Source organism: Tachypleus tridentatus, chromosome 4 (assembly GCF_004210375.1).
Source record: "Tachypleus tridentatus isolate NWPU-2018 chromosome 4, ASM421037v1, whole genome shotgun sequence".
In the NCBI taxonomy this organism is placed as follows: domain Eukaryota; kingdom Metazoa; phylum Arthropoda; class Merostomata; order Xiphosura; family Limulidae; genus Tachypleus; species Tachypleus tridentatus.
Window position 1 is genome coordinate 43,290,575 of NC_134828.1, and position 260,102 is coordinate 43,550,676.

General features: G+C 32.1%; 5 protein-coding genes across 18 annotated transcripts; 2 read left to right on the forward strand and 3 right to left on the reverse strand.

The window, feature by feature from the left end:
- Positions 1-2,779: 2,779 nt before the first annotated feature.
- Positions 2,780-55,089, reverse strand: LOC143248979 (nicotinamide/nicotinic acid mononucleotide adenylyltransferase 1-like). Of its 4 annotated transcripts, none has more exons than XM_076498061.1 (9): positions 55,040-55,089; positions 47,122-47,265; positions 42,613-42,769; positions 33,326-33,477; positions 29,593-29,720; positions 23,423-23,524; positions 22,973-23,031; positions 19,568-19,664; positions 2,780-7,867 (listed from the first exon to the last, which is right to left on the reverse strand). In XM_076498061.1, the coding sequence occupies exons 2-9, from the start codon at positions 47,204-47,206 to the stop codon at positions 7,763-7,765; spliced, it is 885 nt and encodes a 294-aa protein (XP_076354176.1). In that variant the 5' UTR covers positions 47,207-47,265; positions 55,040-55,089; the 3' UTR covers positions 2,780-7,762. The 4 variants fall into 4 exon arrangements, with proteins under 4 accessions (XP_076354176.1, XP_076354177.1, XP_076354175.1 ...); XM_076498062.1 differs by lacking the exon at positions 55,040-55,089 and adding an exon at positions 54,797-54,909 and having other exon boundaries at positions 2,780-7,869; positions 19,569-19,664; XM_076498060.1 differs by lacking the exon at positions 55,040-55,089 and adding an exon at positions 54,792-54,896.
- Positions 55,090-68,619: 13,530 nt separating this feature from the next.
- LOC143248980 (rho-related BTB domain-containing protein 1-like) lies at positions 68,620-171,049 on the reverse strand. Of its 7 annotated transcripts, XM_076498063.1 has the most exons (16): positions 170,886-171,024; positions 169,539-169,661; positions 162,894-162,957; positions 130,938-131,148; positions 121,368-121,471; positions 119,659-119,856; positions 110,690-110,734; positions 109,159-109,366; positions 100,810-101,058; positions 95,541-95,929; positions 87,666-87,756; positions 85,495-85,615; positions 84,814-84,932; positions 84,126-84,368; positions 83,383-83,531; positions 68,620-72,856 (listed from the first exon to the last, which is right to left on the reverse strand). In XM_076498063.1, the coding sequence occupies exons 2-16, from the start codon at positions 169,564-169,566 to the stop codon at positions 72,685-72,687; spliced, it is 2,391 nt and encodes a 796-aa protein (XP_076354178.1). In that variant the 5' UTR covers positions 169,567-169,661; positions 170,886-171,024; the 3' UTR covers positions 68,620-72,684. The 7 variants fall into 7 exon arrangements, with proteins under 7 accessions (XP_076354178.1, XP_076354179.1, XP_076354181.1 ...); XM_076498064.1 differs by lacking the exon at positions 169,539-169,661 and having other exon boundaries at positions 170,886-171,049; XM_076498066.1 differs by lacking the exons at positions 162,894-162,957; positions 169,539-169,661; positions 170,886-171,024 and adding an exon at positions 150,285-150,602.
- Positions 171,050-171,230: 181 nt separating this feature from the next.
- Positions 171,231-208,254, forward strand: Abp1 (Actin binding protein 1). 4 transcript variants are annotated; one of them, XM_076498074.1, is made up of 14 exons: positions 171,321-171,456; positions 173,698-173,752; positions 181,307-181,362; positions 182,074-182,186; positions 190,023-190,097; positions 190,898-191,035; positions 191,693-191,770; positions 192,221-192,307; positions 193,465-193,590; positions 196,808-196,888; positions 198,440-198,607; positions 198,916-199,111; positions 204,174-204,329; positions 204,614-208,254. In XM_076498074.1, the coding sequence occupies exons 3-14, from the start codon at positions 181,344-181,346 to the stop codon at positions 204,751-204,753; spliced, it is 1,377 nt and encodes a 458-aa protein (XP_076354189.1). In that variant the 5' UTR covers positions 171,321-171,456; positions 173,698-173,752; positions 181,307-181,343; the 3' UTR covers positions 204,754-208,254. The 4 variants fall into 4 exon arrangements, with proteins under 4 accessions (XP_076354187.1, XP_076354189.1, XP_076354188.1 ...); XM_076498075.1 differs by having other exon boundaries at positions 171,367-171,462; XM_076498072.1 differs by lacking the exon at positions 173,698-173,752 and having other exon boundaries at positions 171,231-171,456.
- A 5,951-nt stretch (positions 208,255-214,205) lies between these two features.
- On the reverse strand, positions 214,206-242,593 carry Vha55 (V-type proton ATPase subunit Vha55). 2 transcript variants are annotated; one of them, XM_076498071.1, is made up of 15 exons: positions 242,411-242,593; positions 241,493-241,548; positions 240,998-241,096; positions 240,308-240,401; positions 240,108-240,185; positions 234,937-235,076; positions 232,548-232,652; positions 228,591-228,688; positions 225,990-226,113; positions 225,488-225,638; positions 224,158-224,240; positions 222,653-222,757; positions 219,827-219,956; positions 216,014-216,168; positions 214,206-215,736 (listed from the first exon to the last, which is right to left on the reverse strand). In XM_076498071.1, exons 1-14 carry the CDS (start codon positions 242,493-242,495, stop codon positions 216,014-216,016), a joined length of 1,503 nt encoding a protein of 500 aa, XP_076354186.1. In that variant the 5' UTR covers positions 242,496-242,593; the 3' UTR covers positions 214,206-215,736. The 2 variants fall into 2 exon arrangements, 1 of the variants encoding a protein (XP_076354186.1); XR_013027311.1 differs by lacking the exons at positions 214,206-215,736; positions 216,014-216,168 and adding an exon at positions 221,663-221,780 and having other exon boundaries at positions 219,836-219,956.
- Positions 242,594-246,019: 3,426 nt separating this feature from the next.
- On the forward strand, positions 246,020-255,274 carry LOC143248983 (protein phosphatase 1 regulatory subunit 3B-like). Its single transcript, XM_076498076.1, has 3 exons — positions 246,020-246,225; positions 249,112-250,546; positions 252,153-255,274. Exon 2 carries the CDS (start codon positions 249,296-249,298, stop codon positions 250,025-250,027), a length of 732 nt encoding a protein of 243 aa, XP_076354191.1. The 5' UTR covers positions 246,020-246,225; positions 249,112-249,295; the 3' UTR covers positions 250,028-250,546; positions 252,153-255,274.
- The last annotated feature ends 4,828 nt before the right edge of the window (positions 255,275-260,102 follow it).

The following is a 260,102-nucleotide window of genomic DNA, read 5'->3' on the forward strand; positions in this document are numbered from 1 at the left end:
TACTTCCTATGCTGTCGGTTTAATTTTAATACCAAACAGAGTATTTTAGAAAATTGCGTTTTTGTCGATTTTTACAAATTTGTAATGTAACGGATTTACTGTTATATGTTTATTTTAATATCTGCGCTTTGTTTCAATAGCTTTGTTTTTTACGCGTGACGTATATTTTTGACTGTCGTGCGCAAGTGCCGCCTGTTCTCGAAATTTGCAAAAGATTTTTTAAAGTTATTCCAGAGCCAGTGGAAGATTATCATTGGTCAGCTACAGTCAGCGTGCTATAGGCCTCGGAAGCTATAATTGTAATTAACGCCTCTTAATTGTAAAACTACAGAATTTGACCAGGAACGTTACAGATTTCTAACATTAAAAACCGTTCAACTTCAATGAATTCACTAGGGACGTTAGTATTTCTACGAGAATATTAAATATGTCCTTCCGCGAAAAAGGCCCATCAATCTTAACTACCTTAAGAGGCGTGTGACAATATTAATCAGAATTAATTTGCTCATCGTGAACTTGGATCGTCGATAAAATATTCACTTCTAGACTGGATACAAGACTTAATATTGTAAGTTGGTAAAACTGTTGTATATAAATTATTTGAAATAACTATTAGTAATAACCGTTATTATAAACTGTACTGTTCTTGTTTGTATATCAAAATATATCTGTGTATCAATCTTATTGGCAAATACCATAAATTTGATACATATCACTATATAAAATTCAAATTTCCGGTTATTTGAAATAGTAATACGTAACGTACGCAATATAATAAATCAGAGATTCCGAAATAAAGTATAATGCACAACAGTAAGAAAACATAATTATCTGACAAAGTTGAGCTTTTGATAGAATTTTTTCTTTTAATAGTAAAAGATAACTTTATTGCACAAGAACAAATCACCTAATTTCCTTGACTTAACACCAGAGTTCCCCGAAAGTTATTATAACATATCTATAACTAGATCACTGGATAATCAACCCTTACATATAAAAGCAAAATGCACTGACCAGAATAGTAAAATACTTTAAAGTTTTGGTTGGTTTCTTGATGGTGATGTGACTGCTCTTTCCAAAAGGTAGGCCCAACATGGCCAAGCGTGTTAAGGCGTGCGACTCGTAATCTGAGGGTCGCAGGTTCGCATCCTGGTCGCGCCAAACATGTTCGCCCTTTCAGCCGTGGGGGGCACTATAATGTGACGGTCAATCCCCCTATTCGTTGGTAAAAGAGTAGCCCAAGAGTTGGCGGTGGGTGGTGATGACTAGCTGCCTTCCCTCTAGTCTTACACTGCTAAATTAGGGACGGCTAGCACAGATAGCCCTTGAGTAGCTTTGTGCGAAATTCCAAAACAAACAAACAAACCAAAAGGTAAGACACATACAAAGATATTAAATGATTCAAAGTCTAAAAATGCGTCATTTCAAAGAACATGGTTTATAATATTCTTCAGGGAATCAGGTAAATTTGCGCGCAGCAGAAAACTTGTAACAGCAACGAGCTCTAAACAACACATCGAGCCAACCAGGTCTAATGCTTTCATCCACAAAACATAAGCTTATAGTAACAAAAAATAATTTTGTAACCTACAAACTCATTGTCAAGAAGTGTATTACTACGAAGATATAATAAACAACAAATTTGAAAACGCACCTTGAAATCATATGCCGTTTTCGTGAGAGAACCAAAGAAACCAGAAACACTGCAATCCCAATCAAACACACACCTATCACGTATTCTGAGGCAGCTTCAACAGAATCTGCTTAGAAGTCAGACTATAACAAACTGGTTTATGGTTTGTTCCTTGCTTTGGGCATCTGGAGTAAGCTACATAAGGGATAGCTTTGCTAGCCACTCATAATTTTTAACTTGTAATATTCAAAAGCATAATGAGACCTGACCGTACCCCTTACAATGTACTCACGTCTCTAAAATGTGAAGTACATTTTTACAAGAACAGGAAGCAAGAACATCATGGATATTCAACTTTTCACACTAACCACTGAGCAACACCCAAACATTTATATAAAACTGTACAAGAGGAGGAAGGAAACAATGACATAACTGTTCTCTCAAGAAGCCTGGTGTCTGAGGTAACACTTTCCAACTTAATTTACAGAGCTGCTAAGACTCTTGAAGGTGGTGACAGACTTCAACATTCATATCCAACTGATATGGGAATTTATTCAACATAAGCTCCATACGTTTAATTGTGAACAGTGCTGGGAAATCTCATAATACAAAAACATATTTTTCTCAGTAAACATTTTAAACTGATTTTGACATAATAAATGTATTTCATTACAGAGTTATACTGGTATCAACTGCATGAAATACCAGTAGATTGCACCATTTTGCAAATATTTTTCAAGATAGCTGAATGTTTCATCTTCACAGTCTCTCAAATAGAACAGCTCTGAACTTACCCACTAATATTTAAAATAAAAAAAAGTCTAAAAATTCAAATATAAATAAAATTTGAATGTCAGCTCATTGCTCTGCAAACGTAGTATGGAATCTAGTATCATTTGGAAAAACTACAAAACTAATTTAATGATTGATTATGTAATATTATTACTACACACAGTAGTCCACTTTCCTAATAATATTCAACATAAAAAATATATATACTTACTAATTCTGTTAAGTGTGATGGATTAAAGTTACTGTATTTGAGTTTTACAAACATTAAAATTATTATTTGTTTAGTTACTATTAAAACTATCACCTGTGTTGTTAAATAACTGTTAAAGCTGAATCATTCAAAGAAATTGAAACTATTGTGTAATTTCTTTTTATTAACAACAAATATGCCCCACAATATTAGATTTACTCCAGTAAAAGTAAATAATACATCATCAAATTATTAATAACAGTTTGTAAATAAAATTGAAAAAAAATAGTTAGACTATCCATACTGTAAAATATGAAACACAAAAAATTAACATACTATTTAAGAAAATTCATCTCACACAGCACAGTTACTATACACAAGAGTCAAAGTGAGGAAGCAATTCATTGATCAACAAATTCTGAAAGTTTCACACACACATGAGATTGGTATTCATACAATGGATCACAATAGTTACTTGAAAAGTTTCCAAAATTTTAGTTAAAACTTAAAAGAATTTTAACTGTAACTAGTATTCAGACAATGCAATTATTAAAATACACACTGAGAGTTTCAAATAGAAAACAAGCATCCAATATCTCTTAATTCTATCTAAGACTAGAAGTACATCAATTAGTTTGCTAATAGAAAGTTATTATACTTTAAGATTGAGGAATACAAATATTGCTAATTTGTGCTAATCCATCACATCAAGATTGAAAGGAAAAACATTTGTAATTGGAATATTTATCTATTACAAAATTTAAATGTTTAATATAAGAAAATTAACTAAAGGTTTTTCATATCTAACTGACAATATGTACGGTAAAAAATTATTTGTTTTAGAATCTTCATAAAAAGTTAAACTTAAAAAATTATACTAGTGACATTAATGAATACCACACCTTTAAATAAAAACCTTTATGACTTACATTTAACAATGAATAGTTTGCTTATTCAGAGTTATCTACCATATTTATAACTAGCTACAGCTCTGAAAGAAAGGATATGATAGTTTGAAACAAGTTGTTAGACTGGCACTTTCACATTCCTAATATATTACCTTAAAAACTAAAATAAATACTTAAATATGAGCATTATATTACCTAAGTAAATGTTTTACTTGTCTTAATGATTAATTAATTATTTGGTAAAAGTATTACAATGACAGAGTGGTTGTAAAAAAATGCAGTTATTATTTAAAAAACAAAAACATATTGAAGGCTGAAAGATTCAACTGGTGAAAAATTGGACAAACCAAAGGATTAAATTAAAGTATGTGTTAAACAATTAAATTTATATCATTCAGTCAGCATTCAATATTTTAAAAAATCTAAATGTCATGAACTGTGGATATTATTAAATGAGAAACTCTATGTTTAGCTAAACCTTTGAAAGGTTAGACTAATAATGGTAATGTAATCAAACTGATAACTAACCTGGAAAAAAAAAAGCAAGAAATGTATTGTTTGAAAAAGAAAAAATTAGCACAAGAATAAACTGCTTTGAATTGGTAGTGAGAGCTACATTAACCTAGTGAAATGAAAATCTAAAAATATTAAAATCAGCTTAAGAAGGAATGGGGAAAAAACTGTAGGTAAACATTAAGGCATATGAAGCTATTATCGTTCTAAGCTAATGTTTATTGCAAAACATAGTCTAATCAACTCATGATATTTCCAGATCTTACAAGAGTGGAAAGTACATCACTAATTGAAGAGTCTGTGGAACTGGAAAACTTGTAGATATAAAATCACATATGTTAATATGGTACTTCAGCCTATAAATTTCTTTTTACATTGAGACATCCATGTTTAAATGACATATAATGAATATTTACTAATTATTATCATAGTAAACGAGTGGTTTTGACAACTCCAACTTTTAAAGCACATCATTCACATTGTTAAAAAATAATACAACAATACTTTCCTGTTATATATAGTCTAATAATGCAGCCATGAAAATTCAGCGCATGCTCAGCAAATTGTTATATTGCAACAATTTCTCAAAACTTAATCAAATAATGTACAAGTATAATACAATGTAAAAATAAAATGTATATTGTGCTTCACTTTTCATTCATTTAAAGTTTAGGAATTACATAAGGTTGTTTGTAATTAAGCACAAAGCTACACAATACGCTATCAGTATTATGTCAACCATGGGTATTGAAACCCAGATTCTAGCATTGTAAGTCTGCAGTCTTAGTTCGGTGTTACTGGGGAGCAATTATGTAAGGAAATACCACATGTACTCAATCTAAATTTATCAGTTTCTTTTTTGAATCGTGTGTCTTCACAAAGTCGAAGAAATTACACGTTGTTACCAATTCTATTACTTTCTTTTAAGAGATATTCATCCCTTGTACATGTGAGTCTTGTGTTTTTCCATATTCAGTTTTTAGACTAATTATGTGTATTGATCAAACTTTTTTAATTTTAACTACAAGATAAGGTAATAAAAGCAATATTTATATGACAAAAAGCCAACTAGAATCAGTAGATAGTGAATTAAAATAATGACAAAGAGCATTTTCTTTCTTGTATTTGTTATTTAGAGCATTTGATGTGAAAATGGGTCATTTTTACATTGAGTCCTAAATATAGTGACCAAAAGAAATAAAATTTATAAAAGTTAATCTGCATTATTAAATATAAAAAAGTTTCCCAAACCAAGTAATAACACATATATATTTAATAATGCAGATTAACTTTTATAAATTAAAATAATTATTTTGGTAATTAATATTTCTATGAAATTATATTCTAATTTCAATGTCATGAAACTAGAAGAACAAAAAAGGTAAATGAAATGACACTCCTGTATTTTTGCTGATCACCATTAAAAATATGTTTAGAGAACTGTCACATAACAAACAACAGGATAGTAATGATAGTAATAATAAAATAGTTTCTTGCATTTAAATGAATGTTGGTTCTACTCTACATTATCTTTTACAAAGATTTCAGAAGCTGCTCTCATTAAGATGACTTAAATACAATCCTATAGGAGAAATACAAAAATATTTCATTTTTTAAATGAGTGTCCATTTAGTAACTGTATTGAAATAACATCATCTATTGTCTACAACAAGAATCAATTTCTGAAGTTAATTTCAGATAATTTCAAGCTGTTACAAAATACCCTAAAAAATTTCTCATGTTGTTAACATTTTAATTCTAAATTTATCATTTTATATTTACTAATATTTTTATTTTCTAAAAACTGTTTTCATATTACTTCATTTTTTGTTTAAGATCAAAACTGCAATACAATGAAGGTACTACATATTTAAATAGTTGATGGTGCACTTACTATTTTTGGCAAACATCAAGAAAGGAAACAAAATGATATAATTGTACACAATAATGGTTAATCTTATTTAAAAGATCTTAATACACTTCAGACAGTTAGGAACAACATTCAACAGCTGACAATACGATCATACACAAAAGTACTGATTGTGGAGTATCTGTATTTCTATACATGATGTGGTTCATCACTCAAAAAAAACCTCAGATAGTTTGAAACCATGAGCATTTTTCAAAAAAAAAAATTTAATCAAACAAATTCTAAAATATGATTTCTTTGTGTATTTGAATAAAAATGTCCCATTCTTTTCCTTTAGCTGCTGGTACATAAACAAAATATAGCTGTATCTTCATACTCAATATGCAATTATTATTATTATTCCAAAATAGGTTTGTTATAAACATTATGCCTTAAAAATATATGTTTTTTTAATTAACGTATTGTTAATTATAACAACCTTCCAATCACTGAATTTTGACATGGTCTTTGGTTAAGAACTGTTCATCTATTTAGTAGCATAGGTACAAAGTTATGTTCTATTTAAATTATTATTTCACAAAACATATACCTGCAACATTTTAGTGGTCACAACTATCTTGAGCCACTCACATAACTTGACATTTTTGAAGTTCAACAGCCCCAATTTCATTCTTATTCGTTCATAAGCTTTATTGAAAATTTACTTCAAGTTAGTTTGCACACTTAGAAACTCATGTATAACAAATGATTCATTTGTCTTGCAATGGTACATTACCTCCCATCAGTCAATATTTTCAAAACTGCAAAATTTTATAACTCACACAAATTCCTCTGTTAATAATCTTCTAAGCACCAGGTAATCATTTGAAATAATTTTATTTGTTGTTAATAGTAGGAAATATCCTGAAATATAGACTGTGGATTATAACAGCTTCAGTAATAAATAAATTAGAAAATAGGACAATAAAATACAAAATCTAAAATTAATCAGCAACACAACTAAGTTTATTGTTATTAAAGATGATCCTTTTTGTTGTAATCATTACAGATAATGTTTTTCACATCAGCACTACTATTTCCTCTACTATAAAAGACAAACACAACTCAATAAACCTTCTAAACTAAAAGGTGAATCTCTGATACAAACACTGTAGGTAAATAAAAAGTTTTAGAGAAAAATGCTACATTAGTTAAAAAAAATCAATTAATCAAACAACTTATATAAAAAATGAAAGTTTTCACAAAAAGAACAGTATCACACATGCAGTAGAATCATCATTCTAAGTCAAAACTTTATACATTGTTCTTTGAATATCTCTATGACATCTAAAGAAAGTACTTTAACAAAACATAAGTTACTTACTGAAAAAAGTTTTTATAAGCATATTTTTACTCTCACAACAAACAACAGTACTAAATACTTATGTAACTTAGAAATGGCAATCAGCTTCTCATTCTCAAAGTTTCACTTAAAGCACTTTTATGAAGATTTAATATAAAAATACAATTACAACTTAGTCACAAACAACTGAAAACAACTATATGTAACTAGTTTTAGCAAAGGAAATTTAAAACATTTATATACAAATAAATAATTATATCATTTCTATACACTGAAAGAGTAACTTAAATGTTATGATTGACAGCACAATCTTTAAATGAAAAGCTCATAATGCAATTTTTTTTGTAAAGATTTAAATGTATTTTTGAAAAGCATTAATTCATTAATTAATAGGTTTCATTCAAAAAACCCACATGAAACCTTAAATAATAAACATCTACTGGTGCTTCCAATCATTCAGAAACACAATGCTGAGGCCATGTTGATTCTAACTGGTTTCATACCTTTGACACTTTTACACATTTCCTGTTAACTGCAAGTTTCTACTATTTTTGTAGACGCAGCCAAGAACTCGGCCCATCATACATAAGATCTCGGCTACAGCATGGGTAGGATCATCCCCTAAAATGAAAATAACAAAACAAAAAAAAACCATTAAAAGCTCTCTATTTCTTAATGTAAAAACTGCTACATTTTGTATTGAAATTGAAAGGACTCCAGGTGATTGTTTAGTAAAACAATTTTATAACTTGGTTTGGGGGAAAAAAACCAAACTATTAATGTTCCATAAACCAAGTAGCCAAGGTATTCAAAACTTTAAAAACAAACTGTGAAAAGTTAGTATTCACCATTACTGTAATTCTATGTAGTTTAAGAAGTTTTTTACAAGAGTTATTCTGAATACTGATATTAATTAGTTTGTTAAACATGACATTCTAATAGGAAGGAAGTTCTGAAAAATCTATTAGATTTTTGTAAACATAGAAAATGTGGAACATCCACATCACACAACTAACAAGATAACTGGAAATTTAATAAAATATTCAAAACTTTATGTAAGATCATTTTGGTTTTAACTCATCTCTTTCACAGTAAATTTGAAAGCATTAGAGGGACTCAAACATATGGACTAACACACACTTATACCATATACACATACACACTTATACCAAATACATACATATAGGCATATAAGCACCCAGATTCAAATACATAGTCATATGTTACACACCTATACCAGACACACACACACACACAGGTGCATACACCTAGACAGATTCAAATATGTGCACCAATGCTAACACACACCTATACCATATACCCAGACAGACTCAAACATGTGGGCTCGTGTCAAAATTTTATTAAACTATTATGAACTTATGTCAACAAGTTTGGTATGAAATTGTAGATTATAATTCAAATGTTAGTATTATACATTATTCAAGTTCATAATTTAAAAGTAAATATTAAAAAACACTTAAACACTGATTTTTGTGTATTATATAGTATGTTTTAATGCAGCATTGGTTCAATTAGATGTTTGTGATGTCAAAATACAAAGTCTATAGTTTCATACAAATTATGAACTCAAAGTACTCATATACTGAATCAAACACAGCAGCCCTGCTCACCTCTTTCCATTTTTTTTTGAAACGGCACCTAAGGTACACATACTTCTACATACGACATGTGAATAATCAATAAAGAGCTCAAAATGTCCCCTTTGTGGCTTTCTCAGCCATTATCATATGTTAGAACTCCATCACATTCTTTTGAAAGAAGATTTCAAGGAGGAAGATTGTGTCTTCAGTCTGCCGAAATTTCATATTGTTTTTAAGACTGAAATACAGCTTAGTTACCAAACTTGTTAAATTCTAAGGGTTTTCTATGATATCAATAGAGTAATTTATGATTTTTTTTTGGTTATTCAAATGTATATATAAAACCTAAAAAAATTATTTTGTTTCACATTCTCCACATTTAAAATTTCTTAGGGCTTTTAGCAAGCTATGAGAAGGAGCAACTGAGTACAAAGGCTGTAACAAGAAGAGATAATTGTTTGCTTTACTTCTTCATTTACTGTTCTGTGTTTTAAGAAAAAAAAACCTTTAAGAACTTGTTTGTATATAGTAACAATCTACAGGAACTGGTATGTGTAAATGTATAACTGACATATGAATGTATTTTACAAAACACTAGTCCATTAAAACGTTACACAGTGACCTGTCTTGGCTAAGACTAAAAGTTAGTTTTATATTATTGGATAAAGTAACATCAGTGCACATGCATCTTTTCATTGTAACTTATACACTGTTAGCCAGGCATGACTGAAAGGTCAATATAATAAAAATAATGTATAATGTTATGAGATTTAATCTAGTTAGACTAAACTAGTATGTTTTTGTATTATAACCTGTAGTCATTCAAGAATAAACAAAGCATAATACATATTTATTTCCATATTTTTTTTAAGGTGGCTACAAGGTCAGTCAAACTGATAAACTCATATAGCTAGGATACAGAAAATAATAAACAAAATACAAAGTTTTACTGAAAACAAACACTTGAAATGTATTTAGAAGGTTTTACAAAAATATTTGTAATTTTGGGAACAAAGAATAAATTTTTACTCATGACATTAAAATTGCTTTGCACTTGGACTAGTAACAAAACAGACTATGTTTTCACAAACAAATCCTTAGTAAAAATACTTCATTAAAAAATCTGAATTTTTGTGTTAAAAAGACTTGCAATCATTACTAAAAGTCTATGGAATTTTGTAAATATATACACACACACACACACACAACAGAAAATGTTATGTAACAAATACTCAAAGTTTAGGAACTTAGGTATGTTATACCAAGGTCATCAGGAAATACACACACACACACAACAGAAAATGTTATGTTACAGGTACTTAAAGGTTAGGAACTTGGGTATGTTATACCAAACTCATCAGGAAACATATTCCAGACAGGCAAGTATTCACCAGACAGATTCAAACATGCAGACACATGCTAAATACAACACCAGATACACACACACACAGACATGCATACACTCATACATATTTAGAGTTGTGGACACATAACACACACATTCATACCAGAAAAAGTCAAATGTGTAGGCACATGCTAACAAAGAATACAAGATATGTACTCTCAAATACATGTATACACCCACATAAAATTTTTTTAAAAATGACGTACAGAATAACACAAATAAAATTTTATAGTAACAAAGGTTAGAGACGACAGACGAGTACCCTCACCTTCTAATTAGTTGTTAGTGGTAAGTCAATGTGGATTAGTTATACAGCTGATTTCCAGTTTTCAAAATGGAAGTATTTAACTTCTCCTTCGTGTTTAACGAATTAAAGTTTTGTGTTTAAAATCTGGAAAGATTATTTGACATTTTTCAAATTTGACAAGCTAAACTAATTTTGTACAATTAAATTTGATGTACTAGTTATGCCACGAACAACCTAAATAGAAAGAAAGTATAAAATATGTAAGTTCTCCAATTTCATAAAAATTAGAAATACATACACAAGTTGACACATCATACTCAAAACTATGCACCTGTCTTGTAAGAACATTTGTTTATATTAATTTATTCCTTACATAATAACATATTCAATGACACATAGCTAAAACCAAAAACAAAAGTTTTGAATTAACATTGAGAATGGAAGGTTTGATGAGCAGTTTCATTTGGTAAATCTTCTCAGTAATGATGATTTCAATCTGTTAGCACAGTAATATGGACAGCAACTGACATTTACTGTTGTATCTGAGCCCACTAAACAAAACATGTTACTACAGTAATCTGGACGGCATGTCTAAGTGATATTTTGTGTTACATGTTAGCTTTATAATACAAATTACTACAATAGACTACACAGCATATCGAACTGATATTTAATGTGGTGTCTGAGCTCATATATACAGCACCTAGAAAGATCAATAACATTCCTCTCCTTTTACAGGTAATGATTACACAACATCTAGGATGACCAATCCAAAGTTTGTAAACACAGAAGTATACCTTTCATACTACAGGTAACATTTACACAGCATTTTTAACAAGATCAATGATAAACTGCAATCAAACTGTCCCAACTGTCACATAAATGTTATAGGAAAAGATGTTATAATTGCCCTTCCCCACCAAAAGTTAAATTAGCTCAAATCTATATGCCCACACTTTACAATTGTTCAGGAATTCTCACAAACATATACATTCAAACACCTAAAAATGTTACAAATTCACACACACTCATTTTTTTTATTTTACACCAATTTATACAGTACTGATCCCATTCATTTTTGTTGGTTATAATAGTAGAGTTACATACAAGCTGCTTATATACACACACACAAAAGATTTTTCACAGCATGTCAAGTTGCAGTCACCTTGCCACTTTCCACACTTATTGGTTTATGAGTACGTGGATTAAAGACCCTTATTAATTTGCACTTCAACTGAAGCAAGGTGATTTGCAAGTACAAATAGTTTCTAAAGTTGACCTCTTCTAGGAGTTTTAATTACAGAACCTTCCATTATGAAGTCTTACCATTTTGCAATTATAATGCATGAACTTTTATGTTCCAAGTAAAAGGGATGACTGAAGTGTTATACTGTATCAGCAAAGAAATGGTTACCTGAAGCATTTTACTGCAAAAACAGGAAGATAATTATTTTAGAGGGGAAGGGGGGGAAACTGTACCAATCACACACTGGCAATAAAAAGGAAAGATAAACAGCTTGTCAAGAAATGTAACCCAAAAACACTGTGATACATTGCAGCTACAGGAACAAACCTTGCTAAGAATGGGAATAAATTAATGCATATTTATTTAGTTTTAAAAATCTCATTTAAAAGCACACAGCTAAACAAACCTATACAAGAGCAATCTAGCATATATACATGTAAAAACGGCTCATTTGGGTTGAGAAAATTTTTTATATAGAGGAGTGAACAACGTTTTGACCTTCTTCGGTCATCGTCAGGTTCACAAAGAAAGGAATAGGTGACTGACCAGAAGCTGACCACATGTTTGAAGATCGGTTGCATAACTGAGTGTAGGAATGTAGATGGCGTGCCTAGATGTTGAATTATATTTATTAATACAGGTATAAAGGTGTTCCTTTGTATTGGTTTATTTTGGGCTTGAGTTGTCGTATAAGTAAGGCTTCTTTAATTTGTGTTTTTTATGTTTGTTTCTTTATTTAGTGTTGAGTGTTTTCTATGGTTATGTTGTGTTTATTTGACTTGCAGTGTTCAAAACGTGGCAAGGTGACTTATGTTCTTTGAATCTGATTTCCATTTTTCTACTTGTTTCTCCAAAATAGAAGTTGTGGCAGTTATCACATTGTATTTTATAAATAATGTTGGTGTGTTGTTTGTCAGTGTAGTTTTTACATAGTATAGACCTCAGTTTTGTGCCTGGTTTTTGAATAAATTTGGTATTAACTGTAATGTCATATTTTGTTACTAGTTTTTGCCAAATGTTGGTTATTTTTCTGCTGATGTCAGGAATATATGGTATGCAGCAGTATGTGGTTTCGTGATTTTTTGACTTATGAGATATATTTACTTTTGTTGGTTGATTTTGCTTTGTGTCTAGGTGTGTGCGTATAATGTTTTCCACAGTTTGTGGAGGAAACTTATTGATATTGATGAAGTATTGTTTTATTTTGTCTAATTCATCATTAATTTTATCTGGTGAGCATAGTTTTATGGCTGTGTTTATTTGGTTTCTTAGTATGTTGAGTTTTTGTTTTGTTTCATGTGCTGAATCCCGAGGAATGTATAGTCCAGTATGGGTGATTTTTTGGTGGATTTCTGTTTTCAATTGTGTATCAGTTCTTATAATTTTGAGGTTAAGAAATGATATTTGATTGCTTTCTTCTTGTTCAGATGTGAAGTTGATGTTGGGATGTATAGCATTAATGTGATTGAAAAAAAATTAAGTGTGTGTTCTGTAGATGTGAATCCCACAACCGTGTCATCTATATATCTGTCCAGTATAGTTGTGGATGTAATGCTGTGTTAATTGCTTGTGTTTCAACTTGTGTCATAAAAATATTTGCAAGAACTGGTGATACTGGGTTGCCCATGCTTTGGCCATTTGTTTGTATATAGTTGTGGTTGTTGAACATGAATTTGTGTTCAACGTGGTGAATTCTATGAGGGTTGCTGGGAATGTCTATAGATGGGTTAGGGTCTCGAATATAGAGTTCCAAGGCTATCTTGCAGACTTCAGCAGTTGGAACTTCTATAAAGAGGGATATAACATTGAAACTGGCCTTTAAGGCTTCATAATTAAGTTGATTAAGATTAGACTTGAAATTAAAAGAGTCTTTGATGAATGAGCTGGCTGATGTTACATACTTGGAGAATGCCCATGCTATGTATTTACCAAGATTGTAATTAAACAATTCATATGTGGACATTATTGGTCATAATGGACAATCTGGTTTATGAAGTTTGGGGATGCCGTATATTTGTGGTGTGTGTGAGTCAGTTTTGCATAGGTAGGAATAAAGTGTTTGTGAAATTGTGTTGGGTTTTTCATTTTTAGTAGTATTTTGTTTAGTTTTGGATGTATTCATTCATGTTCATTATGACTATAGTGTTTCCTTTATCTGTTTTTAGAATTTTAATGTTTTTGTCTTGTTTTAGGTTTTTAATGGAATTAATGTCTCTTTTTGTAAGATTGTTTTTTAGCTTTGTGTTTTGTGAAATTATGTTGATGGTTTTGTGAGAAAATTCTTAAGATGTTGTTTTTAGGTGTTTCTGGAAAATATAAATTTTTAATTTTTCCTGGGAAGTTTGGCTGTTGGATGTCAATAAAATTGTCTAAGTTGTCTTCTTTCTGTTGGTTGTTTTCTCAACCCAAACAAACCATTTTTACATATATATTTTTCTCTACAAGTGGGTTTTCTCGACATCACTGTATCTAGCATATAACAGATGTAATCACATTGGATGAATAAAGCACCTGCAACAAATTCTAGGTGACATTCTCATACTGCAACTAACAATACAGTATTTCAAAAGTGGTATAAAAAGTATATTGATAAAATATTTCTACAGGATCTGTAGTGGTTACAAGTTATAGCTATAACAATAAGGTAAACATCTGAAAAGTGTACAAAAATGTTCAAATGAACTCTTCACACTATCAGGTAATTGTGGTGATACTACTCTACCTTGAAAAAAATACCATCTTTGTATGGAATGGATGCTAATAAGATAAGGCTTCATTGAAGCATTCAAGTCTCATGTTCAAGTCAGTATATACACCATTTCCTTCACAAAATGCAATTACAAACAAATGTTCATATTATACCATTCACAGACATCTTCCATGCATGTCTGTGTGTTCGAGTCACTCATATGAGCTCTTTTAAGTAAACACAACACAGTTAATGAACTACAAAAGGCATGTGAAAAGGACACTGCAAACAATAAAATAAGTGTATTGCACAAAAGCCTCATACAATGCAAACTGCAATGAAGATAAATGGTCCATAGCATGGACTAACTCGCAGAAAACCAACTGGTGGTGAAAACAGTAGTTGTAAAAATTAGGCACTAAACCCCTGCTCGTTACCATAGATCACGAACAATCTTCCATATAACAGTACACAAATATGAATCAACCATAAATTAAATCTTCTGGCAGATATACAAAACATGGAAGTATACCTAACTTACTACACTAGTACCTGGTTTACATCAAGGATGAAATAAACATAATACAACAAGTGAGAGTATGATGAGAAGAATATTTATATGAGATAATAACTTGAAATTTCTCAAAACTTCCCAGAATGTCATGCTTAATAGTTCAATCGTTAGATACAAGAACTTACTTTTAGAGTTTTCCATGAAGAAAGCAAGGGAAAAAAAAAAAAAAGATATGGTTAATCAGAGAAGAATATTAAAAAGAACAAATTTACTCTGATTTAGAATTAGAATTTCAACATGGTTTACTTCAATATAAGACTTATTTACTGGGTTATAAATCTAAATGTTTTTTGTTTCAATAGAAAAACTGGATTAAAAATGTAATGTGCTTTACTTTAATATAAAACGAGATAAAAAATGTGATGTGTTTTACTCCAATAAATAATTTGATTTGATGTTTTGTTTATCATTGCTACAATCTCAGTAACAGGGCTTACAAACTGAATGTTTTATAACATTTTATTATATGCATGGTGATGTCATGATGATCTTATACACATGGTGATATTATGACACTATTATGCACATGGCAAGGTCATGATATTACTATCCATATCGTGAGGTAATGACTGCTATCCAGTGGTAATATTATGGTACTACTATCAACGATGTTAGGTTATAACACTACTATTCACATGGTGATGTCATGATACTACAAGACACCTGTTGAGGACTCAACATTAATATTCACATGGCAATGATACAGTTATCCACTGGTGATGTGAAGGCACTACTATCCATGTGTTGAGGATATAACCATTTACTATATACTGTTCATGACATTACTGTCCATGACTTTACTATATACATTGCAATTTTTAAGCCAAATACCAAATGGTGAGTCAAACTACTTTATATATATAATGTATGGATCTTAATTTCTTATAAAAATGGATGGAGGATTTTTCTAATCATTTACTTCATCCAAAATCTAAATGATGCACAGTTAATGCTTACAGGATCAGATTTTTCAGAAATGATTTTAGCAAGTATTACAAGTACATTTCCCCATAACCAGAAATGTTAAATATTACAACATGAACTTCACAGATAAACAAGTTACTGAATCTTTTAAAACAATGTTTAATCACAATTTTAAACAGAAATATGTGAAACTGATAAGGACATACTTCATTATGAATGGTTTAAGAATGACCAAATCCCTTAACACCAAGCATGCATTATCTCCTTGAAACAGTTAAACGTGCAAAATATTAAGTATAAATATATTTTAATCTTGGACTTCAATGCATATGGCTTAATCAGGTGTATAAATGATATTTTTTATACAAATATATTTCATCTGATATAATATAACTAGCATGATTCTACTAAAAACAAATTGGTTATCTTTTCTCCATGTATGTTCTTGACATAAACTTAACAGTATCAAAGAATTGGGTTATTACTATGTGAGTACAGTTTTTTAAACAATTTGTAATAGTAAATACTTTACCCTCTATTTTATTTTCCAAGAACTACAATCTTATGAATATACTTTTATCTGATAAAAAAAAAAACACTAAAATTAACAGTGGAGCTGTGGATGACTCATATTGGAATTTATTTTTTTTATATAAAAAACAGGTTTTCACACTTTAGAATATGATTTTTAAGCCATTAGAGAGTATAAACTTGAGTGGGCCAGAGGGAAATTTGGGGTATACAGCCCATCCCAGCACTCCCTATTGACATTTACATGTGTGAGTGTGTGTGTTACTTAATAAAACCAAAATCGTTAGTAGACAGTATATTAAATATAAATTAAACCATGCATTAAAATAAATAAAAACAAAACAGGTATTACGACTAATATCAAAATTAGCTAATTTTATAACATAGCCTAAGTTAAACCATTTAGATTTCAATTTTCATATCTTTCCAGTGAGAAACCTATACAACTTGTTCTAAACAACAGTTTACTATTTCTTCAAACCACTAAAATGATTTTAATATGAACCAATTGAAAATAACTTATTATAATTTTAATAATTAAAACAACACTTTACCTACTATGCATTAATAGTTCTTCAGTGTCAATTAGCCATACTATTTCTTATTGTAGTCAGTTGAATAATTCAAAAAACAGATAACACAAGTTAATACCATACCAGTAAAAACTTCATTACAAGTGTGAAGTACAATGTCAGGTTTGTTAAACAAATAAATCCATAAACAATACTTACAGTGTTTCCTACTGTGGATCCAAAAAGTTGCTGAACAGATTTGTCAATAAAGCAAAAACATAAAAAGTACTTATACTATCAGCTTTTGTGTATCCAAAACACCTCTGAATAGACTTGTTAATACAATAAACAGTACTTGTAGTAAAAGTTACTTTGGAGCAGGATTATTAACACTTTTGCTATATGTGTTCCTATGGTCAGAGGTCAAAGAGTATGTCATCACATTTGTAGACTTACATTCAAAATTTTATTGAACTACTATTTTATGAGTTTCTGTCAATACATTTGCTTTTTAATGAATTTTCAATAAATTTGGCATCAAACTGGATTATAATTCAATTTTTAGTACTGTACATTAGTTAATAGTATGTTGAATGCAGCTTTGGTTCAAATTAGATATTTTTGATGTCCAAATAGAAAGTATGTAGTTCCTTATGAATTACATACTTAAATTATCAAGCTAGAATATAAAATAAGAACCTCTTATGTGTTCTAATTACTGAGAGATCACTATATTTAGTGAACCAAATACAGTGGCTCCACCAACCTATTCTATTTTTTGGAAATACTTCTTTACATACACCTGCTTTACTATATCACAGCTTTATAACTAATTAAAAGCTCAAAATTTTCCCTATGCTTATTTCTCGGTCTCTGGAAGGTGGAAAGTCATGAAAGATAATTCTTTTGTATAGAATCTCAGAATGAAAGGGGTAAGTGAAAATGTTCGAAAAACAATGTTTTTTAGACCCAAATACAGTTTAATTACCAAGCCTGATAAATTACAGTGGAATTCTCCAATAATAAGAGTAATTTTTAATTTTTTTTTGTTATTTAAAAATGCGTATATAAAACCTAAAAAATTTATTTTGTTTTATATCCTCCAAATGAAAAAGTTAACAAGAAGTATCACACAATGTATTACATGTAGGGTACAGTAAGCGAGTATAAACTTCTTTACAATAATAAGTAGTAGAGATATTGTTTTAAATATTTACTATCCCATGTCTTAAATAAAATAAGACTTTTAATAACTTATTTGTAAATAGTAATAAATACGTATATAATATAACCAAAATGTGATTATTTTACAAGATACTGGTCAATTACAACAAAGGTAAGACAAAGTCACTTTGTAAAAGTCAGTCTTATACTGTTGGTTGGATACAGTAACTTGAATGCATGTGTGCCTCGTCATTGCAACTTCTGTAGTATTATTTTGACACAGCTGAAAGGTTAATAAAATAAAAATAACAAATATATATATGTGTATGATGTTATGAGATCTCAGCTGTTTAGACAAAATATTTGTGGTTGTGTTATAATCTGTATTCAATATAGAATGAAAGTGTAATTTATATCTATTTTCTAAATTTTTCTATGGTGGTTATGAGGTTGATCAAATTGACCAAACCGATTCAGAGAAATAACAGTGAAAATAACACATAAAATACGAAGTTTTTTTCTTAAAAAAGTTTGATAATTATCTGGTGGTTATTAAGAGAATATAAAGATTTTGCACGTGAAATGTGGAAGTGTAAAAAGCAGCCATCACCATTCATGTTTACCAAAATGATCTCAAAAAGAAAACTCACCATAATTGAAGACAAAATCGAATCAAAGAAATAATACTCAATACTATAGTTCTTGCACAGTATATCTTTAAAAGTGTATGATACATCAAAACTAATTGGAGTAGGTTTGTTAATAAAGCAAAAACATAAAAAGTTCCTATACTATCAGCTTTTGTGTATCCATAACAACCCTGAACATAACCAATAAACAGTTTTGGAAGTTGATTATTATTTACTTTAGAGCTTAAAAAAGCTATTAATTCTAATATCATTCATAGGTAGCATAAAGTACTTCATTACTCAAATATCTATTATAAAGGTAAAACACAATCCCAATTAGGTTTGTTCACAGGACAAAAATATTAAAAGGTATTTACAGCATTATCTATAATTATATTTGTTAATAAAGCAAAAACATAAACAATACTTAAAATATCATCTCTTGTGTATGTAAAATAACCATGAGTAGTCTTGTTAATTAAACTGTGTTTTCAAAATTATAAGGGGTCAAACTTGGTACACAAACAATATCCTCAACATTTATAATCACAGACAACAAACCAAAGAGTTCTGCCATATTAATTTCTGGTTTAGGCTATCGAGGTTGTGATTTGTTTTTCATAGTGATATCTACAAATTCACACTTTCCTTTATAAAACAAATTAAAATATTTAGAGTTAATTTATCATTATAAACAGAACTGAAAAAAAATGATTTGTTATATCATTTTCTAGTGCTCAAATACTTAGATGAAATCAAGGTGAATTTCTTACACAATCAGATAAAAAAACAACTTACTTGTCTGGATCTTGATAAAGCTTTTGATCCTTAATGTACTGAATTACAGAATCTTGTAAAAGATATCTAACACTTTCTCCTCTCCTTAAAGCCCGCCTACAACAGAAACAAAGAAACATTTACAACCAACATTTTAAATACCTGTGTAAGGAAGCACATTATGTTAAATTCTACAATAATTTGAGAAAAGTTTGTTTGTTTGTCTCTCCTCTGACTTATCCTTGGTTTTTACATTTGAACATGTTAATATAGTTTAATCAACTAGGGATGATTTGCTATGTATCAAGAAGTTATTATTTTTCTTTTAAAATCCACAAATTTCAGAGCTCCATTGATAGCTATATATAGATCAATCAGTGGAAATAGCCATTATGGATACTGATGGGATTCCTCCAGTTTCCTTTTGCACTGAATGGTATATAATACAGTGTATGCACTTTGTAACAGATTTACTAATGCATATTTATTTTAATATTGATGTTTGTTTTAGTTAAATATATATTTAGAAATGTGTGTAACATATACTGTTAAATGTATATTGTGAAATTTCCTCCTATTCCCTGAATTTGTAGAAGATTCTCGAGTGCAAGAATCAACAATACATGTTTTACAAAAGCAATGGCATATTATTGCTAACTAAAATTTCAAGAACCTCCCTTAATGATTATAAAAAATAGCCATCGTAACTCACAGAATGACAATATATTGTTGGTTTGCTACAGTTAGTATACTATAAACCTCTGAAGCTATAACTGTTATTAACACTTATTAATTGGGAAACCACAGATACTTGACCATGAACATTTAAAGATTTCAAACATTACAAACCATTAACCTTCAGTGAATTAACTTCAGACATTAGTAAATCTAGGAGGACATTAGATAGCTTCATTGAAGAAAAGTTAGCTTGAAGACGAAGTGAGGTCAACATGGAGAACTAGCTGTTAAGTGAACTCTACCAATAGACTCAAAATTCATTCACTAATTGAGAATGGTTGATTGCAAGTTTCTAAAACTTTTGTATATGAATCATTAATGTAATAACTATTTGTAAAAACAGGTATTATAAATTGCATTACTGTTTGTATAATAAAATATATTTGTGTTGAGAAAGAAAATTGTGTGCAAGCTTGTTCACAAATATTATAAATCTGATGTATATCAACATTTAGTAAATTTCTAAATAAAGATCATAAATTAACCTGGCTCAGGTTATTTAAAACTATAATACATAACACAATAATAGAGATACATAATAACTCTCAATTATTACTGTCATAATTAGGACAAAAATAGAAATACTATTTATATTGATATTTGGTAAAACATTAATTCTAAACTTGCATCTTATTTTCAAATTCCTCAATTATTTGAGGTATTTCTTTTCACACATTGTTTATCTATACTTTCACAATAGACATATTTATATTTCAGAAAATGTTTTATGCCATACTGCTTATTACTTTTTGATAAAAAAGTTAGAACTGAAAATAAAATGTTATTCAAATAATCAAACCCAGCAGGCATTAATAATTTTATGCTTATCTTCTTTCAATCTATATTGTCACTGGCATATTTCAGTGAAAAACACTTTTATATTTATAATTGTTAAACATTTTGTTTTCAAATCTCACTCATCATTTGAGGAATTTAATGTCCATTCATTTAAACACTTCATAACAACACCTATCAACAGTGTGTGCTTTGTCATAAGACATCTAAATATACACACTACTTAATTTTTTGTATTTACCTGCCAGTTGAGGTTTTATCCTGCCAAAGAAAGTACATAAGAGAAGCTTATTAAGAACAGAAAAGACAACTGAAAAAAAAGGTTGCAAGTGGATATATAGTAACAAACTCCACCACAAATATAGCCACAGATAAAATGAAACAATAACCCTTATTAACTTCATTAACCTCTCACCATGGCACAGCTGCTAATAACAGTAAAGTGACAAACAATTTATAAGCATGACAAAGTGGTTTATTTTGGGGGAAAATACGTGTTTTAACATAACGTTAGTCTGTCTTCTTAAGGTAAGCAGACAGACCTATGTTCTATTAAAACATGTAGTACATTACCTTAAAAACAAACTATTTCATTAAACTTATAAATCTTTATTTGCTAATTTAGTGTTAGCCTTTTATATATTCCAAAGTTTAACAACACTTAAACGTACTACCTTTCAAGAATGCAACAGCTAATGAAACCATGTGACATTTAAACACAAGTTGAAACAAGTTTGTAGTTTTAGTCAAAAGATCAATGTTTAAAAGGGAGTTTTGGAAAAAAAAGTTGCTGATACACATGTATTGGAGTGGGGGGGATTATAAAGGTACAGAAGCAATGACCCAGGTAAAACATGCTTGTGCTATAATTGCAGACACAATGAAACCATATGTATTCTTCAATGATGTCGAGAAACCCACTTGTTGAGAAATTTATATGCAAAAACGGCTCGTTTGGGTTGAGAAAATATTTTACATAGAAGAGTGTTTTTGCATATAAATTTCTCAAATGTATTTTTGTGGCAATGCCAAAAAAGTGACATAAGGTTCTTTGGCAACAGTATAGAATTTTATTTTAATAATTATTTATATTTTTACCATTATGTCATACTGCCCTTTGTTTTTCTCACCAGTATGCATACTGTCTCACTTTAGCTATTACAGTTGACATAACTTTAGAAAGAAGTTACTCTATGACAAATACAAATGAAACATACCCTAAACATACCCATGAATAAGCAAATTGTATAACTACCCCTTTTGGATAGATACAAATTATCTAAGAAAATACATATCAGATAAAGGGAATAATTTCAGTCCACATAATTGATGCAACTACAAAGAGCTGGTTAAAACTGGTTTAAAAAAAAAAGAAAATTTAACTAGTCAATATACATCAGTTTAATAGCTTTCATTAAGATTTTACATACATCACTGTAGTTTCTGAAGATACATATTTTAAGCAAGGGCTAAAATAAGTATTCAAAAACAAACTTTACTTGTCAATATTCATCTTGTTGTATGTTTTCTTTGACTCGTAGAGAAAACATACAAAGGAGTTGAGACTTCAAAATGAACAATATAATTTTGAACAAGTGTACGAATAACAAAGACATAACATTTATTATGTCAAATTTATGCAGTCTTGACCAAAAGAAAAAAATAGTAAATGGGTTGAGGTTTCAGCATGTAAAAGATATGTAGTTTTTTACTAATGCATGAATCACAGTAATGGGTTACATTTTACTACAAATTATTGTAATTTTAAGAAATTACAAAAAGGTGTACAAATTCCATTGACTATTAAATGTTAGAGACCAGTGTATAAACTAACCTAAGAAGTGTAAATTGGATAACAACAAAGTTACAGTTCTTCAATTTCATCTACTTACCTTATTTTAGTAGAGCTAATATCATTGGTAATCCATTCAGTCACAAGATGAATGTTCCACTAAATAAATAAATAATTATAATATTAAACATTCCTAATTAATTTATGAACTAATTCATTATAATATTTGTGTAAAAAATATGCATTACAGAGATATTAAAATAATTTTAAACTGAAACCATTTTTTTAAAGGACAGGTATTCCAAATACTAAACTTAAAAATAACAAACGTAAAAATTGCTGTCTTATAAGAATATCACCAAGGCATATGCAAATAGTATTCATCCTAAAGTTAAGTTTTAAATAAATAGGTAATATTGGTATAATTACTTAACACTGCCTTGAACCAAATAATTTATTAAAGCAAAAAAAAAAAAAAGTTGATTTAACACAAGATTAGGTGTCAAAATCAATACTGTCTTTCTCAGCTCCTATTCATTTAAAATCTTACTTGATACTTGGTGAGCACATCAGATTCATAGATAAATTTCTGGGGATTGGATCCTTTTCTTGTGACGACCACTAATCCAAAGTTGCCAACAATATCAGCAATCTAACACCAAATACAGGATAAAATAGTTAATAACTAAATGTGTAGGTAACACATTTAACATAATTACATTATATTTTTTTTATCACATCTTTGACCTAAAAGGGATAATACATTAACAGATACACTTAATAACAGATAGGGTATTCCATTTCTATGACTAATCTTTATTCACATCATTTTTATCGAGCCATTGTATATTTCCAGTAAGAAAATAATATAATCGCATTTGAACTACATTGCCTGTTGTACTGCCAACAAGTCCATTTACTCAAATGTATTTCTTCACTAATTGAAATACTATTTATATTAGTTACTTGCAGCATGTCAAGTCTCATGGTGTGCAATAACCGAGTAAATCTGTCGTTTATGAGATATCAATTTTTAATTAAGTAGAATAATACCCAATCTCTAAACAATCCCTTACTGCCATCATCTTGTTTTTGACCAGGAATCAAGTAATAATATCTCAAATGATACTCTATTACTCATTATCCAAAGGTACCTTATTGATCATCGGATTTGTTAGGACAGTTGAGTTATAAAATGTGAAATCCTAATTATAACACTATATCCTACATAAGCCACTTGTCTCACAAAACATTCTAACTACATTTTCAAGTATCAACTTAGAATCATACAAACACTATGAATTCACTTTAGGAACTACAAAAATTCTAAATTAACATAGCTTATTCAATAGAAGTGCCCTAAGAGTACTTGTCAAGTATTATAACATTGCCTGTCTAATTTTTATTTGTTATCTCCAGTCAAATCTAATGAAAAATTACTCTTTTCCAACTTTACCTGCAGTAATTTATTTCAATAGTCAAAGTATCTACACACACTGTTCATTAGGTACATGAGCAGTGATGTATGACTGGGAATTTGAAGTATTAATGTTAACAGTAGTTAGTAAAAATGCTGGAAAGGAAAACTAGAATAACTAGATCAACCTTTACAAAAAATTTTATTTTTATGTGGTATACTCTGTGTACCATATAAATAACACTGATATCATACATCCGTAAAATATGTAAACAAACATTCTCCAGAATCATTCAAAATTTTACCATAAAGATTTCCTAGAGATACTTATTCAATGAAAGCAAATAAAATGAAGTGCTAAATCTTAGTATTAAGATATATCAGGTTGCAATTCATTATCAATATGAGTCAATATTAAATTACTAAAGTTAACCTGATACCTTACTTTCAGATAAGTAAACCCTATTTTAAAACCATTTAACTGTTGGCTAATTCATTTTTTTCTAACATAAACAGATTCATGTGGTAATACTCATATACATTTCTAAGCTTTCTAACAACACAGAATACAAGTAGAACCCACACAAAAGTAGATCTGAAGTTCTATAATGAATTTGTGCATGAAATTTGCATAGGTACTTCACACTTTCACAAAAGAAGCCCCTTTAAACATTTTCTTGTGCAAGTTGCTGTATAACACAAATACCTAACTCTTGTATATAATAACTTTTGTTTATCTTGACAAAATTTGGTTGACAGTTAGTAAAAATTGCAATTTTTTTATATACAAAAAATCAGGTTTTTAAATGAAGTATTTTACTAAAGATTTTTTTATGAAGACACTAAGTCTGTTTTGTTACTAGTCCAAGTGTAAAGTGATTTTTATGTCATGATTAAAGAAATTATTATTCGTCCCCAGGATCTCATATATTATTGGTGTAATCTCTAAAACATCCTAAACAGATTTCAAACACTTGTTTACAGTAAAACCTTATATTTTCTGTTATTTTAACTATACTTGGTCTGTCATTTTGCTCGATGTACCATTAAATACATTACATTACATATACATTATATATTAAATATTATATATTACATGTTAAATAAGTAAATATGTTTTCATCATTCTGTAATGACTACAGATAATATGAAGACACAAACAACTTAAATCTCAGAACATTATAAATTTATATATGTGCATCTTATGTAATGTTAGCAAGGCATGACTGGAAGGTGCATATGCACTCATGTTATTTTATCCAATAATATAAGACTGCCCTATAGAGTGACTGTGTTTTAGTGTAAAATACAGTCACATTTCATTTATATCTTAAAAATATTGTACATTATTACTATTTACAAATAAGTTCTCAAAGTTATTTTTCTTAAAACGTAGAATACTATATAAAGAAGTAAAGCAAACTACTTTCTCTTCTAATTACTAACTTTGTACTCGTTTACTGCTTGCTAAGCCTATCAAAATTTGCCTGTGGAGGATGTGAAGCAAATTTTTTTTTTTTTTGCTTTTACAGATATATATGCATTTGAAATAACCAACAATGATAAATTACTACATCGATACCATAGAATTCCACTGTAATTTATCACATTTACTGACAAAGGTGGATTTGGGTCTAAAAAAATATGAAATTTTGAGCAGACTAAAGATACAACTTACACTCCTGAAATCTTGTTTTGAAAGAATGAGTTAATGTCATTTTCTTTAAAATTGGCTGAGGAAGCCATGAGAGAGGGAGATTCTGAGCTTTTTATTGGTTATGCACATGACATAGACAGAAGTACTTGTGCACGAAGAAGTGTTTCCAAAAATGGAAAGATGTTGATGGGGCCACTGCATGTGTTTCAGAACATGAATGATATTTCAGCCTACAAAAAATGTTGGAAGTTCTTATTTTATACTGTAGCTTGTCAATAATGGTAATCCGAGTTTTTAATTCAGATGAAACTACAAACTTTGGATTTGGACATCACAAACATAATTTGAAGAAATGCTCCATTCAACATACTACACCACACGCAAAAATTGATATTTAGGAGTGTTCTTTTAATATTCACTTTTAAGTTAGGAAATTAACTAATATATAACACTAACATATGAATTATAATACCAAACTTATTGATACAAGTTCATAAAATAGTAGTTTAATACAATTTTGAATGAAGATCAACAAATGCAATGACATTGCAAAACCTATAACCTATTGTAAATAGGGTTAAACACCTTTAATACATATGTACAGTCATGTGAAAAAGTTAGGACACCCTATAAAAATGTGTATTTTTTAAAATTTTTGGATATATAGATATTTAATCTCAATTTCAACAATACTGATAGATTATAGGAATATAACTAAACAATTAAAACTGAAGAAAAGACTTTAAGATCTTCTGTAAATGTAATTCTATAAAAATGCATATTTTAACTGAGGAAAAAGTTAAGATACTCTACCCCCTAATAGCTAGTGTTACCCCTTTTAGCTGAAATAACTGCAGTGAGACACTTCTTGTAGCCATCTACCAGTCTCCAACATCAGTCTAAAGAAAGTTTGCTCCACTCCTCAATGCAGAATTCTGTCAGTTGTGAGATGTTTGAGGGGTTTCTTGCATGTACAGCCCGTTTCAAGTCACCCCACAGCATCTCAATGGAATTAAGATCTGGGCTTTGACTCGGCCATTCCAGGACTCTCCATTTCTTAGTTTTCAGCCAGTCCTTGGTAGATTTACTGGAATGTTTTGGGTTATTGTTGTATTGCAGGGTCCACTTCCACTTCAGCTTAATTTTTGTACAGATGGTCTCACATGATCCTCAAGCACCCTCTGATACACAGTAGAATTCATGGTGGATTCTATGATTGTGAGCTGTCCAGGTCCTGCTGCAGCAAAGCAGCCCCAAATCATGACACTTCCACTCCATGCTTCACAGATGGTATGGAGATCTTTTCCTGGAATGCTGTATTTGGTTTATGCCAAACATGTCCTCTGTTCTGGTGTCCACATAATTCAATTTTGGACTCATCTGTCCAAAGAACATTATTCCAGAAGTCCTGATCTTTGTCTACATTCTTTCTGGCAAACTTCAGTCTGGCCTTGATGTTTCTCTTAGAGAGCAAAGGTTTCCTCCTTGCACACCTCCTATGCAAGTTAAACTTGTGCAGTCTCTTTCTGATTGTAGAGGCATGCACTTTCACATCAACAGTAGCCAGAGCCTGCTATAGGTCCCGTGATGACATGTTAGGGTGTTTGGAGACCTCTTTTAGCATCTTGTGGCCTGCTCTCGGGGTGAACTTGCTTGGACGACCAGACCTGGGCATGTTGGCAGTTGTTTTGAAAGCCCTCCACTTGTTGACTATTTTCTGGACAGTGGAATGCTGATTTCAAAATCGTTTGGGATCTTTTTAAATCCCTTATCAGACTCATAAGCTGCTACAATTTTCTTTCTGAAGGCCTCAGACAGCTCTTTTGCTCTCACCATGGTGCTCACTCTCACTTCAACAGTCAGGAGCTCACCAAAGTAAATGTCTGAGATTGAAATATGGCAAGCCATAGTACAAGTACTATGAAATAGTATTTCATATATGTAGAAATACTACATTGATCTGTAGTCTTGTTGGCTGCTTGACTGACTGAAGCACTTACAGTTGTTTCTTACCTAAATAGGTTATAGTGAGAGCTACAATTTAAATTGTATTTAGGTTTTACTATTATATTTTAGTTAATTATGTATCATGTTTTAAAATGCATAATTAAAAGTTTTAAACATTTTTTTAAAAAAAATACATCATACTTTGCATCTGTTCTCAAGTCTTCCGATATTAGGCACTGAATGAAAATTTTGCCAATTAAAAAACTATAATATGCCTTGAGAGCACGGTTTACTTAAGTCAAGATAAATAACAAGTGTCAAAAGACAAGAAAGAAAAATAAAACATTAAAAATAATTTATACGTGAAATGGAAAAGACCTGAAACTACAAATTTAACAAAAGGAAAAAAAATTTAAATACTCAATAAAAGACTAAAATGTACTTTTTCTCTATTTGATAATTTTAATTATTTCATTACATTGTTCATTGTTGATAATAGCTAGTTTGTGATGTGGTAGAGAAAATAAAAAATAAAATAAAAACATTTACCTTAAAAAAATTTTTGATATTCTTTTAGGAGGTTCTAGGGATTATGCAAATGAAATGTGAAAAGTAAAAGGAAAAGAAAAGTATTTTTATACTAAGTTATAATCACCTTGCACTTGATTTGTTAACAGCTAGACTACAAATAACTACAATAGAAAAAAATTACGTTTTTAGCAAAAACAATTATGATAATATTATTCTCTATGTACAAAATATTTATGGTCTTGTAAAAATCTTACTAGTTTTTGAGAGAATACATTAAAAATCTCAGTTACTGTATGTATTGTTATACAAGTGAAATTTGCGGCTCTATTTTTGTAAATTTCGCGAGTCTGCTGTGAAAAGGTAAAATGATGTGCTATGCAAGAGAAATAGCAAAAAATATTTACTCTTTAACATTAAAAAATACTTGCATCATATTGGCAAAATTATCAATTTTATCAAAACTATATCAATAAACTCTGATTTCCCATAAACTTAGTTTTCATTTTGATTTTATTGCTTTTGGCTGCCATATTCTCTGTCTGTTTCATAAAAGACTGCAACAAATTAAAGACCTAATATTATTCTCTTCAACACATTTTTGTAAATAATGTATTCCCATTTTCCTCAGGAATATCTGAAATTGTAAAGAATATAGCCTTTCACATGTGCAACAAGTAGCATATATAATTAAATTTGTGCATGTGCCTGTATTTGTGTGTAATACCACACACATCAATTGAACAGGACTGATTTTGGTAGCTACGATTGCTTGCAATTTGATCACCATCATTTTGTAATAACTTCTAGACAACAATGCAAAAGAGCTGCTAAAATTCTACAATAATAATTATAATTAATAATAATGATTCTTAATTATGAGAAATAGGCAAACTTTAAAAGAATTTTATGATCTCTCTACACTGGATCATGTAGCATAAGCAAAATAAAAACAAAACATTTCTCTGTTTTCTTCACTGGTAAAAATAATCTTTATAATGTCACATCATTACACACTTTCTTTTATCTCTTATACCTAACAATGATGAGGGTGTGAGTTTTCTTCATTTTGTCACCAAGCTGTACAGATCCTAGTGATCAAAATAATATATTGGGCCAAGAAAAAATGGGGAAAAGATACATGAGGTTCTAAAGTTTCAAGTTTACTTACATCTTCATCCTTCCACAACTTTGGCACTCCAAAAGATTCCAACAAATCTGCACCACAGAGAAGTTTTACTTGAACAGGCTGGCTTAAATCCCATGTTGGTGAAGAAACATTGGCTCCAATTGTGTTAGCTGATTACAAATAAAATTATAACATTAATCCCTAGATCATAAGAACATAAATCTCATAACATTTCCTTCCAATAACAAAACTAATGGATGACATTGTTCATAATTTAATTTGTGCATTCTAATAGCAAAAATACAGGTTGAAAGACATTTTCCAGTGAAATATCTTTTCTATCATTAAAATGAATATATAAAGATTACATTCATTTTTACTTTATCTTATTTATTAAATACACCTTTGTAGTCATTTCAGAAATTATGTACAGATGTTTCAAAATAAAGCCCACTCTAACCTTAAACTTGATGCCAGGTTTAAACCTAACACAAGACCAATGCAGTTTTAAATTACAAGCATGAGTGTGTGTAATTTAAAGTAACTGCTTCAACAAAATGGGCAAACAAGCAGGAAAATATCATTAATTTATTAATTTTACTTATCCTATAACAGCACCAGAAATATAATGTAGTTTGGTCATTTTAAAACCATTTAACAAATGTTAAAATTTTCCTATATTGAAAATATTTTCCTGATAGATACTTCTTCTCATAATAGCTTTTCTCATTCAGTGCTGTCTTTTATATGCACAACATTTTTGCTCATCACTAACTTTGAACCATGTGCAGTATGGCAACAGGTAAAATGTGACAGCTGGATGAGGAGAAACAACCATACAATGAAGGTAATGAGAGATGAATGTGTTGGTTGTAGTCCATGTGCTAGGCTGGATTATCTCCTCCAGTGGACAACATAAATTAGTTGCCAAGGAAAAAATAAGATGTGAACTCTGATGAGATGGCACTTGAAAAAAAAATGGAAATCAACAAATAAGGATGAATATGCCTGAAGAGTAGGTGAATCCAATCTGTGAAGGTAGTGAAAAATAATCTCTCTTTGAGATAAAGGGTTCTAGAGGATAAATAAAAGGGAACCACAGGAGGAAGATATGCAGCTAATATAACATCTGATCACACAGAAGTATATTCAGATCTAAATGGGAATATAAAGGTGGAAGGGAAGGAAGGGAGAATGATGTAAAGGAGATGTTGTCATCACAACCCACCAATATGTCAGTGACAAAACATCTAACCCCTGACTGACTACAACAGGCAAAAACAAAACAAAAAGAATGAAACAGGTTTTAAGGGATGACTAGTAAAGGGAACAAGTACTCAAGGGATCAAATGATGTTTGTGTATGGGAGTGAAGAATTACATTAAGGTACCAATCCAGAAGGACTGAGGGATGATGAGGGCAAAGGATCTGGAAGAACAATAACAAAAGAGAAATGGTAGGAGAAAAAAACACCTTGCAGGTATGGGAAAAAACAGCAAAGGTAGATATTGAAGAACTAATGTCAAACAACCTGGTAAAAAAATCTGTAGACATAAGTAATTTTGTACAGGAAGGAAAGCAATCATAGCACAGAGACTAATGATGAAATATATACTCATTTCTTGGATATACCCTAAGGGAAGACAGATGTACAGAATGGGAAAGTAAGGAAGTTACATGTGTGGAGGATAGTCTGAGCTGCCTAGAAAGGGACCAAACAAAAGTGACACATGAAATTGGAGTGTGGCTAAAAGGATAAAATATCAGCAACAGAGGTTGACAAAAGAGACCTGGGAAAGAGGAAGTGGTAATGGATGTGAAGTTGGAAAAAAGGCAAGGACTAGAAACCAAGTGTGTGTTGGCCTGAAAGGTGCTATTAGGAGAACATGAAATAAAGTGGATTGGATAATAGATAGAAACTTGGATAAGAGTGATTGCAAAGATAAATATTAGTCCAATCCTGGCTGAAGGAATCCACTGCTAAAGACAAAGGAAGAGGGAGCGGAAATTATAAAAAAGAATAATTTGGCATTGAAATAGGTGGCAAAAGAGTCCAAAGGTAGAGTATCTCACTGATCACATAACTACCAAAACAACTTGTGAACTGAGGAACAGTTTGTTGGAATGAAACTTGTCAGCATGAGGTAACTTATCTGCAACAAGATTCAGTACACTTGAAACATGATACAGTGTATGATATGAATGTACCCAGAACAACAGTTCTAATATTCTGAAACACAGTGAAAATAAAGGGGTGACACCTTGTCAAATGATGTAAAAGACAACAGATGAACCAATGGAATGGATCGAAATCAATCTGCCTGTACTAAAGCTAGGAAACTATCAAAAGCTTGAAGTATAACAAGATTCTCTAAGATTTTTGTGTTCCTTGCCGTCTTCCTTACAACAGACCAACAATTTGATATTTCAATAGAATCCATACTTGCTCCCAAACCCACAAAAGCATCATCTGTAAAGCAGATGCAGTTTCAGCCATGTAAGCAGGAGAGGCATGGATCCCCCACAGAAAGGTGTGAATGTAGCACAATCTATAAGTGGAAAGGCTTCAGTAAAAGCCCATGTCCCCCACTGACTCTAAATGAATGGTAGAACTGGGTCCATGGAGTGGTAAAACTACTTCCTGGTAAAAGGGTTATTATGTTGGGGAAGGAAGATCTTTCCCAACATGAGCTTCCCCAACTTCTAATGTTTTGAGTATATTCATGAAATTTCACAAGGTTTTAGTAAACATTTTAACTGTTTTGTTAATTTAGTATTTTTCACTAAGAATTTTGTCCATCAATATACAAAGTCAGTGTGTTGATTACCCCAAACACAAAGTGATTGTTCTTCATAATATTAAAATTGTTTGATTTGAAAATTTTCAAGTTTCATTTGGGTAATTTGTTAACCTCCTAAATAAATTTCTAATGTTTTTTTTCTGTAAAACTTTGTATTTTATCTGTTATTTTCTATATCTTAATTCTATACAGAATTAGTCAATTTGACCAACCTCTTAACCACCATAAAAATACGAAATAAATCTAAATTACCCTTTCTTTTCTTTCTAAAATGATTTCAAATTGTAACAGAAAACTAAATTTGCTTATCCTAAATAGCTTAAAGCTCATAAAAGTATACATCTGTTTCTATTTATATTTTATTGTGTGTCAAATTATGTAACAAATGAGCTACTGGCAAGCATACTTTATGAAGAAATTTTTTTTTCATCTACCTTATCTAACACAAGTTTCTAATTTTCACACTTTAGTTACTTTTATAACAATAAAAGAATATACATGAAAACACACAAAATATACTACTTAACTAGTCCTTCTTCTTTTTGTTGATGACTGTCAATAAAACTTAACCCTACTTTTTGTACTAATGGTATTACTACATGGGTGGGGTTCAAAGTGCACATGGCATGACCTTTTCAGAATGCTATTTAACATAATACTAAAAACAATTCTAAATGACTGATTTATATGTGATGACTTGATTTTATAATTACCTTCATCACATTTTATTAAATAAAGAAGTCTGTTTAATTTTAAGTGTTATTTAATGCACTTGCACTGAGCTCTGTGCATGAATACTCTCAAAAGTTTTAAGTAACACTAATCTGATTGAACCTAGCTTAATTTGAGTTTAGATGTATCATACTTAACTATTTGGACCATAGTTTTCATGATACAAACACAAACAGTTTTCTTTCATTCAGACATAATGTTCCATTTAGCTTGATGTCTCAAAAACACTAAAAGAAACTCACCATTTATCTTATCATAATTCAGTTTTTGCCTTTTTCGTAGATTTGATGAAGATTTATTGCCATTCACGATTGAATCCAGTAAATTTTGATGATGCTGTAAAACTTTAAGTGTTTCTGTCCATGTTGTTTGATCACTTTCCCAAGTGTCCAATCTATCAAAATAAAATATTCTTATATCACCTCACTAGAACAACATAAATACACTGCAAGGAAACACAGTGTTGAAAATATACACACACACACACACACACACACACACACACACACACATATATATATATATATATTCACAGAAGGATAAATGCTTTACAAAAAAATACTTAAACCTAAAAAATTGTAATCAGTTGTCTTCAATCAGAATTTCATGAATGATTTTTGAAATTTTAAAAAAATTTCTACTAACTACACTCACTGAACAAAATGCATTTTCTGAAACTATAAATCGTATGTTATTTTATATAAACTACAATCAAAATAAATGTACCACATTATCCTTCAAGTACATGACAAAAGAATTACGTGTTACAGTCATCTAGAAGTTATTGCCAAAAATCACAAACAGTTTAGCCACCAAAATAATATGAACATTTATAAATTCATTGTTTAAAATTTAACATCAAGAACTACAACCAAATAGACTAGTTCATTTAGCTGATTCCTCAGGAACACTGTTAAATTGATATAACTCTATTTACAAAAACTCAGAATAACAGGTTAGCTCCTAAATATTGCTCTAGCCTGCAACTCCATCTGGAGCAGCATACAATATTATTAGTGTTTTTAAAACTATCCTAGACATGTTAGCACAATGTACTATGTTTTCTTGAGTACTATGTTTTCCTGGTTTTCACTCCAAGTTATACAGATGAAAATGACAAATTATCTGTGATAAAAATAACCCTTTGTCTCAGTCAAACATAACAATGAGGAATTTACTACAAGGCCAATTTAACAAGTGAAACAAAAAATTACTCTTAAGTGTAAAATTACCTTTATCATAAATACAGGTATAATGAACTCATTCCATGAGTTTATCAACATAATGAAGTTGGTTGATTGTAGTGTGGATATAACTGGAAGTCTGAAACTCTTAAGAGATGAGATACCCAGGTGTTGAAGATAGTGGATGATTAAGATGTTTGAGGTAGTCCATGTGCCAGCCTAGAGAATTTCATCCAGAGGTCAGTGAAAGTGTCCTACAAGAGAATGTGTAAAGTAGCAAATCTAACGTGAAGAGACATTGAGCAGCCAACAAGTGTCTATTTCCAGATATGTAAATACCAGACAAAGGAGTTGACAGATCTATACTATGAAAGTGGAAAGAGAGAGGTTCCAAGGTTTGAAAAGTTGATGATAGAAACCCCCAAAAGGTAGAAACACAGGCAAATAACATTGAGCATATTAGTCTGTCTGGGACAGAATGACCATAAAGATGAGAGATAAAGAGGATAGAGATGATAAAAAAAAAAGTGTAGCCATATTTTCCTTAGCAGCAGGTGTATTAGGAAAGAGTGTGTGTGTGTGTGTGTGTGTGTTCTTTTAGCAAAGCCACATCGTGTTATCTGCTGAGTTCACCGAGAGGAACTGAACCCCTGATTTTAAAGTTATGAATCTGTAGACTTACTGCTATACCAGCAGGGGACATTAGAAATGAAAGAGAGATCTTGATAGATGAGAAAGTAAGTTTGATAGAAGACAATACAAGAGGTACGAACAGTATAGACATCTGAATAATGGCAATCATAGGTGAATAGAAGGAAACAAGCCTTGAGAGAAAGGTGGTTCAAAGAACTAGAAGACAAGTGTTTGAAAGGGTCCTCAAGTTGGTGCCTCTTTTGTGGTTGATATAAGACACAACCAAGAAATTATCTGTATATATATAACCAGATGACCTATAAGAAAGGTCAGAAAATATGTCATGCCCAACAGGCAGCAAGACATTCAAGAACACTATTGTGTATAGAAGGAACCTCCAGGGATTAAGTGCCCAAAGTCACTTGTTGTCAAAAAGCACACTTCTCAACTTGAGAAGGAAACACTGGTCCAGTTGAAGGTCCAGTCTAGGAGATGGTAAGGGAACTCTGAAAGTGGTATTGAAGCCAATAAATTAGTTTCTTGAAAAGAATAAGTAAGGACAACAGATCCATTGAAAGCTTCTATTTGTCATACAGCATTCACTTAAGGTAGTACTTATGAGCATGGCCAAGAGGGATAAATCGTTCCATAGAAGTCATGGTCTCCAAAAGTAAAATAAACCTCTCATGAAGAATTTTAGTGACCAGATGCTTGAGATCCAGGAAGGAAAATGGAAGAAGTTTGGTACAGCTGAAGTGAGAGTTGAAGAGAATTCTCAGATATATAAGAAATTGGATAGGTGCAAGGAAAAATTTGGATATCTCAATGAGCCACCCAAATCAAGCAGCCTCATGAAGAAGAGAAATGTACTAGAAGAATTCCACCTGATAATGAGTAAGGAGCAGCTAGTCATCCATATAGAAAGGAAACTGCAAATCCTGACTGTGGCTATGATGAGGAAATGGCTCAGGACATGGTTGAAAATACAGGAGCTGGCATAATGCCAATAGGAGGAGTAAGAAATTGGAATATGCAATTCCAGTGGACAAAATAAAGAAAACATCTGAAGCAGAGGGAAATCAGAATGTAAAGAAAGGTGTTTGAAACATTGAGTTTGGCCATCCACAGGCCAGGTGAAAATACCAAATGGGAGGGAGGGAATGAAATTTTCCATCCAAAAGTGCACAATGACCAAATAATAATTGTATGTAGAGTTTTGTGACTGAATGCCAGTCTTTAGTCTTCTTGAAAACTGTGAATAATCTGGAGTAAAAACATTTTCAATGACCAGTCTCTCCAATAAATCCCGTACTTCCCCTTTGAGACAATTAACTCTTTTGCCGCCAAATTTGACTGTAGTCGATCCTACGGCATTGTGCCATTTGTGATGATGATAGTCTAATTTTTTATAGTGTCTTCATTATTCAATAGATAGCAGCATTTTATATGCAAATGCAAAGCTCCCACTTAATATTCATGAGCCTTAAATGTTTATCTTGGACTATTTACGTATTCATGAACCTGATCATGTGATTAGTATTGTTTCTGGAACACATAAAAAAGGAAGAATTTTGTCAACAAAGTTTCCAAGATGGCTTCATGCAGGCATTTATCATTTACTGCAGCTCAAGTTTTGAAAATATTCAGTGAGATTCGGAGTCAGGGAGTGACTGTTTTGAGTACAAAAGCTCAGAAGAAGACTTGGAAGACAGTGGTAAAGAAAGTAGACCAAACACACAAAACAAAATGGAAGCAATCAAGGGGATAGGCATAGTTAAAACCCCGAGGGAGCATGGTTCCACTACTAGGGGAAGGTCAGCAAAATCAGAGGAAAGAGCAACAGCAGTTTGTGGAAGCAGTTAAGGAATTCCACCCCAGGTACCATCCCCATCTCCACCTGAATCATTGGCCAGTTAAAAATAGGATGTCCAGTGGCAGTGGGAAACTCGGGAAGAAATGGGGATGTTTAAACAGGACTGGATACCCGATTATGTACGTTCTAAACAAACTCTGAAACTTTCATGTTTATATGTTCATTTGCAGTGAAGTTATAAACGTTTTATGTAATGCACCCCTATTCGATATTAACAAGGAAAAAGAATGTGGCAATCAGCATTAGTTAAAATTAATAATTTGGTAGCAAAAGAGTTAAAGTATGCATAATCTGAGGGTGGGTAAAAGGAAACAGGTTTGGATTGAAAAGGGGGAAGAGAAATGTAGAAACAGCTTGTGGGCAAGAACCTATCTGTTGGCCAAGAAATATGTCTGTAGAGCTGCAAAGTACAACAGATGGACACCTATGTGTCTCAAACCAGCCAATTGGTCACAAGTTATTAGGTTGGCAAGTTTATTGTCAGGAAAAAGTAGAAGAGGTAGAAAAACCCTGATGACAGAAAGGTGAGTGGAAGAAGTTGCAGGGCAAGAAACAGGGGTGGAAGGATTGAGAAAATCAGAAAACTAATTCCTTTCTAGCTGAAAGGATTGTTGATGGGCTGCTCCAAGCCCATGACCACCACCAAAAACCTCTGGACAAATAGAGAGAGGAGACAAGGTGAAGGTTGTAGAGTAAATTGGATGAGAGATGCACTTGAGAGAGGAGAGTATCACTTCCCAAGAGTCATTTGGTGGAATGAGCTAAAGTGAAGAATTTGAGGAATAAATTTTTCCCACAGAAATTTCTTGAAAATTATGAAAAACTTACATCAGAGGAGAAAAGATATTAAAGATGGATAGTAATAAAATCCAAAGCATAAGAGTCAGTTAGAATGGGGGAAGCAAAACATTAGATTAAAGAAGCAAACTCGTTAAAGAAAAGAGTCAGTATGCACTGATATGGCAGTGTTGTGTAGGAGTGAATGAGAAGAATCATAAGAAACTATAAGTAGGGCCTGCACAATTAGTAAAATGTAAACTGGTTAACTATAGCTCATTAACCAAACTTTAACTGATTAATAGAACATTTTTTCTTTTTACTTTCATAACTTACACACTTTACTTTCTTTTTGAATTTCCCAGTTTTCTTTCAAGGTAACTTCCATTCTGATTGATTATCACATTTTACCACAAATATAATTTGCATACTGGCGTATATTAAAACAAGTTTAAATTTTTGAACCAAATCTTATCGAATAAAAGTGGCCCCATTTGGTAATCTTTACTTACTGCTTTAACATACCATTTAAAAGTTTTCTTTTAAAACCTTTGTATTTTGCAGACTGTTTTATTACAAGAGAAGGAAGTAATTTCAATCAGACACATTTACATGCACCTGCAAGACACGAATGTATGCCATGTGCTTGAACATTATGTTAATGTGTGCAAGAGACAGTGAAAGATTATAAAATAAAAATAATTATAATACACCTTTTTTTGTTACATTCAAATGAATAAGTAATTTACTACATCAAATAAAGATTTTCAGAGACCAAATGCCAGCACTTGCATGTGCTAAAATCATTATGATTTCAAATTTACAAATATAATGTATTTAGAGTTATTTTTATTCATGCTATGAATAGTATGAAATATTTTTTAGTCTGGTACATACAGTATTTAGTAGAAAAAATATCTTGTTACTTTGTGGTATTCTATCAAGGACCTTTGCCTGTTTATTGTAGTTAGGCTTGCTGGTTCCTTAGAGGTAACACACTTTTGACACATGCACACACAATTTAACATGTTAGAAGTTCCATAACTATACAATTTTTCTTCACTTATTTGGAATAATTTCCGTCGTGCTTTTTTTTCATAATGATGTTTACTGCTTTGTAGTTCCTCTGGATACTCAAGTAAGTGACATCACCTCATCATGCATATTAACTGTATTGTCTAGACTACAACCAAATTAAAGACAAAGTTCTACAATGTTTTTCTATATTACTCACCATGTTACCAATCTCATGCACACACATATCTCACAACCTGGAATTGCAACAAAACTCACATTATGATACCATACTGTATACTGTGTATAGTATGATAGCACCAGAAATTAAAATGGTTAACACAAAAACTGCTAATAGGTAATTGTTTAATTGTAAAGATCCAAGAAATAAGTTCTTGGAAACTTGAGTGTTTCCTTCATTAGATAGAGTTCTTCCCAAGTCAAAGCTGGGAGGTGGAAAAAAGCATTGAAATATGACCTCTTCACTGTCAGGTTTGAAATTATGGAAATTAGAAAAATGTACAAAAACAGAGGGTCCAAGATACATGACGGATCCCACCACACATTGGATTATAGCCACAACACCTTCTTCAGTTAAATAACTTCCAACAGCCATTGTTGTAGTATTTTCTATGTGAAGATGTTCTTCACTCATACCAGAAGTAAAAAAAACAACAAAAAACACCCATTAAGTTGTAAATTCACATTGAGTATATGTAAACTCAAGTAGAACAAACATTACAAATCTCAGCAAGTTTAAAAACATCTGTGCACAATGGTGCCAAAGAAAACATTGAAGTTACCACAAATGCAAGTGCATAAGGTGAGTTCCTGCACCTGGATGTTGTGTCACCCTCCTATTGGTGGAGAATGTTTGTTGCGTGACGATATAATCATACAATGGTGTGGCATCACATTAAATTATGTGGAAGTTTTCATAAGGTTAATGGCATGCAAATCTCTTCAGTAGAACATGAGAGTGTATTGAGAATATAGCTAATCTGTATGTAGAAGTGTGATATTGTCTCAGAAAACAATGTATAGTGCATTTTATTAAATTTGTGGGCTTCATTTTTGTTTAAAGGTACAAAAGTTACAAGATTTCAACAAGCAATCAACCTGCATTCAACAGAGTTACTAGAAATAGCATTATCATGGTCACAAGTTCCCTAACAATGTTTTATATGAAACAGACTATTACTGTAGGTGATTTTACAGGCCTGTAAAGTGTTTAGAATTTATATCATAATTTAGATTGTTATGAATAATCACATGTCTATAAATGTCTAACTCTATTTATCTCATAATCACAATTTTATTTGGTAATACTTCATAGCCATGATTTAAATGTATGTCCTCCTAGACATATAACTATCTCAACTTAATAGGTATATCTCTCCTAATATAATCATGGATGATGATAATCCCTACTAGTGATTCACAAGGTTTTCAGTTTGAACTAAACATTTCAAAAATAAATAATGTACATAAGAAGAAGAATTAGTTTTTCTGTATTTCACACAAAGCTACTTGATTATCCACACTATTCATCTCTCATTTCGAAGTAATAAACTAGAGAAAAGGCAACTAGTCAATAACACTCACCACAAACTCTTCAGCTACTCTAATCAAATAACTAAATTTGGCTATCACTCTTATAATGCTCTCACAGCCCCAAAGTGCAGAACATGATTTTTGAGGTAATAAGTCATAGAACAAGGAAATTCTGATCTACAGTCCATCACAATAACTACTAAGCCACTCCTGGATCCCAAGAAAGAAGACAAAATTTTTACCTTGAATAAATGCATTATGTTTAGAGTAGTTAATTTTTCATTAATTTTAATTATTCTGGTTTGCTAATTGAGGTTGGTTGGTTGTTTGTTTGGTGATTTATGGCACAAAGCAGCTAGGCTATCTGCACCAAACATCTGGTAAAAAGTTAAAATTAAAATAAATTTAGCTAACTGAGGTTCTAGGTCAAGTGAATAAAATAACTTTCAGTATGGGTTTGGTTCCAGTACCTTACTCTCACAACCACTTTGTACTTGTTAGAGCATTCATGCTATAATTTTAAATTAGTAAGGATATCTTCAAGAAATTTTAAAGATTATCAGCAAATATTACAAGTCTATTATATGCAATATATATACATATATATTTTTATAAGGTGTTAAGATTTCTTAAGTAATGTTTTTCTCATGAAATTTTACAGATTATCAATAAACATTACAAGGTTTTCACAAGCAAATCATCAGATTGTTTTAATACTTTTCTTATTCTTAAGTACTGTTTTCTCACGTCTTTTTTTTCTTTTCAAGTGTTGACTACCCAACATACTTTGTAATTTTGATTTTAAGATTAAAAATACTTGTATCAGAAAATTTTCAAATTTCACATGGGAAATCTTTATGACATACAGATTAACATTTAAGAAAACAACTTTATTTTATCTGTTATTTTTACTCCTGTTTCTCTCTATGGGTTGGGTCAATTTGCTCAACCTCATAACAACCATAAAAAATTAATAAATAACTATAAATTATGCTTTTTCATTCATGAATGATTACAACCTATAACACAAAAACACAAATGTTTAGTCTAAATAGCTTTAATATCATAATATATCTATACATAATTATTATTTTTATTATACTGACCTTTCAGTCGTGCCTGGCTAACATAACAGAAATTGCAATAACAAAACACACATACACTTACATATCAATATATATATATATATATATATATACACACATTATTACTATGTACAAAATAAGTTCTTTAACTCATTTGTTTCTATAACATAGAATAATAAATAAAGAAGTATAGCAAACAAATACCTCTTCTAGTTATGAACTTTGTACTCATTTGCTGCTTACTATATGTTGCTAAGCCTTATCAAATTTCACACATGGAAATGTAAAACAAAATTTTTTAGGCTTTTTGTACATACATTTTGAAATAATACAAAAATCATAAATTACTGTATCAATACCATAACATTCCACCATAACTTATCAACTAAGCCAAATTTGGGTCTAAAAGAATATGAATTTTTATGATAACTAGTGTCTTACCTTAATGTTTGGAATCTAGAATAAAAGTACTTTATAGAGACTACAAAAGCCACTAAGGGATATTCTGAGCTTTCAATTTGTTATACATACATAACTAGATGAAGCAGGTGTGGGTAAGCAGGTATTTCAAAAATTGAAAAGGTAGGTGGGACCACCTTGATTGATTCAATAAACATATTCAGAAAACTGAAATGATAGAAGCTTCTTATTTTATATTTTAGCTTGTCAATATCAGTAATTTGAGTATCTAATTTGTACAAAGCTAGAGACTTGATATTTGGATATCACAAACATTAATATTTAGGATTTTGTTTTTAATATTATTTTTATATTAAGAAATTAACTTATGTATAGTACCACAATTTGAATTATAATCTCCACTTTGATACCAAGTTTATTGAGGAAAATTCAAAAAACTTTTGAATGCAAGTCAACAAGCATGATGACATGGCCTTTGACCTATGACCTGTGTTAGTAGGAATAAATTACAAGTACAAAACATCAGTACTGACAAAAACAAACATTCTCTTACTTTATGTAAAATATTCTTGTTTTACTCATTTTAGCCAAGCAGACAATAGTGTTTGGCTCCAGTTTTCATATAGTATGGTAATTAACAGTCCTGTCATACAAGATATTTAAATTGTGTAAGAATGTGTCACACGATGGTGTTTCAATCCCACAGGCTCTAGGAATAGATGTTTCTAATAGTTAGAAATTTCATAAATGATCCTTTGAAAACTGTACAAATAAGATTTTTTTTTTCTCTTTCAATATACCCATTTAGTCAGTGATGCATAAGCTACAACCAACATTGATATATTAAACTCCAAAATGCTCAGAAGAATTATATACTAAACAGAACTATATACTTTGGAAAACTGATTCTTGTACTACATATTATCATCATCTTACTGTTGTTAATTGTAACTAAGTTCTATAATTATAAAAAGTTTGAAAACATTTACCTGATCCAATCACTTGTTTGGAGTGCTCTTCGTAACATTTCACATCTGTGCTTTGCAGTCAGCAATCCTTTCTTGCCATATCCATCACTTACAGGAGAAATAATCCCACCAATAACCTGGTATTTTTTTGTACTATGAAGATAATCACGTGCTAACTCTGTACAAGAATGAATCAGATAAGAACATTTAGAAACTACACCATTTTAATTTTTGTTTTCCAGCCAAACTAAATTACTTTCTACTAGTATCAAGATAAATTCCCAATTTCATCAATTTTCTTCTATACAATAAATGTTTCTGCTTTTCTTTCCAGAAAATATTGCTCAAATTATTTTTACACTTAAAAGGTATGACACACTATACTAATTTTATAATGTTAGTATTTCAAAAAAGTCAAAATGCTAGAGAAACATTTTAGAATACATATTTCATACTAATCTTATTTTATCCAAATAACATCTGAAAACAAATTCCAGTCTTCTTAAAAAATTAAGCACATATACCTGGTGCAAAAAGGATTTATTTTAGCCTTCTTTTTCTTTTAGTAGGAATCTTCTATTATTTAGCAGTTTTTGAAATGTAAAAATCAGCACGTCAAACAACTTTTTACTTGTTTTCTTCAAAGTCTAAGCAAATCTCCCATCAGGTCCGAGTTTGAAATACTTAAGTTTTTTTTCAAGACAAAAAAATATTTATTTCAAAAGGTGAGAAATTTTTTCTCCATAAAAAAAAGAATACCAATAGGATGCTTATTTAATGTTTATACCATAGATTATGTCTTCATAATAAGACCTGCACTAAGACCAATACAGTCTCTATACTGTTTTCCACAAAAACTCTTGACATAAGAAAGAACATTCTGTGCTAACAAACTTTCATTTTTTTAACAGTATTATTCATCTTAACAGCAAGTTTTACTTTGTTATAACCTCATGCTTTTAACTTACTAGCATTTTCAATTTCTTACAAACAAACTCTGTTTCTTGGGAAAAGGAAGTTTCCATGATTCACCTAAATTTTAATAAGTAAATTTTATAATACCTCCATCTTTGAAGGTCACTGTAATTTCATATAATTGTCTTTCAAAACTCACCTTAATTTCAAAATAACAAAGGAAGCATTTCTTCTCTACTCTTTAAATATCCAATGGTTGAAACCAATTTTTCAATTGTTTGTGGAGAAAACTAGACTAGCCTTAACATTTCCATTAAAAACCATTTTCTTTATTTTAGAAAGAATAACAGAAATCCAAAAATTTTCTTTTTTTTTTCAAATCATATTAATATAACTTCTTCTAATTTCAACTTTGGCAAAACACATAAGATCTATGAGTGAATACTGCAGTTGCTTTGCATCTTGAAATATTAATTTCAAAAACTACACAACAGTGGTAAGTAACACAAGTATCAATATCTTTGCTACACTTTTATATATATTTTTACAAACATTTAAAGAAAGCTGTATAACTGTTTTTTTTATGAGTGGAGAATTTATGTATTCATAAGTATCAGGTCATCCCATAAGTAATGTTATTTTTCTTGGATAAGATAAGTTTAAATGCACATTTCTTGGTTAAATGAAGATATTCTCAAACTCATACAAGTTATATTGGGTGATTGATAGCATTAAGTGCAAGCCAATTCATTTCTTTACTAGTTTTTATATTTTATTTATTTTAAAAGCCCCAGTTCTCATTGAGGTGTCAGACGAACACAAGACACATAATGTTTTACAAGTTTAGAAAAGGGAAAAGTGTTATTGAAGCTATGCAATGAATTCAAGAGGTGTACAGCAATGACATTATGAATTTGAGGAAATGTCAAAGATGCTTCACAGTACATTTAGAACTGGTGATTGCAGTTTGACAGATGTAGCTCACACTGGGTGTCCTGTTGAGTTTAATAATGACCTGCTTCTAGCAACATGTGAGGAGGATTGTGGTGTAACTATTGAAGAATTAGCCCAGAAACTCAATCTCCTTCCACTGTCCATCAACATTTGTAACAACTTGATAGAGTTTCAAAGTTAGGAAAATGGGTACCACATGAGTTGTCAGCTGATAATCTGAGAGAACGAGCAGACATTTGCACATCTCTTCACACCCGTGAACTTCAAACTTCACTTTTGAACTGCCTAGTGACTGGAGATGAGAAATGGGTACCCTATAAAGATGTCAAGTGCCACCAACAGTGGGTTAGTGCAGAAGAACCAGCTACACCACAGCCAAAAGCCAAAAGAAAACCTGCACCTAAGGAAGGTTTTGCTTAGTGTTTGGTGAAATAAAGATGTTGTACTACACTTTGAGTTGTAACAAAAAAAACAATCACTGCTGAGAGATATTGTCAGCAACTGCATCAACTGAACCCTGCACTAAAAAAAAAAAAGACCTGCTTAGATGAATAAGAAAAGAGTTGTTTTCCACCATGACAATGTAAGAATCACTTCCAAAAAAATTTAAGAGCTTGGCTAGGAGAAACTTCCCCATCCCTCTTATTCTCCTAATCTTGCTCCTTCAGGTTACCATCCTTTCAGACGTTTGCAACATAATCTGAATGAATAACAGTTTACTTTTATGGATGAGTAAAAAATATCCTTTGTATCTTTTTCCAGTCTCAAAACCACATGATTTTTATAAGCGTGGTACTGAAAATATTTTGAGATGTTGACAGACCATTAGTGAAAGTGATGGAAAATGCACAGTTGATTAAAATTGTTATTTGAGTTATTTTTCTCCTTTTAAATCTCAATGTTAGAAACAACATTACTTATGGGATGATCTGATAACTTAAGGCACAAAAATTTTTAAACACAACTTTATCTATCACACAGCTAAAATTTCAATAAAATATTTTATTTCATTACTAACTGGGGTACCCATGCCATGGACTGAAGTTATGTAAATTCATGATTATTTAAAGGTTATCTTAGGACATGAAAAGTATTTCCTTTATACATAATTAAAAGACAAACAAACCCAAAATACCCATAAAAACAGCAAAACATAAAATACAAAACCATAAATTTGTATGTATCTAATCATGGACCCAGCAAACCTTTATGATAAGTTTGGTGAAGATCCATCAAGAGGGATGAAGTAGTGGTAACAAAAACCCCACAAAAACTGCAAAATGCAAAATTAAAAATTTGTGTGCATTATCCCATGAACCTAATGAGCTTCCACACTGATTTTGGTGAAGAGCCATCCACACCCTACAAAGTGTATACATAGACATAAAACAAACAGTACTATTATATTTATATAGACAGTGCCAGTGCATTATATCTAGGTGTAAATGTAATCATGTCATATCTGCACTCTAAGAATGGAGAAAAATAAAATTCTCCATGATGGGAAATGGAGGTGAAACAGAAAAACTGTGACCCCTACTGCAAATCTACATACACGTACGATCAACATTTTGCAAATTTAGGAGTTGCATATCACGTAATAAATAAGTTCTTCAAGTATCATATGAGCAAGAGTTCCATTATAGAATTATGATACGTGCATATGTTAAATACTAATAGGATTACAAAGGTATTTGAATGTCTTTTTAACTTTAATTTATAAACAAAATTTGTCAGAATAGAATATCTTTGATACCATTTTTATGTACTCTAATTTCCAAACAACCAATATCTTTTTATTCCTATTGAAATGAGCTTAATGAAATAAATGTAAAATAGGTTCCTAATTAAATACACTAAAAAAGTAACTAGAATATTTACACTGAATATATACTAAAACAATATTACTCAACAGCAATCAAGAAGAAAAATATTACACATGCAGGCTAAATACTACAAAAAGGAAAGAAACACACAGTTAATAAACATGATCAAATATCTAATATAAGAAATACTCATTTGGTAAGCTAATTACTTGTTACTACAAATGTACATATTTCATGCAATATTGGACAAATAAAATGTGCAACTTTTACATGTTAGGATTATATCACCAGAAAATTACACTATTTGTCAATATGATGCTAGAAATGTATACAAAACCTTTCACAAAGTAACAATAAAATAAAAGAGCAACCATGACTTTGGTTGGGTCAAGCTGGATAAAAAGTTCTGCCTTTATTTTGAAGAAACCTCACAATAATAAGACAGTTTCATCCAAATCATTTCAACATACCACATAGTAATGAAAATATAAAAAAAGCTAGATTAAAAGTAATATCTTAATGTTCTTTTTGTTCAGTACGAAAATATAAAACAAAATTTAAAGTAACACAATTTTCAGATGTACAGCAATATGTTGTTATTCAATAGATACTATTTGCTGTATTTCACTTTTGAGTAAATAGGTACATTTTAGACATGGCTCATATATATATAATAAAATAAAATGTTCATATCCTAGTAAAGCAAAGCACATTACGTGTTAAATACTTTGACCAAACACTTAAGTTGTCATCTAAAATTCACACAATTAAAGTGAAAAACAGTAAAACATTAGTTATAGATACAAAGTAGCTGGTTTATAATGTAACAACTTACCAAATATTCGTAGGTGCATATTTGTGACTGGATTGAAAGAACCACATGACAGGAGGACTACCTTAGGCTTATCCTGCATCATCATGCTTGATGTAAATCACACGTGCTTATATAATGTGATATTGAATGTTTGAAGGCCAAAAACTGGTTTTTGGAAGAAAATAATTAAATCTGTTTGAATACAAAACTTGATCATTTTCTCTTACTATTTTCACAGTTGTAGCAGAGAAATAAATAAAATTATAACTTCTAATAAATTATTTAGAAATATTCATTTATATTGTAAACTTAGATTTTTTTCCAAACTGTAAATGTCTGTTGAAAATCTTTATAAGTTTTATGAAGTCACTGCAATGTGTACATTGTTCTCTGCATTACAAAACTGGTTTATAAGTCAAGTTTTATGACACTGTATCCATTGTTTCCTGAAAGCAACCATTTGAACAGTAGAAGTGACTGTTGAAAAGTACATGTACACACACTTTATTTCTTCTTAGGTAACAAAATTACCATTGGATAATATGAAAGTCTGTACCCATTTCTTTTTTATCATGTTAATTGATTGCTATCTGTTACATCTGATGGTCACAAATAAAAATTTTACAACTTAGTAACATAATGCTTTGTGAACATCTTTTTTTTTAACTACTTATGATTTGAATTTATGTTTTTACTATAACCAGTTTTAAAGTTAACATAAAAGTCATTTTTTAATATCTGTAGCTCATACTGGTGCATAGAAAACACAAACCTAAACTGACAATATGAAGCTTCAAAGTCAGTTTAGATTTGTGTTTTAGTGAATACTCCTGAAGAAGCTGTGAAGTGAAACACTTCAGTGTCTAATTAAATACAAATAACATTTGGTATTATAAGGTTGTTTACTTTAGTATTAATAAAAGTGAATTCCCCACTTTTAGACACAAAATCCAACTTCTAGAAGCTTCAAATTCATAAGATAAGAAAAAACTGATTAAGTGAAAAACTTTTAATTGAGCTCAGGGTGTTTGGGTTAGTCCTATGAATAATGCTAAAGAAGTATTCCATTCAAATCCTTGTGTTTCAATCAAAAGCTTATGTCAAAATGAATGAATCAAAGAACTAGAATAACAGATGAAAAACTTTTAGTGTATTAATAGTAATCACATTCCACATTTTACTAAAATACACAAAATCAAAAAAGTTATCATTAAGGCTGAGAAGAATTATGGGTGTTTTTAATTCAGCTCAAAAATTCAACTTCTTGAAGTATCTTGTATTGTTAACAGCAAAATTCAAGTGCTCTGTTGCTAGTATTAAAGCTAGTAGAATGTTAGTATTTATTTATAGACATATTAATTACAAGTAAAAAAAGTGGCAATAATCTCTATACAAATGCCTAGTCAGGCCTGTCTTAGAACGCTGTGTACAATTTTGGTCTCCTTAGCTAAAGAAAAATACTCCCTTACTGGAAAGGGATTACAGGAGTGTTACTTCCAAAATTCTTGGAATGGAAAGATTATGTTAAAGGGATAGGTTAAGATTTCTCAACTTACTTTCTTTGTTTAAAAAAAAAGAAAGATAGAATTGATTTTACGTCAAAATCAAAACAATAAAAGCCTCTTCTTCCCTCATGCTATAATCTAAAAGATAACAGAATTAGGAGATAAAATATTTTAAAAAATAACAAGCTTGTTTCCAGTTAAAAAACTTATTTTTTGAGCTGGGCAACTGATGTGAATTGCCAGTCTCAATGGTGGAAGGAGGCTAGCACTTTACAGTTTAATTCTTTAAAACAATTCTCAGGGTCAGGACCACTGCTAGTATCTCCTCTTGTAAAAACATAACAGAACACTCAATACCTTGGTCACCTCATAGTCTACACCATTCTTTAAGAATTTGATCCCCATTTTAACATTTTAGTTATCTTAAACATATCTAAAAAAAACGTTTGTTTTGACATTATCAGTTAGCTGTTTATCACAAGTCATGTTTGACTTACTAACTCTTTTAAAATTACATTCCTAATGCATTGTTTACATTCTGTGTTCTAATCATCATGAAGCAAAAATGTGTAGCTCAAAGGAAAATGAGTCTATAAAATTATCATTCAAAAGAGGAATATAGATGAGATAATCATTCAAAATCAGGACTGAATACCTAATCAATGCATATACTGCATTTCTAAAAAAGGATATAAAATCTAACCATATTTTTATGGTGATTAGAATAACAAATTTACCAGAACCTAACTTGACAATCCTTTCAATCAAAAATTCATGCAGATTCTATAACTTCAGAGAGTGAATATTTCACATGATTATTGTCTTATAACAGAGAACTGTGAAGATAAAATAGTTGAACATTAAAAACATGAAATTGTCAATCTGCAAGCAAAATATTAGTGGGGTGGGGAAATACTTTAGATTTCTTAACAGGGACAATAAATGTGTAGTTTTTGATACATGCCCTAAAATGATTGCATATATTATAAACACTAATGGCATTGTAATGTCAATCATCCTGAGTCTTAAACAGCCAGAACATTGAAGAGATCTATATCAACTTCCAGCACAAGCTCTAATACTATTATCTCTAGCCCAAAAGAGAAACATCCAAACAAAAAATTATAGGTTTCCACATCTCAAAGATAATTCCAATGAGGAATATGAGAATAACAAATACTATTGGCAGATCTATAGCTAAAGACTTGAGGACTCATTCACAAGTGGAAATTACACAAATTTTAAATCTATAATAAATTAAACCAACCCTAAGTACAAAGTGCCTAGTAGGAATAACTTCATGCAGAAAATAAAACCAAATGTGTACTTCAAGGTAATGTAAAAATACTGGCATACATAACAGCAGTTGAAAAAGTTGCATTAATGACAGACTCCTGGAACTGTACAACCACAGAATCATATATATATATATATATGAAGGACCAAATACTACATGAATTTTTAGGTCAGACATTCAAGGAAGGCAGATGCTGTTGAAAAGAATACACCTGACATATATATGACAATAACTTGCCATTTAATTCCAAAGTCCTCATGGGAATTGAAGTCTTGTTTTGCAAACCAAGTGTTACACAACAGAAAACACTGTAAAAGTATTGAACAATGCTGCTAAAGAACAATACTTAAAAAGATACAGGTCCTTGCCCTTGGTATCTAACAATGCAGCAAACATGATTTTGACAGCTTAAAAGTTTAATGTTTATTCTCACACTCACTGCTTTGCTGATAAACTGAACTTAGAAACAGAGATCTAAGAAAGTTCCAATTTCTTCAAAACTTCTCAGAAAAAGGAGAAGAATTATATCTTACTTCTGAAAAATTATTTCAGCTGCAAAGAAATGAACATCTTGTCAGAGCTTCTTCTGCACAAATTGAAACAAGATGAAGTGATGCAATAAAACATATCTTTTGGCATGCTTGAGTATTTCTTAAAACAAGTGGCTGTTTATACTCTGCCAAAGGAGGTTAAAAATCTTCAAATGGCATTTAAAACCTTGATGAATATGATGTAAGACAGATAGAATGCATTGTTGAGCTAATGAAGCTGTTTAAAATGGTTAATCGTTGTGTGAAAAAAAGTACCAATAGCCTTACTCACAGCCCTCTTTTTTTTTCATCCTTAAAACAAGGACTCTCTGAAAGTAAGGATGATCCCAGCATAATTAAAGATACAAGAAAAAACTTTAAATGTTTCGAAAATAGTTATACTGGATATGAAGAGTTCACTTATGTTACAATGGCTATTGATCCAAAATTCGAAACCTTATTTATTTTTTTTAGTTGGTTTTAAGAAAGTACTAGCATACAATGCCTTGTTTGGGAAAACTGTGAACCTGAATTATTCCATGTTTGATAGGGAACAAAAAATAACAGCACTGTCTTCTACAGATAGACTCTGCTGTTTTTTTGTAAGCCCTGCTAATATCAAAACTATCCTCAATGGAGAAGATAAATAGCCAGCTCCAAACAAAATAAAAACCGAAGGACCAAATACTACATGAATTTTTAGGTCAGACATTCAAGGAAGGCAGATGCTGTTGAAAAGAATACACCTGACTTATGCTGTGATGAAATTGAGAAGTTTTAAAAGAAAATTGTCAATTGATAAAAAAACAATGTCCTCCCACTTTGAAGTCTAATGCTTACAAATTCTCTCATCTATCTAAATGTTACCAAACATATCTTTTGTATACCAGCAATTTCACTGCCTTCAGAAAGGGTATTTTCAACTGCTGGTGACACTGATTCAGTACAAAGATCTACACTAACAGTAAGATGTTGACATGCTAATTTTTTCCTTTAATAGAACAACAACAAAAAACACAGAAATGTGTCTTATCTCCGAGAATTACTGTATAACTCAAATGATTTCTTACTACTATTTGTAATTTTTTTACCAACATCTAAACACAGCCATTCTTCTATCTGGTTTTAAACTCCATGCGTGTTAATGAATACAACCAAAAATATCCCCTTTCTTACCTGAATAAAATGCTGAAGTGATTATACATTCTAGTCATTTGAAGTTGATATGTAAATCAATTTTTTTAAGGGTAAAGATCTCAGAATACAGATCATTCTATTTCCACTGATATATTTTATATAGATAAAAGTTTAACTTCCTATAATAATTTACCATAATGATTCACATTATTTTCACTTGTTTTTTTCTTATATTTCTGTTCAGAAACAAGAATAACTGTTTACTATATTCTAAAAATATTTCACTAAGAAATAATGACAGTTACAAATGTTGTAATCATTCATTTGAAATATACTGTATCGCGAGTAAACACATAATTTTACTTAATTTGTTTATTCTAATTTTGTGTAATAATCATATTCCTGTTGTATTAATAAATATTAAAACTATATTTATTCCGGCTTTTATTTTAGTTGATGGCTTCCATTTCTATTGATGCCACATAATTGAAATGAAGAAACACATAGTAAGTATATAATTAAAGGAAACTTAATATGATATCATATTGTCCTCCTGTATTGTGGTACTATATTGTATCACCTAGTTCCTGTATCGTGACACCTCTAGTAGTCCAGTTAGGTTCGATCTTCGCCATTAATCTTTTCCTCTTTTCAGTTAAAGCAATTTTTTAAGTACTTCCCAGATCTATCCCAACTCATCTTTAAAGTTACTATCTCAAATCATTAATGGCAAATTTTGTCTCTCTGCTTCAAAATTGGCTTAATGAAAATTAAAAACTGAAAGTTATTGTTATCTTAATATGTAGCAAAACATCAAACCTAATTATTTAATTATCACTATTCCTAAAATATTCCTCCACTTTAACCATATCCTTATTGATGGTTAACAATAGAATTAGTTGCTGTTAATCTAGCATGAGGAGTATTTCAAACTAAACAGGAGTTCATGACTCTAGCAGAAATAGAATACTAAAAAATAAAAGGAATTATAAAATCTGGTTAGATATGGAAAGAATGATAACACAAAGTATGCTGTAAAAAACTAAAGAACACAGTGAAATTAGATAAAATATCCAAATTGTGATATTTGTTTCAATCTGCATCCTTATATAACCACACAAGTTCATATCTATATATACAATTATTTTAATAATTTTTTCTTCTTTATAGTCCTACATAATGGATACACAGCACTTTCCCATATATTTTTTTGTTAGTAGAATATGTCAAAATTCAACCAAATATATATGTTATATATTTTGATATAGTGGTGGAAAAGTTACTTAAGTCAAAAAGGCAGTGCTCTGTCACTAGCACTTTTAGGATGGATTTCTCAATATAATGATTAAATATCAAAAGAGGTAATAACCTCTTTATTAAAATCATAGGTTAGCCCTCACTTGGAATCTTTGTCCAGTTTTGGTCTTCATATTTAAGAAAGGATACTGTATTATTGGAAAGGATTTGCCCTGACAGTTCTCAATGACAGTCACTTTAGGGATGGAAGTGTTATCTTATAGAGATAGATGATCTCTCAACTTACTTTCTCTTGAGAAAAGAAAGGTGAGAGGTCATCTTATCAAAGTTTACAAGGTTACCCAGGGAATCTATGGATTTAGTCCCAATCTTTTATTATATTCTGAAGATAATAAGACAAAAGGACACAGATGTAAGATTTCAAAACAAGACTTAAAATTGTTTTATTTTTATAATATGGGCTTAAGAGAGTAATCGGTGCTTTTTAATAAAGCAATAAATAGGTTTAAATTTAATTTGTTTGTTTCCAAAGGGTGAGTATGTAAGGACATCGTTGAAGGACTAAATGGTCCTCACTGGTTGTATCTATGCAAAAAATTAACTACAGAAAACAGGTAAATAACAATTATTTTCATATAGTTAATTAAATAGTTACAAATGTTATCAAGCAATGTCTGTGTGAAAACATTATGAAGAAAAGGAAATGATGCATTTTTTTCACTAGAAATACAATGGTAGAACACTATTTTAAATTACATGGTTTTTATGCAATGACTTTTGCATATAGTATAAAAAGTGGATGAACAATGTAAATATAACTTACTTTAATTTTTTTTTTACTCAAATCCAGTCCTTATCACTTAAATATTTATTGAACCTTCCAATTGTATTTTTTTAGAGAAAACAATTTCACAGATCTTAACCTATCCTCATATGGCAACCTCTCCACCCTACTTAACATTCTGGTATCCATCCTCTAAACTTTTTCTAAGAGTAAACTCAGTATTCCAATTTGGTCTAATAACTTATACAATGACATTATAACCTCCTTAGACTTGTATTCAACATTTATGTAAGTACAACACAGAATTCCATTCTTCCCCAACTACAGCAAATAGCAAACTGCTTATAATATTATAACTATCTTAATCAACCAAAACACCTTTTTTACTATAACACTTATTAGTGTTTAGATTACTCCCATGAAAGTTAATTTCTAATTTCAATTATGATAACCCACATGCAAGATTTCACTATATAAAAGCATAAGATGACCAATTACATGTGCATTTTTGTGTGTGTCAGCATTTGCCAATCAGGGTTGGCTTGTTTGATTACTATTATTTTTTTGCATGCTAACTGGAAACTCAAACAGGGTTGTTGTTTTTCATAATTTTTTCCTGATGTGGATAATAAAATAAATTTCCTGAAATAGGGCATATTTCCACTTCTCTATAAGCTTTTAGCATTGAATTTAAATACGCAAATGCTTAATCAGTTAAAAGTGCCAGTTATTGCCTTTCACAAAGGTGGAAACGTAATTAACATCTAATGAGGACATTAGAAAATGTGAATAACAAATGAAAGGAAACAAAGATTAATTTTATTGTCCTTTAAGTAATGTTTACTTCCTTAACGGGTACCCTCAAATATTTCATTACAATTAAAAGCCAAACGCCAGCTATACACCCCACTCTTTAAATATTCTAAATCCTTTTTTTGTAAAGTATAATCTTCCTCAAACAGAACCTGCATATTCAACATCCTAGAGATGAGTCTAACTCTAAACAAAGTCTAACATACAAAGTTTCATTATCACAAATGATATAATTAGTATTAGTAAATACAGACAATTTATTAACCAGCATTAACTCTACTTACTTAACCTATCTGACATTAACATATTTTTTCAATGCAAACCTTCCCACTGTAAAAGCATAGTACAAAATATCGATTAATAATAACCTTACACTATCCTTCTCTAACTGTAGAATAGATTACTCTTCTTTCGAATGATACTAAACTGCATAGCAAGAAAAGCTGATCACCGTGCGCGTAACCAAACTCGGAAGTCGAAACACTCAGTGAGAGGATACATATAGTTAATAAAATGATATATTATTAATGCATAAACTAATAAATTACTTTTAGATTTTACCTATTTATTTTTATGTATATATATATATTTTTCTAAACAACTATTAAACATATACCTTGCCTTTTACATCCAACCTTAAGTTATTTGGCCTGGTGGTTACGCGGTAAACAGTCGGGTTTATAAGATTGAAAATCAGGATTTGATACTTACAGTGAGTACAGTATTTAAAAACAAATACATAGAAGTATTTATCCAGTAGCACAGCAATAATTGTTGAAGAAAAAACAGTGAATATTTTCAATTGTTAAAACACTTTGATAGAGTTTGGATTAATAAAGAGACTGAATATAATTAAAACAAAGTGTTTGTTTTATTTAGTTTTTTTGAATTTCGCGCAAAGCTACATGAGGGCTGTCTGCTTCGCCGTCCCTAATTTAGCAGTGTTAGATTAGAGGAAAGGCAGCTAGTCATCGCCACCCACCGCCAACTCTTGGGCTACTCTTTTACCAACGAATAGTGGGATTGACCGTCACTTATAACGCTCCCATGGCTGAAATGGCGAGCATGTTTGGTGCGACGGGTATTCGAACCCGCAACCCTCAGTCGAACGCTTTAACCCATCTGGCCATGCCGAGCCTAAAATAAAGTGAAAATTAAACTTTACCAAAAAATAAAAACTTTAAAAGTTTTTAAAAGATCTTGCAAAACTTCTTTTGAGCTTGTTGGGAAGAAGATGCCAGTCTACTCTCTAATTTCCGAGATGGAAAGGCGATGACAGGAATTGTAAAATATACCATGTATTTCCTACCCCCTTAATGAACATATATATATATACATATAATGTATGTTTTTTTCTATTCAGTTCGAATGCATAGAGTCACTTATGTCAACAAAATTATTTTTCCTCATTTTAGCTGTACGTGGGACCAGATCAGTTGAATAGATCTGGTTATACATATCCTCTTGCAACAAGGATAACTGTGACGTCACTTGTGATGTCCCGAAATAGAGTGCTGTCATTTCTGATGACAAATTGTGTAATAACCCATTCGTTCAAGCATAATTAGCTCGAAATCATGTGTACAACATGCGTGGTACATCTGGGCTGAAATTAAAGTTATCATTAGGATAAATACATTTAACTTAATAACATGAGGTTCAACAAGATATCTATTACAAAGTAATTCTGAATTCTCTAATTTTGAATTTGAGAAAGAAAGACACTGGATGCAATGAAAACATTCTGTATTAATGATACTCAAATACACAATCAAAATAATGCGTAAAGGATAAAGGACAATACTTACACTTTATAGTTATATTACTCATTTAGTTCTTGGCTGTACAACACGTTTTTCACTCACTTTGGTTTAATAGCTCTATTAACATTTTTTTTCTTTGGAACATAACACTCCTTAAACAAGTTTCTTACTTTAACTCTCCCCTGGTACTAATTAGGTAAGAAGAAATTAGACACTATCCTGTCTGCTGCTCTTGCAGTATTATCAAAGTGCTTTTTTAATGGAAATGCTGAGCCTGCAAATCAGGCAGTAGCTATAGGTGGAGTAGCCCATGATCTTTGTTGTTCGTTGTCCAACTGATTTAACAGGTATAATTTATCATTTTCTTGTAACAGAAACGCAAACAGTTGTTTTAATACTTTAACTAGTGTTGAGGAATGGAAGCCCGTACATGTTGAAGATTTTATCGGGTTTTAAACGAGTATATCTTAGAATATGTCTTGAAATTTTAGGAAAATTTTACACTGATGTTTGTCACTTTTGGATATGAGTTACTAGTACTATTACTAAGTTTATCTGTGTTACTAAAATAAATTTTAGTTATATTAGTCTGTTTGTTTGTTTTTGAATTTCGCGCAAAGCTACACGAGGGCTATCTGCGCTAACCATTCCTAATTTAACAGTGTAAGACTAGAGGAAAGGCAATTAGTTATCACCACCCACCTCCAACTCTTGGGCTACTCTTTTACCAACGAATAGTTGGATTGACCGTCTCTTATAACGCTCCTATCTCAAAGGGCGAGCATGTTTGGTGCGATAAGTATTCGAACCCGCAACCTTCAGATTACGAGTCGAACGCCTTAACCCACGGGGCCATGCATGGCCAGTTATATTAGTAAGAACTCTTAATAATTATGCCTTCCCCTTTGGTAACAATGTTAGTTTCTTGTTTTTGTACAGTTCCACTTTTTAAAAATGTCACAAGTTCTCCACAGACTACAGAGTCAACTTCTACTTTTATTCGTATAAGCACCTGGATGTGCCTTCAAGTTATTGTTGTTTTGAATTAAAGACAAAGCTACACAATGAGCTAACTGTGCTCTGCCTATCACGGGTATCGAAACCCGGTTTTTAACATTGTAAGTCCGTAGATATACTGCTGAGCCATTGGAGGGCGGCTCCAAGTGAACAGTAAGTTATTCTGTTTAGTATTCTCAGCAAGTTTATATTATTTTCTTTCACTTCCTTTCTCTTCTTCTCTTAGAGTTCACTTTACAGATTGATATCAACTTGAAGTTACTTTGTTTTTCGGGTAGACAGGAAATTCAGGCGATCGACTCGCAATCTGATGGTCACAGTTTCGGATTCGCGTATCACCAAACATGCTCGCCCTCTTAGCCGTGGGGATGTCGTAATGTGCTGTTGTCGATCTCACTATTCGTTAATAAAATAGTAACCCAAGATTTGGCAGTGGGTAGTGATGGCTAGCTGCCTTCCCTCTTGTCTTTCACTACTAAATTAGGAAAGGCTAGTACTAATAGCCCTCATGTAGTTTTGTGCAAAATTCAAACAAACAGACTCTTAGGGTAATACTCAGTCGTATGCTTGTCTAAATAACGAGGAAATTAAATGCGTTATAAGGGGCTTTTGGCTACCAATAGCGATGCTTTTATTTTTTTCTTATATGATCACTTACCCTGTAATCTATGATATTACTTTGAATTGTACAATAGGGTGTTATTGTTTGTACTGTAAACTGTAGTGACATTTATTAAACATTTATATTTTGTGTGAATTCTTCGTGGTTCAGTTGTCACACTCAACAGGAAATGCACCTGCTTACAAGATCCTCGGACTTTCTGTATTTGTAGGCCTTTACTTTTTGCTTTGTCAGAAATTCTTGAAATACCACATTTCTGTAGTTATGTCTGTATTTTTCTAAGAACTTATAGAGATAATTAATTTGATTGTCATCAGACATTAGAAGTAGGTCTACTGTATTTTTAACATTTTATACCTTCTACAGTCCTTTGGATATTTTCAACAGTTAGAAAAATGTATAATAACAGCATTATGATCGCACTACGTTAACCATGTCCATTACTGACAATACATTTCAATTAATTCAAAGCTCATCAGGCCGAGTGGGACCCCACAAGTACAGTGATGGTTAGCAATGATTATAGCAAACATAGTTTGGTTTGTTTTGAATTTCGCGCAATGCTACACGAGGGCTATCTGCGCTCGCCGTCCCTAATTTTGCAGTGTAAGACAAGCGGGAAGGCAGTCATCACCACCCACCACCAACTCTTGGACTACTCTTTTACCGATGAACAGTGGGATTGACCGTAATATTATAACGCTCTCATGGGTGAAAGGGCGGGCATGTTTGGTGTGACGGAGATTCGAACCCGCAACCCTTGGATTACGAGTCGAGTGCTTTAACCACCGGGCCATGATCGGAATGCTATTATTATATACTCTTTTGATTAATGAGAATCCGTAAGGGACTAGATATAGAATGCAATGTTAGAAAAGTAATAAACATGATAACAATTTAATGAATTATAATCATGCTTTGTCAGCTTGAAAAAGGTTTTCGTACCTCAATAATTATTGTTGTAACTATTAAAGATGTTTCCTAAAAATTAAAGTAACATTTGCAAATCAAATTTTTAAATAGTATTAACTACAAGTTATAAAAAAAAGTATTTATATTTCACTTACCAAACTGAGGGCTTGAACTTCAGTTAACTGAGATATAGTATAATATGCCAGATGTTTATAACACTGTATCCTCAGGATGCGTGCACCACCTATGCTACTGTCAATCAATCCCTTTGAAAAATAAAAGATGTTGTAACCTCAAGATACCACCTTATCCACCATCACAGAACACTGATCTTGACATTCTTGGATATTATGCAGTAATATCACTCATGAGCAGAATAAGTGTTATCTACTCGAGAATGACAAAGGAATAAAGCAAGTAAACAAAATAAAATTGATGACTTTCCTGACAATGTGTTATACGACATTCGCATATATATAAAATAAATAAAAAAAACTCAGAATAAATATTGTAATGTTATGAGAGAGAATATATGGTATATCCATACACTTCAAAAGCATTTACAGTCTGAAATTGTTTATTATCGTGTTTTTTTGTATTTAAAGTCACAGTCTCCCTGCTAGGCAGAGTTGTACAAGGTTCAATAGAATTTGTAAGACGTATTAGTTTTTCTGTAATTGTAACTCTTGCTAGGTTTTATTGAACTTTGTTTGATTTGTTTAAGCTGTATAGTATTAGCTCATCGGGTTTTATAAAGTCTATGAGAATAATTATTCTAAGCCTAACTAAAAGTTTCGTTTAGATTTTAATTTTTAGCTTATGTAGGTCTCAAGTTGAGCTGGTGAGAGAGAACAAGTAATAATATATTTTTAAAACGAATATGGAACAGTTTTTAAGATGTTTCAAGCAAATTTTGGTTGAAACCAATGGGCTTATAAACAGGCAATGCAATGTCTAGTTCTGGTCTTAGACAGTTTGGTCTTTGATGCTGTTGAACATTTGAGCAAAGTACAGCCACAGGACAAGAACACACTTTTTAGCTGAACTGTGCCAATAATTTAAACAAATGGAAAAGTTAGCCATCCACTGGATCAAGTTTATAGCTTGAAGACTGGGTATCTCCGATAATTTGTGAGTCTTCACGAATTATGCATTCTAATTACACAGGACAGTTTACCCTCCAATCGCATCTGCAGATCTTTGGATAAAATTATGAGATTATGAGTTGAGTGCCTTAACCACTTGACCATGCCGGGCCTAGACATAACGTGATACAAATGTTGATTGAATGCACGAAATGCTATTTTCTGTCTAGAAAACAAATCTGTAAGTGATATGTCGAAATTCCTGATAATTTGGTATAGTTTGTATCATATTTATTTTGTGAATGTTATGAAATACTGTTTTCTATTCTCTTATTGTGTGCCTTAAGTCGTGTAAATGTATCCAGTAAAGTTTATTTTAATAAAACTATAATTTTAGTGTCTATGTTGCTCAAATAATGGCATACACATTTCTTCATCTATTCTTTTCAACTCTTAAGTACAAAACGTAGTTATTCAAAATATGAAAGAAATAAAACCCGTTTTTATATTGTTAAACAAACAAATAAGTTTTATTTATAACTCCAGGGACTAGCCTTACATTCATGCCAAAAAATTCTATAACAGAAAATACATTGCTCAATGACCCATTTAACATAAAAGATTTAGCAGAGACTACCAAGTATAGTTTTAAAATATTTATAAAATTGGCCACCTTCTCCACTATAATCCAGCTAACTGAAACAAGGAATGAGAATTTTTTAAACATTCGATGTTCAGTATGCCATTAATCAGTTTCATAAAATCTATGGCGAATCCAGTGTCTTTGGTACTTTGTATAAGGTCAAGATACAGCCAAAAGTGAAGCATAAACACCAAGAAAAACCTCTCTTTCAGAGGGTCTTTTGATAAGAAGAATTGCTGCTATGCTGTGTTTGTTCATCTCCAGCAGGACCATCACACTCTTCATCCTAACAAGACTTCCCCGAGAACTATATTCCGAGCGAAAATTTGTTAGGGTGAAGCTACTAGATCAGGGGTTCTTAACCAGGGGTGCCCGCACCCCTAGGGGGTGCGAAGATGATTCCCAAGGGGTGCGAGGATGCCCATGAATAATTAAAGCAAATCTATATTTTTACATAAGAGTATGCTTTATATTTTTAGCTTTTTTTATATTTAAGTTTCCAGGGGTGCGAGAAATGATTACTGATTTGAAAGGGGTGCAAACACTGAAAAAGGTTAAGAACCACTGTACTAGATTATTCGTAACAAGAAAGATACTTAAAGAGATTTGAATTGCAGACTTAGATTAATTAGGTTCATTAGAGAGTTTTCTGGTAAAGACACCACAATATATACTTGTTTTACTTTATTTGTTTTCCTGGATGTCGATTAAATATGTTTTTAGATTTTACAATGTGTACAGTTTCTTTCTTTGCTTCAAACCCAGCCAAGGTCACAAAACTTACATTTACTCTGTAGCATATTTTCTGCTGAAACCTCCTGTTATTCTGTGGTTGTTACCTGATTACTCTTAAAGGAAAATCACTGCATTTGGGAATATTACAAAAGGAAGAAAGAGAGCAAATGTGAGGAACCAAGCGGAACCTTTAAGTTGGAAAAGCAACTACAGAAACATTTTTTTGTGTTGTAAATAGGCATTCGGATTTTTTTAAATATTTATTTATTTATTTATAGTTTGATTCCAATTCCTATCTGATTGTGTAGCATGATGATGTGTATTTAATCCAAGACAGTTCCATATTGACTTTTTGTATAGCAAATTATGTCAGTATATTTCTTTGGACAGTTACATTAATTTAGCAAAAAACGGTATTACAAAGTCTGGCTACCACTGGTTCAAGCTTAGCCATTTGAGGAAGTGCAGGTAGTGGGCCGCAAGTGGCTCAGTGGTAAATCTGAAGTCTTATTGCATTCTGTTCTACTGTGGGCAAAGCACAAATACCTTCTTGTGTAACTCAACAATAAAACAAACAAAACGTCGTGGAATATACACATAGCTTCCTTTTGCAATTTTTGCAGTTTGTAATAGTAGAAACAGTATACAGGAATGTTAGCTTTCCATCCATATTATAGATTGGTCTGATGTAAGTTTGATGCTGCATGGCTGAATTTTGTTTCATAGGTTATTAATATGGTATGATCATAACATTTTGTTGTAAAATGTCATTCCAAGGAATGTTGTTTGTGTCGGGAATGTCTGTATTATGCACAAACTGCGTGATATTTCGTTTTTATTTGTGTATCTTACATGAGAGGGTAATAGTTTGAGTTTTAGATGGTTATAGCTTATTTTCATGTGGCACACCACTGCCATGGGCAGTTTACCTTATTCTATATTTTAGTGATAGGAAGCTATAGATTTTGAGATGTCAACCAGCAAATTGTGATTCGTAAGTGTATTGTTCTGTAGGAAAGGCTTTGTCACTGATGTACGGAGTGGGACTAATATTCACTTATTGTAGAGTTTCTTGCATTCAGAATAAACAGAATTGAGTAGATACTGTTTACCTTTTTTTTTAGTTTGCCTGTTTGATGAAACTTTTTTCCATCATACTATAACAAAACTCTTGCTTATATGATACGCAAAATTTTTATCCTGTGTGCATGTAAATTTGCAATAGGGGTCATGATTTTTCCGTTTTGCCTCCGTTTCCCCATAACGGAGAACTTTATTTTTTTCCATTCTCAGGGTACAGATATGATGTAATGAATATGTCACATGCGGATCTAATGCACTGGCACAATGGGTAATCAGCTAGTCTAACTAATGTAAAATCAACGTGTTGGGAATTAAGCTTATAACTAAGACCTTTATGCCTCACTACAATTTTTTTTTCATAATATTGTTACTCATGATTCAACTGGTAAATACTATTGGTTTGGACTTCAGTTTATCTGTTTTCATGCTGTTTATAACGGTATTTGCATATTCGTCTGTATTTAGTTGATTCCTGGTTATGACTATGAGTGATGATGGACTCCTTATCTTTCGACTTTTTTTTTTATAGTTCACAGTAAAGTTTGAGTTTGTTTCATTCGGGCTTGAGATAATATTAAAGATGTTAAGGATGGAATTGTGATTGATGTAGGTAATTGAAGTTATACATAGATGAAAAATATATCTTATAAAATGGACTACTGAAATGTGGGTTAGTTGTTCATTATTTAATTATCAATCAGATGATATCGTGGTTATCCAAACAATGTGGTAGAGCTTATTTTCCCCCATTATTACTGGTGATAAGGCAGTGTTTACTATTTGGTTCTCTTACAATGATAGTTTTGTGCTATAATCTAGGATCGATTAGATATAATCTATTGCTGTGTTTGAACACAATACTTGTCAATTATAATGACTCTGTTTTGACAAGAATAGAAGTCAATGATAATTGTTTCAGGAGGATGCAAGTTAATCTGATTAATGCAAGAGCACCTGTCACAGTTGATAACTTCCTCTCTCCCAGTAACTAAGCTTCTAAAACCTTTTTTGAAGTTTTTTGTTACTGATAGAGCATAATTCATTCAGTAGTGTGTGGAAAAGTCTGGGTCTCTGTCTGACTAAATATACAAGTCCAAAATGTAATTAGAAGTTAGTTACTAAGGCAGATAGATGTAGACTGCATGATTGTGATTTTAGCCATAAGAACATACAATGACGATTTCTGGAGTGAAATACCACACATTATCTTATAATAACAGTATAGACTAAACTTTTGCCGTCGGTTGTGTTCTGAAGTAACTGAACCAGCTTGTGTGAACTTTGACAATTGGTTTGGTTTGTTTTGAACTTCGCGCAAAGCTACACGAGGGCTATTTGCACTAGCCGTCCCTAATTTTGCAGCGTAAGACTACAGGGAAGGCAGCTAGTCATCATCCCCCCACCGCCAACTCTTGGGCTGCTATTTTACCAACGAATAGTGGGATTGACCGTCACTTATAATGCTCCAACAGCTGAAAGGGCAAGCATTTTGGTGTGACTGGGATTCGAACCTGCGATCTTCAGATTACGAGTCGAGTGTTTTAACCACGTGGTCATGCCGGGCCGAACTTTGATGAAAGAGATTAGTTAAAGCTTTGGATACAACTATTGTAATCAACAGTATAACAAACAGTTGCAAATACGTTTGGCTTCTTTTAATACATTATTTTAAAGCAAATGGACTGTACGCTGTTTGTTTAATTATCAACAACTCACAGACACCTACTGAAAAGAATTCGGCCTGTCCATAAAATCTGACAGATTAGTTTTAGGCTAAGCGTTGGCACTGTGGGTGGCACTTGCCGACTTTGTGTTGAGTGCATTCATTTTAAGTTAAATATTAGATAAACGGTTATGAAATCAGTAGAATTACAAACAGTATAAACTGAAAGAAAATACTTATTTATCTAAGTACATAAAGAAAATTGTTTTCTTACTTTGTTGTATTTCCATTGGTTTGCAACAAACTGCCTCCCAGTGGCACAGCGGTATGTGTACGGACTTACAATGCTAAATACCGGGTTTCGATATCTGTTTGTATACCTTTGTGCTAAAAATTCAACAACAACTGCTGCTACGCACATGTAAATTTATATCATGCTGTAGCTTATATTTTAGACCTGTCAATAGACAGAAAGTATACACAGTTAAACACTTATTTTATTAGTGTAATGCTTGTGTAAATTAATTTTTAACTTCTACCAGCAACAGAGTGTAATTAATTTATTGCAAAACACTTCTCTCGAAGTATTTACATTCCAGAGAGCATACATGAAAATATGTTAATAAATACAAAATTTTTACTTTGGTGCCATTTTATTATACTTTCCTGTAATGGTGACTGGAATATTTGAAACACTGTTTTAAGGATAACTTATATTTAAAAAAATATAAAAACGGTCATGATTTGTTCTGCAAGATCCCCGATGAAACCATAATAGTGAAAAGCTAAATTGGTTCGATTTAACAAATTATTGTTAGAATTCTATGGTCATTTTTACATACAACCTTGTTATAACAGCATCACTTCACAGTATTTCAGTCTTCCACTTAGGGATGCAGTAAATTAAGATAATAAAAGAAACAACAACATTGATTTGGTTTGTTTTGAATTTTGTGCAAAGCTACAAGAGGAATATCTGTGATAACCGTCCCTAATTTAGCAGTGAAAAACTAGAAGGAACGCAGCTAGTCATCACCAACCATCGCCAACTCGTTTACTAATGATAGTAGAATTTACCGTCACATTATAACACTACCACAACTGAAAGGAGCAAACTTTAAATGGTGTGAATTGTCATAATGTCACAGGTGTATGTGAAAAAGGGAACATTCCTGGTAAACTGGTAACACATTTTGTATTTATGGCAAAGTCACAAATTCCGAACTACCGACCAAAGTACAGCTCAACAGTGCCTTATCACCCACTGTCAATGCTAAAAGATTGAGTGTCACTGTATAACCACTAAAATCTTAAAATTGAGAGGATGTCTATGATATTGCATCGTTTCGAACCTGGGTCGTCAATTGTTAAATCCAAAACTCTATGACATGACCATCATTATTGATTAAACTACTAAGGCCACAACTAATTTGATATGCACGAGTGATATTCATTTAATATAAATCAAACTTGTTTTGCTTATTATTTATTCCTCTTTCTTTCTTAAATCACTTGAATATTATCTTAGGGGTTATAAATCCTTGGAGTATGATCACAAAGGGTAAAAATATCTTCTGCTACTCCTTTAATGTTGAATAAATAGCCAACATTTTTAGTTATTTTGTCATTGCTGCCAGGATACTTCATTCTTGTAGTTTCAACCACATAACCTAATTACTTTTACCTTGTTATGTCATTCGGGGAAAAATAACTATGTCTGGCAACTATACCATGAACTGGAATTGAATATTCTAGTTACTACGACATGAAAAAGTTTGTCGTAATTTGCAGTATAAAATATTTAACTTACGAATTTATGAATATTCACTAAATTTTCAGGTCGTCTTAAAAGCTGTTGAAGCCTCAGTAATTTTTGTGCTTCTATTAAAGATCCGAAATGGTACTTCAGAGTTATAAATCTCTATTTATTGTATTTATAGTGTAATTAGCATATGCAATAAGAACTAAAGACCTTTTTTCTTTTTTTTAAATCCAAGTATGGGTGCGCGGTTTTACTAGTACATTGTGGTTCGCATCCCATTTGTACCCATACCGCAATATGTTTCATTAAAATCATTTTTCACGATATTTTCTTTTCTTCGCTTTAGTTTCATAGTTCCCATACTTTTAGCAAAAAATAACAAACAAACACAAATCAAAATTTTCCAAAATATTCTTATGAAGTTAAAGAATTGCTGCACGATTTGTCTAAAAAAATTCGAGTTGACGACAATAACTATAACTTTCTACATTACAGACACCAACCGCCAATAATATAAATAAATTATATGTACGAAGTTCAGAGTCCGTCTCTCTTCAAAATATTTGCCACATATTTAGCACTAGTTTCTCTACAAAAACATAATTTAGCCAATGATCCCCCTCGCTTTTTCACTTTCGATTATGTCATGAACTTTAATCCCACGAAAATAGGAATATATATATGTATAAATAAATATATATATATATATATATATATACAGTTAAAAATTTCAAACTTCTTTATGATACAACTACTTAAGTGCTTGTCCAAATAAATATTTAACTTTACTAACTATACAGTACTTTCTTGCCAATACAAGCAGAAGTTACGAGTCGTCTTCAGATCGATCTACCGTTGCGTCAATCTGTTTATCATGGTATACTTGTGTCGCACCATGTTATATTTATGGTATTAGCAACCACAAAAGCTTTAAATATAAACAAGGAATAATGAATGTTAGTAAATTTATAGCAACTTTAATTAATGATATAACATAGTTAGATTATCCTTTTATTAAACTATACATTAATTTTTTCAGCAATCTCCACACGTAATGCCAATGTAAGTTATTTTAACCTGCCTAAGAGAACATCTAGATTCTAGAGTTTTCAGACCAAACTGTCAAAATATGTTCACTAAATATAATTGGCATTACAGCCACTTATGTTCTAAGACTGTAAGCGTTATATTATAAAAACTGTAGTCTCCACTGTATGGCACTTCCAAATCAAATCAAACCAAACTAACGTGGCAGGGGTTTAGTTTAGAGAGAGAGAAATCAGAAGAGTTCTCTCTCCAACTGGGGTGTTCAGAAACGTTGTGGTTCCTCTTCGTCCCCTTTCGTGAATTGTTATTGGGAATAGGTTGTTTTTTTAAATTAATTATTATTATTATTTTTAACTCTTTGGGTGGAGGATGTCTCTCTCTAAATGTTGTCTTGGGTGGAGGCAAAGGCAGCACCGGAAAGAAAGGCCGAGACCTGTCCCGAAAGGAAGAAGTCAAGCAAATGTCAACATGAATAGAATTCAAATCAAATCAAACGGCGCGATTCAGGGTATGGCAATAAAGTTGCCTGGGCTGGGATCTAAAAATCCAATGCCTAAGTTTTTGCTGTGGGGGGAAACGGGAGTGCCCCGAGAAAACCCACTTTCACAGGACAGGCGCCGAAAGTTTTGCCTGTCGTGTGCCCGGTATCTGAAAAAAAAAAAAGGAATACATGTTAATGACATGGGTTTATTTATTTACATTCTTTGTTGAGTAATTTGTGATTCTTGAAATATGTTGTAAGGTGAAATGTATTTTGTTGGTGCACTGGATAATTTGTGTAGTGATGCCGTTAGTTTGTTTCTATTTTCTGCTTTTAGATAATATTTAAGTGATATTTCCGTTATTCTATTTCTTATTGTTGGTAAATTGCTAATTTGATGTATATAATTTGTTGGCGTGAATGACGGTAGACTGAATGCAGATTTTAATATTCTGTTCTGTTGAACTTGGATTTTTTTTTTGGAGTGTGTTGTTTGACATATTGTATGTTACTTGACATCCGTACTCTATTAGTGGACGGATGTAAGCCTTGTATATTTGTATAATGGTGTTTGGTGAGCATTTCGATTGTTTACCGGTTATAGTCATTAGATGCGAAATCCTTTTTCTGATTGATGAGTATATATTGTTTATATATTTTTTCCATGTTAGTTTTGTGTCGAAAGTGATGCCAAGGAATGTAATGTTTTTGCTCATGTTAATGGTTGTGTTTCCGAGTGATAGTTTTATTTTTTCTAGATTTTTTTCTTTGCTTCTTTAATTTCCTATAGAAGGTGATTGCTTGTGTTTTCGTTGGATTTAACACGACTCTCCACTTGTTGCTCCATGTTGAGACGTTATTTAGTGATTCTTGTACGCGAGACATGGCCATCACTGGGTTTCTGGAGGTGCTCCAGATAGCGATGTCGTCTGCGTATTGTGAATTGTGTGTGTATGTTAGATTTGGAAAAGGTATGTCACTGACGAAAATTATGTATAGAAGTGGAGAGAGGACTGATCCTTGGGGCACTCCTGCAGTTATATTAAATGATTTGGATATAGTTTTATTGACTTTTACTTGTGCTGTTCTATTGGTTAAGAAATTTGAAATCCATTTAACTATCGTGGGATTTATTTGCAGGTGATTTAGTTTGTATTTGATGGCATTGTGCCATACGCTGTCGAATGCTTTTTTGACATCTAGGAATACCCCGATGGTTGTATGGCACTTTCAGATTGGATAAAGTTATATATCGCACACTTTGATTGGCAGCCCTGGTACACTCACCATTAAGATGTGTTTGGCACTAACATGAATTTAAGTAGTACTTCTTTATAATTCAAATTAAATATAAAATAAAATACACACAAATACATTATAAAATTACATTAAATTTGCTTAAAAAGCCATTTATTGTCACAAAAAATACTCAGCAATGTAGTTTACAAGTGTTGCCCGGTGGGATGGTCCAGCCATATCAACCCTGGCAGGTTCGTGCTCTACACCACACACGGTTCAATACAAAATACAGCAACATCACTTAGTGTAACTTAAAGCCCAAGTGTTAAAACCATCACAGCTAATGGTAGAATTATCAAATCAATAACAAAAATCTTGCAAAAAAAAAAAAAATTAAATACAGCAATGGCTGGAACTTAAAACAAGGGTAACACACCACTCAATTTTATAGAACTAAAGATTAAATAGTGGCTTCGTTACAATATTACATTAAATATTAATAAGCATAAACTTTCAAATGCAAAAATAATAAAGGTGGAAAATACGAAAACTTATTATACAACCACTAGCACTAAACAAACATAATTCTAATGATTACTATTTCCAAGCAAAGCCACTTAGTGGCAAGAGACTTCATAGGAATCACAATTATTAAGGTAAAAAATGAGACCCATACAAGGTGATGCTTGATGTAATTACTAAAACAAATTACCTGTTTAGAAAAATTAATTGTTATTACTAGGTAAATGGTGAATTTTCTGACCATGATTTCATAAAAGGCAGATTTCTTTTAAGGTAATTTTCCAGTATACTTCTCAAACCATAACTTTGAAATCTCTGTTATTTTAAAATAAATCAACAAGGACAAAGCTCAATATGTTGAACCATGTCACAACAGTAATAAAGCTTCCATAAAATGGTACATGAATTTCAAGGGGGTAAGTTGTATTTTCAATTCTACATAAAATCGTGTCAATACACATGCGATATCTTCTGTAAGGAAAATGAAATACAAATCTAGGCAAAGATTATAACTACTCCTGAATGTTTCGTTGCATTAGTTAACTGAATATACTTTCTTCAGGTTTATCAAGGAGTGGAAATATATTTTAAGTATTTTTGTACAATTATAAAAGATGCATTTGCAGTTAGGTATGCTTATATCAGGGTCCTTGGTGTACATTTATGCTTAATACCTAAAAGTATTCATAAGTAAGAAACAACATTATTTTAAAGCAACTTAGAGATCTAAAATAAACTAGTAACATGGTGATATGACAAACAGTGTAATGTTGCTTAGAAATTGATAATACGACAATAGAAAAAGAGAAATCACTTGAACAGACATGAAGATTTTGTGAATAGCAACAGTAACTTTGTGATGATCATGGTACGATTTTAATGTGTGTTCTTTTGAAAGCACCAAGTTTAATCTACAATTTTCCCTAAACAACATCTTATTGTTAACTTTCTCAAAATAGCTTTTGATTTTCAAAACAGACTCAACATAAAGTTAAGCTGTTGTAGAAAAAATACTCTTTTGAACCCTAGCTGATAAAATAATACAGTTTAATGTCTTTTAGATGTCAAGTTATGTTAATTGAGAGGTGAAAAGTACAAAAGAGCTAAAAGCATATAATGACTAGTTTCTAGGTTTTCCCACTGAAAAACACTTCCAAGGAAATGAAAACCCCTTAATGGCTTTGGTGTGATCATAAAACACCGTTTCTTAATCTTAAAATTTTAAACATCATAAAAATTATGTTTTTGTTCAGATCAAAGGGCATTCTTTTGAATGAAAAAAAGACATCATATAAAGTAGAATCATACTTTTGATTATAATTTAGATAATATAAGGACACCAATTAGCAAGAAAAATCTTCTCCATTATGTAATCAAAATTCTGATAACACACCAAAAGTTTTTTTTTTATAAAAGCACAATCCAGTAAAAGACTAAGAGGATTTTGGTATTTTTCACATTAAAATTCAGCTAACCTTTTTTTTTTTTTTTATTTCTGGATTCACTGATGTGAAAACAATTCTGTTAGTCTATTAAGAATATTAACCAAATGGTATCAACATCAATGACAGACAAACAATGACAATTTCAGTATACACTTGTTACAATTATTATACAAAAATAATAATAATGATATAAAAAACAAAAAAAACATGGTAGACTTTCTGCATCAAAAAGCCTTTGTCATACTTTCCAAACAACTTTAGAATTTAATGAGCAATTGAGCACAAAATCTTATGGTAAATAAATGGCACAATACTGCTACAAGAAACTCACACCATTACTAAAGCTACACAATACAAAGTCACATTACCCATAACACAGGTTAAAAAGCTTCCAGTAAGGAGTAGAAACGAAGCTTCATCATTTTCTTCTTACACTTAAGTTTTCAAGAACACAAAATCTTTTAAATTTACAATTGATTCTTACCACACACTTTTTTCTTTTGCAATTGTTTGCAGTATTACAACAATTAACTTCTCTAATTTACAACACTGTCTACTATACTACCCTAGTAGTTCAAATTTGATCAAATTTATTTTGGTTGACTGTCCTTCTCTGGTTATAGAAGTCAAGGCTGATAAGTTTTAGTAAATTTAAAAATAAACTAGGCTGATTGTTTTAAGTTGAACGAAGAAAGGTAGCTTGGGATTTGTTACATCTTTGAAGGCATCTGTTTGTTGGTTTACTATCCTAATTTATCTTAAAAAAGGCATGTTAATGATTTATTTATGCTATTTGACTAACTACTCTAATCTGATTCAGGAAAAAATTTTGTTTGTTGGCTTATTATTGTAATGTCATAATAAACCCACACCATCACTAGAGATGCACAATACAAAGTTACATTATCCCTAACAAGGTTAAAAAACTTCCAGTATTGAATAGAAAAGAAACTTCTTCATTTTCTTGTTACACTGAACAAATTAAATTTGTAATTTCTTTATGTTCATGAAAGAGAGTTTGAAAATTGTTACATCTTTGAAACCAACTATGTGTTTGTTAATTCACTGTTCTAATTTAGTTGAGGGAAAAAGAATGGTAATTTGCTGCATATCTTTGAAATCAAGTCTATGTTTGTTAGTTCTTTGTTTTAAGATGGTTGAGGAAACAAAATATTGGTAACTTGCTACACGTTTTTGAAACTAACTGTATGCTTCTAGAGTAATTGTATTATTAAGTGTGTGAAAAAAAAAAACTGGTAATTTATTACCTCTTTTAAACAACTATATTTATTGGTTTATTGTTATAATTGTTACATTTTTGAAACCAATTTGTTGTTTAGTTTTCTAACTTATTTAAAAAAAAGAGTGTTTGATATTTATTACATCTTAGAAACCAGCTGTGTAATTACTGGTTTAGCACTGTAATCTAGGTGGAAAAAAAGCTAAATTTGTAATTTGATACATATTTGTAGCCAACAGTAAGTTTTTAGATTGACTGTTCTAAACTGGATGAGAAAAGATGGGTTGATTATTTGTTAGGTGCTTGAAACCAGTCATGTAATTGTTGATTCAGCATTCTAATTTGGATGAAAAAATTGGTAATTTGTTACTGTTGAAACAGGCTGTATGTTTGTTAGTTGATTGTTCTAAAGTGGCTGGAAAACAGAGATTACTAATTGTTTAATCTTTGAATACGTGTATTTGTTGATTCAGTGTTCTAGCTTTAGTGAAAACAATTTTGGTAACTGCCACATCTTTTAAATGAAATGTGTATTATTTAAGTACCACAGTTTCAATTTTGTCAAGTTATATTTAATTTTCTCTAAAATTACATTTAACATTACTGTCTTAAGTGATTGTTTTCTGTCGGAAATTTGTGCAATCAGTTTTTTTTTAATGATACAATCTGGATGTTCTACTACAAATAGATACCTGAAACAGTCTTTAAAAGCCATTTCTAAAATATATATTTTTACTTTTTTTATGTTAAAAATGTTTTCCTGAAATGCTTACAGTCACAAGAATGTTACATTATTACACCTTTCACTTTTCTCACCAATACTGCTGACTCAAACATATTACTCACTGAGGGAACTGTCATCAACAACTAAAAAAGATATAAATTCTTCATTATAAAAGTCAACAGAAATGGCAGAAAAAAAAATGATATTCAAGAACATATTTCCACTTCCATTACAGGACTTGAGGGTTTCAATTTTCATAAGTAAAACACTTGAGATTTCTATACTGTGCGGTACTCACGTTTTGATTCATCCCTACGACTTTTTCCAGAAAAACAAAGACAACCACTGCTCCCATTACTGTTTCTGTGCCGTTTAAGAGCTTTGGGTGGATTTTCTTGCCACTCTCGCTCTCGAAGACATCGTTCATAGTAATCGTATTCTTTAAGATACCTATGAAAAGAAGAATGAATAACAAATAAATAACTTAAGGAAAGAATGACAAAGCATGTAGCACAAAGGCCTTTGGATGAAAGAACTTTACCCAGGTTTTCTGAACCCAATGTTTTTTACAAAACTAGTACAATTTCTTTTATCTTGTCTTCAGTGTTTATATCTTACATTATTTACAAAAATTCTACAATTTGACTTTGAAATCTTATCTAGAACAAACCATTAAACTTTATCATTCTACAGTAAAAAATATTTTTCTTTCTTCTCTACAAGAAAAAGTAAAGAAATAAAGTGAACAGAAACAACTATACTGAATGTTCAACAAGTAGATGCCTCTAGAATTGATTCTGCAAACAATTTGAGAATATCTGTTATTCATCCTTAAAAACAAATGTAAAAGTTTAAAAAATTTGTAAGCATACAGTTTGGTAAATCACATACAGCTTTTATTCCATAAATACCTTTAACTGTATATTAAAATTTAGTTTACCAGATTTTGCAAAATTCATTGTTCATTATTTAAAAAGTATCTATATAATATAATGCTAACTTATGAAATTTACAAAAAGGAACTTATTCACTGGTTATCCAATCACTTAGAATTTTACCAGTATTACAAAACAATGAACTCATGGAATGAACCTTCTTTCTTTGTGAGTAACTTGTTTATACAGCCTAACCTTCTATCCAACATTTTACCAAAGTTTTTAACTGTACAACTATTAATTTTTATTTATTAGGGTACTATTATGATAAATATGAATTAATCAGAAACTGCAAATATAATAAGATACTGGAGTTTCTTCACTTTTGGCCTTTATACAAGGTGTTTGGAAAGTCACTGTGCAGTTTTGTAATCATATGTCTATTCAGTCTATTTCAAGCCAGCAACTGATAGCGGTGTTTAGAAACAAAATAAGAAGGATCCAGGCCTGTATTGATGCCAACGGGGGTCATTTTCAACATTGTTTATAATTGTCATTCATATTCACCTCTTGTATTCTATATTAAAACATGTCTGTTAATAAATATATTAATGCATAGTGACTTTCTGAACACCCTGTATATCTAGAAACATCTTGAAACAGTTACAGAAATTTTATGGGTACAAGAATATAGCAAAGTAGTATAGAGTTATATCCCATAGCTTTATAATTACAACCAACACCTTAGGTGTTAGTCAACATTAATGATAGTGAAATAATAAACTACTAAACTGACTCAATTCAACATTTTAAGGATGTACTACTCCAGTAAATGTTAATACTTTTCCTAACCTAAAAAGTTTCTTCCAATAGATACTCACCTCCATACATTTTTTACACATCTGTCTAAGAGACTTGCATGCCATTAGCCTTGAGCTAACCCCCACTTAAGTTCATGTTCAGTGTGGAATGTGCCGATGCATGATGATGTTATCATGCAACAACAGCCCTCCACCAAAAGAATGGTAATGCAACCACCACATGCAGTAACTTCTAAACACTTGCACTCAGTCTCATTCTTAGATGAGGCAAGAAAAAAAGTGCACCACAATAGGAGAGGTCTGGTGAGTATTTGTAAAAAGGTGAATATCTTTTGAATATACATTTTTTGATTAAGAAGATATTAATATTTAAGATAATACTTCATTTCTGTACAGAGAGCAGTTAGAATTCCATGTTGAAGTGATGGAGGAGCCAGTGCAAAAGTTAAACCAAGATGAGGTCTCTTCAGAAGGTACCTGAAAGGTAAGTCTATGCAGTGTGAAACCTGACAGCACAGGGTCCATAGGGAAACACTAGTGGGGGACTATATTTCACCTCATTTTTGTCAAAAATGCAAAGGGGGGGTGGAGAGAAAAGGAGCTCCAAATGTCTTGGGGATAGACATGTCCAACAAAGCACCTACATACAAATAGTCACTGATTGAATTAGTAAGGGTAGCGTGCTTATGACACAATTAGATTGTAAGGTGTGCTCTCCTAGACTCTACTGCACAAACACCAATGCAGGAAGGAGGAATTAATTATCCATACTACATGGACAGTGTCAACACAACCATACTTTTCACTGTATTGTGTCAAGCCGAACTAGTGAAGAATTCTCCAAGCTCCATCACACCTATGGCTAAGAACTAGTAAGCAGCAAGGGTCTCCTGTGCTCCATTTGATAAAGGTGGTAAAATGTGCTTTGGGGAGATCCACAGAAAGGTCCAGATCTCAATTAGTCTACCTGATGGAAATATTTTTTTACTGGAGACAGTGTAATGGATGACCATGAAATTTTATATTTAAAAGCCAGCAAACACAAACCAAATAACTGGGCAGTCACTTTCCAGGTGTTGGTTTTTTCTACAATAGTCTATGGAATAGGTACAAACTGGAGTGCACAATTTAATGATTGTATTGTATACCATTTGGATACCTCTCGTGGGTTTTGTGAAACACCCCATCTCAATAATGAGAACTTGTAGAGCCTGGTGAATGGTTTGAGCATTTTGTCTTACCTCTGATCCAGTATAGATTTTGGGAAATAAGCATACCCTTGATGGCAATACCAACCATCTGGCAGGATCATATTAGATGCAAAAGGACTGAAAACGAAACAGACACATCTCAAATATGGTGGACTGATTGAAGAATGGAGACAAAGGGGAGTCAAATTCCTGTAGGAGATGAAACACCCAGATGATTAAGATAATGAATGATAAACATGTAGAGAGTTGTTCACATGGTCACCTGGAGGATCTCGTACAAGGGTCAGCAAAATTGAGAAGCAAAAGGGTGAGACAGGTGATGACTCCAATGAGATGTGAAACAGTTTACAAGTAGCAACATCCAGTTAAGAATCTGCTAACTGAATGAGTTGATGGATTCACCCAGTGAGATTAGATGGAGGTCCTTGAAAGAGAAGAAGTCCAAGGATAGAAACAAATGTTGGTGGGAATTGTAAAAGGGATGGGTACGTGATAAGTAACACTGAAAAGCCCAGACTTGATATAGAAACTGACACAGATCTATATGATTTTAAAGGAAAGAATATATTGTCATCTTCCTGAGTGGCTTAAGCCTTAAGAAGAAAAGACTGATTTAGTGTTGCAGAATGGATTGAAACAAACATCAAGAGTACAGATAGCCATACAATGATAACCACAGGCAAGAGAGAGGAGGAAATATGTCTTAAGAGAAAGGTGGTGCAAAGAGGAAGAAGCTGACAGCTCAAATGGGGTATGAACAAGAATGTGTAATACCACAATGAGTTCCCAGTCAAGCATAGAAGTTTGGTTAAATGGACAATGTAGAAAAAAGGATCAAAACAGAGAGGACTGAACAGGAAAATATGACACCCTGTGTTACAGTAAAATGAGGTATATAAGGTCACCTTATAGCCAGCAGTGGTGGAGGCTGATAAACTATGATTGAAAAGCCAAGTAAAAAAGGCAGAAAGTTGGTTCACAGTAGAATGGATCAATGACAGTAACCTTGCCAGTTATGTTGATAGACAGACAAAGTAGAAGCAAAGTCACGAAGAGGAAAAGAAAAAGGCTATGTGATCAAAGAGTCCAGCCCAAAGGGTGATGGATTGCACAAATTACACACATGAAGATGTGGGGGTTATATCACTGGATGAAAAATGGATGTATGATGTTGAAGCAACAGAGGAGACAATGGGTAGAATAAAGGAGGGTCTGGAGATTAAATAAAAAAGTATAGGAAACCAAGGTTAAGTTGGCCAAAGAGGCACCACAAGTAGGATCCAAAAATAAGCACGATATACCAAGACAAAGGCCTGCTCAGGATGGAGCTGAAGAGGAGGATAGGCATATAGGAAAAAGTGAGATCAGTCCTGGCTGAGGACGTCAAAAGCCACAGCCAAAGGATGAACTGGGGGCCAAAAAGAGAAAAAACTTAAGAGTTCAGAGGAGAGTGTCAAACTAAGAGTAAAACCAACAAAACATATGGGGGTGGAGAGAATACTCTACGAGTAGAATATGGTTTGGCCAAGAGAGGCAAGTCCACCACAAGGTTCATAGCTTCTAACACATGACAAGCAATAAGATGAACCAAATGGGAAATAACCCAGAAGAGGAGGGTCCAGTGTCTGAAAGCAAAGTGTCATGAAACTAGTGTCCCCTTAATAGCCAATGTAAAATATGAATATGGAATTGAAGTAAATCATGACTAACTGATCTACCAAAGGAGACAGGTAATGAGAACAACTCCAATGAACTGTGGGAAGTTCTAGCACATTGATGTAAACGGAACTCTTGTCCTAAATGAAAATGCCAAAAGTTATGTCCTTATTCAGAGATGCACCCCAACTTGAAAGGAAAGCATCCATGAAGAGACAGAGGCCTGTGGGCATTACTGAAATGCTAGATGTGACACTGGAAAAATCTAGCCACTATGACAAGTTCAAGAAAAGAGGAGAGGGGAGGTTAACAACCGAGAATGACAGATGTCAAGCAAGATTTCACTAAAGGCAGCACACATGTGTGCACCCCAAAAGAATGAATGTATTCTCTATGGATCAGAGTTTCCAAAAGCAAAGTAACCTCTCATACAGGATGTAGATAAGAAATGCAAATCTTGATAACCAAACATTCCATAACCATGCATGCAAAGAGATGAAGGCTAAACTCAGCTAAGACAAGAGTTGAAGAAAATGCACAGATGAGCCAAATATTGTGCAAGCATGAGAAAAGACTTAGAAATATTGACAGGCTATCCCAACTGAGCAGCCTCCAGCAGAAGAAGGGAAGTGTGAAAAGTAAATAAGTCAATTATCTGTGAAGGTGGCAAGTGAAGGCCCTCATGATTCTATTGAATACATTAGAGACTGATGCTATGCTGAAGGAAAGAGTAATGAATCAAAACTTTATTCTGATACATATAATGTCTGGAAGAGAGGACAATCAGGATGTGTAGGAAGACATCTGATATTACAAACCTGGTCATTCACAGATTTTGTGAAAAAGAAATTAATGAAGAGAAATTTTCCATCTGGAACTGTGGAACAACTAGAAGTAAGTTAGGAAATAATAGGATTATTACTGGACACAAGACTCTGGTTTTTTGAGGGACTACAGAAAGTCAAGAGTAAAACCTAGGAGAAGGGGCAGATGCCTTCTCAGTGGGATTTGTGACTAAAAGAAATAATGTCCTTGAAACAGTGAAGATAGATGGGGTCAGAGAGAGGAGAAAAGGAGAAAGAGAGTGGAGGAAAGAAATGGAGAGAAAGTCCATCGTTTAAGATTTGAAGGACCAATAAGTAAATAAAAAACTGTGAAAAAAGATGGGGAAGTGAGAAAGGATCCCATTAGGTCTGACCTGAAAGAATAGTCAACAATGAGATATGCTAGAATTTGACAGCAAGTTGTGTGGTGACAGGAAGAAGTTTTGGAAGCTAGGATGAGAATGGTAGAAGCATACTGACCTGGTTAAGAAACAGGAGCTGAAGGGTGAGAATGGGAAAAAACAAGAAACTAGGAAAGATAAAGGGGACTGATGCCAGTTTGCTTCAGTCCAAGTCCCTAATGAATCAGTAACACCACCAAAGACATCCAGGTGGAGAAAGGGATCTCAACAGAAATCATGCAGATTAGAAATAGATAAGCATACATTAGTAAGTACTGCATATCCTTATTAAACAAATCCCAACAGCAAAATAACCAAGGACAGAGCAGAAGAAGTGGTATGGGCCAGTGTAGTAAAAATAATGGAATATATCTCAAAAGAAAACCCCTATGGAGCATGATGAAGCACCTCAGATATAAGGTGTGATAGGGAGAGGTAATGTAGGGTGGTAGTGAGATAAAAAAGACAAAGCTGCAAAAATTGAAAACTAGAGAGCAAAAGGCAAAAAATCTGCTTCCCACACAGGTAAAAGAGATTCAAACAACTGGGATTCTAGGAAATGAAAGAAGGAATGGCTGTAAGCCAGAGTAAAAGAATCAAGAATGTTATGAGGCATGTGGGTATGGTTGAAAAATTGGTCTACAAAAGAATCAGCATGCATCCTAATAAAAACAAAGGTAAAAATACCAAAAAGTCCAAAATATTAGTTTTATGGAGCAAAGAATGAGAAACATCATAAGACATTGACAAAAGGTATAGAAAAGAACATATCTGATAAATCATATCATGAAATAGAATGGAAAGTTGAGGACCGGCTTTATCAGATAAGGCTGTACTTAAAGCAAAGGCATGTGGAAGGAACAGTTGATCAAATTAATCTTCTTCTTGGTCATTTTCAAACAAAGGAAATTTACTAGTATGCACAAGAGATCCCAAAACATGTTGTGCAACAGCTGTAACAATATCAACAGTTAAAGAGCCTTCAGAAGCCACAGAAGAAACAGGTCCTGTGTTTCTAACTTTGCCATTTTCACAAAACAAAGTCACCGTCACTTGAGAATTCATAAATAATCCAATACTTTTGAAACAAAAGTCAATGTAAAAAATAAGCCCAAAGTTTTGTTTATTGTCATATGATGACATCATCATGCAACAGTGCAGTTCAGATTTATATTGAATTTAGATTATAGTTAGCTCAAAGCTAGTGGCATGAAAGTCCTTTAGGCAGACATGCAAGGAACATAGCTATTCTGTGTGAAGAGGTGAAGTATTTCAGAATTGTGAATTTTTTGTTTAATCATTTTCATTTAAACAAGAACATAAAAGTGACCTTTAATCTTTGCAAAGTGACCCTGTTTTAGCTGTGCTTTAGTAGATTAGTATTTTGTAATATACAGCAACATTTCAACTATTAAATACATGTATACAGATTATTACTATTTAGAAATAAATTATTATACTTATTTTTCTTAAAATATGAAACAGTAAATAAAGAAGTAAAGCAAACAATTATCTCTTTCAGCAGTGACCCTTGAAGTTGGTTACTGTTTGACGTAGGTTGCTAAACCTTTTAAATTTTTGCATGTGAAGGGCATGAAACAGAATATTTTTAAAAGTTTTCCATATATACAGTTGCATGACCAAAAAGCATAAATTACTATATCAATACAATAGAATTCCACTATAATTTATCATCCTCAGCAAATAAGCTGTATTTATGTTTAAAAAATACACATGAAATTTCAAATAGCTTAAAGACACAACCTACCATCTTCCAATCTTGATTTGAAGCAATGAGGAGGCTTTCTAACACATTACAATGGCTGAGAAAACCACTAGGGGGACATTCTAAGCTGTTGATTGGTTATTCACGTCGTATGTAGAGGTAAATGTATATAAGGGATTGTATCCACAAATGGAAATAGATGAACGGGGCCACTATGTTTGATTCAGTATATATCTCAGAAAAATGAAAAGATCTGAGGTACTTATTTTATATTCTAGCTTGTCAAGATAGGTTATTTGAGTTCCTAATTTGTATGAAATTATACACTCTAGTATTTTGACATCACAAAATCTGATTTGGTCAAGTGTTGCAATCAACATACCATATTAGTCACAAAATTTGATATTTAGGTGAATTTTGAATGCAAGTAAATAAATGTGATGACATGGCCTATGATACATGACCTGTTACAATAATGTTAAATTTCTGGATACAGGTAGATAAAAATGTACATGTCAACTTGTTTACAAAATTACACTTAAAATTTAATTAAATTGCTTTGTTATTAAATGCATGTAAATATATTTGGTGTAAATATATAGTTGATAAATTGTAATATTATGTGAGTGTTAATTTCATAGTTTCAAAAGGATATATGCAAATAAATTCTTAATCTTCACCTCTCTATATCATGTGACATTTGTTCAGTCTGAATTGTCCAATTTAAATATTCTTTCCACACCTATTGGAGCTTCTTAGTTTTAAAATTACAAATTTATAAATATTGCTAAACAAATCTAATTTCATAACCTCCAAGCACCTTCATTTACATAGATATAAATCAAAAAGTGAAATCCATGTGCCATGCCCTTCTGTCATGTACTGTCTTTTAAAACATGTTAATAATTTTCTGATGTTTGCTAACATATTATCTACAACCAATAGAAAGAGAAGGTTTGAGTTTACTCAAGTACATAATAGGCTGGCTTATTCTTATGATAGCTTTTGAACTGTTTGACTTACAGATTCAAAGTTGTTGTTGCTGAGTCCTCCTTAACTAAGTAGGTGAAATACTTTAATGCATTTATGCCTTAGTAATAAGGCAAGTTAACTTATAATAGTTATAGGATACTCTTTTGCTTTTGTGTGTTATTATTTTTGGTTCTAAATTGAATAGTTGAAATAAACAGAAATTCAGTAAAGCACGTAAATTAACCCTATAAAAAAATAGGGTTAATTTTTATGAAACTTTGAATGTACAAGAGCTACAAGCATAAGTACTAAAGTTCTCATGTTTGTGTATATTTTTATTTATTGTTATGAAAGTTAATGAAATGTAAAAATCAGAAATTTATTGTGCTAGATAAGAAAACAAAGGATAAAATTTTAAATAAAGTTTTTCAGTGAAGTATGCATGTGGGCAGCATGTGTTATACATAACTTACAGTAACTTCAGTTACTTACTCATTGGGCATTTACTGCTTTGTTATACATGTTTAGTAGTTAGACATTGTTCAAAATGCAGTAAAGCAATGACAATAGATAAAAATAGGTGTGAACTCACATGAGTCTGAGGCTACTTATTATAAATAATTGTAATTTCTGTTACAATACGTAATTGTTCTAGAAAGAAAAACAATTTTTTATATCTTTTATGGTGGTTACAAGGTCAGTAAAATGGAATGACTTTGCATAGTGTTACAGTTGAGAAAAATAACAGATAAAGTATTAGGTTTTCCTGATAAAACGTCTGACATTTATTTAGGAAAAGATCATGCAAATGAAATATGAAAATTAAAAAATCAGTAAAAGTATTTTTAAACTTAAACAAGAAATGATGAAAATCACCTTAAGCTTAGATTAATCATAGTATGACTTCATATAGTTACAGATACTTTAATAAAATATGTAATTAATTTGTGCACAGGACCTTTAATATCTATTAAAATCTTGTAAAACCATTTACTCTTTCATGGAATACCTGTACTGTGTCTTGTCATCTTGTATATTTGGAAATACTTGTTAATTTTGTATGCTTTTCAAGTTTGCACATAATCTAAATAATTTCTAGTTGCTTTTAAATACAATTTTAGTTCTATAAAAAGTATACTTTTATTTAAATATAGTTTGCTATTCTTTCAACTTTAACTAGATCATTTTGTTTTCAATCTACCACAATGCATAAGCTCTTTCCAGTCAACAAGTTGGCCACTGTTCCAGTTTACCTTTTTTCTTCTATCTTGCAAATAAAGTGTTTAATTTTATCTCATCTTCATATCATGTCTTGCCTTTTTCATTCTACTTCCAACAAATCACTACATTTGTCATTTCAAATTCTTAACCCATGAGTTTTTTGTAATAAATACCTCTCTAAGAAATACTACAAAAGTTAAACACTTGGATGGTGCAAGATCACAACTATACTAAACAAAAACTGGAGTTATGGGAAGAATAAACACTAAACAAGTGCACTACATTTAGATTAAATTGGAGTTATGACAAGAATAAACACTAAACAAATGCACTACATTTAGATTAAACTGGAGTTATGACAAGAATAAACACTAAACAAGTGCATTACAATTAGATAAACTGGAGTTATGACAAGAATAAACACTAAACAAGTGCATTACATTTAGATTAAACTGGAGTTATGACAAGAATAAATACTAAACAAGTGTACTACATTTAGATTAAACTGGAGTTATGACAAGAATAAACACTGAACAAGTGCACTACATTTAAATTAAACTGGAGTTATGACAAGAATAAACACTAAACAAGTGCACAACATTTAGATTCAATATCTATAAAATATATTATCTTCATAACTTGATTTTCTGGTATCAACACTCTCTAATCACACTGAATCAGTTACTTTCTTTTCAAAAATATAGATTTTGAACAAAAATAAATGTATAGTTGGAAAGAAATCTATCACATCCATCTTTTATTCTAACTTATTAATTTTGAGAATCTATACAATATCACTGAAATAAACCATTCCAGTTGACAATTTCTTTTAAAACTAGCTCATTTTTTACAGCTGATTGTAGATACAAATCATTTACTAATCTATGATAAGTTAAACACTTGATATTTCTCTTTGATTAACAGTTTCTTCTTCCAAACGTCTATTAAAACTTGATACATAGAGTCAGTCAAAATAATATTACATCTGTGAGTTCTTGTTTTGAAATAATACAGTAACTCAAGGTTACATACAATGCTTGCGAATGTAAAGGAAATAGATAAGCAGTCCAGAACTAATCCTGACAAATACAACTTGGGATCACTATGTGCTTTATAGTGCTGTTTTTAATTATTAAAGTTGTATAATAGTAATTAAGATTAATCGAAAAGGCTCTATTTCAAATTTTCATTATCTGTTATCACATGTAATAAAACCTGACTAAACTTTAGGGATCTAACATATTTAATTTTCACATATGACATACTTACCATACTGGTGGCCATCTGTTTCGGTTCAGGTAAGCTTGATTTTCTGGGTGAAGAGTTCTTAATAGTTTAACACTTTTACGGCATATCTCATTGTAACTGACTGATATATTGTACAAACACCAGTCTGCCAACTGATCTGCATTGTGCATCTACAAAAAAATGAAATAGTAAAATCAACAACATTACTAATAGAATAATAAAAACAACCAAGGAAAAAATATCTTCAAATACATCCTAAAAATTGGCCTTCATTTCCTTGTCTCATTAGATCTTATACTGCCATCAGATAATTTGGAATGAAAAAATAAACATTTAGGATATACACCTGTAAGAAACATTGGTTTCATAAAATTTTTAGTACTTATTTTATAAAGCCTGAAATTAGAGTGAAATACACGAGTTAAGTGTTTTAAACGTTTAAGTTGAATGGACTCTTCCCCAGAGTATTCACACTTGCCCATTTCACATGTAATTTTAATTTAAAAAAACAACACACACACACACAAAGAAATGAATTATACAATTGTTTAAACTTAGAATTTCTCACACACAGAATAAATGTAGAGATAAAGAAAATATTCTTTAATGTTTATTCAACAACCTTTATGGACATTATAAAGAAGATTTATTTCTGATAACCATTTATTATTCTTTTCTTAAATTCATGACTTTAGTCTTTCTTTGGATACGTTTGATACTTGTGACTAATTCTATATGATTTTTAAAGTCATTATAATCATTACCTGACAAGGTTCTAAAAGTCTAATAGCATGTTCTGTGGAGTCAATTCCATTTTCAGCCATCTTATTCAGTTCCCGAATCACCTTGTGTTCAACAAGAGCAACTAGTCGAGGAAGACACAGCCGATTGGCTAGTTCCAAAATTTCGAGACAGTTGTTAGGATTAACAGTAGAATCCAAACAATCAGTGTACAGATAGACAAGAAGATGACGAAAACAGTCACTAGATACTCCTGGAAAGTGGACCTATCAAGATGTAAATGCTGTTAAACTTACTTCTGTGCAGAAGTTAAATAGCCTGGCACATCTCAATATAATAAGATTATGAGATGTACACATTTATTCTACTGTTGCAATGATAACATCACAATTCAGATGATACTGTAAACAAAAAGATAAAAGTCAGAATTGAAGCTAACTCAATCATACACAGTAAGAGGAAGACATGCATGCATACTAACTTTTGCAGCTTAGCTGTTTCAATAAATGAACAAGATATATAACTGAAAAATGTATAATTTCAGTGTCATGAGACTGTGATAAAACATACACATTCAACAGTTAATTATGATGATTTGGCTGTGTGTGTTGTTAGTCACTGAAAACTGAGGCATGATGATAAACTTTTTAATATATTGAACTGACCATTATCTTCTACCATGTTTTAAACTGCTAAATAGAAAGCACTTACCACTTTCTCAGAGCTCTCTCTGAAGTCTCCCCGGAACATAGCTGCCATCATATCACAGCGAGCAACTAATAAGGGACGATGGGCAGCACATAAACCACCTTCCAGTTGAAATAAGACATCTGACAAGCACAAAAACAGGTGATTACTAAAGATAATGTTTGTGTATATTCTCTCTAATGTTTGTAATAAATAATAACTACAATGAGATATGAATTTCCATGTATTACTTTTCTTTACTCTTACCATCATAGCTGCAATAAAAAATGTATACAAAATTGACATAAACCAGGAAATAATGTTTATTAAGATTTTGATTTATCAGTTCCAACACTACCCTATAACTACAGTACTTATTTTAAGAATTTTGCTTTTAAGCTAAATTTAATTTTATACCATTTAAACCACTTTCTTTACATGTTTAGATAAGGATATAACATTGCAATTACTTCATTTTTTCAGATTATGTATAAGATATTTAGGCTTGTTACATTTATAAATCCAAATATTCTAATATATTCTTTCAATATCTTTATTTTTGTTCAGAAGAAAATGTGAGACAGATTAGATAAAAGAAAAATGATAACCATGTCAGTAACTTGCATTTTTACTATCAAGTTAATAATAAATTAAGTAAAAATTCTAGTCCTATTATTTAAGTTTGGATAAAAACAAACCCCTTACCTGAGAAAAGACCCTGCTTCACACAAACTTCCTTTACACGTGCCCTTACTTTTTGGAGAAACTTCTGCTGTACTTCTTGATTGAGAAAATCTTCTCGATGTAGTACATTACTGACAATCACCTGTGTTCCAAAGAAATTTATCACAATGGACCCACATAATTTAACCTATTTTAACAGTTACTATTATTTTTATTAACAGTTACTTTGGTACAAAACACATGTTCAGTATAGGAAAGCCCAATAAAAGCATGCAGAAAATTATAACCACCATTTTGATGGTATAGGAAAAAGAATAATTCACTGTTCAGTTAATGGTTGCTTAGACTCAGAATTCTTAACATTTTCAGAATAGCTCCACTGAGCATTGAATAAATATAAAGAAAAGAAAATATTATTTAATTTGTATTCAACATCCTTTATGGAAATTTTTAAAAAGATTTACATTAATAAATTCTTTAAAACATCTCCTTCTTCCTTCTGTTTTATAAATATCAAAAAAAAGTCACATAAATATGTAAAAAAACAACAACACAAAAACAACAAATCATACAGTTGTTTAGATTTAGGATTTCTAGTACTTTTGAAATAGCTCCTGAGCATTACTTAGTGTTCAGTGTTTAAGAGAGTTGATCAAATAAAGGATTGGAATGAATGTATAAGATGACTGTCTAAAAATATAAAAATTAATAATAGTGATTTATTTAAACACATTTGGGATACTAAAATAACAGGATGGAAATATGGAATGATAAAGGACCTCTCAAATCTGATGATTATCAGATGGATGGGTTATTAAGTTCTACTTCTTCTTCAATTTTTACTGAGGAAGATTATATAAATATTTCTTGTCATGAACACTTGCTAGATTGAACAAGACAAGTACATTAATTCTGAGTTTTGAAAAAAATATTGGGTCAGATAATATTTGTACAGAGATTTTGAAGAAAGTTAAGGATTGCATATTTGAGCCACTTACTCCTAATTTCTTCTTTGTAAGTCCTTAAACAATAGGCAGATGCCAAAAGATTAGAAGTTGGCTTTTGTTACTCTTCTTTTCACAGTAGGTGATTAAAATCATTTCAGTAATTGTAGGCCTATTAGTCTTATACCACTGATGAGAAAAGTTTTGAAAGTCTGATAAAAGGTTATTTATAAAGACATTTAACAAAGTTTAAAACTTCTTAGATAGCCAGTATGGCTTCCCTAGGTGAAATTTTTGCCTTACAAATCTTTTGACATTCTCTGAAGAGCTTACTGTTTTACTGTTTAGGTAAATGAAGGTAAGAGGGTAGATTTGATTAACTTGGATTTTCAAAAAGCACTTTTCAAAAAACCACACAAGACTTAATAAAAAATATCTCTGTTGGTTTGTGGGATAGATTGGCTCATTGGATGAAAAAGTGGCTTCATGGATGAAAGTAGAAGATTGTTATAAGTAGAATTTAGTCAATTAGGACAAATGTTGCAAGAAGAATACTTCAGTTATAGGACTTACAATATTTTAAATTTACACCAATTACATAGATGAAGGAATGGTCAATAAATTACTTAACTTTGAAGATGAGATTTAGATTTTGGGTGTTGCTGGCTGTGAGAAAGATGCTGTGGCTTTACAAAAGGTCCTGAATTATTTGGTGGGCTAGGTAAATAAATAGCAGGTGTATGACTTTTATTATAACAAATGCAACGTAATGCATATGGGACCTAATAATTTTAATTATAAGTATAATTTTGCTGGGAATAACTTTTAACAGTGTTATGGAAGATAAGGATCTAGATGTTTTGATTTATCACTCTCATAACCCATCTAAGCAGTATGGTGATACTAGTGGCAAGGTAAATAGGACTTGTATCTACAAAACTACTAAACACAAGTATAAACTAATTATAATGTTTGGAATATTTTGTTTAGTCTTGAGCTCCTTAAATAAGATGAGACATCACTGGAAAAAGTTTGGAGCAGGCCTGCTGGGTTGATATCTTGGATTGAAAGTTTTTTTTATACAAAGACAAATACAAGATATTTGACATTGTTTTGTTTGGAAAAAGAAAGATGTGAAAATTAATTTGACAATATTTCAGAAATAGGATATAAAACCTTTTTTTCTGTAATACTGAAAAAATAGGCCAAAATATTTTTAAAGTCATAAAAATGAATACTGAAATCTACCTGTAATTCTGGTATTTCAAGCAACTCAGCTGCTAACTGTACCTCAGACAGGGAACAACACTTCAAGTCAACAGAACCAGTATATAAAAATCTAGTAGAAGACAAAAAGAAAAATTATAATTCGAATAAGTTTCCCCAAATACATTCACTTTATCATCACATGTTTCATGCATTTTTAGTGGTTGGTTTGGTGTTTTATGGCATAAAGAAACTAGGCTATCTGTGCCAAACATCTAGTAAAAAGTTAAATTTAAAGTAAAATTATTAAAATTCATAAAAGGAAACTAAGGTAAAACAAGACAAAGTTTAATTTTTGAATTAAAAACATAAATAGCATTAAATCCAATTTTTAAATCTAGTCTACAACAGTAAGAGAAAAATTACAGTAATACAAGTTGTAAAGGACTTTCTGTAGCATAATTATAAGTATCATAACTTACAGGGTGACTAATGGGTAATTTCAAAAATCAGTGTTTGTCACCTGAAGTTGGCTTTCAAGTCCTGGTTTCAAGTTATTTGATGTTAAGGCCATTTTCAGAAAGTAAAGTAACACAAGTTTTAAAAGACTTGTAGCAAAATTTTAATTATTGTAACTTAACAGGATGACTAACAAGTAGTTCAAACAGCAGTGCTAATCACCTGAAGTTGGCCTTTCCAGTCCTGGTTTAGAGTTATTTGATGTTAAGGCCATTTTCAGAAAGTAAAGTAACACAAGTTTTAAAAGACTTGTAGCAAAATTTTAATTATTGTAACTTAACAGGATGACTAACAAGTAGTTCAAACAGCAGTGCTAATCACCTGAAGTTGGCCTTTCCAGTCCTGGTTTTGAGTTATTTGATGTTAAGGCCATTTTCAGAAAGTAAAGTAACACAAGTTTTAAAAGACTTGTAGCAAAATTTTAATTACTGTAACTTAACAGGATGACTAACAAGTAGTTCAAACAGCAGTGCTAATCACCTGAAGTTGGCCTTTCCAGTCCTGGTTTTGAGTTATTTGATGTTACAGCCAATTTTTAATTTCAAATTGAACTAGTTGTACTTTTAAGAATCAAAAGGTCTAATGTATAAATTAAAAACTTAAATAGCATTAAAAAGATTAATGGCTTTTAAAAAACTAAAAACATGTCTAAGGTGGACAGTGTCACCATAACCAATAACACTGCTTAATGTTACGGATAAACTTTGGGACAAAACATGTTTAAAATGGTGCTGTCCTTGAGAGTCGTAATGACAGCAAGATAGTAAAATGTGGCTTATTGTGTCCTGAGTGTTATACAGACAACACATTGGTGCATCAATCCCAGATAAAAGAAAACAACGAGTTAAAAAACTGTGACCACTGCTTAGTCTACTCAGAATGAATTCCTCTTTCTGATCCTTACGGAAGCAAGACAGCCAAAGTCCAATAGAGGGTTTTATTTAGAAAATCTTGTTTTCATGTTGCTCACTCCAAGTTAACTGCTAAATGATATGGAGCTGAGCCTTGAATATAGGACCATAGTCCATGTACGGAACAGGCACAGCAGTGATAGCACCAGAGCAGACAGATTTAGCTGTGGTGTTGGTGAGCCCATTCCAGTGAATACCAATGTGGCCTAGCATCCAGAAAAACTGGACAGAAGTAGGTGTTAAAGAGAAATGGGCCAGTTGGTTTTGAATATTGGCGAGAACAGGGTGAGAACTGACATAAAGCAATTCCAGGGCCAGTAGAGAACTAAGCAAGTCAGTATAAATAGTGCAATTTGAGTACTGCTTAGCTTCTATGTGATCCAGTGCAAGAGAAATTGCATACAGTTCAGCAGCGAACACAGAAACTGTAGAGAGGATTCTGTGCACAACCACCGAACCACAACAAACCATGGCAGAGCCCACAGAGTCACCTGATTTCGAACCATCTATATAATTAGGAATGGAAGGATAGTTCAAAAGATGTTCAGCAAATAACAGACAGTATTTCCAATCAGGAGTGTCTGATTTTCTCAGATGACTTAACGATAGGTCACATTTAGGTGCTGTAATAAGCCATAATGGGATGGGCTGCCCAGAGGATGCAAGCAATGTTATCCAAGGACAGACCCAATTCACCCAACTGCTCCTGGATACAAAGGCCAAAGGGAGCAATGACAGATCATCTGTTCCAAAAAAGCATAGCCCACTGAGGAAGGAAAACACAACCACAGGTGGGATGCTTTGGTAAGGAACGAAGTTTTGAAGCATACAGTAAAGACAGTTGCAAACGGAGGAGGTGCAGAGGAAGTTTATGAAACTGTGTATAAGCTCTAAACTGGGGAAGTATGGAAAGCCTCAGTGCAGAGCCAAAGTCCCTGATGATAAACAGGGTCCAACATCTTTAAGGCAGAGGTCCTGTCAGAGCCATGGACCAGTGATCCATAGTCTAGTTTCGATTGAATATCTTTACCATAAAACATCAATCCTCTTCCCAAGTGGTGGAAAAGAGGACACGGAGGATGTTCAGTGCTCTTGTACTTTTAACCCATAGCTGCTTGATGTGTGGTATAAAGGTCAGCTTACAGTAAAAGATAAGTCCCAAGAACTTTACCTCAGGAACCATAGGCAGCACAACTTCACCAATATGGAGTTGAGGATTAGGGTGAATACCTTGTTGGCAGCAAAAATGCATGAAAACGGTTTTAGAGAGAGAGAAGTTAAAGCAATCTGTTGTGGTCCACTTCAGTAAACGATTGAGGGCAGTCTGTAGTTGCCGCTTCATATACCTCATATACTGACATGAGATTTGAAAGTCATCGAAATAGAGCCTGTTTGCAACAGTAATAGGGCATTGTTCAGTGATGGCTATAATTTTTATACTGAAAAGTGTGACTTGCAAAACACAGCCCTGAGGGACTCCAAGTTCTTGTAGAAAAGAACGGGAAAGTGTCAAACCCACACAAACTTGGAATCTCCTGTTCATGAAAATTTTTTTAATAAAAATGGGCAAATGGCCACATAGCCCATATATATGGAAGTCTTGCAAAATGCCATACTTTCATATTGTATCATAAGCCTTCTCAATGTTAAAGAATATTGATACAAGATGTTGTTGTTTGAGAAAGGCTTCTCTGATTGATGTTTCAAGTCGAATCAGGTGGTCCATAATGGAGCTCTGTTGTCGAAACCTACACTGGGTGGGTCAGAGGATATTGTTTGATTCAAGGAACCAAACAAGATAAGCATTAACTATCCTCTCTAAGGTCTTACAGAGACAGCTTGTCAAGGCAACTAGATGGTATTTTGAAGGAGTCTTGGGATCCTTCCCAGGCTTACAAAAAGGTAGGACAAGAGCCTGTAATCAGACATCAGGAAATCATTCTCCTGCCAGATCTGGTTAAAAACAATCAGAAGAATAGCAAGAGAAGCAGGAAATAGATGATGCAGCATTTTGTAGTGTACATCATCAGGTCTGACCAATGTACTGCCAGACCAATGAAGGGCCAGTTTCAATTCCACCAGTGTAAAGGGACGATTATAGTCATAAAGACAATCAGCTTAAAAGGAAAGAGGTGATCACTCTGCCCAAATCTTGATGGCTAAAAGGTGGAGGATGAAGCAGAAGTGCTAGATACTTGGCAAAAGCTTTTTCCTAGAGTATTGGTGATGCTCTGGGTATCAGCTACTTCTTGGCCATCAGAGGGCAAGATCAAGAGAAGACAGAATTATATTGCCCACTGACCTTTCAAATCTTGTCCCATATGACTTTGGAACTGGTGGTAGAAGATATGCTGGTTGTGAAAGTTATCCAAGGGTCCTTTTGGCTTTGATGTCTTACCCACCAAGCACATGCCAGGGCCTGCTGGAAAGCGATGTGGTACGAGTGTGTGGAATACCTATGAAAAGTATTCCAGGACCATATTTTTAAGTCTTCTGTGAGATGTGGCAGGCAGGAGTCCACCATGGATGAGGATATTGTGGAAAACGTGTTGAGGTTTTACGAATACACTGAGCAGCTGCCTGTATAATACAGTCAATTACTGCTGCCACAAAGTCATCTATTGATGGCTTACAGATGATGGCAGGATCAAGTGCTGTGAGAGCAGTGAAAAGGATTAGTTTGCCTGATCCAGTTTCTACCAGGGCACACAGATGGGTGGCATCGACCACGGCCAGTCTCTCTCAAGATTATAGGAAAATGATCACTGCCTTGTGGGTTATTGTCAACCCTCCTTGAAAAGTTGGAGAATAGTGAAGGGGAGGAAATTGAGTAATCAACTGGAGAAAAGGACTGACTAAGTGCATGAAAACAAGTATAAGAACCACTATTGAAAAGAGAAAGGTTGTGATCAGAGAGCATACACTCTACGGAGTGACCCCTCCCATCAATATCAGCACTTTCCCAGAGGGGATGATGTCCATTAAAGTCCCCAAGGATTAAAAAAGGAGACGACATCTGTTCAACAAGAGCATCAAGAGTTGATTGATCTTAGGTCTCTCCAGGTGACAGGTAGAGAGAACCAACAGTGATGGTATGACCCAAGAAAACAAGGATGGCTTTGGCTTCCAAGGGTGTGTCGTGTGGCAAAGAGAGGGTGGGCACATGCTGATCAACTAACAGTACCATCCCTCCATGCACTCGTTCATTACACAGCCTGTTGTTTCTGTACAAATAAAACTGCTGAAAGGTAACTGTATCAGCAGGTTTCAGAAATGTTTCTTGTAAGGAAAGACATACATGATAGTAGGAAGCAATCAGTGCTTTGATGTCATCCAAATTAGAACGTAAATCTTGACAGTTCCATTGTATCAAGGTGGCCATTTTTTATTTATGTGTAGGCAAATTAGGTGGACAGTCCTTCTGTTTCGAAAGAGATTTATTGATCTCCATGGATCCTGCCCTGGATTGATTGGGCAGGTCTTTGCTGTTGAAAGGGGATTCCAGCAACTGAAGATGTGATCAAATGATCATTTTGCATCTCGGGGTGGGAAAAGAAGATGTACCCAATAAAATGCCCGTACCTGGAACCAAAAGAAGTGGATATTGGGGTTTGCTGGAATATATGTTAGGGACAGAGATGGGTGTTGAGGTTGATTCAACCTTTTTAACCATGGAGGTCAAAAGACTTTGCATTTGGTTTGAGAATGATTCTTTTGAAGGGAGAGAGAATTTTGTCTCCACTCCCACTGTAGTAGTGGAACTAAGTGCAGCAGCATACATCCAAGATGAAGTGGTGGACAGCAACTTTTGAGCCTCAGGGTAAGTAATGTTTTGAATTGTCTTCAAATGCTGCACCTCTTTTTCTTCCAACCATTTAGGGCAAGAGCAAAAGTAGGATGGTTGACAGCCACTGCAACTGATTCAATAAGGGTTTGTTTCACACTCATAAGCATCATGGTCCTTGCCACCGCAATGAACACACATCAAAGAACCATGACGTGATGTCTTCAAGTGACCGAACTGCTGACACTGAAAACATCTGAAAGGGTTTGGAATGTATGGCCGTACCTTGCAGCTAAGATAACCTGCCTTTATGGTGGCAGTTGGACATAGTGATGTTAATGTCAGAATGAAAACACTGTTCGGCATCATAATTCCATCTTTGCAAATGGAGATACACCTCACTGCAGAAACTCCATGAGTGGAGAAACCAGCAAGAATCCCTGACTCAGGGATATTCTTCAAATCCCTCTCAACAATAACTCCTCATGATGAATTTGAAGTAGTGTGAGGCATAACCTCAATAAGCATATCCCCAATCGCCTTTGAATGGAAGAGGAGTTCAGTGTTGAGATATGGATGTTTCCACCAATGTCATCAGAGCAAAGCTTCTTTACTGACTTTGGAGAGCCAGCAATCCATCTTGTCTCTACTAAATGAAAAAGGGAGACATCTGACCTAAAGGTTTGTCTGGAAGAGAATGTAGTATAAGATATGTGTTAGAGGTGTTGAAGATTGCTGCTCAGAATCTTCAAGATGTGATAGTTTACCTATAGATTGTTTTTTCATTATTATATTTTAAATTTTTATTTGGAGGATCAATAAAAAAAGAATTTTTTGATGCCCACTGACCTCACCCACCATGGAGCCCTACAAGAGGACTCACTACAATGCCAAACAAGGACATTGCAGCAATGCCAGGGTTTTGTGAGCACTATACCCAAATACCAGCATCAGATACAATGTTCAGAACACCTGTCGAGAACATCCAACACTGGTACTTGGTTGACTCTAACCCAAGTGGCCCAGCCAGTTGACAATAGGGGGGGCCACCCCAAGGCTGCCCTTCTACAGGAATTCAAGGCTAAAGTGGTGTGTTAGGGTTGGACCCCTCAACCATTAGGATCCTCTCCTCCCCTTCACAGGTTACCATGCACAGCAAACACGTGGGTGGATGTTTAGATCCCAGTGGAGGTAAACTGAAAGAACAGAACCTTCCCTGGGAGGTCCCCTCATCATGTACAGAAATCTACACTGAGAAGCATTTTTAGTGAAATATTAAAATATTTCTGGTTTTTCAGTATACAGTTAATTATGAAGTTGCTTCATCAGGTTTCAGTAAAATCTGTGCAACTACAAATTAATGTTCCATATTACGTAGATATAGATATGCAACAAGAACTTCCTAGTACTCAATATAGTTTATGTATTTTAACTTCCTTTACACATAATTCTCACTCATTTTTAGATGTATTAATATTTAACTGTTAGAAAATGACTAGAGTTGGAAAGAAAGTAAACATTTTTATTAATTTTTAGTTTTTAGTAATGACTGAAAAACAGAAAACATTTTCAAGAAAAACCAACAAACAACTTCAGTTAAATATTTTTATTCTACCCAACATTTTGATTTGCAATTAAAAGTCAAAGATCTGTGAACACTGTACTTTACAAAGATGATCTTAAATTACAACAGCCATTACAATAATTGGGAAAAATGCACTCATTATCAAAATTATTTAAAAAAAAACAACAATAATAAGAATGAAACTCTTCCTGGTCTCAAAAAAACAGTAATATATTGATTAACTTACTGTACAGAATAAAAAACAAGGATGAAGTAAAAACATGTTTCCAGTCTCATTTTTATGATTATTAGGTATGGTGAATTATTTTCTTAAAATAATTTTGATATAAACATTTACACAAGTGCCATCTGCATATCAACACACTCATTATTTGCTAAGATAGGCTACAACACATTGGGGACAACAATGCAATCATTGTTTGCCAGTATAAAGAACAAGAGCTTTTGATAAACAAAACGTCCACACTGTTTGTCAACAAAGGTATCTATGTTCAGAAAATGTGTCTTCATACTCTACAGTGTTAATCTTGAGAAAAAGGTTACTAAAAGAAAAGTATGTAATAAGTAGGAATTATGCACCAAATAAATTATGGCTACACAGAGTAAAACTGAAAGTTAATAAGAATCTTTGCACTGAAAAACTTTTGTTGGTAAGTTAAATCTCTGATCCTGATTTTCTTTAAAAGAAGACATTTATTTTCTATTATAGAAAATAAGATCAAAATTCAAAAAAAGAAATAAACAAGTCTCAAGAAAAAATATTGAGAAAGAAGGAAGCTAGAAACAGAGAGAAATCAATTTACAAGGGAACAAGTAAATATGACCCTAAACAATCATTAAGGTTGTGGTTACTCAGTAAAAACTTTCTTTATCAGGGAAAACATGTACCTAATTAGCTAAAATTTTTATTTCAATTTGTATAAGTGAATTTTCTAAAACCTGAATATTGTTTTCCAACTCTCACTGCAAATCATATTTGGTTACAACAATTATATTAAGAAACTCAATGGTTCATGTTGTATTATCTCTCACAAACATAACAAAATTTTGATACATATGCATTAATAGATCTTATACCTTTGACTTACACATAAATTTAGCTATGACATATGACTTACCTCAAGCACTGTTGGAGAGCTGCAGGAGTAATTTGTTTTGATATTGTCACAACTGTCTGTACTGATGATGTGATATTTCCTGTATGATCTATACTTTCACAGGGTTCAAGGCTGATGGACTGAAATGCACCTTGGTTGAGTACCTTGCAGACCCCAGGTTTTGATTCTGTAGGGGCATTTCCTGATTCATATGAATGAACCAAGCTAACACTCTTCCACTGGGCTACTCTGTTGTCACCATCTGAATTAACACTCACTGAGCAACCACTCATGTTGTTGTTTGAGCTTCGTGGCAGCCGCAAAGAGGCACAAGTTGGTGGAGTGCTTTGGGAAATAAGCTGTTCTGTGTCATCATTGAAAATACTGTGGGCATTTTCAAGCGTGCTAACCTACATAGAAAATTAAAAAATAAATTTTCTTTTGTTGGTTCAACTCTTAAACTGTAAATTAACAAGTACAAAACATAAAATATATGATTTGGATAATTTGTTTACTGCAAGTTATAACCATGGCTAAGTAAGTAATGAATCCATAATATTTTGCCTCTTTGGTTGATACCTAACTACAACAGATACTGAAAATATTAAACAAAACATTTCATTTTGAAATATTTTAATATCTCACTTTATGACCTAAAATCTTTACATGTAGAAATTATTTCAGATTTTTTTATTACCGTATTTTCTGGTTAATAAGCCGAGGCCAATTTTCAGCTCTGAAAATGAGGGTTTTTGCTTATTACTGCCCAATAAGCCGAAGCCATTTTTAAGAAGTGACAAGTTTCTTCAAAATGATTTCTTAGTCTCGTTTCAGCGTCAGCATGCATGTTGTGTGTGATTATTGGCGTTCTGTAGTAAAGCAGAACGTGTCGTATTGAGACAGAGATGGAATCAATATGTCATTCATTATTGGCTCCACTCACTGTAATTAGGTAACCAATGAAATTCCAGAAACAACGTTTCACTGTAGTCTTAACGTGCTTTGCTGATGGGACGAAATTACCGCCTATGGTAATTTTCAAAAGAAAAACATTTCCTAAGAAAAAGAAATTTCCGAAAGGAGTGATCGGCCAATAAGCCGACCCCCAAAAATCAGGTCCAAAATTTAGGGCCAGAAATTCGGCTTATTAGGCGGAAAATACGGTATATCAAAAATTCTTCTTGAAGAACAGGCTTTTCAATAAACACACCATTAACTAGGTGATGTGTGCAAAGACTACTTGATATATAATAAACTCAGAGAAAATGAACTGTTTGATAAACTCAGAGACTACTTGCTGTGTAATAAACTCAGAGAAAATGGACTGTTTGATAAGCTCAGAGACTACTAGCTATATGGTAATCTCAGAGACTACTTATTGTATGATAAGCTAGGGAGTATTAGTTGTATGATACACTCAGAGACAAAGGAAGCTGTAGAGAATAATGGATGGAAGATTTGAACTCTAAGCAAAGAAATAATTATAGTTGTAGGTTACAGCATTCTTCTGGTGAAGATAAATATTATTTCAATATTCATAACCTCTAGAATTATTATTTTAGAGTATTTTAGTTAACTCTTTTGTGATGGGTCATGTGGGAATTAAAATTGTATCATAAGCGAAATTTATACTTATCTGTTCAGAACAAAACGTAATACAATATGTCATTTGATAAATAAAAACCTTGACTTTCTATTGGTTATATGTAATATATAATTAAACGTAAGAGAGAACTATTAACAAATCCTTAAAGAAAGGATGTAACAGGTGGGTGTGGTAGGAGGGGTCTAATTTTCTATTTGATAGCTCCATAACCAAACACAATTGAAAGCTTTAAAAATTAATGTTTATCTGAGAAATGACGATTTTATAGGGAGTAATTTATGTTTATTTTAATTATTTTTCAAGTGGTGGTAGATAAAACAGAGAAGAGAAAATGTGTTGTTTGTCACACTTGGGGATATTCAGGGATTCTTTTAATATTGCCTTGTAGAATTAAGAACGTAAAATTTACATACTATTAACATATAGTTAAGATTTTAGGCTACACCAATTGGTACAATGTAAACAAGATCTAGCTAAATACAATTTAAAACACTAACACTTTGTGTCATGCACAGTAAAGGATACCTGAGGTGAGAGTTAAACTAGGTTTAGACAAAGAAGTGGGATAGAATAGAGCAAAAAAAAAAATGATGTAGAGAAAGATATAGTCTGGGAACAAGGTACAAAGGTAGTTTCAATGGTAGGCTAAACTGTTATTACTGTAATTCTGGAAGTGAGAGCAAAAAGTGCATGACCTTAAAGTACTGGGCAGTGGAGAAGATTTTGATATAATGGTAATAACTGAAACCTGGCTAAATGTAGACATTTATTATAAAAGGAATTTCTTAGAAATGCAGAGTTATAGGTTTTTTAAAAGTGATAGATTACTAAAAAGAGGGAGAGAAGTGACTGTACATATATCAAATGTGAGTTATAACCTGTTCAGATAAGGATATAAAAGCTAACAACAATGAGGTTGAATCTAGCAGGGTTTCTGTAATTGGTTGTAAGTGGAGAAGGATTTTAGGTGGAACTTGTTACAGATCACCAGATGATATTGCAGAAATTAATGAAAAACTCTAGGAGATAAAGAATTAGACTGTCAATAAAGTTCAAATCATGAAAAAATTTAATTTCAGACATCAAGGCTGGGAAATGTGAAGAGTCAAGTCATGAGAGAGACAGGTTTTAAGAAACTATTCAATTTCTCTTCCACAACTGGTTAGGGAACCTACTAGAAATAATGATGTATTAGATATATTGTTAACTTCTAATAAAGAAATGGCTGATAGTGTAGGTGTTGTGGAATACGTGAGTGAAAATAATGATTTCTCAGTTAGATTTGATGTTTCACAGTATATGGAAATAAGAAATAATGAAATTTCAAAAAGACAAAATTATTTGATGAAAACTGGGCAACTGGATTAGTAGATGATACTGATCAAAAGTGGAAAAAAATTTTAATTAAATTATTAAATATTCAAGATAGGCATTCTCTTTATACACAAAGTGTGGATGCATATAAAAAAATAGGTTAGCTCACAAAGGATAAAATGTAAGAAAAGCATTATAAATTTAAGAAGTTTAAATTCACTGCAATGATGAGAGATATGGAAGATTACAGCATATCAAAAGATCTGGCTAAATGAGAAATAAGGAAATAAGAAATCTATATGAGAAAAATAATTGGTTGAAAATATGAAAATAAATAGTATATATTCCTTCAAGTACATTAAGGGTATGTAAGAAGTTAGAATAGGAGTAGTGCCTTTGAGGGATGATACCAAAAGGCTAATAACTTATGATTATTGGATAAGTGGGTTATTAACTTCTATGTTTTCTTTGATTCTTACAAATGAAGAGTTAAACAATATTTCTCAATCTGAACAGATAGATAGAAGTATGAACAAGATGAGCACATTAATTCTGAACTTATTTTAAAAAATTAGAAAATTTAAAGAATGTTAAAGTACCTGTGCCAGATATTATTTACTTAAGAGTTTTAAAAGAGGTTAAGGACAACATATATGAACTGCTTGATATTATTTTTGTGTGTTCTTGGATAGTGGGTAAGTGCTAGAAGATTGAAAATTTGCTAATGTTACTTTTCAAGAGAAGTGGTATAAATTGTCCTAGTAATTACAGGCCTATTAGTATTACATCACTGTTGGGAATAGTTTTCGAAAGTCAGATAAGATGCTTTGCAAAGATATTTCACCAAGTTTAAAATTTTATTGTATAGCATAGTTTTATAAGGGAAAATTCATGCCTTACTAATCTTTAGATATTCTTTGAAGATGTTACTGCTTATGTAGATGAGAGTAATGATATGGATTTTCAGAAAGCGCTTGATGAAATGTCATATAAAAGGCTTGTTAAGAAAGTAATCTCTGTAGGTATGGAAGGATAAATTGGCTTATTAGATAGAAAAGTGGATAGATGGTTGTTATAAATGGAGTTCAATCAAACTGGATGATTGCCATAAGTGCAACACCTTAAGCCTGAGTTAGAACTTTTGATTTTCTTGATTTACTATAAGGAATGGTCAATAGATTATTTTCATTTTCTGATAACAATAAAGTTTTGAATGTTGCTCTGTGAGGAGGAATGCTATTGCCTTACAAATTGATTCAGATTATTTGGTTAGTTGGCAAATAAATGACAGATATGTTGTAATTATAATAAATGTAAGGAATATCACAATTTGAATTATAAGTATAATTTTTTTTAGAAATAACTAAAACAATGTCATGGAAGAAAATGATATTGATGATTCAACTGATTAGTCTCTTAAGCCATCTAAGGAGTGTGCTACTACTTGTTGCAGGACAAATAGGATTTTAGGTTGTATCTAATGTCATTCTATAGGTCACTGGTTAAGCTGCATTTGGAATATTTTGTTCAGTCTTGGGCTCTTTATCTAAGAAATAACACTGAAATGTTGGAAAAGATACAAAAGAAAACTACTAGGATGATATCTAGGGCAAAAATGTTACAAAATGAGAATAGTTTAAGATCTTTCAGCTTGCTTTCTCCAGAGTAAAAAAAAAAGAAAAATCAGAAGAAATCAAATTGAGATAGTTAGGACTTTTAATTAACAGTGTAGTTGCATCATCATTTTTTATATTAAATAGTAAGACTAGTGAACAAAAATATAAATTTTTACACAAAAAAATTCAGAAGCCAACCAACAGATTACAAAAATAAAGCTGAAGTTTTGGCTGAAGAATTTTAAGTGGTCTGTTGGTTTATCATACAACTAGTAGCTTCTGTGTTCATCATAACGTAACATTAAAGGATAACAAGGGCCATCTAAACTGCACTTATCCAATAATGGTTTGTTAAACCCAAACTGTATGATAAACCAGTAATAAATGAAAAATTCAGAAATCACAAGCCATATTATAAATTAAGTACTGCTAATTACATTTATAGTGTTCACTGTAACTTAAAGCAATGTATAAACCAGAAGTATTTAGTTGTTGTTTTTCAATTATTCATCAGTATCATTACAATCAATCCACAGAACAAGAGGATCTCAAAAATAAACTGAAGATACACATTCTCATTAAATATTATTTGATACTATGTTTACTGTTTTAACATATAAACATATAAACCAAAACTTTATTTATTCATCATCATCTATAGGAAAAAGAGCATCTCTAAAACAAACCAAAGTAACAAATTCTCACTTCACTTTTACTTAAACTGAAACTCATGTAGGAAAGAAACCCAACTTACCATACTAGACTCACTTGAGCTGCGGACAGACGTTAAAATATCTGGTGATAGGTCCATAGCGAAGAGTTTGAAAAATGAACCATTAATTGCAGCTAAGACTGCTCTGTGCGCTGAAAAGCCTATTTTTCCACAAAGAAATATGACATCAGTGAATACCTGACTATGGAACAATGACAACATATCACTCTCAAACTGTGAATCAGGGACGCAAATATCAGGAGGTGGTTGCTTTGGAGGGCAGAATGGAACCTGAAAAGATGAACCACAGCAGATAAATTTGTATGTTATATTTACTTATTTGAATCTTAGAGTAATTGTATCACAACTGCTAATCAAGCTATTTCTCAAAGTTTTAAAATTTCAATGGAGGTTAAATATCCTTAAACACACCTGTATACAGACTAGCTAGGAAATTATAGATGGGGGGTGTTAAATATTAAACATTTTAAATACATGTATTCTACATTGTGCAAACTTCACATAACTATAAACTTGGACAAATCTTTAACTGTTACATATTACATGAATGGATTATTTGAAAATAAAATTTCTAACAATCATTAATTGTTACTTCAAACTTTATTTAAAATTCTGTGGGTATTAACCCCCACAGACATATATCTAGCTATTCCCACATCTTTTATAATCTCTGAATAAAGAAATAAATAATACCATAAATTAAATTATTTGAATCAATATTTTAACTTTCTCTTCATCAGGATGTTCAGTACAGTAAAAATGAAAAGAAATATCTTCAAAAACAAAAAAGGAGAAACAATGGTTTAAAATAAATAGTATTATTTCTGAAGTTAGTCATTTTTTTAGGAACACATCCATTAAACTTCAATTAGTATTATGTAGTCTAAAACGTATGTGTTTTGTAAATTAATAAAGAACTATATTTTTTTCTATCACCAAACCAATAATATTTTTTATTTTTGTTTAAGAAACAGTTCATTTCAAACACTCTCATTTCACTTTCAATTCAAGATACACACATGCAGCCAGTAGCTAAAATTTACAATGTAATTTAATATAAATAAGATTTTTAAGCTCTAAATCAAATCTTGTGATGTAGTGACAGGGTCCACAGCTAACAAACAACAACAGGTTACGAGCATGTCTATAAAACCACAGCAGTTTTGTCTGAATAAAATCAAACAAAGTTCCTATGTTTTATTATCTTTATACTATCAGTACATAAAAAATATGGAAATGGCTAGAAGCTCTGTGGATTTAAACTTTCAAACTTTGTTAAAATTAAAAAGTCTTTGAAATTCAAAATCTTTAGCTGTGGTATTCCAAATTTAAATAGATGGACATAAGGCTAAAAAAAAATAGTTAATTTTGAGCATTATGGAAAACAAGATGTTTCATTGCAGTTTCATGCAAATATTAGGGGTTACTGACCACTGAAGAAGTACTGGCAAATGTGGTTGTTAATTGGTTCTTAAACTGCTCACTCATTTTAGCAGCCTTGTGACTGTGGCTTTAATTAGGAGATGCTGAAACAACTGGAAGAAATGTACTGGAATACCTTTCATGTAACTACTTCAGTACATTGTGACCCCACTATAAAAGACCAAGTGTAGGATTCATGAATATGAGCATTATTAGCAGGGTGGTCTTGGTAACAGATACTCATCATTTGTACATATGTATTAAGACAGCAGGGTGTCATGTGGTGTGTTGAATACAGCATTGGTTCAAATTTGATGTTTGTGATGTTCAAGTACAAAGTCTATAGTTTTTTATTAACTCAAATTACTGATACTGACAAGCCTGAATATCAAATAAGAATCTCCTGTCCTTTCTGTTTGCTGAGATATTAGTATATGTAATGAATCAAACACAGTGGCCCTACTCACCTCTTTTTATTTTTGGAAACGGTTCCTTTTATATACACATTTCTGTCTATGGCATGAGAATAACCAACTGAAAGTTCAGAATGTCACTTTAGTGGTTTTCTTGGCCATTTTCAAATCTAATGTCATAACCTCTTTCATTTGATACAATATGGCATATTTGTAAAAGAAGTCTTTAGTCTGCTTGGAATTTCAAACTCTTTTAGACCCAAATACAGCTTAGTTACTAACACTGATAAATTATAATTGAGTTCTATTGTATTAATATAGTAATTTATGATTTTTATTAGTTTGAAATGTTTATGTAAAGCCTAAAAAATTATTTGGATTCACACCCTCCAGATGCAAAATTTGATAAGGCTTAGCAACTTAAGTTTCAAATTGGAAGAGATAACTGTTTGCTATACTTTATTTACTGTTTTATGTTTTAAGAAAAAATAGTTTAAGAACTTATTTCTAAATAGTAATAATATACATATATATCATGTATTATAACTGACATGTGACTATTTTACACAATACTAGTCCACAAAAAAACAGCCAAGGCAGGTCAATTTGTAAAAACTAAAGCCCAGTTTCATATTCTTTGGATACAGGAATGTGAGCACGTGCATGATTCATTATTGCAATTTATGTAATGTTAGCTAGGCATAGCTAAAAGGTCAGTATAATAATAAAAAAAAATAATATATAGATATATAGTGTTATGAGATTTAAGCTATTTATACTAAACATTTGCGTTTTCGTGTTATAGCTTGTTGTCATTCTAGAATAAATAAAATAATAATTTATAGTAATTTCCTAATATTTTATGGTGGTTATGAGGTTGGTCAAATTGGCCAAACCAGTACAGAGATACAGCAGTGAAAATAACAGATAAAACATATAATTTTTTTTAAAGTTGATAATTATCTAGATATTATAAAAAGTAAGTATGCAGTAATCCACAAGATGTTGAACCAAGGCTACAAAATCACCAACAGCTAATAAGCCCCCATCAGCCACAGTAAAGATAAGGTCTGTAAATGTAACATCTTCACTCACACAGAAATAAGTAACAGTTGCCATCATTTGAGAATTCATGGAAAAAATTTAAGCTTTTGAAACTGTAGTTAAAGAAAATGAAAATCAAAGTTTTATTAAAAAATACAATTCTCATCAAAATGAATTCAGAAAGAAATTTGAAAACTGTATTCAATGCAATTCCAAGGAAAATAATGAAGTTATGATAGGTGCAAATATACAGATGGAGTTATCATGCACAGAGGTTGTTTCCTCCTATTGATGGAGAGATACTGACAGACCTATGCAGCTCACTAAATATGTGAACTTATGTGCAAGTCATCTCAAAGTAAGTGTAATGCAATTATCATAGGTAAATGTGATCTTGGATTTTTTTTCAGATACATATTTGTTTCAGCATGTATACAGATTTAATAATAGTGTTGAATATAAAATGTGACTAAATTGGCACTGCTGTAATATACATTATTAGAATACACTATACAGACTTAAGTGGTAGTGATCTCAAGCACTGGTAAGCCTTGTGATACCTTGAGGTTATACAACCTTTCAGTCTGAGATACTGTAATGGAATGAGATCACAAAGTGCCTTAAATTTTAAAATGTACTCATCTATTTTAATTGTTTTTGTTCAATGAATAAAATGTCATTCTTTATATTATTTATAATGTGACCAGTCTTTCATCTTAAGGTAAGCGACTGAAATTTGTTACTAATACTTTTCTTACAAAACATCTTGCTATCTGCAAATGAGAAATTATTTGCTGTTTATGCCCCTGCTGTAGAAATCAGAGTTTGTCAATAAACTCCCTGAAAGCTTCTTCTGCAGCTGCCTGGTTTTGAAAGCGTTTATTGTTCAAAAAGTTGTCAAAGTGCTTGAAAAATTAAAAATCTGTAGGGGAATAAAGTGAATGAGGCAGAACCTCGATTCCTAATTTGTTCAATTTTTGGATAATCATCCTTGAAAAGTCTCTTACCACCAATTTTGTTGATCATCAGTCAGCTCATGCAGAACCTACTTATCCATTTTTTTTCATATTTCTAATCACAATCAGGTGGTTGGTAATGCTTGATTTGCTTATATCTAGCTTTTCTGCAAGCTCACATATTGTTGTGTGAGGGTCTGTCTCAACTGCTTCCCATAATGTGTTTTCATCTAAGGATGGCTTCCTTCCACAACCTTCATGGTTTTCAAGACTTTCATCTCCATGCTTAAACCTTTGGAACCAATGCTGAACTGTATGTTCAGTAACAGATCCATGGCCGAATGTCTAGTTGATGTTCCATGTAGTTTTGGTAGGTTTTTGTTTGCGTTTGAAGTCATAGAGGAAAATCAGATGAAAGTCCTTCTTGTCCATGCTGCCTTGGGGGTTGTTAAACTTAATCCGGGTAGAAATGAAACAGCCGTGAATTAAGACACCTTGTAAGTGACAAACTTTGGATTAAATCAACCAAACAATGATATGTTACTCAATATTCAGCTTCTAAATGTCATTGTGAGAATTCCAACATTTATTTCTGGACAACCTAATAGTTTAACTGAAACAATCAATTTATTGTTAAGAATAAGTCCACTGCTTTTGGCTTATAAACCAGAACTGAGCAACTTTGCTTTTAAAATGAACTACCAATGTTAATTGGAATGCAAAATAAAACAAATTAAGTAAAATATTTTTATAAAATAAAGGTATAAAGGAGAAAGTTTATACAGAACCCTACAATCATGAAGTTATTTATAAATATAACTGTTAAGAATGTCATAATTGCTAAATAGGTGAAATGGGACACAATATAAACATTAGAATTAAGGATTTGCCTACACACACACATATTCACATGCACTGGACACATAACAAACATGTTTCAAATAATCACCTTTCAAAATAAAATATTAATAAAAATATTAAAACCAAAAACAATGCAACCATTTAAAACAGTCTTAATTCATGTTTCAATTTATTAATATTTTGAAATCCTCAACAACAGCATTTCTCAAACATGCTATGTGGTATTATAATAATCAATGTTATTATCAAGCAGAAAGTCTTTCTGAATCAACAGTCACCATGAGCATCAATAAACTACAAGAAATATTAAACAGAAATGTTACAGTCTAATAAAATTATGAGTAACTTCTGATGACAAGTAAGTCAAATAAATGAATTTATATGCTATGAAAATAAATCTAGTATTAATAAGTAACAAAATATATAATATTAGTTACTATGTTACAGTTTGAAAATATAAGTATGTAAGTTAAGATAATGATAACTTATGAACACTCAGCTAGTTCTCTATTATCTGTAGGTGTATTATCTGCTTTGTGACTTTTCTGTGCTGCAATTTGGAGAATCCCAGAAGCTATTATATTTAAAAGTTGTTTTGAACTGTTTTTAGTATATTTATAATTCACTTTGTTCATCTTTCATTTCTTTTTTCTTTTTCCATTTCATCATTCTTAATGTGTTATGTATTTATTGACTATTGAAAACAAAATATCAATACAAAAATGTAGTGGTAATGCAACAAAAGTATGAGAATGATGAAAAGAGTGAACAAGGTTCAATATCGCAGTCTACAATTCTAAAAAACATATCAAATAAAAAACAGAAGACTGAATGATTTTAGGTTTTTATTTTATGTATAACTTTTTAATATGCATTATGTAAAATACATTTTCAACTTTTAGTCTGAGAAACATATTCATGAATGTAAGCTTTTTCATGTGGTTTTTATTACCCATACCCCTCTATTACTGTAATATAAGTTAAAATATAAAATAGTTAAAAAAACTAAATGTTAAAGAGAATGGCCAGCTACAATTACTCTTTTGTGGTATACCTTTTGTATTTAAAATAGTTTCACTTAAATCTATTATTTCATGCTTTATGTACACACATAAACATGTTATGTATTCATGCAAGTTTACAGAAAGGGTCAGGTGTTTACGAAAAATATCATTAATTTTTAAAATGAACATGCATGCCTACAGTCACATGGGGAAAATATGACACTAGTAACCAGTGAAGATTTTAGAGTTATGGCTGTATATAAATGGAAGTTGCATTAACTGATAATTAAGTCTTTCTGATAACAGTCTAAAGTAAACTTGATAATAAGTTAATACATAATTTTGGCACTGAATAAATCAATATATTCATATATATTGATGGATATTTTTATACTGAAATGTCGAAAATTGTTAAAATTTAAAGTAAAAATTATCATACACGTTATCTTACATTTTAGCTATCACAGATAAGGCCCTTTACAGACTTGAAATAAAAGTTAGCTGTTTGTTTAGAACTAAAAAATAAAGCTAGATAAACCAGTTAGTAAACTTACAATAATTATAATTTGTTTTATGAACAAAGGTAACTCACAAATAAAGCTAGACAAACCACTTCACATTTTTGGAATGATAATTACCTGTTTGCAAAATGACTAGAACTAAAAAAATAGAGAACATAATGTTTTGGGAAAACATAGGAAACTTGACTGTTCTACAACCTATACTAAATTAACTTTAAAAAAAACCTTTAAAGCCAGCCCTTATAATTCATATATTTATCAATCATTTTCTTAAATTCATTTAAATTTACTGTCTTTACAACATCTGAAGGCAACCCATTCTAAAATGAACCATCCTGTTAGAAAACTAAAACTGTCTTAGCTGAAGATGACTCCTACCTTGCCAAAATTTATACTTTTGTTCCTTAGTCCTATTATTTCCACTGTCAAATACAAAAAAGATGCATCAACATTATCAATTCCCTTTACAATCTTAAATACCTTAATCAGTCCACTATGCCAACTTTTCTTTTTTCAAAAGAAAACAGTATAAAAAAATTTCTGTCTCTCCTTGTATGACAACCCCTCCATCCCAAGCACAATTCAAGTAACCTTTCTCTGAACTCTTCCCAACAATTCGATGTCTTTCCTAAGGAGAAGACTCAAAGAATGAACACAGTTTCCAAATTTGGCCTGACCAGTGACCTGTACAATAAAATTATAAACTCCTGAGATTTGTATTCAATATTCCTGTAGGTACAACCCAAATTTCTATTTACCCTATCACTAGCAACAGCACATTGCTTGGGTGGCTTTAGAGACTGATAGACTATTACACCAAGATCCCTTTCTTTCATAACACTTTTAAGGCTATTCCCATACAAATTATACTTATAAATTCAAATTATGGTAACCAATATGCATTATCTTGCATCTATTATAATTAAAGCCCATCTGCCATTTACTTGCCCAACTTATTATATGATGTAAATCCTTTTGTAAATCAGCAGCATCCTCTTCACAGATAGAAATAATTACAAAATTTAAGTAATTTACTTGACTATTTCTTTATCTTTCTCATTAATATGAATCAAGAAAGAATAAAAGTCCTACAGCTGAATCCTTAGGTACCCCACTTGTGACAATCCAATTTGAATGAGCTTCATTTGTGACAACCTTCCACTTCCTTCCATCCAGCCACTCTTCTATCCAATTTCTATCATATCTCCTCATAGAGAAAATTATATCACAAGCCTTTTATGTGGCACCTTGCCAAATGCCTTCTGAAAATCCATATACATCAAATCTACACCCTTATCACCATCTATATAAGCAGTTACCTTTTCAAAGAAAATCAAAAGATTTGTAAGGCATGATTTTCCTTTAATGAAATCATGTTGAATATCCAATAATAAATAATTTAGTGTACTTCATATATTAATTAAGTGCTTCAACTGCAACCAAACATTTCAGAATTTGTTTCTACTATAGGTAAGATATAACACAATTAGGCTTATGATGTTATTCTATCAGTTGAGATTACATACAACTTTACTTAATAACCAGTAGTGGGTACTGGAAAGTTCTGAACAAAATGTTCTTATGTTATTCTTTGAATGCAGTGATTTTAATTATTTGATTTGCAACTATTATTCAAAAGGAAATGGGCACAAATGATTAAATAACTTAAAAACTTTATCATCACTGCCAGTCCCTAAGCATCTAATTCTTTCTTCCATAAAAACCAAAACAACATGATATCAACAGATCATCTCAAAACATTTTTCATACTTCATATGAATAACTTACTTTTCGTAACCAGAAAAATCTAAGTTTAACCTACCTTATTCTCCATAAATAAGTATACATAATTACATGGTTAATCAAATTTATTTGTTGTTAGGCACAAAACTAAATGATGAGCTATCTGTGTTGTTCCCACCTCAAATATCAAAACCTAGTTTTTAGGCATATGAACCCTACAACTTACCATGGAACCAATGGAAGCTGATTATTCAAAGCTATATTTTACTGCATGTAGCAGTTTCAAAAGTCTAAATAAATGAATTTTTACTTTTGAGTATTTATTTGTTAAGCAAGTAGAAGAACAATACATGAAACTGCCTTCATACAGTACATTTCTTGGTTTTACAAAAATATTGGTTTTTACCTGAAGAAGAGGGCGCTGTACATGTTTTAGATTGGTCATCCAAAACCGTTGTTGCTTTCGAGCTATAAGAGCAGCTCTGATTACATTCTCAAACACTTCATTCACACCATAATGTGTCAGGACACTTGTTTCATAGTAAGGAGCTCCAATCTCCTTTGCAACTAATCGACCATGTTCTGGGGTTAGGATGTCAGTCTCTCGCAAAGGTCTAAAACAAATGAAGGGTAAAAAATGAAACTCTTCATGTCATTACAGTTTAAATTTATCTTGAGAATATAAAACCTAGAAATTAATTTTGCTTTTGCATAAAAAAAGTATAGATTAAGCAACTATTTTTATTTGTTAACAAGCTTGTCTCTTATATGCAGATGATTTTGATACAATTTTATAGATTATAATAAAATTTAGTTACTTTACAGTTGCCATTTAATTACCTTCTCCATAGATTCTTCATATATTTTAGACATTACATTATGGTATATGATTATTTGTATTTGACAGACAAGGGGACTAAAGAATAATGAACAAATTCCTACAGTTGTAAAGAATAATAATTCTTGAAAATTATTTTCTTAATTGGATATGCATTTAATGCTTATCTAATTAACTCCTTCAGTACTTTTGAGTTATATTCGTCCTAGCACATGTCTGTGGTCAATCAAAACTTTGATTACAACATTTTCTTGCATTACTTTCATCTCAAAATATATAAAAAGCATGTTTCCATAAAGAGTTGTTGATCAGACATATGATCTAACAACACTTGTTGAAATATATATATATCCAACATGCAAATTTCAGAAACTGTACAAGGGAAACATTTCAGGAAGCATTCCCTATTTATTTATTAGTATGTACTTCTATGATTTCTATAGAATGCAAAAGTTGTACTGAAATAATTAGTGTTACAAAAAATAAAGCAGCAATAGGATTTTTAACATGCTATTTGTTAATGATACTTTGTATGTGAAATGAATATAAAATTAGTAACATACTAATCCCTAGTTATGCTCAAGGACAGGTACATGCTAATCCTTGGTTGTACTCAAAAGAAGATAAGCTAATCCTTAGCTCATGTTCAATGAATCTCAAAAGCAGGTGTTTATTCATAATTTTCAAGAACAATGGTTGATTTGCATCAGTGAATTTTGTCATTGTTGTTTTCTGGGATGTCAGCTATACAATAGAATATTTATACTCTATCCACCACAAGGAATGCTGATCTACTGTAAAACCATCATAAAAAAGGAGATACTTAAATATTACAAATTTAAATCTACTACTTGACAATATAATGCACCTACTCAACAAAAGATTACTGTATAAAACCTCCCTCTAACATTTATTTCTTCCCTTTTCTTTACTTAATGTACATCACAAAACCACCTCATATTAGAATTTGTATTTAACACCAAATTTGTTATTAACCACTTATCTGACTGGTTATTTAAAGCATGCTAAATATAAAGTTGTTTCCATGTTTTTGTTTTTACTTTACAGTTAGATGGTGATAACCATAGGAAACTTGTACCTTCCCAATTCAGGATTTCTGCTTGACACACATGGATGGGTACCTCTGAAAAAAGAAGAAAGGAAGAGAAGATTAATAGCTAAACAGTTAACATGTTTTCATTTATTTATAATAAAATTAAATGATTTTCAAGAATCTATTTTTGTTAATTTCATGATACTATCTGGGTAGCAGTTTCCTTGGTATATGATGTCTAAGCACTAAGTTCAACATAATGAGTCCTGGTAGTGAGTGAAAGGCCTTGTCAGTACTGGATATAACAGATATAGTGTGGTTAACACATTATTCTTTACTTTTACTCATACATTTTAATAATGTAGTCATGTGTGTTATTCTGCAATGTCTTTCACTTATCATACGATTGGCTCTAAACATACTGAATTTGCCTCAAGGTGAAACATTATGAAAAAATTACATTTCTTAATACCTATATGACAACAAAAGTCAGAACAAAGTTTCTTTTACCATTTGTGCATTTAATTCATCAGGATAAGAAAAGAAACAGAGATTATCTTATGAACCAGTCTCAAAAATAGAGTTCTCTGACCCCATATTATCCCAATGCAAAATAACCTGTAACCTAGTAAAAACTGGTTTTCGAATTTATCAGTTTCTTCAAAATAACAAGGGTAAATATCTATTTATATATATTTTTATTTATGAAAAATATTTAGAAACAGGTGAAAAAGAGGTACAGAAATAATAAATAAGTTAAATAAGAAGCATGCTACATCAATTTCATATATTTTCAATGTGCATAATATCCCGTATAACTGTTTCCAAAGGATCATGATAATTTTGTATAATTTCTACAGAACTGTCTTCACTTAATGTGTACCTGTCACGTTGTTGAAATTAAAATCCAATTCCTATGAGAAAGAGGTCACCGAAATCAAATCCTGATCGTCATGAGTGATGAAGTAGCATGAATTAAGAAAGTTGTTATTCACAGGTGAATCCAATCCCAACATTGCCAATTTTGACACAAGAAAAATTAAAAAAAAAGAAAAAGAAAAAAAAACCTGTCTATATCATTGCTTAGAACCTGCAAAAAGTTATCTTTGTACTAGGTCCCATGTAAATTGATTGAAATATGGCTAAGTTTATTTAATCTATTAACTGCCCACCCTTCCTAAATGACCAAAAATAGGTATAGCTTACATTTTTGTATGTATAAGACCAGTTAAAAAAAAAGTATCTTTGTACCAATTTTCATGAAAAGTGGCCAAAATATGACGATGTAATTATTAAAAAACCCTAAAATTATGCTTTTTTGTAGCAACTTAACCCTCCTATAGTTACTAAAAATGGGCAAATTCACTATGTGCTTGTCAATGTGTGGGACCTATAGGAAAGTATCTTTTATATCCAATCCATGAAATATTCTCAAAATATAGCCAAGTAATTGGCTAAACACACCAAAAAAGAGTCATGTATGTTAAAATGTTGGGTATATGAAAATTTAAAATTATACCAATTTTCATCTTGAGTGCTATATCTATAAAACTGCATAGCTCAAAACAGATTTTTGGGTTGTTTCACTTTTAAATAAAATTCTTAAAAAGTACTATGTCAAAATACAAAAAAGGTGCCTAGGTGTACTGGACCAAGGTATAGCCACACCAAGTTACAAGTCAATCCATCAAGAAATGAAGGGAACAGCAACCAACTGAAAAGTGTTTGGAAGAAGAGGAGGGGTGAAAGAAGAAACAATAGAAAAACATTACATCTCTCTGTACAAGGAAACCATTTACAACTTACCAAATCCATTGTAGATGGGAGATGACATGAAAAAGGCTGAAGATATCAACACCTTTAAAAGAAACAACTTGCTTGATGAATCTTTGAGCCCAAATAGACAGAGTGAAAGGAGATAAATCCAACAAGAAAGGAATTTCATGGCAATAAAAACAATGTTAACTACCATAAAAAACAACAATAGGAGCAAAATAACAGAGCTGCCCAAGTAAGACAAGATAATGATCAGGTTCAGAACCATTATACAGTGAAATAAAAGAAAGGTTGGTGATTGGAAAAAACATCCAACTACTCTTTCATGAAACCCAAATCCATGGAAAGAAAGAACAGTCTGGGAATCAATCAACATGTTCCTGAGGTAATTAGTGTAATAGCAATGTCTTTCAAAAGTGAGGAGGAGAAGAAAATAAATCTTTGAATAGGTGACCAAAAAAGTCGAAACATGGTGGTAAGTGAAGTGTCAAAGACAATGATAAGAGAACTTTCAAAGTGATGGCAAACACACTAAACGACAAAAAGATATAGGAACCAAGCCACAGGAAACATTGTCTAGATAAGACAGTTAATAGTCATCAAAATGAAAGTTTCTAGGAAATGACCTAACAACTGAATGTGGACCCAAAAGAAAAAACAGATCTCAGGATTGAGTGTCTTCCTGTTAGGTAATGGATGAAATAATGTTGAAAATATGAGAATGAATCATATAAAGACGATGAGACAAATGGAATAAAAGAGGACCAGAAGCTTTTTGAGCAGAACAATGAATTACATGCTGTAAATGATAATGATATGTAACTAACAAACAATCTAAACATATCTTGGTAAAGTCCTTTTTAATAACAAACTAACAAACCTGCAAAAGTTTTTGAGTCTATAAAGTATGTATTATTAACAAAATGGTTAAAGTTACTGAAAAAACAAAGCAATAATCAAACATACAATTCATCTATAGTAATCCATATGATAAAGGACACATAAAAACCTAACTTACCAAAATTCAAGCACTGATGATGTGAAATGTGTAATTCTCCCATGTGTAAATAAGGGAAAATTCACACAAAGGGCGTGTGAGTTGAGCTTGCCATAGGTATATTAACCTGGTGTGAGTTGTATACGTTGAAAAACTTACCACAGATATCTTGAGAGACCTGGAACCAATAGGAAGAAAGAAGAACAAATCTCCACCAAAATGAATGATGTGGCAGCACAGCAACTGATGGAAGGTGCCAGAAAAGAAATTCTACCCACTGACTATATTCTTCCACACAAACATTGTCACGTTGAAAAGAACAAGAAATTGCTGGCTGAACAAATGAAATGAATTCCCTTTGAATTAAGGACTGTAACTTCTATGAAGATAAAGCCTAACCTGAATCCTGGGATGTTGTACCAGTAGCATTTCCATCTGTAATAGGAATTTCTGTATTCGATACACTGATTACAAATTCATTCTACACTGTATTGTGATTCTGTAATAAGAAATAAGTGCAAAAAGAAAAAAAATATGAATGCAAACATAGTAAAATAAAACTCTTAAAAAATTGGATTGGTAAAAAAGGATGTTCATAACTGGTAGTCACATACGAAAAAAAAACGTTTAAATAATGCAGTGCTAACTGAGAAAGTGATGTTTGAGTAGAAACAGCAGAAATAGCTAACTGTGTGAGTATAGGTGGCACAATACCATTGGTGGAGAGTAGTTACATAATATATACATTTAAAAAGGTGCAAAATTGATGGGGTACATGGATTGGTGCAATGATCATGGAAATTGTTTCATCAATGCTTAGAGGGCAGAAAAACACTAAAATAACTTTATGTGAGAGGAGGTAGGACCATATCAGAATTAGAAGTTTCAGATACATGTATAAGTGAATTCATAGTTGAGCTTATCCATGATAATTTTTTAAAGGATATCTGGTATGTCCATGAGATTTAAGCCTTAGTCATAGCAATAATGACAAAATTTAAGATTAATTATTGAAACCTGAATACTGGGTTAGTAACATTCAGAACATAAAATTTGATTAACAGAAGAGGTCAAAGTAATGTAAGAAAAGATGATAATTAGAAGCAAAAGCTCTAACTGAAATGTTTAATATTACGTAATGATCTTTCTCAAAATCAAATTTGAAATGATAAGCATAAACATTCTGAAATACATAATAAAAAAAAAGCACATCTGAAACAAAGTAGTGCCATGTGACAAATTGGCCTTTGTTAATATACGAGGTGCTCACAGGGTATACTACACAAGAAGAATGTATTGTCCTTCCATTGATGTATGGCTGTATTAAAGACTAGTGCAGTGTACATTAATACATGTAATGGTTGGAGTTCTGTTGAAGGCTAGGCACATACCCAAAGATATTATTAGCAGTAATATGAGGTAATAACTGCCAGTTTTGTGAAGATTTGAGTAGAATTTCTGAATATACTACCACCATTGAATAACCTTTGTTTACTGAAACACAGAAGGTTTTGCAAATTACATATTCAAATAATTTTGAACACATACATATCAGCTAGTCACTTGAAAACAACAGCTAATATACATCATGGTAGAATGACGTGTATTATCAAATTTCCATTTTGACAATGGTGTTTTGTAGGTAGTGCGATGCCACTAAAACTGTTTGCTTTTGTGAAAGAGATGGAAGTTAACATTTTCCAAAACTGAAATTGTATTTCTGCTAAATACTTATCTCCTCCCACAAAACAGATTTTCTCAAGTAGCACTGTCTTCTATTGACATAAATTTTCAATGCACACCCCTAGCCTTCTACTTCCCACTTTTGCATATACACTTGCAAATAATTATGCAGCAGCTCTCCACTAATAGGAGCACAACACAACTCCTATCATAACCAGCACCCACTTCACATCTGCACTTGTTAATCACTTTTAAATTGGTCATGAGACTTAGACCATATATCATCAAAAGTGAGGAAGCTGGGTAGAAAATGTAAGAAGAGATAACTATCTATCAGGAAAACATTTTTAGTGTAGGAAAAGGCTGACTTCTGATACAATATCTTACCTCCTCTGATAAAATAACTAGAATTCCACATTGAACTGGTAGAGGGCTGAAAAGAACCACAAAAATTACCCTTTGGGAAGCACCCAAAGGAGGTATGAAACCAAAAGATAATATATCACACTTTATTGGGAGACTGCACCACATTTGTTCCAGGTATACTGTTATTTTATAACAATGTTGGGAACATAAAATGGAGAATCCAAGAATATATATGCCCAATGAATGAAACTCCTGGGTTGAGTGGCTAGGGCACAATAAATTGTAGTGGTAGATTGACCTCATCCAACACCAGAGAGTATCTGGAATGGTACATCAGGTCTGTGATAGGTAGAGGATCACCTACTTCTTCACCTTGAAGTGAGATTTTGTAATGAAGACAAGCTTTCCTAACAAACTACATCTCCACTTGTGCACATTTTCAAAACAACCAATACCATATCTGTCAGGAATTCAACCCAGCAGATGGTTGAAAAGTGGAAAATCCTGGCAAGATGACATCTCCAGTTCAAAACTTGATAGCATTGGCTATGGTACTTCCAGTCCACAGCAGGAGGACAAGCAGGAAAATGTGCTGCATCCAACTACAACAAACACCAGATCCACTGAAAACTGACATCCAGCAGATGGTAGGAAAAGAAACAGCAAACTTGGAGTGCTTCTTCAGTCCAAAACCTAGCAGCAGTGAGCATCTGTCATCCAGTCCAAGGTAAGAGGAGGAATATCAGCCAAGAGACATGCAAAGACTTACTTAGTCAGACCATCTCCAACCAACACCAAACTCACTGGGAATTTACATCTAGAGAATGGTAGGAAGAAGAAACAACATTGTAGATAAAAACAAACAATCAGATATACAGACAGGAATACAGCCTAGTGCTATAGCCAAAACCTGGTAGTATCTGGAATTGTACATCAGATCTGTGGTAGGAAGAGCAATACACCAGTGACACCTGCAGAATGCCACCACCCTACTCTGAACTGAGTGGTATAATTCATCACTCAGAGTACAGGCTTTCATGGTCCACCACCCTAGAGGCTAGGAACTGGTAAGTGGTAAGGACTCCCATACTCCACTAGAGGAAATAAGGAGACAAAATGTGTTGGAGAATCCAGAGAACTGCATCAGTGGAGAAAGTACAACAGGTGATCTCAATACCCTATTTTGCAAGAAAAACACACATTGATGAAGTGGAAGTGACTATCAGATATGCAGTAGAAAGGATCTCAATGTCATGAAGTATCAAAGATAGGAAGCAATCACTCTTAGTTTATGAGTGTACAGTCCAAGATGAATATAGTTATGAAGCAAAAAATCTACTAGAAAAAACTATTAGCAGTCCTATGAAACACTCCATCTCTACAGTATGCATAATCTAAACCTGCAATATAATAGCTTAATCACAGATAACAATAAAATGGAGACAAGTAACATTTGTTGGCATCTGGAATTGTACATCAGTTCTGTGGTAAGAAGGGCTACAATGTAACTGAAAATGAGGATGAACATGCAGAATTAAAAAAAAAGACACCACTTTTCACAAAATGGGATCCACAATACATTAGCAAAAAGACCTCTGAAAAATTAGAAAAGTTGTAAAACCAAACAACTTTTAACAAGACTAAAGTGTGAAAGTTTAAATAGTAAAGAGAAAAAGTCAACAGCACAACAGAAAACACTGACAAATCCACAAGCAAAAACCAGCACCTTTGTACAGTACTACTGCCAACTGAGAAGTGAAGAGAGTATTGGTTATGATAAGAGTGGTGTCACAGAGAACTACTGCATGATCATTTGCATTGGATATGCAGAAGCAGGAGGCGAAAGATTAGTGGCACATGTTGAAAAATATACCTATAGAGGGTAGTACTAGTCAAGAAAAGCTCTTTTGTGAGAGGAGGCATGATATAGTTTCAGAACTACCCTTTTCGATATAAAATATTCATATTCTCAGATCACAAAAATGTGTTGAGATGAGGGATTTAGAATTTCAATATGAAAATAATCCTTATACTTAATAGCACTGAAAAACAAGGGGATATGGATTAACTTGGGACACTATGATAATCCAGAAAAAGATATGAAAGTCTTGTAACAAGTGAGTTTTATTTATATTTTAGCTTGATGGGTGTTTAATTGTTAGAGTAATATATGTAGTTTTTATTTATTTATGAGATAAGAATCCATAAATATGAAGGTTACTGTAACATATCACTATTCCTAAATAGTACTAAAGTAATATAAAATGTCAGTATTCCTAAACAGCACAAGATGACTGTAACATATCACTATTCCTAAATAGCACAATGTTACTGTAACATATCATTATTCCTCAAACAACACAAGGTTACTGTAATATGTGATATTTCTAAACAGCACCAGGTGACTGTAATATGTCAGTATTCCTAAAGAGCACAAAGTAACAATAAAATGCCACTATTCTTCAACAACAAGAAAGTTAATACAACATATCAACATTTCTAAATAGCACAAGATTACTGTGACATATCATCATTTCCATACAACAATGTTTTACTAAAAGTCTCTATAGATAGTTTCAAAGATTTTAATGGATAACCTAAACATTCACAGGATATATTTATAGCTGAAAGTATAAAATCTTTTTAGAGCAAATTATACATCACGTTTCATTCAAGTTACAATTTGTCAGTGAATAAACTTTACTTTTGGGCCATATGACTCTCTCCCATAAATCACTGTTTACTCGGTAGTACTTATCAAAATTCCATGATTGCCAGCAAAGCACATTTTTCTTCCCCTAGTGGTACAGACCAAATAATAAGACAAAAGCTATTTATCACCAGCTGGATGCACTTGAGACACATAGCCCCTCTCTTCCTAAATACATTAAGTAATCCTTTATCCCTTTTTCAAACAAGTGAAAGATGAGACAAGCTTGTCATATTCTGGAAAAGGAAAGCATAGTCCATTTAAGTGCTTAACAAGACATAAGACAGCCACTTGAAGAAAACTAATATCTTAGTATCAAGAATCTGCTATCACACTGCAAACAACAAAGAGCCTCAGTTGAGGCAGTTAAAAACTGAGAAACAACAGTCAGTCTTACAGTTTTTTAGCTGGTGCTGTAAATGACAGCTCACAATCTGGGACCAATTCTTCAACTGTATAATGGAATAAATAGAATTGACCTAAGAGTTGCTTCCATTCAAAAAACTATAAACTAGAATTTAAAAATTAACAATATCATCACTAAACATTAGAAAACAAATTATTGTAACTGAAGCACCTTTTCTACCATTAGTTAAGGAAAACAATACTGTAATGCATTTTGTGAAAAACCAAAAAACAACCAAAACACTTATAAAAATTACACCACCTAATGAAAAACAAACAAACAATTCTTTAAAATATCATGGAAATATTAACATGGTGTAATTTTGCTTTGTTACTCAAATAATTATTAACTGTTCTTATAATTGTACTACAGTGTATAAATTTTTCAAATCTTACCAGCAGAATTTCCACAACATAAATATAATTCCAAAATTTCTCAGAACATTTATGTGACTTCTTGTCTGTAAACATGAAATTCTAACACACATACTTCACTGGAGCTTTTAAAATGATACATATCTTTTTTTTTTCTTACATTATCAGAATGTAAATCCAAAGTTATACAGTACATTGAAAAATTATTTTGGAAATAAAAATCTTTGTATTAGTAATTTAAGTATATACATACAATATTATCAACAATACCATTATTCACAGTGTTTTGGTATAAAAAATTATCACACTTCATGACACTACTTCCACATTTACTAATTATTATAATAGCATAGCTAGTACAAATTTAAATATAAACTTTTATAACCACTTAGTAAGTTATGACAAAAAGTTCAAGCTTCTGCCATTTCAATTTAAAGAATTTTTGAATGCACAATTAATTTATTTCTAATGTCATTCCTAACATTTTATGCTAGTGATGTGGTATACATTCATTAACAATTAACTTTAATATTGAGGTAAATTAAGAATTATGCACAAAAAATGTACTGATGCTACCAAAAGCATGTTTAAATTTAAAGGAACTGAGAAAACATGACATGTATGTCAGCTTACTGAACATGACTTGAAAACACTCATCTTAAATTTTCACAATTAATCTATCAGAATAAAATAAAACCAAACCTGAAAAACGGGCTGCGGTCTCGACACAAACTTAGGAATTCTTCATCCCTATACATATAGCGAAGATCATTTTTACACCCAACCAACACTATTGGTGTATGAGGACAAAATTTTCGAATCTCTGGATACCACATGACTTTACAGTTCCGTAGGGATAGTGGATTAGCAATAGAAAAGCATAAAAGGACTACATCAGACCTAAAGGCAGAGACAAACATTGACCAATAGATTTCTTACGACTAAGCAGCTGCTTAAAGTACATTAGTTTTTCATCTTCATATTATACTTGACCAAGCAGAACTACAGGCAGGAAAAATATTAATTGAAAAACAATTTTTTTTAACTTTCTATACTCTTGTTTTCCATATTTGGTTTAATTAAACAAATTTTCAAGCACTTCAGATTTAACAACCTATGTAACTAAAAATGAAGGTTTCTAATTTACTTTTCAAATTAAAATTTAATGTTTTCATGATTATTTTTTTCCAATTAAAATTTAACAATTTGAAAATTTTTCATTCCCAATTGTAAATAACAGTTAACCAGTTATGTAGCCTACTCAATCAAGAAGCAGAAAGTGTGTAAAAGTTTGCATCACCAATTGTAGATAACAGTTAACCAGTTACGTAGTCCACTCGATCAAGAGACAGAAAGTGTGTAAAAGTTTTCATTACCAATTGTAAATAACAGTTAACCAGTTATGTAGCCTACTCAATCAAGAAACATAGTGTGTAAAAGTTTTCATTACCAATTGTAAATAACAGTTAACCAGTTATGTAGCCTACTCAATCAAGAAACATAGTGTGTAAAAGTTTTCATTACCAATTGTAAATAACAGTTAACCAGTTATGTAGCCTACTCAATCAAGAAACATAGTGTGTAAAAGTTTTCATTACCAATTGTAGATAACAGTTAACCAGTTATGTAGCCTACTCAATCAAGAAAGAGAAAGTGTGTAAAAGCTTTCATTGCCAATTGTAGATAAGAATCAACCAATTATGTCACCTATTGGATCAAGAAACAAAAGATGTGTAAACATTTCCATTACCAATTGAAGATAAGAGTTGACCAGTTATGTGACCTACTGGATCAAAAAAATAGAAAGTGCATAGGTTTTCATAACTAACTTTACATAGGATTCAATCACCTACTGGATCAAGAGTTTTTGTTACAAACTACAGACAAAAGCCAACCACCTATATACCTACTGATTCAAAAAACAGAAGGTATGAGAATTTCCATTACTAACTTTATGTTACAGTCAACCTGCTATGTAACCTATTAAATTAAGAAACTCAGTGTAAGTTTTCGTTTTTTCTCTACTGTACAGAGATGACATCCAGATATGTAACCTCTGAGACAAAGAAACAGAATGTAATGTAAGTATAGAGTGCAAATCAATATCAAAATGACGATTTAATCTGTTGCTATAAAATTCACTTGCAAATAGCTTGACTCCATTAGATGTTCATTTTTAATTTAATGAATGTGAATTAAGTAAATCAAAAACAAGTTAAAAAATTAAATAAAGAGCAAATTAATTAGCTCAAACTTTAGTGAATGAGTCTAAAAGAAGAGTGATTTGAGGCCCTATTAAATAAAATCTAATTAGTTTAGTAATGATTAACTAAACACGTTTTATCCCTATAGCTTTAACATTGCTACTAACAAAGTTAAACAAGCCTTAACCTCCACATTATATTACATGCCTTCCATATGCAAATCTCCTGTCTTTATCATGGTCACCAAAAGTGTCCCATAGTCTGAGGGAAATACTAACACCATCCACAACATCCCATGAGCGTTCCAATACCTATACATTCAAAAGAAAAATTTAAACACATCTCAATTAGGTATAAAATAACTACTTTTATTGCAAAGGATACCAGTATTTCTTAGCTGTTGTAAGCAATACTATAAAATTTCTCCTATGTCCTGTTAATACATGCAGGCTAACAATATATCCTCTATTATTCTTTTATTTCTCGTATTACAGAACAAATAAATGCAGGAACAGCAATATGACCTTTATACTCAAAGTATTTTATTTGAATATTTTACAAATAAATTTTATAAGTTAGTTTTATAAGTGATCTTTCTCTGATTAACAAGTTATTATATACAGGAACAAATTAACAATAGTACTTATGAAAACATAAATAAAACTAAGAAAAAAATTATTAGATGCACCTACTTGTATATGTTTTTTATAAGATGCTTCAAACTCCTTATTTTTAGATGAGATACACTAACACTTCAATAATTTTAAACACTAGCAGAAATGCCACCCTACATACAGCTGTTTGAGCTACTAATTACTAATCATAGTATTCATACCTAATTAAAAAAAAAGTAAGAAGAGTGGACATTTTCTTAAAAAAGGTTTTTTTCTGGGAATCACTGCATAGAAAAAAGTGTTCAGATTGTACTTTTTACTCATATGCAACTTATTGCATCAAAATGATTGAATGTACTAAACTAAAAGGTTTTATTAATATAAACTGTACTGTATATTAAAAGCGCTGTTGTTCATCAAAAACAATTTTTTTAGTACTACATTCACAAATTACATCAATAAAGATATAATCAAGCCATCACATGCAATCCTAGAGAAAATCACATTCTTGTTATGCGGGGGAGTATTTTTATTTAAAATTGTGTTCTGTTATAAAGAAATGGTTGTTGTACATACCAAAGTTATTTTTCAAATTGTCTGAATCTTGAATATCCAAAAGAGTGATTTTTATCATGGAAATTTGTTTGTGGTGGCACTCAACAGATTTTTAAAGCTTCATCACTGTTTAATTTCTGATTTTGTACATGGAGAAGAAACTACAAAGTGAAAGGCTTAGTAAATTGACTGATTTTCTTTTTAAGCCTTATGTTGTTTTCACAGCTTATTTTTTAATTTTATTAATACTTCATTAAGTCTTTTTAGATGTATCCTTCAAAATTATAATAAAAAATATGCTTTTAGTCCTTTGTGATAATTAATTTGTATGTCAGTCATATCTGAAATCCTCTTATAATAAAATAAAAAGCAAGCAATTAAGTTGTAGCATCATTCTTTTGTCAAGCAAGTTCTTTTAAATTATTTGGTGAAAATAATTAAAAGTTTAGTACTTATAACAACAATAAAACATTAATTTGATTATTTCTTAAAATAATATGTTGTAAATTTTAAGACTGTATTTTCAAGTGGAGATACCTTGCTAACAGTATTAGGACTAATGTAAATATGAATTTGCTTTTACAACTTCATGGTTAAACATTTGAATAACTGAATCAATATAATCAGTAGCACTTATCCAAATACTTCATTGAACCAAACTGATCACCCAATACTCATTCACTATTCACCATTCCTCAACTTAATGTATACTCTCTACATCTGTCATTTCATTTCTAGACACTTCACAAAATCTTTGATCACTGATATTCCCAAATATTCTAGATATTAAAGGACTTGCTTGATCTAATGCCAAATACACTCTAGCTAACATCTAAATTAAATTAAAATATAGCTTATTACATTATCTCTTTCCTAGACTGTGTGGTTCTTTGAACAATCATAATACAACAAAACACTTAACTGTCCATTCACCAAGTCTTTTTGGTAGTTTTTCTCTTCCAAGTTCTATGGTGTACAGATTGAATGGCATCTGTTTGAAATATTCTACTGGTGGTTATAGTCTGTAAGTAATTTCAATAGAAACTCTGGATGAACATCTGCTGACAAATTCTCTTCTGGAATTACCCACTTGACCATTCATTCTTCCTTAATGTCAATTATCCACACATAATCAGGCATAAAGAACATTTCTTTGGTGAGGGTAACTTCTAGTTTTTCTCTTTTTGGAATTTCTTGATTGCTTGCCATTTGCATTATTCTCTTATTTCTTGTTCCTTTGGATACAATTTCCCATTTTTTACTACCAAACTGAGAACTATTTTAGCTGTAAAACCAAGGTGCATCAATATACTTAGGGACTTATGTACTGGTTTCTTCAAATAATTAACTTCTTATCTCATTTGAGGCAGCTGAATCCTATTTTTCAATGTGTAGTTACCCCATTTTTTTTCATTCAAGTTGATTGGACTTAAATACTCATTATTAAGGTATTGTCTCCTATATGTCTAACAACTGTTGCTCTCTCAGTTTCAGCTGTAATGGCCAGTTTTCCCAAATCTATAATAACTTCCTCTTTCTGTTATTCTTTTGAAAGAGTTCTTATTCTCTACAAGCTGTCACCTGCAGTTAGTGACAATATTTCCTTTCACTTTTGAGATATTTATTTGTTTTAGTTGTTTAATTGTGATTTTAATGAATTCTAGTTATATGGCAACTGCATTTTCCTTTAAATATGTACAACCACTTTGCTTTGGCTTAATTCTCAGTCTCATCTGTTATAGCATCAATAATTAGGTCACATACTAATGAATCCATCGTTCCACAAGAACAATTTGGGTAAGATAATGTGATAAGACTTTCCAAATCTACAAGTTCTGCTAAGATCACTTCTTTTCTTCATACCCTGTTTTGGAACTTTGCTTTAGATGCCTACATTTGGTGGGTTACTTCCAATCTGCTCTCATCCGGAATATTTTATTTAATATTATCAAAGCTAGTCCTTTTGATATGGCAGTAAAACTAATGACTTGTTCAACACTCCACTAAATCTTTTTGTAAATTATTTCAAACTGAGCCAGATATGACTCCCATGGCACCTTTCCATAATAGTCTATTGAATTTACAATTGGCCAATGTTGAACTAACCTGATAAGTTCTGAAACTTGATTTAATAATGTAATGGACTAAGTCAAGGAAAATCATGCAGTAACAGATGGCACAGCAGTGACAGTAATAGGTGTAGCCTAAATAAGTTATCCTATTCCATATTCTATATTAGATGGTTTCAGGTTGGAACTCTGCAGCTGATACATAAATTGGCATGGTTGATTTAATTTTTACATTTAGTAATTTGTTTATAAATATTTTATTCTGTCTCTGATATTCTTTTTACTTCATTTATATATTTTTGTACTTCTTCACTCTCATCATTACAATATTTATGTAATTCTTTAAATTTATGGTTGTAATATTCCTGTACATTTCCAAAAGCTTCACCTATCTTGTCTTAAATCAATTTATTTTTATATTCAACTCTTCTCTAAATAGTACATCACCTTCTTTTAACACTTCTTTAAATTTGTCTTTTACCACTATGTCAGGGGTTCCAAACCGGTGGGTCGCGACCCCCTGGGAGGTCGCGAAGCATTGGCAGGGGAGTCGCATAGCCTTGTTAGAAGTAGCTTGGGGTAACATTAATTTTATTTCATCAATTATATTTTCATGCTCTTACATTTTTTTTTGTTTCGGTGCAAAGCAGAACGTGTGCTACGTTAGTTCAATGTCATTAGGTGATATTATGGGTGTATGTATGCGTGCCTGTGAGTGAATGTGCCTGTGTGAATGTGTATGTGTCTGCAACTGTATGTATGTGTGTGCTAGTGAGTAGTGAGTATGTGAGTGCACGCACATGTACGTATGCTTGTGTGTCTGTTTAGCTGTGATTAAGTGTGTGTGCTCGCTGTCGACACGTGAGTCACATGTCCGTTGCTGATTGGTGGATAACGAATCGCGCGACTGGCCACGCTCCCTTCCCACCCAATACTTACCCCATCATTACTCTACCTGCAACCCCCAAAAATAGTCAGTTTAAGATCTACAGTTGCCAAAGCGTTCATTATTCAACATTTTTATTTTATTTTAACAAGGAGATAAGTAAGCAGTAGAGGTGAGTTGTGTCCATGGCTAAACGGCGCAGATACTCAGAATGCTACCTCAACATTGGCTTCACCACTGTGCTCGCCAACGACGGCATCGAGAAACCACAGTGTGTTTTGAAACATCCAGAACACGCAAAGAAAGGTTTGGATTTCTTCAAACGGCATGAACGGTGTCTTAAAAGCCAAAGAATCGATAGAAGTGGGTCGTTTCAGCAGCAGAGCGCAGCCGTAGTGGAAGCTTCATATGAGATTGCATTCGAAATTGCTAAATAAAAAAAGCCTCACACGATTGGAGAAACACTTCTTAAACCCTGCATGATGAAAGCAGTAAATCTTATTCTTGGAGAAGCCAGTGCAAAGAAGATGCAGCAAGTATCCCTGTCAAATAATACTATACAGAGGCTCATTTCTAAAATGTCTATGGATGTGAAGGAACAGGTTTTGACTGAAATCAAGGGTTCCCCTTTGTTCTCCTTTCAGCTCGACGAGTCAACAGATGTAAGTTCATGTTCTCAGTTGCTTGTCTTCGTGAGATACAGTAATTCAGGTGACATCAAAGACGAATTCTTATTCTGCAGTGCACTTGAAACCACAACAAAAGCTGATGATGTCATGGAAAAGTTTCAACTTTTTTCAAGACGAAGATCTTCAATGGGAAAACGTGTGTGGGGTTTGTACGGATGGGGCACCGGCTATGCTGGGATCGAAATCAGGATTCCAGTCGAGAGTGAAGAAGCTAGCACCTCAAGCAAAGGGCATCCACTGCATGATTCACCGATATGCTCTCGCCAGTAAGACTCTCCCTGCCTCTCTGCAGGAAGTGCTTGAATCTGTAATCAAAATTGTAAATATGTGAAGACTCAAGCACTCAACACTCGCCTATTCAAAGAACTATGCAAAGACATGAATGCTGACCACGAAGTCCTTCTCTTCTACACAGCAGTACGTTGGTTGTCGAAAGGAAACGTTATTAATCGTGTCTTTGAAATGAAAGATGAAATAAAGCTATTCCTGGAGACTCAAGAAAGGAAAGATCTTGTAGCTCACTTCGAAGATGAAGCATGAAATAAAAGGGTTGCGTACCTAGCCGACATTTTTTGACCAGCTGAACAAGCTCAATTTGAAGCTTCAAAGAAGGGAAACACATGTTCTCCTTTTTCAAGATAGTCTTCGGGCTTTTGTTTCCAAACTGCAGAACTGGCGTCGGAAAACCAATCTTGGAAACATCGCTATGTTTGAAAAACTTTGTGGAGTGACGGATGAGTCTCAGACCCAACTGGATCAGTTCCTCAAGGATGAGATTACCGAACATTTTCAGTCTCTAGAAAAGGAAGTCGAGCGTTACTTCCCCTGAGCTATCACAGGAACAGGAGGCCCTGGTAAGGAACCCATTTTGTACTGAACTTGATGTATCCAGCATCCCAGATGATATCCAAGATGAATTTCTGGATCTAAGGAACGACTCTTCAGCTCGTGATCTCTTCAAGGTGAAATCCGTGGCTCAGTTCTGGTGCGCTATGTTTCAGTCATACTCCAAAGTCAGCATGATAGCTTTACGTGTCCTTGTTCCATTTGCTTCTGCCTACTTGTGTGAGGCAGGATTTTCCACTCTTGTCAATATAAAAACACATAGGAATAGATTGGATGTTGGAAATGACATGAGACTGGCTCTAAGAAACGCTCGGCCACGAATTTCAAAGCTTGCTGCTGAAATGCAACATCAGGCATCTCACTAGCTGGGTTGGATAGCTGTTCAAACCTATGTTAATATTATTTTTAAAAATATATGTTCTTTTTGTGAATTCAGGTTGGACCAATGTGATTTAATTTGCTAATAAATAATTACAGAATTTTTAAATATATTTTTTAGATGTTTCTTTCCCTCTCCTTCACAGAAAATAAAAGAAAAATTAGTAGGGGGTCACATGGGTTTCAAACTTTTAGGTAAGGGGTCGCGAGTGCCAAAAGGTTGGGAACCCCTGCACTATGTGTTTTCTTAATTTCCCATAAATTTCTTTTTGCTCTTAGTTTCCTATTTCTTTCCTTTAATTTCCTGTCTTGTTATTATAATTTTTGGATTATTTCCTCTTTTAATTTTTTCTTCTTTTGCAAATTTCATCTTTGTTTTAATTTTTTGTAATTCTTTTTATCCTTCTTTTAATTATTTCATCACGTTTAGAATGCTTAGGTCTCACTTCTTGAACATGTGATTGTTATCTCATACAGTTAATTAAACTTTAAATATATTCAAAGCTTTATTTTCACCAAAAGGCCCAGCAGTTAAGGCACTCGACTCGTAATCTGAAGGTCACGGGTTCGTGTCCCCGTCACACCAAACATGCTCGCCCTTTCAGCCGTGGGGGCATTACAGTGTTATGGTCAATTCCACTATTCGTTGGTAAAAGAGTAACCCAAAAGTTGGCGGCGAGTGGTGTTGACTAGCTGCCTTCTCTCTAGTCTTACACTGCTAAATTACAGACGGTTAGCACAGATAGTCCTCGTGTAGCTTTGCGCGAATTAAAAAACAAACAAACATTTTTCACCAAAATAATTACACTTCTAACACCAAGCAAATTCATTGTTTTGTATGGCAAATCCTTTTAAATTATTTGGTGAAAATATTTCAAAGTTTAGTGCACGTATTGATAACAAGTTAGTTTTCCTTAGCATTTGTAGAAGCTTGCACCGTGTTTCTCCGAAAATAAGACAGGGCTTATATTAATTTTCACTCCAAAATATGACACTAGGGCTTATTTTCGGGGGATGTCTTATTTTGATATATTAAAAAAATGAAGTTACAACGTAAAAATTATAAACCTCTAAATAAATAGAAATTACGAAAAACATTCAGAAACTCATTAACAGGAATTTATTCAAAAACAATCATATCATCATCCTCTGGAATGTCTTGCAAATCATCTGTTTTTAAAATTCCTGCTGAGTTTTCACTTAACTCATTTCTTGTAGAATTTTCGCACCTACTCTCTCATGTTGAGCATGAGCATTAAACTATTAAACTAACCGCTTAATACTTAAACAAACTAATTAACTAACTATTAAACTAATCAATAAATTAATTTTTTTTTATTTCTTTCCTCTTCCTGCCACCCTTAACTATGGCTTATTTTAAGGGTAGGTCTTATATTAAAACTATCCCCAAAAATCACACTAGGTCTTATTTTATGGGTAGGTCTTATTATCGGAGAAACACGGTAGTTGTACTCTGTTGTAACTAGTACGACTATATTTTCGAATGACATGCAACTGAAAATACTTTATTGCCGGTACTAGTACATCCATAAAACTAAATTTACTTGCACAATTAGGTAGGAAATCAACCAAGTAACTGAATAAATGTGATTACTTTCATGGAACTAAATACTTCACTGAACTACACTGATAACTCAATACTCATTTACTATTCAACACTTCTGAAGTAACTGTTTACTCTGTACGTCTGCTGTCTAGTTTGTAGAAACTTTATAAAGTCTTTCCATCACAAATATTCCAAAACCTGATCTTAACACATGCTTTTTTTCACTAACATCTAAAATTACAACATTAAAAAAGATAGCCTACAACAAATACTATTTTGTTACAAGTTGTTTCTCTTCATTCTTGTTTTTATGGTTAAAAAAAACTACAATAAAACAGATAAACAACAACGAACAACATACGGGCCAACCTTTACAATGGTGAAACATATTATTTACATACTTCATTACTCGATTTAAAAGTTGTGTAAACAGCAATATCATTATGAAAGTATGATATATAATCAAAGATGCTCAAGGAAAATATATCGGAAACCCATGACAATTCCTCCTTGACAGATTTCTTCGAGAGTAAACATTATTAAGGATATTCTTAGTCAGAATTCAATCACCGTTGATGACGTCAATGCTGACCTTGAAGTTTGACAATTCCGTTCCTCTCACTTTCTACCTGATCAGTGTGGTACGTATAACTAACACGACGACAAACAAAACGATTTGTAAACTTCTGTTGACGCAGTCGCACTTATTTTTTATATTATTCAAGAAGCAGTAATTACGGACTGATCGATGCATCATTAGTTGTAACTAACGTAATGGTTTTATGATCTTGGAAAATATTATCAGTTTTAGCATTTTGAAAAATACTTTGAATACTCCCTTATGTGTCATTTGGAGGTCAGTGACTGTTACGTGGTGGTAGGAGGACGTTGGGAAAGTTTTAAATTATAAAATCATCCGAGAACGCTTGCATCTGTGTATTTTAACAGTTACCATCTATTTCGCTCTCCCTAGATAAAACTTTATAACCAAAAAGTTATAATACAGGGAAAACGTCTGATGATTAAAACAAATATTGTGAAAGCTAATAAATAACTTGACAGAAAAATGTGAACAAAGAACTAATTTAACACAACCAATCAACAGTCCAACATTATAATATCATTGTTGACATAACAGAACACAATTGCTAAAAGCTGTGTTATAACTTTAGAGTAAGAATGTACTTCACCCGCAGCAACTAAAATGTTTGTTAAATTACAGTATAATAAAGGAACAGGAATGTACTCCATCTCTAGCAACTAAAATGTCTATTAAGCTGTAATGTAACAAAGGGATATGAATTCACTCCCAATCCATCAACTGTAATGTTTGGTTTTGATGCATAATCCTTTACACACCGCCAAAAACAGTTAGACATTTGAAGTGTTAATAATGTATGAAAAATAATATATCAAAACCAAACAAACTGATTATAACAAAATTAATGTTCTACAGCGTATGGAGCTGTATTACAAACTGGCTTGTACGTGATATTCTCTTCACTGACTTTCACGTTCTGGAAAAGAAGTTCACAAACTATAGCAAGTGTCAATTTGTATTATAACTAAGGAAGAGTGTGCGTGTGTGTGTTTTATCATAGCAAAGCCACATTGGGCTATCTGCTGAGCCCACCGAGGGGAATCGAACCCCTGATTTTAGCGTTGTAAATCTGTAGACTTACCACTGTGCTAGCGGTGGGAACTAAGGAAGAAGATTGCATTCTGTCTTCAACAACTACAATATATTTTAAGCTGGGGCATAACGAAATAAAGTAAAATAAAACAATCGTTAACAGATTTAACTTTTTAATATCCCCTATACTCGGTATATTTATTCCAATAATTAAATTAACTAATTTACTTATTACAATATTTCTATATAAACTAAAAAAAAATGTTAAAAAACTGGAAGACAAATGTTGTAATACCAAATGAAGGAAAACTCCAGCAATTAACTTGCTTCTGTTTTTAATGTCACCCTCCCAAGACAGAAATATGATATACAAAATCCAAGATAATCGGTGTTTATTATTCAAGCTCATTCGAAAGTTGTGTTTACCATACTTAATTTTCACACGAAATGGCATTTGTTTAACGAAAAATCATCATTATTCCACCAAAAAATTTCATACACAATTTTAAAACCCATCATTTTACACATTTTAAGACTTACGTCCTTGTAGATACGATACTGATCAATGGCCCACACTGTTGGGATGTGATGGGTCAGCAGCTGGCTCAGGGTGAGACGAGCATTGCAGGCTCGTGCACAAATCAGTCGCGTCTTCCCCACGGCAGTATCTCCAACAACCACACACTTAACGTGTTCTTGATGAGGTTGTTCATTATCCATAGTCGTCCATCCTCTAGCACTAGTAGAGGGCCTGCATAAAAGACGAAATTCTTATCATTTAGAGCAGTTTTATTGTTAGAATAAAGAATTAGCTTAATTCAATATATAAGGCTGTTCATTATCCACAGTCGTCCATCCTCTAGTATTGTAAGAGAGCCTATATAAAAGAGGGAATTTCTAATTAGGTAGAGCAGGTTTATTTGTGGAGTAGTCTTAACTTAATCCAATATATGCCTGCGTCCCTCACCCCTATATTCTCCGGAAGATTGTTTGTTAGCAGAGCTACTCGAGGTTTATATGAGCTAGCCGTCCCTAATTTAGTAGAGACAGGCTACAAGGAAAGCATCTAGTAAACAATCCCCACCGCCAACTCTTGGACTACTCTTTTATCAATGAACAGTGGAATTGATTTTAATATTATAACGCCCCCCACGGCTGAAAGAGCGAGCACCTTAAACACTGGATTTAGAATCTGCGATATACAGATTGAAAGTGGAGCGCTCTAAACACCACATCATACCATAACTTTTCCCGGACAAACCTCTTAGTTTTCTTCAGTAGCAAAAATGTAATCTTACTGTAAAGGTACCCAAAGTGGTCGATATCGACCCCCAAGGGTCGATGAGGCATTTCCGTGGGGTCGGTTAGAAATTGTTAATACAGAAGCATCATTGCACGACTTACTAAATATTGTTGGTCAAAGCTACATAATATATGGTGAAGGAAACAAGAGTCGAATAATCAAGGAAATAAAAATACCAGCCGTAAATTAATTGTACAAAAGTATACGAGTCTTTACGAGTCTGGACAAGAGAGTCGTTTACTCCCCGCTCACCCAAATGACGATTGTAATTGAGCCAATCGGGAAGCGTTGCGAGCGTGACGTATTCTTCAATATGTTTGAGGTTCATTCTGGCTTACATTCTTAATGATTACCAATTATAGTTTTTCTCGGTTATTTTAATTATTTATTGGTGTTTGCTGTGTCCGGAAGTGGAGGTGCGAGTTTGTTTAGTTTAAAAAGAATGTTAGGTATTGTAATTAATAAAACAGTACTTAACAGGTTAAAAAATCAAATTACTGTACTTAAAATGAGTAAATGAAAATTTTGTGTTTTAGATCTACGAAAAGTGTGACACGTTGTGCCACATGGTCATGTTATTCCATAGCAATAAAAATTAAATACAATCTCTATTACTTTATATATTTCTATGCAGTTTTGCTTATGTTTTAAATTAATAACGTTAAAACATTGATCTGTGTTTTTTGTAGCCTGTTGATAAAGTTCATTTAGTTAACTTTATCCACGACCCCATTAATCGTTATGGCAGCCGCTGATTCTAAAAAGAAGTGCCGACAATATTCACTAGATTACTTGAAACTTAGGTTCATGCCTTCGCTTACAAATGAAAAGAAGCCTATGTGCCTCCTAAGAAAAAAAGGTTTTTAGTAATGATGCTATGAAACCTGCAAAGATGAAAGACTACCTTCAAATATTTAACCTGATAAGAAAGATAAAGACCTTGATTTTTTTGAAATGTTGAAAGAAAAATATAAAAATCTACTAACTATAATAGCGCATATAGCCCTCCAGTAACTTTGCGCGGAATTCAAAACAAACCAAACCAAATATAATGTCATTTATGAAAGCGCCTGGTCAGGTTGATAATGAAGGAGGGTTAAGGGCATCATATAATATTTCTCTCAATACAGAAAAAAAAGGAAAACCGTATACTATTGTAGAGGAGATCATAATACCACCAATTAAATAAGTGACTGAAACCGTTATAAAAAAAAAGACTCTGGTCCTGTTTTAAAATGTTTGCCTTTAAGTTCAAATACAGTTCCAAGACGTGTTGATGACATGACTGAAGATGTGGAAAAAAAATTTTGGCAAAACGTTTCGCAGCGGTGAACCCTTTTTACTTGCATTCCCAAGTTCCTATATGGTTGAAGCTAGTTTTAGCCATGTAAATTCAGTCTTAATAAAGCAGAGAAACAAACTGAACAAAGAAGAACGTGGTAATTTAAGACTAAAACTCACCAATTTACAACCAAATATTAGTGCTCTTCTCAAAGATCATCAACCACATTCCTCCCATTAAAAATATCAGACGATCAATAAAAGGGTAAAGTTGGTTTATCATAATATATTACTATCATTTAAATGTTTTATCAAGTTATTCTTCCTTTAACTATGACTTATAGATTTTTATTATTTAAAAGAATGGAGGAGTCGATAAAAGGTCAAGGATTCAATGAAGGGGTCGACAGTCAAAAACGTTTGGGGACCCTCTGTCTTACTGATATATAACATGCAATATCCACTTTTACGGGCGAATTTCGTCGATTTTTCTACTATTAAAGTATTACATGCAAATAAATAAATAGCTATGTTAGGGAGTAAGTAGGTGAGCCATACGGATGTGAAAGCGAATACCTATGTTTTTAAAAACAGATAACTACGTGTGAAATAACTGGTTGTTTTCTAAACGACTGAAATTACTACATAAATTAATGACGACTCGTATATACACTTATACGCGAAGATAACACGAAATCAAATTTGAAACTGATAAAAACTCAACATATCCAACTACTACTATGGGCATTATTATATAACCAATTCTAAAATACATAGAGATGATTACTAAAAACTTTGCAACACCAAAAAATAAGGATGGCCTCGATAAGCCACCATCTACCGGGTTATGTTTATGGCCACAATAAAAGTTTCGGGTCAACTATTTGTGTTGGATACTCACATACAGTTCAAAAGGGCTATCTGCATTACCCATTCCTAATTTATAATTGACGGACTACAGGGAAGTCAGTTAGCTAGTAATACCTAACAACAGCTCTTGGGCGACTTTAATCTAATTTAGCCATTACTCTTATTACTTATTCTAAAGTGAGAGGTTCGAATTTAAGAAAACATTGCTCGAACAGTGGAAAGTGATTTCGTAGTTCCGCACACAACTACTGAGCTACGCCTAACCTCAAGCTGATGAGCAAATTAGGTAATAAGATTTATTATAATACAAATAAATGAAATTCTAAAATTTGACATGATGACACAGTAATGTGTACTATTTATAAAATAACACTTGGCCGCTAGCTACACTTTAAAATAAACTCCTCGAACACTTGCTAAATTTTTACAGTGATACGATGGATAAGGTCTGTCATATTTCGAAATGACTTAAATAGTCTCCCACTCCCACACCACTTACGTTTGGGTTAGAGGCGAGTATCTACTTAACTCATATGAACATGAAATGGATACAGTTAACATACTAACCACTGGTGCTTGTCTGGAAGTCGAAAAAATTATTTGTTATCTACCTTACTCAGTATTCCGGCGAGGAACAATCACATGCTATGGCTGTAGGCGAACCACAAATAGCTAAGTGTTGTCAATAGTTGATAAGTAAACGTTACGACCACTACAATGAGCCACCAATCATTTCAAAGAAACTGGGCTCACTACAAAAAAGTCTCAAAGCTGTTATACCACATATCATTTTTTTATTACAATACATTAGATAAAAATCGCGTGACGTCGGCAACGTATAGAAGAAAGTAACCTCACTGTAAATTTCACCACCTGCATTTATACTAACGGTTACCATATGATGAAGTACGTTACTATCAAAACTTTGTGGTAGGTGTCTGTTGGCTAATGTTCATCTTTCCATCTCAAGCTGCCGATTCTTATCATTCTAAAGCCGAAAATATCGGCACTTAATTAACGGACAATATAACGCTAGAAACAGCTGCTTGTAGGCTAATAAACTTATCTCGTCTCTAAAAGTTTCAAACTTCATTTTGTAAAATTAAAAAAAAAGTGTCCTTAATTACTTATACTAACGAACAGATCAATTTTTAGTTTCCCTCTTAGCGCAGAGTTTACTCTGATCGGAAGTTACTGTTATATACCTATCTCTTTCTGCGTATCTAACTATTCATTTCTGTCTTTATGTTTACATTATACACACATAAACGCGTACTGTTTGAGTATTTGTTTAAATTTAAGCACAACGCTACATAATGGGTTATATGTGCTTTGGTTTGGCATGTTTTGAATTTCGCACAAAGCTATTCGAGGGCTATCTGCGCTAGCCATCCCTAATTTAGCAGTGTAAGACTAGAGAGAGGGCAGCTAGTCGTCACCACCCACCGCCAACTCCTGGCTACTCTTTTACCAACAAATAGTGAGATTGACCGTCACATTATAACGTCCCCACAGCTAAAAGGGCATGTTTGGTGTGGCGGGGATTCGAACCCGCGACCCTCAGATTACGAGTCCAATGCCTTAACAGAGCACATATGGCCATGTCACCAAAGCTCTGTCCACCATGGGTTTCGACACCCGGTTTCTAGAATTTTAAATCCGCAGACATTCTGCTGTGCCAGTGTGGGGCATGTTTGAGTGTAGAATAATAAAATTAATTTGCATGACTACATGATATTAGGAGACTTTTTGTTTCCATGTTTATTGTTGTTTCCATGTTTACTTGAAGTGAGATAAACACATTGTTTTGATTTCTTATTTTTCAGATCACTTATTACTCTCTCCCCTAGTGGCGCAGCGATATGTCTGCACGATTACAACGTTAGAAACTGGGTTTCCATACCCGTTGTGAGAAGAGCATAGATAGCCCACTGTGTAGCTTTGTGCATAATTACAAATAACTAATCATTTCTCACCCTCCATTAAAAAGTAAAATATTATTATAATGTAAACAAGATGATAGATACATAAAATATACAGGTGACCTCGAGTAAGCATGTCTTATAACCAACAGCATACAATAAGTGTTAATGACAGAAAGGTCAAGTAAAAACACAATCTAACCTGCGACCTCTGATAGGCATGTTATGAAACCCAACTACAAACGATAAATCATGAAGACATGGCGGAGAAGCCAAAACACATTAAACAAACAATCATAGGTAGCCTTGATTCAGTATATCCCCTAACCACAGGTGGCTTGTATTTTTTCTTAAAAGCAAAGCCGTATTGGGGTACCTGCTGTGTCCACCGCAAGAAATCCAATACTGGATTTTAGTTTTTTAAATTCGTAAACTTACCGCCGTCCCACTGATGTATTATTATATTTACCCAGGAGGAACTGTAATAATTAACAACGCTTTCGCAAAACTGTGGAAATATTTTCTAAGGTGAATATATATTTTGCTCTGATTAAACAGAGATGTGGAATTTAAAAAAATTAAAAAATAAAAATGGGACGGAGTTCTTGGTTGATCAATCCACTCTTGTCACAGTTTATTGTGTTTTTTCTTATAGCTTTTTTTTTTTAATTTCGCGCAAAGCTACAAAGTTACACGAGGGTTATCTGCGCTAGCCATCCCTAATTTAGCAGTACAAGACTAGAGGGTAGGCAGCTAGTCAAAACCACCCACCGTCAACTCTTGGGCTACTCTTTTACCAACGAATAGTGGGATTCATCGAAACATTATAACGCCTCCATGACTGGGAGGGCGAGCATGTTTGGCGCGACGGGGATGCGAACCCACGACCCTCAGATTACGAGTCGTACGCCTTAACACGCTTGGTCATGCCGGGCCTCCTGAAGTAGGAATTTCTATTTCCTCACTATCTTTTCCATTTTATTCATCTTCTGAATCTCTCAAACTGTTACCATCTTGCGATTCTATTATAGGTTTTAAATCAGTTTCTGTTAAAATATTCTTGTTAACGTTCTAAAAATCATCTGCATCAATCTTCTCAAATAGAGTTTGGATTTCACTAGAATCATCATAACAAACAACTTTTTAAAAAAATGAGGGTATTAAGTAAATTTTCCCTAAATTTTAAAATTGGGGAAGATAAGAATTTACATTTTTCATGAGAATTATTTAAAGAGTAGAATTTTGCACTTAAAAGACAAATATTTCTACAAATCATGAATCACTGCAAAAATAATGATGGCAGAAAAAGAACAGAATATATTTAACCAATAGTTACTGTAACAAAATGTCTGAGAATTTATTAATATTTAAATAAATCATTAATTAAATAAGAACTTAATATTTAATCAAAAACATTTTTTCCGCCTTACTCAAATTCTAACCCTACTTGTTGATAGATGAGAAAGGTGAAAGATAGTTTTTCGTCCGTGTTACGCAGGTTCCACCATATGAAGGGCCTTTTACAAGAGAAATCTTAAGATAATGCTGCAAAATTTTGATATTTTCGGCTTGTACAGGTTTCACTGTATATATTTAAATAAAACAAACATGAATATTAAAATAAATGGCCCGGCATGACCAAGCGTGTTAAGGCGTGCGACTCGTAATCTGAGGGTCGCGGGTTCGCATCCCCGTCGAGCCAAACATGCTCGCCCTTTCAGCCGTGGGGGCGTTATAATGTGACGATCAATCCCACTATTCGTTGGTAAAAGAGTAGCCCAAGAGTTGGCAGTGGGTGGTGATGACTAGCTGCCTTCCCTCTAGTCTTACACTATTAAATTAGGGACGGCTAGTACAGATAGCCCTCGAGTAGCTTTGTGCGACATTCAAAAAAACAAACAAACAAACAAACAATTAAAATAAATATATAATAGTAAATACGTTACAATATTTTAACAACAATTTCTTTTGTTGTTATTGTCTTAGCGCAAAGATTAACACCGGGCTAACTACGCTGTGTAAACTGAATGGATCGAATATCAAATTTTAGCGATAGAAGCCTTCAAATTTACTGCTGAGTCACCGACCAGAGTAGAGATTATAGTAGAGGAGAGGAATAATATAAGTAGTTACACATCAAAATATACCAAAACTCGATATTTGAAACAGCTGTAAAAAATCATACATACGAGTTTTTAAACTCATATAATTAAAGAAGTAAAATTCGAATATTAAAACTAGGTATGATGGAATGAATACGTCACAGAACCATCTAAACCTGTTTAAACAATTATTAATTATATTTGCTACAATATTTGTGTCAGAAACTGATAATAAAGGACTGAACTAAATGCTAAACAGCTATCATTTTGTTTGTGTAATATTCCCAAGTATGACAGAAGGATAAGGATAAATCTGAACCAACCGATACTAATTAAAAATATATATATTTACAGGTATCTTAACTATATAAATAGCCCAGGTGCGTCACGTTACGCTTGATTTTTCGAAGAAGGAGGAATCACAAAAGTCAAAATATATTTATCGAGATAAAAATAATTTGATTAATATCTGCCCATTACAGTTTCAGTGACGAAGGTGCAAGGGGGGGATTAGGGCGGAGTTCGTGAAATTTTATAACTGTAGTGAGTTTTGGTATAATAATATTATGGAACTGGATTACCTAGCCAAGTGCATAAAGTTTGTTATGAAAGATATATCAGGTCATCCTTTAAGTAACGTCCGATTTTAGGTTTACAAAAAAGAGAAAAGATTTCAAACGCTTTAATGTTATTTAATTAATAACGTATGTTATACTATTATTAATTACTTCCTGCCAACGATTCGATTCACAAGCTTCTGAATGTCACTTCTATAAAATTATTGAGATTTGGAGGAAAAGAATATATAGAGGGTGGTTTTGACATCTTCATGTGTTCCAAGCTCTTTTCCATCGAGACAGTTCTGCAAACTTCGGAATAGACGATATTCAGATGGGGAAAGGTCTGGAGAGTGAGGAGGATGTGGAAGTTTCCCCATCTAGCTCTTCAGTCTTTGCAGATGTGATCCTTGCTGTATGGGGCCGTACATTATCCTGATGTAACACAACACCTTTACGATTGATCAAAGCAGGTCTCTTCTCTTTCAATGCAACTCAAAGTGGATCACACCAACAATATCCCACCAAATGCTAAAAAAAGACTTTTCTAGGGTGGAGGTCAATTTTGGGCTGTGCTTTAGCCAGTTTACCTGCAATGAGCCATTATCTGCGGCTCTTAACATTGTTATAAAATATCCATTTTACATCTCCAGTTACTAACCTGTCAAAAAAAGGTGAGTTACGTTCACGAGAGTGCAGAGAAGTGCAAATGTCCACTCTTGCTCCAAGGTTGGCTTCTGTCAAATCATGGGGGACTCATTTTCCAAGTTTTGACACCTTTCAAGCTGTTGTACATGACGGTGAACTGTTGAATGGATTGTTTTAAGCTTCTGTGCTAGTTTTTCAACTGTAACAGCACAATCTTCATCAAGTGCAAACAGCAGCAAGTCATCATTAAACTCAACAGGACGACTTGAATGTGGCGCAACACTTAAACAGTATTCACCTGATCTGAACTTTTCAAACCACCTTAGACATATTCTTTCATTGAAACACTCCGCACCATAAACACCTTGAATGTTTCGTGTAGTTTCTTCTGCACTACTGCCTTTTTTTTAAACTCATAAAGCATTATATGCCTAATGTGCTCCTCAGACACATCCATCTTTATAAGGGTTTATTTAATTAATGATCTGAAGAAGTGGAGTTGGGTTAGTTTCTTTTATTTGTCTGAACATTTTTATACACGTCCTATAATATATTTTAGTCATTAAAGCCTTCTACAAATAAAGAAATGATGATGCACTTTCTGTATTAACATTTCGGACATTACTTCTATTTTAAACTTACGTCGTTTCTGATTTAAGCTATTTTTGTTATATCGTCAGAGCTAAAATAAATCAAACAATTTTGCGAAATCAAGCTTGGCCAATAACGAGAAAGAAAAATACAGTCGAGGCATTAAAAAGTCGGCAAATTCCTTTGTGAATCAATCGAAATTAAGATCATTCACGAAATAAATTCATGACACATTCATAAAATAATTATTGGTAAAAATCAGTTAAATTAAGAGCTTCTAATATTATTTGTATGTTTTGTTTTTAATTTTACGCAAAGCTACTCGAGGGCTATCTGCGCTAGCCGTCCCTAATTTAGCAGTGCAAGACTAGAGGGAAGGCAGCTAGTCATCATCACTCATCGTCAACTCTCAGGCTACACTTTTGCCAACGAATAGTGGGATTGACCGTCACACGATCGAATGGGCAAGCATGTTTGGTGTGACAGGGATTCGAACTCGCAACCCTCAGATTACGAGTCTAGTGCCTTAACCACCTGGCCATGCCAGGGTGCTTCTAATGTATAGAAAAGCCAGTGCTTTTATGTCATGTTACTTAGTAACAAAAGTATAACAAAATATTGTACTTATTTTATGAACGCAGAGTATAAAACGACACGAATAGACAAAAAAACTGGATAAAAAATGTTGGTTTATTAAATTGGTCTTCATTGATTAAAAAGGTTTGTTTTGAATTAAAAACGTTGATGATATAACAGAAAGTAGCTTAGTTCAGAAACGACCTAAGTTTAAAATGGAATCGATATATTTAACTTTATAATAAATTTTATCCAGTTGGTCCTAGGTTCGGTGATTCCACACATTTTTACTTCAAGATTATTATACCAACACTCACGACACTTACAAGATTTCGCGGCAAACTCCCCCTCCCCTTCACCCTCGTCACTAAAATCATAACGGGCAGACAGTGATCGAGCTATTTTATCTGGATAAATACATTTTGGCTTTTATAAATCCTCCTGTTTCGTGAACTCAAGTGTAATGTGAACACATTGGCTCTTAAACAGATTAGATACACCACTAATCATTTTAAGAATAATTTTAATTGTGAATAACTGACAAATAAAATTATCAATGTTTGACTGTCTTTTTGTTGTTGAAGGTTGATTTCGCAAAATTTATTTATTTCAGTTAACTATGAAATGTGAAGTTAGGGTATACCATGGGGTAGGGGTGGTACTACTTACCCTTTCATTTTTGAAGGGCAACGCGCTAATAAATAATAATAATAATGAGGTACTGAACTAAACGGTAAATAAACTGGCAATTCTGTTTTGTATAATATCTAGAGGTTTAAGTAATAAAAATGAACGACAGAATTATACATTCAACGTATTAATTCTGTTTTGTGAAGAATATGGTGGTGGTGCTTATAATAAAAACTGGCAGTTCGTGTTCATGGTGAATAACTTGTGTCCATGGTTCTCATGAAGAGCTTAATGGTAACAGTTAGGATAAAGTATCTGTTGTTCAAGCTTATGATGAAAAACTTGATAACCATATTTAAGGTAAAGCAATGTCAATGATGAAGAACACACTGGCCAAGTTTGTCGTGATATTAAGGATGGCTAAAACAGACCGATAGTTTTATGAGGCATAGTACAGTAAAATATAATGAAGTACTGAGCTATGTGTAATATTTACAACGTAAGTATAAAAGTACAAGGGATGAAGCACTAAAAAACCTTTAATCTTCGATTAACCGATCTAATCTAAATCTCACTCTGTAATTACACGAACAAAATAAATTATTTAATTCTGACGCACAGTCTATAGTTCCACTGAAACTCCTTGCAAAATATCATAAGAATATTTTTGTTGTTTCAAAACATCATCATCAAATGTTTATTTTCTATTTTGTACAGTTTCGAGCTAGTAGAACATGGCCTTTCTTTAACGTACTGACGGATTAATTGGGTGTTTGTTAGAAAAAAAAAATTGTCAATTAAAATTTCATGTAGACATTATATTTCATACCATTATTAGTTTTCTTCTTCCTTTCAACTTCTACAGTTATTCAAAAAATTACCTGATCTTTGAAGAACTGGTTTCAAAGCTTTTACTTCACATCAGTTCTACTTCCTTTCCCAATTTACATGAATAAAGGAAAAGGACCTGAAGGGCAGTATAACCTAGTAAACCAATCCTTCTAATAGTAGATAATTTTAAAATAATTGTAAGAGTTGAAATAAAGGATAAAATAAATGGTCATAGTACATACACACAAGATAATTCTGTGCATTGAATAAAACTAGATATTTGAGAATTATATCACAATATATGTTTGTGTGCGTGCGTGTTCAGAGAAATACGACTGAGTCGTTAGATCATCACGTTTATGTTCTATCTCTCTCTATGTATTTCTGCAAACTAACAACCTTAAAAACAAGTACTTCCTATTTTGAATGACAGGAAGATACCTGTATGTTCTGGGAAACATACATATTGACACAAAAACTTTTCGATAATATTATCTCAAGGTAATGTTTTATCGAAGTGCTACTCAATTATTTTCGGTTTTGAACGAAACGAGGCCAGTTACCACCTCTCATTCTCATTATGCTAAAAGTGAAGGTCGAAGTAACTCAACTAAAAACACTGTAACATATGTTGTTCGAGATAATGAATAAAACTGATAGATAACTTCGTAGTTTGGAAGGGTTTTAGTGACTAAAGGTTAGGTAGACGGTGTAATGATACTGTACGGTTATCTAATACTATTAGCATTGTTGCAAAATGCAACAAATGACAGTTATAAGATAACTGTCTATAAAACATCTCACGATAATGTAACAAACAGACGACGAATATACAAAGTAGCAGATATATAATACTGCTCACGAAAATTAAGTGCAAATAAACTCACTATAAATAAAACTACATAAATCAAAAAGCATCAAATACACAGACACACACACAGATATAAGTAAAGATTAAAGACAAATAAATGTTAAATTAACATCAAACATGTATAACAACTAGTAAAAACAACATACGAATAAAGATCCTAACATATATCTGTGTGCTTAAGTGAAGGTAACTGTACTGATTTAGAAGTGATAGCTTCGGGAGAAGGCAACCAGTCAATAACACCCACAGTCAATTATTGGACTACTCTAATTGAAAAGGGAGATCCATCAGCTTCCGTTAACAACGCACTCGTATCCTTAAATTGAGAAGCGAATTTTCCGGGCTACGGAACGTAAACAATAAACCTTCAATTTAACAGCCAAGCATACTAACCGCTAATTCACGCCCATCCTGTCTATGTAGTCCAACTACGGAGAGATGAAGAACCATCCATACAGTATTGCATGCAGGAAGTAAGGATAAATAAACGACGTACCACAGATATAGCGAAACACGTAAAACAAATCAACATGCAAAGACAAAAACAACAACAACATAAAAGGAAGATAATTTATCTAAAGATTACAACGAAAATAAGCAGTAAAAGTCAAAAATAAAATACACAAAAAACTGCAATCTTGGAAAGTTAAATATCAAAATTCACACTTTAATAAACAGTATACACTCAAACACTATATGAAAAACACAAAAAACAAAACAAAAAACGTTCCAAAATAATTGAACTAAAGCAATATATATTCACTGCTTACAACATTATTGTACGAGAGAATAAACTAATACTGTGATATCAGAAAATACAATCATCAAACAACATTACTTCATAAGGGAGTAAATTAAAGGTGTGACATCAGAATATACGAACATCGCTAACAACATTATCTTACATGAGAGTAAACTAAAGGTATGAAATCAGAAAATACGATTATCATCAACAACATTATCGCACATGAGAGTAAACTAAAGGTGTAAAATAAGACAATACGATCATCGCTGATGATATTACCTTACATGGGAGTAAACGAAAGGAATGAAATAAGAAAATCACTAACAACATTATCTTATATGAGAGTAAAATAAAGGTGTGAAATCAGAAACTACGATCATCGCTAACAACATTATCTTACATAAGAGTAAACTAAAGGTGTGAAATAAGAAAATACGATCATCATTGACAACATTATCGCACATGGGAGTAAACTAAACGTGTAACACCAGGAAATACAATAATTACTAACAACATTATCGCACATGAGAGTAAACTAAAGGTGTGAAATCAGAAAATACGATCATCGCTGACAACATTATCTTACATGAGAGTAAACTAAAGGTATGAAATCAGAAAATACGATCATCATTAACAACATTATCTAACATAAGAGTAAACTAAAGGTGTGAAATCAGAAAATACGATCATCGCTGACAACATTATCTTACATGAGAGTAAACTAAAGGTATGAAATCAGAAAATACGATCATCATTAACAACATTATCTAACATAAGAGTAAACTAAAGGTGTGAAATCAGAAAATACGATCATCGCTGACAACATTATCTTACATGAGAGTAAACTAAAGGTATGAAATCAGAAAATACGATCATCATTAACAACATTATCTAACATAAGAGTAAACTAAAGGTGTGAAATCAGAAAATACGATCATCGCTGACAATATTATCTCACATGGGAGTACACGAAAGGTGTGAAATAAGAAAATCACTAACAACATTATCTTACATGGGAGTAAATTAAAGGTGTGAAATCAGAAAATCACTAACAATATTATTTTACATGGGAGTAAACTAAAGGTGTGAAATCAGAAAATCACTAACAACATTGTCTTACATGGGAGTAAACGAAAGGAATGAAATAAGAAAATCACTAACAACATTATCTTATATGAGAGTAAAATAAAGGTGTGAAATCAGAAAATACGATCATCGCTGATAACACTATCTTACATGGAAGTAAACTAAAGGTGTGACACCAGAAAATACAATAATCGCTAACATTATTTTACATGGGAGTAAACGAAAGGTGTGTAATAAGAAAATCACTAACAACATTATCTTACATGGGAGTAAATTAAAGATGTGGAATCAGAAAATCACTATCAACATTGTCTTAGATGGGAGTAAACTGAAGGTGTGAAATCAGAAAATAGATCATCATTAACAACATTATCTTACATGGGAGTAAACTAAAGGTGTAAAATCAGAAAATCACTTATAACATTATCTTATAATGGAGTAAACCAACGGTGTGAAATGAGAAAATACGATCATCGCTGAGAACAAACGTTCCACTACACACAAGGTTTGTTAATATAAAACCTACAATGCTCACCTCCGGTTAATCATACATCCTATTACGCCACGAGAAAAGGCAGAGGACTTGCTACAGATTTAACTATTATTCTTGTGACGGTGCCTTAACCTCTTCTATTTCAGTCACGTCGTCTTTAGCGCTATGTCCACAAGCCGTACGGGCGCCAGACTGGGTGTAGTAGGTAAGTCTCCCTGAATCCACCACTACACAGTCCCACACGAGGTTTCGAAAACACAGTATTGATTTCTGTAGGAGAGTCGGATGTGTATGTTTGTCTATACTGTCTGACATGTTCAACAGGGTTGAATACCAAAGAAGAAATAAGATGACCGAAAGTTGAATGTGGATATGTATCTGCCAAGAAGCTAAGTTTATTTTAAAACGTGACACTGCATAGTCACATGAGACTACGTTGCGCTTTCTGAGAGCGGATATTACTTTCAGTTCCTTTAAGGAATTGTTTATTATTATAAGGGGAGCTGCACTGGCGCTGCGTGGGTACTGGTTAACACGCCGGATCGTTGCTTCACATTCTTTCTACAAATTAAAATGTGGTGATCTGGATCATGAATATATGTTGTTACTGATAAAAAGAAGATATCACGGAGCCTTCTATGTGGTGAATGTTCGACGAAGATCGTTCATTCGCAAAATGCTGATCCTACACAAAGTATAGCAGGCCATTTCCCCAGATGTTACATACATCCTAATGGGCCTAAAAATAGCTCTGTTGAGCCAAAATATTAGAAAAAAGGATATTATTATGGCACGGTTTTCCTTAATACATGTTAATCTAGTAGGATATTCTATTATCTCAAGAAGCTAGTATATCCTGATCATATTTTAGTGCAGGGAAAATACTGACTGAATGTGATAACGACGGTGCCCTCTCACTGGAGATATCCACATTACAAGAAGTTCATCGACTTACTTGTTAAACAAGTCAAGCAGCGGTACAACTTATCTGATCTAAACACTTCATACGTTCAGAAACACCAGTTAGAATAAAGGTAAAAACATCTAAAGATGAGATGCAAGATTGGCCACGTTTTACCTAATTTTCTCCTGTTTAACATATCCACTTTTACATTAGATTTTTATATGGTTGGCTCCTTTAATCTTTTGTCTGTTTGTTGTTAAATACAAAACTACGCAACGGGCTATTTGTGCTGTGCCCACCTTGGATACAGAAATCTGGTTTTTTGCGTTGCAAGCCTGTAGAATTACCGCCGAGGGCCTCCTTTAACAAGCAGCAACGTGTGATTGCCGTCACAAGCCTAATCGATTTACTTATTGTACAGAGCAAGTGGGATAATGCACGACCTCCACCACAAACCTAGTAATTTCCTGACCACACAAAAGGAACAACCTCAATCTACCATTCCCATTCAATACCCGCTATGCTATGTTTGTTGTTAAGTATAAAGCTATACAATAATTTTTATTTTGCCCAATGCAGTATTCGAAGCCCAATTTTTAGCGTTATAATCCCTCATACATATCGCTGAACCAACGGGAGAGGGGACGTATGAATACTGAAACAAGGGGGAAAAATACAATATTAACGGTTAACTTGAAGTCAATGCGAAGATGGTGTTCATTATCTAACATTAGCGTACGGAGACCTGTAGGGATGCTACGCAGAACACTAAATATATCTCATTTATACTCTTTAATTACTTCCTTAAAAATCAACTGGTGACATGTTACTTTACATTCGTGTCTTTATGTTCAAACTATACGAATATAGTTTCTATTATCATATATTATAGCTTCCTGTTTTTTTCTGAAATAAGGTTTACGAAATAATCACAGAGCTTCAAACACAGGCTATGCAATATCTTCCTGGACTAAACATTCATAGTTGGCTATAAAACTATTACAAATGACACTTGGTTACGAACCTCACTCGTTACTTGCTTATATATGTTCAGGAGCGATAGAAGTGACATCATAAATACATATCCAAATATACTGAATACCTGCCAACTAAGTCTGCTGTTAATTGTTCATTATTTCCTCACGAAAATCAAGGAAAATCGCTTGTGTAAGTCATAATAATAAGTTTGTCGTGAATCGACCACTTCTTATAGACATATATCAGTGTTTGTTTATTGCTAAACGCAAAGATACAAATGAGCTATCCGTGATGTGTCTGCCGTGGATATCGAGCCCCGATTTTTAGTGTTATAATCCCTCAAACTTACCAATGAGCCACCAGGAGCCAAATAACAAGGAAAGTTTCTTATGTAAGAATGTTGATAAATGTATGACTGATGATTCTGTAAAACATAATTTTTATTAACAACCTACGCACTAGGTTTTCTTCAGCTAACAGTCCTATAAATAGCTGGACTAATTTCGTAAGTGATTTTTAACATAAATCACTCGATATTCAAAACAAAAATAATATTAATATAAAAGTATCACAATGTAATAAATAAACTAAGTAAATTATTTGTGATCGCTGACTGACCTTGCAATCTTGCAGACTAACCTAGTTTTAATCCATCATAATCAGATACTCAGGTACTTCTTAAATATCGTAACTTTTTATATTTCGACTATTGCTTTAGTTTTGTTCTTGATTTATATCTAGGACATATATCACACTTGTCTCTTTCAAGACAGCCCCACCCCCGTGGATCAGCGGTAAGTCTCTGGGCTTAACACGCCAAAAATTGGGTTTCGGGACCAGTGATAGGCACAGCAGGAATAGCATACTCTGTAGTTTTGTACTTCACAGCAAGCTTAAAAACAACAACAACTATGAGGTAGAACTACTGAACTTGAAGGAACGGAATTGTCCATAAAGTTGAAAGTTAAACATTTTGGTGAGTTGATAGTTCTAGCAAAGTAAACATATTTCTATTTAGTACGTTCTACATAGCTATTTTTAAGTGGAATTTCCAATCTGAATGTCACCCTTATATACACATGGATAAAACAGCCAGGTTTAAAAGCTCCTAGCGATTTAGGTGTAGCTGCCTCTAATTATGAACTAATGGCTAAACGTGGGGCAGTCAGACAGCAGCCTCTGCTGTACAAAAGTTATGCCCGACTTCTCGAACCGGATACTGGGGTTGACTGTCACACTTATAATGCGTCTGCAGTTGAAAGTGTAGAATGTGTTTTCAGGAATTTCGTCGAAAACTATGGACCCGTAGATACCCTAAAAATTGTTGGCTACGCCCGTCCATTATTGTTAACTAGCAATAGATACAATATTAAGCACTGTTGGTGAGGGTACATATACAGAAACGACACTTAATAATTAAAACCTGATATTACGTAACTAATACACGGGAAATAGCAATTAGAGTGAGGTTGATTTATCGTTATATACCCTTATTTATTTTTACACAGACGTTATTTGTCTTTCGTACTTTACAGCTGGGTATCCTGAGAACTACCCTGGAAGGGTAAGGGATTTGGATAGTTTAGGAAGGAAGCTCCAGTACGTTTTAAGGAAGAAGTTAATATTCAGTGAGGTAAAAATGCATCTACTTCTATATAAAACTGCCAATGTTTCTGGAAATACACACGAAGTTTGAAGAAAATGAAAAGAGTGGGATACATAGAATCCCAAATAGACGAATCACCTTACACGTTAGCACAAATTCCAGGAAACAGAGACGAACAAATCTACAGTAACTCAATGCATAACTCCAAGATTATTAAATTTTATTTGTTTGAAGGAATACTTTCCATCGTATTCTTACCGCTATGTTACTCTTATTTTACCCTCCTCATTATGACTGATATGTAAACTCTTGTTTTCACTCTCGTTACCTTTTTATCATCAACCGTCTTATAAAATATTTATCTGTTTTCACAGTTGTGTTTTGGTATCGTCTACTAGCAAATTAAGGATTTACAACATGCGGAAAGCTAAACGAAAGGAGCTTACGGGTTATTTTGCGTACAGAGAAGCGAAACGAACCAAAATTATGCGAAAATTATGGAAATCTAGAATAATTCACCCTTTGAATCTAACCCCCCAAAATCTAGTCTCATTAAACTAATTAAATGTTGACTGTACAGCTTTTATAATTTATTATTTTATATTTATTGTTAAGCACAAAGTTACACAATGGGAATCAAAACATGGTTTTTACCGTTATAAACCTATATACTAACCACTGAGCTAATAGGGAATATTATAAATTAAATAAGAATACAAGCGTCAAAGAGTGCACAAGAAGCAAGTCTCCACGTGGAAAAAAAACAATTGACCTACATGAAGTATATATATGTATATATGTGAATATATATAACTGAAATTTCGTTTATTCTGGGATAACGTTTGAGGAGACGTATTTGGACTTTGACTAAGTTCGAAAAAATATGTGTCTGAAACAGAAAGTTAGCAAGGTCTGCCAGAATCCTCTGTTTTAATAGGCATCTTTCCACAACTACTCAGCTAAAGGTTTGTTTTAAAATAAATTATAATAAACATCTCTTATCGATTAAAGCAAGTAAGGAATCAAACGTTCACGACGCAAGGTCTAAACCACCACTAATTGTTATCGCAGTTGTAAATGCTTGTCAAATGCAACACTTTAATACGCAAGTTACCTACCGACTTGGTTTTATACCGCCCACTGCCCATGGGGATCACACATTGCATAATGTTTTAAGTTTCTGCCTGTCAAATCACCCAATGAGAGAACTGTAGGAAAAACATCCAGCCACTATTTATGTAACACAAAAAAGGTCCCCGCAGTATTCACTCACTATTTATGCAACACACAGAGGTCGTCCCACCGATATTCACTCATTACTTACGTAAAATACATATGAGGCCTCAGTAGTATTTGGTGGAAGTAAATGAAATATTGATTTTATACACGTTTTTACATTTTCTTTGACTTGTACGTTATCAAAATAGCTGTAAAACAGTAATGGACTCAGAAATAATTTGGTACATATACAGCTTAGGAAAATGTACTTAAAGGGCCGTGTGGTCAATATCGACTTCATTTGTAATTTTAGGGATAACACAGATTAAGTTTACTTAAGATGAATTGTCTTACACTTGATTTTATTCACATTAAGTTTATCTTTCCAGCGTCAAGTTGTTGCTGTTGGGAACTAGACAACGAAATTTCAACGTAATTTGCTAAAGAAACTCAGCTGAACACACAAAGATCGAATTTAAATGGATAAATAAACGGACGAATGGTTTAAGCTTAACAGACGTTTCTATCTGAACACTTCAGTATCGTGAATCGAGGCACTTGGAATACAGCGAATTATTTCTGTTACAATAAACAATCACATAAATAAGAAAAAGCTATAAACATACACATAATATGACAAATTAGGATAATACACATTCCCGCATTTATACTTACATGATGACATTAACTAGTTTCCGCCACGCTGACTGCCCGCGAGAATGTCGTCTGTTTGTTCCAGATGTTGCGCTACACTTTTTGAGGCCAATGAATTCCTAGAGAACGTGTTGTTACAGTTTTTGACGTAAGATAATGTTGTTCTCGTCCCTTTTTTCAAACAAAACGTACGATACAAAAGTGTAAAAAAATTGGATCATCGATTTAGGAACAGCTTTCCTTGAAATACGTGAAAAAAAAAACAACTAGTGACAACTCTGGTAAACAAAACTTCAGAAGGCTGGAAACTTGACAGCTCAAACGGCCTTGACACGATTTGCTAATCGCACCAATGTGTTGTTAATGTTCACTGATCTGATGCGTGCAAATACGGTTTTGAAACGTCTCGTTCGGCATTGTTTGACATTGGTTGATAACTATCAGTTAATCCTTCTGCATATGCACAACGCCCAGCTGACATTATACGCCAAAACCAACCAGTTTCAGGATCACTCTTTCATTCATCTGCCTATCGGTACAAGCACTCATTTAAAATTGGCAACTACATTTTCAAGGCGTACTCACTAACAGTTACGAGGTAAGCAAACAATGATATATACTCTGTCTTCAATAATAATGAGAGACAAATTTCTCATATTCTAAATACCAAACCAACAAGCTATATGCTGTGTTCTATATTTTCAACGGTATGCCCTTATCCAAGTGTCTTTTTTAACACGAAATACAGTAAGAAAACTCTCCCCAGAGATTTCACTAAACAGCCAGCTAAATTAGGCCCTGCGAAAAATTTTACATACATGTGTGACCGTATTTTCTGTCATGCTGTTCTATTACACAGTGGTTTAACACAAAAATTTATGTAACTATCAAATAAACAATTTATATGTAAGTTGTCGGTAGTTCTCTTACATCAAGTTCCAAGTAGCCTACTAGGAATACTACAATAAAAAAGCTGCAGTTACTTTGTTCAGATTTTTGTTCTATTAAACAACACATGATTCAACGTTACAAATACTATAAGTTGTTACTATCGTTCAGAAGCGGTGCACTTTGAAAGTAACAGCCACAAGGAATTGCTTTAACAATTCAAGTTTGATACATACACGGACTCAAAGTAATACTCATAATCATCACTTAATAATAAATAGTTTCGATTCAAAGCACTAGTTACTATCAACTCTTCACAATCGACAGTTTAACACAAAGTGAGAGTCACAATTCACTGCATTAAACCTTCAGAATCAATACTTTTTGACTAAAAGAAATGCAACAATCACTGCTCTAACCATGAAAAAATCGATACACTTTGACTGAAGTTAATAGTTACAATCAATTGCTTTATCCTTCCAAAATCGATATACTTTGAATAAAACAGTCAAAATCAATTACTCTAAACCTTCATGATCAAGACAATAATTCAAATTAATACTCAAAATGAATACATTTTGATTGAAAGCAACAGTCACGATTATTGCACTAAACCTACAGAGCCAGCAGAGACTGACACAAAATAACAATCAGATACTATGAACCTTGAAAATAAATGATTGAAAATAACAACCACAATCGATATATCTAACCCTTCATAACTGATACACTTTGACTGAAAGTTATACTAGAAACTGTTGAAGCTAATCTAACAAATTTAATGAAATTCGACCCAAAATAATAGTCATAAATAGTTGCTCTACACTTTCAGAATCGAAACACTTCGACTCAAACTATAAAAATCAATTGCTATAAGTGTTCACAATCAATAAACTTTTAATTGATAAACTTTTGCTAAGTAATAGTCACAATCAATTGATCTAACCCTCTAAAACTGTTAAACTTTGACTCAAAGCAACAACTGCTCTAATCCTTCAGGATCGAATTAATATGACTAAAGATAACAAACATGAATACATGTTCAGTTTCTTCAGAATGGGTATAGTTTGGTAAAAAGTCACATACAAAATAATTTGTTACAATCTTTTAACATGAATTCACTTTAACGGATAACAGTATAAAATATCAAATGACCCGCATCGCAGAACGGCTGGTAAGGGTATTAACACCTTCACTGATAAGCAGAAAACAACGTTTCGACCTTCATAGGTCATCTTCAGGTAACAAAGATAGTTTGTCGTTCTGAGATACATTTTTATTTCAAGTGGGTTTCTCGTCATCAAGAATATCCAATGACTTGTATCTTTAACATATATTCCTAAGTGCTGAATTTCACATGTATGATTCTCAGATGTTATTTTTCCACTTCAACTTTCATGCTAGCTCACTCAATTATTTATCGAACACAAAATAATTTCCTACAAAATTCATACTGCAGCAGCCTCCCAATGGCTCAGCGGTATGTCTGCGGACTTACAACGCTAAAAACCGGGTTTCGATACCCGTGGTGGGCAGAGCACAGATACCACATTGTGTAGCTGTGCTTAATTCAAAACAAGAACAGACAGCAGTTTTGTTGAAATGCCGTGTATCTACTCCACCTTATTGCTAAACAATAAGTTTACCTGTTAAAATACATATTTTATAATTCCCTTTTGAACCAATGCTGGTTTTGTTACCCTTGGCTTGAAAGTAGGTCAAGTTTTCACAAACTACTACTTTTAACATATGACGCTCAGGTATAAAGTTTAAATTGGTTTCTAATCAGTGATGTCGAGAAAACCCATTTGTAGAGAAATATATATGCAAAAACGGCTCGGCCTTTATACCTATATTAATATAATAAAATAAATAAATTATATATTCAAACATCTAACACCGCCCTCTACATTCCGACACTCAGTTACACAACCCCTTCCAAACATGTGGTCAGCTTCCGGTCAGTTACCTCTTTCTTTGTGAACCTGACGATGACCAAAGAAGGTCGAAACGTTGTTCGCTCTTCTATGTAAAATATTTTCTCAACCCAAACGAGCCGTTTCTGCATATATAAATTGGTTTCTCTTTGAAAGTACCTAGTTTGTAAAAAAATAATAATAAAAGAACGAATATTGAGAAAAGTAAAGTTTATTTGTGAATTTTTGAATATGTTAAACAAAAAATATTCAATAAAAAGCTTTACATCCATTACCGAGTGCAAGCACTATTCTCATCTTACGATTATTAGTACAGCAATATCCGATTTATCTTTAAACAAAGATGCAAGTTTCATAAACTACCTGTACCTATGTTTCGCGTTTCCTAAAATGCGCCAAACAGCGACTACATTCAGTAAAAATAACAAAGGTACTATAAAAAATAATTAGAGAGATATAAATATTCAGATATTCTATTTTCCATCCAAATTAATTCTCAGTGTCACAATACTTACTCAATAATCACCAGTAGTTGCCTAGTTTAAAAACTCGAAAACATTGTTGCACTTTACCCAAGTACGTAAAATTAATAACGTTTTATTTTAATAATTTGTACGTGTTAATAACATAGAAAAACGAAAAGTGTCGCCAAAGATGCAATTCCATATGTTCGGAGTTCCCAACAATTTGAAAGTTCAACTGAAAATTGGTAGACCTGTGGATGGAAGATATATATTTGTGCGTGTGTGTATGCACGCGTATGTTTTGTGAAACGCCTTTTTACAAAGATATATTCACACATTGAAAATTCTTAAGTGTTATGAAGCCCAATGACGTCGTATTTAAGATATACATTAAACTTTTTTATGAGAGTTGTAAAAAAGTTAAAAGTACAGTAACGGCAGTAACCGGCTCAATAACCAACCGTCATGAAATCTGGAGGAATACCATTATCTGTAAAATGGAGTTTGTGATGTCAAGAACTCTAACATTTGAGAAGCCATGGCAATGAAGTTGGAAATAATCTAAAGACTAAATAAAGAAACGAAAACGAAAAATATTAGAAATAAACGACAGCTCACAATCTAATGATTCACAGACTTTGCATGCTCTGGTAATTAAGGTGCTAGGATCGTCATCTGTAGGTCGCGCGTTCGAATTCATTCATTCAACATGTTCGCCCTTTCAGCCTTGAGATTACTATAATATTAACGTCCATCTCACTTATTGTTGATAAAGAATTGGCGGTTAATGGTACTGACATTTGCCTTCCCTCTAGTCTATCCATTTCAAAATTTGGTATAGTTAGCGCTGAAAGCCCTCGAGCAGCTTGGACTGATATTCAGCATATGATAAAAAGTTCACTATTTTCCAACCGCAGCTCGAACTCAATGACTATTTCCACAAGAAAGATGGACAAGAATTATAATCAACAGTTATTCTGTCCAATAACATACCCCTCATTTGTTTAAACATGATCTTGAAAGCCAATGTTCACATAGTGTGATGGGTATGTGAAAAGTTTGTAAAAATGTGTTGTCTCCAAGGGAGAAGGTCGTTCCAAGTTCAGAAAAGACCTGAAACATTATTGTTTTGAATTTTACACAAAGCTACACAAGGGCTATCTTTGCTAGCCATCCCTAATTTAGCAGTGTAAGACCAGAGGGAAGGCAGCTAGTTATCACCACCAACCTCCAACTCTTGGGCTACTATTTTACCAACAAATAGTGGGATTGACTGTAACATTAAAATGTCCCCACAGCTGAAAGAGTATGTTTGTTGTGAGGAGGATTCGAACACCCAACCCTCAGATTACAAGTCAAGTACCTTAACCACCTGGCCATGCTAGGCCTAAATAATTAGTAATATAAAATAAAACTAACTCAGTACTTTATGACATACACCAAAAACACACTAGCATCTTACATCAGAGGTTCATTCAGTGTAGCCTAAGTGTATTATAAAATAGTTAACCAGAGTTTTATTATTTTGTTGTGCATATTATGCATTGAAGAGCATAGAAAACAAATGGATAACAGAAGGTTAGTCACTTCATCAAGATCACCCTTAAGACCTTCTGAAGAGTATAAAAGGTAACTAATGAATTTTTTTTCTTTTATAAGGGCATGGATCTACAGAATATATTCTTCTAAGTTGTTTTTTCTATTTTATTTCTGAAAGTTAACTTCTATTAATCTCACTATATACTCAGATAGAATAGCTATACGTCTCATACTGCCTAAGATATTTCCATTTCACAAGCTTAGAGCTAAATTCACATTTAACATGAGCTGTGTTGGTGAATTATGGTATCACTACGTGGCAATAGCCTTCAACAACAGGAGAGTGACACACATTTCATGGGTAATATTTGTCCCTAAGAACTTTCACTCTAGAGGTAATTTCATTCTGAGATGAGGCAAAAAAAATGGTGGATTGGAAAGGGGTAATTCATTTGGAAATGTCTGTGGAGGAATCAAGCAGAGATACATTTTCAAATCTGAAAATGTTAACTTCCACGATCTCACACAGAGTACCATGTTAAATTGGTGGAAAGGTCAGTATAACATTTAATTATGAATGAGCTCATTCAAAAAATGCCTGAAGGCAAAGCCCTTGGAGTATTACACCTTATGGTAAGGGCTCCATAGGAGCACACCTGCAGGATTTCATTTCAAATAGGATTTACCCTTCACTTAGAATGTAAAGAAGGGAAAGGAAACCAAGACCCAAGTGTTGCAGGGATGTGTGCAATTTGAACATAGTGAACTGCCCCTTCCCACAAATGATCATCAAGCAAATATGTGTAGGTTGAGTTAGGGTACTATCAAACTATATAGTGTGTGCCCACCTTGGCTCTACTGAACACTGTAACATAAGAGCAGGCACAAGTAGAGCCAGGGCAGGTGGTTTAAGTACTTTCCAATACTCCTAACCTACTTCATATTTTGGAAAATAAACATAACCTAAGAGGCAACACCAGCCACCTGGCAGGCTTCAGCTAGATGGAAAGTGAGTAAATAAGAAACATACTTACATTTTTCAAAGATGGTGAACTAATTAATGGTAAATGGGAGGAGAAGAAATCCTGTGTGACATAAAACAGACAAACAATGAATTAATGTGTTGAAAACATATTGGGTGTAATTCATATGCCCACCTAAACGCTTTCATTCAAAAGCTGACAAAGAGGAGAAGCAAGAAAGTGAGACAAGTAATAAATCTGATACAAAGAAATATGCAATAGCCTAAGAACATCACCATTCAGAGAAGAAAATGGCAACTGGAGGAGTTGAAGGATCAACCTATTAAGGCTGAAAGGGTAGTGGTCCCTAGATAAGAAAGGGTCACAAGTTGGAAAACCCCATTGGAATGACTTTGAAAAGGAGAAGTGAACGATATGTAACACCAAACACTCCAAACTAGATACAGAAGTCAATCCAGACCTGAATGGTCATAGATGGGCAAACATAGAAGGAAGAGAGACAGGGAAGAACATATGGTTGCCTTCCCAGTTTACAGATAGCCAAGTTGCTTTGTGCCATAAAACGCCAAACAACAACCTTCCCAGTTAGCCAAAGTCTTAGAGTAGTTTCAGTCAGGCATGGTAGTTTGGCAACATGCATGGTGAAGAAGAAAGGATAAGAAAAGAGTGGAAAGAATAGAGGGAAAATATACAGTGATAAGGGTGAAAGCAAATGTAACAGAAAAGGGCACACAGCAATGGTAGAAACCAATAAACCATAGTTTAATAGACAATGTCAAAAGTGAAAGAGCAGACAGAGCATTCCGAATGCCATTTTATACAACAAAGCCAAAGAGTAGAAGTTTGGGCCTAATTGAGATGGGTGTTGAAGAAAACATTGAAATGAACAAGGAAGTGGGTAGGGTGAAAGAAGAACTTCTCCAACTTGGTTAATCTGAGAAAGTTTTGAAAAGGAGCTGACAAGCATGACAAGCCAAATCCTGTTTCAAAAGACTGATAGGAAGACAGTCATCCATGTTGAAGTAAAAGCATAACTTCAAGGCAAGAAAATGTAGAGTGAAGGTTCACATCATTCGATAAAAGATGTATAGTGCCAAAACAAGCCTGAAGGGTACGGCATAAAATTGGTATCCCACTCCACAATGAAGAAACTGAAAACAAGGACGAAAACACCCCAAGATGAGAATATGCAGACAAGCATTGGAGATGCCTATTTTGGTCATCCAAAGACCCAGAGAAAAGGTCCACCAAAGAGTAAGGTAGGATTCCATGGGGAAATGTGAGGTACAAACATACTGACTGAGACAGGAGAGGTCAATGACTGGCTTCCAGTCCACAGTCTTTTTTGGAACCACAAATAGGCAGAAGTAAAATTCCAAAAAGCACATGGGGCAGCTTCAATAGCTTATTGTGTGAGAAGGTCTTCTATCACCTCAAAAAGACAATGGTGCATCAAGGGATCCTGAGGAGAAGGAAAGGAAAGAGGCACACTGGATAAGAGAGGAGGAATACAAAATAAGATGATGAAACCTTCTGATAATATTTTGTGAACCAAAACATTGGATATAAAGGGGTTCCATCAATAAATGATGGTCATCAGATAAGCTCACACCAGACTTAAACTCACCGAGTGATCACAGGAAGAAGGAACAGGCAAGGGCTAAAAAAATAGTCAAGAGACAGGTATCAGTGGTACACTTGGACAAACTGGTCACTAAATGAGAAAGGGTGGATTGTTGTTGAGCCAAAGCAACCCTTGTCTCCAAAGACTCTAGAATCGTGTCAAACACAGAACATCTCAAAAACGGGGCTATGCAAAGGTCCTGTAGGTAAGGAGCCAGGTCCTTCATAATATGGTATCACAAACCGAAAGGTCTCAACAACAAAGAAACCACATCTGCAAGGTCTAAGCCAAAGATGGCAGGCAAGCCAACATGGAAGTGAGAAGAAAAAGGACATTCCCAGAAAAAAATCCTCAAGGTTCATGTGAAGAGCCAAAGACAGAAGATGGACTGAGAAAAAGTACTGCAACAGAATCATCATAGTAAGATGAAGAACAGAATACTGGGTAATTGTTAGATGGATGGGAAATTAGGACCTGCCCCACAAACAGTCAGAATCAGACTCAACAACTGTTGGTCCAGATAAGGGGGATGAGAAATACTAATGTTGTTATTTAACTGGGAAGCAAATAAAGTTAGGATGCAAAATCATGCAAAAGGGAAGGAGTTTTTTTTTATAAGAAATAGGAATAAATAGACAAAACATTACATACCAAAGAAACAAATTCCAAAAAAAAAAACATAGTTAAGAAAAGTTTGCAAGTAAGTGACTAACATTATTTGTGAACTTAGACCTGCCATTAGTTACATGGAACACATACTTTAAGAACTTGTATTCAGAGAAACATAATGCTTTCACTATTACTAATTGGACCAAAGCGTGAACCAATGATTTTTACCATATAACAAAAGTCATTACAGTTAACATTACTGTCAGAATTTGGATTATTTTTGTTAAAAATGAATCCATACTGAATTTCAAGATGATGATAAGTGCTTGAAGCAAGACTGAATTTTTTCTAAAAATAATAAAATGAGACAAAAAGTAGAAGGAGACAAAAAAAAAAAGACAGAAATTTACAGAAAACTAAACTATGATAAAAACAAGAAATAGATGGAAAACTAAAAGGGAAAGACAAGAATTTAAGAGAAAAATTACAAAAACATGACATATGATTCAGTGGGATCAGCTGATGAATTGTCACCCCAGACTTCTACAGGATGATGATTCTTCATATGATTACAACAAATATTGTGTATTTTGCAATACTGACTATATTATTATTGTATCTTATCTTAATTACATGTAATCAATTACTATGTATATTAAAAATATCTTGTATTTTCTGTAAACCTATTAATAAAGATGTATGAAACACAAGGTTCAATTTTTTTCATTTTGGTTACCATGATTATAGAGCTTATATTAACTGTGGGTCAGGATGATGATTCTTCATATGAAGCAGACTGGGATGATGAATCCTTATGCAATACATTCAGTGAAGATTTACAAACAAAAGTCAATTTGATGAAAGATGAGAGAGAGAGGTTACAGAAAAGATAGGGAAAGATTATAACAATAAAATCAAAAACATACAAAAGGACATTATAAATAAAATTATACAAACAAAAGAATTATAACAACTAGATTGAACTACAGAAGATTTGTAACAATAACAAAGAAGTATAGAAATATAAACTAAACCATGGAAAATGTACTAAAGGACATCAACTTCTGGATAAGACATATGACTCTACCTTTTGTGTCAAAATGATCTTCAATATTGTATTTGAACAGTAAATACTGACAAAGTGGAGGTCAACAAAGCAAGTAAAAGAAAAGACAACCTTGAAAGCCAGAAATATGTTATAACAATTTTTTGTGTTACTATTTGCATAGTATATTTGAATGATTAAAAGAATGTGTTCTTTTTGTACTACACTAGACTATTTTACCCACTTAATTAGATAACATAACCAAATGACTGAGGAAAAGAAAACCTTACAACTAAAATCCAAGTAATACAAATTTTTCAATCAACAGAAGAATTTCCTGGGATGCATAGACAACAGAAACAGAGTGTTTACAGAATCTGTTCAATATAGGCTAACACCACAAAATTCCAATGTGGTGAAAAGATTTCTTGGACTGGGCTTTTACTATTACTTTTTCATGAAATCAATCTCTGATACAACTTGTCATATATATATATATAAACTAATAACAAAAAAAACAAACTAGATTTGCTGCTCTGCTGATCATAAATAAGTATTCAAGAAACTGAAAGAAGAACTAGCTACTACATCTAGAACATCATACCAAAATCTTTAAAGGTCAGCTCACAAAAGATACAAATGCCAGTGAGTTTACAACAGAATCAATGTTATCACATGTACAACACAGAAGATAATATATGATTGCCTACTATAACAAGACAATGAATGTTGCAAAAAGGTGTTGTTCAACTCAGAAATAACTAATACATGCTATACAAAAGTTCTGTGTCATTTTCATCATAACCTCTTTAGCCAATAATTTACAAAGATGGACAGATAATTTAGTACTGAAGCATTTGATAAATTAATACAATCCAGATGATAAGAGCAAAGTGGCTCCAGAGAATTTAGAAGTGTAACTTTAAAGTCATGCTGAATATAACCCAGAAATGCTAATGCATCATAATGAAGATCTCATACTGCCAAAGAATGTAAACTCTGTCAAAATAAGGAGGCACTATGTAATAAATACAACCACCCTAAAGTACAAGAAAGCAGAATAAAAAATGATGTATCCACAGATGAAAATAACTATTATTTTATTATTCATCTGACAGATGTTGAAGTAAAAAAAAGAGGTATGAGTATTAAGACAATTATCTGGGGGATAAAGAATGGTGCCAAGTGAACCTTACAGTACACAGTAGCTCAATTCAGCCCATACACAAAAACATACTGGGCAGTGGCTTTTATTATACTGAAGAGAAGGATTACTAGCTCAACAAGTGAAAAGACAGAAGCATAAAGAAGTTATGTCCAGAGTGGGTATTTTCACAGTCAGTTAAATCAGAAGTACTCTATAACCTCCACAATCTTTTAACAGCTGAACACTTAGGTATTACAAGACAGTGGAAAGAATAAAATGACACTTTTACTGGGTTGGATGCCAGATATATATAATCATCGTAAAGCATGTATAAGTAAAATAATCTATGAAGGAAACAGCATGGACAGGCAATTACATCATTAGTGTGTTGGAGAACCACTTGAAAAAGTTAGTGTTGATGTGCTTATTCTTCTACCTAAAACCAACAGTACAGCTTCGAAATGATAGGCAATTTCATCAAATGGCCAGAAACACATGCTGTTCTTAACCAAGAAGAAACTTGTCAATGAATCTTTTTCAAGATTTGATACATCAATAGAAATTCACTGAGATAAAGGACGTAGATTTGAGAAAGCCTTGCTTGTTGAGAAGTGTTAAATCTTTGTAATTAAAAAAGACAAGAACAATAGCCATACACCCTTCTTCTAATGGAATGGTGTAGAGATACAACTATGAATTTTTAAATCAGCTGGTCATTTATGTATATGAACATCACAAAATATATAGTGAATATCTTCCACTCCTACTCATGAGTTATGGAATAGACATTCATGAAGCTACAAACAACATTCAAGCATCACTAATGTTTGGAAGAAAACTGAATATATCATTGGATTTTATGTATTGAGAGTCTCATAGCATGAGAGTCCTCACTTAGCAGACTCTTACAGAAAACCATGAAAGTCTTTTCATAATGGCATGATTTGGCTGTACTATTCAAACCATAAGGGAGGACCTATCTCTACATTTAAGTTGATGTTGGGAATAATTCTGTGCTGTAGTAAAAAAATTCCATAAAAACAGGTGTATGAGCTAATAGTCATCTGCCACAATTGTCCTTAGAAGTACATTAGCAAGAGAAAAACCAACTGTAACTTCAAAGAAGACTGTGTCAAAGGGAAATAAGCTTACAGATAAGCCTGTGGTTCATGTTGAGACCATTTTCAAAAAATTACCAAAAATGGGATCCATTAACAGATCTCACTAATTACCTACACAAATACTCAGACAGCAAATGTTGATTATGGATCAGAAGTTATCTCAACTTTGTAAAATAAGCTACAGAAAAGAAAACTGCCAAAAGTGATTTAGTGCCAGATACCTTAGGGACAGTTAAAATGTAAAGAAAGAAGATTTTGTTCTGTAGCATTGTTTGCTTTATGTAAATGGATTATTTATGAAACTTCACAATTCAGGAAGAAGATATTATTATAGGATGCATTTTTTTTTCTTTTAAATTAACCTTGTACTGTTAGTTTACCTTAAGAAGTGTTGGTGTTACATGGCAGGTGGGTGTATAGATTAACATCTAGTATTTTCATGAAAGTTTATAAAATAAACATAGTGTAAGGTGTGTGTAATTATGTTACTGAAATTTTTGATTGATTATATAGTTGGCAAGTAAGTTATTTCAGCAGTTTACATTTTGATCACGTTTTCCACAAAGCACTAGAAATAAACTGAACCTTGCATATCCTTTTGCCAAACAATAAAACAAAAATTCACCTGATAAGAGGAATCTCCACAAAGATATACAAGTTTGTTGTAGAGAAGTATTTACCTGACATAAGTGTGAAATACAATTTTACACACACTCTTCTATGAACACATCACAAGAAAGTTAAAATGCTTAGAAATGAGATCATTATAAGTAGACACATTCAATAAAATACTTTTGTAATACAGCCATTAGTGCTTTATTAAATAATAACAGATGAAACTATTAAAGTGCTTAAAGATGTAATCTGTAAAAATATACTTGTTTTTTATATTTATTATGATTATTAACACAATATAAAACTGGCTAATTATATATCAGCATATAACAAATACTACAGATTAAAAAATAAGTTTCTTCTGAACATTCTTTATTTGATCAATCACAAGCTAACACATCTGTAAAAGCAAGAAAATAAAATAACCAGTTGGGTAAATCAAAATGATATCATTCATGGGTAATTCAGTTGTTCCACTTGTTAAAAGTTCAGTTGAGAACAAACTTCTTTGAGTCTAGTATCAACTCAAGATAATAATTATCCAACAATAACAGTCAACACCAATTCTGAAGTGATTACTGTCAACCATGACAAAACACAATAATTCAAAGCACCACGTAGAATATTCAACACATACAAAGCTAAATACAATACTTACCTGTTTTCTGCCATGCTGCTCGTACCCTCCTTCTTACTGTTTCTTTGGTGAAAGAGAAAACCATCTGTGAAACCCCAAATATTAAAATTTTTAGAGTTACAGTAAAAATAATATAAATAACTACTTCCAAATTTTTATATAGTTTTTTCACATGTTATTGTAATTAACTCATCTCTCATCATTCCTGTCCACCATTCTATAAACATTACACTCAAAATATTGTTCAAATAAAAATGGTAAATTACAAAATTTGTTTTTCTTTTCTCTTTTAACACTATCCTGTTATCTGCCACTAATTTGTGACAATATTTACTCCTGTGTAAACCTTAGAACATGCAGTTTAATGTTTATTTTCCTATCACACACCTCAGTTTGCCTTAATCCTACCTGGTTATTATACATTCTCTCACTACATTTTGTTATTAGTTTTGTGTGAAATCATTCAATGCTTTAAAAGTGAGATAGAAACTGTTCATTCTCTCAGCACATTTCAGACTGAGGTGATCTATCTCCTGTCACATTTAAGAAATGGTTTAAACAACTTCTTTGAAAAGTTTATTGTCCTATTGGTGATACTTAGTAATGAAAATTCTTCATCGCAAACTTCAACTCTGAATATCTTAACTATATTGCTTGTAGTTGTAGTTTATTCTTTGGCATATAACATAAGCAGACAAAAGTGTTTTTTAATCTGTGATCCTGTGTGTTAACTCTTTTATCAAAAAAAGCAAAAGCATAAGAGACAGCACCATTGTAATTAGGTGATATCTTAATAATGAATATTACCTTTTATTCCTAGATTATTTAAAGGTGACTTTGGCACTTAAGATGTATCACATACTCCTTTTATATTCTCATAGATTGCAATTAGGTCTCTATTTTTATTGAGATTGAACTACGCATTACACTGTTTTTGTTTGATGTAATGCATGTTTTGCATTCTGTTTCTACACTGCAAGTCATTTAGGCCATGGAATTGAAACAGTTTTATGCAGTTGTTTTCTATATGTCAACTGACCTAAATTTATGTGATTCTGTGACTTTTGAACTCTATTATTTCTCTTCTTGATATATGTTTAAAGGATTTTGTGGTGATTGTTATCACACATTTGATTTAGAGTTGATAACTCCTTATCCATTTGAGAAGAAAAAGGATGCTGTAAATGGATTACTCCCATAATCTACATCCATATTAATTTGAATATTTCACCTCAGTAAATATTGTATTCTAAAACAATTTGGTAAAGTAAAAAGTTACAATTTTCAAATAAGAATTAATTCCAAGCTGTACTTTTCTTCCTGCCTATTCCATATCTGTCTCAGATGTTAAAATGATCTAAGGAATGTCAGTAAAGACTAATATCATAAAAAGCATGTGCAAATCTATCAGAATGCTAGTGCAAAAGGCTTCTCAAGTTTTCTATGAATGATACTCTGGATTTGACATGAAAAAATTATGGATAAGAGTGCTAGAATATATTCTGATAGATTCTCAGTATATATAATGTTCAAGGACCATGATGGTAGATTCTACAGAAACATACAGCTTACATAAATTATAATCCGAGTACATGCAACATAATATATGGAAAGAAAAGGAGTTATTTGGTTCTTCCAGGCTGTTCTTACATACCTACCAGCCTAATATGGGGAAAACTAAAAATGTAAAACCCATTCTTTATTTTTTTTGAAATTATAAGTTCCCCCTCTTAAACTTCTACTGATGGAAACTAATAGTTTAAGTCAACTATTTTATTAGGAAATTTTTTTTTTTTAGTATGAGCCTAGCCAGTCTTTTTAAAATTGTAAACTTCTATACTTTTTGTCTTATATCCTTCAGAACTTAGCACAAAGAAATCTTAGGTCTTTAACCTATGATCCACAAGATAATTTTGTGAATTTCAATAAAGTCACTATTTATACTTATTGATTCAGGAGGAAGTAAGGTAAGAGATTTTAAACTACATTTATAAGATATATTTTTCATTCCTATCTTCATCAAAACCAATTCTATAAAGCCAATATCATTTCTTAAATAAGGAGAAAGATTAAAACTGTGCATAGCATTCAACCAAGTTCTAATCTGTGAATTGAAAAAGGCTGTCTTGACTGATAAATACATCCTAAATTAACATATTACTTACCTGAAAATGTATTTCCAATAGATTCTCACCTCCCCCCACAGAATACTTTAATTCTTTTGTGCACCTGTCTATGAGATTTGCATGCTACTAGCCTTAGGCTACCTCCCACCTAACAAACACACTTAATGTGAACTGCACTAGTATATAATGTTATCATAATGCAATGATGACTATCTGCAAATAGAGGGTTAACAAAACTTACTTGAGAAATAACTTCCATTAAGCACTTGCATTTAAATTCATTTCATTCTTATATGAGCCAAGACAAAATGTACCAGAAGTTGGAAGGTGTGTGAAGGTGAGTATTTATTGGAAATATATTTTCAGGCATGGAAGATGTTAACTTTTGAGACAATACTCACCTTTTCACACAGAATAGCTTGATTCCCATAATGAAATGGTGGACAGACAATTACAAATATTAAATCAATAGAAGCTCTCTTTGAAAAGCATCTTTAAGGGAAAGTTACATTGTGGCATGTGTTCCATAGGAACAAACATGTGGGTTACCATATCTCATCTTAACCAGGGTATGCTCTTTGTCTAGATGGAAAGGCAAAAAAGACCCAAATGTCACAGGAATTAGCAGAGTTTTAGCATGGATAACCAAAAACTAGCACACAGTTGGTTAGCAAATCAAAAAGTGTAGTGCAGTTAGGATACAATCAGACCATACAGTGTGGATTTCACCTCCACTCAACAAGACAGACAGGAGGAGGGCATACTAGATGACCCTACTTTCCACTGTATTGTGCTAAACACAATCAGTGAGGAACTTCCCAAGGTTTACTTTAGCAGCTAGGAACAGCTAAGTGGCAAGGGTATCCCATGCTCTACTTGGAGAATTTACATTGGGAAGACCTGAAGAAGTGATCCCATCAAATATCTGGCATAAAATCTTGTTATTAAAAGTCAGAAAATATGCAGTAAGACATGGGTAGTCACTTCCCTTATGCTGGCTTTTCTATAATTTTAATATCATCTCTAGTAGTGTTGTGGAACACCATATTAATATCAGGCATTGGTGGAGCCATGGAAAATAGGTTGATTATTTTCAATTACCCATGGCTCAATGATGATTTTGGAAAATAAGCATAATCTCGGAGGCTACACCTGCTGCCTTGTGGGATCCTAGAGTGGGAAAGGAAATGTATTTATCATTTTCAAAAATGGTATGTGGATTAAATAACAGTGATCAAAGGGTGACTGAAACCAGAGATGAAGCTTATGCAATGAAACATGAAAGATCATGCAAGTGTAATATAAAGGGAAGAGTGCATCAACCACAGAAGTTAGTGGATCCAATTTGTAAACATAGAAGGCTAGAGGTCCCCTGACTAAAAGGTTGGGACAAATGATGATGGACATCCTGAAAAGGAGATGTTTGTGCCAAGTAGTATCAAGCAACTAAAAGTGGACACAGAAGATAAGCTGCGTCTGAAAGAGCACAGGGGTGAAAAATTGAAGAAAGTAAGATAGAAGAGAAAAAATGACCACCCTTCCAAGCAGCCAAAGTCTTAGGAAGAAAAGGTCTAGTTAGGGCAGAAAAAAAAAGTACTAGTGTAAGAGAAGGAGAGTGCAAGAAGCATGGATGGAATAAACATCCAAAATGCCAATGAAAACAAATGAGAAGAAAGATGAAACTTGCCTTCAGAAAAGGAGGGTACAAGGAACTGAAGGACAAAAGGAATGTAATAAGAAATAAAGCTACACAATGAGAGAGACCAGCCCTGTGAGCAATAAATTAGACAAATTCCATACATGAAGATGAAAAGACAACAAATTGTACACAAGAAGTGTGTGTGGTTGGAGCAACAGAGAGCAGAAAAAGGACAGAAGAAGTAGGAGACATGGATGCCAATTAATGAAACAGTAGAAACATTGGTTGTGCCAACCAATGAGTTGCCACCAACAAGGATCTAACAAGAAGTGTTGCATATCAAAGCATGGAAACAAGGAAGATAATAAGGAGGAGAGTAGGCATAGAGAAAAAGGTGAAACCAGTCCTGTCTTAGAGCATCCACTACCAGAGCCAAAGGATGAGGAAATGGGGACCAGAAAAGTTAGTGCTTAAAGGAGTGGTAAAGGCATCTGTAAGAAGTGTGTCCAACTGAGTGTAAATTCAATGAAAAATCTTAGGGTAAAGATATCACTCCATATGTAGAATCCTGTCTGACAAAGAGATGGGATCTGCTACCAACTTCAGAGCCCCACAACATGACAAACCACAAGAAAAATCTAATGGAAATAAATCCAAAATAGCATGTCCAATGCTATAAAAAAAAAAAAAAGCATCTGTGAAGAAATGAAGATGTGGTCAGAGGACAGCAAGGAGATGGCCACCATGGCATGTCACAATCAGATGTCCCAAATATTGGGTAGATGTGAGAAAAGTCAAAGAGATGACTGGTCAATAACTGAACACCAATTCTGCATCTTCATGAATACCACAAAGAGACAAGAGTAATAACCTGAATTAGGGATAAGTAACCCATATCCTCGAGACACTGAGGTAAATAGGATCAAAGGAAAGAGAAAACCAAAAACAGAGGAGGAGGATAAATGTAGTGAAATACTTGAAGAACCCAACTTTTGGCCAAAATTAACAACAAAGGTTAGGCAGACACGCACTTTTCTATAGACAGAGAAACCCATTCCAAGAAGGCTCAAAAGCAGAGGAACCAAGTACGAAGGAATACAGCAGAAAAAGAATTACAGACCAATGTGATGAAATAAAGAGAATAAACCTCTTCAGAAAATCCCTCTGAAGTGCCTCAGAAATAATGAGAAGTTATGGAAGGTAATGCAAGAAATAAACAAAAACATGAAAAGAGGCATCAGGTAGGAGAGTAGAAGATAAGGGATTCTCCCCCCAAGCAAACAAAAAAGATTCCAAGGACTAGAAAAGGAGGAAAAAATAAATGAAGACTAGTTGTAAGTCAGGAAAAAAAAAAAGACAAGAAGAATGAGATATGTTAGTATGGGTGCATAGTTATTTCAGAAATGAGTCCACACGAAGACTAATATCAGATAAAGTAGGAAAGACAAAGTCTACTTGAGTATAGGATTCATATAGTAAAACATGGGAGAAATTGAGAAACACATGGGAAAGTGAAAGAAAGAATATACGTGCAAACTCCTTACAAGTAAGATATTCTGTCACAGCAAACCATTGTGAAGGAAATAATCAATCCAAATCATCATCATCCTGGTCATGTTCAAACTGGATAGAGAGAATACTATCCATGTGGATAGAAGGAGTCAGCCCACCATATGTTGAACATGCTGTCATGTTTTGCATAGAAAATGAGCCTCCAGTTGTCACAGCTCATAAGTTAAGACCATCATTACTATCACGGATGAAGTGAAGATTAACATCCCTTAAGAAGTCATAATGCCTTGTAATAACTACATGCTTTTTTTCTTTCTAAGTGAAATTTAAGAAACCATGGTGGTTGTATGAAACACAAACACTAAACCAGGAGCTTTTGAACAAAAACTAACAAACAGTTGTGAACTATCACAAATTTCACTGTCCATACTAGAAACTGCAGAGAAAAAGGATGAAGTTACTTCAAGCACAAGTATTTAGAGAAAGCTACTGTGCAAGGAGGTTGTGTCACCCTACAATTGGTAGCGAGCTATTATTGCACAAAGATGACATCATGCACTAGCACAGTCCATGTTAGACATGTGTGCTTTAGGTGGGAGGTAGCTCAAGGATAGTGGTATATGGATGTTGCAGGGAGCTGTAAGAAGGAATCAAGTTATTCTGTATGAGAGGTGAGGTATCATCCTGGAAATTATTTTACCTTTACCACTAGCAACAGAGCATTGTATCAATATTTTGTGTGACTTATCCACCACTATGATAATTATGGTATCCAATGGTATTACCTTGCACTTAATATAATTAAAGGAGATTTGTTTCACTTACTAAATGATTTAAGTCATTCTTTAATATCTCAACATCCTCAATACATCTTGAAATACTTGACAGTTTAACATTATCAGAAATATTTATTGCTTATAATGTTATTAATTAATGTAAATAATACAAAAGTCAAGCACTGATTCCTGAGGTAACCCACTACTAATGGGAATTAAATTACATTATTTTCAGTATTTCCTATAAAATGCTCTAAATTTTAAATCTCTTTTAATCCTAATACTTCTACCAATATAATAACAGTAATTAAGCTTATTCTTGAATGTATTACATTTATCTTTAGATCCAACATATTTTTATTTAAAATTATTATTTAACTCATTATGCATCTTCTATTGCTAAATTTCCTGTTGCCCTAGCTATCTTTTCAATTTGAGTACTCTAAATTTTCCCAAACTCCTTCATTACTATGCAATTTCAGTTTATTTTATCTTTACTGAAAACATTAAGAACTCTTATAAACATTCTACTATCTAATCTTTTTAAGTATAGTCCAACTCTATCATGTAATTCACTCTTACTTTAAAAACTATTCCACCAAACCAAACAGACCTGTTGCTATAAGCACATCTTTGATCATTGAAGTCTTGCATCCTGCTAAGTACACTATTTTACTTCTGATTCTAGTCCATGGGAACACTCCCAGAAGGTCAACAGATCTATTTCTATCTGTAACTTATGAAGGTATTTTTGATATTTCTTTAAATAGTTCTTCTGGTTTACAATTTTCAGCATCATTCACTCTCATTATACAACTTCAGGTAATTTCAAATGGCCATTAAACCCACACCTAAGTCTCATCTGAATGGAGATATTTCTTTTGATTTAAGTTGCACATTATGAATATTCTGCCAATCCAAAAAAAATTAACACTTTCATATCAGTAGTAATAACAAAGCGTGAAGACTTTTAAAATCTGAAAAGACTAAATTCTTATATTTCAAATGCTAGGAGTACTAGGGAGGGCATCACAGCTCTACAGTGACTTTTGTTATAACTTCTTAGCTTTCAGTACATGTAAGGCTAATGCATGAAATGAATTTTGTGACATGGAAATAAGAATAGTTTTATTTAACACATACTAAAGTGTTTTGAAACTAAGATGTTAGAATTTGTGGTGCTCATACTGTGGAGAATGACTTTCTCTCATACTACCCACTTTCAAAAAGAAAAAAGAGGAAATTGTTTCATCTTTTTTTTTTTTTAAACCAAGTTTATAGTTTATATCAATGACTGTAAATACATATATATATATATATATATCACAATATCACAGTAAATGTAATAACTTTTGTGAAATTTTGAAATAACTACCTTAATTTGAAAATGTATTGGAAAGCTCTGTTGCTTCATATTCAATAATTTTGTAAAAGTATTACTATGAGATGTCTTATACCAAAATCTAGACAATTTGTTTAAAAAGTAAATGCAAAATTAATTGTTGGTTTTCTACTGAAGTTATACAAATGTATGTTTGATAATAATTTTGTTTATTTTGAAAAATTCAATGTTATGCAATTTTACAAATATATTTTAAAATACAACTAAAGCTGAAAGCAAACTTCTTTTTTTCTAATGTCATTAATAATGTGTAATTTGCTGAAACTGTGAAAGCTTACAGGTGTATATTATGCTAAAGCTGACTACTAAATCAGTATTACAAATATAAATAACTGACAAATATATCATGCGCTGTGTATATCAAAGAATTGTCAATGAACAGAGAATAGCAACGTTCGAATTTATCCAGTTACTGAGTTAAGCATTCGCTATGACAACATACGTTAATAAAGTAACCATGTTAAAATCAAAATAAGGGTGCAACAAAATCAAGGCATCAGCAATATAACAGAAATTCCGATAGCAGTTACTTTTATCCGTGTTTTATTAATCACTTACCTATCTTCTGAAAAATAAAAATATAAAAAAAATGCCGGTGTCTCCTAAGTGAGCATATCCTATCTACTCTTTAATCATCAGTTAATGTTCATTCATACAATGACAGCTAACATCACATTCATAACTCTTTCACTTAGCTGTCATTTTGATGATTCAGAGAATGTAAATAAATTACGTCACAAGTTTCTTAGTGTCTGTCACCTAGACCGTGAATGGTTAAAATTATTGTTATTTTATTACTTAACATTAAAATATAAAAGATAAAATTAAATAAAAGATATAATTTTTATTAATAATATTAACAAATTGTAGTTTTATATTCCAAGTTATTTATTAAATGTAATTATTGATGGCCTAAAATCGGCGTGAGTAGATATTAACCGAATAACACCTTATCCGGTGTCAACGAATAATTGTAGTCCAAGATTTGGTGATAGTTATTTCTGATTTAATAGTTTTTTATTCGTATTTTGTGAGAACTTTTTAATATGTCTGTTGATTTTTCAAAACACAAGGATTCCATGTTAGATGCGTGGAAAGACGTTGTGAATGACAAAACAACAACAGATTGGTAAATGTATATATATTTATAAATTATAGGCCTATAAAAGATAAATAAGTATTTATACAATTTGTCTGAAGCCAAAACATAAGACTCGGGTTGCATAAATTATTTACAAACTGTCATTATCATAATTTGTATTTATCGTTAAATGATTAATTGATAATATTACCAACATTATTGATACTGAATTCAGTCTACATCCTGCAAACGCATCAGTTAATTCATCAAGAATGGCCATATAGCTTGTGAAAATGTAATTCTAATACTATTACCAAAGTACACTTTGAAAAGAACCCAAATATCTGAAAATTTTCGTGCATACTAAAGGTGTTCTGACGATATGCACTGTGGTATTATATTTTATATTTTTTTTATGTAATCATAAAAAAGCTATAACTCCGAGAAGAAAACTTATCGAGATTTGAAACTTTCACATGTACAAAAGGGATTCTGAGGGCATGCACCTTAGTATTATTATTTTTAGATTTGGCTAAAAAATCATAGCCAGTTTTGTTTGCTTTATAGCCCCATAATTTTCTTTTTTGAAGATCTATAGAAAAGTATCTCTTTTTTTTCTTTTTTTTTCAAATTCTCACTTGCTGAATGAACAATATGTGTAGGTTTGCTGTCAAATACTATTTTTCAACATAAACATGAGAAGAAAAGTACAAATTTGAGAATTAAAAAAGATCAAATTGAAGTAAGTTTAAGAAACAGCAACAAACAACAGGAATAAAATTTTGAATCACAGAATATTAGAGAATAATTTGGAGGATGAAAACAATTCAAATACAAAAATAGGAAAAAAACAAATTTGAGAAGCTAAATTAAAGCTATTTGCTCTTTAAAAGAGTTAATTTGAATTGAGTTTGAAAAATGGCAACATATGAATTGGTTAGAATTTGTGCATTGGGGTAACTATAGAGGTGCTGGTATAGTATGTGTTCTATTGGGATGTTTACACTATAGCATGCTGTCTATTTTTATGATATAAGTAAAAACAAAATTGTGTGCTAAACATTTTATGAGTAAAATATTGCATGTTACAGTTTTACATCACATGCTTTAGTGATATACAATGTGACATACTTTACATAATGTTAGAAATAAACCATCTTTACCTGAACAGTTTATATAATTTCACATCACATGCTACATGATTCTATATCACATGCTTTAATGATATACACTTTGGATATCATTTCAAAATGCTACAGATAAATCATCTGCATCTTTTCTGAAAAGTTTCCAGCAAAAATTATCAAGATAGGAGTAGTAAAGTCTTTGTTGACTCCCCACATTTTCTAAAGAATGCATATTTTATTTTCCAACTACGGCTGCTCAGTCACTTGGATGTTTGTTCTTATAGCAAAATTAATATAATTTTCTTTGTGAATGACCATGAAATGAGAGTAACCAATGGCATGTAGAGTATCATAGGCTGGCCTTTCATCAGAATGAATAACTGAACCAGATTCACATTCCTACTCAATGATGGGGATCAAAGTGTTTATCTCGCGTATTGCACATAGAAATACCAGCAATCGGATCTTTGCTCGAGACCAAATACCCTAGGCTCATCCATTCTAGCTCTATGGTTTCTGTTTTTTTATACAACTGTGTCACTATCTCTAGATAATGGAACTTGGTTGCCATTTAACATTCTCCCTTGATTACATTTTTATTGACAAGCAGATCTGTCTCTCTCAATTTGGATGGGGTTATCCTCTGTACCAATCATCTTGTCTCTCGCATGAGTGGAAGCATTAGCTCCACACAGTTATTAGTGCATAGTATGTCAGTCAGTTACAGTAAAAATTACCTGTTAGGGTAACTGCTGTATCCATTGGCATTTCCACTACAAAAATAACACAAGTTTTAAAATTTTGCAAAAATTCAATTTGTAGTTCAGTTTGTTATTGATGTTCAAGTAATGGAAAAATGCATTGCCTGTTTTAACAGAATGTGAAGTTTGGTACCTTTTATTATGATAACAAATTACAAACCTGAAATCTTCACCTCTGTAAAGTTTTTGTTTTTCATGCATGATGCTACTACATTGATCAAAAGATGCTGCTTCTTGTGGTGCATCCAGCAGGTTATGCTCACATAAAAATATTACACCAGTGTCTTCTGTAGAAATCTTTCAGCAATATTGTTAGTAGCACTAAAGGTTTCTCAACATTTATTTTCTTAATTTGAACTCTTGAATGATACTAATTTTTGTTTTTATGATTCCCCCTTCAGGTCAGTTCAGATGAGGTACTAACGACCTCATCATCTGCTTGCTAGACTGCATACTGTAAGTAGACAAACTCCAGTTTGGTAGACTGCATACTATAGTAGCACTCCTATAAGAGTAATTAAAATAATGGAATTGCATGACTGGTACATTGAAGCCTCTGTAAATCATGATTAGACTTTAGAATGCTGTAGTGGAATGTAGGTATTTCATGCTAGTTATTAATAATATCAGTAATACTAATAGTACTTTTTAGTAGCAATATTAATGCTTAATTATATAATTACAATAGTGATCATTTGAGTGACAGGTGTGATCATAAAGTTGGCAGGTTGCATAATGCAGGAAAGAATTTGGTAACTTTTTATGTTTACAAAATAAAATCTTTGAATTTAAAGCAACATACAAAAATGTGAAAATTACACACACATACACATACTGTCTCTTTCAACTGTATTTGGATACTTGAGTGATGATGGAGTAGAAGAATTGTACTTTTGATAGGTGCTTTCTGTTGATATTTTTGGTTAAAAGGAACTTATTTTTGCAGCTGTAGGACAACGTAAAAAATGTAATTGAAAAACTATTGAAATTTAAATACTTATTACCTAATTTTTAGATTTCTTTTAACAAGATTGTTTTGGTAAAAATGTATGTTTTAAAGTTCTTAGTAATTGTCAATTATTGCATAATGACTATTCTTTCAAGTCTTTCTTGTGTTTTGGCTTTTACATATAGTCTCATCATTAACAACTAGGAATAAGTGTTTAGATTTGTAAAATGTAGTAAAGGGTTAAGTTTATAAACATATTTCCATTGATATAATAAAATAATCCAAAATAATTGTACTTTACTTCTTTGCAGTGTTGTTTTGAGAAAAGTACTTTATTCATTTAAGAGTACGTACTAAATTCCCAGAAGTTACTTGGTTGAGTTAATCTATGCAACATCTTACATATACCAGTAATATCTCACTTGGAATTCTTTGTATAGTTTTAATTTCTCTATTCAAGTAAGGATACTGATATCAACTTGTTAGAAAAGAATTGAAGAAGGCCTACTGGGTTGATTCAAGAGATGGAAGGGTTACCTTGTAAGGATAGATCAAAATTTCCTCTCTTTTTCTTGGGAAAAGAAAATATATGAGGGGATCTTATTAAAGTTTATGAGATTTGTTGAGAAATTGTTAGAATAAATACTGTTGATTTGTGCTGAATTCTGAAGACAATAGGACAAGAGAACACAAGCATAGGATTTGAAGAAGATAGGGTAGGTTGTAATTAACAGATTTTTCTGAAGTGTTACTAAATAAGGGAATGAGTTAATGTTAGCAGCATTGAAGGGAAACATTTTACACATTTAGATGTTTCAAAAAAAGGATTGATGATTTTCTGAAAAATAAATGGTGGGTTTAGGTTTTTTTATTTTCCCAAGGATGGGTGTGCAAGGACAATTTTGAAGGAGCAAATTGTTCATTTTTGTCTATATGTTGTTTTTAAGCATAATCAGGGCAGGTTTTATTGCTGGCCAGTCCATCTGTACATCTCGATATTGAGGTACTTTAATACCAAACTAGAATGGTATGGCCTTGTATTTTTTTACATAAAGATAAAAGATGGTCAACTGTGTCCATGAGTGACATCTCAATAACTTCCAAAATTCCACTTCTGTACCTCTGACCACTCATTGAATGATATACAGACTTGTACTGCCAAACAAATGTGTCAGTTCATTATTTATTTAAATTTCCACATTTTAGAATTGTTCAAGGTTGCTTTTTCCAACTTTTTATATTTTTTTTCAAGAGCCTATTTGGCCAGTATATTGTGGATCCCACTCTATGGCAAGTGGTGTCTGACCAGGTATACAGGTATACTTTTTTTAAAAAAATCCAAACAATCCATCCTGTGACCATACTCAATGTTAATTACATTGTAACATTCCTACTGCAGCCCTGGTGTTCAATTCTACATGCCATCAGGTGTTGGTTGCATCTGTTCTGTTGTCATCTGTGCTTAAACAATTAAGTTGCAGGATTGGGTTATGTGTACCATAGAGATAGGATGTTCCATAGGACTGCTGTTATAATTATCTAGTTTTTTTGTTGTTTTTTTTGTTTCACAAATATGCTTGCCCCAGACTTATACACTCATGGACTAATAGCAGTAAAGCAGACAGAGACTGTTGCCTAACTTCGATGCCCTGTGGCATTAAGACACTTTCTGCCATGGATCTAACATACAGTTCCAAATTTATCCAAGTTTTGATTGATCAACTCAATCAGTATGGTAGCTCTGCTTTTCAAAGTAGGGTATTGTAATCACCTGTTGCACTGTCTTTGCTGATGCATTCCTCTGGTCTCACTAAAGGGTTTTCAGTTTCTTTTTTCTAATGGAGTATGGGAATCTCAACCACTTACTAGTTTCTAGCTGCTATGGTAGTGGACCATGGAGGCCTTTCCTCCTGAATGATGAATCATAACATTCAGTTGAGAGTAGATGGTGCCATTCTGCAGGTGTTGATGGTGTATAGGATTTCCTACCATAGACCTAATGTACAATTTGATATACCACTAGGTTTTGGTTGTAGTACTATGTTGTGTAGTATTATATATCTGATAAATTGCTTATTTCTACAATGTCATTTCTCTTTCCAACCATCTTACAAACGGAAATTTCTGGTTAATCTGGTTTTTGTTGGAGATAGTCCCAGTCATAGGTAGTATCAGGTGTAGATAGCATGACACCCTTCCAACTGCAGACCTGATGTACAATTTCAGATGCTGCCAGATTTTGGTTGAAACACTTCATCATGATACACATACACATATAATTGTAGTGTGCCCCTCAGGCTGGGATATTCCTTGTCCCTACCATCCTTTAGATGAATGGTCTCAAGAGGTTTGGTGGTCCATCTAAGTAAGTTCTCACATGTGTTCTGGCCAGTATCCCTCCTTCTACCACAAAATGGATGAAAAATGCCAGGTTTTGAACTGGAAATGTCATCCTTTTGGAGCTTTCCACTTTCCTGTCTCTGTTGGATGTTAGTTTTCAGTGGATGCTTTGTTGAGAGTGTTTGCAAGTTGAGATGTATTTTGCTACAGTAGTTTGCTTGTCTTCCCTATCAATTCTTGATGTAGCATTCCAGACACCATCTGAAACCAGATGGCATTGTGGTGTGTCAAGCCTTTAGTCATTTCCAAATACAATGTAAAGTAACACACAGAAAACACCTAAGCTGACCTCACGAGATCAGTTTGGATTATAATTCTAGATGGCTCCTTGTACATTATATATTGAATTTACTAACACATGATCTAATCCAAAAATTTCTTCATAAAGATTCATAGTGTTATGCTTCGTGATCAAATAGCACTTCAGAAATATATATTGCAGAATCCACTGCACTCTTCAGGCATATAAGAGGGCATTAATTCATTAATTTAACTTTTGTGAACTTAAAGTATAAACATAAATCTTCAAATTGACACTTTTCTTACTTTCAAGTGTACAGGTGTGGATTTGGTGTTTCTGAATTTTAAGAAATCAAGCTACTACTGAAAATACTTGTTAGAAAGTTATTTTGTCTTGAGAAAAGAAGGATTAGAGGTTACTTGATTTAAAAGTTCAAAATTGATTGGTACGTCATCTTTAATCCTGTTCAAGGGTAAGAACTGTAGAACTAGAGGACATAAATTTAAGAGTAGGTAAGGTAGTAGCTATTTGCAAACTAGGCAGTTTTTTTTTCCAAATAGGTTGTTCACCATTTGAAAAGATTGCCTTGAGGAGTGAGAGAGTGCTTGGTATTTGGATGGTCTGATATTCTGTTGAAATAAATGTAATAGCCATGATGGGTCATGGAGGCTCCTTGTTATTTTGTTGCTGTTATATCAGCCTATTACATTGCAATAAATCATATGAACTATTCCCATATGATTAGCATACTATATGTGGTTAGGTACTATTGTATGCTGTGATGATGTTTGCTAGTAAAAGGTGGTCACAGAACAACAGCAAAGCTTGTCAGTTTTCTGGGATAAATATTATTTAATCCACAAATTTTGAAAAGTGGTAGAAATAAAACATGTTTCATGCTTATTAATTTAGTGACTGCTTTGTCAGATTTATGTGAATGATGTAATATAACTGCTAAACTTGTCAATTTATTTTGGCATTTCTCTCATGTTTAGATATGAGTTTTGAGCTGTATTCTAAAATAGCTTGAAAATTGCTATTATGGTGGGTAATTTAAAAGCTATTATCTCATAATGTGTTTTTAAAGCTCAAAATATAAGTTTGTAATGTCTGTTTGACTTTATTTAGCATTAATTTTAAAATAGGCTTTAAAATTAATCACACTTTCCATTTAGGGTAAAGATTTGCTTAGTGTTTATACATAAACTGTAGTCCTGATATAAGCCTTTACACAGTTTCTTTGCTTTTGGTTGAAAATTGTTAAACAGAAGAGCTGCTTGAAAATTTTTAAGAACTTCAGAGATATAGGGATAGAAGTGGCTATGTTGCCCTTTCAGGAATGTTCACTTCAGGCTGGAACAGTTGAGGACAAGGGGCCTTGTTAGTTAAGACTGGCCCATTCACTAAGTTTAAAACATAATAAAAAATACCCCCAAATCCAGCTCTTGTCATTTATATAAGCCTTTTCTTAAATTTTTACGTCCACCAGGTACCTATCACATTCACGTCAAATGCATATAATGTTTTGAGGTACGTCTTGTATTTTATTTCAACATGTCAATTATGGATGTACTATCATCAAAATGCTACAGAGAATTGGTGTGCCTACTGGGTGCATGGTGCAAAAATAGGTATTTTTCCACAATGATGCTTGTATTGTGCTTTGAAAGAAAGCAAAAAATGTCTAGAAGTGTAAATATACATCAAACTATTGATAGATTATGTTTATGAATGTCCTGATAGCAGTGCATTTATGATAAGTTTTAGAATTGATCACAATGATGGTACCCTAAATTATAAAAGTTTTCAAGAGTTTGCACACTTTATTATATTCCCCATTCTGCTTCTCATTTAAATCATTTCTCAATAATTTCCTTTTGTTTTATATTGGTTTTATGGTGTCTACTTGCTTGTAAGCCTAAAAACACATGTATGACATCTGCCATTAGCAGTGTTGCTCACACAATAGATTGAGCCCATTATGAAAATTTGTAAATTACCATAATCATCACAAAATTGGCATTATTTTAGTAAATGTGAAAAGTATGTTACATACAAAAAAATTGGAGTTTTTAAATAAAATATTTTCATCAAATGTGAATTTCATGTTAGGGATAAGTTGTACGTATTGTTATTGTAAAGTTTCATATTTTATTTACACAATCCCTAGTACTTTGTTTTACCTTTAGATTTTTCTCCACAAGCAACATACTTAATTCCAAGGTCATTAGAGATATCCAAGAGTAATCAAAAGAATATTTGAAAAATATGAAATAAATTGACTAATACAGGTATTTTTGTATTGACTGTGAAGTTACAATGTATATTTACAGTTTCAACCTCTATTCTTTTTTTTTAACATGTTTTTTTGTTTTATTTCTGTTTTTCCATATTTGGGACAAGGCTAAGAATAAAAGGGCATTGATTTCACAATTATGCAAACAGTGAACTAAGCAAATTAAAAAAAAAACAACATATAAGTTATGTGTTTCATAAATGATTCATTTGCTACATAAACTAGTATGCAGACATATTTGTCAATGATACTGAATTACTGACTATTGATAGAAGCACAATTACAAAATTTCATCAGTATGATACTAATCATGAAAAATTATCAGGAGTACTGCACCATATCTGAAGGCAACTCATTCCAAAGGCCAACCAACTTGTAAGAAATAACTTTCAAACTGAAGGTGGCTCTTCAAAAATTTATATTTATGTCCTCTTTTTATGCCATTCCCAATATTAAGTATAAAAAAAGATTGTGCATCAACAATGTTCATTTTTTTAATAATCTTAAAGAGCTCAGATTTTTTCTAACTTCTCTTTTATTGAAATAAAACAAATTTATAAATCTTAACTTATCCTTCTATGATAACTTTTCTGTCTCAGATGTCATCCTGTATAAAGTTATGAATTATGGCTTAGATTAAGTGAAGGCTGATAACAGTTTTCTGTAGTTTAAGAAGGAATTTTTGATATTATTATTGTGTGAGATTTTGGGAAATTGTATCAGTTGGTCTTTATTCTAAGAATTAGTAAAGGTTGAGAGAAATGATTTTGGCAACAATAGGTATGTTAAGACAGCCTTAAAGGACGAGTTGATCAATTGCTATTCATGTCTTATAAATACATGAATCATGTACTCCTCATCCATAATTGTTTGGCACTTCACAGACAACAAGACCCAAATTTTAAGTCTCTCAGATATAGTGGATGTAGCAAATGTTAAAAAAAGTTATAGGAAAGTATTGATGAGAGTGGAATTTATTTTCTGAAATTTTTTTTTAAGGAGATGGAATATTTCCATTGAACTAACAGGTTCCATTTTGACCTTTTAAATTTTATGTTAAGTTTGTGTGTGTGTTTCCTGATCAGGTTGAAACTGATAGGGATATGTACTGTCATTGTTTTTATTGTAATTAAAATATTTTGATTTCAGGAAAATTTTATCTGTAAGTTTTCATTCTAGGAATTTTTCAAGGTAGCGAGAGATTACTGGAATAGTAAAACAAGAAACATCTTAACCCAAGATGTCACTATAGGCTTTGTTTCAGGGATAATGTTGTCATAAGTATGGTTATGTAAAAACCTGAGTACTAATAATCATAATATTGATATTTTTTTATTTAAATCACTTCTAGATTTAATCAAGTGATATTTGATTTAGGAAAGCTTACTTATGGAAAGTGCAAGATAGGACCCTATCCCAGTAGAGAGAGAGTAGGTTTTATTTCAGTCATGCTGGAAAGATTGTTAAGAAATATTCTATTGATAGATTTTTACTTGTTTAATCAAGCTAACTGAACAAAAATGCATTCCTTCAAGAGTTTGTGCTTTAATCATGAAAAGCTACTTTTTTAGGGTTAAATCATTATAGCTAGGAATTTTATAAATTATTTTAATTAAATTGTGTTTTGAGATATCAAATCCACTAGTATTTTACAAACCTGGAACTGTAAGATAAAATAATGTTGAATGCAGTCAGCTTTTGTCAGAAAATGCTAAGGATTTTGGTTTGTTATGTCGGACTGTGATGAAACTTTGTTTTAGCTAACATCATAACATCATCTTGAAAGAGGCAATAGGTTGATAATCTATCTCAGTTTTCTTTTCAGTAGCCATAGTAAATGAAAATGGCCTAATGTTTGAATTTCTTTAGATTTTTTGGCACAACTCTTTATTATGACTGATATTCAAAGTGACATCTTTTAGAGAGCAGTAGCAAAAACTAATTCAATAACTTTGTCCATGTTTTTAAGTATAAGTTGACCATAACATCTTCAAACAAGCTAAAACTAGAATAATAAAACTTTACTGAATCCTCCAAGATGATTCTTCACCTAAAACTGTATTATTAAGGTTATGATATCTGATGGTCTAAGTTCTAACATATGTGCTTACTTTTTTTCTTCAGGGCATTATTTGGCTATGAAAAACAAACCAACAACCTAATGCTTGTTTCTAAAGGAGGTAAGTCAATAATTTGTGTATTTGTAATGACTAGATATAATTTTATGTATGTGGTCACTGGCAGAATCATTGTTCCCTTATACACAGTTGTAGTAAAACGTTTATGTAGTGTATTGACATGTTGAATTGTCTCCTGAGGTGTGTGTCTGCCTTCTCTTTCTGGTTAAGAAACAGCATTTTGGACCCTGTGTAGAATCCTTCAGTAAACTAGATGGAAAGTAGGATCTAATCATAGAAATCTATTCAGTGTGCTGTTTTATGAAATAAAAAAGTTATTTTTAAGCACATAACAGTAATATCTGTGCCATAACCACAAAATAATAAAATACATTATTTCAAAGTGTTTTTCTGCCATTGTTACCAAGTTGTAGTTTTTATCAGAAATTTTGTTTGATCTCAAGAAATTGTCAAGTAGTTTTTCCTTATACTAAAAGGTTATATCAAAGTTTAAGATTATCAATTTTATTACTTCCACACTTGAAATATTTTGTGTTGGGGAATAACTGTCATAATCTTGTAGAAAATGGTTCACAGGTATAACCACTCTTCTTGTTTATTCCATAGAAAAACAAATAGGTATGCTCTTGAATATAGCATTTTTTTGTAGCTGTTTTAGAAACCAATGAGGATAGATTCATGCAGCAGCATAGTTAATTGTATCCTAATGCTTTACTATTCTTAATCTTTTGAAAATGTATGATTTTGTTACAGATGATGGGTTAGAGGAGCTTGTTGATGAACTGAACAGTGGGAAAATTATGTATGCATTCTGTAGAGTAACAGATCCTAATACTAGTTTGCCAAAGTTTGTCCTGATTAACTGGGTAAGCTTCCTGGTTTATAACATAAGTGTTTACTATGTCAGATGTTGTGAATCATGATTATTACTTTTGAGATATCATTCTTTTAAAAAATGGTAATGTTATTTTAGTGCTTGTAATCTTTATTTACAATAACATCACGTTGGTAAAAATAAGGGTTGAAAGAACTCCTCTTTCTTTCTAGTGTTGATGGATCTGTAATTTAAAGTATGTTGTTGTGATGTCCTCAATTTATTATGATTTATATCTCTTGATTTTACATCACAATAGATGTATTTTGTTAACCAGAAAACTTGTCATACTGTAGAAACTATCTGAACTTATTAGCTTTGTAAACTTGGGAATAAATAAATTTTTATACATGTTCAGAGGGCACACTGCTTGTGGACAGTGACTCACAAAGATCGATTAGGTTTTGTAATTGAAATTTTCACCATGCAATATGACATCTTAGTGTTTACCATTTCTCCACCTTATTTCTGTCTTTTGTCTTCAAGGTATGATGAAAAATTCTCATGTGATATTTTTCTCAGGCAAGAGCATTTGTTTTATGAATTGCTGGTTAAAGATGACAATTGACCAGCAAAAATTAATCTATATTTTTCGATGTCTTACACACATCATATACCTAAAATAGGAATTGGAGTACAATTTCAAGTTTATAAAGAAAAATAAAATAATGAAACTTTTACTGCAGTTCTAGAATTGTTGTGCACATTAGGCTTAACACTTTTGTATTGGATATTTTGTATTCTGAAGAGCCAGGGGAATATTCTGATACGATACCTTGCTTCTCTCAGAGAATAACTTTTTTTGATTAATGCTGCCCTCTTTATGCTCTTCACTAGCCTTGATACTTTCATTTCCACTCTCTCTCTATTATCTATCTCTGTCCAGTTTTTTGGATACCAGGTCATGTTGGTATTCGTGGAAATGAGCTAGCTAACAGAGTGGCAAAGTCCATCTGTTCTGGCTCTATCACCACTTTCCCTGTTTCATACATGGACTATGGTCCAGTTATCAAAACCCGACTGTACACTTGTTGGCAGTAGACCTGGAGTGAGCAATGAAATAATAAGCTTTTTCAAGTCAGGCCTTCTTTAGCTCTTTGGCCATCTTGTTTCTGTAAAGATTGAAGGGAGGAAGTTGTTTTGGCTAGGCTATGCATTGGTCACAGTTTTTTAACTCACCACTTCCTTCTATCTGGTACTGATGCACCAATGTGTGGTCTGTGTGGCACTCAGGCCACACTCATACATATTTTATTATCATGCCGTAGTTACAACCAAGAACGACGATACCATTTTAAACATATTTTTATCACCTACGACACTGGCTGCCTCACTCATGCTTTTACATTTTTAAGACACATTGGTCTTTTTTAACTTAATTTAAGGTTCTTATTGGACTATATACTGTTTTAGCATGATTTCTTTTACACATTTTAATTTGATTTTGACCTGAACTCAGAACTGGAAAGGCCAACTTCAGGTAACTGACAGCAAGTTTGAACTTAATGCTTCAATCTTCATGGCAGGTCTTAATTTTACATATTTTATGTATTTTTACCTTCATTTCCATATACTATTATAGTATACTATATCTTGTTTGGCACAGATAGCCTAGTAGCTTTGTGCCAATAAACATGAAATACATACCTACCTATCTCTCACTTCCACCCCACACATTTAACATTGTACAGCTGTACTATAGCATGTAAAAGCATGTGACAACTCTTCACCAACAGGAGTGTAACACATTCTATTGGCACATGTGTCTCCAACAGGATTACAAAAATCTAACTTCACTTCAAGATTAGGCACTTAGAACAAAACACCAGAAGTGGGGAAGAAGTAAGTATTTATCAGAAATACAATTTCTATGTGTAGGCAAAATAATACCTTCTTTCATAATAATTAGAATCCCACTTTGACCTGGTTGATAGACTGATGCAAAAAGGCCTAGATAAGCCCCCTTCATCACAAGTCTATGTGTAGGCAAAAAGTACCTTCTTTTATAATAACTAGAATCCCACTTTTGGTTGATAGACTCCTTCATCACAAGTCTAAAGGGAACCCATGTAGTGAGACATATTTGTAAAGAAGATATGCATGTGAGGACTTGTGATGGTTTTTCCAGTTCTATTCCAACACCATAACTCCAGTCCATGAACATGTGGCATCTGGTATTCCACTTCCAGTCCACAGTAGGAGAAGAGTTTTACATTGGCAGAACACCACCACCCTACTATTAACTGAGTGGTATTGAACACACTTAGGAGGTAGTATCCATAGTCTACCACCACAGTTTCTAGGAGTTGGTAAGTAGTAAGGACTCCAGTACTGCATTGGATAAATTGGGGGAATGCATTGGAAAGTCCATAAGAATGCTGTACCAGCAAAAGAGCAATGAGTGACTATGAAACTATTTTTAAAAGCAGGCCATTCTTAATTTATTTAATTCTATTTAAGGTAGCAATTTTCTTTTGCTCTATTCATGCCAGTCCATGAGCTACAATCTGGGACAGACTAGTTTATGATGCATATCACAGAGAGTAAGAACTTACAAGTGTTCTTGCAGAACACCTCATCTTAAAGGTGGCTATTAGTTACCTAATTGGCCGTACAGTGTGGATTTAAGAAGTATACCTGGACAGGCAGCAATTGCAACTGAGTGGGATCAAACAAAAAGCAATAGAAATACTGATAAGTGAAGTAAATATACCCTCTCACAGTTGCACTATAGCATGTAAGGCTGAAACAGGAGGCAAACAAAATTTGATTTAGGAGCAGACAGCTAAATGATGTAGATAATGGGAAATAAAAGTGTCAGGAATGGTCCACATGCTGACCTTAATAATCTCCTCTAGTGGATTATGAAAACAAGTAGCCAGGGATGTGATGAAATGATGTATCTGGTGAGAAGAAACCTGGAAAAGGTGATGGTTATGTAAGAATAAGCCAAAGTAATAAATTGGCAAATCCAACCTGTAAGTAAAGGTGTCTAGATATGGAAGAATTCTGGATCATAAAGGGTGAGGAATAGGAATCAAGAAGGAATAGTATGCACTACATAATATCATAAATTTCAAATTAGGCACAAGAGTCATTTTTGAATGGAACAAGAATACAGATGAGAAGTGGAGGGTAGAGAAATAGTGGTTAATACAAAATTACCTTCATAAGCCTCTGAGGTTTTGGGAAAAAAGGCCTTAGAGTATGATGTGGGTGCAATTGTAGAGGATGTGTAAAACTCTGATGGCAAATGCATCAGACTGATGATGTCCACATGCTAAAAGAATGAGGAAATAGGTTTTCAAGGAAAGGTGTTACAAGGAACAATTCTCCATAGGCTCAAATGGGGGATGGGGTCATTAAGATCCCAATCGGGTAGAAGAGAGGGTGAAGAATATAAAAGGAATGAAACAAAAGCAAGATGGAAGAAGAGTTAAAAAAAATATAGAACATAAAAAACACAAAAGGTTGAGGGCAAGATCACCTAGTAGCCTGTAGTGTTCAACACAGAAAAACACATGCTAAGAGGATGAGGAAACAGATGTTCAAGGAAACGTGGTATAGGGAAAAATACACCAAAGACTGAAATTGGAGGTGGTTCAGGATATGTAGAACTACATTCTGATTCCTACCTGGTGGAGAAGATGGTTGGGTGGATTGAGGGTACAAAAGGGTTGTGAGTGGAAAGGAAAGAAATAGTTGAACTATAAAATTTCAGTGCAAAGTTCAAGTGAATGTAGAATGCAACTGCATCCTGTTTTTTTATTTAAATAAATAACAATTGTTCAAAAAATTAAGAAAATTTATGTTACCATTCTGTCTGTATCCCTGATTAAATCTTAACCTTTTTATATTCTTCTGATAAATAAGAATTTACACTTTTTTTTTTGGGGGAGGAGTATTTATAAAGAGTTACATGTAGTTTTTGAGCCACAGGTTGCTGAACCATGCTCTATAATTATTATTCAATCCTCACTCCTTGATTTGACACTAGTGTTCTGAGACATTTTTTTCCTGTAAAATTTCTCAACATCTATGTTAAATTGAAATATTTTCAAAAACTTCTGCCTCTACATCCTTTGTGGCTATTATTTTCCACAACATGAATTACACAGAGACAGTTATTTCTGTGTTGTATGTTGCTGAGCATCTGGACTTTGTTTACTCTGGACAGACTACCACAATGGTATCATGTGCTTCTTTGTCTGTCAGGGGATATGGTGACTATTGTGCAGCAGGGGTGGGAGGGAGTCTTACATATAATCTGGGCTTTCTGCTGGCACTTGGATTTCACTTTTCCTTTCAATCTCACCTGTGAGGACATGGATTTTAGGCAGTCATCATTCTGTCCTGTTTTTGTCAGTTTCTTGACCTTCCTCAGTTTATCTTGGTGAGTTTTCTCACCCTTCTGTGTTTTTGTTTATCCAGAGTTTTAGATGGCTAAGGTAACATCTCTTATGCTTACCTTCTCATTTCCATTTCTCCAGCATTCAGAATTTACCTTTGGTATGTACATCACATTCAGATTTGTTTGTTTCAACCTCCTCCTTGTGATCTGATGTTTGTCTCATATGTTTTTTTTTGTTGTTGCACAGGTGTGCCTATGATCATCAAATTGACAGCTTGGAATTGAGATTCCACCATTATATAAATAACTCATCTATTGTAGTTTCATCCCAGTAGGACTTCTCTGACAACACGCTTTTTAGGAGATGGCTTGTTTAAATTGACTGATCAAGCTGAAGAGGTTTCTTCTTACGTCTACCCAGTATCTGGTTAATTTGGATGTTATCTTCACTTCTTATCTAAGCAGGACACAACCTTCTCTGCTTCATTTATAGGCCTTGAAAAATTTTGTTTTCACAACTCCATCCTCTCCTTCTCTTCCTTTTGTGATGTTCTCTATCTATTTGGGACTTGAGTTTTCTTGTAATTTCTTTATACCCTTGGGTTGTGCTCATGCATCTTGTAGCATGGAATTTCTCTTTGGATTCCTTTTCCAGAGTGATCACCCAATCTTCATGTTTTTTAATGGCTCTGCTCTTTCCTGGGAACTTCTCACATTAATGACTTTGCCACTTACGACATTACCATGCTTCTCCTATTCAAGTCTTCTGTTCTGCATCCTTCAGCTCTGGTGGTAGATGCATTCAGTCAGGAATGATTCAGTCTCCTTTGTGCTTACTCTCTTTGTTTGTATTCTTTTTCAAGTGCTTTCCCACATTTGGTACACTTCTTTTCTGGTCCTTTTGGTGTTACCTTATTGCCTTGCTCAATTGTGGTTTCTCTGCTGAGCCTTCTGGCTTTCTCCTTTATTCCATGAAACCAGAGTGAGTTTAACTGATCACTTGCAGGACATTAAGAACTCTCTTTATATGTATTCTTCTTGTCCCATTCTTTTTGCCCGTTCTCCTCCTCCTCAGAAATTTATCAGCAGAAGTGTCATATTTAATGCTGCTGGTTTATGCATCAATCCTTCTTATCCTTCTGTTCCTTCTATCTTTGTTTTTCAAATGGTTTTTCAACCAGGACTATTGCTGGCTGATGGATGGCACTCTTGGCTACTTTCCAGTTTTCCTGTTTCAGTAAATGTTTCATCCCTAACTCTCCTCATTCTTCTAGTCTATATGTCTGGTTCCTTCATGTTGTTTCCCATGCATTTACCTTATCTTACTTTGAACCATTGACTTCCTGTTCCTTAAAACAGAGAGGATCATCTATCAGAAATACATTTTAAGTGTTGTAAAATGTTAAAATTCATAGCTGTGTGTTTTAAAGTGTTATTATTAAAACATATAATACCTATTTATTATAATATTACTGATTTTCAACTTTAAATGTTATTTCATTAATACATTTAAGTTGGAATTTGTATGTGGAATATTGATAAAAAACTTAAATTCATAAAATGTTTTATACATTTTTTTTTTCAAATTTGCTTAGTTATCCTCTTAGTACATTTTACTGTTTGAGAAGCTCTTAATTAAAATATGAAAATCAAATTTCTAGTCACATTGTAAAGCATTAACCTAAATTATCTATTAGCATAGAGAGAAATGTCTTCCTAATAACCCCTTTTCATATTGCTTCCCTCCAACCCCTTCCAGTTTGCATCAGGTTAATGGTATGGATTTATGGGGTTGAAGTGGATTCTGGCAGGTTTTTAGCTTTACAATAAATACATCTTATTTTAACTGACATTTTTTTATGAATTCATTCAGAACCTATTATGTAGGCATAGTAAGACCAACTGAAATTTCTTCTTTTGTCACACAATAAATAAAATTTCTTCTTTACCAGTTATTACATTTTATGCAGATTAATGGGTATATGCTGAAAGTGTTGCTCAACCTTTTGTTGTGATCCTGCATGAATCTGAAGTTAATGAAGCAATAAGTTAATAATTTCATGTTCAGAATAAGGTAATATACAAATTCTAAAAGATGTGGTATGTTTGCATAATAAAAAAATTGTTATTGTTCATGTTTTAAAAATATTTGTCCCAAAAGGAATAAAAGTCATTAAACCCAGAGTTTGTATTAGTCACATCTTTGATAGCCAAGTCAGTTTTCTGATGTCATTATTCCAAATTATAAAAAATAAACTTCCCATAACTGATTTATCCAAACTATAAAAGAAGAAATATCATAGGATTTGTAAAGTTTCTTTCCAGACAGTCTTTCACACATTGTAGTATTTAAACCTAAACCTGTGGATTAAAATCAGAATAAATACTTAAGGTAGGCTGTAGTGAAAAAATGAATATATAAATACCAGAAGAGAGAACATTTCTATCCTAATGGAAAAAAGTTCCATTTTTTCTGTTTTCTTCTACTGTGTATTTATTTCTTTTTTGTCACATTTTAACTGTTTCTATTGATTTTAATATATATTAGGATGTCTCAATATTCTAAAGAATATAGTGATATTAAAAGACTCTACAGACACTTTTGTGTACACTTGTTTTTTGTTTTGTAAGTATAACCATAATGAACATTGTGTTGCAAATATAATTTGTCATGATAACCAAGAGAGTTTCATTTCTGATCTTTCTTAATGTAACAACAACTGTATAAGGTTGCAGTACTTGCAGTGGACAGAGCAGAGATAGCCCACTGTGTAGCTTTCTGTCTTGCAACAAACAAACATAGTAGTTCAGTTACTTAGTTGAAAACAGTTATAACCAGAAACTTATTTTGATTACTTGCTCAAGTTCTGACTTTAATTAGTTAAGATAACAAACTTGAATTAATTAAAATAATAATGCAAACTCACAATAGTTGGCATATTGGAAAACACTAATTATGATCAGTTAATTATTTTCATGACATTAATTGATGTGATCATAATTTTGTTTACTGGATATTTGAAATAGTATGAAGCACTAGTTAATTATTTTTGAGATATTAATTCATTTAATTTCAATTTTGATTAATCAGTTATTTTATATGACACAAATTATATTAATTGTCCTCCTCTATTACTTATTTGATTATAAAAATATTTTATTTGTAAGTTTTGATAGTTGAAAATGCTTTTTATGCATGCTTTGGTTATTGTAAATGCTTTATTCATAAGTTTTATTGCGTGTAAATGAGTTTTCTTTTCTCAGAATCATACTGCGAATACATGCTCATTCAACAACAGAAAATTAAAATACAACTACAAAAAAAAGTGCTTAAGAAATTCTCAGAAATGCTAGAATACTTTTCTTGTGTATTGTCATTGTGATCTTATCCAATTGGTTTGTTCCTTTTTTCTGATTAATTTCCACTCTTCATTTTCAAAGGGTCAGTAATTCTTCTTGTCTTATGTGTCTATTTAGCAAGGAGAAGGTGCCCCAATGTCTAGAAAAGGCTGTTGTGCTAATCATATACATGACATAACCAATTTCTTCAAGGTTTGTATTCTTATCATAAAAGGTAAACTCTGCTTGTTTTTTTCCTTATTTTGTAATTCATGTTTTGAATTAAATGCAACTGAAATGGTTCCTAAAAATGTTTTGAAGTATATAAAAATATAGTAGTGCTATTACTTATGAATTTTATGTATAAGTGTGTATTCAATTATAATTATTTGATATTCAGAATATGTCTGTCTTTTGAGTCAGTACATCTGCTTAAAACAAGTATAAGTTATCATCACTGGCAGGTAACAGCTGACACATTCAACTAATTTACTTCTTTATTAATGGGAGTAAAGAAAAAAAGCATGGACACAAGAAAACAGTTTAGTATTTTCTTTGTTACTATCAGAAAAATAAAACTAGAAACATAAATATCATTTAGCATTTTCTCCATTACTTTAAGAAACAGAACATTATAAACATTAGCATAGGTTAGTGTTTATTCTGATGATAACAAAAACCAAAAAAACTAGAAACAAAAACATAGTTTGGTGTGTTCTCTTATACTACCAGACATGGAAAACTGAACACCTGAACTTATTTTAATGTTTTCTCTGTCACTATCAGAAAAAAAAACTATAAACATAAACATAGTTTAGTGTTTTCTCTGTTACTACCAGAAACGGAAACATTAGGAAAATGAACAATTTAGTGTTTTCTCTGTTTGTTTAAGTAATAGAAATCAAGAAATATATGAGTGTATTGTACAGTTTTCTGTTTTATTTTCCAGAATTTTAATTTTACCAATAAAACTTTTCCTGGTTTTAATAAGTAAGGTGGATTTACAATTTCAGGGTGCCCACCTTACAATTAATGCTCGAACTGAAGAAGATGTTGATCCTCCTGTAATTTTAGAAAGACTCTCAAAATCAACAGCGTCTAAGTTCAACTTTAAGGAAAGATCGGAACCTGTTGAAAATACATCTCCAGTTGTAAGTAGTAGGAAGAGAAAACTTACATGGGTTCTTTAACTTAAACATTGCATGCTTGACTAAATCTTACTTCGTTGTTTAATTTGTATGTTGAATTGATGCAAAAACATTAAACATTTTACAAACTATTGTCTGCACTATTAGCAAGTTTGGGTTTTTTTCTTCTGATGTATTGAAAGTTCCTGAGAAATAAGGCATCAAATATTAGTTGAATAAAGATGCAAAATTGCCAACTAAACATTAATTGTATTTTTTAAAAATTGGGGTTTTGTTAGGGTGTTCTTACATCAATATTTTCATAGTTGGTTGTCTTTGAAAGGTCTATGTATTAGAAGTTGTTTGAAAGACAACCTAGAAATTTCCTTAAAATCAACCCCAAGATTAGTATCACATAAATATAATTAATTAATGTCATGAAAATAATCAACTAATCACAATTAGTTGTCTGTTATTACTGTTTTGAAGTATTCCAACTTTCCAAATCTTATGAGAAAATAATTAATGAGCCCAGTAAAAGATCACTTAGCAAATTTCATTAATCACCCAGCTGTAATTAATGTTTTAATTTTTTATGAAGCAGTGTTATGGAGGTGTTGATGTGGATTTTATATTGGAGTGAAACTTAAAGGGTTGGACTTATCTAACTTCTTATTTTAGGGTACCAATTACAAAAGAATACAACCAGAGAGGGAGATCAACCCTACAGAACGAGAGAAGTTCTGGTTGAAGGAGCAGGTGAGATAATTTTAAAATACAATTTAATATAAAAAAGTGTTGTTTTGTTTTTATGTTTAAAATACAATTATGGTCTATATTTTCAAGGAAAAGTAGTATTTTCCCTGGCTTGTACATATCTTTAGTTAGCTATGGAGTTAACTTGTCTTTTATGACCAAAGATTGCTTTATATAATAGATGGTAATCTTTAAGTACGTGTTTTACAATGGAGTTAGAGCTTTATGGATAGGATTTTGTAACTTTCATTTTGAATAGTATGTGTGTTATATAGGTACATTTATACTATTTAAATATTGGCCTTGCTTATATGTGGCATATTTTTAAATTCATTATCATCTGAAATATAAATTATGGCCTCTTTGGAATAAAATATAAACATGGATTAATCATACTTGTCCAAATTTCTTTGTGTGTGTGTTGTTGTTTCATGATTATTTTGAATTTTATAGGAAGAAGAACAGAAGAGAGTTACAGAAGATAAGCTAAAAGCAGATTCAGCAAAGGCTAGATTTGAACAAGAGAGAAAGGAAAGAGAGGCAATTAACTTGTTATTAGAATAATTGTAACAATCTTCCCACTGCATGGAGTTTTAGTTCAGTGAAAATAGGTGTATGATAAGAGTGTTAAGATCTTCATTTACGTTGCTTACTTTCATTGTTGTAGGTTAATTTGTAGGTGTTCATAGTTATTTTTTAGATAGGGATGGGTAGGTGATAGTTAATATTAAAAAACACCAGACAGCATAATTTAAAAGTATTTCAAAATAAGCATGAACTACTTGTCACCTGAAAATAATAGTTATTTTTAAATTTAATCATTTAATTAGGCATAAAATCAAATATTTTCAAAAAAAAAATTTTTAGCAAAAAATTCTTATATTATTTTTTCAAGAAGAAATAAAACAGGCTCATATTAGAAACTAAGTATTGTAATGTGTGCTGGAGATTGCTTGACAAAAATGGCTGCATATTTGATTAAGATATAGAATATTCACTTTCACCAAGAAGTGTAAATTCAAGCTCTGAACAATACTGAATGATGAGTTTTGCTTAGCATAATTTCTTTTATAGGATATTCAGTAAAACAGTTTTTGCACTGACATGTCATATAGTACAATTATTTGGAAGAATGTGTGGTTTTGGCAATGCCTATAGAGCTATTTAACTGCCCTTTTTTCCTCCGTATAATGTACTATAACTGGTGGAGTCAAACATCTGTTGTTTGTTAGATGTAGCATTTTAACTTACAAAATATACTAATCCATACTTTTTTCATCTGTCAAATACTTGTTTAAAATCCTATGTTACTACATCATTTATTAAATACAGTATTTTATTTCTGAAAGGAATAATCTATTTAAGTAATGATTTTTATCATAATAGATTGAATGTTTGACACTTTGGGTTAATCCTACTAAAATGTAAAGCAAGTTAAAAATTTCTAACTCCTAAGCAGAATGAACTTTTTTCTTCAGGAGCAGAAAAAACATTATTTACCTTTTGAAACCAATCAAGCATTTTGTTCAGTTTTAATGCCTTCATTTTTTTTCTTGTAATTCTCTGCATTTTTTTTATCACTGATTTCAAGTAAAGTGAAATTGAAGCACATATGACTTTTGACATTTACAAATAAGTTTTTAGGATTTATACTGCATTAGTTGTCAGAGCTGACTAATTTTCTGCTCATCTCATAGCTTCGAGAAGCTCAGGCACGAGAACAGTTAGTGAAAGAACGTACTTCTTCTATCAACAAAGTCAGAGAAGCAGAGAAAAATGTAGAAAATGCTTTAAAAACATCGGAAGCTGAAAGACTTCAGTGGGTGTGTAATTTTTTATGTTACAGGTATTTTCAAATTTATGTTGTAAAGAATAAAGATTGGTTGTTTAAATTTCATAAGCTGAGAAATCTCTTAAACTAAAAGATTGATTAACCCTTTTACTTCATGTAATATATGAGTTTGTTGACACATTTATGCATGTTAAGTATTTGCACTTTTGATACAGCATGTATATCTTCACAAAATTTGGTAGATTTTTAGTAAAGATTACAAGTATTTTGTACACAAAAAAACAGGTTTTTTTACTGAAATATGTTTACTAAAGATTTATTTGCAAAAATAGAGCCTGTTCCATTATTAGCATGAATGCAAAGCAATTTCATGTTATGATTAAGAAAACTATTCTTCATCCCCAAAATCTCTAAGACCACCGAAATACATTTCAAATGTTTGTTTTCAATAATACTTCATATTTTATGTTATTTTCTACACACTAACCATGTGGCATCTGCCACTTGACCAACCTTGAAACTGTCATAAAAAAATTAAGAAATAATTATAAATTATGATTTGAGCGTAATCATTACGATTTTGGTGTATACATTACGACTATATGCTCATACAGACAAATATTATGACTTGTTGCAACTCCCAAATTATTATATATTATATAGGCCTATACAATAAAGTAATAAATTGTTCCCCCAGGACTTGAAAGGGGTGAAAAGAAAATTTCTAGTGAGATACAAATAAATTTTGATAATAAATAAAAGACATAGTCCAAATGGCTACTTGTGATAATCAAGTTTGTGCTTGAAATAATAAAAATATTTGTATCTCCGACATCTACCAATAGTTTGAGTGCGATGCTTCTCCATACTGGGTACGTGGGGGAATCCATAGTTATGTCATCAGTGCTTGTCAGCCAATCTGTGCTCGCGTAGATGGGTATTTCTCGTTTTCTAAGTGGCATAGAAACACCAATGCGATCATTCACAAGCTGGAAAAAAAGAGGCCTCATTCACCAGATTGTCTTGTTTCTGGCAAATCTAAAAGGACTAAAACTGTGAAAGGGCTCTGTCTACAATCATTACTCTCAGTCATTTAAAATAGTTGGCATCTCTGTTATAACACAAAAATACAAATGTTTAGTCTAAGTAGCTTAAGTCTCGTAATGTTATATATTTACATACATAGTTATTATTTTTTATTATATTGGCCTTCCACTCATGCCCAGCTAACATTATATAACTTGCTTTGACACGGTGCACTTGCACTCGTGTATCCAGTAATATAAAACTGATCTTTAATTTTCCATGTGTTGGCTCTGTTTTAGTGGAGTGGTATTTTGTAATATAGAATCATATTTCAATTATTATGCATTATATATCTGTATAGATTATTAACATTTAGAAATAGATTATTAAACCTGTTTTTCCTAAATATTGAACAATAAATCAAGAAGTATAGCAAACAATTATCTCTTCTTGCTGTGACCTTTGTACTCAGTTGATGCTGGACATAAGTTGTTAAGTCTTTTAAAATTTCTCACACTGAAGATATCAAACAAATTGTTTTTAGGTTTTATATAAGTTGACTAACTAAAAAAATCATAAATAACTACACTAATACCATAGAATTCCATTGTAATTTTTAAGCTTAGTAACTAAAATTTATTTAGATTTTAAAAAATATGAAACTTCAAGCTGACTAAAGGCACAACCTATCTCTATGAAATCTTGGATTGAAAAACATCTGGTGCATTTTCAAATATTAAGATGGTAGGGAAAAACCACTTTGGGAACATTCTAAGCTGTTGATTTGTTATGCACATGTCATATATAGAAGTAAGTGTATATAAGGAACTGTTTCCAATAATTGAAAGAGGTGAATATGGCTACTGTGTTTGATTCAGTACATTAGACATATCTCAGCAAAATAAAAATATGAGCAATTATTTTATACTCTAGCTTGTTAATATTGGTAATTTGTGTCTCTAATTTGTACAAAACTAAAAACTTAGTATTTTGACATAAAAAAACCTAATTTTAAACAGTGCTGCTTTTAACATACCATACAACTCACTAAAATCTATATTTGGATGTGTTCTTTTAATATTTACTTTTAAATTAAGAAATTAAATTATATATAATATTAAAGTTTGAAACATAATTACAATTTGATTCCAAACTTATTGACATAAATTCATAAAATAGTAGTTCAATAAAATGTTTAATGCACATCAACTAACTCGATGACACGGACTTTGACTTGTGATCCGTTGTGAAAGGGTTAAGCTACACATTGATATATTTATTACAAAAATGATTTTAGAATAAGCTAATTATCATAAACATGAGCTACATGTGTCATTTGCATGTAGTTTTTAATGGATATATGAAAAGTATAACACATTGTTCAATTACAAACCCCAATAGCGTGGCAAATTCTGGCAAGTGAACAAAACAGTTATAGAGTCTATTGAGCAATAACTCGATCTGTTCTATATGATTTGTTTAAACTTAGCACATTTGTGATAAATTGTTTTGTTCTTTGCTCTTTATAAACTATTTTAAAACAAGTTTGATTTAAGAATATTGCTTTTCTTTCAATCAATTCATTATTGCTGTTCTGGATTTTTCTTCATATTATTCCTTTCTGTACACACACTTATGCATAAATATTCTAAGATTATGTATATGCTCTATTTATTCAAAGAGACCAGAAAAATTAAGATAATTTGCATTTATTATCTCTACCAAGTCTGGTAGCTGAAAATTTGTCTCAGTTATTACTTTGCAACCAGTCAAGTTATTTACAGTGGTAGTTAATAAAAATATTTGAAAATAAAACTTCTGTATCATCAAAACAAAATTTACTACACTACTTAAAATTTTCAAATTCCATTCTTAACATTTCAGTTATAATTTTGATTATCATGCCATTGATTGGTTATTTTTATGTGATGTTAAGTAATGCTTCCTTTTTTCTGGCTGTTTCTCAGTTCTGATGAATTTTGAACTGTAGTTTAGGGAGGATAGTGTGTTAAATATGTATACATAAGAAGGTTTACTGAATTTTCTTCATTGATTTCATTTCTTTTTAAGCATTGTTTAGTTCTTATTTGGTTTTCAGTGAGGCATATGACATTACAAGAGCATTTTTAAACTATTAGACAATGTTAGGGGTGACCAGAATGTGTATTTCTTTGTATTTCCTAATTTTTAAATTAATAACTTGTATCTAAAACATCCTGCAGGATAAGCAACTCGAAGAAAATGCAAGAGAAGAACAAGATCGAAGGAACAGAAGTGAACAGATGAGACGACAGCGTAGTAATGTAAGAAAGCTTGCAATTAAAAAAAATATTTTCTAACAAAGTTGACCTAATGTAATTTCAGGGTAAATAATTTCCAAAATTAAAAAAATATATATCCATTCCTCTTACCTTTACAATGTTTCTGTTTTTCTACATCTATATTCATAAAACATTTTATATCAAGGCTTTTTGGTATTTATTTTTTGGAACATAAGTAGTCTGGTTTGTTACATGATAAGTATATTATTATTTTTTGTATAATTTTAAATATAATAAGGTTATTTTGTCAAACTTTTCACAACCAGAGCTCTATGACTTTACTGCCATGTCTCTGAAGAGTAATTCATAAATAACTCTACTTTCTTATTTAAGTGTATCAAAGATGTTTTTCTATTACCCGAGTATGAAACAAGTTGTAATTATTTTTAAAAAACTAAGGAAAATTGCTTTTGAACATTTTCTGAACATTTAAAACTGCTGCTTTTTTATATGTGTAATGCAATATAATTGTAGTAAACATTTAGCTGGGTTAGCTCAAATATTTTTTAAAGTTACATATACGTTACACAATATTTATTTATCTTGAAATATAATAATTCATGCCTAAATATTGAAGTCATAGTATAGAAAAGTGAATACTTTTGAAACATCAGTTTACGTTTTGATATTGTTTTATGTCCTTTCAGGACTGGGAACACACAATTACTTATGTGCTGAAATCTGTGATTTATATTTTCAACTGCATTTTGTTGTTCATATGTCTGTTTTTAAGGTTTTTATGAATACAGACATGATGTTAAGTCATGAAAACATAAATTGATATATATGTTTCTGTAATTTAACTTACATGCATCCATTTCTATGCATGTCACAAGTTTTTACTGAGTTGCATTAAAAATTGAATTAACTATTTCATGATGGGTCATGGATCAAATGCCATGTCATCACATTTGATTACTTGCATTCAAAATTTTATTGAACTGCTATTTTATGAATTTATGTCAGCAATTTGGTATCAGATTGTAAATTATAATTCAAACTTATCCTCTATACTATTCAGTGTCTCTGATTCAAAAGGCAATATTTCATTTATTTTTAAAAAACTTTCTCTAAATGTGTCAATTGTTTGGTTTATTGCTTTAGTTTAAGTTCTTCACCAAGAAGTCTCTTATGTGAATGAGGTTGATCAACAAGCTTCAGCTCATGTTGTTAAGTTTAACATAAGGAATTTCATTTATACATATTACTTTTCTGTAGTTCATAGGGTAGAAGAATCACAAATATTGGCTGTCTGCATAGAATTGAATACTTTAACTGGTATTAAAAAAAAAGTATTAAAAGCAGTGCTATCTGAAAAAGAGAGAAAAAATTATAAGGATCAGCCATTCAAGCATAGTACTAATAGTACATATGTAATAGATCTAATTAAAACTTGCTAATGTAATGTCTCGTTGCTGTGGTATATCCACAAAGATGACATCATTAAAATATGTGGTTTGATAGGAGTGTGTTTCTCTGGTGTAATAAGACAAAGTGGTTTCCAAATCAGTAACTTACTTTTGGTTTATACAGGAAGCTCAAGCTCTGATATCTCAGAGAACAGTCAATGCAAAGGCCATATTTGAAAAAAATTCTTGTGCTGGACAGATGATTGGTAATGCTACAGCAAAACCCCCAGTCAGAATTCCTCAAGAACCATACAGAGTAGAAGAACCAGTAGCGGTCAGTGACCCTGAACATGTAAGAGTTCCAAAAACAAATGCTTGTCAAGGTTCTTTCTCTCTTTCTATATGTATTTGTGTATTAAATTTCAATAAAATTTACAGAAGAACTAATGTGAAAGGATGTGATAATAAGTTGTTAATAATGTACATGGCTTCAGTAGATTTTTAAAGTTGTTTCAAAATTGTTTAATAATTACAATATTAAGTACTCAGGATGTATAGGCAAGGTAATAACATGGACTATTGTATTTTCTTCTAATGATTCTAGTATAAAATTGTTTTAAACAGCTGTAACAGTTTTTTAAGTAAGATTATTTTTCTCAGGTTCCCGTGACCATTCCAGTTTGTCAAGAAACAGGTTCTGTACAGCAAGAAGTTGAAGAAATTACAAAGGATCAGGAAGTCAGAGATTTATACACAGAAGAAAGTTTTTCTTACACTAGGAATTTGCTTCGAGATTCTCTTCCACCAAGACAAGATTCAGAATTGACCAACCCAGAAGAAGAGCAGAACTGGGATGGTTAGTTTAAAGTCATTTCTATACTGGCATACAACTGCACCTTGGTAACAAGAAAAGTAATGAGTTAATAAGGTTGTTTTACAAAGTAAGGCCTTCTGATTTGGTAATCTTCAGTATGTTACAAGCGATTTTATTTAATCAGTAAAAATAATGATGTAAAGTAAATTGATGGAAATTGAATCATTTTATAACCAGTAAAGTATTTGACACACACACACAAAAGACAACCAAAGGAACATAATGTAATAGTTAATTTAAACAAAAAACTTTGTGTTTCATTTAGTTCATTAAAAACTAATCTTGTCAACTTTCTTTGTCCCTTATTTTCTGTCCTTAGTTGTAAGCAAGTACAAGATAAGCTGTTGAAGTCATTAAAATATGTTCCTTGTCATAAGCCAGTTGTCCTGAAATTTTAGTTAAAAGAGATGAAAAGTTTATTTACATCATACCAACTGCTTGTAGTATTTGGTGATTTTTGGATATGTCATAATATTTTTGTTCAACAAGCAGTGTGAGAGATGTGTCATGATGATAATATTTTAAGTATAATGAGCATTGTTGAGATCATATCTTAATAATATTTGTAATTTGATGAACACTGTGAGTGGGAATGCTCTGCTAATATTTCTAGTTTGATGAGCACTGAGAAAGAACATGTTCTGGTAATATTTGTGGCTTGATGATTACTATGGGGGAACATGGCTTGATAATATTAGTAGTGGGACAAGAAATGTTTATTTCTGTATGAAAATAGTATTTTCCTATTGTATTACAGTGATGCATTGTGGGCTGTATGGTTCTTGCGCAGTAGCTTTGAGTAAATTATTAAGATTCCCAAATGTGTAGGAAAATGAAGTTACACGTAGTAAGTTATCAAAAAGTATGCTTTATCAGTAGTTAGAAAAACTAAACTGTATAAACATTTGGATTCAGTTGACCTATAGATATATAGTTATTAACTATTCTGGTTGGCCTGTATACCTTCTTTATTGCAGGGTGTATATAGCCAAAGAAAATATGGAAAAGTCAGGAAAGAAAATGTCTAAAGTCTGAGAATTTTGTTAAATTCTTGCTTTTTTGTTACAAGTAATTATAGAGATGTGATAAGCATAAAAAATATTCCATCAGACTACTCTATAAGTTTACTTAAGTTTCATTGATGTCAACTTACCTGTGTTATATGGAATTGCTCATTCTTAGTTACTTTTCTGTGTTGACTCATGGCTAGAGCTGCAAAGTGAGATTACCTGGTGCTCTTTTGTGAAATTAAATTTCCAGTATAATTTTTGGTGGTATTGAAGTTTCCAGAATTTCTAACAGACTCTCATATACATGTTTTATATGAAGTGTAGTGTACAATACAAGGATAGTATATAACATTATTTGTAAGGTGGGACCTAGAGAAGCATTTGAAAGATCTTTTTGCATTCTGTGTGATACACCTGTTAGATGACCACATTATACAGATATAACAGAAGAAAAAGAAATCTATTTGACTCAGAGAGGATACATAAATGATTGCAAATTGTTTTTGTAGTGAAATGTTCACCTGAATTGCTGTTTTTGTACCAACTATAACAATTTGAAAGTGAAAAGCATGAATCTGAAATTTCATAATACTTTATTGGCACAATGGCACTCCACAAAAACTTGGTTCAAACTTGATATCTGAAAAAACTGGTTTGTTTGTTTATAAAACAATAGCATTATTGTCACAGGTCATAGACCATGTCATATTGTATTTGTTGACTCATATTCAAAATTTTATTTAACTATAATTTCATGAATGTATATCAACAAGTTTGATATTAAATTATAGATTATAATTCAAAGTTTAGTATGATCCATTACTTACTTTCTTAATTTAAGGTATAAAAAAAATATTGATTTTTGTTTGTCATATTAGATTTTACATAGTCTATAGTTTCTTTCAAATTAAGATCTCAGATTATTAATATTGACAAGCTAGAATCTAAAATGAGAACTTCCTATCTTTTTATTTGCTGAGACATCACTACATGTCTGCTTAAATACATCTACTTATGTCTATAATGTGTGAATAATTGATCGAAAGCTCAGAATGCCCCTCACATGGTTCTTTACACCTTTGCAAGGTATTTACATGGAAAACACCTTTTTATGACAGATTTCAAGCAATAAGGTAAGACTTTAGTGAACTAAAAATTTTTTAAACTCAAATACAGCTTAGTTACCAAGTTTGATAAATGGTAGTGGTGTTCTGTGGTATAGATATAGTAATTTGTGATTATCTATTATTTTGAAATGTCTATACAAAGCCTAAAATAGTATTAGGACTTGCAACCTTCACGTACAGAATTTGATAAGGCTTAGCAACTTATGACAAGCAGCAAACAATACAAAGTTTGTAACTGGAAAAGACAATTGTTTGCTATACTTTATTTACTGTTTTGTGTTTTAAGAAAAATAAGATTAAGAACTTATTTCTAAATAGTCATAATGTATATACATATATAATATATTATAATTGAAATGTGATTGTATTTTACAAAATACTAGTCTACTAAAACAGTCTAGATAGGTCACTATGTAAAGGCCACTTATATTCTTGGATATAGTAATGTTAGTGCATGTGCACTGCATAATTGTAACTTCTGTAATGTTAGCCTAGCACAGCTGAAAGGTCAATATAATAAAAATAATAAATATATATAAATGTATAATGTTACATGATTTAAGCTATTTAACTGAATATTTTGGTTTTGAGTTATAATTTGTACTCATACTAGAGAATACTTTATACATTTATATAAATATATACTTTATATATTTCCTAATTTTTATGATGGTTGCAAGGCCAGCCAAATCAACCTAACCTCTACAGAGATATAGTAATGAAAATAACAGATGAATGTAAAGTTTTTCTTTAAAAAATGTGATAATTATTTGGAGATAATAAAGATTTTTCTTGTGAGATTTGAAAATGTTCTGATATATAAAAGTATTTTTAATATTAAAATCAAAATTAGTTTGCATGATGAGTTGTCAGCATTTAAAAAAATACATGATGAAAACATTACTTAAGAAATTTTAAAACTTAAAAAATCTGGTACTTTGCACTAGGAAAGCCTCTGTGATGCTTGCCAATAAACTGAAAAATTTTGTAAATATATACTTAATTATCAAAAATGAAAGTATAATTACTGTCATGGATACTTTCGTGGTTAAAAGCTAGATGGATCCCATCCAACTCTTAATGGTAGGATTAATTTTTTTTGGATGCCATATTCAGTGAGCTGCCTTTTCTGATTTTTTAGATTATTATTAGATGCTTAAGTTCTTAAATACGATAGTACTTCTATTCTTGGGATTTTTTCAGGTGTTTCTAATACATTTATTCATCCTATATTTCTCTATTCTTATAAGTTTCTACCAAAGAAGCAAAGGTTTTATAACTCAAACGAACTCATAGTTTGGTGTATTTACACCAAATAGTTTACAATGAATGTGAGGAAAAAGCATTCTTGAAATATAATTTTTTTTAAGAATATAAATATAAGTATGATTCTGTAAAATTTGTTAATTTGTTGATTCAGATATCCTAATTTCTTAAATCAAAAATAGAAATAGACAGAGGTAAAATTATATATAAAATAGAAATACTTATCTGGGTGAAATGGGGTGTTTATGAAGAACAAAAAAATAGTTCTTTGTATACATTTAAAAAATGACAGTTTGAGTGTCATTGAATAAATACTTTGAGGCAGAACATTGGAATGCACGTGCATCCTAAAAAATAGCTCAAGTAAGTCTCAATTGATAGATTTATTGCTTTATTTCAAATAGAACATAGTTCCATAAAGTGAACTTGTTTCATGTTTTTGTATATGCTTTTACTCAAATTGTTTAACTTTCTTTGTTTTTTAACTCATTAAAACAATTTTTGTTATACTTTGAGGATAGAAAATTTTTAATTCTGTCTATCATCAAAACTTCTGTTTTCAACATTTTATAACAGAGCAAGGTTCAGAATAAGGATTTTAGTTTATTTTAATATAAGCCCAGAAACATAGCTTGGAAACTTTATTTTAATTAATGTTTTAAAAAAAATTTGTATCATAAGCAAGCTGTTATACAATGTAGTATTTTCACAAAGAAAGAAAGAGGTAACTGACCGATAGTGTGATTCTATGGTATGTCGTATCAAATAAACACAACATAACCACGGAAAACACCCAAATTCTAAATAAAGAAACAAATAATATAAACAAACACAAAATTAAAGAAGCCTTACTTATACAAGAACTCAAGCCCAAAATATTCCAATACAAAGGAACACCTTTATACCTATATTAATAAATATAATCAAACATCTCAGCACGCCCTCTACATTCATACACTCAGTTACACAACCCCATTCAAAAATATAGTATTTTATTTAGGGCCCAGCATGGCCAGGTGGTTAAGGCACTTGACTCATAATCAAAGGGTTGTGGGTTCAAATCCCCATCATACCAAACATGCTTGCCCTTTCAGCCATGGAGGTGTTGTAAGGTTACAGTCAATCACACTATTGGTAAAAGAGTAACCCAACAGTTGGCAGTTGGTGGTGATGACTATTTGCCTTCCCTCTAGTCTTAAAAGTAAAGAATAGAAATTTGTTAGAGGTATTCATCTTTAGTTTAATTTTCTTCAATATATTTTCTTGATTTACTGATGTTTGATAAAATTTGATTCTTAAATCAATGAATATGAATTCATTACTATGTAATACCAGTTATAAAGTCTTACTATAATTTAGTTTGTGATTGGTTATATAGGAATGTGAAACAAGTATTATATGCTAGAAAGTGGTGCTGTAACTTATTTGTGATTGGTTATTTAGTAGCAAGAAACAGCTGGAACTTGTAAAGTAATAAATAGCATAATGTGGTGGCTGGTTGTTTGGTAATATGTTATTCCATTTGTTAGCTTAGAACTAACAATGTAACATCATTTGCAAGTTGTTGCTAAGCAAGTATGAAATATCCTTTGTAACTTTTGAAATGTTTGAATGATATCTGTAGTTAACTTGTTTCTACAGAGCCACCTCTGGAAGCTCCTCCTACTGTTCGGGATCCTCTTACAGAAATGATGGTTGAACATGGTATCGCATCTTCTCCAAACTACACTCCATCTCAGGTTATCAAGGCTTCTAACCAGGGCCTTAGAGCACGAGCACTATATGACTACCAGGCTGGTTAGTAATAGAGGATTTTGCTAACATTATTAAATTATTATATCATAACACCTATCAGCATACTTCATCCTTCTGTCTATCAGCACATATTTTTATGATGATGAGAAATTTAGTTTAGAAATAACTGGATCATCATCATAATTTATCATACTTAAATTGCTTTTTATAGTATGAAATATTTAAGCAGAAATTTGTTGTGACACATGGCTACCTTCTTATTATAATACCATTAAAACTGTTTTTCTTTATTTATTACATATTTCCTTGTGTTAAATCTCCCACAGCTGATGAAACAGAAATTTCTTTTGATCCTGATGACATCATTACTCACATTGAGCAAATTGATGAAGGATGGTGGCAAGGCTTGGCTCCTAATGGCTACTATGGACTATTCCCTGCTAATTATGTGGAACTTCTGGACTAATGATAAAATTCTTTTTCTTAAACATACATCTGTTGTATGAAACTCATTTGGGAAGTTCTTGCAAAAAAGCCATTTATTAATTTTGTCAACAAAAAGAATTGTTGACTGCTTCCTATTCCACATAAAGAAACACCTAATTTCTAAAACCTAGAGTTTATTGATGGATCTTACTCTGTACAATATTGTTCACTTAAAAAAAAATGATGATGATGTTTGGGGTTGTTATACTTACTTTAAGAATTGACTCAGCATAGTTTTGTTTGACATTTGGAAATTGACTGTTCTGTTTTATGAATGATCTTATAGTTTTTATATATTACACAATGCTGTCTGTGACTGTTGAATCACAATTAGTAGTAAATGCAAAAAAGGTATTTTTTGGTGTAAAATATGAATAATGAGATGGTTATTAGCTTAAAATAAAAACTTGAAACTTATTAGTGAATGGAATACCCAAACATGTTGCCATTTCACATTAATATTATAGAATTTCAGCACTATTTGAACAGATAAATCACTCAGGTAGGGTAAAGAAAGTAATACCTTCTTGTCAAAGAAGGCAATTTAATTTTAGCAAAACTAAAAATCACCCTGGCCATCAATACCAATTAAATATTTTCTTACATTTATGTAGATAAGAATACATTTCTTCATCATTTAGATACTAACCTTTGCCATTAATGACATTTTCAATCATAAACTCATTAACATCTCGTGAGGATCAACCAGAGTAGGAGGTGAAGGTTAGTCCTAAATACAAAAATACAACAATGCAAAACAATCTTTATAATAAAAGTATGAAAACAAAAAGATATAATATATACAAACTAATTCAACCAGTATTGATAAAAGCAACAATAAATGAAGAAAATAGTGTACTTTACCTTATGAAGATACTTTACCAGATCTATAACATTTTCATCAATCATTCAGCACCTTCAATGTATGAATTCATGGTATTTTTCATATTAGCAACCTAATATCTATACAATTTGAAATTAAACCTTTAATTCCTCGTTATATTCTCTGTCCTTAAACTCAATGTCCTCTATATTAATTCAACTCATCAACTTGGTAGTACTTTACATTAAGGTAAATTTTTATAATTTATGATGAGAATGTTGTTTTTAATACTAATTAGCACCTAACTAAGATCTAAATTAAGTAACAAATATTTACTTTTATTTAATCTCTAGGAAATAGCATTACTTTTTAAGGTTAACAAACAAAGTTCAGCTTTAATCAGTGATGTTGAGAAAACCCACTTGTAGAGAAATATATATGTAAAATTGTTCGCTGCTCTTCTACGTAAAATATTTTCTCAACCCAAACGAGCCAATTTTACATATAAAGTTCAGCTTTGTTAGATTAAGGAGAACTCTGCTTGACTGAACATGATTTAACTTTACAAGACTTTGCTATATTAAACAAAAGTCAGCTTTGCTAAACTAAATATGACTCAGCTCTCCTAGATAAACGTAGCTTTGCTGGATAAAACAAAATGAATTCTTTCCAGATTAGACTAATTCAAACATAGCTTTTTCACTCATCTAGACTAAACATTGCTATGCAAGGCTAAACAAAATGTTCTTTCCAGAATTGACTAACCCAAACTCAGCTTTCCATATTAGGGAAACCAAAGTTCACCTTTATGATTTATCAGTACTCACTGTTATTATGATTAGTATGTTTTATATTTTCTAGTAAGTACTTAGTAGTCTCTGAAAAGCTTCCACTAGTTACTGAAGCCTCTGTATGTCTTTGGGCCTTTTTTGACTTGATGCATTGGTTTCTTTGCATGTAATCAGGAGTTAATTCTGATCACACACCTGTTTCAAGATGCAAGAAATATATTGTTATTCAAACCTTTGTATAAGTGCTTTAGTAAAACTAATGCAAAACTCTACCTCTAAGCCTAAAGCTTCAGATTTGTTATTAAAGAATGTTCCATAAATGTAGGTAATCTTGGAAGCATGTTTTTTCTATCATTGCAGTAACAGGTTTGCATTTGAATTGTTGGACTGTTTGTTATTTTAATCAAGGCCTTTATCTTGTAAAAAGTTCCAGTGGGTGTAAAGTCACAAACAATGAATAGGCTCTAATACTTTATTGTATGGTTACATTTTTTATTGGTCATTATTTCTTCATCCTGTGTTCAAGAAAATTGCTCACCATTCAAAACACATCATTTTTGTTTTTCCATAGTTGCTCAGTAAGGTAAAACCTAAATGTGATTGGAAATATTTGAATTCACTTTGAATCAATATAAATAGAATATCTTTGTATTTTTAGAATTGTCATCAGGAAAAACTCTCTATTTTGTATTTTTGGTTTTTACATACTCTTTTCTTAATGATAAAAGAAAATTCCAAACTTTAAAGTTCTTTTGTAGAGATCTTGAAAATATAGATTCCTGTTGAACCAAGTGAAAAAAATAGTATTGAATTGTGGTCACTTTGAATGATTAACAGAAGTGGACAGGAAGTATTTATATTGGTTTTGCAGCACACTATACAAGATCAGTTAACACACATACACACTTGTCAAAAAATATTAAAGTCTAAGATGATTTTTAAAACTACATAATTTGATAGATTCTTCTCCTTCTATTCCTAAAAACGTTGTTACTTCAGGTTAAAGTTATGGCCTGAACTATCTGAAAAATAAAAAGCATCTACATGTGACAGTGTAATGAACATAGGAATGACATAGCCCAACTTTATGAGGAATGAGAGTTCAGTATTAGTGTTTTAATGCTTACAGTATGGAGGTGATGCAATCCTTTTTTATATCTTCAGGAACTATATATTCCTGTGGATTTACAATAACCAATTTAATACACAGTTTTAAAGGGCTGTGACTAACAATACATAATGAAAAGTAGCATGATAAATAATTACCATCCCACATTCAAGAAATGTGAAGACCATTATTTGGTAATTAGTTAAGAGGTTAATGAGTGTTTTTAACTGATGGAGTATGCAATGGAACGTAGGATGTTTGATTAAAATCTTGTATTTCACTGAGCTCGTTTTTTTTTATTTCTAAGCAAACGTATCTAACTGAGAGAGAAAAGGAAAAAAAAATGACAATTTTAAGTGTGGTTTTTGTCTTCTATTAATAATTTTTTGTTGTAATGACATTATAATTATTCATGCTTCTGTATGTGTCAATATAATTAGTTTTATAATGAATGTATTTTGAGCTGTAAGTCAATTTTGTTTTTATGAAATACTTTGAACTGTAGCCTTTGTGGCTGTTACCTATACATTTTATCATATTCATTTCTCCACAAAATGTATTAGTGTGGTCTATAAGCATTTGTTTCTTGTGTAAAAAAACATACCTTTGAAACTACAGTGTCAATTTTGTAAGATTTTTAAATAATTTACTTTTTTATATGTTTCTGTGGTTTTATAGAGCTTGGTGATCTAAATATTCAAGATTTTGGGATCAGGTCTGTAACTACATTTCTAGTCAAATAAAGACAAATAATAAAGAGGGGTTGTCTTTTAAATCTGTCAAGAATGTGGAATTAGGTCTATAGTTAGCTTTTTACAAATCAAGACAAGTACTCCACAGTTAGCAGCTTAACCAGATAATTAGGGTACTTGCTAACCACCTATTATGCAACAAAAAATGCAAAGCATTTAAAATGTGACATCAGAATGTAAGTGTTAAAGTAAAGGAAATACAAAAATGAAATCCATATGCATCTGACTGCCATACATGCATGCAATTTTGTGTGTGGGGTATTGTAAATAATGTTCTGTAATCAAACTTAAAAGCATAAATAATATTACATTTGTTTGTTTATATAAGGTGTTGAACCATAATTCTTTACATCAAGCCCATATAAAAATAAATGTTAAATCCTTGAAGGACACAATCTACTGAGCCTACCTTTCAAAGAACCAAACTAAATATAGCCCTTCACTTCTACAAACCTAAGTGTACAAAAAACTAATAATACTTGCTACATTATCAGGCAAAGCATTCCACAATTTTATAATTAAAATAGAAATTGGTTTGTTGAGGAACAAGCTCAGCATTAGTGAATATGCAACTAACTAGTATGGTAAAATCCATAAAAGATCTTTTATCAATTTTACTTTAAAATTTTGAATAGAACTTGTTACCGCATTCCCACTTTACTTCCTGTATCTTATTATAGATTTGCAAATTGCATTCACTGTGGGATAATTATGTTGAACATGAAAAAAGTGTACCAAATCCAATGCAACTAGATCTTGAAGCATTTCACACTATTTCATTTAAAAGATAAGCTTAATTAATTTTGTGAGTAGTGTTAAAACAGCATATTACACTTCACTCTAACATTAGCCATAATAGTGATGTCAGTAGGCTACATGCATTCAGTGTTAACTATTTATTCCCAGACTATAATTGTTAAAAGTAGTACAAGTGTTAAGCAGGACAATATTAAGTTTTAGTGAGGCCCTAGGCCCAAATAACATTGGGAAATAGTAACTCGCCATGTCTCTAATCTACTATTTGGGTGGCTGCAGTGATGCTTATGCATTAAACCAGTACTGTTGGTAAGAGGTCACAATTTACCTGCAAATTATGTAAGTAACAAGTTTTATTTGGGCTGACATACACACTTAAAGAAGCTAGCAAAGAAGTTGAACAATTGTTTGTAGGTTAGAGAAGAAAGTGAAAACTTAAATAGGATAAAGGCTATAGATAAAGGGAAGGGGTAAACTGTGGGAAATGACAGTAGGATTTAAAGATGATATAAAATTTTGGTATGTGAAGGATACAGTAACTAATGATAACTTTAGGAAGTTAGAAACCATAATAATAGGAGTAATAGTAGATTTAAATATAAAAAAATTAATAAATAACATTTCAACTTTAGCTTACACAGATGGTGAACTTGATCAGGGAAGGATGACAAGAGAGACAAACAGGGATGGGAATGAAAAACAAAGGATATTATTGGTATACTAGATTCCTTAGTGCAGTATGTGGATGATAGTCTGTGGAATATATAGAAGAAAAGTTAAGATTATGCTTTCCAGAAGGAAGGATGGAGAATATAAGAGTAGATGATATATTAGAAGGTACTTAGTAGTAAAAAAGTCTGCAGTACAAGCAAGGGATAATGAAGAAAAAATAAGACATATTTGATACAATGTGTGAACAAGATACAAATGTGGTATAAGAAACAATTGGGTGACCTTATATCACTGATCAGAACAGAAATCTGGCTAAACATAGGCAGTTTTGATGAAAGGAATTTTTTTTTAAATATATAGTTTATTTGATCAGGACAGAATACTAAAATATAGGAAAAAAGTGGCTTTATATGTAAAATGTAAGTTACAACCTGTTCAAATTGCAGATATCAAACCTAACAGCGATAATATTAAATTTAACTGGGATCCTGTTAATCAAAAATTTTAATTGGAACTATAGTTAATGAAAAACTTTTCAGTGTGATAAAGAATTTAACTGTCAATGAAGCAAAATTATGGGAGGTTTTAATCTCGGACATACACAAATTGGGAAAAGTCAAATCATGAAGACAAGTCTTTATTAAACTGTTCAGGATGGTTTTCTTCAACAACCAATTAAAGAACCTATTAGAAACAATGCTATTTTAGATTTAGAACTTAAAACACTCAATAAGTATGGAATAAAATTTAGTTCCTGGTAGGCAAGAAATGACTGTGTAAAGCTTATAGTTGTAACTTGCTCAATGGACAAAGCATGAGTCTACTTATGAGAGAATTGCCAACTTTCTCAATTTAAAAGTGAAAGCAAGGAAATCGTAAATCCCAAAAGTTTAAGATGCAGTTGTAAAGAGAATTGCTGAATATTTTATGTTGCAGAAAGTTTTAACTAACTAGTGCAGATAACTCTTTCAAATAAATCTAAGCTCTAGATGATGTTGAGTATACAAAATTGCATCAGTTGAGAAGCATCAGTACCAGTTGGACATTGCCCCACAAACAATTTGGCTGATAAAGCTTAAATATATTTCTTACTGAATAGTTCTAAGAACTAATGATTGAAAGTAGAAAAAAAATTATCAAACACTACATCTGCTATATTCAGTGGTGATGATGCTTTTCACCTAATATCAGAGTTTATCAGTGTGGGTGGATTAGGACATAGTGGTCTAGGCATTATGACTTGTTATGTTAGTGCCATTATCAGATTAATATTAAACCAAGTGAACGGTTCTTGCTAATATATTGTGTGCACTCACTATAGGCCAAACCAATATTGCATACATGAGTATTAACTTAATCTGTATAAACTGAAACACACCTACAATGATTATCACAATGAGAATCACTTCCATACTTTCATGCATTTTCATTCATCAGCAGTAATATACTTGCAATTTTATTGTGCCATAATTTGTTTTTTAACATGACTACTATCACTTATATCACAAGGGGGTAATAGGTAGCAAGCATGTTCAGTGAAACATTTATTTTTAAAAACATAATACTTCTATAAATTCACTTTTAATTTCTACCAATAATAATCAGTTATTGTTGCAATTTTAAATATAATATAAAATTTACACTTACATTATATAATCAGTTCAAAATGCATGCTTTGGAACATTTACAACCCATTTGCTTGCATTTAGAAAAATACTAAGACTTAATTTTGCTTGGTTGAAGTTTGTTATGATTTCCCATTTTATCAAGATAAATTTGCTTTTTTTGCTTCTGGTGCCTCTAATTCTAATTTCACTAAAAATTTGTTTATGGTAGAGCATATAAGAAAGATAGGGCAACTAAAAATTTATCATGTGCTGAGTTTCAGGATGTCCTAAAGAATACATATCAATTGACAGTAGACTAAGGGCAGTGCTTTTGTTGTAACAGATGCAAGAAAATACGATGGCAGATCAAAGATATCAAACAAATCAAGAAACTACTTATTTCACTACAAAAGTTGTGAAGTCACTGTTTGAGGAGACCAGCATGCCAATATACAACCAGAACCATTTAATGAAAGTCATTGTAAACAAATACATGACTTGTGTTTGTGGTACTAGTGATAAGGCATGGTAGATAAGCACTTGCATAACTTGTATTGAGGTGTTATTGTTATAAACACTACCACACTATTTTCTTATAGTATTTTTGTAATAAGTGGTGGTATAAGCATTATTCTAATTGTGTAATGCCTGCAAAACACGTTTGTAGTATAAACATTAACACTTGTTATAGCAGTAAATACTAATCTAATACTTGTATTGTGATACTGGGTTAGAAAGCGATTATGGTTAAACACCAACAAAACATTATTTCACTGACCTCCTTATAAGCAACTAATCCACATGTTCAGTATTTTAACCATGCAATTCCTTTTTTCTATGTTGAGTTAAATTCACCAGTTTCACTATCAAAATTTTACTTAACTAAATTTCATAATGCTGATAAGTAAAGTGAAAAACAGTGTTCAGTTTTAGAAAAGGTGTGATATAAAGCTATCAAAATTACTAAAAATTCCTTGCATGGCTTTTTTTTTGCAATTTGTTGAACAGGTGCACTCAGTTTTATTTTAATAAAACCTATAAACAATCATTACAGACAAATTCAAATTCAAGAATATGCACGACGATATATTTTTTGTCCATATAAAACTAGAAACAAAACAGAATGAGGGTAAATTAAGTCTGAATAGCTTAACAGTCAGAAATTATAAACTAAGTTGCTGACCTATAATCAAAACACACTTCCCTCCTAGATGTTGCATATTTTTGAATGATAAGGATTACCTATGAATCATAATTAGTGGTTTTACCTTTAAACTATGCACAAGGTTCCATACTTAAATATTGACAACCTGATGGCACAAACATTCAGTTCCTGTAACACATCTTGCTCAAACATAACTTTACTTGCTTGACATGGAATTCAGATTCGAGAGGTTAATACAGCAATATTGTAATAATTGTGGACAAGTAAATTAACAGTACCTTTAGAAATATTAACTAAGTAAACCTGTTACTCAAGACTTTGAATATATTTTTTAAATTTACTACTTACTAGACGTATTTACATCAGCAACATAAAAAATAAAATCTCATCCAATTAATCCTTATTCAAAAACATACTATATATCATTCTTAAAGCACACAATTAAATTAAAATAAATATTTCACTGTGGTACTAAATGTTTGTTAATCTTACTTTACACATTATAACCCTTTAACTATGTGTTTTGTACTTTAAGTTTACAACTTGAAGACTGTCATTCTGCACTCAAGTCTACTAAACTATATTGTTTTGCATAACCATCACCCAAAGACTACAAAAGCAGCATACACTAAAATATGACAATCACTGTAAAACTAAACTGAAAACAAAATTGTTTCACATTATCTAACTATCTCAGAAACCTATACATAAAATTATGATATAAAACGTTTTTAATGGTCATCCAAAACAAAAAAAATTAGACTAACAACTTTAATTTTTCGTACATTTAGATGATATAGATCATGTAAATGTTTTGAAATAGCTTTTTAGAAGCAATATTTTTGTTCTATGGTATTGGCCACCTCAATCATAAAATAGTGCCTTTCACTTACCCAATGATGGCAAAAAATAATTTTCCTGACCCAAAACATTTGTTTCCTAAAAGATTTAGCATTATTTATCCTTCAAGTCACTTTATTTTAGTTTTGTATATGTATGTGGAGGGGTGAACATTTAATTCACTCAAGATGCAAGTTTTAAGTAAACAGAAAAATTAGAAACAAGTTATGTATTAAGAATAATATAATTTCAGTAGTGTTTCAATATTTCATTGTTTTTAGCAAACTATATGCATTGTTACCACCTGGTTCAACAAAATATCTTAGAATAAACATACAGATATTTCCATCTGAAATCAGTAAGCAAACATTTTAATTTTAGGAACACAGCATGTTACCTTAACAGTTTGTTAACTGATTATAGTAGTTTACTGTTTTTGTTACTAGGAGACAAATATCAATTCTAATTGTGAGCTATAAAATTGCAACTTGAAAATATTTTACTGTATTATTCCAATGATTCTCATGACAATTAGTCAAAAAGGGTACACACAGTTTCTTAAGCCTCAATTGGATTTGAAAGTTGGCTTTAATCACAAAATAAGTAGGTTGTGAGCATGGAAATGATCATTTGTTGTATCAATAAAAACCCTAAGAAAACGAAGTTATGCAAATTTTCATGACTAACTAAAATTCTTCAGTTTATACAAAAATACCAAAATTACATTATCACATTCTGTAGATTAGTAACCTGATTAAAGAACATGCAATAAAAGTTGTTCAATGGAATGCCATTTATGTCTTATCCTTGCAAATATGGCTTGAAGATAACTAGCATGACTAAGGATTAAAAATCACATAATACTGATTCAAGTTTATATATTATAATTCCTCATAATTCAAAGAGAAAAGCTAAACATCAATTACATCAGTTTTTAATTTTTTTCTAACATGGTAGCTTTTTAACATTACAACAGGATACATTTAAATGTGCAGTCATGGAAAAAATACAACATATACTGGTAAACAAACTTGGCAATGTATTACATACTAACACATTCAAATAGCAAGAGCTTAAATTACACCCTAGTCAATTTAAAACCATTTTCACATTGATCTTCAGACTAAGTTTTAATTGAAAAACCACACAGATCTACTACATTTCCTATCACAGTTAATAAAGTTTTGCCTAAAAATGAGTTTAGGACTAGTTGATTTATGATATACCTTAAGAAATGACAATTATTTCTTGAAGAATTAGAAGAGAATTATTTTTCATTTTCATTTCTTTAGGTGTAATGGAGCTTTACAGTACAAGTTGTACACAATATAAACATTATCCGAAGAAAAGCTTATGTATTAATGTGCAATTTTAAAGAAACTTTAAAATTTAAATTGTTTTTGTATATTTAAATTCCATTATTGTAATGACTTGTTCCCTTTCCAATAATAATGTTAATGGAATTAAAATTATTTGGTATCATGAACTTTAATTCCCTCAATACACAACCTGTAAAAACCCTGTAGAATCACAAAAAAACAAGATAATAAAAACAGAAAACCTTAACCATAGAACTTCTAGAGGGTACATCATTTCATCTTCAGAAGTGAATAACCTGAAGAAAGTTCCATCTGAGAACACTCAGGATTAAGGATCTCTTTTTTTCATTCTCTCAACATTATCAGTTTTGTTTTTGAACAGCAAATCTTTTTCTCTTACTATATCAAATTGTTTCATGATTTATCAAGCTGGCATATTATAGGTTTGGTCTTTTGGTTTATTTAATATGAAAATACATAAAACTACCTTAAATATGTACTGCTATTGGAGTATTTCTTTGCAGTTCTTGTTTTTGACTTTACTCTTAACATTCTTTTAACCCTCAAATTATAGACTTTCTTTTAAATAATATTTACTACTGGATGGGGTCAATATTTTGAATTTTGTTAAGTATTGGGATTAATTGCAATATTGACAGTATTTTTTAAGAAACCAGTATAACTTGTATGTTATTAGAGGATCTACAAATAAAATTATGAATATTCAAGCAATCTGTGTATTAATAATTTAAAACAAATATATATAATGGGATCACTATGGTCCCCACCAGTCATTCTAGCATTAAGTATTGTCATACACTAAGACTGAAAAAACATTATGAACTGGAATTATAATAGGGAATGTAATATTTAACATGAATCAAGGTATCCACTTACAGTATTATAAACATTATTTAATAAAAATAACTGTTAATGGCATACATGTTCAATTATTTCCATGACTTGTGTGAAAATTTGGAATCTCATTTGTGTTAAGTGGATCAATAGTTTAAAAGATAATTTTTTTCCCCATGACTGCACTGTGCAGCTTCTATCAAGCACCACATCTTTACAATATGACTAGGTCATATCTGGAATGCTGTGCTGCTGCTGCCTTGCAGCACATCCATCTGGAAAAAGAGTGAAATTCCAATGAATTACACAAATAACACAGAATTGTTTTCTTATTTTAATTTTCATCCACATTACTGATAAAATTATACTAAGAGATTAAACCTGTTCTAATTCTTAGAGAACGTTTTTACTTATGCAAAGTTATATTTAAAAGTTATTAAACATTTCAAAACAGCAATATTTGTTAAACAATATACATGAACTTTTTAAAAGAAACAAAATATCCAAAGAAAGAAGACTGGAATGTTTTACAAACTTTGTCAATTTGGTTACCTATTTGTTTCCTGTTCCAGTATGTCGACTATCTCGAGGATAAAACTCAGCCAGAGTTTTCTGTGGAATTCTTTTTAACATCTCCTTTGGGAAGATTCGTAAAAGCTGCCACCCAATATCAAGGGAGTCAAAGACTGACCTGTTTTCGTAGCTCCCTGCCCAACAAAGATAAAAAACATTTTATAGTTTACCTTTCTAATATTTGAAATATGACAAAAATAACCTAAACTTAATAAATTTATAGATCAAGTTTCTTCTGAAAGCAAAAAGTTTGAAAATCACACACTGAAAAGATAAAAACTGTAAATATGGGGTCTTGAGCCAGTTTTACTGTAACTATTATTTTGACAAACTTATTATGTCTTATAAAATTTTAAAGATAAAAAAATTTTACTTCCCCAAAAGAAATAATTTTTGGTACAATATATATATAGATAGATAGATAGATAGATAGATACACACACAAAAAGTAAAAATGAGCTAATCACGAATTTGATATAAAAATATAGAAATTAAAGCTTCACATGACGGTATTAAAGTCGTTTATTTGCAGTCACACATTTCATGCTTCACTGATTACACTGCATTATAAAATGGCGAGAAAATACATAACGTTACTATATTCTATTGTTGATAAGAAAGTCAGTCACGTGATTTGTAAAGTTTTCATAAAATTATTCATACCACTATTTTAGAGGAATTTCATTTAATTCCAGCTTATATTTATGGATAAAATGTTTCTCTATAGTTTTTCTGGTTTCCTCAGTCTTTTCCAACCTTATAGAATGGTATTGCACTAAATTTCAGGTGTTTTTCCTTTGCACATTGGTCTAAATGTTTACTCAGTCTGATTTGTCGCAATTCAGGCAACAAATAAATCACCCAGAATTGCGACAAATCAGACTAAGTAAACATTTAGACTAATGTGTGAAGGAAAAACACCCAAAATTTAATGTAATACCATTCTATAAGGTTGGAAAAGACTGAGGAAACCAGAAAAACTATAGAGAAATATTTTATCCATAAATATAAGCTGGAATTAAATGAAATTCCTCTAAAATAGTGGTATGAATAATTTTATGAAAACTCTACAAATCACGAGACTGATGATATTCTCATATAGTAACGTTATGTATTTTACTACCATTTTATAATGCAGTGTAATCAGTGAAGCATGAAACGAGTAACTGCAAATAAACAACCTTAATACAGTCATGTAAAACTTTTATATATAGAGAGACGCACACACACACCACTTTCAAACTTTATTAATATAGATAATGATTTTAAATCACTTTAAATAGAAGTGTGCAAATTTCACCCAAGGTAGAAAACAGTTTTATAAAATTTTTAGGACTTAACAGGAAAGCTTAAAATTAGCTTTGAAATAAAACATTTTTTACCATGACCACGATAATTTATCTACTTTGAATACTTAAAACTATCAAGTGAAAACTAAATATATTTTGCAGTTATTTTAACATTTAAACCTACATAAAGCCTACCAATATCATAAAATTGTGATTCTACCATGAGGCTTTGCTTACACATCTTCAAGAACTTTATCAACTTACAAACACATCTATAGGACATTCAAATAGTATTAAAATAGTATAAATATGAGAACAGCTGAATCTTCTGGCTCAAGTGTAGCCTTGATGGGCTATTAGCATATTCTAAAGTTCCTGTTCATTTAGAACCTTACAATACTGAGATTTGTTTTTAATTCATGATGGTAAGCATCTATTATACAAATGGAAAAAACACTTAAAAGTGGACCTTAATAACTCCATATGGAAAAATACATTTATAAACAACCAGTTGAGCATTTACCTTTTGGTGAAGTGTTTTTAAATTTCAACAAATGTCTAGTTCTAGTAATTAATAACAAAATACATCTGAACTTCTAGATACACACATCAAATTGATTTCTTTCATTTTGTTCTAAATTTTAGAGCACATTTCCTAATATTGGATAGCATACTAGTATTAAACCTTTTTAGAAACTTCAGTTTTGGGTATACAAGAGGTTACTTTCTTAAGTTCATCTTGCAAAGATTAATTACTAATTACCTCATCAATAATTGAACACAGCCAGCACTGCAATTCATGTATTAACAATAAAATTTTTAATGGATTTTCAAGCCATTTCAGTTTTGTAGACATATCTCAAAATAAGTAAAAAAATTTGAAAGTCTCAATTGTTTACTAAAAATCATCATGGCTAAAACAGTAAACGTCAAACGTTTTATAATTTGTGCAACTGCAATGTAATTAAGATTGTAAACTTTGATTTTACATCATAACATGCAATATTTGTCAAAAGTAGCTTATATACTTCAACTTAAGATATAAATTGTTCTACTAACACTAAGATAAAAAAAGTTCTTGAATAGATGTGTAAGCAAAGCCTCATGGTGGAATCACCATTTTATGATATTGGTAGGCTTTATATAGGTTTAATTAATCACACAGAAATACATATAAAATATTACCAAATTTATCTGAATTTTTGTTGTCCTGTGTTGGGACTGTGCTATACTACAGCCAATTCCTTGGGAATTAAAGTGCTTTTTCAAGCACACCGAATTAAAAAACTAAATTAAGCAACCACACTTAGAACCAATCATAATTAAATAGTGCTGGAACTTTCACTTAAGGTTACACTGCCATATTTAATTATCTTGAAAAAATTTAGAAATAAAAACAAGCACCCAAACAACTAATCAGGAGTCATCATTCCTTAGATACTTTTTAAGACCTTACTACCATTCATATACAGATCTCAGCACAAAGCCCAAAATGTCTTCTTCTAACAAAGCAGTAACTATTTATATGACAATATTCAATAAACCAGGATCTTAGTTTTGTATGTTTATTAACTGTAAGTTTATGGGTCTACACCCAAGTAGAATGTCATTTCATTAACAAAACGACATTAGAAAAAAATGCTTTTCCCTTCTCAATTTTGATTTGCATAACCCCCAGAACCTCCTAAGCGAAGATCAAAAGTATGTGTAGGTAAATGTTAAAAAAATATGTATTTTAACTTTCTCTATGATATTATTAACTGTAGCTTTATCAACAACCTACATTGTAGTAGAGTACAAAAAATGTTTAAATTTAAGACATAGGAAAATTGTACATACCTTTTAATATGTTGTCAAATAACCTTACACTGTAGCAACAATGCTAAGTGATTTAACTAGTTCTCTATGTAATGTTTTGCATCAAGTTTAAAATAACTATTAAGATGTCATATTTAAAATGTGGACTTGCTATCTATTATAAACATCTAGCTCAAGTATATATGACTAGCTGAGAAACTGCAACTTTACAGTAGAATCAGTCAAGAGTTCAAAGAAATTTATTTCTCCTTTCTCTTAATGTGCCCTAAAAAGCTTGAATGATGAATGTGTAAACAGAGTAAATAATCTAGTTTCTTCCCTATACATGGAAGTATAGTGTATAGGAAGACACTCATGTTACTGAGACAAATTCAATTTTTTTGTGAACTTCAATATAATGTAAAAATAAAACAGATTTTAAGAATTTTACTTTAAGACCATTTTTTTTAAATAAATAAATTAAACTTATATAAAACTCTGAACTATAACACAAAATTTAATGCTTATTTCATTGCCATGTTGATCATAAAATAGCTTAATTAAATTTTGAATGTAATCGAGTAAAATCTCACAACACATGCAAAAAAGAGTACCCATAAGAAATTAGTTAAAGGATTTTGAAATTTATGAAACTTTACTTTGCATTGTAACATCATTACCAAATCCTAGTCTCTTCAAGACTTACCTTGAGAAATAAAATTTTTCTCAAACTTTCCCAAGAACTCTAAGTAGAGCAGGTCTTCTGAGCTTAGAGCTTCTTCTCCAACAACTGCTTTCATGGCCTGAACATCTTTCCCAATAGCATAACAAGCATACTGGTGAGTAGAAAACAGATTGGGTTTAAGGAAAATAGATGTATTATTGCATTTTCAAAGAAATTAAAAAAAAAACATACAATTTTGATCACTGATCTAGATTTCCACTCTAACAAAATTGCCAACTCCCTTGAATGCCCCAGTGGGTTTTCTCAGCCATTTTAATCTATGAAAAGTATGTTCTTTTGAACCAAGATTTCAAGGTAGGTTGTGTCTTTACTCTGCTCGAAGTTTATTATTTTTTAAACCTAAATACATCTTACTTACTAAGTTCAACAAATTATAATGGAATTCTATGGTATCAGTATAATTGATGATTTTTTTTGTTATTCAACTGCATATATATAACTTTCATAAAATTGTTTGATATCCTCCACGTGCAAAATTCTAAAAGGCTTAGTAATTTATGTACAGCAACAGAGTTCAAAGGTTGAAGTAAGAAGAGATTTTTACTTTATCACTCTGTATTTTAAGAAAAAATAATTAGTTATTTTGAAATAATAGCAGTATATACACACACACATTTTAATGAAATTAAATAATGACATTTAAATGAAGTTAAGTAAACACAATTATGAAGCAGAACTGCATTAAAAACAGCAAATCCCAACCTCTGATTAATTATATTATAACCACAACTTTTTAAGCCATAAACAAAACATTAAAATTAAACAAAATAAGCTGCATATTTTTAAAAAGATCTTAGGGTACAACTACAACATGAAATTGTAAAATGTATCCTAGGTTTTGGAGGTCACAAAAAAGTAGGTCCCACATTGCAGTGGGAATACACTGTATTATTCTTAACCTCCAATTCACTAGTCTCACATAAGATTAGAATTAGGAGAGAGAGATGTGGGTGGTCAAGCCCACAACATCCCACATCTATATCACCATTCACTGCCTACATAGAGTTGTGAGGTTACTGCTCTCAAGTTAAAATAAGAATAAGAAAAAATATATAAAAAGATGAAAAATATATAAAATAAAAAAATTAGGTACTACCATTTGTGGGTAAGAAAAATAAAACACCTCTTGAAGTTAGCATTCCCACCCCCAATATGGTAGAGGCACTAATTAACACTACATTGAACCATGCCAGTGTACTAAGTTTACTCTCACTGTCAGGCCTTTACATGCAGCTCAAGGTATACATCTGCATAAGTACTGCAAAGTTCTTATTTTTTAATAATTTTTTTGTAATTTTATTTTATTTATTTTTCATCTTATTCTTATTTTAACTTGGGAGAGCAGTCACCTTCCCACAACTGTCTACAGACAGCAAAGTGTGATATAGATGTAGGACATTGTGGGCTTGAGCACCCATCTCTTGCTCTCCTAATTTCTAATCTTATGCAAGTCTGGTGAATTGGAAGTTAAGACTGAAAGATGTTGTCCTACTTCTTCAGTCACCTCCAAAACCTAGGCTACATTTTATAATCCCATGTTGTAGCTTGTACCCTAAGATCTTTTTAAAGTATGCAGTGTATTTTTTCTTGATAACAAGAAACCCACTTGAAATAAAAATGTATCTCGGTACAGCTGGTATGGGTATTAACAAAGTCAAAACATTCTCCACTTATCAATAAAAGTATTAATACCAATACCAGCCATTCTGAGATACATGCAGCATATTTTGTTTAATTTTAATGTGTTTTGTTGATATATATAAATAATGTATAATAATTGAAATGTGACTCTATTACATTATACCAGTCCACTAAAACACAGCCAAGACAGGGAAGGCTAATGGTCAGTTTTATATTACTGGATAGGTGACCTGAGTGCACATGCATCTCATCAATGCAAGTTATTTAGGCACAACTGAAATGTCAATATAACAGAAAATAATTAATATACATGTTCATACTGAGCATTAAAAGACTTAAGCTACTTAGACTAAACATTGTATTTTCATGTTATAACATGTAGTAATTCTAGCATGAAAAAAACTTGTATTTATTTTCTAATATTTTTGTTATGGTTGTGAGGTTGGTCAAGTGACAGACCTCACATAGATATAGAATATAAAATCTTACTGAAAACAAATATTTGAAATGTATTTAGGAGGTTTTAGAGATTACTCAAATGACATTTGAGATTTTTCAAACAATTAATAGTTTTTTTTTTTTATCATAACATGAAATCACCTTGCACTCAAACTAGTAAAGAAATAGTCTCAATATTTTCACAAACAAAAAATCTTTAGTAAAAATATTTCATTAAAAAATCTGATTTATTGTGCACAAAGAAATTGTAATCTTTATCAAAAGTCTATACAAAATTTTGTGAAGATACACGTATCAAAAGTTATAGTACAAATACTTAACATGTGTAAATGTGTAGAGAAAATAGTGTATGTTATACTGATCCTGTTGTGAAAGTGTTAACAGAAGAAATTTATGTAAATAGCAAAAAAACATTCTGCATGTTAATCTTATTTCATAACTAAAAATAATAAAAGCCTTGCGAAAGTTAATGAAAACAAAGAACTTTACAAAGGTAATTAAACATGCAAAATACAACATAAGGAAACATCAAAATGAGTTCCAAGTAAACTGGATTTAACAGTCTGCCACCAACTATAACATTTATACTAAGACTATAATAAGCAAAAGGAAATATTTTTATAACAAAGATACTACAAGTAAAACAAATGTAATAAAGAAACAGGATATAGGCAAAAGACAACATACCAGTTGGTTTGAAACATCAGCGTGGTCTCTTCTAGTCATGCCTTCTCCTATAGCTGATTTCATCAATCGAGAAAGTGATGGCAGTACATTAATTGGAGGATACACCTGGGTAAATTAAATTAAATCAAAATTTTATTTTTTAAGTATACATATTATTTCAGTTACAAAATACAACACATTAATGTTTCACAACAGCTTATCTGTTTGTTGGATTTAGCATGAAGCTATATAAATGACAATCACACCCTAATATTAGCATGAAAGACTAAAATGAAGGCAGCTAGTCAACTGTACCTTATGCAACTGTTGGACTATTCTTGTCAGACCAAACCAAGTGGTGGGATTTTACTATCACTTTTAGCATGGAGCTTGATACTTGTTTCTTGTGTAAAATAATGAAAACTCAGTTCTACTGGTGATAATCCAAGGGGTCAGCTCACAGGCTGCCTTGCCTGAAGAGTTCCTTCACTGATGATACCAGTCAAAAATGCTAATCCAATGATCAGCCCTTTTCACAACAGATTATCTTTACATTAAATGAATCTAGTTTTTCAACAACATTTCACTATCAAATAAACAATTTGGAAATCAACAGCATTTTCTTCTAATCTTTTTTCCTACCAAAACTAATACCAGAAAATCTTTCATTGAGGACTGCAGTGCCATATAAAGATTTATATTTATTTTCATAAGTCAGGTATGTATCAGTCTACAATTAAAGTAAAATGCCTGTGTTTCCATAAACATCTACCAATATTTTATGCATTCCATAATGGTTCTCAGTTTATGATGTTTATTACTGAATGAAGGATGGCCTGTACTTTAAATCCTTGAACCTGCCATCTCTAATGTAATATTGAAAGATCTTATGCATCAGTTAATTAGTTTTCATGGTAAAATAATATACAATTTTATTTATTGCATATTTTGAAACTTGGTTGCAGAACATTTTAATGGTGTTTATGGGATAGTAAGAATTAGCAATTAATTTGTAACATTGCATAATTTGTATTATGACGTGAAAGGTTTAAAGAATCTCATCCCTCTTTAGGTTTAGTTAACTTTTTTAATAGTAGTAGTATATGCTTCATATGCTGAAGTAGCAGTGTTCTTGATGTACCCAGATAAATCATAAATATGAAATTCAAATACTCTTTCAATATTCTTGCATGATTAGTAATAAGTATTGATTTACACATACAACCACCAGCATTCAACACCAAAACACAGATTAATTTATATAAAAAAGGAAATACACAGGACTACATAAGACATTTTAACAATTAGTTCAAAAACCTGATCATTTTGGTAAGTTGATGATGACAATTGTGTTCTTAAGTTTTATCTTTTGTTTTAACAAAATGCATATATTTTATTTTTTGCAGCTGTAATTGTAAATAAAATTTTCCATCAACATGTTCCAACTTGGTGAAAAAACATTTGCATAATCATGTAATCTCCATTACCCTGAGATTTATCCAAGATTTACAAATACTTTTACTAACCTGACGGTTATGAAGTTGACGATCTACGTAAATCTGACCTTCTGTAATATAACCAGTCAAATCAGGTATGGGATGAGTGATGTCTGAAAGCAAAAGACAGTTCTGAATAGTTTCTGTGATCTTACAGGCCTAAAGCTATCTACATGTTATTATTTAATATACAGTATTCAGTACACAATAAATACAGTTCAAATAAACTTCATTTCTGTCGAGTCATTTTACACCGACTAAGTTCTGTGAATTGTTTATACCGTTTAATTAGTGACTAACTTTTTCATTCTTTTTCATATTTTGTGACTAGACAACAACATTAATACGGGTAAGAATTCTGTATACCTATATAACAATTTTGTAAAAATAGTTTTGCTGTCGAACTAAATCAACCAACAACCCAACTTTCACTCAAAGAAAAAATGTAAATGTTAACAGTAGATAATGCTAAACTTACTGCTACTATTAAAAAAGTTAACTAAACCTAAAGAAAGATGAGATTCTTTAAACCTTTCACGTCATAATACAAACTATGCAATGCTACAAATTAATTGCTAGTTCTTACTACCCCATAAACACCATTAAAATGTTCTGCAACCAAGTTTCAAAATATTCAATAAATAAAATTGTATATTATTTTATCATGAAAACTAATTGACTGATGCACAAGATCGTTCAATTATACATTAGAGATGGCAGGTTCAAATATTTAAAGTACAGGCCAAATTTAATTCAATAATAAACATCATAAACTGAGAACCATGTGATTTTAGAAGAAATTTTGAAAAATTTATTCTCAATTTTGTAGAAATTCTTAGAAATTAATTCCTTTTTATAGTACTATAATTATACTATAACAAAATTTTACTACTTCAGAAATATACAGAATGACATTGTAATTGTACCAAAAATATGTCATCTTCAAACCATAATGATTACGTACACAAAGGCTCTTCTTTATAGTTATTTAATCAAAGAATTAATGTATCTAATTTGACTTGATTTCCTTTTGAGTTTACAGTACAACTAATAGCTCAGTAACACAATTTTAGATGAAATGCCTCGAGAACCAGCATAAGAAGAGCAAATAATCATCTACACCAGGATTCCAAGTTAAAAAGGGACCTTCAAAAAGTTCTGTTGGGTCATTTTATATTTCCTAAAAAAGGTTAACTAAGATTTAATGATCCGTTACGAGTCTCTGCACCTGAGCCATAGAGAAACCTAGTGCAAGGCCTGAATGCTTCTGAATAAAAATAGTCTAACATCAAAAGGAGAAAGGATACTGCACATGTTAAGGTTTTCAACCCACACACTGAATAAATGAGAATGAAATTACCATCATTAGGCATGGTAAGAATAGGGATCTGAGTGATTGATCCATTTCTTCCCTCAACTCTTCCAGCTCTTTCATATATTGTAGCCAAGTCAGTGTACATGTAACCAGGAAACCCTCGACGACCAGGTACTTCTTCACGTGCAGCTGATACCTACATTAAGTTAACACATAATGAGGATATTTCTCTTAGAATACCTATCTTCAAAGTTAGTGTATTCTTTCTGTATCTCACATATAATGATCTACTAGAAATTGAGAAATATTTTTAAAGCACAAAGTTTATATTTTGTACATATTTGTACAACTTAACATTCTTATTAATGAGACACATAAGAGCTAAAATATTTTAAGCACAGCTGCAAACAAATAACTTTTGACCAAAAGTAATGTACATTTAATCATTGTTAAGGGTTAAAAAGACAATAGTAAAAGGTTATTTTTCTTTTATTTGTAAGAAACACATTGATAGGAATGTTCTATTCCACACTCTATGATAAGTTACCTCTCGCAAAGCTTCTGCATAAGATGACATATCTGTAAGAATGACCAGAACATGTTTCTCACACTGGTATGCCAGGAATTCAGCAGTGGTCAAAGCCAGACGAGGTGTAATGATCCTCTCAATGCTATATAAAGAAAAAAATAACTAGAAGATTAGATATGCAATATAAAAGCTTGACCTCTTCTTATATATATAATGACATATTATATACCCATTACATGTTATATTCAATTATGCACGTATTATAAATTTCTTTTTTTCAGAGAAATATGGCCAATGTAAGCCCATTTACACTTGAAGAGCATATTGTGACAAGTACGTGGGTACATGAGCACAAGAATACTGGTGATACCACACAGATACACTGGATACATAAGATATATGGGTGGGTAGGGACTTACGGGCAACCCTGTATATAGTTTATAATCAACATGGTACATGTTTATTTTTGAACAAAGGAAAGCATAAAAATAGAGTTACTGCCCCTGTACCCAGAGGAAGTTCATAGCTAAAGCTGGACAACAGGGTCTGATTAACTACATAGAATATATGCTGAAACTAGACATGGGCAGAAACAAACTAAAACATTAAAAAACTGTTGCTGATTAAAAATTAATTTTATACCAAAAAATATTTCATGACTACAATAAAAAGGAAGCAATCAACAATGATTATAAAATGAGAAAGGTTGTACACATTTTTACATCTGAGCAGTGATAATCCTTAACCCTATGACTACCAGTTATGAAGGCTGCTAGTAGATAATGTTGCTCCTACCATATTTTGTTCCAAAAACAAAGCTAGTGGATAAAAGTTTATAAGAACTTTTCTACAAGTATGTAGTTTTGAAAAAATATTTTACTTTGAACATTTCTACCATTTATAATAAAAATTTGTTATCTACAGTAGTTATTTGCACTTGGATTCTGATTAGTTCACCTGCAAGATTATTTTCATGTTAAATATACAAATACTATTTATCTTAGTTTTCACATTTCACTTGCATAAAACCTCTAGAACCACCTGAATAATAAATATCAAAAGTTGGTTTAAGTAAAAGTATACATTTCATTTTCCACTTTCTCTACCATATCACTAATTCTAGCTATTACCAGTACAGTGCAAAGAAGTGTTTAAAACTGAAATTTAAAATACCTTCTATCTCTTTGTTTTATAACCTTAAAATATTTTCATCTTTTCACAAATGTTTTAATCTTAAGGTTTTATTTTCCTTTTCAATTCTATCCTTTATTGATGTCAACATACTTTAATGGATGCCTACACAATATAATGTAATCATTGGCAGAGACAGTTAAGCCTCCAACAAGAAATATAGTTTGCATTTGACTTGTTAGGAAATACTTCAGCAAGGGAATGCTTAGAATAATACTAAAATTCAATACACCTTTCAAATATGAAATTTAAAACAAATACATAATTAACCAAAGTATAAAAGTACGACCTAAATGGAATTTAATTGTCTATCAAAGTAATATGAATAATGAGAGATATATTAGTCATGTGCTAGGGACAATGATCTCCAACAATGCTCTTGGTGATTGTACACTTTTGTAATAAACACTTACATAATGCAAGATTATAAAAAAATGCACGAGAAAAATACTGGAAATTTTATTTTTCTCTTTCAGTTGGTTACAAGCATACCACTGAAGTCTAGAAAAGGCTGTTGCTTAGCAACAGCTTAACTTGGAAAGTGGGTCTGGCTGCTATCAAAGGGTGATACAAGATTTTTCTCAGAATGTTGGCAGTTGTAATATTAAACTCGCGATTAAAATTCCACCTTTTACACATAGAAGCACATCTATACTCTTGTGGGAATACCATGGCTAAGCTAAACAGAAATTGAAGAAACCAACATTAAGATATTTTAAATAAAGGTACATCACATGCAAACAAAACTGAATATTTAATAGCTGGTTTCAGACATTTATTTCAACATTAAGGAATATTAAGTTGGATAATAAAAAACTTTGAATTATAACTTATTTGATAATAATTATTTCATTAAATTACACTGATAGTGAAGAACCTTAATTAAATTTTTAATGTAACTAATTAATTTTGTGGTGACATGGGCACAACAAAAGCTAGAGAGCACATCAGTGATTAAAGGGCTAATAGATGTCTACTTACATGTGAACATCAAAAGATCAGAAAAGGTTAAAAAACAAACTGAAAATGTATTCTAATATGACAAAAAATATTTAAGTATGTAGAATGAATGGTTACTGGTCATCAAAAATAAAAAAATCACAAAAGAAATAAGATAACAATAGCCATTAAAAATGAAAAACAAATAATAATGGAGAAGAGAAACAATGTAAGTGCTTTCTTAGTGTTACAGAACAACAAACACTTTTTATTGTATTTTTATGAAAAGATATGACCGGCATATCAAAGATAAATAAGGTTAAGTATTTTAAAATTTGGTAAAACTTCAAGTTCCCAAAATCTGTTGAATTAAAAGTCACTAAAGTCAAACACATTCTAGTAAAAAAGATAAAAGACTGCAGTAATAAAAATAAATACATAACTGAAGCACCTTCCTCCGAGTTTTACTTGAGTTTAATCATTACTTACGTTGGATCATTAGCTAAGTTAAGGAAGAGACACACATTTTCCATTGAACCATTCTCCTCAAAATCTTGTTTGAAGAAACGAGCAGTTTCCATATTCACCTGTTCATCAAATCAAAAAATATAAACCTGGCAATCAGTATGGCTAATTAAGTACACCCTCTTACATTTCTGCTAATAAAAGAATACATTTTTTCATTAGATAAATACATTTTCTGTTAGTGATGTTTTTGGCCACAATCCCAATACTTCATGAGCTAGAGTTTAGGAGATTTAAGTTAGTCATAAATACATATATTAATCTAAAAATGCAAAACAATCTTTATAATAAAAGTATTTAATGAAAAACTAAATGAAATCAAGAGAGTAATGCTTTAATATAATAAATAATATGACCAATATTGTTAATGGAAGTAATGCTGTACAAATAATATAGTACACCTCACTTAGAAAATACAGAAACACTAACAGATGGCATAAATTACTGTTGTAAAAACAAGTTTCTTTGAATAACATGACCTCAGTAATAACGTCATTTTTCTCTCCAATTCTCCATAACATGCCTTTTGACCAAAGAAAGCTCATTAAGATATTCCTGTTGTGTAATATTAGAGGAGAGTGACATCCCTAACAAAGTATGTTACACATTTCTGTTTAAACTGTGTTCATTTAGTAACAGTACTTTTCCCATAAAACAAGCAAATGATATTTATGAAGATATAAAAGGATATGAAATAAAATACTTGAACTATTCATAAAAATGTGACAATATTGAGTGCAATACAAATAAAACATGATAAACATAATATGTGGTATGTTTAAAATAAACAGTTTAACTATCCTCTGTAACAAATATATAAAGCTAGTTACAAGAAGCAATAAGAAACATTAAAAAAATATGACAAGGTTTTAGAATGTTCAGTGAAAACAATAATTACTTTGAAAGTTACAATATTCATCAATATGGCAGAGAAAGTGATACTCAAAATGTGACTACACTAATGACATCATACTATATATAAAACTATTATTAGCTAATATTAACTAACTTACACTAGCAGGATGTAAAATCAACAATGTTCAGTACACTAGAATTTTTCACAATTAAATTAAATAATACCCCAAAGAATTAGGTTGATGTAAACTTTTAATCCAAATGTCATCAATATTGTTTTTCTTCCAACAAAACTGAATTTTATGTTTAAAATGCACAATGAGAAAACTCAGTTATGAAAAACAAGTGTTTATGAGCTCTATAAATGTAATTCTATTGTATCTAACAAGCTGACAGCAAATATTGTAACCTATTTGGAAATGGAAAGTTTATAATAAAGTAGAAGGATGATGGTTTTATATTAAAACTTTTAACTTGAATGTTTAATTAATGGTGAAATCTATATCCAGGTATTATGCTTTATTTTTAATTTAATTTGTAAGCTTAGCTCTAGTTAATAAATTTGTTTGGCTTTATTAAAAAGCCTTAACAATTTGGTGTAAGAATATTGTCAATTTACACAACTGATGTGTAAAGCTTTGCTATATCATTTTTTAGTGAAACTTGCAATGCATGAAAATTCACATCAGATATGAATCATGAGTTGAACACAAATGTGAAGTTTTTCATCCTTGTTTTCAAAAGAAAAAAAAATGTCTTTCCAGTAAATCTGGCTGACAAAAAGTGTTAAAATAAGTATTAACACAGAAAGAAGCTTTAACAATACTTTCTGCATACTTCTCACTATTTTTCAAAGATTTGAAACATTTAACTAACATGCTCAATACAGGGTTTTTAATATTATCATATGGTGCTCTTGGTAACAGAAAACTTCAAGTAAAGATAATAATTCTACTTTTTCACATTTTTAAAGCACAAAAATACTTTAAAATTAATATTTTGTTTTAGAGCATACCACATTATTGTGTCCCCTGTGGGAACTTGAAACTTAGATTGTAGCATTGTAAATCAATTGGCCTAATACTGTATCACTGGAGAAATATTTTATATTTTAACATTTACTTTGTGTAATTCAAAGAAACATGAAAAAAGTTCCAGCTTTTGAAAATTTCACAGGCTAAAAATGACAAATACTAAATCAAATTACACAAATATGTTTAAGTAAATAATAGATATATTTGGTACACTTGTACTAAATTTCATGCAATTAGGATAAATATTTTATTGTGAAAAGTGATTAAAAAATATCAGGGGATATCACACTTTTTTGATCCTGAAAAAGTTAATTGATAAAAACAGCTCTTATTAATTCTCTCAACATGGGGATCAGTCCAAGTGACCTTTTTGTACTCATTTAAAGCCTTTTAAGATTTAATACTTCTAACTTTCAATATAGTGTGTATATCTTCACAAAATTTACCAAACTTTTACTTAATATAACAAGTCTAACATATAAAAAAAAACATTTTAGCAAAGTATGTCTAATAAAATAAAGATTTGTCCATAAATATATTGAGTATTTGTTTTGAATAGTCCATGTATAAAGAAATATTCATGTTAGAATTAAAAATACTTTTCCTTATTTCAAAAATCAAGCTTCCTTTGTATTATCTCTACGACCTCATAAATACATTTCAATTTTGTTTTCAGTGAATATTGATAGCTATTTTCTCTAACCTAACTCAAGACAGGATAAAAATCTGACTAACCTTGTAAATACCAAAAGAAAAAAATCAAACTAAAATTATCCTTTTTTCTTTCTATAATGAGTTCATATTGTCATATAAAACCACATTCATTTATCCTCATTAGCTATAAGTTTGTAAAAGTATACATCTACTTATAATTAAATTTTACTGTTTTATTGCCCTTTGAATAAATGACTAACTTCTGTCTGCATGCTTATAAGTTGTAAATCAATCAGAACATGTAGGTTATGTTACACTATCAAACTACTTTACCCACAACTTACTATTACAAGTACATGCAACTCGAGTGCACGCTTCAAACTTATTTTACTTAATCTAATCTTAACTAACTTAAAAATGTCATTTTTACATTTTAGTTGTTTTTTATAATTATACATAAAGAATAAATATTAAAAACAAGAAATAAAATACTTATCAACTCTCTTCTTTTTCTCAGTTGTCAAAGAGAGTTAACCCTAATTTTTTACACTACTCATAGTATTGCAATTAATATTTTGTATTCAATTAAATAATTCTCCAAACAATATAGACCAGTAACATGCAAAAAGCAGACAAATTCCCCTACCTGTCAAAACTTTTCTAGCTTTCTAACCTTGTGACAACAGTTGTCACAAATTCATCCAAGCTAGCAGTCAATTTTCTCATGGGAATGCTGTTCACTCAGAGTGAAACTGACATTTAACCATTCAAAACACAATGTCATACAACACATCATTTGAGTTTCTATTGGTTACAGGTAATCTATAATCAAATGCAAGTGTGAACTATTAAACTATTAATGAATAATGAAAGAGAGGATGTGACAGGTGGTTGTGCCAGAAGGGATCTGATTCTATATTTGATAGCTCTATAAACCAAACAATGTTGAAGACTATAATAAATGTGGTTTGTCCGAGCAATGATGATTTTATAGACAACAATTTAAGTTTAATTTTGTACTTTATCAAGGGGTGGCAGAGAAAATAGGGATATGACATGCTAAAAGAAAATGCATCACGTGTGTCACACCAAAAGAAATTCAGGATTTTTAAAAATATTACCTCGTAGAATAAGAACTTAAAACCTATATAATATTAAAATACAGATTATTAACTATGATAGACTGTATGCTATTCTAACTGGTATAACATAAGTAAATAGTTTAATAAAATTTGAATGTAAGATACTAAAATTTTGTGTTATGTACAGTAAAAACTACCCAGGTGGATAGCGTTAATGGTTATGGTATTTTTCAGATAAATAATTTCCTGATGCTTATGGGTATGCAGACTAAAAAAAAAAAAAAGACTGTCCTCACCCCCATAGCAGCAAATACAATAGCAAAGTTATCATGATGGTCATCCAGGACATTTTTGCCTGGAACTTTAACCAATCCTCCTTGGCGACAAATCTGGGCTGCAATCTGAAAGTAAAAAATAATTATGTTAAAAGAAAGATTATTACGTACTTCATGTAAATGCTAATTGTTCTTACACTTAAAAAATAGTGTAAATAACAAACACAGTGTTAGTTGATAAAATGAGAAAAACACAAGTCAAGATCTCAGCAACATATTTACCCTTTTGGAAATTTGTTGCATTCATCAACAGGTGGAAAATGGCATAAGACTTATCACTATTTTCTGCTATTTTCCTTCAGCTAGGTACTGATCATACACTTTACTAGAGTTACTCTTCTTTTCATAGAGATATTGTGAAAGTGACTTGCATACACATGGCTTGCATGACTTCTCACAGTGAATATTCTTCTTGATTACATTGCACACTGTTTCCAGGATATGCAAGTAGCTTTTGCTATTGATCTTTGTATTCAAATATCCTCATGTTACAAAAACAAACAAAAAATCACTCATTTGCTTACCACAGTTGTGATACAACTTATGGCAGGTCTCTTTCATTAATATCTTAGTTCACCAAGTTACTTCATATTCCTTTGTGATCCAATACCATTAAGTGCAAGGATTATTCTCATCTTGAAAATTCTAAACCTTTGATCTGAATACATCTTTATAATCTGAGTATGAATACTTTGTGTCAATGAGATGGTACATACCCTACTCAAAATTATCAATTTTTGTTGGCATCCCATCACTTAAATAATGTGAAATATAATTCACGAACTGTCCCATTGTAACTTTATTTCAGCTATGAATGCTAAATGGATTTCTGTGTTGAATATTCAAAATCAATTCTATATAATGTACAATTCTCTGTAGTAATAAATGTTGTATTTCGTAATTGGTAAAATCCACAAACATATTACTTATTTTAATGGATTAATAAATAAACTATCCATGATATATACAGTAACAATGTGAATATCCAATCACCCTTCTCCTGGACAAACCCATTGTCAGTGTCTAGACTGATTGAAAAGCCCCAATTCTCTTGGTACAGTTCAGTTAAAATGTGGTAACTTAAAAGTGTGTGCCACATCGGACTATCTGCTGAGTCCAACGAAGGGAATTGAACCTGTGATTTTAGAACTTAAAAGTGTAGATTGCACATAAAATTAACTATTCCAGGAAGAATTACATTACAGATCACTCTAATAGGAAGGTCCAGAGTTATAAAAGCTTGCAAAAAAAAAAAAAAGCATCAGTATTTGTAGAATTCAAACACATCATTAAAACAGTGGAAGACATGATTTCAAGAGAAAAATAATCAGCTCTTCCTTAACTACCAATGGTAGTAAAAAGTTTAACACTTTTTCATTAAATAAACAAAACAGCCCATCAGCTAGAGTAGGAACTTCCACTCACACTGTGAACAATATAATCAGTGGATACAGGTCTATAACACAATACAAGTGCCATGTTCATAAGCTTTCCCCAAAGCAAGTGCCAAAATCTATAAAACTGGTTTTTGACATTGCAAATGAAGATTTGTCATCACAACGAACAACACGTCTAAGTCAACTGTCTGTAAAAGTCCAAACACTTTCTGATTGTCCTGCCAACAACACAATATTTAGAAAAATGGTAAGAACATATCAAAAAACCTCTTCTAGATTTATTGAGCTTGAAGCTTACAGTAATAACAGCAATTTAAACATTGAGTCAAGAAAAATGCTAAAGTAAACTTTGCAGAAAACAAACTGATAGCATTATATCGAGAAAACATTTGCACAAATCTGTTGTCAATATTGTACATCTGCATCAATATAGGGTGTCCAGCCACACACCCAAGTCAACAAACTAGATATTTCACAAGATAAAATGTACCAAGAGGTATTTATGCTATAAACTATTTGCATATTTATGCTATATACCATTTGCAGATGTCTTCCACAGACAACTGTGCCTTTAGGTTGCTCAAACATGTCATCACCCATGTATGACTGATGGATTCTGGAAAGTATGTATAGAAGAGGGAAAAAACACCTCTGCAGTTCTTGTGGCAGATTAATTACTACAAGAATTATTTCATTATGTGGCATATTAATTACTACAAGAATTAATTTCTCCATTATGTTGTAGATTAATATTAAGAATTAATTACTTCATTATGTGGTAAATTAAATACTATAAGAATTAATTACTCTGCTAAGTGGTAGCTTTCTACAAAATTTATTTAACCTATCATATGGTAAATTTACTATAACAAATTAATTACTCCATTATGTGGTAGATTAACTACAACAACTGAATTACTCCACTACAAGATAAATTAACTATAAGAATTTACTTCATTATGTGGTAAGCCAGCAGCTGAAAAAATTGGAATTTTTTGTCCACGAGCTATGCTGTTCATCACATCAATGGCAGAGATTCCAGTTTGGATCATTTCTTCTGGATAAATACGTGACCAAGGGTTAATTGGTTGACCTAATACAGCATAAATAGATAATATAGGACCTTAATTAAGCTAAACTATAAATTAACACATGCATAGTTAAAAGGTTAATCATCATAAATTAAAAAAATAATCCTGCTCTGAATGAGAGGTTAATTAATGGCAACTACAACTTCAATAATGGTTAATTAGTCGTAGTATTACGTTGATTGCTGAACTTCTAGAAAACTGAATAATCACAATTAATATGCTTAATATGGTTCACACCCAAACACTTATGATAGTTGGTGATATATGACTTGTGAAATATTTTGCAAGGAATAAATCACACACAAACATCAAAAGAGACTTAAAAACACATGTAAAACAAAGAATAAAAAGTTTTTATTTATAAAGACAAAGGTGTTGGCTTTTCTAAATTCATATGCTAGTGAAAAGAAACAAAAGCACTCCACTATTCATAATATACTCTTAAATTTGGCAAAAATCCAAGTAGAGTATCTTTATAGTTCCTGTAACTATGAACTGGCCAAATTTATGAACTTTTAAGACTTATTTTCACAACAAATTGATAAAAAAAAATAATGAAAATATTAACAAGGAATTGTTCAAATACCTTTCATAAGAAAAAGTTATTTATTCACTTTTAAATACACTAACAATAAATACCATTACAGGAGAAAAATTTTCCTGATTTTGAAGGAACAAATGCACTTTGTCAAAGTGATTGAGTCACAGACCAAAACAGAATGTTCATGTTATCAGTCAAATATTTGATATCAGTCAAATTTGTCATGTCCAGTGAGTGTGAACATTTAGTTTTGGCCTCAGAGTGATTTAATGCTTTTTATGACCTTTAGTGACATATTTAAGTAATGTTTCTTATCTACTAACATTATGTTTTGTTATTCTTATCTGCATTTTTCTACCTTAGCACAGAATCTCTATTACAAAAAACAAAAAATATAGAATCATAATCCATGCATAGAACAGGCACAGCAGTAACAGTGTCAGAGCAGACAGATTCAGTGAACCCATTCCCACAAATACCAAAGTAGCATGTTATCCAGAAGAACTGGATAGAAGTAGATGTTAAAGAGATATGGGCCAGTTGATTTTGAATATCAGTGAGAACTAATGTGAAGCAATTCCAGGGTGAGTAGAAAACTAAGTAAGTCAGTATAAAGAATGCAATTTGAGCACTGCTTAGCTTTTATGTGATCCAGGGCAAGAGAAATGGCATACAGCTTGGCAATGAACACAGAAACTGTAGAGAGGATTCTGCATGCAACCAGAGCCCACAGTCACCTAATTCTGAATCATCCGTATAAATAGAAATTGAGGGATGGTTTGAAAGATGTTCAGTGAATAAAAGATAATACTTCCGATCGGGAGTATCAGCTTTTATCAGATAACTTCAAAAAAGGTCACATTTGGGGATTGTAATAAGACATGATGGGATGGGCTGACCAGTGGATACAGCAATGTGATCCAAAGACAGACCCAATTCATCCAACTGTTCCTGGATATGAAGGCCAGAAGGAACAATGGCACATTGTCTGTTCTGAAAAAGCATGGCCCACTGAGGAAGGAAAACACGACAGCAGGTGGGATGCAGTGGTAACAATCGAAGTCTTGAAGCTTACAGTAAAGACAGTTGCAAACGGCAGAGGTGTAGAGGAGGTTCACGAGACTATGTATAAGGTCTAGACTGGAGAAGTGTGGAAACCCCCGGTGCAGACCCAAAGTCCCTGATGATGAATGTTGTGCAGCATCTTCATGGCCAAAGTCTTGCTAAAGCCATAGAACAGTGACCCAGTCTACTTTCGATTGAATAAGAGCACAATATATCTTTAGCATAGAGCATCGATCCACTCCAAGTGGTGGAAGAAGGGACAAAGAGGATGTTCAATATTCTTGTACATTTGACTCATAGTTGTTTGATCATGTTGTATGAAGGTCAGCTTACAGTCAAGGATAAGTTCCAAGAACTTTGTCTTACGAACCACAGGAAGCACCACTTCACCAACACAGAGTTCAGAATTGAGGTGAATATACCATTGATAGCAAAAGTGCATGCAAACAGTTTTAGAGAGAGAGAGAAATTAAAACAATTTGTTGTGGTCCACTTCATTAAATGATTAATGTAGCTGCCATTCAATAACCTTCATGTTCGACGACTGACTTGAGATGTGAAAGTCATAGACATAAAGCCCGTTTACAACAATAAGAGGGAGTTATTCAGTGATGGCATTAATCTTTACAGTGAAAATTGTGACATTCAAAACCCATCCCTGAGGGGCTCCAAATTCCTGAACGAAAGAAGGGAACAATCTTGAACCCACATGAACTTGGAATCACCTGCCCATTAAACATTTTTTAAATAAAAAGGGGCAAATGGCCACACCTCCACATCATATCTTAAGCCTTCTCAAAGTCAAAGAATATTGATACAAGATGTTGTCATTTGAGAAAGGCTTCCCTGATCAAGGTTTCAAGTGGAATGAGGTGGTCCATAGTGGAGTATGGTTGACAGAGCCCACACTGGGGGGCAAGAGGAGGTTGTTTAGTTCGAGGAACCAAACAAGATCAGCATTAACCATCCTCTCTCAGGTCTCAGAGACAGCTTGTCAAAGCAACTAGACAGAAGTTTGAAGGAATCTTAGAATTCTTCCCAGGCTTAGAGAAAAGTTGGAAAATAACCTGATGCCATGCATCATAAAAAAATTCTCCTGCCAGATCTGGTTAAAAACAACCAGAAGAATAGCAAGAGAAACAGGAGAAAGATGGTGCAACATGTTGTAGCGTATATCATCAGGTCTGACCGATATACTGCCAAAGTGATAAAGGGTCAGTTTGAGTTCCACCAGTGTAAAGGAGTGATTATAGTTATAGAGGCAATCGTTCTACCCAAATCTTGATGACTAAGAAGGAAGAGGATAAAGTAGAAGTGCTAAATACCCTGCAAAAGCTTTCACTGAGAGTATCAGCTAATTCCTGGCCATCATAGAATAAGATCGAAAAGGGGACAGAATTAATCTGCCCACTTACCTTTTGAATTTTGTCCCATATGAATTTGGAACTGGTGCTAAAAGAGATGCTGGTTGTGAATTTAATCCAAGATTCCTTCTGGCTTTGACATGCTACCTGCCAAGTATGTACATTTGCCCACTGGAAAGTGATGCAATTCAAGAGTGTGGGATACCAACATAAGTTATCCCACGCCTGTTTTTAAACCTTCCATGCCATGAGGCAGAGAGAATTCCACCACGGATGAGGATATCATGGGAAACTTGTATAGATTTTAGAAATACATCAAGCAGCTGCCTGTATAATACAGTCAGTCACTGCTGCTACACAGTCTTCTCTCAATGGTAAGACAAAGTTCTCTGAGAGCAGTGAAAGAGAGCGAGTTGGCTTGATCCAGCTTCCATTATGGCACGGAAGTTAGGTTGCATCGCCCATGGACAATTTCTCTCAAAATTATAGGAAAAAAACCACTGCCTCATGGGTTATTGTCAATCCTCCATGAAAAGTGGGAGAATAATGAATGGGAGCAAACTGAGAGATCACGAGCAGTAAAAGGCTGATTAGGTGCATGAAAATAAGTAAAATAACCAGTACTGAAGAGAGAAAGGTTGTGATTTGAGTACATGCACTCTACAGAGCAACCCCTTCAACTATTATCAGCACCTCCCCAAAGGGGATTATGTCCATTAAAGTCCCACAGGATCAAAAAGGGAGTTGGCAACTGTTCAACAAGAGCATCAAGGTCTGATTGACCATAGGTCTCTTCAGGATACAAGAAAAGAGAACAGTGATAATACAACCCAAGGAAACATGGATGGCTATAGCCTCCAAGGGTGTGTTGAGTGGCAAAGACAGAGTGGGCACACACTGATTGACAAACAATACCACCCCTCCATGCATTCATCCATCACACAACCTGTCATTTTATATATGTAAAAACGGCTGGTAAGGTAGAGAAACTATGTAGAGGAGTGAACAACATTTTGACCTTCAATCATCATTAGGTTCACAAAGAAAGAAAGAGGTAACTGACCGATAGTTGACCACGTTTGAAGATGATTGTGTGAGGGTAACTTTTTGTGTTCTTTTGCCAAATGTTGGTTATTTTTATATTTATAGAACATTATTTCTTTTTTGCATGTTATTATCCTGTGTTTTTGGTGCATTATTTAATTAAATAGAAATTATTTTATGCAACAGTACAATTGGTATAAAAAAAATAAGTTTCATTGACCATTGTTTTTCACATCTATTCTTATTTATAATTATAAAAGCAACCAATTTAAATACTGAAAACTTTTAGCTAAATTAAAGTTAATAATATTAGTAATGATTTTATATATATATATATATATATATATATATAAGGCACACTCACAAGCCCATGCACTAATTACGAAATTTGATACTGTAATGTAAACTGCACTTTTCCCATGTGATTTCTAAATTATATGGTGTATAAACAGATATACACGGTTATGAACTTTAAACTACTTAGAATACACAACTGCAGTTTTCAGTTAATTCGGAGTCATTCCAGAAACACAATAAGAGAAACTTATAAATTCTAATTTTTCATGGTGATTATGATATGGCCAAATATAAAGAAACTTACAGAAAAAATAGCTTTTGTAAAAGAATTACATTTGATATTTATATGAGGTTTTAAGGATCATGCAAATGAGACTCGAAAATTTTCAGATGAATAAAATTTTTTTGAAATGTCATTATAAAAATTTTATACTCACAAAGGGAAATACCATTAATGTAAATTTTAAATAAAGTTTTTCACTGATACGGAAGTGTTCTACCAACATTTTTGTTTTTGACTTCATTAAATTCTACCTGAAGCACTTTGAAAAATAATTTGGAATACTTGGAGAACCCAGGATCCCTTCACTGCAACACCCTAGTGAGAATCCTAGTTCTTGTCGCACAAGGTACAACAGTTCTTAGATGTCTTTAAAAGGTGTAGGACTTAACTAGTAAGCAACATTTGACAAAATTTATAGACACAACACGATTACACCTACCTTGTATATCTAAAAAGTCTTCAGCTAAGACATTAGGGCCCTTGTCAATTGGTTTTCCTGATCCATTAAAAACACGACCTATGTGAAAAAAAAATCCCATGAAAACCTCACTTCAATTCAATGTAACAGTAGAGATGAAATCATCAATAAAATTTTTAAAAAGTTAAAGTTTTAATTCAGTTAAAACCCAGACAACATACCAAGCATGTCTTCTGAAACTGGTGTGCGTAGAATATCTCCTGTGAATTCACATATGGTGTGTTTTGCATCAATTCCAGACGTTCCCTCAAAAACCTGACAAGTAATTTTCATATCAAAATGTTAAAGAAATTATATACTTACATTAAACATCTCATTTCTTCATAAAACACTCTGAAAATACCATAAAATGAAATACTGTAAACCCTGTGTAGCTCAACTTTCAAAACCCAGATATGAAGCTAGAATTAAACACTAGAAAACGGTTTGTTTTTTTCTAATGTTGGAAAAGTTAGGGAGTGGAAGCAAAGTAAATAATTTTTTTTTTCAGATAATATTCAATATTTTCACTGATAGGAAAATTCAAGTTGGATTAAACAACACTTTTACAAGTTTTGTTAAGGTATTAATATAAATGTGAAGAAGGAAAAAAAAGCTCCACAGCATTGCACTACAATATACGCCTCTACTTTTGGCTTATATTATACGATTCAGCTGATTTCTACAAAAATGAATTTTTTGCCTATACAATAAGAAACACTAAACCAAGCTTCTGATGTGTATTACAATCCACACCTAAACTCCATTAAAATGAATTGTTGGCCTGAACTGCAATTCATACTTAAGTTGTAATAAAATTTCTATTTGTTCATCCTATACATAAACAAGTACCAAAGGAGTATTCTACTAGCCTGTACTACAGCTTTAGATCCACTGACTTCCAACACTTGTCCAGTTCGAACAGTTCCATCAGCCAAAGACAAGTGCACAATTTCAGCAAACTTAGGGAACTACAATATCAGAAAGAGTATTTTATGAAATGGCTCAAATGTACTTTACTTACTACACAAAAACTAGCCTAGAAAATTCATTTAGTTTAGGTAATATTTAAAATGGCTTAAGTCAGTATGTCAAGACATCCTAAAATATTCACATAAAACAACACAATAACTGTTTTAAATATTTTTCTTAATGTTTTTCTGAATATATCACTAGTTATATCAAAACTCTTAAACCACCAGTCTTACAAAACCTGACTACTTGTAAAAACAATTTTCTTGAATCAGTTGAGTAAAAGTTGAATATTTTTTAAAATTCTCTTAAACTATCAATTTAAAAACCTTACAACTAGATAAGTCTATTGTATGTTACTTCTTAAATATTTTGTACACAAAAAATGTGCTTACCTTGACATCATCTAAAATGACCAATGGCCCATTAACTCCAGAAACTGTCTTGTAGGCTGTAACAACAGTAAGAAAGTACATGTATATTTAACCACTGTCATTATTACTTACCTACTGTTCAATATGCTAAATGTTAAAATTACATCAACTGAAAATACTCCAAGGATAAACGTATTTCTCTAGGTTAAACTTGCTACATCAAATTATAACAAGGTTTTAGAACAACATAGGACTTCATGGTCCATTTCAGCAGTTCCATCCTCTAAACTAATTTAAAAAAAAAACACCTTAAATCCAGCCTTTATCATTTGTATAGTTATCAAGCTTTTTCTTAAATTCACTTAAATTTACTGCCTTTACAAATACAACATCCTAAGGTAACCACCATTATGTTCAAAGTCACTGTTCCTAACGTACACATAGGCTTTCAGAAACAAAATATGTAAATTAAGAACCCATTTGACACTCCTTCTCTCAACCTTTTGTAAGTTGGCTATTCTACTATGGAAGTACATTATGCATAGAAATTTCAAAACTGAATATGATTCTCTAAATGAGATTTAAAATCTTACTATTATTATTATTAATTATTGTCAATAAACTTCTTATTCTGAGAGTGAAATCCATCATTACCATATATAGATATTCGAACACTTAGCTTTTACCTAGTCTCAATAGTAGTTATAAGATTAACTAACCTTAGAATAGTTAGTGCTAGTTGTAGTAATAAAGGTATTAAAATCATTACAATGCTACTAGCGCTGGCACTTGTATTAGTAATACTAATAGTAAATGGCCAGTGCACCTCCCCAAATGTTAAAAGGAATAAAAATTTAATAAGGAGCCTTGTGCAATCGATACTAAACAAACCTATCACAAGTAACGTAATAAGTATTACACATAAACTTCTGAACATACTTAACCGCGGTTGAGATATAAAGTCTCGAGTTGCAACAAGCTGGTGTTGTTTATTAGCTGCTGTTGGATTAATAAGTTCATTCATATTTAAAATGTTATGCTAAAACCTTCCCTTCTCCACTCAGTCTATAATCCGATCATATGACGGACAGCTCTCTACACTTATCACCACCACTATATGTCGCTTTAAGTATTTGACATAAATATATAACAAAATATCGCTAATAGCGTGGATAATCAACAGATGAATCAAAGCATTCTAATAATTATAAGTAAAACCGTAATATTAGAATAGTAATATTAATTACTTAGTTATTTTTTAGTTCTGATCTATCTGTATAGTCAGTTTTAAAAAATAATAAAAACTATCTCAGTAAACTGTTTACGATTTTCCAAATTTAAACAATGTATTTAAAAGATTTTTAACAGTTACAACTTGTGTGTAAACTTTAAAAAAGAGATCAAGTAAATTATAATAAACCTAAAATATTAACAATACTTCTCTTTTATTTCATAATACTGATGCTTATAAAACAACTGTGAAATGTCTTTATTATCATCGGTATGATTTTCTCAATATGCTATATATTTCCATTTTACCACTATAGCAAGAGATATATCGTCAATATCATCGAGTCTGCTGCTAATCAGGACTCGACATGTATTTCTATTTTATTATATTAACTTCATTTATTCTTTTAAAATTCTTGTTACTTTGTTCATAAACTTGTTGTATGTTTTTAACATTCATCTTCCTTCCCCGACATGGTGTAGCCATGATTCAATTTGAAGAAAAATGGTACCACTAATAATTGAAGCGGTGAAAAATTACATCGTCTTTCACTAAAGGAAACCAAACTAAAGCAAAATTATCTTCTCATAACGCTTGTGTAATAGCTATTTCCTTCACTTTGTATTATTATCAAACAGTAGTGCAGCTAGTCCACTAGCTTATGTATCACATAGTATCACATAACATGTACATTCATTGTTATTTCTCTTGTTAAGTGTTTGGTTCTGCTCGATCACATTAAGCTTGCGAGTCGAGCTAAAATCACACATTGAGCTAAAATTATAGTTCAGACATCAATGTCATTAATTATTTCAAATCATCTGAATTACTCGAGTATAAATGTATATCGAAGTAATCAATTTACAAATCAAGTTAGAGGATTGTTTTTATTTTAATTCATGGTAAAACAACAAGGTTATCTACCACTGTCCCTAATTTTGCTGAAATACTGACTAGAGAAAAGACAGCTGGGCAGCAGCACTCAACCATCCTTAATCCACGCTAATGGGTTGATTGTAATTTTATATGGCACTCAGAGTTTAAAGTGTGAAAAATATTTTGTGTAATTATACAGAATAGAACCTGTCTTACCAGCTTCAAAATTCAGAACCTAACAAGGCGAACTTGGATCCTCAAACAAACGAAAAACAACTTCAAAAACAAAATAAGCAAAATAAAAAGGAAGTTTTATGTTTTTATTTAATTGCTTTAATGAATAACAATTCAGATATATTTAAAAGACCCAATATAAAACCGGTGAATTCGAACAGTTCCTCTTTGTACAGAGTCCCCTTATAACTTAGCTATAAGCTTTTGAGCTTATACCGCTATGATTCAGAGTTCATTTCTCCAGTTGGGTGGAGCAAAGATACCTTATTATACAACTTCGCGATAAAACAAATATTTTGATAATTTATTACATTTTTAAAAGATTGTTAACCTGTGTTCATGCGATAGAAGATACGTGCTTTTTATTATACAATGTTGTAAGCTGCTAATTGCGACACGTGGCTACAATGTATTGTTCTGAACGGTTCATGGATCTTAATAGTGCCTGTCTCTTCAATGTGATTTTAATGTTAATGGCATATAACAATGACAGCGAGATCATAAGTTTTGCCTTAATTTAAAGTTAAATGCTCGTGACACTTAGTGAGGGAATAGTTAAAGAGACAGGCACACTATTAAGATCCATGAACCATTCAGAACAATGCATTGTAGCCACGTGTTGCAATTAACATTTATTTTAAGAGAGAAACGCAAATAAAAAATACTTTCAGTTTTTCAACATATATTGATGATTTCTCGATGCAAATAGAATAGCTAATAAATACACAAATCAATAACTATGATTACAAGTATAATAATTATATTTAAGAGTAAAAGAAATATAAAAATTGTAAATTTTTAGTGGCCGGCCGATAATATCTCTTGAGAAAACGACAAGTTAGAAAAAGAAGAAACAGATTTGTGGATAACCCAAATGTGAATAAAAATTAACACACTTATGGATAAATATGCAAATTTATCGAAATGCTTGTCAAATGTAAGTTAAACCTCTTAGAAAATGCATAATTTGATTACCATTTTTGCACTAGTTCAAATAAAGCAGTGGTTCCCAACCTTTTTTATGCCCCGCACCCCTAAAAAAAATTAATATGTTCACACACCCCTCACAGTAATTATTTATTTAAGAATAAAAGTGAAGGTGGCAAAATAAATGTTATCTCGCACCCCTGCTTGGGAACCAATGAAATAAAGGTATCAAATTATCAGTCAACAGAAAATGATAGTTCTAACTTTATTCGATAGATGTCATGTCCAAGATGTTACTCTCAATTTTTGATATATATATATACATATATCTTTTAATTTAGAGATGTCGTCGTAAAGCACTGATTTTGAAACGCTTTATTCAATTTGTATAAGTATTTGTTCTTCTTTTTTTTTTGGGAGGGGGGCCTGGCATGGCATGGCATGGCATAGCGCGTTAAGGCGTGCGCTTCGTAATCTGAGGGTCGCGAGTTCGCGCCCGAGTCGCGCCAAAACATGCTCGCTCTCCCAGCCGTGGGGGCGTTATAATGTGACGGTCAATCTTACTATTCGTTGGTAAAAGAGTAGCCCAAGAGTTGGCGGTGGGTGGTGATGACTAGCTGCCTTCCCTCTAGTCTTACACTGCTAAATTAGGGACGGCTAGCACAGATAGCCCTCGAGTAGCTTTGTGCGAAATTCTAAAAAACAAACAATCCTCTTTTTTTGTTTGTTTGGAGGGGGAATAAGCATTTAGCAGTAACTGAACTTTTTTATTTGGTTACTTTTAACTCGCGTAGCCTTAAAGCTATATATATTTCAGAACGATATCAATTGATCATCATAATACAGATATGATTAAACAATTAAAAACATAGAAAATCTTATTAGTTTCCATAGGCCATACGTTTTATTTTCAAAGAACAGAGTCAAATTGTTTTCAACGTCTTGAAAGTCCAGACTTAAAATGGCATGATGAGGGTCAACGTTCATAAAAAGCAGTCGAATATAAAAAGTAATAATAGTAAACGATTATCTTGATAAGGTTGAATTCATTTATTTGAGTCGGTTTTTTTGTGTTCTAATGATGTAAGAATTTTGTTTCAGTAACGGTTTTTGATTTACTGAGATTAAGACTAAGTAAACGCACTGCATGGTGAAACTACTGCTAGAATCGTGATGTTTATTTTTTACTATAGACTTGAAACTGCATAACAGTGAGAATTTCGGCCAGAGAATCAAGTTCAAGCGTTTTGATTGGTTGAACGTTGGAGAGTATAAGCGTGTTCTTTTAAGTCACACAGTCCTTTGTCGTTCTGATTGGTTCTTGAAGGATCTGCACGTGAATAACAGTTGCGAGGAACAACTGTGACATCTATAAGTTTAACGGATGAGGTTTTGGGAAGAGGAAGAAAATTGACAGTCGATTAGGAGATAAACAGGGTTAGGAAAAAACATTTGCTATCCCTGAACAGTTTATATTGTAAAAAAGGTAAGTAATGGAAATCATCGTTCATTTAATTATTATATATACAAATTTAAACATAAGCTATCACATAGTTCTTTAAAATGGTTTAGTGGTGTCGAGTATTCAATTTGAATTAGTTAAATATTCTATTTTTCATTTGCAAATTTAGATAGTTGTTTTTATGTTTAATTAACGTAAACCAGGGATGTGTTTTTTGCAGTTTAATTTTTTTCTTTAAGTGTAAAAACTAAGTTATAACACACTTCCAAAAGTTCAAATGTGTCACTTTAAGAAAGGTTTTAAGTGTTTTTACAACAGATATTTTACATACAAAGTTTCGATAATGTACTTAACAAAAGCTTGAATTTTTAAAAAACGTACATTTTGTATACAAAGTTTGAAAAGTTTACTTAAACCAGCTTGAATCAAACAACAGATATTTTATATTACAAGGTTTTAACTGTGTACTTTCAGAATCTTGTTTCAAACAACGGGTATTTTATATAATAGATTTCAACAGTGTACTTAAAACAGCTTGGATCAAACAATAAATATCTTATACACAGCTGTTTAAAACATTAGCTCTTTCAGTACATTTTCAATACTTGTAATAACTTCAAGCTAATGTACACCTAAATTTGTTTGTAAAATACATTTATTAACACATTTTGTGATATAACCCTTATGAAACTATTCAATAACGGTAAATAAACGGGTTTTTTTTTCAAAGAAAGTCAAGCATGTGGAATGTGAATAATAAGAACAGGTAAGTGCCAGAAAATGAATAGAGTTAACAAAAAACAACAACAAATAAAAACCGAAAAATTTAGTTGAATAAAACTTAATTTGAAAGCAACTAAGATATTTTTAGGTCTTATTATTTTCCAAAGCTTGTGTCTCGCCCATCTCAACTGGCAACGTACAACCTGTTAAAAATCTACAATTAAACTGCCAACTGTCTGACGGAAGTTATCTCAAACTTCGAGATGAATAAACTATCTTAACCACAGGCTGTTGTAATCCCATAAAGAAGCTTCGCCAGACATCACAGTTATAGATTATAAACCCTCTATTTACCATTAACTGTCATATACTTTATATAAAAACTTAAGTTATTTTACACAGAGAAAAATAAGTCATTAGATCAGTGGTTGGGTCCCCTGAAATGTCGTTCCCTTACCTCAAGCTAATGCCATCCATTGATCTGATTTTAGATTGATTTAATAATTGGCCGTATGATGTGTCTCATTTCTCGTCCTGTACCGGCATGGTCAGATGGTTAGGGTGCTCGACTCGTGGGGGCGTTGTAATGTTACGATTAGTTCCACTATTCATTGGTAAAAGAGTAGCCCAAGAGTTGGCGGTGGGTGGTGACGACTAGCTGCCTTCTCTCAAGTCTTACGCTGCTAAATTAGGGACGGCTGGTGCAGATATTCCTCGTGTAGCTTTGCACGAAATTAAAAAAACAACAAATAAACAAACATTTCTCGCCCACTAGTTAAAGGAGAGCTCGAGCCAGAAGTGCATTAGATATTTGACTCAGCACTCAAAATGATGTTATACAAAATACTTTGAATGTTATATCACGTAAGAGTTGAAAATTATCGATGTTATAATCGTGATCATACAACGTCTAGTGGACGCTCAGAAAGTCTTAATACTAATAGCTGAATTAAAATGAATTTCCTTAACAGTCTGAAAAAATTGGAATAACAGAGACAACAATAATGTAAATGAAACCATCTGCAGTGAAGTGAAGGTTGGTTCGGTTTGTTGTGAATTTCGCGTAAAACTACACGAAGGCTATCTGCGCTAGGCCCATAATTTAGCAGTGAAATATTAGATGGAATGCAACTAGTCATCACCGCCCCAATTTTTGGACTACTCTTTTTACCAATAGGTGATGGGATTGACCGTCATATAAAAACGCCCTCATGGCTGAAAGGACTATCATGTTTAATCGTATGGAGATTCAAACCTGCGACCTTCAAATTGCGAGACGAGTACCTTAACCATTTAGCCATGTCAGGCTTCCTTTGCTAAGCCTACTCAGAGTTTCTCTTGTAGTGTGTGTTTGTTTTCTTATAGCAAAGTCACATCGGGCGATCTACTGAGTCCACCGATGGGAATCGAACCCCTGATTTTAGCGTTATAAGTCCGCAGACCTAAAGCTGTACTAGTGAGGGACGTTTCTCTTAGAACTCCAAATTTAAATTAAATGAGAATGAAAATGATTTGTATTATGTGTGGAACATCGTGGAAGAAAACAGTTATTGTTATCATAATGCAATTATCTTTTCCTGCCAGTTGCTAAACCAGCAGTAAAGTAATGTGTGAAGTCAGCTTTAAGGCTTAAATAACCAGATAACTTTATTTCAATGCCAATAGTAATAAATTCATCTTCATTTTCTAATACTGTAGAAGTTTTGTTTTCATCCTTAAGTGACTTCGAATATTTTTTTTCTCTTAAACTGTAATGAGCGAAAATTCTAAAATAAATCTCTTCGTAAATAAAAAGGGAATTAATAAAATAGCTTTAAATGTCTAATAATCTTTTAAAGCTTTGTGCGTGTAATTAATATAGAAAAACAGTGATTGCACATATGTCGCCTGAAGGTTTCGAAAATGTGGGTACTATCATTTTAACTTAGGACAGAATCAATCATATATAAGAATTATATATGTAAAAAACGGCTGGTATGAATAGAGAAATCACTATGTATAGGAGCGAACAACGTTTCGGCCTTTTTTTTTTACATATATAATTTTCTCTACAAGTGGATTTTCTCGTCATCATGGATCATATATGGGAATGATCTCATCTATCTGTATATATTTGTGTGTGTATGTATGTGTTATTTATTCATTTTACTTTCCTAACGTAATAAAACAGATTATCTCTTAATCTAGGTTTTCCATGAGACATTTGTACAGAGAGAGTCTATAATTTACTTGGAGATGGTCTTACCTGCCAGTGCTCCTTATTTCCTCAAAACTTCCACGCCGAGTGTTTGAAACCACTGATTTTGTCATTCACTCCTTTCGTCACCATTACAATAAAGAAACAAAATTCAATGGCATTCAGCCATCTAAGATGCCACCCGTTCGTTCTTGTCTCATAGCACGAGATGAGGCGATTCTTGGACACGATAATCAAGATGATATAAGATTCAGTAAAGGTAAAAAACGTGTATGGTTTGCGGATGATAAAGGTTTGGCTTTAACACACGTACAAATTGTAACTAAAGGATCACCCTGTCCACCTCAATGGACAGACCGTTTTTTTTCTGAAATAGTTAAACGTATAGAGCCACAGGTTACACAGGCAATAATTAATTGGAAAGTGACCTTTCCTCAACCGGTTTCAGAACAAGATGAGTTTCAGAACAAGCTAGAAAGACAGTGTGTTTCCTTGGAGAACGTCACAATTAAAGATGATAAATTGTCAGGCACCATCAAAGTGAAGAACATTACGTATAGAAAAAATGTATATATCAGAGTTACTTTTGACAGGTGGATGAGCCACGAAGATTTACCTGCTTATTACGTTCGCAACAGACTCCAAAATCTGGTGTCGCCTTTTGATACTTTTTATTTTTCGGTTTCTATACCTGACTCGGCGGAGAAATTCGAAGTGGTTGAGTTCTGTGTGTGCTACAGATGCGAAGGAGCTGAAATGTGGGACAATAACGGAGGAACCAATTATAGAATTGTTGCTGTTAGGAGGAAATATAAGGATCCCTCATGGATCCAAAAGTTTCCTGTTGAGAGGATCTCTGAAGTTTCTAGATGGAATCACTTAATAAAGAAAGACCCTTATTTGTGACACCTCTTTCACCATCGATGGTGGCCGTATATTACTTCTGTTTGAAACTACTGGGCAGATTTGTATTTATTTATTGTGTCGAAATTTTAAATATCTGGGATACCATAAGATTTATTTCAGATTACCAAGATTTCTTTGTGTAAGATCAGTTATGTAAAAATTGGTTAACACAAAATATAAATTCCTCATATTTTGAGGTTTCATAAACAGAGAAAGCTTTAGCAATAAATAAAACGTTGTCAATTTATGGCATTTCATGAGTATTCTGGTTTTCAATCAGTCCTTCTTCAAGTACTAGAAACACAGTGGTTGTAATACACTTTTCTTTCTTGCCATGAACATTTAAGTGTACTAGTGAAAAACTGTCAAAAACCGATAAAAGGCAGCAATAAGTACAGCAGAGAAAACTTTCACAGCTTCGAAATTAAAAGGAGTTATTTCTCGTTGAAAACCCATCCACCTCTACTAGTCTTGAGAGTAATTAAAATTGGATTTTCTTATAGAACAACAGATTCAAAGGTAATTAAAACTGTAATTTCCCTCAAAATAGTTCCTTTTTTTTTCATTTTATCGAACTAGACTGTATTGCTTTGATGGTTTATATGGATTTTATCTAAGGAGAGAGAACAAGTGATATTTAGCGGTTTTTTGGTTTTTTTGCTTTCTTAGAGAGAGAAACGTTGTATATATCCTTGGTAAATACGCCTTATTTGATTTTCAAATTCTCAGAACTAATGCAACTACTGTTTTGTCTTTTACTTACACTTGTCTAATGCTACTGTGCCTGGTACTTGTAATTCTACTATTACTGTATATCATATATTTACTGTTATTGGTTTGTTTTGAATTTCACGCAAAGCTACACGAGGGATATCTGTGCTAGCCGTCCCTAATTTAGCAGTGTGAGACTAAAGGGAAGGCAGCTAGTCATCACCACCCACCGCCAATTCTAGGGCTATTCTTTTACCAACGAATAGTGGGATTGACCGTCACATTACAACATCCCCACGGCTGAAAGGGCGATAATGTTTGGTGTGACTGGGATTTGGACCCGCGATCCTCGGATTACGAGTCGAATGCCTTAACCACCTGGCCATGCCGGGCCGTGTTTACTATTATTACTACGTATGTTACTTGTACTACTACTGTGTCTGTTACTCATACTACTATGTATATAATTTGTACATGTAGTACTACTGTCACTGAGTCTGTTACTTGTAGTACTACTGTTGCTGGACCTGGTACTTGTTGTGCTCGTACTATTGTGTCTGTATCTTCTAGTACTACCATTGCTGTGTCTGTCACTCATTGTTGTGCTTGTACTACTGTGCATGTAACTTCTAGTACTACCTTTGCTCTATCTGTTACTCATAGTTCTACTATTACTGTAGTTGTTACTTGTAGTACTAGTGTCACTGAGTCTGTTACTTGTATTAATACTATTACTGAGTCTGTTACTTGCAGTACTATTATTGCTGAACCTGGCACTTGTTTTTGTACTACTGTGTCTGTAACTTGTAGTACTACTATTGCTTGTCTGTTACTTGTTGTACTACTATTACTGTGACTGGTACTTATATTTGTACTACCATCGTGTTTGTTAATTATTTAAAGATTTCCTTTTGATCACATGTTTAAAATATTTTTTTATTTGCTAACTTTTTCGACACGAACTAATTTCACAAGCTCTGTTGATGTCGCTGGAGTGATTCAAAAGTCGCATGTCTGACACCAGTAACAGCTTGTGAATGACTTAGAATAGTTACACTTGAATATCGTTAAACCATAATACGTAATAGAGTATTTTTATCCAATTATTCTTGAAAAAATGGAATAAACTTAAATTAAGCTCAAAATTTATTTTATGAAGAAATAATGACGTTGTTTAATATATTCTAAAAGTTAATCTTCAAGTTCTTTCCAAACCTGTTTATAAGTGTTATTTTAAGCTTACTACATTGTCCTGATGTTTGTAGTACAAAGTACAAGATCTGATAAAAATAGATGTTAAAAAACAACTGGTTATGTGATTATTAATATATGCCGAAATAACTAGATAAAATTTTAGATCACGAAACTTTTTTTTTGCGTTAGATTTGTATAACACAATATTTTCGTCTTCCAGGTTTTTCAGGATTTGACTTAGCTGTGTTAACCCTAGTCTCGCACCAAAATACAGCGCCACGAATGTAGCTTTGTGAAAGGACAGATAGCTGCAGTTTGGCACCTCCTTAATGTGTTTAATTTCTTCAGAATCTGAAGTTTAATTCGTTTTATCCAACATGGTTGTGTAAAGCGACAGATGGCGCCCGATTTTGATATAATATCTTGTTATGTTCACCAAAGTGAAACAAACAACGTGTTTTACGCGTTACTTTAATATAACTTCAGCTCGTTAGCTCAAACACATATAATGTAATATAGTACGAAAGGTTTCGACCTTCCGTTTCATTACCGTTCTTGTGAGTTCAGCAAAATGAGGAGAAAAGTGTGATGTACAGCAATAAGCATCTCGAATAGTGATTTCTAATTTTATCTCAAGAGATGTACAGAAGAAACGTGTTGTTTCAAAAGATGCGACACTGAATAACATAAGAACCATTTAAAATCGAATCTAAACTAAATGTTGGGTAAACATGATAAGGAGTCTTGGCTGTAAGTATGTATGGAATAGCGGTGAGTAGTTTAGTGATATTTTGGTGAATGTGGTTCTATTTTGGTTGTCTTTTTTTTTTTTTTTGAAAATTGAAAACAGAAAGAGAAAGAACGCCCCACATTCGTATCTCAAACGATAAATATAGCAACAAAAGAAAGTTAGATGCTCTTTGTGATGGGGAAACATCTGAAAAGAGAATACAATTGGAAGAAGCGCCAAGGCAGCATGTTACTTTACTTAGTTCGCAGTTTTGTCAGTAGATGGGGATTTTACAAATCGTCCAATAAAAACATTTTTACATATTTGCTAGTGGTCTTTGTCATAAGATACAAAGAATGTATAATGAAAGAAAAAATAAATACATTTACAATAGAGCACTTTAGCTGCTCTCTAACAAGATGCCATAGGACAGACGGAAATCCTAGGTTCAGAGTTTGTTGTCGTTACTTTTTAGCGTAAAGTTACATAATGGGTTATCTTTACTCTGTCCACCGCGGGGAGTCAAATCCCGACTTACTGTGTTGTGTTTCTTTAAACTTAACGGTTGTTTGGAGATACATAAATGTTGACACACACATAAACATGCCATGGAAGTTTTGAATAGATGTAAAGACTTAAAACAACCAAGGTGCTATACAAGAATAATTCATGGTGATGAGTTAACTTTGAGGTATGTAAGTTAATTATCTGTAAAGTGTTTAAAATATTTAACTCCAAATGTTTCGACGCTGACATTAAGGAAAATATTGGATAAAAATTAGAATTGTGAATACTATCTTGGGTTCCTCCAGGCTAACTGTAGATTCCAAATACTGTTGGTTTCTTCAACCTAAATATGGATTACGAATCTTGGGGTCCTCCAACCTAAGCGTGGTTTACGAATCTTATGGGTTTCTCCAAACTAAGTGTGAATTACGAATATTGTGGGTTTCTTCAACCTAAATATAGATTACGAATCTTGTGGGTTTCTTCAACCTAAGTGTGGATTATGAATATTGTGGGTTTCTCCAAACTAAATGTGGCTAACGAATCTTGTGGGTTTCTTCAACCTAAGTGTGGATTATGAATATTGTGGGTTTCTCCAAACTAAATGTGGCTAACGAATCTTGTGGGTTTCTTCAACCTAAGTGTGGATTATGAATATTGTGGGTTTCTTCAAGCTAAATGTGGCTAACGAATCTTGTGGGTCTCTTCAAGTTAAATGTAAGTGACTTGAGATGAAATTTTCCAACCAAGTTTTGTGTGTTTGTTTTCTTCGTGTTGTTTTTGTTTGTTTCTGTGATATTCACTGTTACAAAAGACTGTTTCAACAGAATAGTAGTACACACACAAGAAAAGTAAGAACAAACAACAGTTTGTTTAAAAATTACATAAATACATATAAGCAATTAGGAATAGATTATTCTACCACTGAGTACCAATTTCCAGCTCTTATATGGGGTCAAGTAGGATTATGACGTGATGCATATATTTATGCATTCTTCAAAGTACATTTCATTGGACAGTGTTTACAATATATCACATTCTGTATATCAATGAAGTGATTTGATTATCATTTATCTCGATTTGATACTTCTCTGTTTTAAATTTTATTATTTCCGATTATTTTTCGATATTTAAAGTTGTAATATGATGTAGTTTTGTCCCATATAATTGTGTTATTTTTTTGAATGATCTGATATAGCTGAATTTTTTGTTATTTAGTTTCTTACGTAGCCCTTATTATGGTCGTTTGAGTTTGACCAATGTAAGTACTACCGCATTCATATTCTATTTTCTATATTCTAGTATTGTGTTTTATATTTGATATTAATCAACTATTTTTGAATCTTATTGATACGTTTAAAGAGAGGAATAAAATTTTGTTTCTTAAAACTTGAGCATTAGATAATTGACAGGTTAGTCCTGATATATAAGGTAGACTTTGTTTCTTTTGTTTCAAAGTTTTCAAACTATTATTAACTAACATCACTGAGGGGTTTAAATGTTGGTAAGCGAAAAGTTATACAATGGGCAATAGGTACGCTACCAATCACAGGTATTAAAACCTGAATTTAAGCAGCGTAAGCCTGCAGGCTTACCGCTAAACCACTTGATAGGAACTAATATTGAACTGTTACTAAGTTTATTAAATCCTCTTTCTACTTCTATGTGTTTAGTTATTAACAACTGATTATTTAAATGAACCTGTCCAGAACATATCTTCAACGCTTGATAAACACAATTATAAATGCACAAATTTGTGTCTGTGTATGACACAATATTTTGGTGCAGCGACATGACAACAGCAGAGAGTTTTCTATAAATTAACGTTTCTGAACTACCATATATTTCATTGTTTTACAAGTACGTCTAAAAACTGAAGACTATATTGTACATTTTAATATGTAAATTTAATTGATGGTTCTATACTATCTGAATAACTAGCTAATTATTTTGATTTACTGTAAAAATAATACCTTATGACAAACAGAAAGTATAAATACTGAAACAATTGTCTTATAAAAACTTTCTGAGGACAACATAAAAGATATAAAAACACGTAGAGTTTGTAAGTGAAAGCCGTTGACGGTAATAAACTTTTAGTTGTTCAATTATGAAATTGTATTTCAATTATTAATTTGATTCCAAACATTGCATACCAGGCGATGATTCATACATATTCGTAGAGAGAGAGAAATAATAAAAGGCATTTAATATTCTGTATAATTAGTTATTATTAACGCAAAGCTACACAATGAGTTATCGGTGTTCTGCCCCCCACTGGTATCAAAAACCCAATGTTTAGTGTCGTGAGTCAAAAGACTCATTGCTGACTCACTAGAGGGAGTCCTTTATGGAAGCAGAAAAACTCGCAGCAGAAATTTTAAATAAGGAAGTTGACTTCACCACTACATCTCAAGCAGATCGTAACCAACTGTCTCACCTACAAACTGAAGATTATGATTACTCAAGAAAAGCCTCAAAGGCCACTTCTTTAAAGTTAGACACATCTCGTGATAGTGTCCATAAAATAATAAACAATCATCCGAAGTGACGAAGACTTACAAGCTTCCAGTCACATATACCCAAAATTAACGTCTGCCGTCATGAAGAAGATGGCTGAAGAATCTGGAATCATGGCAGTCCCATTCAATCACATACTTGCCAAGTTCACATGTGCAGCTCCAAGTGACCTTTGTTGTTTTGGTCTGTTTACACCTGGTCTTGGAAAAAGACGTCCTTGTACAGCAGAGGACGCTATAGAAAACTGATCTTGCTAGTAGTTCACGATCGATATTACGACGTTGAGCATGTATAATCATAGTCAGACAAAGTACGATCCACAAAAAAGAACTTCGTTCCAAGGGTAGCACAGGACCTGGAATATCGTTCTTATAAAGTACTATTATCCCTCAGTATTCTACATGTTTTCACTCCATTACGAAAGAAAAAAAAAAGACGTCGTTCTGAAGATTGATCTAAAACTCACAGACAAACACGTTTCATTTAGCACTCCAGTTCTTAATTAGTTTGAAATTAGAAGAAAAAATGAATGTAATTAGAGTAAATACGAAACTTTTCAATGTAACTTAATTTAAACGCTCTGTGAAATTTGCAAATAATTTCACATAAAGTTTAGAATTATAATGTAACTGGTATGATAAGAAAAAAGACAAATAGCAACTGTTTCAAACATACCTTTTATAAAACAACAAACTAATGAATGATAATCGTAAGTTAATTCTAATTAACCGAACATTATGTTGATTACATCAGTTAAACCCTGAAGGTTTTACATCTGCTGTTAGGTATCGTGATCCATTGAAGCTTACACCTGAAGATTATTACAGCAGTGGGGTGAAAATAAATATTCCTTGAATTAGTCTTTTAAACCTTATCGAATTTAATACAAAATCTGGATTATAAGCACACTATATATAAATGTGCATGTGTGTGTTGTATTTGTAATTTTTTTGACATTTTAATCCCTGTAAAATATTTACATCGGAAATTAATTTGTGAGCTTGAAAGCTTATGGCGCTAAAATTTTTTTTTTTCTCTCTGCTACGGCAAAGCAAAGATAATAATAATACAAACGAATCAGTAAATTCAGGTTAAGGGTGTTTTATTTGTGTCTTTAATCCTCATAATATCTGGGTTACACACTTTGAGTTTTCACGAAAAAAGAGCAGATCTAGCACAAGCATTGTTGCTAGGTGTTTTTTTTACTCGAAATACTATTGTTTTAAAATTAACATATGGATGTTGAAACAAACTTATAACTAATTCCTCACCAAGTCTGCACAGACTTTCACTCTGTATGTATATATAGCCAAAGCGCAAGGGTAAAAACAAACAAACAATAATAGAATAATATTTTGATGATGCAGTACACTAAGGTTAATATTTTTGTAAAATTATCACATGATTTATGACGTGTTAACAGTTGTTGTATCATGTTCAGTATAGATCCCGAAATAAATATACTCGACTTTTATTAGCCAGGTCCGAATTTACATATAATGAGTTTACCGAGACGCTACTCTCAGCAATAATCACTAAACAAGTTAACATTGATATGTCTTATGTTAACAACACCAGATTTAGGCATAATAAATTCACTGTGTCACTGTCTGACACCATTCTTAAAGCCCATAAAGCAATAATATATATTCAGGCGAATACTGTTCCTTTCAGAACTTTGTTTCTCTTATCACTAAGCCTAAGGAGCTGGTGATACGTTTTAGTTATCCCCTTCGATTCGAATTGATAAAAAACAGCTTTTTACATGTGGTGGAACTAGGTCAAGTAACGATTCTACACACTTAACATACAAAGCCCGAAAAGTTGAGGTTTTACTTACCAAACCAGTTTTGGTCACGAGGACAAAAAAAAGGGGGGAACAGTTCAGGCTGCTAGTCTGAAAAGGCCCAACATAAGGAAGAAGGTCATAAAGCAAATAACCGTGTCAATCAAATGTACATTGTAGTTGACAAGAGAATACCTATTGTACGTACAACTGTTAAATACATAGGGGAAAAAAGATATAACTACATTTTCAAATGATAGATGTATGAGTGAATTGAAATTTCAAAGACATAATAAATTCTTTTTAAAACTCATAACGAAGATAAATTAATATGTAAAACGTACCCATGAACTCTTCTCTGCGTTAAATACTTTTGTTTTAATTGGGAGTTTTCAAAACTTTTATCGGAGCCTTAATCGTGTAACAGTAAACTAAATTAATTAACATCAAAAAAGATTAAGACGTTAAAGACGTATGGGTTAAATGAAAATATTTACTTTAAATTTATGTTTAGAAAAAATCACCAAATTATAACGCGTGTATAACAAACATTTAAAGTGAACGTTATATGAATTTATGATGATAATATTTATCCGAGTCCTTACCGTGAATATTCTACATAAAAGTGAGAATGTTTGATCACCAGAATGACACATATGTTCTTCCATCAGCCGTAGTAATAAGAAAACGAAAAGACAAAGAGCAAAGATTAAATTTAGTTATTGCTATACGAATATTGAATCATAATGTTTCAAAAATGTTTCCGTAAGAATTCTATCTTCTGAACATTGGAAAACTGCAATAAAACGAAAAACAATGTAAAAACAGGCAACAGGGTCATAACGAGGATACCGAGGTTACTCATACTCGCGGCTGCAATTTACCTCCCTTCACTCACACACGCAAATATATATATGCAGCTATTCATACAAATCATAACAATATGTACCTATCCATTGTTCAACCACTCATATGTCGTTGGGACCATCTCAACAAAATTTTGTGGGAAGATAATTCAGAAAAAGACGTATGTTAATGATGGTTCACAAACCCTTCTTCCCAATCACTGCTGTTATTGAACTTTTATTATATTCGACGTAAGTTATCACTAATTATATTCATAGATGGCGTTACATATACACAAAACTTTTTCTATAACAACATACAGTGTAGGGTAGAACACACAAACGTCTTATATGTCTTAGAGAATGTGCTAGCACTCTATGAAAGAATGCTCTAGGTTTGATCTAATGGGAGATATTTCTAACGTCTTTCGGTTCAAGTTAGAAAGTGAGACTACTATGTTTGATCTTCTCATACACACACGAAATACTTTCATGTCAATCAGAATCACAATGTAGGGAGAATTTAAAGATTTAATATCTAAGTACGTGTTATGTACTTTATTTTAATTAAAGTTCTAATACCCATACCAGCCGTATTGAGAATACAAAGTTAAATATCGCGCTATCTGCGAGTATCGAAATCTGATTTTTAATGTTACAAGCTCTCAGATTAACCGTTGAGCCACCAGAAAACGGCATTTTATTATAGGCATTTGTTAAGTTTAACATGCACACATTACATTACTTTAATTTTCATGTTGAGAATCGCTTAGGTATACTTAACAAAATAGAAGAACTACTAGAACCACTTTCACATTGAGCCGGTATAGTCAGGTGGTTAAGACACTCGATTTGTAATCAGAAAGAATTCTGTTTTAGTAACGCCCCTAAGAATAATATAACACTCTACATTAGTGGTTCTTAACCTGGGTTCAATCGAACCCCGGGGGTTTGGTGAGTCAGTCTCAGGAGTTCGGCGGAGGTCAAGACACACACACTGTGTGTGTGTCCGTTCCGTTCACCCCACCCGTATGATTCGTGACGTCATGCTCCACTTGGCCATCATTGGCTGCGGCTGATTACGTCACATCACTTGGCCTTAATATCTGTGCTGCAGGGAACTTTGTGCGCTTAGCAGTCGACTTGTGACTGTAGTAATTGTGCGTCATTTGTGATTTTTTTCCTAATCTTTCAATCCCTTCATACTAACTATGTCAAGCAAAAACAGAAAGTGGTCGGACGAATACGTACAATATGGATTCACGTGTAAAATGAAACATGATGGGAGTCAGCGTCCTCAGTGCATGATTTGCAATGCCAAGTTGAGCAATTCTAGTCTAGCACTGGCAAAACTAAAAGAACACTCCCTAAAGTTGCATGGAGATGGGAAATACAAGAACACAACGCTTGCTGAATTCAAGGTAAAAAGAGCCAGGTTCGATGAAAAGGCTACTTTGCCTGTTCTCAGCATTGTACCCATCGACAAACCGATCCTCACAGCATCGTACGAAGTTACGTACTTGATTGCAAAGCAGGACAAACCACACATCATTGGTGAAGCACTCGTAAAACCAGCTGCGTTGAAGATGGCGAATATCATACTGTGAAAAGCTGCTAATGACACCATCTTTCAAATGACACCATCAGCCGCAGAATAGATGACAGGAGCGATGACATCTTGGCTCAAGTAGTTACAGATCTGATTTCAAGCCCAGCACAATTCAACCTTCAACTCAATGAGACCATCGACGTTTCCAATCTAAGCCAGCTTGTTGTATTCGT

What these genes read in the sequence shown, in the direction of transcription:
- LOC143248979 (XM_076498061.1), bottom strand. Translation starts at nt 47,206, where the DNA reads ATGATGATGCAGGATAAGCCTAAGGTAGTCCTCCTGTCATGTGGTTCT. An exon ending in CAAACAAGTGATTGGATCAG is followed by an intron (nt 33,478 to 42,612) that starts GTAAATGTTTTC and finishes TTATTTTGATAG; the next exon opens with ATTGGACACTTGGGAAAGTG. An exon ending in TTTATCAAGATCCAGACAAG is followed by an intron (nt 7,868 to 19,567) that starts TAAGTTGTTTTT and finishes TTCATTTTAGGG; the next exon opens with GATGATCCTACCCATGCTGT.
- LOC143248980 (XM_076498063.1), bottom strand. Translation starts at nt 169,566, where the DNA reads ATGATCAAAGATGTGCTTATAGCAACAG. An exon ending in AGTATCGTATCTACAAGGAC is followed by an intron (nt 121,472 to 130,937) that starts GTAAGTCTTAAA and finishes TTGAATGTATAG; the next exon opens with GTATTGGAACGCTCATGGGA. An exon ending in GACCGCAGCCCGTTTTTCAG is followed by an intron (nt 110,735 to 119,658) that starts GTTTGGTTTTAT and finishes TTCTTTTTTCAG; the next exon opens with AGGTACCCATCCATGTGTGT.
- Abp1 (XM_076498072.1), top strand. Translation starts at nt 171,374, where the DNA reads ATGTCTGTTGATTTTTCAAAACACAAGGATTCCATGTTAGATGCGTGG. An exon ending in GACAAAACAACAACAGATTG is followed by an intron (nt 171,457 to 181,306) that starts GTAAATGTATAT and finishes TTTTTTCTTCAG; the next exon opens with GGCATTATTTGGCTATGAAA. An exon ending in AGAAGAGCAGAACTGGGATG is followed by an intron (nt 199,112 to 204,173) that starts GTTAGTTTAAAG and finishes TTGTTTCTACAG; the next exon opens with AGCCACCTCTGGAAGCTCCT.
- Vha55 (XM_076498071.1), bottom strand. Translation starts at nt 242,495, where the DNA reads ATGAATGAACTTATTAATCCAACAGCAGCTAATAAACAACACCAGCTT. An exon ending in TCATTTTAGATGATGTCAAG is followed by an intron (nt 241,097 to 241,492) that starts GTAAGCACATTT and finishes CTGATATTGTAG; the next exon opens with TTCCCTAAGTTTGCTGAAAT. An exon ending in CTGATGTTTCAAACCAACTG is followed by an intron (nt 219,957 to 222,652) that starts GTATGTTGTCTT and finishes TCTACTCACCAG; the next exon opens with TATGCTTGTTATGCTATTGG.
- LOC143248983 (XM_076498076.1), top strand. Translation starts at nt 249,296, where the DNA reads ATGCCACCCGTTCGTTCTTGTCTCATAGCACGAGATGAGGCGATTCTT.